Source organism: Myxocyprinus asiaticus, chromosome 30, assembly GCF_019703515.2.
Source record: "Myxocyprinus asiaticus isolate MX2 ecotype Aquarium Trade chromosome 30, UBuf_Myxa_2, whole genome shotgun sequence".
In the NCBI taxonomy this organism is placed as follows: domain Eukaryota; kingdom Metazoa; phylum Chordata; class Actinopteri; order Cypriniformes; family Catostomidae; genus Myxocyprinus; species Myxocyprinus asiaticus.
Genome location: NC_059373.1, coordinates 41,758,770 through 42,047,127, shown reverse-complemented (window position 1 = coordinate 42,047,127; position 288,358 = coordinate 41,758,770). Strand labels below are relative to the sequence as shown.

The 288,358-nt window shown below is 37.6% G+C and overlaps 2 protein-coding genes across 8 annotated transcripts; both read left to right on the top strand.

Annotated features, from left to right (window-relative positions):
- Positions 1-58,735: 58,735 nt before the first annotated feature.
- Positions 58,736-278,073, top strand: thrb (thyroid hormone receptor beta). 7 transcript variants are annotated; one of them, XM_051663220.1, is made up of 13 exons: positions 58,736-58,896; positions 140,169-140,251; positions 197,698-197,764; positions 230,000-230,051; positions 230,228-230,292; positions 233,697-233,747; positions 255,549-255,649; positions 255,809-255,956; positions 260,771-260,976; positions 263,348-263,434; positions 265,855-266,001; positions 266,226-266,484; positions 272,510-278,073. In XM_051663220.1, exons 5-13 carry the CDS (start codon positions 230,286-230,288, stop codon positions 272,749-272,751), a joined length of 1,248 nt encoding a protein of 415 aa, XP_051519180.1. In that variant the 5' UTR covers positions 58,736-58,896; positions 140,169-140,251; positions 197,698-197,764; positions 230,000-230,051; positions 230,228-230,285; the 3' UTR covers positions 272,752-278,073. The 7 variants fall into 7 exon arrangements, with proteins under 7 accessions (XP_051519180.1, XP_051519179.1, XP_051519182.1 ...); XM_051663219.1 differs by lacking the exon at positions 140,169-140,251; XM_051663221.1 differs by lacking the exons at positions 58,736-58,896; positions 140,169-140,251 and adding an exon at positions 175,957-176,122.
- On the top strand, positions 105,096-109,571 carry LOC127420748 (uncharacterized). Its single transcript, XM_051663270.1, has 3 exons — positions 105,096-105,133; positions 107,289-107,386; positions 107,588-109,571. Exon 3 carries the CDS (start codon positions 107,987-107,989, stop codon positions 109,043-109,045), a length of 1,059 nt encoding a protein of 352 aa, XP_051519230.1. The 5' UTR covers positions 105,096-105,133; positions 107,289-107,386; positions 107,588-107,986; the 3' UTR covers positions 109,046-109,571.
- Positions 278,074-288,358: the final 10,285 nt, after the last annotated feature.

Below are 288,358 nucleotides of genomic sequence, written 5' to 3'. Positions count from 1 at the left end.
CGTTGATAGCGTAACATGTTTCATCAGAAAGTGCGTAGAGGACATTGTTCTGACCAAAACGATACGGATCTACCCCAACCAGAAACCATGGATTAATAGCGATGTTCATGCGCCACTTAATGCGTGGACCATAAACAAGCCAGTTATGCCCTCCGCAAAACTATCAGAGCAGCCAAACGTCAGTACAGGGACAAGATTGAAGGACAGTTCAACACCACAGACTCTAGAAGCATGTGGCAGGGAATTAATATCATCATAGACTACAAAGGGAATAAAAACTCTGCCGTGAACACCACTGCCTCTCTCCCGGATGAGCTAAATACTTTTTATGCTCGTTTTGAGGGAAATAACACCGCCCTCGTGGAGAGAGCTCTCGCAGCCGAAGCTACAGAGGTTAGTTCACTCTCCGTCTCTGTAGCGGATGTAACCCGATCCTTCCAACGGGTGAATATCCGTAAAGCCGTGGGTCCAGATGGCATTCCGGGTTGCATCATCAGTGTGTGCTGAAACAACTGGCTGGTGTTTTTACAGACATTTTCAACCTTTCCCTCTCCTTGTCTGTAGTCACCACATGCTTCAAAACGTCCACCATAGTGCCTGTACCAAAGCAATCCAAAATCACTTGCTTAAATGACTAGCGTCCTGTTGCTCTGTCCCCCATCATCAGCAAATGCTTAGAAAGACTAATCAGAGATTACATCTGCTCTGTGCTGCCTGCCTCACTGGACCCATTGCAGTTTGCTTACCGCAACAACCGCTCCACTGATGATGCCATTGCATCTACACTACACACTGCTCTCTCCCACCTGGAAAAAAGGAACACTTATGTGAGAATGCTGTTTGTAGACTACAGCTCAGCATTCAACACCATAGTACCCTCCAAGCTTTATGTGAAACTCCAGGCTCTGGGCTTAAACAGCTCACTGTGCAGCTGGATCCTGGACTTCCTGTCAATCAGACGCCAGGCGGTTAGAATGGGCAGCAACATCTCCTCATCACTGACCCTCAACACTGGAGCCCCACAGGGCTGTGTTCTCAGCCCACTCTTGTATTCCTTGTACACACATGACTGTGTGGCAACACACAGCTCCAATGCCATCATTAAGTTTGCTGATGATACGACGGTGGTAGGTCTGATCACTGACAATGATGAAACAGCCTACAGAGAGGAGGTGCACACTCTGACATGTGTCAGGAGCACATCCTCTCCCTCAACATCAGCAAGACCAAGGAGCTTGTGGTGGACTTCAGAAGAAAAGACAGGGAACACAGTCCCATCTCCATCAATGGAGTATCAGAGGAGATAGTCAGCAGCTTCAAGTTCCTCGGTGTCCACATCACTGAGGAACTCACATGGTCCGTCCACACTGAGGCCGTTGTGAAGAAGGCTTATCAGCGCCTCTTCTTCCTGAGACGGCTGAGGAAGTTTGGAATGAACCACCACATCATCACACGGTTCTACACCAGCACTGTAGAGAGCATCCTGACTGGCTGCATTACTGCCTGGTATGGCAATAGCACCACCCACAACCTCAAAGCCCTGCAAAAACAGGCGGTGTGTGAAAAAAAGCTTGGAGGATCATCAGAGACTCCAGCCACCTGAGCCATGGGCTGCTCTCACTGTTACCATCAGGCAGGCGGTATCGCAGCATCAGGACCCACACCAGCAGACTCCATGACAGCTTCTTCCCCCAAGCAATCAGACTTTTGAACTCTTGATCTCTCACGATCAATATACATCAGCACTGCACTTTATTATTCTTATTATCTCACACCGGACTGTCATAAATTAAATTCTCTCTTAACAACACACTGGCAACTGACTATCAACCGACAGCCTGAATGTCAATACAGTACAATACAATCTTTTATATATACTGTTGGGCCTCATGTATTCAGATAGAAGACAAAGGCAGGCCTAACACAGTCGTAAAAACATAACTTAAGCCCCCACCTTCTAAGTCGTAAATCTTACTGATAAAAATTGCGCCAAAATCAAACAAAGGGAGTCCAAAACAGACTACAGATCCATGAAGCCTTGCCCTCTAAAGGATCGAGCTCTCAACTCCTATTGGATGAGGCACACAACAGAACGTCCCTCAAACATGACATCATCAGGACTTCAAATAATTCTGAAATGCTTCCAAAGTGGCTTCCAGCGACTTAGTTCACCGAATACGGACGTAGCTTTTTGCTGCTCTCCGGTGCAGCCTCGTGGCATAAGGAAGTAATGTCTGACTTGAAACTGTAGCCATACAATCTCCATCTCGCTGGACGAGTTGAGATTACTCTGTGTTCAACCGAACACTCTTAACGGATCCGAAGGAGACCGCCGAGCAATTCGCATCTTCATCCGTTGGCCTACAGAAGTGAAGAGATTAAAGATTTCTCTTCCATCTTCAATCAAGTCAACATTTCTGAGTTCTCCGCCAGCCCGCCGAGAATCAACAACTGTACCGCCCTCTGAGAATCAACAGCCGTACCGGCCGCCGACAATCAACAGCCGTACCGGCCGCCGACAGCGCGAGGAAACGACCCCCGTCATCACACAAGCCTCAAGGAACCGGGTCAAAGTTAAAGGACGGAGGAAAACACATTCTACCTGTTTCCTCATGCGATTCAAGTAAGAGGTTACGTCTGGGCAGAGATAGAATATTATAGCATGCTATTCTTGTGTTTCAAGGTTTTTGCTTGTACAGTTTACGGACCGCCATGTCCGCTAATTATTAATACTCAGGGTATTAATTATCACGAATTTGTTTTGCTGTATTGTGGTCCAACCAAATTGGACTGTTGTGCATTTTCGCGATCGCGGGTGAGACAGTAACTGAGTTCATCCATTAAAGAGTCAAATAACAAGGGACGTTTACGAGCCCCGCTCGCAAAACCGCGTCTCTGAGTGATGAACACGGCTGCTTTATCTCCATCTATCGCGAAATCAGCTTTCGGGCTGTCACTTAATCATCTCTCTCTCTCTCTCTCTCTCTCATTAACCACACTGACACACACACACACACTGTCACACACACACCTTATGTGTTATAGGATTATTTTATTTCCATATCTAATCATATCACTGTTTAGTTTGTAGTTGTAAGTCGGAAGTTTATTGACTGCATTGTATTAATTATTAATTGATATTACTGCATAAATAAACTTTTGTTTATATTACAAAGAGAAGTGTTTTGGTTTGTTTTGCATACGCCTGTGTCATGCTGACGGGATGTCAGTGCTCGGATTCAAACCTTCATACATTATCGATTTTCGGGAAAAAAAAAACATTCTTCGGATGTCGATTTTCCTAAGAAAACAATCTAATATTGAGACTGTTTTAATATTCAGTTATTAGTCCCTGATTTCAGGGTGGTGCCCCATCAATGTTAATCCTTATTAATATTCTATTGATTTTTGATAATTGATAATTATCTTTGATTGAATTTGAATGATCAACAAGCTAGTGTTAATTGTAATTAATGTTTCATCGATGTTAACAATTAACGATTATCTTTGATAAGTGTTGATTTTAAAGGATTAAAAAAAGCTAACACTGATTCTCATCAATGTTCTATTGATTTTTGTAATTAATAATTATCTTTGGTAATTATTAATTATTGCTAATAAACAAACTTGCTCCTAAACGTAGCACACTACATTTACTGGAGTCCCATATGAGGTTTTAATGAGTTAGATCCAATTAATTAATTTAAATATTGATTAATAACTACAGAAATAATTACCAATTATTTCTGATAGTAACACTGATCTAAACAACCAGTAAAGCCGTACAATACTTTTTATACTATTTTTATTGTATGTGTATTCTATGTGTATGTGTATTCTATATTGAGAGTATTGTATACTGTACATTGTATATTATTATTGTGTTGTGTAATTATGTGTATATTAGATATGTAAATTGTGTTGTGTAAATCTGATGTTTATTGTAAATTGGTATATGTCTCATCACTGTCATGACTGCTATGTTGCTCGGAACTGCACCCAAGACTTTCACCCACTTTTGCACTTGTGCATATGGTTGTGTGACAATAAAAGTGATTTGATTTGATCTCATTGCATGCTTGTTTTGAGTTGATCCACAGTGCGTACAGATGCCAAAACTTCAGAGGCACATGTTGATACAGCTTGAATAGTTTTTAATTAATTTTTTTATTTTTTATTTTTTAATGTCATAACTTGATTCATGAATCAAACTACTTGTTTATTATTAAAAAAAAAAAAATTGAATATTTTTTTAAACTAAAACATTTTCTCTGTGACACAGTCGATGTAGAACATTGCTTGGAGTCACTGATCCAGAGTCTATTCTCATCCCATTCTCCCAGTTACAGGGAGCTCTAACACGGAGCAGTTTGGCTGCATAAGTCAGTGAACTGAGCGAGTATTTCACCCTGTATATCATGTTGTGGCCAGTGGAAGACTAGTCTTATAATCCCTCTGCCTAAATGCATTTACAGATTTTTTTAATGTGGTGTGTATTAACACATGAATCAATTGCGTTTCACTCAACCGAATGTTGACCTTATATTATGCTAAAACATGAAATGCGCATGCATGTTAGCGAGTTGATTGACAGGCGATGTCTGTATCTAAAAGGTGATTGGCTCTTTTACCTGCTAGGTGGGACTTCCTTTCTACATCTATTGACTGTTGGGTACTAGAGCTTCTCGGTTGGGCATTCCAATTTCTCCCATTCCTTTAAATAGAAGTGACTCGTCTGTGGCCTGATTTCTCGCGATACAGAATATATATACATATATTATGATCTAAAATGAAAAATATTGTGGTACTTTACTCGTTACTCGAAAAAAGTAATCTGATTACATAACACACGTTACTTTTAACGCGTTACCCCCAACACTGCACGGTATAAAGCTGCAAAAAGCTCCTAGATCCCATCTGATTTTCCACATCTCATGTTGTCTGGAGTTTTTTGTCTACTGGGATATTTTTTCAATGTTTTTTCTGTAGAATGATCCAAAAACACTTTAAACTGCAGTGCAGCCCATTGTAGAGACTGTACGTCTGTTCCACATAGCCTCATTGTTGTTCCCATCAAAAATGTAAGATGTCGCTACTGTGAATAAAGTCTATTGACCTAATTTTTAAGTAAACATTTTCTTATATCTGTGCTGCAATACATCAGTGCATATAAATCCATGTAAACTAAGTGTAATGTCTTTTGCTTGATTAATGCCGCACGAGCATACAGTGATACACATTTTAAAGCACATGCACAAACCACTGTCAAAAGCAGAGAACTAGCTCTATACTTAAGCCTAAACTCACCTCTAAACACACATATAAGGTGCAGTTCTGTTCAGGACACTAGCAGCTCAGAGTGGGTGGAATGATGTTGCTCTGAAGACTGTTTTCTGCGAAGGGCTTAACCTAAAACTCAGGAGGGAACTGACCTGCAAGGGTGAAGGTACTACTCTTTCTGAATACATAACCATGGCCATCAAGATGGATAACCTGCTTCAAAATGCTTCATGGCCTCAGTTTCACTTTGCCTCTAATTCTACAGCCTCAGTACAGGCCCAGGCATCCACTGTATCACCCGAACCCATACAAGTTGCTTACGCTCGTGTTTCTATGGAGGAATGTCAATGTCGAAGCAATGAAAAGCTTTGCTTTAATTGTGGTTCACCAGGTCATCTCAATGCTGCATGCCCACACAAGAAATCAAGTTCCCCTGAGTCAAGACAGCACGTGAGTACCATTAACACTGTATCACCCATCTCTCATAATTTTCAGTTACCTGTAGAGGTCTCCATTGGTGATCATGTAAGATGTTTTACAGCAATAGTGGATTCTGGGGCTGCTGTTAATCTCATAAATCAGGAGATTGTACAAGAACTCAGCATACCCACCATTCAATGCTTCCCAACGATTAACATCACCACTGTTGACAACGCTCCTATTGGTACTGGCATAACCCAACAGACTGTTCCTATAACCATCAAGTTTGGACTTTTTCATGTAGAGAACATCTCACTATATGTCATCAACTCACCCAAACACGCTCTTATCCTGGGTCATCCCTGACTGGCCATCCACAACCCATCGATATCGTGGAAAAAAGGTGAGCTCACACAATGGTCAAGTTTCTGTCATAAACATTGTCTCCATGTTGCTGTTTCCATGCCTTTCCTTATCAGCAGTATTGAGAGCCCTGAATCACAAAAGGAGACCAAGATCCCCAAGGAGTATGCAGAGTTCGGTGAAGTGTTTAGTAAGATCAAAGCTACACAACTTCCTCCTCATCGTCCAAGGAACTGCGCCATTTAACTTCTGTCCAATACAGCTCCACCGAGAAGCAAGGCCTATGCATTGTCATGCCCCTAGACCCTCGCCATGGAGAATTACATTGAGGAAGCCCTTGCCTCTGGTTACATCCATCCCTCCACCTCCTGAGCTGCTGCAGGTTTCTTTTTCGTAGAGAAGAGGGATGGAAGTCTACGTCCCTGTATCGGCAATCAAGGCCTGAACTCTGTCACCATAAAATACCGTTACCGATTACCACTTATCCCCTCAGCCCTTGAACAACTCAGTGAGGCAAAGATCTATACCAAACTTTATCTAAGAAGTGCTTATAACCTCGTCAGGATCCGAGAAGGGGATGAGTCGGAAAACTGCTGTCATCACCACCATGAATGTGAAACCACTATGAATATTTGGTCATGCTGTATGGACTTGCTAACGCCTCCTCGGTTTTCCAGTCTTTTATCAATGAGATATTCAGAGACTTACTGAATCATTGTGTTGTGGCCTACATTGATGACATCCTCATCTACTCACAAGACATGGAACAACATATCCAGCAGGTCAAGACAGTCTTATCATGTCTCCAGGAACACCAACTATTTGTCAAGGCAGAAAAGAGTTCCATACCTCCCATACCACCTTCCTAAGTTACAATATCAGCCATCAAGGTGTAGAAATGGATGTCTCTAAGGTAACAGCATTCACCAAATGGTCTCGACCTTCCAAAATCAAGGAACTACAGCGGTTCCTGGGCTTTTCCAACTTCTATCGCTGTTTCATTCGGAATTACAGTATCACCGCAGCACCACTCACATCATTGCTCAAGGGAAAGCCCATTAATTTGCCATGGAACGATGCCGCATACCAGGCTTTCATCTCCCTCAAGTCAAGCTTCATGACTGCTCCGATACTGAAACATCCTGACCCCATCTTCCCTTCACTGTTGAGGTAGACGCATCAGATTGCGGAATTGGAGTGGTCCTGTCACAACGTCACGGAACCCCAGGCAAGCTTTACCCTTGTGCCTTTTTCTCCAGAAAGTTGAACCCAGCAGAACGTAACTATGATGTGGGGAATAAGGAATTACTTTCCATGAAGGCAGCACTCGAAGAATAGCATCACTGGTTAGAGGGGGCAGTCTACTCATTCCAAGTTATCACCGATCACAAGAATCTTGAAATGTCAAGGCAGCCAAGAGATTGAACCCACTGTTTTTCACCAGGTTCAATTTTACAGTCACTTACCGCCCTGGCAGCAAGAACAGCAAGGCAGTGCACTTTCACGCAGACATGATCCACCCCACCTCCAACCTCACCCTGGGTCCATCCTGCCACCATCTGTCATCATAGCACCAATTAGTTTGGACATCATGGAGGAGATACAACGAGCACAACAGCATGAACTGTCACCACCTAACTGCCCTTGACCAAGCACTACATACCCCAAGCTCTACGTCAGAGGACTATCCAATGGGTCCACACTTCCTTGAGCACAGCAAACCCTGGCATCCAAAGAACTGTTACCCTGGTATGTAATTCCTTCTGGTGGCCATCTTTGATTCATGATGTGACTAACAATGTGAAGTCTTGTCAGGTGTGTGCCCAATCCAAGACCCCCAGAGAACTGCCCACAGGGTTGCTCCAACCACTGCAAATACCAAAAAGTCCATGGTCCCACCTGTCCGTCGACTTCGTCACAGAGCTGCAAAACTCCAATGGATACACTACCATTCTGGTGATAATTGATCAATTTTTCTAAATCATGTAGACTTGTCCTTTTCAAGGGTTTACCCACTGCCATGGAAACTCCTAATGCTTTGTTCCACCAAGTATTTAGGGTCTATGGATTACCAGAGGACATCGTGTCCGATCGAGGTCCACAGTTCACATCCAGAGTTTGGCAGGTGTTCTGCAAGCAGCTGGACATCAATGTGAGTCTCAACTCTGGCTATCACCCTCAAGCCAACGGACAGGTGGAATGTCTAAACCAAGAGACTGGCAGATATCTTCGGAGCTATTGTAACTGTGAACCGGAGAATTGGAGCAACTTCCTGCCCTGAGCCGAATATGCACAGAATTTCCTCACTCATACCTCTATGGGTCTAACCCCCTTCCAATGCATGCTGGGCTACCAACCCTCAATGTTCCCTTGGGTGTGGGACAGCGCATATGTCCGGCTACAGTGAGCGGTCCTAGCACATTGCTTCCAGGCTGACCGACGGAGGCGCCCCCATCCCAACTATCAGCCAGGACAAAGGGTCTGGTTGTCCACAAGGGATCTCAAGTTGCGGCTACCCTGCAGGAAGCTCAGTCCAAGGTATGTGGGTCCTTTCAGAATTATCCATCAAATAAACCCAATTACTTACAGTTTAGAGCTACCTGCTAATTACCGCATCTCTCCTTCCTTCCATGTGTCCTTGCTGAAACCTGTCCACCTGGCGTCTGGCTCTGGAAACACGGATTCTGAGCCTCCACCTCCATTGGAGGTAGATGGAGCCCCAGCGTATATGGACAGAGAGATCATGGACTCAAGACAACGAGGGAGCCAGATGCAATACTTGGTGGACTGGGAGGGCTATGGACCAGAGGAGAGATCATGGGTAGCCGCCAAGGACATATTGGACCCGTCCTTGATCCAAGAATTTCATCATGCCCATCTTAATCGTCCAGCACCATGACCAAGGGGACGTTCCAGCAGAAGAACACCAGGAGTTGTTCATAGAGGTGGGGGGGTTCTGTAACATCCGAGTTTGTTACCCACCCTACCAACCACCAGAGGGAGCCCTCTCCCAGATACTGATCATCACTCATTTCTTCTCTGCTCACTTCCTGTTTTCACTGTATAAATAGTCATGCACTTCCACTTATACTTTGCTAAGTATTGCCAGTTAACCCTGCCTTACCGAGCGTTTTTCCATTACCTGTTTTTCTGGAATTACTGCTTTTTGGATACCTCTTTGTTTTGTTTGCCTTGTTGGGCTGTCTTTTTGGTATATAACGGGATTACATATTTAAAATACAAAATATAAGTAACTGTATTCCACTACAGTTACAATTTAAATCAATTGGTAATTAGAATACAGTTACATTCAAAAAGTATTTTGATTACTGAAGAGATTACTTTGCATTTTATTGTCATTTGTTTCATTTAATATTTAGTCCTTTCAGATGGAAACATTTATACATATAAATGATGCAATCCAAAGTGAATTTGAACAGCAGTGAAACACTTTCTTATGATGTGTTACATTCATACGAGCAGACAGAGAAGTAAGTTTGAAGTAAGTTTGGAGCAGAAGAAATAGAAATAAACCTTGTGTAAACTGTCAGCTTTAGACTAAGTTAAAATGCTATTTCTAGCCATTTTACATGCACATGTTACCAGGCACGATCATATTTTTTTATCAAGAAAATTCAAGTTGGATCATAACTAATTTTTGTCTAGTAAGACCTTTGATATTAGGGCAAAAATCTTATTCTTGATAATAATTTTTATATTGTTTTTCTGTAAAAAATATCTTAAAATCCTTAAAACAAGATAAATTAGATTAATCTTGTTTTAGAAACAACACTGCATAAGATATTTAGGTTTTTCAGATAACTTATTTTTAACGTGTTATTTTGTCTTACTGTACTGGCAGAGTTTTTATAGTCAAAACAAGTGAAAAAAATCTACCAGTGCTGAAGAAGTAATCCAAAGTATTTATAATACGTTACTGATCTTGAGTAATCTAATGGAATACGTTACAAATGACATTTTACAGCATGTATTCTGTAATCTGTAGTAATCATTTCAAAAGTAATCCTCCCAACCCTGTTAATGACATACTGTAGGTTGTTACCAATACAATTAAATCAACATCAACAAATATCTGGGCTGGTTATTGCCATTGATTTCCCAATTAAATTTGATTAGATTAGATTTCTGTTTGATTCAGTTCATTTGGGAATATAACAGTTAAAATGTAAACAAGCATGTTTTAATAATCACATATTGCCTGCTCTGTACACTCCATAATGTGCATTGTGACTGAAACACATTCCAGGATCACTTTTTTCTCATTTACGTATTTCAAAATATTTTGGCTATTATGTTAACATAACCTGCAATCTAATATAATGCAATGACACAGAGGAGTAGATAACAGCATTTTTCCAGATTTGGAATAAGAAGCTTTTTAAACAAAACTGTTATCAAGTCATTCATGCCAATTAAATAAAACAAAACAAAATAAAATAAACATTTCACAGTTTTTAGTTAGCGATACTGAACTGTTTCTGATTCTGGCACAGTATGTGCATGCGCCTGAAAATATTTGGGTCCACAAGGTGGCAACAATCAAAACTGAGCCATTGCTTTCATGAAGAAGTGCAAGAAATAGATGTGCGCAGTCAAATTTAGTATTCATTGAAAGGCTGAGTGTTCGACCTTCTCTGCTGGCCTAACATGTGTAATAAATAAATATTTTTTCATCCATACATTCTCATTCAGGTTTTTGCCTATTTATTTTCAACTGCTTTCCACTCCTAATTCATCTACAAATGAATAGCAAACAATGAATAGTTTATCCAGTCAGAATTTATTCCTTGATCCTTACACGCGAAGTGTGACGACTGGTTCATAAATCGCATGCCCAAAGCTGAGTGCTTTAGCTGAAGCAGCGCGTGAGTCTGAGCTGCACCCCGTTAAGCCTTCAGAATTTCTACAGAATCCCTAAGCAGTGCAGTGAAGAGGCATCTAAAGTCAGATTGTCATATTCATCACCCAATCAGATTGATTTATTTGTTCTTGGTGGGTGTGGTCTTTAGAATATGTCCCAGTCGAGGCCTTGTAGCTGGCCCTGAGTCACAATCACGCTTTAAGTGATGTACGTAATTTGAAAGCGAAGAGCGCAAGATCTAGCTGACGAGCCAGCTGCCATCACTGTCATAAAGAGATCCTTATGGTTTTAAAAACCTGAGATTTTCACTTCAAGTAAATTGGTAAGTGCTTTTTGCATTGTTATAGCAACATCAGGCGTTTTCTAAGTGTAAATTAGGCTGCTTGAGCATTCAGTGTCGGATCAAGTTTTGAAAAGTAACCGTGTACCCTTACAAAACAAAAATTATTGCAAGCAACATTTAGATCACAAATATTATTAAATAGATTTTCCTAGTATTAGACCTTCTTGGTTTTGGCTTTCGTGTGTGGATGTGTTTTAAAAATGTAAATTGGTATTATTATAAGGCTGTGATGTAATGTATGATGCCATAGGCATAAGGTCTTATTAGTTGTGAAACAGTGTTTTCTTAATGGCATGAATTGCACTGAAGGCCTAGACTTAAAATGCACGGGCCGTCACTAATGTGTATATATATATATATATATAATATATATATATATATATATATATATATATATATATATATATGTATGTATATGTATGTATATATATATATATATATATTGTGTGTGTGTGTGTGTGTGTGTGTGTGTGTGATTTGTAACGTATTCTAAATACTTTGGATTACTTCTTCAGCACTAGTAGATTTTTTCACTTGTTCTGACTTTAAAAACTCTGCCAGTACAGTAAGACAAAATACACATGTTAAAAATACATTCTCTGAAAAACCTAAATATCTTATGCAGTGTTGTTTCTAAAACAAGATCAATCAAATTGATCTTGTTTTAAGGATTTTTAGATATTTTACAGGAAAACAATACAAAAATTATTATCAAGAATACGATTTTTGCCCTAATATCAAAGGTCTTACTAGAAAAAAAGAAATTATGATCCAACGTGAATTTACTTGATAAAAAACATGATCGTGCCTGGTAACATGTGCATGTAAAATGGCTAGAAATAGCATTTTAGCTTAGCATAAAGCTGACAATTTACACAAGGTTTTAAATAGGTTATATATATTTAAATATATATATATATATATGTATTGTGTAGACTTTAATAGACTTGAGTTTTTCCTTTTTGTGTATAACTTAGATTTGTTTGAGAAAATATATGGAGGAACTATGATGAATTAGAAGTTATGTTCGTTCTACTCTGCATGTATAAGCATGCTATTTGATTTTGCTTTTCTGAACAATAATAAAAACATTTTAAGAGGAAAAAAAATTAAAGAGGCTTTTTAGAGGCTGCTGGCCACAGTTTGGGAGCCATTCTGCATCCAAGGCCTGCTCTTCCTGATTGGGTTCTTCCAACAATCTCTTGCTGCTTCAGTCTTGAAACTGTCCTGTTTACAACCTCCTTTGCCTTCCAGGTGCGACCTGTTCGGACCTGGGCTTGACAAGCCCTTACTTACTGGTCTGTTGATTCCCTTAGTTCTAAGAACAGCCTGGTCTTCTCCTGCTTGTAGCCCAGGGTGATGGACTTTAATGGCAGTTGTAAGGCATTTTTTCCAAACAATGCTACGTCTGAAAGACAACACGGCAAGCCCAGCCATATCCTGGTGTAACTGTTGGCCTTGGTGTCCATCCTTGCCACTGTCATCTTTAGCAGCCACATCAGGTGATACAATGTAAATTGGTAACACCAGAACTTGTATTTGCCTGGGAGATGACAATTGTCTATCTTATCCGAGCCCTCTTTCAGCTGCTTCAGAACCAACTCTGCCATGTGTTTATCTGACTGATCTGCTGTGTATTCTTTCCCTAAATTTGAATGGGCTGCTCTTCCAGCACCGGTATTCTTTCACCATCCACCTCAAACGATACCTGGTCGCTTCTAATCCTCTTATGAATAGAAAGGCTATGTGACTTTTCTGGCTTGATCTTCATCCTGGTCCATGCCAAAAGCTCTTCCAGCCTTTTTAAGAGTCTGTTTGCACATAAAACAGTCATGTGACACTGAAGACTGCAGTAATGATGCTGAAAATTCAGCTTTGATCACAGGAATAAATTGCATTTTACAATATATTCAAATAGAAAAGTTATTTTAAATTGTAAAAATATTTCACAATATCACTGTTTTTGCTGTATTTTGGATCAAATAAATGTAGCCTTGGTGAGCAGAAGAGACTTCTTTTAAAAACATTAAAAAAATCTTACTGATCTAAAACTTTTAAACGGTAGTGTAGGTCTAAATTTTTGTAAGTCTTTATGTAAAGAAAATGTATAGTCAGATTACTTCTTTTAACTTAAACTTTATTTTGTGAATAAGCTACAAACAATACATTCAATCATTAAGTCTCCTCACATTCATTCTCTCTCAGGGGAGGGGTCTTTGTCTCCTCAGGTGTGAATCACATCATTATTCATGATCATCCACGCCTCCTCGCGTATGGCCTTTCTAACACTAAAAGTGTCTTACAAAAGATAAATGACTATATTGTTTTGTATGAATGAGTGATTTATCACATCATTTTGTAGCAAAAACTCTAGGCTACAGGATCCAGTTCTCAAAAGGCTTGTGAACAAATGTTTAGTATGTGTTATATGGCCTTATTTCAGTGACTTAAAATTTTTGTTTTTTCAAAAACCATGCATAAACGTTATTTTCTCAAAAATACAAACATGTATATACACGTTGCTCACATATTATTGTAGGCCAGTTTGTGCTGAATACAGTGTTATCAGACATTAGCCATTAATATGTTTTTAAGCAACTGAAAAAAGCACAAATGTCAAGGCATGTCAAAACTTCTCCAGGGCCCAAAACACCCTCAGACCCCAGAGGGTTAACTATCTATCAAAATCTTAATACACTCTGGTACATAAAAAACTCCTGTGTATAGCTGATGAGCTGGTATGGGACGAATCCATAGGCATTTGCCAAATCCAGCCAGAATTCATGGAGGCCTTTCTTGTCTCTCTTGGCAGACTGGATCTGCTCTCATATTACTGACACATGCTCCACACATCCAGGAAAACCTGGTTTTGCCTGCCTTCTGGCAGCATGTGTCTATGTATCCATTCTTCAGGAGGTAATCAGACATCCTCCTTGCAGCCACCAAAAAGAAAATCTTTCCCTCCACATTCAGTAAAGCAATACTCCTAAACTGACTTGGGGGATGCTGGTGGATGTTGATTCCTGTTCTTTGGGTAGAAAGATGGCCACTGCCCTTCGCCAATCCAGGGGTATGTACTACTTCTTCCAGGCAACTCTCAGTAGTATCCATAAGAGTTTATGAACTGTTGGGCACCACTTATACAATCTATAAGTTATCCTGTTCAGGACCGGGGCTGGAGTTACACTAGCTTCTTCTACTACTTGCCTGATCTCACTCAACTTGGGTGGAGCTACTTCAAATCCCACTACTGGCTCCACTGGCTGTGGGACATGTCCGGGTGAGTCTGTCAGGCTGTCTTTATGGGATCCCCTAGTTGTTCTTTCATGTGATCTTCTAGATCAGGTATGGGCATCACCAACTTGCCACTCCTTTTCTCTTCAAGAAGATTTCTGGAAAATTAAAAGGATCCTTGATGAATTTCATCCTCTCATGTTCCTTCCTCCTCCTCTGCTGTCAAATTATCTCTGCCCTCCTTAAAACCGACAACCTAGCCCTAATGCCATCCCACAATACCTTCAAGCCCTCATTCTCATGCTCATCTGATCTTCTCTTTCACCAGCTGAAGTATTTCCTTTTCTCTCCTACCCATTACCCTGGAACCACGCTTCTTCACTGACACTTCCACAAATCTACCTACACATTCTTCATAAACAATGTCACTAAACATATTAAGTTTGGCCTCCACACTTCTGCTGAGTACATTCTCCAAGGTGGAGCACAGGTCTGGGTCTAGTCTGCTCCAGGCTTCATTATCAGTAGATCTTGGCCAATTAATTAGTTTACTTCTTCCTGGCTCCTTTTCATTGTCTTGCCTTCCCTCTCTTGTCTATAGGTAACAGTTATATCTTGCTGCAGCTCACCTCGCAGGCATGACTTGTCCTGCAGGTGGTACTGATCTTCTTGGTGAACCTCCACAACAATGGATTCAGTAGCGCTGTGGTGCTCAACTGGACTCTGTATCCTCCTTGTCTGACCTGCTGCTGCAGTGCAAGGTTGTGTCTGGCTGTTCCTGCCACACTTCACCCTTCCTTGATGAATCCACAGCCCCTTGTAAGTCGTTACCCTTGTCCACCCTCAGCTGCATTTACGAATGATCCTTTGCTCAACATCCATGGCCATTCCAGTCGTGTCCGTAGAGTCTGTTCTAATTAGTCCATCTTCTGTCCCACCTCTCAGAGGACCACCAGGCTGTTTTTCTTGTATAGTGGTCGTAGTTAGTTAGGGTGTCCCCTGTATGAGGACCTGTGGGTTATCAGCCGGGAGCCACCTATCACGGATGTTTCACCCCATTTATCGCAGAACATCTCCTGGTGGTGGGGCAGTGGTCAGGGATGTTTCCCTGCCACCCCCTGCAGCTGGACACTGGATCCTTTCGATACCTTTCATTTTTGTTTGCCTATCAAGACATTCCTCCTTTCTTGCTGAGACAAACCATACAAGCAGGTTTCAATACATCCCCCCCCCCCATGAGCAGACCTACCCTACATACAAGGCCTCTTCTATGTTAGAAAAAACACAAGCTGTCAATCTCTTCCTATCACCTGCCCAGTGCCTATCCTTAAACCAATCCTCCAACAGATTAAGTAGGAAAGAGATGTGAGTGGCGAGCCGCAACACTGTGTTAGCCACCCCTCCAATGCCTAGCTTGGCCTGGTTTTGCTCCCCCACTCAATATCTTTTAAGAAACCCCTGGATAAGGACCAAATGGGTCAGCAGAAATAATTCTTCCCTGCCCCTTTCCTCTTCTAAATGCTACCTCACCACATATCGCAATTGTTCCCTAAATCTTGTTCCCAATCTAGGTTCGCTAAGTAGGGTTAAGAAATTAATCAGACCAGCCATTTAAATTGTAACAGGAATAGTTAGCTTTTATAAAAACAATAAATATATAGAATATAAATAATGAAATACAAATATAAACAAAACATTTCCCCTTGTTGTTTCCATTTGTTCCTTTCAAGATTAAAATCTGTTTATTTTCCATTTAACCTTTTAAAGCCTGAGCCCAAAATTCCGAAAATTACATTCTGTGCCATAATATGATATTCATATCCATATTCATATTACATTCATATTCATATAACATCACACACCTGAACTGTATATACCATATTGAAGAGAAGAACTAGGGCTTTCAAATTATATAAATATATGTATGATTATTTAAGGCTAATCATCCTTTATCAATAAGATTTCACATGGCAATTTTTACAAAAATCTTCTCCGGCCACCATACTTCATCAGACAATTGCATTTTCAACCATTTTAATTACAAGCTAGAGGGAAACTTAGAGTGTATGAAATATACATAATTTTGTGGACAATGTAGAATAGCAGACAGATTAGAAATATAATCTATTGTTTAAAAGTCATGACCATTCTAGTGATTAGTGGGAAAACTGAATAAAACAAACATTTAGAATGTTAAGATACATTTCACATGACCACTCCTCAAATACTCCTTTTGAGCACCTGCAATAATAAATTGAGATTACATCTGAAATTGAAGGACACAAACACTGAAATATACATTTTATGTGTTCAATAAAACACACACTTTATTTAATTTGAACATTAGAATTACACACAAATTGCACAGCAAAACATACAAAATCAAACTTTCGAACTATCTACAGTAATTTTTAATAAAGAGTACAGGAACAGAATATATATAAATTCATAAATACTCAACAACTGCAATACCTGTGGAGAGAAGAGAGGGAGAAAAGAGGGGAGGGAGAGGACAACAACACCAGTAAACACAGCCCAACTTAGGCCTCTTCGCGAAACGGGTCACACTCAGCTGAGTGCCAAGACTGAAAACAGTTCCTATTGAACCAAGCAAAGTCTTTTGCCATTACATTCCGGCATGCTATTTTAGTTTTATTTTCAGTCCTACTTTTCCGATAGCATAGTCAACATCTCTTAGAGGACTCTTCAAATTTAGGGACATGGGCTGTGTGGAGTGATGATGAAGGTGTGAATACAGGCTTTAGTGAATGCAAAGGGAAACTTGCGTGAATATCGATACCTCCAAGCTGATGAGCCAGGTTTTCTCTGAAATCAATCTGGGTTAAGTTCACCGGTCTACGCTCATCCCCTGGTGCCGCATGAATGTGTTGCCATTCCTTAAAGGAGACCTTTTTGACGACTTTATGAGTTGAAGTCAATATGGGTCTATATTATTTACACACACTAGTGGGAGTTGGTCAGCTCACCATCTTTGTGTCCTGTTTCTTTCACCGGAGTTTCAATCGGTTTTAATCATGCATCAAAATAGTGTACTCAAAATTAAGGGCTTCAGAGAATGCTCTTTCAAGTCCACTAAAAATAGACTGCATAACTAGAACTAAAGGGTTGCCTGGTTTGGTACCTCTATGAGTCGACAGTAAATGTTGTGTCTGTTCTTCAAAAGGTAGGTTTCGTGCAGACGAAGAAGATAAGTATGGACTTTCTGTAAGTACGGAACTTTCAGGTAAGTACGGTGTATCTTTTTCATTAGGTTGCTATCACTGTTTCTCTCATGAGGTTGGAATATTTTAGCAGCAGGATTTAGGTAGGAAGTATGTAGCTGAAGGGGCAACAGTGTTTATGTAAGGCAACTTCCTCATCAGACCATCGTTCTGCATAGTAATATTTCTCCTCTTGCGCTTCAAATCTTTCCACTTCCTCTTCCTCTACCTGTTCAAGAACTTCCTCACTTGTCTGTTGACTTTTCTACATTTTGTCAGTCTAAGCTTAATTGACCCTTTGCTAAGCTCCCTCTTAAAATTAATCAAACACACATTAAAATCCCACTTAAAATTACTTAAACACACATTACTTCCATAGGCTCTCATTGGAAAATAGCAAATGCATGTCAGAGTAATGGTGGCAGGGCAACAGTTGCTAAGATAAGATTGGTCAGAAGCGCTTTTAAGGTGGGGCTTAGCGAAGGGTCTATTTCTTCTCAAAAATGGGTGACAGAAATCTCTGTGCAACATTCTATCAGGTCCTTCTGAGCTCTCTGGAGCATCAACATGTATGGCAGAATCACCAATTGTCTTCACAACTCTGTAGATGATTGGACTCCAAGCTTATGCTTTCCAAGCTTTTTCTTTGAGCAATCTTCACACTCTGTCCTACTGCAACTTTGTAGCTCTGTTGAAGGCAGTCTCTCAGTTTCTTGACATACTTTGTGTATGTTACTTGACTGAATTCTTTAGAATGGAGTATAAACACTGTGTCGATAGGGAGATTAGATTGTCTGCCAAACATAAGCTTATATGTAAATCTAGCCAAATGATTCTTTGTGCAGTTACACACATGTAATAATGGTTGCACAAAATCCTTCCATCGACTCTTGTCTTCTTCCTGCAGTTTTCTAAGCCACTCTAGGAGTGTTCTGTTAAACCTTTCTACAGAATTTCCTCCAGGGTGATATGGAGTTGTCCTTGTTTTCTTGATTTCAAGGAGTTGACAGTTCTTTGATGAGGACTGACTCAAAATTTTGCCTTTGGTCACTATGCAAATGCTCTGGGAAACCATAGTGGATGAAAAATTGTTCCACAATGCTTTTGCCACTGTCTTTGCTCTCTGATCAGATTTTGGAACAGCAACAGCATATTTTCTGAAATGGTCCATTATAACTAAGATGTTTTAAGGTACTGGATCCAGAAGGAGAGTTTGGATTACTGAATTCAGTAGGTATGGCATTTTAACGGTGACAGGCCCAAGTTTACTTAAATCACACACATGCAGGTGATTTGGGCACCAGACAAGTAGTAGCTTGTCACTAGTAAACTAAAGCAAAAACCCCGGATAAGCTCTTAAAGCCACCAGTTACACAGAAAAGGAGAAAACACCAACAATAAAATAAATAAACATATTAAATTGGAACCAAATTACCCCAAATGTAATATAAGCACACAAGAGTCTTTGATGAAGTTGTTTCGGTTTTATTCAAACAACCACACACTCAGTCCACAGTTTTGTTATGTACTAAATTTGTTTAAAGCAGAGTTTTAATATTCAACCACTCATCAGAAAACAGCCAACAGAAACAAAAACAAAAATATATATATAAATCAGGGATGAACATTAGTTAACATTTTCCTTCATATAAACTGAGAGATAACAGCATCGTGCTTAAACCCAATTTCAAACATATCAGGTCAGAAGAAAACTTCAATAAACCCACTGTTTTGTTGGTTTTTAGACCGCAGGGTTACTCACATTAAATGAGATTCTTTCAACAACAAATTCACTTAAGATACAAAAAGAAAGACACAAATCTAGCTATATGAGGTCCAATGAAATAACCCTTAAAAAAAAACATAATAATAGTCCATGTGTATGCGCTGTGGGTACTGTTGGTTTGTATGTGTGTGTTATGTGTGTGTGTAAAGCTGCCGGAGTTTTAGCTCCGAAGTGCAGGCACCATCTGAGAAGGAACTATTGCACAGATAGAACTGGGTACACTCGCCTGGGTTTCTCCATCGCAGCACTGATTGTTGATGAGGATACCGTTCATATACTCCTGACGACTCATATACTCAAGGACCCATCCGAGCATGGCACAGAAAAAAGGAATATCCGTTCAGAGAGCTATGTTATCCTCCATTTCACGGCCAATGGTGAATGCGATTGCGGCTGTGTTACAGCCGTCTCCTTAACTTTGACTCTCCTCTTGCTATTTCCTTTATCCCCCCATTTCTCTCCCTCTTTCTCCTTTTAAAACTTGTCCTGCCCCTTCCGTCTACACTCTTCCGCTTGCTGGTGAGGTGCATACAAATTTAAAGGGCAGGTACCTAAAAAATTCTCTATCACCACAGCATTCACATCCATGGCAAGGCATTCTATGGCAGGTAGATGCTTTTCAGAGTTCATGGGTAAGTATAGACATTTTTGGCAAATGGCTTTAACTGCTTCCTGAGGGAAAGAAGAATCAAAATGAGCTAGGAACTGCAGAAATCTGTCATTTTCAGATTGAGAAACTGTATCAGGCACAACTATATGTGCTCTATTTTTCTTTATTTAGCTCCTTTAATTATAGCATTATAAGGATATTGTGCTTATACACTCTATGTGAAGAGTAATAATAACATTTAGACTGAGGAAAGATGTCATGAATAAATTAAGAGAATATCTTGTTTGTCTATATTTTCCTAGCAATTGCTGGTATTTTTTAGGTTTGTTGTTTGTATGCTTGAACAGTTCTGCATCTGTCACTGGACCTGTCATTTGCAACAGGCTGCATATTTTATAAATGTAATGCTTTCTGGATGAGGCCGAGCTACAATCGCATTATTTAGGTTTGTTAGTTTGATTTTGCAAAAACACAACTAGTACGATTTCAGTCAGACTAAAGCATTAACATTACATTTTAAAAATATTTAAAAAGAATTATTGCTTTTGTCTGAATGAAATCAAACTTTTAAAGTGCATTTAAACACACTCATTAAGAGGTCTTTGATCTTGGAATAATCCTTAATGAACCATCTGTAGTATCCAGTAAAAACAAGTAAAGACTTGAGTTCCTGGACATTGTTGGGCTTTGGCCATGTGGTTTTCACTGGATCGGTCCCTGCTCCATTTTCTGAGACTATATGACCCATATAACGGACTGAATTCCTGAAGAAATGGCACTTTTCTGGGAAAGCTTGAGTCAGAATTCCTTCAGCCTCATCAGCACATGCATAAGATGATCCTCATGTTCTTCTAAAGTGTCTGAAAAGACAGTGAGATCATCTAGGATTACGATAACTTCCTTCAAATTCATGCTTCCCTTGCACTTCTCCATGAGACGTTCAAAGGTACTTATGCATTGGTGACCCCTTGTGGCATCTGGTTGAATTCCCAGAATCCCAATGGAGCGACAAAGGCAGTTTCAGCTTTGTCTTCCTCTTCTACTTCAACCTGATAATAAACAGACTTTAAGTCCATGACAGAAAACCATTTGGAATCACACAGAACTGAGAAGTTCTCCTCAATGTTAGGCAGAGCATATGCATCCTTGATGGTCTAGTTGTTGTACATACTGATGGCTCCAATCTTTTTCTTTAAAACAACAAAGAACAACATGCAAAGGGACTTTCAGACAAATTAGCATCTGTTAGCATCTTTGAGGTCCTTCAAGTGTAGACGCACAGCTTCATAGTCATCCAGATGAATGAGTCTGGCTTAAATGAAGTGGGATCTGAGAGTCTACTGTGATGTTTTATTGCATTTGTGTGTCTATAATCCAGGTCACCTATTGTGAACACCGCAGCAGTAAAGTGAAGCTTGGCTGTAATCCTCTACTTGTATTCCTCAGATAGTCTTGAAATGTCCGAGTTGAATTTGACTTTGTCTTCACATTTTGAAACAACTTAAATGTCAAGTCTAGCTTTGGAACAGCAGGGCTTTTCAGACATCACTTCAGATGTGTTAAGCAGTATGAGGAGACTGGAGGCCGATTTAAGCACATGGAGTTCAGCATTATTACATCTGGCAGGTACAGTGATTGTGTGTTCAGTTTCATTTTATTAGAACAGGTACCTTGAAGTAGGTGTGCTGGACTGGTCATGAGGTGATGGCTGAAAATAAGACCACTACGTAAGTCAGGGGTGTTTGATACTTCCACAAGAAGAGGCATTCCAGGGGTGGATGTGACATCTCTGATGAAACCAGGTAAGGCACTCTTCTGCCCAGCTGGAACATCAGAACAGTAATTATCCTGTAGCTTGACTTTTCCAACTCTCAGTTTTTGCTGCTCTGATCTGTATTGCTACACAGGGTTTTGACAAATGGGGCATTGACATGGTTCTGGATACTGTTTGTGGTACTTTTCAGTAGCTCTGTACTTCTAAATCTTTTATTCAATCTGGTACTACTAAAGCCAGGTTAGATATTTCAACTTATTTTCCAGTTATGCTTTCATCAAACAAAATGTTAATTGTGATATATCCCAAGTAAGACACAATGTGACCTACATAGGTGCTGTTCACTGAAAGATTTGGACTCTTGTTGTAACCTGGGAGCAAGGACTGTTCTAGACATTAAAGATTTAGTTCACCCAAAATAAATATTCTCTCATTATTTACTCACCCTCATGCCACCCCAGAGGTGTATGAGTTTCTTTCTTCTGTAGAACTCAAATAAATATTTTTAGAGGAATATTTCATCTCCATAGGTCCATACAATACAAGTGAATGGTGGCCAGGCCTTTGAAACTCCAAAAAAACAGATCAAGTCAGCATAAACATAATCCATCAAACTCCAGTGGTTAAATCATTGTCTTCTGAAGTGATCAGCTGGTTTTAGGTGAGAACAGACCAAAATGTAACTCCTTTTTCACTATAAATCTTGACAGCAGTCTTCATAGCGATCATGATTTCAAGCTCAATTACATTTCCTATAGTGCCATCTAGCACTCTGCACATACAATAAGCACTAAGAAATGTTACCGAGCTTGAAATCATGATTGTGCCTGAAGACTTCAATGGCAAGATGTACAGTGAAAAAGGGTTTATACTTGGTCTGTTCTCACTCAAAAACAAGTGTATCTCTTCAGAAGACATTGATTAAAACACTGGATACATTAATACTGTCTTGATCTCCTTTTTGGAGCTTCAAAGGCCTGGCCACCATTCACTTGCATTGTATGGACCTACAGAGCTGAATATTTTTCTGAGAAACTTCATTTGAGTTCTACAGAAGAAAGAAATTCAAACATATCTGGGATGGCATGAGGGTGAGTAAATGATGAGAGAATATTTATTTTTGGGTGAACTATCCCTTTAAACAAAATACAGAATTTGAGATGTGCTGGAATTGACACTGTGGTGGGAATTTCCATGACTTCATAACAGAAACAAAATGACAAAAATCTCCTGTGCATGAACATAAATTGTTAGCAGACAATTAAAATAAAAACAAATGAGTGTGAAAACTTTACTTTCCAGAGGTCCACAGTGCTAAAAGTGTCCAAAGTAAAAAATAAATAAATAAATAAAACACTCATAAACAACATCTCTGAGCCATTTTATAGAATTTCATAGCTTCTTCTATGTATTCTTCTTCCCCTGTTTGAAGAAAGATGGGAAAATACCATAAAACTCATTCATAACTCAAACAAAGAAACTATTTAAAAGCCATTTAATTTTATACGTGGAATGTGAAACATTCTTTCTATTCATGTGAATAATGAATTTTACTCTGTCTCCCATCAGGTCCAATGAGGCTGAGAAAATTTGGAGCAGTGATTTATCATCCTGTGAATCAAGCAGTATATTGCTTGCCTCTTATGTTTCTCATTTTACTAATGTAAGCTGCTTTGTTTATTGTGATCCATTTTTCATAAATTTGGGAGGTCAAGTGTGGGAGGTAATGATCACATTCAAAATACCACATCAACCCACTGACCTCCTTCAACCATCTGTGCATATAAATACTGTATGTGCACTGTTAGACTAATTGGCACAGGTCCAGGCAGGCCTGATAACAGCACACGTTACACGTTAGTTATAGTAACATGAATACTGTATAAATGTGTTAAACACTTTTTAGCTCTTCATGCTTATTCACAGCATACAGTATATCATATAATATAGGGTCATAGCTGGTGCGTTTGGCTGCCTCTCCTCTCACCGTTTTATTCGTTTTTTGTTTGTTCCATTTAAGTTATACTGTTTTCAGTGCCTCTACGGTTGCGATGTGGTGGTCCCATTTTATATATTTTGGACTGTTGTTTTTACTTCTGTATTCCACCCGGAATAACCTGCAGCGCGCCATGGGGAATCAACGCCTTGGTCCGGCTGTGCATGTGGATTCTACGATTTTGAGCTCACAGTGCGCTTCGGGGAATCAACGCCTTGGATCGGCTATGTATGTGCACTTAATTACCATGGCCCTAAGGTACACTGCACACCACTCCGTGAATAACAAGGCACTGCTTTTATCGGATTGTCTTACAGATAAAAAGCTGGACTTATTATTTTGAACTGAAACCTGGCATAAATAAAATTATGGACTTCTGTTTAACCAGATCACTCCAGCGGGCTTTGGAGTATTAGATCTCCCGAGGTTGTCTGGCAGAGGCGGAGGCATTATTGTGGTTTACAACCTGAAGTTCAACATAAGCCCTGTGCCTGTTCCCCAGTTTTCATCATATGAATGCCTGGTCTTGAGTATTTTTGCTCCTATATCTACTATCATTGCTACAGTCTATAAACCACCTGAGACTATGACACATGCAGTTTTTATGTCAGAGTTTGCTGATTTTCTGTCAACGTTGAGTATGAAGTTTTCAATTTTAATTGTGGGGGACTTTAACATTCATGTGGAACAGAGCACAGAGTGACTCTGTGACGGCTAAGGAATTTCTGTCCTTACTTGATTGTTTTAACTTTTCACAGTTTGTAACTGACCCGACTCATAACAAAGGCCATACCCTGGATCTTGTGATTGCAAACGGCTTGTTTGTATTGCAGTTTTCATCTGCTGACATTGGACTGTCGGATCATTCAGTTATCTTCTTTAATCTAGAACTGTATCATTCATGTGAGCCTACCATCCGAACAGTAACATTCCAGAAATGGAAGTCTATTGATCAGACAGTTTTTTCCAATTCTGTTTTTTCCACTTTAAGTGATCATTGAAGGAGAAACAATTACAGTTAAATTCTGTTCTTGCTACTAATCTAGACTCTTTTGCTCCCCTAAGGTCACGTAAGGTTATTTTCGCCCGCTCTGTTCCTTGGTATAATGACAGTCTGCATACTAGAAAGGCTGCTTGTTGGAAAATCGAGCGTAAATGGCACCTTACTGGCTTGACTGTTTATTATCAAGCTTGGAAGGATCTTCTGGGTGATTACAGAGCATTAATTGAGACTGAAAGATCATCTTATTTCTCTCAGACTATTGTAAACAATCAAGGAAATCCCAGACATTTGTTCTAAACTATAAATAGGCTGCTTCAAGTCAATGCTGTTAACACCTTGCCTGTTTTTCAACAGCTATGTAACTCTTTTCTTCAGTTTTTTAATTCTAAAATCAATAATGTTCGCAAACAAATTTCTGTCACATCTGATTCCACCGCTTCACTCTTTCGTCCATCTGGGTTTGCTGGTGTTTCTTTCACTCATTTCTCTCAGCTTGATTCTGAGGCTTTCACAACGGAGGTATCTAGCATGAAATCAACCACTTGCTTGCTCGATCCTTTTCCCACAAGCTTATTTAAATCTTGCTTTGATGTTTGGTTCCCTGCTATCCTCAGTATTATAAATGATTCGTTGGAGACTGGGGTTGTTCAGCAGCATTAAAGATTAACACCTGTAACACCTGTAGCACCTGTGCCAAAAAAAAGAAAAGAAAATGCAGCTCTGGAAGATTTTAACAATTTTCGTCCCATCTCAAATCTTCCATTTTTGGCAAAAATACTTGAGCGTGTTGTTGCCTCTCAATTGTGTAATCATCTTACAATTAATAAGCTCTTTGAACCCCTTCAGTCAGGTTTTCGTAAATTTCACAGTACTGAAACGTACTTGTTGATGGCTTCTGATTCAGGAGCAATTTCCATTCTCATCCTTCTTGATTTTAGAGCCACCTTCGATACTGTTGATCATGGTCTTTTACTTACCCACCTTTAAAGAGTTTTTGGTGTGTCTGGGACAGTTTTAAACTGGTTTAAATCCTATTTTACTAACCATTCCCAGTTTATTTCTATGGGTGGTTACTGGTCTGACATTAGTTCTGTGCTCACTGGTGTTCCTCAGGGCTCAGTTTTAGGCCCTTTACTTTTCAGTATTTATTTATCTCCACTTGGGCATCTGCTGCGATCGCTCAGCCTCCATTATCACTTTTATGCTGACGATACCCAAATCTATATACACTCAAAATCTTTTGAAAACCTTGATGTTTGTTTTCTTTCTGACTGTATTTCTGAGATAAAAACATGGATGAATAATAATTTTCTTTGCCTGAATAGCGGTAAAACCGAAGTTATGCTTATAGGTTCCCGTCATCAAATTCTCAAAGCTGGTTCTTTGTCTCTGTTTGTTGATGGCTCTGTTTTGGAGACTCAAAGTAAAATGAGGAACCTTGGAATCATTTTTGATACCAGTCTTGCATTTGATTCTTTTGTACAGAGTACTGTTAAAGCATCCTTTTTTCACCTCAGAAATATAGCAAGATTGCGCCCTTTGTTAAATTTCTCTGTAGCTGAAAAGCTGATAAACTCATTCATTGTCTCTCGGATAGACTACTGTAACACCCTTTTAGCCGGAGTTTCTAAATCCACACTCAATAAGCTCCAATATGTACAAAACTCTGCCTCCAGGATCCTGACTGGAACCAGGACACGCAATCATATTACTTCTGTATTGGAGTCTTTGCATTGGCTCCCGGTCAGTTTCCGTGTCGATTTTAAAGTTATGATGCTGACATACAAAGCATTTCACGGCTTGGCTCCTCATTATTTATCTGCATTGTTAATCCCTTACACCCCAAATCGCAGACTGTGCTCCTCACTGTCTAATTTGCTGACTTTTCCACAAACCCGCTTAAAATCTATGGGTGATAGGGCTTTTTCTGTCTGTGCTCCTACCCTTTGGAACTCTCTTCCTCTAGAACTTAGGGAAGCTCAGACCTATGACATTTTTAAAGCTCAACTCAAGACATACTTTTTTAAACTAGCATTTGCTTGCTGATGTTTATTGCTTGCTCTTTTATTTCTATTTATTTATTTTGTATTATTTTTCTTTTTATTATTATTGTGCTATGTACTGCTTATTTTGTGTACAGCACTTTGAGAAGCTGCTTTTAAAGACGCTCTATAAAATAAAGTTTATTATTAATATTATTATTATAATAAAGCCTGATGACCATTAAACGACACTGAACTTCATGTCAATGATTTGTTGGTAACTCCTTAAAAAAAGGCTTTAAATGTGTCCACTTTACATTAAGGAACATTTTCATCGGTTTCTAATGTTGAATAAGTGTTATTAAGCATTTTTAACATGTGAGGTAAATGGCTCACTATTTAGCTGTATTCCATGGAAGTCACCATGTCAATATTTATAATGTATTTGTAAATGACTTATTAGTTGTTAATGAAGAATTAACATAGGAAATGTTAATGTAAAGCATTACTGAGAAAACTGACAGTTTACACTAATGCCTGCTATAACCAGGGTTGGGGAGTAACGGAATACATGTAATGGTATTACATATTTAAAATACAAAATATAAGTAATTGTATTCCACTACAGTTACAATTTAAATCATTGGTAATTAGAATACAGTTACATTCAAAAAGTATTTAGATTACTAAAGAGATTACTTTGCATTTTATTGTCATTTGTTTCATTTAATATTTAGTCCTTTCAGATGAAAAACATTTATACATATAAATGATGCGATCCAAAGTGCATTTGAACAGCGGTGAAACACTTTCTTATGATGTGTTACATTCATACGAGCAGACAGAGAAGTAAGTTTGAAGTAAGTCTGGAGCAGAAGAAATAGAAATAAACCTTGTGTAAATTGGCAGCTTTACGCTAAGATAAAATGCTATTTCTAGCCATTTTACATGCACGTTACCAGTCACAATCATATTTTTTTATCTAGAAAATTCACGTTGGATCATAATTTCTTTTTTTCTAGTAACACCTTTGATATTAGGGCAAAAATCATATTCTTGATTATCATTTTTGTATTGTTTTCCTGTAAAAATATCTAAAAATCCTTAAAACAAGATCAGTTTGATTTATCTTGTTTTAGAAACAACACTGCATAAGATGTTTAGGTTTTTCAGATAATTTGTTTTAAATGTGTATTTTGTCTTACTGTACTGGCAGAGTTTTTAATAGTCAAAACAAGTGAAAAAAATCTTCCAGTGCTGAAGAAGTAATCCAAAGTATTTTGAATACATCACTGACCTTGAGTAATCTAACGGAATACATTACAAATGACATTTTATAGCATGTATTCTGTAATCTGTAGTGGAATACATTTCAAAAGTAACCCTCCCAACCCTGGCTATAACACATGTTGTAGCAATGTTATAACTGTAACTCATACTTTAATTATATATATATATATATACACACACACACACACACACACACACATATTGTATTATACTGTAGGTTTCTAAATGCATAGCAAAACGCAGCAAAGGTTATGTGGGGTTAGGGTCAATCAGGGTTTATTCTGTTCACATCCATAATCTACATTAGCTGGCTGAAGTATTGCACTGGTTTCGTAAAGCGTAGAAACAATGACTCTGATGCAACTGCAGTAAGAAACTGATATTGTTCCTCAATTCTAATCTGATTACTTATGCAAAGCTATAACAACGAGAATGCAGAAACTAGGCTCATGTAGTCTCAAAACCAGATTTGTTACACAATCTCCAGATATGAACTGAAGTAACATTAGGTCTTCCAAACTCAGTGATGAACTAATGGTCTTCCAATGTACAGAAAATATGAGTGGGTTAGCAGTACATCCCTTTAGACCAGTGACTCACTATCAGGGTTATGTGTACCCAAGTGGTGCCTAAGCAGGTTGGTAGGGTACAACAGGGCTAAAGGCCCCCAGGGTAAAAAACACTTTTAATCGTATTGTCTACCAAAATGCTAAATAGCATCAAACACCTTTTTGACACTATTTGCACTGCACAATTTTTCCTGATCCATGAGTTCATCACATGCAATGTCTAAAGGCTGATTTTGAGGTAACTGGATTTACCAATTTTTGTCATTTTCAGTTTTTTCAGGGTGAATTAATAATAATATTAATTATTTAAAACAAATTGATTACTGTCCAATAAGTGAAATGATAGTATTTGAGGTAAAAAAAAAAAAAAAAAAAATCCCTTGTTGCAGGGACTAATGCTCCTCATAAAACACATTGTTTTTCTTAAGTGGGGTGAATAGATTTGATTTGAAGAATGTTCAAAGTAGGCTCACATTGACTGAACTGACCAATCACAATGGAGATTATTTTGTTTATACAATACATGAAATGTCAAATGTGATTGAAATTAACAGGAAATGCTGCACCCTTTTCTGAAGTGGCTATTTTGAAAAATAATTATCTTTTCATAAAGCATCTTGCCCCATATATCTACACTATATCACTAAAACCCAAGTCTGGAGGGGTGAAAGGCCTCCTCACCATCTTTTAAATAAAAAAATCATTTGAATCAAAACAACCTTCTGTTATTATTTATTTTAACACAAATATGCTGCTCTATCCATATTTAATAAAAATAAATGTACTTTTTTCTATCTTGATATCATTTTTGAGGAGAACCCCCCCCCCCCCCCCCATTTTCCTTATGGGGGGATGCTAGTGTGACGCTCCTGTTCTACCCACTCCGTATGGGACTCGAACTGGCATCTCAAGCATGGGAGGCGGGTGTGCTAACAAGGAGGCTAAAGGCTGCAGCCTCTAGCGTCAGTCGCTAGTGCACCTCTTGTGGTCAGGAGAGTGAGGTTTATACACATTGCACAGCTATCTATCAGCTGGCTCCCATTACACTCACCCCCCTAAACCTCACTCCCATCTGGGTAATGGCACCATTGTAATGCTCCTGTTCTACCCACTCCGTATGGGACTCGAACCGGCATGGGAGGCATGGGAGGCGGGTGCGCTAACAAGAAGGCTAAAGGCTGCAGCCTCTAGTGTCAGTCGCTAGTGCACCTCTTGAGGTCAGGAGAGTGAGGTTTATACACATTGCACAGCTATCTAGCTGCTGGCCACTGTTACACTAGCCTTGATGTACACTTATAGATAGGGCTGTGGGGGTAAAAAAAAAAAAAAAAAAAAAAAGACCAACAAAAGGAAACTGGCAGTTGTTGTGTTTGCCTACATAACTCAAATTGTTGAAGCAAACAAATATAATGCATATAACTGCACATCAGGTACAACAAGTCTATCATAACATAGACAATGATTTCCCTGATAACAAAACATGCAGTATAAGCTCTCTTCTAGTTGTAAACAAATGGGTTTTCTTTTAAAGTTAGTGGAAAATTTCCATTCTCTGCTTTCTTTTGCATTGAGCTAATTATCAGTTAACACTGTGTCATACTTGGAGCACCATCAAATCAAACATATCCAAGCATGCATTCCATGCTCATGCAATACACAGTTTTCATTGATTTCATGCTTTAGGATTGTGAAAAAATTAAAACAGAAAAGTTTTGATGTAAAATAAAGAAAACATATGGGAGATTCTACACTATTTCAAGTTCACTTATCAAATGTTAACAAATTTGTGACATTAACTTTGTTGACTCCTGCATCAGGTTTTCCTAATTTAAAGGTGCAGTATGTAAGATTCAGAAACCCTTGTTATTAATGACACCTGTGGCCGGTAAGTGAATTGCAGCCTGTTGCTCGTGATCACGCGCACACACTCCATAGGGACGTTATCAATAGCTGTTAGCTAAATTTGGTGGATGATGACAGCAGCTGTTTATAAAATAGACTGTATATTATAAATAACTTGACACAATTCAGTATTGATGTGATTCCATCACAACTGTCATTTTGATATCTCGATGCGCTATTGTTTTATAATAATAGAATGTATATATTTTCTGTATAACCAAGTTACGTTACACTAATGAATGGAACTTTTAGCATTATCTTGAACATTTTCTAGCATTCATTTCATGTGTTATTGTAGTTTACCTTGCTGAATAATTACAGATTAACATTGACATTAACCTGACTTTTAGTATAAAGAGATGATCGTTTAAATTATATGAAAGTTATGAAGCAAGGTAGCTTGCAATTCTTCAGTGTTAGCAGGCAAGATCAAGTTAGCTAAAATGACACAGATCAATCCTTATGGCACTGTATTTCACATGATTTGCAGTTATATAATCTTACCTGTCCAATAAGAAGAACACCAATTCAGGGTCAGTTCTGATCCCCAAAACGAACGAAGTTCCCTCCAGGAATCAAATGTCCTGCCGATGTTCACTCTAGTTTTCGCTCGACCACGATCACGTTCACGCTTATTCAGATGGGATTCAGTAAATTATTATTATTATTATTATTTTTTTATTTTTATTTTTTTTTTGGCTTACTCGGTTTTTGTGTAGGAATCAGTGTTGTGTTTGGAGCCAGATGTTTGCTGGATTCCATTTCTAAGACAATGTGACCTAGTGTTGCACAGCTGTCTGTTGACACTGTTAAATAGCAGAAGCACTGAGGCAAGGCTCTCGGGAGCACGCAAAACATCACATCCTTTGGATTTTCCCGGCAAAAGCGACCCGCTCCCTTCGCATGAAAATCAGCCTACAGGCTTTAATAGGCAACTTAGGAAGTCCGGGAAGGGCTAATTTGTTAAGTTGCATTACAAGCCGTTCACACATTGTCAAAGAAAAGGCAAATATTACATGACAAATGTTACATGTTGCACCTTTAAGGGGTTTCCTTTTCTTTTCTTTCTTTCTTTCTTTCCTTTTATTTTTTTTTTATTTATTTATTTTTTTTGCTTCCTTGAAGCGCACTGCATCCAAGATGACTTTTGGAATAAGAACAGATCCTGCTGGGATAACATGGATCATCACGTTTTGTACAAACTTGTGGAGTCCATGCCAGTCCAAGGTCATGCTGTTGTAAAAGCAAAAAGGAGGGTATACTAAATACTAAGATATTCTGAAAATCTTATTTTTCAAGTTTATTCAATGTAACTTTTCACTCACTTTGTTATGCTGATCATATGCAGATTGGGGTCGACGATGTCATCCCGAGCTACCCATGATCTTTCCTCTGGGCTATAACCCTCCCAGTCAACGAGGTACTCAAGCGGGTGTCCAAGATGTCATGTACAGCATACACGGGGTCCTCATCGAGTAGAAGTGGTGGAGGGGGTCCGCTGTCATCAGACTCTGGGGAAGAAGGTGTGACGGATATCCCTGGTGGAGAGCCAGACCTTCTGCCCGAGCTGGTACTGTGAGGGTTCCGAGCATCCAACCTCAGCCTGATTCTTTTGGTGGTTAATTACCCTTTTGTAGGTGCACATGTGTGGTGTCCCAGACCCTCTCTTGAAACCAGTGGTTTACGGCTGGAGCCTCTGAGGGCTCACCCGACCATGGGAACAGAGGCGGCTGGAAGCCAAGAATGCATTGGAAGGGGGTTAATCCAGTGGAAGACTGGCGCAGGGTGTTCTGGGCATACTCAGCCCAGGAAAGAAAACGACTCCAACTAGCTAGATGGTTGTGGCAATAAGCTCTTAGATACCGTCCAATTTCCTGAATCTTACGTTCTGTTTGGTCATTGGTTTGTGGATGGTAACTGGAGGAAAGGCTACCGGAGACCCCAAGGAGAGAGAAGAATGCCTTCCACACCCTGGAGATGAATTGCGGGCCACGGTCTGACACTAAATCCTCCGGGACACCGAAGTTCCTAAACACATGCTGGAAAAGACTCTCTGCAGTCTCTAAGGCGGTTGGTAGACCAGTGAAGGGGAAGCTTTTGAGAAGCGGTCGACCATGACCAGCACACAGGTGTACCCATTGGAAGATGGGAGGTCAGTGATGAAATCCTCCCCAATATGTGACCAGGGGCGATAAGGAATTGGCAGAGGTAAAAGTTTCCCAGCTGGTAGATGGCATGATGACTTAGACATTGAAAAGTCAGGGCATGCTTGGACTAGATGTTTGATGTCTCTGGTCATATGGGACCACCAGTACTTACTTCCCAGGAGTGAAAGGGTTTGGGCGGTGCCTGTATGGCCGGTGCCAAGGGACAGATGTAAGAACTCAAGGAGGGTTTGGCGGAGGTTAACAGGGACATAGATTCACTCAGGTGGGCATTCAGATGGGATAGGCTCTGTATGGGTTACCTTGGAAATTTGATCATCCAGGTTCCAGTCAATGGGACTGATGATGGCGGAAGGCGGCAGAATGGTGTCAGGAGTGGGACGTTTCTGTTTAATACAGGTGTGAAAGGGCATCAGCTTTAACATTTATTGACCCCAGGCGATAGGAGACGGAGAATCGGAATCGGGTAAAAAAGAGAGCCCACCTGGCCTGGTGTGGGTTTAGTTGCCGAGATTCATGAAGGTATTCCAAGTTCCGGTGATCGGTTATCATTTGAAAAGGCTGTTGCGCCCCCTCAAGCCAATGGCGCCACTCCTCCAGAGCCAATTTGATGGCCAGCAGCTCTCTGTTGCCGATGTCATAATTTTTCTCTGCACATTACAATTTCTTGGAGAAGTAGGCGCATGGGAAGAGTTTGGAAAGAGTCCCCTGATGCTGAGAGAGGACGGCTCTGATGCCGGTGGTTGAGGCATCTACTTCCGCTACAAAGGGGCACTCTGGATCCGGATGGAGGAGAATGGGAGTAGTGGTGAAGGCTTTCTTTAAAGCTTGGAAAGTGGTTCTATTGGACCCCCTCTAGATTGTATAGGCTTGGTCTAAAAGACACACCCACCAGCTGGCGATGCCAATCAGAGGATGGAGACATAACCCATGTCTTTTGGGGGTGTGTTGAGATCCAGGAGTTTTGGTTAAAGATTTAGAGTCTGGTATGCAATGTATTAGGCACTCAGGTATCATTTTGCCCCAGACTCTGTATTTTGGGTGATGGGGCAGTCATCGACATTGAAAGTAGACACATAAATAGTTGGGTCTTAACCAGTGTCATGATCACCAGGCAGATATTTTTAAGGGGCTGGAGGTCGGCTGGAGCGTCCTCTTTTCAGGAGTGGTGCTTGGAGATGGGAAGGGTGGCAGCCTTTGAGGAGGGGTCATTTAGAAGAATGGGGAAGCACAGCACATTCATGGAGAAATGGGGCGGGTATATGTCATTTATGGATGGTTGATTATTATTATTATATTTTTTATTTGTTTATTTATTTATTTTTGGTGTATGTGTGTGTCTATATCATTTGTGACCACTGGGATGTTGTTGGGGCCAGGGTGGGACTGGGGGTTGGGAGGGGTAATAGTGGGGATTAAGATTGATTCTGTGTATATGTTTTGTTCTTCTGTGTTCATTTATGTGAATCAATAAAAACATTTTAATCTGAAAAGCTTGGAAAGCTAGCATGGCTGCAGGGGACCATGGTAAGGACTTGGGTTTCTGGCTTAGCAAGGATGTCAATGGGGCAGACAGGGAGCTGAAGTTCCTGATGAACCGATGATAGAAGTTGGCAATGTCAAGGAAACATTGCAACTGTTTTATGGTGTTAGGTTGTGGCTATTCTGGCACCACCTGCAATTTGCCAGAATCCATCTGCATGCCATCTGGGGTGATGTTGTAACCCCGGAACTGAACAGAGGTTTGATGGAACAAACACTTTTCTGCTTTCAGGAATAGGTGGTGTTCCCTGAGGCGTTGGAGTATGGTTTGGACATGAATGATGTGGTCTTGTAAGGACTGAGAGAAGATTAGAATGGCATTAGTGTAGACTAGAACAAATCGGTGTAGATACTCATGTAGGATTTCATTCATAAAACTTTGAAAAACTCAGGGGGCATTGGCCAAACCATAGGGCATCACCAAGTATTCATAGTGGCCAGTGGGGGTAATGAAGGCCTTCTTCCACTTGTCACCTTGTCAAATACAAATGAGGTTGTAGGCACTCCTCAAATCGAGTTTGGAGAATACCGTAGCTCCTCTCAATGTCTCTAGAGCAGCCAGAACCAGAGGAAGAGGGTAGCAGTACTTAATTGTAATGTTGTTAAGTGCTCTGTAATCGATACAGGGACAAAGGCCTCCGTCCTTCTTGGCTACGAAGAAGAAGCTTGAAGCTGCTGGAGAGGTTAAAAGTCGAATGTAGCCCTGTTGGAGTGCCTCTTCGATGTACTCTTCCATGGCATGTTGTTCAGGTAATGACAGGGGGTAAATGCGACCACATGGGATTGAGGCTCCAGGAAGAAGTTCTATAGCGCAGTCCCATGATAGATGAGGTGGGAGTTGAGTGGCTTGTCTCGGGCAGAAGACATCCTGAAAGCTTTGATAGGTAGAGGGGATCTTGAATGTTTTGTGTAGGATTTTCAACAGAGGTGGAACATACTGGGATGGTGTCAGAGATCGTGGCTGGAATGGGATTTGCTGGGCGACGAAGTGGGAGTTGCAGACATTTCTGGAAACAGACATTACTCCAAGAGAGAACCTCCCAGGTCTCCCATGAAATAATAGCCACATGTTTGATCAACCATGGTCTACCGAATATGATGTCCGAGGTGGAACCATCTAGTACCAGGAAAAATGTAGATTCAATATGGCCCACCTCCACCTGAAGAGTGATGGAAGGGGTTTGATGAGTGACATAACTCTTGTCCAGAGGTTTTCCTACTACAGAGTGGATAGGAAGAGCATCAGGTCATGAGATAGGTTTTAGTTGAAACTGTTTGCAGAGAGTCACTGACATGAAGTTCCCTGCTGAGCCCGAGTCGATGAGCACTATCACAGATTGAGAGAAGGTGGCAGATGAAATGGCGACATGAGTACTCAATGGAGCGTGTATGGCAGGTGGAAATGACAGAGCTCACCTGTAAATGGGGAGGACACACAGGACATTCTGCAAGGAGATGATTAGCTGCTCCACAGTAGAGGCACAATCGCTGTTGCAAGCATCATTGACATTCAGCAGGCATCAATCTAGCAGAACCAATTTGCATGGGTTCTACTGTGGACTCATATTCACGGGCTGATGCAGGAACAATGGATGAAGACGGAGATGTGATACCTCGTTCAGTTGGCAGGACCTTATGCGGATAGCAACCTGGTTGGAAAGCTGGATGAACTGCTCCAACCCCATAGCATCATTATACCCGGACAGTTGCAGCATTAACGATGGTTTGAGTCCCTGACGATAATTGGTTAGGTGGGCTGGCTCATTCCATCCACTGGCCACCATGAAGGTCTGGAACTGGATGGCATAATCACTGACAGAGTGTTTACCCTGATGGAGATGTTGCAGTTGATCACTAGCATGCGAATCCCCAATAGGGTGACAAAACACCTCTCTGAAGTGCGGAGGAACATACTGTATGTGCGTGTGATGGGTCCGTTCGTGGTGGCCCACTGCAATGCTTTCCCAGATAACAAAGAGAGGATATAAGCTACCTTGTCCCGGTCAGTGTTGAATCGATCGGGATTCATATCAATCACCAATGAACATTGCATGAAAAATCCTCCGCAGTCCTCCGCTGAACCAGAGTACAGTGCTGGTGAGTTGATGAGGCCCAAGACGTTCCCTGCCAAAGAAGCGGAAGTGGAAGCAGGAAGTGGAGCTCTGGATGGTGACGGTGTGGTGAGTTCCTCCACATCCACTGGGTTTTGGCTGGTGGAAGGATCTGAAGTTAGCGTAGCGATGACCGTTTGATGAAACCCTGCAACTAGTCAATCTATCGACGCGGAAGTGAGAGGAAGGTTAGTCTCCACTGGGTCCATTGAAACGGTCTAGTCTTCTGTAATGGAGCAGGCAACACCAGGCAGATGATGAACCCAAAAACAAGACTTTAATGAGGTAAGAGGATGTAGACAGGAATACAACTTGGATGAAGACTGAAGATTAGATGTTTACAATTGCCAGATATAATTGTAGTAATTATGCTGAGAGTATAAAACTAGTCTGAAAGACAGTGCGGTCAGAATACACAATGTGAGACTAGACAAAGAGCATGGGGAAGGGGCAGGTATATATGCTGTCCTTGATGAGCTGGATAATAGTGTGCAGGTGCAGGTGATTAATAGGCTGGGGAGAGTAAACGCTGTATGAGGTGAGAGGGTGATTCCGAAGGAGGCATGACAGATAGCACACATGCATCATCCAGATGTCTATTTGATGTGTGCATTTATATCTGGAAGATACATATATATTTTAATTGTTTGCTCATCAGCAATGCATCTAAAAGACATATGTCAATAATTCTCAGATGCCAATAAGACATTTAGCAGGTGTCTTTGAGACTTTTATGATTTAGATTTGTTTTTAAATCTGATCTTTTTAAGATAAGATTTTTTAAAGATGTTTAGCAGATGTTAATTTGATGGTGATGCTTTTCAAATAAAAAGATCTAAAACAGACGTCTCGGAGACGCACGTGTGCTATCTGGGATGTCTGTGCAATGATATGAACTTGTGTTCCATCTGCAAAAACTACACTGCATACACCTGCGGTGGCCATTAAACCAGCAAGTGCACATCCACAGGAATACATACAAACTTACGGATGATATGTGGTATTTGGCACCCAACGTGGGGCTGGATAAGGGGCCAAGAGAGCACCGCTGCAGGTTTGCTGACATGGACTATACAAATTCACTGGCGCCACGAAATATAGGTAAGCGATTTTGCTTAAAAGGTATTTTGTGTAGTCTGTTGTAAGTTTGACCTGGGCAGTGATAACTCAAAGAGCCTCACCAGTTCCGAACTCAACAGAATGATTAATTGGATAAAATAGAGAACTGGGTCCCAGGTTTCAAAAACTGTGCATGCAAATGTAAATAAGTATTGTAAATAAGATGAAGTGCACAAATCCTACGTATACTGCACCTCTAGGCAGTGCAGGGGTGAGCAGCTCTGGTAGGTCACGCAAGAGGCATGCAAATCCTACGGATACTGCACCTCTAGGCAGCGCGGAAGTGAGCAGCTCTGGTAGGTCACACAAGAGGCGTACAAATCCTACGGATACCGCACTTCTAGGCAGAAGGGGAGTGAGCGGCTCTGGTAGATCACCCAGAAGAGGGGTGTGTTTGGAAATCCTGTGGATGTCGCTGGGTACAGTGACACTAGTAGTGATAAGGAGCCCGGTTTTGAACAGTGGCCTTTGAACTGGCTGAGAAGCTATGAGCCTGCAATTTGATGGTTTTAGCTAATTGGCAGGTATGCAAGAGGAGTGGTCACCCAAGAGGGGCATCATGTTAGTTAAGATATTTATTATTTAAACACCCGAACTGAATAGTGTAAAAATTTGTTGAATACGTTTATATATATACATATATATATATATATATATATATATATATATTGGTTGTGTTGAGTTGTGTACAAAATTAATTACATTGTTGTATATTGTCTGATGTGCTCAAGTTGACTGTGCTGTGCTTATGCTGGCTGCAATACGTTATGCTGTATGTGTGTGAGATCAGACTGTGAGTGTGCGGTTGAGTGTGCTGGTATATATCCATGTAAATGTTTTTAGCACTGTGAAACAGGTGTACTAGGCTCAGTATTTTGATAAATGTAAAATGAATGGTGGAAAAAGTGTAAAAGTGAGAAAAATCATCCCAAGAACTAAAAACGTTCCGAGATATTGGCTTTGTTGATTATTTGGACAACATCCAAATTATAGTCGAAGTGATCCAGATAGAGAGACACAATCATTAATAAAGAAACAAAATTAAAAATAAGAAAAGCACTTGTTTCTCTCTTCCACAGTGGGAGTAAATGAGTACAGGATTGACAGTGTGTGACTGAGAGAAGGAGAGCGAAAGGAGGGGCCGAAGTCATGTTGTGTTTTAGAATTTTAATGTATTTTTTGAGAGCTCTGTGTTCATAAAGGCCTTGTGTTTGTAAAAAGTGTGAAAGTTTCTGTGTTTGTCAGAATGTTTGCATCTCTGTCTGAAAGTGTGTGTGACGTAGTGATGGGTCGTTCATGAACGATTCGTTCATTTTGAATGCATCTTTTATGTGACTCAGAAGAACGAGTATTCTCAGAGAGTGATTCGTTCATTTTGTGTTGACCGCGCATGTATTGCACAACCTCCATTCGTTTGTTATGTGAAAACCACATAGGTGCTCTACAGGAAACAGAAATGATTAGTTCACCTTTCAACTCTTTTGGTCCGAGTCATTCGTTCTTTTGTCACGTGACAGCCGTATACGCTATGAATTGCTCACACAGGAAACAGAAATAATTAGTTCACCTCTCGAGTCATCTGGTCTGAGTCGTTCGTTCTTTTATCATGTGACAGCTGTATTACGCTATGCACACACACAGGAAACAGAAATGATAGTAAAGTCAGTAAAATGATCCGATCTTCCCATCACTAGTGTGAAGTGACTGTGAAGTGCGATTGTTTGGAAAAGTGTGAATGAAAGCAAAAATTTAACTCTTAGCTGGTGTCATGTTTATGTGTTTTGTTTTTGTTTTCATGTGTTTTATTTTCAAGTTTAGTTCCTGTTCCTGTCATGTCATGTGATTTCCTGTTCCCTCATGTGATCTTGTCATGTGTTTCCCCTGTTCATGTGTCTTGTTTTCATTGATTCATTATATTATTACTTTGTTTTTAGTCTTGTCTTTTCATTGGTTTAAGTTCATTTAGTCTTGTTATCTTGTTTATAGTTTAGTTTTGTGATTGGTTGTCTTGTTTACCTGTTACCCATGTCCTTGTATTTAAGCCCTCATGTTTGCCATTGTTTAGTGTCAGGTATTGTTAATGTAACATAGTCCATAGTCAAGTCAAGTCAATTCATGTTATGTTTAAGTCAAGTCAAGTCTATAGTCATGTCATGTCAAGTTAAGTTTAGTTAAGTCGTTCATGTTTATGTTTTGTTTTGTTCACATTTATTGTTAGGGTTACTGGTTATCATGTTTGGAAATAAACTGCACTAGGGTTCGTCACTTCATCGTAATCGTCTTCATTATTGTCTTTGCCAACATCGTTACAGCTGGCTGGACAAAATTCAGCCTTGGACTGTTCTTTTCCTGCCAAGAAGGAAGCGTAATATAAGATTAAATAAATTGAGAAAGATTAAGTTGTATATATGTGCTTAGAGTTAAAGTTTGTATCACATTATCTGGACAAATAATAAAGTTTTGAGTCCAGTGTATTACTTAAAACTAAAGTCAACTAAATAATTGGATTTTAAACAAAAGTTGTATTGAAGATAAGATTACAATAAGGTATAATCATGGCAAACACTCCAGTGGAAATACTAACATCTAGAAATCCACTGTGTAAAGAATTGATTGATAAAATCTCAAAGAAATGGAAAAGAGAGAGAGAGAGAGAGAGAAAAGGTGAAACTGACTAATAAGAAAAAATTCTATTTTGTAATTTGAGTATGAGAAGCAAACCTTAAATATGAATACTTCATATGCATGTGTCTGTTTTACATTCTGTCTGGTCCAGTTTATGAGAGAATACAATTTTGAATATTAAATTAAATACTGTAAAGTCTTGATATTTAAATGTAAGAGCCCATGATTATTTGTTTTGAGTACGTGTTTGAGTATGTCTGGAGAACAAATTGGTGTTTACCAAATTGGTGCTTTATTGGTGTAAACCTGATCAACCAACAAAAATAAGATAGGTAGAGTTTATTATTTTGTTAGGGACTGTCTGATGGAGTGATTGAGTGAGATGCTGCTCTGAATGGGAAAACGTCTGGGTTACTGGTGTAACCCCTGTTCCCTGATGGAGGGAACGAGACGTTGTGTCGATGTAGTGACACTAGGGGTTCGATCTTGAGAGCCCCAATCACCTTTGCTTAAAATAGAAAAGGTCAATGAGAATTGGCGAGTGGAATTTGAATGCCACTCTCCGCCCCGGACATATGGGTATAAAAGGTGATGGCGTGCACCACTCATTCAGATTTATGCTGAGGAGCCGATAGAGAGTCCTGTTAATGGGGGAGGAGGCACTTACCCAAGGAGGCTACAGGCAGTGGCCTTTCCTGATTTTTGCTGTTAAGCAATTTCCCACTGAGCACCTTCTAGAATAGCGCTGGGAAGTGCTCTTCCCTCTCCAGGAGGATGCCGGAGCGTGCCCTGCCCCTGAGTGAGAAGGTCCTGCCCGGGAACATCAGATCAGAGAGCCAAGTCCAAGGCCTTGGCGGGTTATGTACACCATGGTCACCGTGTTGTCGGTCCGGACCAATACAAGTTTGTCCCGAATCAACGGCCGATGCCTCTGCAGGGTGAGCAATACCGCCAGCAACTGTAAGCAGTTAATGCCATTGGAGTCGTGGCCCTGTCCAGAGCCCGATACTGCTTGCACATGGCGCCCCAGCCCAAGTTCGAGGCATCTGTCGTGACCACGACACGCCTTGAGACCTGCTCTAAGGGAATAGCTGCCCGTAGAAATGTCAGGTCCAACCAAGGGCTGAAAGTCTGACAGCACTGTGGTGTGATTGTCACATGCTGGGTGCCGTGGCACCATGCCCACCTCGGGACTCGAGTCTGTAGCCAGTGCTGAAGCGGTCTCATATGCATCAATCCGAGGGGGAGAATCGCCGCCAAGGATGTCATATGCCCCAGGAGCCTCTGAAATTCTTTCACTGGTGCCGCTACCTTCTGCCTGAAGGTTTTCAGCCCCGTTCAAGGCATGCAGGTCCAAGATTGGGCGCGACCCTCCCCCTCTCTCTGCACGACGGCTCGGCTACAGGGACGGGTCTTAATGCCCCCTTCACCAGAGGGGTGGGAACCTCTGTGCGGAGGACGGAGGCACCCTCGCCCCACACTGAAGTGGAGAGGATGCCACTGAACGTGGACGGGCGTCTGGCGAACTGGATCATATAGCCGAGACGAGTCTTCCTGATGAGCCACCACGAGGGGCTGGAGAACGCTAACCAGGCCTCCAGGCATCCGCACCAGTGGCACAAAGGGACGACTGGATTTACCACGCCTGGGGAGGGTGGTTCGTGGCAAGGCAGAGCAGGTGCCCCGCCCTTGCTCGACAGCTCTTCCGGGTAGAACGAGCGTGCTGGGGGATGGGAGGTCCACGGGGGCTGAGCCGGCGGAAACACTCCCACGGCCACATCCAGATCACCCGCGGCGCTCGCCAACCCAGCCGCCTGAGTTTCAACCCAGTATGGAGCGGGTTGGGAAGAACCACGTGGCTGCGACCGCAATGTTCTCATGGGCATGTTCTTGCAATGAGAACATAACCGCTCCATGAAAGCTGCCTTGGCGTGCTGGTACCCCAAGCACTCAAGACAGATTTCATGGCTATCTGGAGGAGAGAGATAACGGCCACATCCGGTAGCACAAAGGTGAAAGGCCATCTTTAAAAAGACGCCAATTATTTGTGCGAGCTCTTTTAGTAGAAAATATACTCTTTTAGATACATACTCTTTTAGACCTGTAGACTCGGCCACCGAAGCACCCAGGGGAAGCACAACACTCGACCGTTTGAGGGTGACCACTGATATGCACCGTAAATCCAGCAGCGTAAGCGTAGCTGATAGGATGAACACAATACATGCATTTGGCTCTGAAGAAAAAAATCTGAATGAGTGGTGCACGCCATCTTCTTTTATACCTGTATGTCCGGGGCAGAGAGTGGCATGCAAATTCCATTTGCCAATTCTCATTGGCCTTTTCTATTTTAAGCAAAGGTGATTGGGGCTCTCAAGAATGAACCCCTAGTGTCACTACATCAACACAACATTGAATGAGTGACAGACAGGGAACTCGTCTCTCTTGGTGTCTCCACTCAGACCGGGTCGCCCTGAATTTAGAAAAGAGAGATAGCAGATTCTTTTAGTTTAGATATATATTTTTATTTTATTTTTTTGTTTTATATACACAGTGTAGGCATTGGTTGATCATGGGTCATTAGTCTGCCTTTGAGACTAAAATTAAAGGAAAATAAATTTAAGAATGATTTGGATCATTTCATGTTCTCTGCTTTTTCAATCCCCTGAAGTTGTGCTCTTAATATATGGTTTTCTGATTTTTATGTGTGGCAGCCTTGCCAACATTGTAATGCTTTTTCTTGGGTTTGATCTGTGACCAATCATGCCAGATAAAATGGAAAATAAAGTCCCAACCTCCAATAAGGAGGCAGAACGAAGCAAACATTGTAAACAGTTTTGCTCAGATGCTCTGATATCTAATAAAATAGATGTTTTCTTCTTTTGAAAGTGCATAAAATGGAAAATGTTATTCGTGCTAGAAGTTCTGATTTTAAGAATTAAGAAATATAGTTGATGTATTTGATTGTAAAAAATTATTGAAAATGCTAAGGAAAATTGGTCTTGGTGGCAGGAGAAACCCATGGAGAAACATTAAGATTAAATTGAACATCATAAATTCCTCAACTGTGAATGTTAATAACTTCATATTCATGTGTCTATTCTGTGTTTGTCTTTGATACTAACTATGTTTTACCCTTTCTTTTGTCATCATTATGTGTATGTTGTTTAATTTGGACAATTTTAATAGATTGATGAATTTTGAATAATGCTTTTTGAATTTAACCATGTTTTGAATTGTCTCCATATTTAAGCAGTTGCTGATGGTTCTAATGGCTGTGACGGTTCTCAGGTGATACTCCCTGAAACTAAAGAAAATATATGTTTACTGATACCAAATTATTAAGAACTGGCTAATAGGACTGAGCGGTATCGAGACTAATGGCAAGAGGTGATGACCCAATGACGGGTAAGACTCTCCAATGGCGGGGGCGGGGGGGGGGCAACCTAAGGCAGGGCATCACTGCCCTGGAAACTTGCCCAAGAAGGTTTGATATGGATTTAAGGAAGTGGATGAATGCTCTTAGGTCAGAAGCATCAAATGGGAGGTTTAGAAGAGATCTGCTCGAAAAATGTGAGTTCCACTCAACCCGACTGCATTTTAATAACCACTTTACTAAAACAACTTATAACAATGTTAAATACCAAGCATTCTATCACTGTGCCATCAGGGGATGATGCCCTGTGTAGAAGATTATTTATATATTGGTTTTGGGGGTAAAGTTTTGAGAACTGTTGCAGACAAAGGAGTGTCTGACTTATTAAAGGAGTATGAAACAAACCTGGGAATGCTTGTATGATGAATAATTAAGATTGGAAGATGATTTATTACTTGTGCTTTTATTGAACTCATGTACATTTTAATAGTAATGAAGAATGGGAATAAAACATGGTGGTGACTAAAGATTTAGATTGCTTGTCTTGTTTGTTTATAACAATCTAAATGGAATTGTTTAAGAAATGGGGTGCATGGTTGGCTAAAATTGTTATAATGATTGAAACAACAATTCTTGTGAGTGGAATAATAATCTGTTGTGTGGTACCATTGATCAAATCATTCTTGATCCGAGTGACAACGAAGCAGATGACACTGATCAATGTGAATGGTCCAATGCAATACAATGACAATTACCCTGGATGGACAGATAAACCAAATTGGGAGGAAATTGATTCCTCCAATGAAGATATGTATGAGGAGATGAATGATGTGTTATATATTTAATCATTCTTTTATTGATTTAATACTCTGATTTACTCTGGTGCAGTCTGAAACTATGGAAAACAGCTTAGCTTGCAGTCTTTCTGTGTAAGACCTTTCTGGGTCAAGGGAAAATGAGTTGATGTGATAAAGACAGTGAGAGACCTTGAGAAACAGGAGAAGGGATGTATGTGATAAGCAAATGAGTAGGGAGTTTTAAGATAAGGAACGCCTGTGGCAGTTTACCTCCTCTAGGGAGAATTACAGGCTTTCTATGAATGACCCTTTTTGTGTATGACCCAGAAAAAAAATTGTGTATTGATACTAAAGGGATGATCTAATGTTTTTAATTAGAACAAAGCCAGGCTCTGCCTGGCACCTGCCTGAAAGAGGCAGAGGACCCATGTGTGTTAATTAGTGTTAGAAATGAGATGAAACGAATGTATGTGGGTGTGCACACATTTCCCATCTTACCAGAATGAGTGTAACCAATGAGTGTAATAAGGGAAATAATTTAATATACTAATAAAATTAATGCAGAAAGTAATGATTGTTAGTTAATATAAAATACGTAACCATATGAGGTGATTACAGTGTGCTTTATGCATATAAAATGAAATAGTCATGCTGTTGCCATCATTGAAGCAAGTTGGGTCAGGATGACCAGCTGAAAGAGAGAAGGTGGAACAGAAACTGTATAAATGTGTAACAGCCAGCAGAGATGTAAATGGTATATGGTGATGTCATGAAGGACACATGAATGCTCCAACAGTACTCCTTACTATTCTAATCTCAGATATGCATGGTTTTGACCATTCACAAGGGCGGAGGTGATTAGAAAAATAAAACGACAGGGATATTGGTCCCTAAAATTGTACAATAAAATAAGCCCCATTTGCATCATCCACAAAGCCCCAGGATGCTTTAATATAACTGGGGAAGGATGCCTTTTAAATTGTGAAAACCAAATTCTAGTTTTTCCTAGGATAAGAACATTTAAGGAACAAACAGTAGCCATAGCAGACTATTTTTGGATTTGTGGAGGAAGACGATTGAGAGCTATATTACCCAAAGGGTGGAAATATTATGTACCAGAGTAAGACTAGTGCAAGAAATAACTATGTTAACATGGGACCCAAAAGAATATGAAACCCAGACTGAATCTAGAGAAACTGTACAGAACAAACATAGAGTAAAGTGAGCATACCAGCCAAACCCTAATATATACATAGATGCAATTCGTCAACCAAGAGGAATACCTCATAAATTTAAAGCTAGAGATGAAGTAAAATCAGGCCTTGAGTCTATATTTGTATGGATACCGGTTAATAAGAATACAGAATGGATTAATTACATTTACTACAATCAGCAAAGGCCTTAGGAGAACAACTAGAACCTACAAGTAAAATGGCATGGTTAGAAAATGGTTTGACAAACTATTTGGATCCTGGAAAGAATGGCTTACTAAAGTTGGAGTAATAATAGCCATAGCTGTTGTTATTTTTGTGTTGCTGTTTTGTTGTGTTGTGCCTCTTCTCAAATCAATGCTGGCCAGTGCTGCAGCCAAACAGATGATCAATGTGTCTGTAAAGCCATCTGGAATTGACACTGGGGCCACTGTATACCCCATAGGCCCTGGACTGGGTGAGCTGGACGAATTCTAGTAAAACCCTGGAAGTATGCAAGAGTGGTAGGGAAGGGGAGCCTTTTATTTTTGACTCTTTATTTTCAATTTTCTATTGTTTTTGGATAGCAAGGGAGTCAGTATACTCATTATATGTTCTTTTATAACAAAATTAGGTTGTACTTTAGATTGGATAGAGTAGGCAGGAAGATAGAGGGTGTTATGTTTATTATTCTGGCATATGCCCCTTCCTGAAGTTATTACTCTTTTACTTTTTTTTTATATTTCTGAAGTCATTTATCCTTTTCTTTGAAACATTCAATTTATAATGTTCATTGTTTAATCAAGTTATGTACTCCTTGAATATCATTTATTGTTTGAATCATTTCTGAAGGTATTATTAACCAAGTAAATTGATGTTGAATGAAACATAGTATGCATTTATAAACTTTAAAAAACACTGGAAGTACCACTGGAGGGCCAGAGGATAAGACACCACAAAATGAAGAAAGGATCAACGAGCACCTCAGTGCTTAGCAGCAAGAGCAAGACTCTACTGGTGGTTTAAAAACTCGCTGTCTGCTCCAACACCACCAGATAGCACTCCAGGCTACTGGAAATGTCTGTGGGTTCCTCTGGCACCATAGGATGTATCATATGCTGAGTAATTTGCTGATATTGTTTAATCACTGAAGTATATTAACCTACTGAAATAAGTCTAATCACTGATGTACTCTACATAACGCAAGGCTAAATCTGCACACGCACATGCTTTTATACAAGAAGTTGATTTGTTGGGGAGCCACGTGATGCCATGCGAAGGGCAGACGTGTGAGAGACAGCTCTGCGCACTTTGCTAATTTTTTTAATTATTTTCATGATATAATCCGGTGAAATTCGATACACCCAGTTACACATTTACTGTTTGACGTAAACATGGCAAAGAAGTCAAAATCCTCAGGCTCTGGAGACATTAAAACACACTTACGGGTTCAAGATGAAAGCCCAGACAGGCCTGTGGACTCGATTTGGATGGCGTGGCGGGAGAAGGAATCCAGCGTCAACTGTCCAACATGTCGTGTCATTGTCGGTGATGTTGATGAAGGTGAGTTAGTCACAAGAGTGACAGATGTTGAGAAACGAATAGATTATTAGGAGTCATCAGAGAGGGAATTAGCCGCTAATCCGCCCACGACCAAAGTAGATTTGGAACGTGTTCTTGAAAAGCTTGAAGATCTTGAGAATAGAAGCCGCAGGAATAACATTTCAAATTGTTGGAATTCCTGAGCATGAGGAGGGCAGAGATATGGTGAAATTCCTAGACAAGTTTTTCCCGAGTCTGCTCGACATAACAGGCCACAAGCTGGAAATCGAGCGATCTCACACAGTCCCAGCTCACAGATCTGCTGAGGGAGAAAGGCATCAAACGATTCTGGCCAAATTTTTTAGATCATCCGATAAAGATCTCGTGTTGCGCCAGGCGAGGAGAAAAAGAAAGATTTCTTGGAAGAATTACAATATTTTCTTGTTCCCGGACTTTGCGAACTCGACAAGAGAGAAATGCGATCGGTTTAAGGAATGCAAGAAACTCTTACATCAGCGGAAGATCATTTTTGCTCTGATGTTTCCGGCCAGACTGAGAATAAACACCAAGGACGGCAGCAAAATGTCCCAATCAGGCAATGTCTTTTATTGAAACAATGGGTGAGTAACCACTGGGTGTTTTTCTTGTGAGTGGATTGACTCACTGTACATACTCTGGCTTTCGGAGGAAGCTGGGCACCATTTTTTTTCTTTTTGCATTGGCTCCGCCAAGTGGCTGGAGTTTGTTTTGTTTTGTGGATTAACACTTTTTCTTAAAGAAACTTTTGCATTGAAGGAAGATCACTTTTACAATGAAGTTCCCAGGCAGATTGAGAATAGACACTACGGATGACCACAAAATATCAACATGCCCACACAAAGGATGTCTTTTATAAAGTTGGCGGACTGTGTAAATCATGGAACATACTTTTATGCGGCCTCTGAGTGAACTGACTCTTGACCATCCGAGGAACCAGGATGTGTGTTTCGTTTCCTTTTGTGCTGGTTCTGCCTTGCGGTTGGAGCTTGTTTTGTTAAATAACACTACTTCGGGACAGTTATGGATGAATCTGTCAGTTCCTTGTGCTTATGCCTCCTGTTGGCTGGAGTATGATTTGTGGAGTATTTTCGTGGGACATTAGAATGATTACGTCATCTGCTGCACTCATCAGCTGGCTCACTGAAGATTTGTTTGTCTGTCCGAGGAAAATGAACGGCTTTATATCAGCTGGAATTTGTTTTGTGAAGGAACACACCTTCGAGACAGTTCTGTGAATGAGTCTACACGTTCTTTGTGTTTATTCTGCCTATTGGCTGGGGTTTGTTTTACAAAATATTTGATGTTATGTAATTTAGCCTTACAAATTTGTGAGGCAAAATTGAGCAATCCGATGGCAAAGTTGTCGCGGGGGCTCTCGTAGGCGTACATGGACTCTTTGAGTTTAAAGGGATTGATGCCGGTTGGCACTTTCGTGCGTGTGGTTAATGCACACGTTTTTCTTTTTTCTGTTTGTTTTGTTTGGGGGGAAGTTCGGGGTTTTATTGTTGCATTAATGTTGAAATGTGGTCTTCATAATTTTGTTTTTGGCACACAATTTTTTTTTTCTATTATATCAAAATGTCAAGCAAGTCGCTGGCACCCCTAATGATTTAATTTTGGGAGGAGACTTTAATCTTTTGATGGACTCAGTCCTTGATCATAGTGAAGCAAAAGTGTGTAAACCCCCTAGAGCAACATTGACGCTTCACAGGATGTGTAAAAATCTTGGTCTTACAGATATTTGGAGACTTTTGAACCCATCTGGTAGAGACTATAAATTTTTTTCATCAGTCCATATGATTATTTTCTAGAATATATTTCTTTTTTATATCCAAATCCCTCATTTCATCTGTTGTTGATTGCTCAATTGGAAACATTTTAGTCTTGGATCACGCTCTGGTGAGTTTAGAGGTGTTGCCACATATAGAGAAAAATAAATAATATAGTTGGTGCCTTAATGTATCAGTTAGACATAATAATGGCTAATCGATTAAGTAAAGTTATGACATCACTTATACATATAGATCAGGTGGGGTTTATTTGGGGCCGTAGCTCTTCTGATAACATTAGGTGTCTCATCAATATCATGTGGTCAGTAGCGAAATGATCAGACTCCGGTCGCTGCCATCTCACTTGACGTCGAAAAGGCGTTTGATATGGTAGAATGGGATTATATTTTTACGTTTTTGGAAATGTATGGGTTCGGGAATACTGTTATTGGTTGGATTAAGCTACTTTATAGACATCCTGTAGCGGCGGTACAAACAAACGGATTAATTTCAGATTTTTTTACTCTGGATAGGGGCACCCGGCAGGGTTGTCCTCTTTCCCCATTATTGTTCTGCCTTGCCCTGGAACCATTAGCAGATAAGAAAGGAGGATGATTTTCCAGGGGTGATTGCGGGAGGTGTGGCACATAAGCTTCTGCTTTACACAGATGATATTTTATTATTCGTCTCCGACCCTACTAGATCTTTGCCTTGCCTCCACAGAATTATTAATTCCTTTTCCAAGTTCTCAGGATACAAAGTCAATTGGTCTAAATCCGAAGCTTTGGCTTTGACAGCGTACTGTCCGGTAAAGGCTTTTCAGCCAGGCGCCTTCCAGTGGAGGAAACAGGGAATTAAGTATTTGGGAATTTTATTCCCAGCAAATTTGTCTGATTTAGTCAGAGTTAATTTTGATCCCTTAATAAAGAGGTTTTCGAATGATGTGGACAGATGGGCTTCATTCCATTTATCGATGACTGGGAAGGTTAATGTTATTAAAATGAATTGTATTCCAAAATTCAACTACCTGTTACAGTCTCTCCCTGTAGATGTACCCCTCTCTTATTTCAAGCAATTTGATAGCATAGCGAAGTCCTTTATTTGGAATGGTAAGCGTCCCAGGTTAAATTTCATTAAGTTACATAGGCCGATTGACAATGGTGGGTTAGGCCTACCCAAGAGTTTTTATTTTTATTATGCATTTGGTCTTAGACATTTGGCTCATTGGTCGCTTCGACCTGAGACAGCCCCTCCCTGGTTTTGTATCGAAAAGGAAGTACTTGCCCCTATCTCGCCACTGCAAAGCCTTTCGATCAAACTAGCCGGAGAGGTTAAGTCTCACCCCGTTATTTTGCATTTGCACTCGATATGGACAAAAGTGTCCAGAGTGTTTAATTCGGATATTTATTTAAAGGTAGCCTCGAGCATATGGCTGAACCCTAAACTATGTATTAATAAGTCGCCTTTCTGTTGGTCAGATTGGATTGTGAGGGGGTTAATGCACTTGGTGACCTATATGAGGGTGGAGTATTAAGACCTTTTGAAAATTTGGTTCAACATTTTGGCATTCCCAGATCTCAGTTTTATAAGTATTTACAGCTTCGCCACCTACTCTGTTTTTGGGAGTGGCACGCACCCCCCTAAAGCGGCGGATACTCTGGGAATGGTGATTGCTGCTTTGGGAAGGGTCATGAGGCATCAGTGTATTACTCCCTGCTAATTCAGAGTCTGGGGGATGGAACTTTGAATTCTCTCAAAATATTATGGAAGATCTAAACTTGACATTGGGGGAGGGGGTGTGGGCTAGGATCCTAAAAAATGTTCAGGTGGGAAAAGTTATGATTTCATGTGGTTTGATTCTGCATTTTCTGTCTATTTGATTTGCTGCATGGAATCAATCAAAATTGTTAATAACAATTATGTCCATAATGTTTAAGAGTTGTTTCTAAAGACAAGCATGACTGCTGTGTACATTTACAATGTCCCTTTTTGATTTGTAACTAGTAGCACCTAATAAACAAGCAAATAAACTCAGCAAAAAAAGAAACGTCCTCTCACTTTCAACTGCTTTTATTTTCAGCAAACTTAGCATGAACATAAAAATATTCAACAACTAAGACATAAACTGAACAAGTTTCACAGATATGTGACTAACAGAAATGGAATAATGTGTCCCTGAACAAAGGGTGGGTCAAAATAAAAAATAACAGTCAGTATCTGGTGTGACCACCAGCTGCATTAAGTACTGCAGTGCATCTCCTCCTCATGGACTGCACCAGATTTCCAGTTCTTGCTGTGAGATGTTACCCCACTCCTCTACCAAGGCACTTGCAAGTTCCCAGACATTTCTGGGGGGAATAGCCCTAGCCCTCACCCTCCGATCCAACAGGTCCCAGACGTGCTCAATGGGAATGAGATCCGGGCTCTTCGCTGGCCATGGCAGAACACTGACATTCCTGTCTTGCAGGAAATCACGCACAGAATGAGCAGTATGGCTGGTGGCATTGTCATGCTGGAGGGTCATATCAGGATGAGCAGGAAGGGTACCACATGAGGGAGGAGGATGTCTTCCCTGTAATGCACAGCGTTGAGATTGCCTGTAGTGACAACAAGCTCAGTCCGATGATGCTGTGACACACCGCCCCAGACCATGACGGACCCTCCACCTCCAAATTGATCCCACTCCAGACTACAGGCCTCTGTGTAATGCTCATTCCTTCTAAAATAAATGCGAGTCCGAACATCACCCCTGGTGAGACAAAACTGCGACTTGTCAGTGAAGAGCACTTTTTGCCAGTCCTGTCTGGTCCAGCGAAGGTGGGTTTGTGCCCATAGGTGACGTTGTTGCCAATGATGTCTGGTAAGGATCTGCATTACAACAGGCCTACAAGCCCTCAGTCCAGCCTCTCTCAGCCTATTGTGGACAGTCTGAGCACTGATGGAGGGATTGTGCGTTCCTGGTGTAACTCGGGCAGTTGTTGTTGCCATCCTGTACCTGTCCCGCAGGTGTGATATTCGGCTGTACTGATCCTGTGCAGGTGTTGCTACATGTGGTCTGCCACTGCAAGGACGATCAGCTGTCCTTCCTGTCTCCCTGAAGTGCTGTCTTAGGCATCTCACAGTACGGACATTGCAATTTATTGCCCTGGCCACATCTGCAGTCCTCATGCCTCCATGCAGCAAGCCTAAGGCATGTTCACGCAGATGAGCAGAGACCCTGGACATCTTTTTTTTGGTGTTTTTCAGAGTCAGTAGAAAGGTCTCTTTAGTGTCCTAAGTTTTTATAACTGTGACCTTAATTGCCTACTGTCTGTAAGCTGTTAATGTCTTAATGACCGTTCCACAGGTGCATGTTCATTAATTGTTTATGGTTCATTGAACAAGCATGGAAAACATTGTTTAAACCCTTTACAATAAAGATCTGTAAAGTTATTTGGATTTTTACAAAATTATCTTTAAAATACAGTGTCCTGAAAAAGGGATGTTTCTTTTTATATATATATTTAATTAATTAATTAATATAAACAAATGTAGAGCAAATAGTTTTCCTAAAAATCGATGTCCACATATGTGGACAGCGGGACTAAGTTGTCACATTAGTCAAACACAAAACACATAAAACCATCACATACCCCCCCCCCCAACTAGGGGCAGCTCCTGACGCCCCAAACCAAAAACATAGAGTTCAAGAGGGAGCTGGGGGGGGGGGACCGTGGTGACTTGACGTGGTTACATGGCATGACATGGTAACATGGTAGGTTGGATCCTGTGGTAGGTGTGGATGCTGACTCGATGGCCGTGGCAGGTGTGAGCGCTGGACTGTGGAGCAGAGGCGGGCCTGGAACATGGAGCAAAGGCATGGCTGTGACATGGCATGGAGTAGACTGAGGCGTGGCTGTGACATGGCATGGAGCAGACTCAGGAGTGGCTGTGACATGGCATGGAGCAGACTCAGGCGTGGCTGTGACATGGCATGGAGCAGACTCAGGCGTGGCTGTGACATGGCATGGAGCTGACTCTGGCATGGCTGTAACATGGCACGGAGCTGACTCTGGCATGGTTGTGACATGGCATGGAGCAGACTGAGGTGTGGCTGTGACATGGCATGGAGTAGACTGAGGCGTGGCTGTGACATGGCATGGAGCAGACTCAGGCGTGGCTCTGACATGGCATGGAGCAGACTCAGGCATGGCTGTGACATGGCATGGAGCAGGCCGAGGCGTGGCTGTGACATGGCATGGAGCTGACTCTGGTGTGGCTGTGACATGGCATGGAGCTGACTCTGGCATGGCTGTAACATGGCATGGAGCAGACTCTGGCGTGGCTGTGACATGGCATGGAGCAGACTCTGGCTTGGCTGTGACATGGCATGGAGCAAACACTGGCTTGGCTGTGACATGGCATGGAGCAGGCCGAGGCGTGGCTGTGACATGGTATGGAGCAGACTCAGGATCCGGGGCAGAAGGTGGCGCAAGCTCGGCGACCATGACGTGGGACGCTGGCTCATCGGCCATGATGTGGGATGTTGGCTTGGCGGTTGTGACGTGGGACTCTGGCTTGGTGGTCGTGACGTGGGACTCTGGTTCATTATCCACCTCCCCCACAGTGAACAGTGAACCACTTATCAGTAGGGCAAGGTCGATATACTGAGTCAGGCTGTAGGTACTCCGACCGTCAGGCATCAGGGAGGAGACCCTCTCATTCAGTCCAAAACGGAAACAGTCCTTGAGGGCAATCTTATTAAAGTTGACCCTGCAGGCCAGAGCACAGAAGTCCTCTACGTATTCCTCCAGGTGACAATTCCCCTGATATAAATGAAGAAGCTGAACTGCTGGGTTCATTCTGCGGTCAGGTGTTCAGTAATGATGCTGGCAATGACAGGCAGACGATGATGATGAAGTGTAGAACCCAAGTGCAGTTTATTACTAGAAGCGTGAAAACCAAACGACTGACTTGACTTGACTTGACTTCCAAAATAAAAGACATTAACACAAAACATGAACAAAAACACATAAAACCATGACAGTAGGCTAATGCCCTGTTTGTATTTAATTTTGACATTAGACTCTACCGTATATCATTGTACCTCATTTCATTACCATATTTCATAAGCACAAAGACACAGTTTTTGTATTTTCTTTCTTTCTTTCTTTCTTTCTTTTAAATACTATACGGCCCCATTGACTATGAGTTTAAAAAATGTCTCACAAATGCGGTCATGTTTGTTTGTTTTTTGTTTTTTTGTGTATATAGAAATAATATTCAATGTATCTATGTCTTTTGTAGAATATTGACATAAATGGAAGGAGCTGTCTGTTTAAATAACCCATTAGGCAAATCACTTACAAAAATGCAACATGATTTTACCATTTTTGGACATGTACCATGGTAATCATTCAGTACCATTGTATTACCATCACATGCCATCATTGTACCTTGGTTAGTATTATGAGTATTATAAGGTATTATAATAGTATTATAAGGTCCTAAATGTTAATGGCAGAGTTAAAATTATATTATTAATTATATTATGAATAACGGTATATGAATATGAAAAGAATTTAAGTGAAAATGTCAGTTGTACAAAGAGGGTGAAGTCAGAGTAGAAGCAGCAGAGATGACAGGATGAGATAAGGAAAGAGAGAGATGAGTGAGAAGGTACAACGAGTGATGAGACAAGAAAAAGAAAAAAAACATTGTGACGTTTCCATGGTAATAGCATACTCATTGATTAGGCCACCATATTCGTGGAATATGAATTTTCACTCCAGTTTAGACCTACTTCAAAGAGTACCATGTCAAAAAACAGTATTATGGCATTTCTAAAAAAAAACATTGCAATACCATGGTAGCAGACTTTTTTTTTTTTCTTTTTTTTTTTTTTTGAGACAACAGGATCATTCCTGGAATTCAGTAATATTTTCAGTTGAAACTGTTATTTTTTTTTTTAAATACATTTGATTAATTGTCTGAATACTCCACATTAGGCACAAATTAAACCTTCAACAAATTATATTTTCCCTCCTCAGGCATGAAAGCCCTTTTATGATTTCCTATTTTTTCTGATTTGGACTCTTTTTCAGGGGCGGATCTACCGGGGTGGCATGGGGTGGCTACTGCCACCCTAAGAAAAAGCATTGCCACCCCAGAATTTGGTATCCCAATGTATAAAATATAAATGTTAATATATTATAATTGATGTTGACATTATGTACAGGTTTATTTATGCTGAACTGCCTCAGCTCTAACCAAATGGAATGCATAAGTGACCACAGCAGACCAATCGTGTGACTGATCGCAGCAGTGGCCAATCACGTACTTCCTACTGCAGCACGTGCACAGTGTTTGTGCACTCGCAGGGTTGCATGTTTTGGGCTTATTTCCTCATTCACAACAATAATGACAACATGGACAGATACATAGAAAAATATAGGTAAAGGGAAAATGTTTAGTTGTTTCCAAGTCTTCACTGAATGACTGTTAGATACATAGGCCTCAGCTATGGGTGGAGATGGGTGGGAAATGTATGTCTTCACCACTTTTTGAAACAGCTTTTGTCAGGAAAGTGCTCCTTTCCAGTGGAATCGGCAAGCAAAATTCTCACCACTCATGATATTTAGTACATCCACTGACATTCTAAAAACTAAAGACAAATATGTTCCCACTAGACCAATCAGTCATGTTCTGAATTAGATTGGTGATTTATGTATTTATTTAATGACTAACAATATCCAAGATAATGGCAGATGTAGAGATTAAGTTACTATATTATGAGAAACATTTATTTGAGTGCTTGGACTTTGTTGATGTGTTTAATAGACAATGTCTTGGTGCTCTGGAGATTTTTGCTGTTTATTTTTCATTGTCATGTAAGAATGCAAATAAAATAAAGCAAAACAAAAAGGCCTTTAATGTAAACAAATATAATTCCTTAAACAAAATGCATATTTTAATGTTTGCAAATGAGTAGCAAAATGGTTACAAGGGGGTCCTCTGTGGAAATGCAATTGTATCGTAAATTCATGGACATTTGTAATTTGATAGTGAATTATAAAATTACTTCTTGTTGCAATGAAGCTTGATATCTTAGTCCATAAAAAAATAAAAAAATAAAAAATATGCATGGGAGTTTGCTTTGGTGTTGCCACCCCTCATAGCTTTTATGCAACCCCCTTGAAAAAAGTTCTAGATCTGCCCCTGCTCCTTATTTTCTCAACCCCATCACAGTCATAATGGAAGTGATTTGAAAATGATTCTACACAACACTGGTTATAAAATAAACAGCTACCTTCTGCTAATGTGTCTCTCATACCAATTTCATGGCTACAAATATAACGTTTATGACAGTTTTCTCATTTTCAAGTGATGAAGTATAAATCTTTAATTGTGTTTCCATTTTAATTATCCAATATTGTCACTCTCTCGTCTCAACCCTGTCACAGCTCTCCAACCACAAGGCTACTTGCACCCACATATTTTAAACACCATGTTTCATTCAAGTAAATATATAGAATTGGTAATGTATAATACTTTAACTATTCCATATTTTTGCTACAGTATTCATAAATGTGGTGAATAACTCAACCCCATCACAGGTTGAGATTGAAGAAATGTGGCAGGGTGTTGCGTGACAGGGTTGTTATATTTTTTTTTCTGCTCAAAATGGCCACTTGTCCCTTGGTGTAGGACAGAAGACCACATAGCATGCATAAAATTAATGAATTAATAAACTGTGCAAAATTCTTATATTTTCACAAAAACAGTCTTAAAAGGGTTATTTTATATATGCTGCTTTTAGTGTATCAGTAGGAAATATCCATTTTAGATTTTAACATTCCCTTTGCAAACAGAATTGAATAGAAATAATGGCGAGTTTTCCAAGAAGCCTGAAACAATCTATCTGTGAACAACCAAGAAAAACTTTTGAAGGCAATGTTTTGAAAGCAAAGGTTGTCACACCAAATATTGATTTAGCTTTTTTGTTTGTTTGTTTGTATGTTTGTTTTTTTGTTTACTGTACTTTGTATGTTGTTAATTGAAAAATGAAAACTATGTATGGCATTATTTTTGAAGACATTCTCACTATGCAAAATTTTTCACAGTGCTTAAACATTTTGCACAGTACTGTATATTTAAATGATTAAAATATCATTTTGAAAAGTACTGATTTAATATCTCAATTCCATGTGACGGGGTTGAGTTGTTGAGCTTGATGATACCCATCTGACTGAAATGCAAATAATGATATTCCAAACCTGTTTTTGCTCCATGCTGTTATAAAGAAAGCTGAATGATGCCACTTCTGGTTAATAATGTCACATCTGGGTGGAACCAAAACATTTTTAAATGGTTGGTGTGACAGGACTGAGTTCAGACTGAGGGAAAAAAAACTTTATAGCCTGGTTTATATATATATATATATATATATATATATATATATATATATATATATATATATAATCATGCATTTTTGGGTGAAATATATTTCTCAGCAAAGGAACACAAATAAATGTTTACGTTAATAGCATAATTATAGACAATGTGCACATTTTATCAATTATTTTCTAGGCGTTTCACTTATTTTCTAAGTGCCTCAGGGACATTAGAAATGCTTGGTATAAGACAGAAAGAAGACATTCTTTTACGATAAAGAATATTTTAATGCAGCAGTTATTTTAATGAATTATAATGGATATATCAACATCTTGTAAAAAGTTTGTAACATTTTATTTTAGTGAACCACCACTTTAAAAAGTCTGTGGCACTGAAATATTACCAAATCCCAAGAATGAGGCAGAATATAGTGTAGTAAATGGTGTAGCACTAGAAATAATGGAAGAATTTGAATAATGAAAAAGAAAAGCTTTAAGGAATAAATCACCCAAAATTGAAAATTCTCTTATCATTTACTCACCCTCATGCCGTCCCAGATGTGTATGACTTTCTTTCTTCTGCAGAACACAAATGAAGATTTTTAGAAGAATATTTCAGCTCTGTAGGTCCATACAATGCAAGTGAATGGTGACCAAATATTTGAATCTCCAAAAGCACATAAAGGCAGCATAAAAGTAATCCATTAGACTCCGGTGGTTAAATCTATTTATTCAGAAGCGATTATTATAGGTCTGGGTGAGAAAGAGATCAACATTTAAGTCCTTTATTACTATAAATTCTCCTCCCTGCCCAGTAGGTGGCAATAAGAAGAAATTAAAAGTGAAAGAGGAGATTTATAGTAACAAAGGACTTAAATATTGATCTTTTTCTCACCCACATCTATCATATCACTTCAGAAGATATGGATTTAACCACTGGAGTTTATGGATTACTTTTGTGCTGCCTTTATGTGATTTCTGGAGCTTTTCAATTTTAGACCCTCGACTGACAAAGCTGAGATATTCTTCTAAAAATCTTCATTTGTGTTCTGCAGAAGAAAGAAAGTCATACATCTGGGATGGCATGAGGGTGAGTAAATGATGAGAGAATGTTTATTTTAGGGTGAACTATCCCTTTAAAAAGCCTTCTATAAGCGAAACTATACAGACAAAAAGTCCTCTTTTATTTATTTATTTATTTTTATTCCTACACGTGATCTAGCTTTCATACTGTAGCAGCCTAATCTCTGCCAGGTAATAGGGACAATTGATTCCCTGTATTCGATAATAATAATACAAAATCTATTTCAACATCTTTTAAGTGTCCAAATACGTGTATAATTTATTTATTTATTTATGGTACACCACTGTAAAGGGTTAAAACATCATTGGCCAGACGTCAAGTGCTCTCTGATGCCCTATAGCGATGAGATGAGAGCGCTGCAGCGGGTTCCTCGTTTTCTCTCCGGGTCCATGTTGGACTTGATCTGTTCTGCTGGGTCATTTCAGGCCACGTCTGCCCGATCAAAGCAGCAAACATTCACAGTACATGGATATTTAATACAGGACATATACAATTCCGTGTGCCAGCTTCGAGGTAAGACATTATTTACTCTGTTTTTTTACAGCTGTGCGAAATGAAACGACATTGCTGTGGTTCAAAACGTGCCCGTGTTAAACATCGGGATCCAAGTGTACTCTGTATAGATCCGGTATAGCTGTACAGTACTGTACGTGCTGGTGTTTACTTGTGCTCTTGTGCTCATACACTTGACGACATGTCATAACGGCTAGATCATGTTTGAGGTGTTTTTGCAAGCGGATGTTGTTGCACTTTCAGTCTCTTTATAGCCCTTCCTGAAGGCTTTTAATAAGATGATATATACATGAAATTATAATGGTTACGTTATGATATCCATGCTTATATTATCTGCAATGTCATTAAAATAGGATTTCTATCCAGCACGGTGCACTGTTGTTGTTGCAGCTGAACTTATAGCTGCGAGTGTAGCTAATAATGCATGCTTCCCATTTGCAAACTTTTATTTAGGTGTGATAATAAGTTTTTATTGTATTTGACTGTATTTTGCTCTTGAAATGAAATGAGTTATAGTTGGCCTGTATTACTTGACTGTCTCAAAGCCCAAAGGTCGGACTCACTTACTGAAACGGCATTTTGTTATTATTATTATTTTACATATCTTCGCAGAAATGACATAATGTTTAACAGTGAACATAATTAAAAACCCAAAATGCTGCCAACGTTGCAACAGTTGCATCCAAATTGGGTTGCTTGGCATGATTGCGCTATTGTTGAAAGGGTTTGTGCATGCACAGGAAAGCCAAATATACGTGTAACTATTAACACCGGAGTCGAATGTGGTTTCGTATTGCATACTACCATACTATTCATACTAGGCTATTTCTTTAGCATGCAGTGTGTGTACATGTGCAGTACACACATTGTATGCATGGAATACCCAGATGGCCTATACATATGCCAGAATGTGCAGAATGCAACAGAGCACACTGTGTGAAATACTGCACGCCACAAAGCAAAACTGCTCAACTTTGCCTTCCATTTCCTGTGTGAAGTATAATTATAGGCATTTGAAATGTCTTGTTCACTCATTATTTGATTGAACTGTCAAACGTTTAAAGTTTTTTACTCTGTTCAGAAAGATGCAGTAGTTTTAACAAGTGTTCTACAAATAAATGTAAATACAAATCATGCTTGAAAACAAAAACATGAAAAATGATGAAAAACACAAAGCACATTGGACATTATGACTGAAACTTTCCCAAATGAATTGGAATCGAATTAATTCGAGAGCTTGTGAGTCAGCAGATTTCAATGGTGATTATGGGCAGTGCAGTTTTAATAATCTTTTAAATATTACATAATGTTTGTTAATATTAATAAAAGTGATTATAAATGGATATCTACACTGATGAGCCACACCATTAAAACCACCAACAGGTGACGTGAATAACATTGATTATCGCGTAACAGTGGCACCTGTCGAGGGGCGGGATATATTAGGCAGCAAGTGAACAGTCAGTTCTTGAATTTCATGTGTTGGAAGCAATCAAAATGGCCAAGCGTAAGGATCTGAGCGACTTCGACAAGGGCCAAATTGTGATGGCTAGACAACTGGGTCAGAGCATCTCCAAAACGGAAGGTCATGTGGGGTGTTCCCGGTATGCAGTGTTTAGTACAAAAAATGGTCCAAGGAAGAACAACCGGTGAACCGGCGACAGTGTCATGGCCGCCCAAGGCTCATAGATGCTCGTGGGGAGCGAAGGCTAGCCCATCTGGTCCGATCCCACAGAAGAGCTGCTGTAGTACAAATTAATGAAAAACTTAATGCTGGTTATGATAGAAAGGTGTCAGAACACATAGTGTATCACAGCTTGCTGCGTATGGGGCTTCATAGCTGCAGACCGGTCAGAGTGCCCATGCTGACCACATCCACTGCCAACACCTACTATGGGCACGTGAGCATCGGAACTGGACCATGGAGCAATGGAAGAAGGTGGCCTGGTCTGATGAATCACATTTTCTTTTAGATCATGTCGACGGCCGGGTGAGTGTGTGTCATTTACCTGGGGAAGAGATGGCAGCAGGATGCACTATGGAAAGAAGACAGGCCGGCGGAGACAGTGTGATGCTCTGGGCAATGATCTGCTGGGAAACCTTGGGTCCTGGCATTCATGTGGATGTTAATTTGACACGTACCACCTACCTAAAGATTGTCGCAGACCACGTACACCCCTTCATGGTAACAGTATTCCCTGATGGCAGTGGCCTCTTTCAGCAGGATAATGCGCCCTGCCACACTGCAAAAATTGTTCAGGAATGGTTTGAGTAACATGACAAAGAGTTCAAGGTGTTGACTTGGCCTCCAAATTCCCCAGATATCAATCCGACTGAGCATCTTTGGGATGTGCTGGACCAACAAGTCCGATCCATGGAGGCCCCACCTCGCAACTTACAGGACTTAAAGGACCTGCTGCTAACATCTTGGTGCCAGATACCACAGGACACCTTCAGAGGTCTTGTGGAGTCCATGCCTCGACGGGTCAGAGCTGTTTTAGCACCACAAGGGGGACCTACACGATATTAGGCAGGTGGTTTTAATGTTGTGGCTGATCGGTGTATGGTTTACAGTAAGAAATATGTGTTGGTTTTATTTCAGAACTATATACAAAGCAAGTTTTAGCTTGGTTCAATAGACCTTTATGTAACAGACTGATGAATTCACATCCTCATTTTGTTACATCTTACAAAACTGTCTTATAAGATCATCATTAGATCATATTTAGTCTCATATCATGCCATTTGCAATTGCTTTGTGAAAAGTATACCAATAGCAGCTGTGGGGCAATTGGGTTTTATTACAGCAGACACGTTAACAAAAAAGATGATCTGTGAAATATCATAAATTATATAAAATGCTGAGTTTTTCCTATCGAATGTTCCTGCTAGAAATTTAAAGAAGCCCAAATCTCCAATAATATGTAGGAAACGGGGTGCTTCAACCCACAAACAGCACTTTTTGGGCATTTTCAGCTCAATTTCAGTGAAGCACCCATTGAAATTAATTCTTTTGATAGGGGGCCAAAAGAACCCGGGTGTGCCAGAACAATTGTTTGTTTGTAAACAATAACTTCATCTATTATTGTTATTATTATATGGAATATTATAATTAGAGACTAAAAACGGTCCAAGGAATGAAAACTGAAAACGAACGCAGTTTTTTGCAGAATGTAACCGAAAACGGGAACAAAGTGATTTTCAATTTTTTCCAGAGTAAAATGTTATTTTTAAATGCTGGCAACTGGTTATAACCGGTTAATTTCGTTCCAATAATTTTTTTATGAAACAAAAACCCAAAGGGTTTATCACAGTAAATTTTTGGAATTACACTTCATGTTGCCCGAATAATGAATCATGTGCTTTGAAAGAAACTGCTGCATCACACATTTCTTTACATAATTGCCCATTGTGGATGTCGCATTCTGTGAATAAATAACTTTTAACCTTTTCATGTGTAGGGTCTAAATTCCCTATTTAAAATTTTTTTGTATTTTTGCACATGACACTGCACAGCCAGTAAAGGTGGGCAGAGTGTAGACGAGTATTTATTTATTTATTTATTTTATTTCTGATTTTATTAAAATAATAATAAAAACAAAATCTTGTATGTAATATAGTAAACATGTGAACTAATGGGTTATGTCTACTGTACTGTATTTGTTTTATTTGTTTTTATAGCTGTAAAAACATTTAAATGAACAAATAATATCAGCAGTATGGTTTGCCTATGCACTGTTTGACTTCTCAGACATTGTGTGTGTGTGTGTGACATGCGTTAATATAAACAGACTTGGCTGCGTGCATCGGATAATCACGCTCAATCAGCATGTTTTCACTGTGAGTATACAAGTTTTAAACTGTTATCGTGGTGCTTTTGTGATAGTTTGGCTGTCTTTTTCAGAAAACAAACGTATTATATGCCTGAAAAGACTGTTTGAGTTGCTGTTTATGTGAATGAATACCGCATCTGCACCTAATAAGTAGACGTGGCTGCGTGCATGGAAAGATCGCATTTAGAAATGATGACTGCATATACAAGCTGTGAACTGTTATTGTATGTTGGTGACAATTAGGCTGTTTGTTACAGAAAATAAACATATTATGTGCTTGAAAATACTATTTGAGTAGCTGTTTGTTTGACGAATGACAACCGCTACTAATATAAACAAATGGCAGCATGCATCAGAGGAAGATCGCGTTTGATGTATTGCCTGTGTGTATAAGAGCTGTAAACTTTTATCGTGGAACTTTAGTGACGAGTTGGATGTATGTATATAAAATAAACGTATTCTGTGGTTTAAAAGACTAGAGTAACTGTTTGAGCGAATATAAATTACAGACACTTGACCAGCGCAGCCTGTGTGATGGTACATATGAAAGGGTTAACAACTATGTATAATTACTACATATACTGTACATGTATGGCTAATCCAGACACAAGGAAAACATTATTAGAGGTAAAAATAATGTTTTTCAGTTGTTTACAAGTCTTCACTCTTCTACAGATTTGGTGCTGTTGGGTTTTGACTCAGAAGCAGATCTGTAATTGAAATTATACTTAACTGTTAATTAACTGTATACTTGTTATGATTTCACAAGAAACAATTTAATTGCTTATTTTGGTGAAGCAAGTGGCTTATTTTGGGCTTGTTTCTCTTTCGAGATCTGGCAACACTGCAATTGGTATTTCACCCACCCCTTAGCACAGAGTATTGTCATTTTAAAAAGAAGGCTATTAACCGTTCTTTTATTTTGTTCTATTTTGTTTTTAGTCCCCGATTATAATATAATTATGAACTGGACCTCACTGCACCTACAATGCCATCCCAGATGTGTATGATTTTCTTCTGCAGAACACAAATGAAAATATTTAGAAGAATATTTCAGCTCTGTAGGTCCATACAATGCGTGTGAATGGTGGCCAAAACTTTGAAGCTCCAAAAAGCACATAAAGTCAGCATAAAGTAATCCATAAGACTCCAGTTGTTTAATCTATGTCTTCTGAAGCGATACAATCAGTTTTGGGTGAAAACAGACCAAAATGTAACTCCTTTTTCACTATATATCTTGACAGCTGTCTCCTCGGCGATCATGATTTCAAGCTCGATTACACTTCCTATAGCGCCATCTAGTGCTCTGCAGATGCGTCATGCACTATCATGCTTGGACTGCAATGGCAAAATGTATAGTGAAACAATTTTGTTCTTTTCTCACCCATAACTGTTTGGATTGCTTCAGAAGGATTAAACCACTGGAGTTTTATGGATTACTCTTTTATGCTGCCTTTATGTGCTTCAAAGTTCTGGCCACCATTCGCTTGCATTGTTAGGACATACAGAGCTGAAATATTCTTCTAAAAACCTTCAGAATTTAGGGATTTTGGGATTGCATCATATTCTGCAACATCTGGAAAGACCAGGGACACATGCAAGGATCCTTTTTGTGGACTTCAGTTCGGCTTTCAACACCATCATCCCAGCTATTCTCCGGACTAAATTAAACCAACTCTCTGTTCCCATCTCTGTCTGTCAGTGGATCACCAGCTTTCTGACGGACAGGCAGCAGCTAGTGAGAATGGGAAAATTCACTTCCAACACCTGTACGATCAGCACTGCTGCCCCTCAGGGATGCGTGCTCTCCCCACTGCTCTTCTCCTTGTATACAAATGACTGCACCACCAAGGACCCCCAAGCTCCTGAAGTTTGCAAATGACACTACTGTCATCGGTCTCATCCAGGATGACGATGAGTCTGCATACAGAAGAGAGGCCGAACAGCTTGCTGTCTGGTGCAATCAAAACAACCTGGAGCTGAACACACTCAGAACAGATGATAGTGGACTTTAGGAGGAACACCCCAACATTAACCCTGTTCACCATTCTGAGCAGCACAGGCGCTGCTGATACAGTTCTACTCAGCAGTCATTGAGTCTGTCCTCTGCACTTCTATAACTGTCTGGTTTGATTCAGCTACAAAATCGGACATACAAAGGACAGTTCGGACTGCTGAGCGGATTACTGTTTGCCCCGTGCCCTCCCTTCAAGAACTACACACTTCCAGAGTGAGGAAAAGGGCTGGAAAAATCACTCTGGACTAGGGATGGGCATGAGTACTCAAGGACTCGGAATCTCTTCTATGATCATGCAGTTGTTTTTTTCTTCTTCCTTTTATAAGGTTTTATCTTCCATTTTTGTGATTGGTTACGGTAGTGTTTTGGGTGGTACTTTGCATCTGATTGGTCAGAGTTGGGACCGTTGCCCACAGATGTGAAAGCTGGAGCGAAATATGAAACAATGGCTTCGAAAGCAAGCAATGAGGTTTGGAATCACTTTAATAAATTAGACAAAAATACAGTTCAGTGCAAGATGTGCAGCACCATGCTGTCATATAACTTTGTCAAGTACAATGCGCTATCACTTCTTATTTAAACACAAAATGACAAGTGAAAAAGAAGATGCAATCCAGGTGAGACTAATGCATTTTACCACAGCGAGGAAACCATGCGATGCACGCAGAGCAGAAAAAATTACACAGCTAATAGCTGAAATGATAACCAAAGACTTGATGCCCCTAAGTGTTGTCAGGTGGGAAGGATTTAAAGAATCAATGCATTACATCGAGCCCCACTATGAAGTACCATCGCGCAGGACCATCACGTCAAGAATCGTTGCTTTGTACGAAAGGAGTGTGTCATCACTGAATGTCAGTCAAAGCCAGAGAGGGTGGCTGTTACTACTGATTTGTGGACTTCGCTAACTACTGACTCCTATGTAACACTGACATGAATGGAAAATTCACAGTGCAGTATTAGAGACACACAGTTTCAATGAAAGACACACCGCAATACACATAGCCAGTTACCTAAAGAGTACAACAGAAAAGTGGCTGTTGACTTCTGAGAAAGTGCTAGCACTAGCAACATGGTTCTTGCAAATCAAAGTCTCTGGGAATCAGTGCCCTGCTTCGCGCACACCCTTCAGCTTGCAATCAACGAGGGCTTCAAAGCTGGTTGTGTTAGCCTTGTGATCGCTGCAAGAAGTCGCTTGGTGTCACATTTTGCCGTGCTTGGGCAAAAACAACAGCAACATGTGACATGTTCGAATGGCTTCTTGAACAGAGATGGGCTGTGTCAGCTGCTCTGTCAGATCGCAATATTACGGACCTTGGAGATGCAAGGACACTTGAGTTGAGAGATGAGCATTGGCAGATCGTACAAGAATTAACACGCATGCTCCGGTCTCTGAAGTGTGCCACAACTGCAATGTGCAGTGAGACACATGTATGCATTTCATTGTTGTATCCAATCACACACAGCCTCATCACCAGACACTTACCTGTAAATATACAGAACAAAGTGTCTCCAAAAGTGTTCAAGACAGCTGTGTGTGAGTCTCTCAAACCGCGCATACTCACAGTCGAATCCCATGATGCAGAGAACTTACCTTTAACTCTGGTCGCCACAGCATTAGATCCAAGACACAAACATCTCAAGTTTCTTGAGCCTGAGCTTCAACGGAGAGTGAAAGAGAAACTCAAACAGCTTTGTGACACCATTCCCGAGGATGTAGATGCTTGCAAGGACATCAATCCTGAACACAGTGACTGTCAGTCCCGAGAAGCAACAGCGCGCAGCACTCTTTTTTTTTTTGGTGAGGACTTTGGTACAAGTGATGTTAGTTCACATGACAATGAGATAGAGAGCTACTTCAATGAGCCATGCATCTCCCTAAGCCAGGATCCTTTACAGTGATGGCAGGTAAATGATAATAGGTTCAAAAAGCTGAACATCCTTGCCTAGTGGTACTTGGCTGTTCCTGCCACATCTGTGCCAACGGAGCCCGTGTTCTCCATCGCTGGCCTGATTGTGAATAGACTGCGCATTCGGCTCTCACCTGATCATGTAGACCGACTGATCTTTTTGAATAAAAACATGCAGGCCGCGATTTATTAAGTTTTAGCAGTCATTAATTGAACTTGTTAAATTTGTCAGAACTTGTTTTCATTGTGTTAAAAAAGCACCATTACAATCTCATGCTAATTTTGCATATAAAGTTTTGTTGAAAATGCAGTTTAAATTAAATAGACAGAACACACTTATAAAACTGGTTGTTGTTTTGTTATGCGTTGCATATGCATTTTTGAAATATCGATTTGTAAATGTTAATATAATGTTGTAATAGCTACTACATAATGTTAATATATTTTTACATGATTTGTTAAATGTGGCATTTAAATGAAATAGCCAGAACACCCTTTTAAAATGTAAAAGTTTTAGTTTTGTTGTGTGTTGCAAATACACATTAATATAAATGTAATGATGTTAATATAATTTTGAACATGATTTGTTGAAAAATGCATTTGAAATAAAAAAGACAAAATAATCAAAGTATGTGTTTCATTACTTTATTTCAAAATCAAAAATGAAAAGTAGAGAATTTGGTGTTTAATTGTAATTAACACAGACATTATACAACCAATTATTTCTCTTTCATAATGATTTATTGATAATAATTTAGGTCATGTAGATCATCTCTAACGTGATATTTAACTAAATTCAGAAATAAACAACAATTATGTCTTGATGTTCAGCATACTTTGCGTCTGAATCATAACAGCAAGTAGCTCCAATACAACCTAGACGTTCAACATGATGGAGAAGCACACACTGGATGGCGCACTACTGTATGGAACAGAACGAAGGTTTTTTTGGTGTGCCTCTCACCTTTTTAAAAGTGTTTATGGCTGGTTAAAGTAACTATTTTCATCTTGAAAAAAAAAAGAAAAACAAAAAACGTGACAGTTATGGTAACTCTGCAGTGCAACACTGGTCAAGCCATCCACTGTTGCTTTTACACATTTCTGTCAGCCATGCAAACAGCAGTGCGCACATACTACTATAATTACGGTAACCAGGGAAAAAGCAGAGAGACACGCTTTCTCTGCAATCATTTATTGATTTTGGCCAGCGGGTCTTCGCATTTTGACAATATATGAACTTGTATTTTTATTATGTTGTTTTTTGTACTTTTTTGTTACAAACAACTTTAGAACAGCCTGAAATATTGAACAAGTGAGACACTGAAACAACAAGATGTATTGCAGCAGCGAAAGACATCCGTCTTACATACAGTATATGAACATAGACAACAATATAGTTCTCCCGAGTACCTGATGAGTACTTGAGTAATTACTTAGATGCCCATCCCTACTCTGGACCCCACTCACCCTGCCCACTAACTTTTTGAACTGTTGCCTTCTGGCCGGCACTTCAGAGCACTGAGCACCAGAACCGTCAGGCACAGGAACAGTTTTTTACCTCAGGCTTTCCATCTCATGAACAGTTAAAACTGCCCCATTGAGCAATAACTATGTGCAATACACAGTTTAGTCTATTTATATTTATCTAACATCTCCTACCTCCTCTGCCATTACATTCCCTTGCACTGTATATAACAGATTTGTATTTGTACATGTGTATCATCTATCTATCTATCTATCTATCTATCTCTATCTCTCTCTCTCTCATATTATATATATATATATATATATATATACAGTATATAAGACTAGTTGTCTGAACAGACATCCTTATTTGTTCAGTTCAGTGGTCTATTTATTTTTTGTTATTGTCCCGGACAAGCGGACAACTGTTAATGTCAAACTCTGCCTATACTGACTACAGGCATATAAAACAACCTCAATGCTTTTAATAGGTTGTCAGTAGATTTGTATGCAAAAAATACAGTAAATGTTTCAGCCAAAATAATAAAATACTGGAATATTACATTCTTTGATTATGCGCTAAACCCCAAATAAGAATTGATGTTAAGCATGATACGTTTTGCAATTCATTTGTTGAGCTATTTAGCATTTTATCTTACAATATGTTTACATATAATGATTAGAGGCCATACAGTCCGCAAGCCAAAGCCTGTTGCTCAATAGTTTCTCATTTTCTCCAACTGTATAAACATCTGTGTGATATTAGAGGTGGGTGACTCTTTATTGGGTGTGTAGACTGTGGAGTCGAGCTACAGTTGAAGTCAGAAGTTTACATACACTTAGGTTGAAGTCATTAAAACTCATTTTTTAACCACTCCACACATTTAATATTAGCAAACTATAGTTTTGGCAAGTCGTTTTGGATATCTACTTTGTGCATGAAATGAGTAATTTTTCCAACAATTGATTACAGACAGATTGTTTCACTTTTAATTGACTATATCACAATTCCAAAACAAGTGCTTGTCGACATAACCTGAAAGGCTGCTCAGTAAGGAAGAATCCACTGCTCCAAAACCACCATAAAAAAAAAGTCAGACTACAGTTTGCAGGTGCTCATGGGGACAAAGATCTTACTTTTTGGAGAAATGTCCTCTGGTCTAATGAAACAAATATTGAACTGTTTGGCCATCGTTATGTTTGGAGGAAAAAGGGTGAGGCTTGCAAAGAACACCATCCCAACCGTGAAGCATGGGGGTGGCAGTATCATGTTTTGGGGGTGCTTTGCTGTAGGAGGGACTTCACAAAATAAATGGCATCATGAGGAAGAAAAATTATGTGGAAATATTGAAGCAACATCACAAGACATCAGCCAGGAAATTAAAGCTCGGTCACAAATGGGTCTTCCAAATGGACAATAAAGGACAACAAAGTAAAGGTATTGGAGTGGCCATCACAAAGCCATGACCTCAATCCGATAGAGAATTTGTGGATGGGGTAGTGCTATGTTAATGTGCGATCATGCTAGAATTTATGTCCTATTCATTTTCATGTGAACATGGGATGCATAGAATTTTCATCTTTCGCTACATACTAAAGGTCAAGTTGATAACCTGCATATTTGTATAAAGATGTTTGACCAATAGAGGATCTAAATGTAACAAATTGACCTCTTTGCTGAAAATCAAACACGGCGGAAATTCACATTATGGGTGTTTGATGGTATAAACTGGAGTAGATGGTATATTTGAAAATGTATTATTACCAAATATATAAATAATAAATGGTGTATATATATATATATATATATATATATATATATATATATATATAAAACTTTTATAAATGCAACGACTGGAATTGTTCGGTTGAAAGGGGTACCAAACTGTAAATCCAGAACAAAACAGTTTGGTGAATACATGTTTGCACATTAGCTTCCACTCAGCTGACAAGCAATGAAAGCAGTGAGAGAGTAAAAGATGGACCAGCATTGCGTCTCACCAACTAGGTAACAGCGTAGTGTGAAATCAACACTCAACAGACACAATCCACCACCGCACCGTTGTCTGCTGAGCTGATAAACTATAGCTGGCTAACAGCAAACAGACATGAGTGACATGGTTGTCAGGGACACGGTTAACATTATATTAGTTATATTGAAAAGGGAAAATGATGGGGTCATTGTTTAATAACTTTCCAGTATGTATTTCACAAACTAGTTAGCAACTTACTGAAAAGAGACCGCACATCCGCACCGCTTAACTCCGCCCTGTCTGCAGAGCCACAGTCAGTTCAGAGTCAGCTCTGTAAACAATGGAGTTGGAGCGCGCTCTGCTGGACAAACTACGTAATGACACAAATTCTAAAGCATTGTTTTCTGCATTATATGTTCAGAAAAAAGTTTTCATATCTGCGCATATCGGTAAAATATTTCGGTCGGGTACTAATGGTTTCCATAGAGCTGTTTTGGGATTGTGTCAGTTATTATATCTGTAAAATAAATTAGTTGATTTTTAAACGACTGGGAAACGCTACTTTTTTTTAACTAATTAAATGCACACTTTTCTGTAATTAATCGTGATTAATCGCGATTAAATTATGGGACATGATACATTACAACAAACATAAAAAATAAATAATCATAAATATGTTTACTTTAAACTTGGTCTCAAAGAACTTGCAATAAATTTGCTAGTCATCATTTATTTTAATTATTTAAATATGTACATGTTAAAATGTTCAGGTTTTATTTCTTTTTTGCAGATAGAGTTAATTAGACACAATTTTACAGGTATTAATCTTTGTACAAGTATATGAATACATGCCATAAAATCAGTGGACATGCAATTACAGTTTGGGCAAAATCTTCTGGTGTTTTCCAGTGGACTTTTTTTTTTTAATAATATGATCAGATGGGCAGATTCAATTCATATCAGTCTTTATTGGCAAGAGAAACTTAAGTGTACATTGGCAATTAATTATTAGACACTATGCATATAAAAAACACTGAATGTCGAAGTTTAATTTGCTGAAGTTTAAAATCTCAGAACTGTTATTTTCTCTGGCTGCCGGTCAGTGTCCACAAGTATACCTGACTGAATGGACATGTCCTTCTCAGTCTCTACTGCACACATGCTGGGTCTCTCTTTCGCGGTTTCGCTTTTGAAACTAGTTCAGATGATAGTTGCACATTTACAGGCTATATGAAGAGGTACAGCAGCTTGCTCTTATCTCTCGCACACCTGGTTCACACGAAGTCTCCATTCTCTGTACAGTAAATCCGCTCCCATGTTTATAATGCCCCGGGACATGCGTTGCATGTAACGAAACATGCACTACTCCACACAATCAATTTCAGTGCAAGGATGTACTGTCATGTCGAGCGTGTACCTCCTGAATATATATATATATATATATATATATATATATATATATATATATATATATATATATATATATATAATATATGCATATTAGCCACAGAAAGTGGGATAAAACATTGAAGTTTTGCCCATTGTACAAAAGTGCCTGGGTTTGTTCCTGTCAGGCAGCAGACGCTCTAACCCTGCCCCCAGCCTAATCCTAACCATATGGAGCAGTAAGGCTGAGCAGCCTGCCAGGAACAACTCAAGACACCTTTCTCCCATCTTGCGAAGGCTCAGAAAGAAAAACAAAACGGATACCGCATTAATTTCATAATTTTAACACATAAAAAAACCCCCACAAAACATTCATCGCAGAAATTAACACGTTAAATTTCCCAGTCCTAAAAATTATTATTTTCATATGGTTCCAATTTAGAAGGTTTCCTGAATAATTTACTGTGCATTAGTTTGAAGAAAACATAGGCTGTTTCATTTGTAAGTCAAATGAACTTAAGCTACAACTGAAATCTACCCAGATAAATTGGAATCGAATCAATTTGAATCGATAATGTGAACTGGGATCAGATAATGATTATTTTACAAACAATGTCCATGACCTGAGGCCCAATTGTAGGGCATCAGTGTTGTGTAATGAAGATTAGACAATAAAAGGAAGGAAGAGATAACTTCCTCTTTATCTGCCTTGATACTCATAACCTCTTAATAAAAAAATCTAATTCTGAATAGTCACATGCTTCTTTTATGCGTTTATCAGCTGAAATTATATTTCCCATGATGCCAAACACAGTCATCTCTTTGCAGGCCGCAATTAGTTTGCTCTACTGTCGTATTGTTTTATTTATAGATGTTAAATGAACGCTTAGTGTACTTAACTGAGCCTCCCTTGAGCTTATCCCTAAAAAATCAATGCTATAGCCGCCAAGACATACAACATAACTTGGAGTGCCAGTGACTGTAAATCATCAATTCCTCAAATTCCTCTGGATTTCTGTAAAATTCATTTCCATACAGTATTCATATTCATGTGGAAGAGATTGTGCTTTATTCCATGGGAAATGGATTTAACTGCACAATCTTATTAGTATAAAACATCCATGTTGCCTTTCACTACAACTTAAACAGTTAAATTGAGCTCTGTTGAAAAGTGCTTAAACTCTCCTTTAGATTAAAGAGTCTTCAGAAGGGAATGCACTGTCACACAATTTCTTCAGTTATTTCTTAAGTTATGTTTAGTCTGTTGTGTGGAGTAGTTGACGTAAGAACAGGTAAGTCTGGTTTATTTGCTTGCGTTCTTGTGGAATACTTTATGATGTGTCTTCATGTGTCTGTGTTTGTGAAGTGCTAAATACATACAGACACTAACAGACATGCAGAGGGTTTTGTGCTGGAAACATGGTTGTTGTTTTATTGTCTGTTATAAGATTGGTTTGTACTGTGTTTTTCATTTTACTGGCCATAATACTGGTGATAAGGGCTGCATGATTATGACAAAAATCATAATTGTACATTATTTCCTTTGATATTAAAATCACGATGATTAATTTAAATTAATAGAAATTCCTTTGTGTGTGTGTGTTTGTGTGGAGCAAATTACAATCGATATTTTTTTTTATGTAAGCTACATCTTCAAAAGCCAGCTTTGAACATTGTCACTTAATTATCACTGTTATATCATTATACTTTATAATAATGTTTTTATAGTTTGCATTATAGATTTGTTGCACACTTACTGTTAGGTTTATGTACTGAATGAACATGTCTCTGATTGGTTTACGATGCTCAACAATTTAAAAAAATGTAAATACAAAATTTTAATGCTGTAATTGGCACTTTTCACGATTCGTTTATTGCAACAGCTGTAATTGTAATCTCTATATTTTTTTTCGATTAATTGTGCAGCCCTTCTGGTGATGCTCTTACTGCTGGTGGGCATGGCAGATTATTTTTGGCCAGAAAACCACTTGGTCTCTAACTACTATTGGATTTTTATAGTGCCACGCTGACTGATCACACTGTGAATTCGGCTATAGTAGGTCAAAAGTTTTGCTGCTGAAATCTGCCTGTGATTTCCATTTGAAACACTGCCCCCAGTAGCCGAAGCTGGAAGTGTTGTTAAACTTATGAGCAGGTGTGAGCTCCTGTTTCTGTGTGAAATGTCCACAGAGGGGCGCCAAAAATGAAGTTGTATTTTTAGATATAAATGTTGTATTACGGACAACAGGAATGCATTTTTCATTGATCTTATGCCCTAACCCAAACCCTAAACCTAACCGTCAGTGGAGTAAAAATTTAACTTTAGAGCAAAAAAGAAATCTAATAATAATAATAATTAATAATTTTAATAATTTTTAATTATAATAATAATTAATTAATAATTTTCTTTATTTATCACACATTATACATTTGCACATATACGGTGAAATTCTTCTTTTTCACATATCCCAGCTAGGCTGGGGTCAGAATCTGTGCAATCACTCTCACCATTGTTTATCTGAACTACCTGGTTCACACAGGACCACAACCCATGTCTCGGAGGCTGCTAGCACTATCAGTAACACCAGAGGGAAATGTGTTCACACTTGAATTGATGGGGGATGGCACTTGTCAGTAATTAAGCTGAATGGGGACAATATGTCTATTTCCTGTGTGATCATATTGTGTTACATCCAATATATCATGATGGCCATCATCATGATGCTGCCGCGGATGGCCGCCTCGGTGTGGAGCTCCTCAGTTCTTTTGTTGTTTTTGTTTGTCTGTCCTGTGTTTAGTAATCTTTTTCCAGTCAGTTTTACCAGAGACGAACTGTTGAACATTCGACAGCATGTACCAGACAATCTTTTCCCGGTTTTTGAATATTCAGACGTTTTGCTAAACATTTTAGTTGGAGGCGCGGCTTTGTTGTTCAGGAGACGCAGGCGAGGGAGACGAGCCGGTGCGCTGGTCAAACTCCGTAGGTGTGGATTTTGAACAGCGCTGCCAAGAATTCCCTTAGCGAATCTCCGCTCTCTTCCTAACAACCTGGACAAACTACATCTCCTCACCCGCACAAACAAGGACTTTTCAACCTCCGCTGCCTTGTGCTTCACAGAAACCTGGCTGAGTGAAGCCATTCTGGACAGCGCGTTACATCTGCCGGGCTTTCAGCTGTTCAGAGCGGATCGCATCACGGAGTTAACGGGGAAAACGAGAGGCAGTGGAACATGCTTTTATATCAATGAAAGTTGGTGTACAGATGTAACAACGTTAAAGAGGATGTGCTGTCCTAATTTGGAAGCACTCTTTATTAACTGTAAGCCTTTCTACTCACCGCGGGTGTTTTCCTCCTTTATTCTGGTGAGTGTGTATATCGCGCCAAACGTGTGTTTGAATGCGGCACTGCAACAGCTGACTGATCAAATCACAGACACAGAACAACAATACCCGGACTCAGTTATTATTATTCTTGGGGATTTTAACAAAGCAAATCTCATACGTGAACTGCCCAAATACAAACAGCACATCACATGCCCCACCAGAGACAGGAACATACTGGATCATTGCTACACAACAATAAAGGATGCATATCGCTCTGTCCCTAGAGCAGCTTTGGGACTCTCTGATCACTGTCTGGTTCATCTTCTTCCAACCTACAGGCAGAAATTAAAATCAACCAAGCCAGTAGTAAGGACTGTAAAGTAATGGACAAAAGAAGCAGAGCGGGAACTACAAGCCTGCTTTGGTTGCACGGATTGGAGTGTTTTTGAGGCTGCAGCCACAGACCTGGACGAGCTCACAGATACTGTTACATCATATATCAGTTTCTGTGAGGACATGTGCATTCCTATCAGGACTTATTTAAAGCTCAACAGTGACAAACCGTGGTTTACAGCAGAGCTCAGGCAGCTTCGTCAGGCCAAAGAGGATGCTTACAGGGGTGGGGATAAAGTCTTGTACAATCAGGCCAGGAACACACTGAACAGGGAAATCAGAGTGACTAAAAGAAGATACTCTGATAAGCTAAAAAACAAATTTTCAGCTAACGACCCTGCATCAGTGTGGAGTGGCATGAAACAACTCACAAATTACAGGACTCCTACCCCCAACCCTGTAGGGAACCAACAACTGCAACCCCCCTCCTCCCCCTCCTGCTACTCAACCTGCACTTAAGATCTGTGAAGATGATGTGAGCCACGTCTTTCGGAAACAAAAGACGAGGAAGGCTTCAGGCCCAGATTGCGTCTCACCTGCTTGTCTTAGATCCTGTGCTAACCAGCTGGCCCCCATCTTCACACAGATCTTCAATAGATCACTGGAGCAGTGTGAAGTCCCATGCTGCTTCAAACGCTCAATCATTATTCCTGTCCCAAAGAAACCAAAAATCACAGGACTTAATGACAACAGACCTGTCGCTCTGACGTCTGTGATCATGAATTCATTTGAGAGACTGGTGTTGGCCTACCTGAAGTACATCACTGGACCCTTTCTAGATCCCCTTCAATTTGCTTATCGAGCAAACAGGTCTGTGGATGATGCAGTCAACATGGGATTGCATCATATCCTGCAACATCTGGGCAGACCAGGGACATATGCAAGGATTCTTTTTGTGGACTTCAGTTCGGCTTTCAACACCATCATCCCAGCTATACTCCAGAATAAATTACACCAACTGGAAAAATCACTCTAAACCCCACTCACCCTGCCCACTACCTTTTTGAACTGTTGCCTTCTGGCCGACGCTTCAGAGCTCTGAGCACCAGAACCGTCAGGCACAGGAACAGTTTTTTTCCCTCAGGCTATCCATCTCATGAACAGTTAAATTGCCCCATTGAGCAATAACTATGTGCAATACACAGTTTAGTCTTTTTTATATTTATCCAACACATCCAACCTCTTCTGCCATTTCATTCCTCTGAGAGAGAGAGAGAGAGAGAAAAAAAAAAAACATTTGCACTGTACATAACAGATTTGTATTCGCACTGTACATAACAGATTGTATTAGATTTGCACTACCCATGTGTATGTGTGTATGTATGTATGTGTGTGTCTGTACGTATGTGCATAATTATTTTTTATTTTTTATTGTTATCTATGTCTTGCTGCTGTTTTTGTATTGTTGTACACTGGAAGCTCCTGTCACCAAGACAAATTCCTTGTATGTGTAAGCATACTTGGCAATAAAGCTGATTCTGATTCTGATAATTCTGTTATTTGTATAATATGTGAGCGACAGAATATATAATTTAAATATGGACCATTTCAAGGACTGTTTCTCAGTTTAAGGAAGTGACGTCTTTGTCCCTTAACCCTCCTATGGTATTTGGTCATTTTTGACCAAAATAAATATTCCTCATTTATAAAAAATTGTTTCCTTTATCTGAGCAGAACAAGACTTGGTGACTTTTTCTCCATTTGCCATCTGAACAAAAATTGGGCTTGATTAGATAAGTCTAAGTGGTCGTAAACAAAAAGCAACACCTTTGGTATTTGCGGTCAGACTTGACTGACCATTGAAAATGGTCCACAATAAATTAGCCACAATGCAGAAAAAAACACAGAAATTACAGGATGATACTCTAAAACATCCTCACAGCAAAACATACACACCCACTCACACACAAACACACTTAGACACACAAAAATGAAGTGGTGAGACTATTACACAGAGAGCTTTGTTTGTTACATTTGTCATAAATAACAATAAATCAGCCACAGTGTTAAACACACACTCAGAAATGAAGGGGTGAGACGATAACACACACACAATGTTGATTGTTTTTACTTCAGGGAAGAAGAAATGGTATCATTATCATCATCATAAAAAAATAAAAAAGGGTTAAACATCTGACACTTCCATTCAAAAATGACCGTAAATACCAAAGGGAGGTGCCATTTTTCAATACCATAGGAGGGTTAAACATTTCCAGCTAGTCATCAAACTCATTCAAAACAACAGCGGGAGGTGCTTCATTCATATTGACTTTAAAACGATTAACATTACTAACATTAACACAATTGTCATAAATTATCATTATTAAAATGTGGACCATGTTGTTCGGTGGCTGGATGCTCCCTGGATGCCTGGAACTAATGTAAATGAAAGTGTTTAGATATCCGAAAAAGCAACCGCAAATGAACACATGAACCACTGCAATGAAGTTAGACAGCTGGATACGTGCAGTATTAACAGCTGTAGCACACATCTTATCTCTGGTAGGTGAACAAAATTTCTGTCAAATAATTGTAAGTTTGAGAGGCAGAGCTCTAAAAGTGGCTAAACATCGCTTCCATTATAATGAATGAAGCTGTGCAAGTCCTTTCCTACAACATTTAGTCATTTGGCAGATGCTTTTATCTAAAACAGCTTACAAAGGAACATAACAAGCAGTTTGTGACACAAAAGTCAACAATATCTGCAGTAATTGGACAGAATTGTTTCCTTGTTTCCGGACAAAGAGCAGCTCTTGTGATTCTAGTGATAGCCATTGACCTTCATCTTCTATAAGTGTGTAACAAGAGAAGCGCTTCATTTATCAGCTGTGTGCTCCATCTAATGCCAGAGGCCACAAAGATGGGTGAACTTCCCTAAGGCTTGTCTTTCATATCCAAAAGATTACAAGACTGGGGCAGGATCATAAATCTTACTATCAGGTGTTTGCCATAATATTGCATTCATCTAAAAGAAATCCAGTACATCACTGGATGTATACCTGCAGTGTTTGCAGTAGATGACTAATCTAAATCAAATCTATTTAGTAATTTGTAGTCTAAAGAGCAAAACAGCTTAAATTGTGGTTCAGTTTGAATGGTTTGATTTCAAGTGTTTTTTTTTCTTTTCTTTTTCTTGTCATTTTGGATGCAGCATGTTTGTAACGTCAAGCACAATGCATAATAGTTCATACAAATGTGTCTAAATTCACTAATTTTGCTCACTGTTTCCCCACATAGTAAACTATGTGGCAGTTGCCATGTGGGGAATAGTGAACAAGCTAGTTTGGACAAAGAATTGGATGTTTCTTCAACTTAAGGCACTTATAGCACTGTGGACTAAAGTCTTGTTTAAATACACTGATGAGCCACACCATTAAAACCACTGACAGGTGAAGTGAATAACATTAATTATATCATTACAGTGGCACCTGTCGTGGGGTGGGATATATTAGGTAGCAAGTGAACAGTCAGTTCTTGAATTTCATGTGTTGGATGCAGGAAAAATGGGCAAGCGTAAGGATCTGAGTGACTTTGTCAAGGGCCAAATTGTGATGGCTAGACAACTGGGTAAGAGCATCTCCAGAACGGCAGGTCTTGTGGGGTGTTCCCGGTATGCAGTGGTTAGTACCTACCAAAAGTGGTCCAAGGAAGGACAACCGGTGAACTGGCGACAGGGTCATGGGCACCCAAGACAGATGATTGATGCTCATGGGGAGCAAAGGCTATCCCGTCTGATCTGATCCCACAGAGCTGCTGTAGCACAAATTGCTGAAAAACTTGCTGGTTATGATAGAAAGGTGTCAGAACACACAGTGCATCACAACTTGCTGCGTATGGGGCTGCGTAGCCACAGACCGGTCAGAGTGCCCATGCTGACCATGTCCACTGCTGAAAGCGCCTACAATGGGCACGTGAGCGTCAGAACTGGACCATGGAGCAATGGAAGAAGGTGGCCTGGTCTGATGAATTACGTTTTCTTTTAGATCATGCCCCACCTTGCAACTTACAGGACTTAAAGGATCTGCTGCTAACGTCTTGGGGCCAGATACCACATGACACCTTCAGAGGTCTTGTGGAGTTCATGCCTCAACGGGTCAAAGCTGTTTTGGTGGCACGAGGGGGACCTACATGATATTAGGCAGGTGGTTTTAATGTTGTGGCTGATTGGTGTATGTTTCATACTCTCACTATTTTGTTTTTTATATGTCTACTAAAAATATCTTAATGTATGTAAATGCATAAAAGGAGATTTATGTCAGGTTTTTCTAAGATCTTTAAAATTCCCAGCACAGCACATCTCAAATTCTGTATTGTGTTTAATAGAATTCTGTGCTGAAATGACGCTGATGGAACATTTAAAAAACAATTTTAAATAAAATGTCCGACTCTTTTGTCTTGCTATGGATAATTTCATGGCTAACATTTTATGTATCCTAAATACACACAATGAATTAATATTTCCCAGTTTTTGCATAATTTGGCAGAATTAAAGCTTGATTGGAAATGATGCTCAAATTATTCTGGTCTTATGAAGTTAGAATTGTTTCTAATTCAGAGATAAATGGAAAGAGATTCACAAATAGAAAGTTGGTTCACAAATAAATTGAATGAGATCCACAGATAAATGTAAGAAGTTTCACAAAGATAAAGTGAATTCACAAATAAAAAGAATGACATTTATAAATAAATGTAAGGAGTTTCACAAAAGTAAAGTTGATTCACAAATAAATAAAATGAGATTGCAAATAAAAAGGTTACTTACAAATACATTTTTTAACTCACAAACACAACTCTGTCCAGCAGTCATTTGTGAATGGCAGCTCACATTTGTGAATTCTGAAACATTTCTTGTGTGAGAGCTTCGGGCAATCCACAAATTGGTGAACTCCACCCATCGTCTACTCAGGCCAATCAGATAATGGCCACATTACTCAGACCAATATTAGCACGTTCTATCTTCAACCAATCACGCTTCGTTTTACTATCAGGGTGGAACCAGAGTCACAGCACTCTCATGAGCATGAAATCAAGCACATACAGATAAGCTCCAAGGTCACAAACTTTTAAAGAAACGGACGCCATCAGAGGAATTCTGTGATTTAAGGTTTGTATCATTTTCTCTCGGTTTTAAACACGTGTAGTGTCTTGTTAAATGTCGACAGATGAAAATTGCCCATTTGTAGAGTGTCCTGATCATAGTTAACTTGGTCAGGACCAATAAACTTGGTTAAAATTAAAATAGTAGACTCATACAGTTAGTCAGGTTAAAGTTTCTTGACTGAAATGTGTCGTCAAAACCTTTACTCTTAATGTTACATGGCAGATCCAAACAGACACACTACTAAACACTACAAAAGATCAGTAGTACAGATAGTGCCTTTATAAAACATGAATCATATTAGATGATCTTAGGAGCACAAACCATAAATTAATACCCCAAATTACACAGTGTACAAGATCTGCTATGCCAAGAATTTGGTTTCACATTATGTTAATGTATTAAAACAAAAATTATTGAAGTAATATTTCAAAGGATTTATATTTTTAGCACTTATTATGGCAGACCAGTCCAGTGTTACTCACAAGAAATATTTATGTTAACCCTGCAAAACAATGCGTTTCACTTATTTACTCAGGAAGTATATGGGTTGTGAGATACAGGAGAACAACAACAACAATAATAATAATAAGAGTTGTGAGGATACTGGAGAACTGGTGCTCTCTGTTCCACATCACAAAAAGATGGAAACAGTTGTGTGGTGGTAAGGCATCACAAAGCTCCATGGCCCAATCTTGTTTGTGTAACATGTTCTTTTCTACACAGTAATGGAGTTGTTTATCACGTGTAACTGTTTTTTTTTATTTTTTTTAATAATTTGTGCAGAATGCTCTTACCCTAACTAAGAGAATCCATCCCAGACAACTGAAACAACACCATGATGTGTCAATGAGGATGTTCATGTACAACAAACTTGAGCAAAATGCAAGCACTCCAGTTGTAATGTTCAATTCCAGTATTTGTGTGTGTAAATACATGTACTCATATTGTCTTTTGTAGTTGCATGCAAGACAGCCTGAAATTTGTAACCAAAAAAATTCATACCTTCTATCCAACAGACTTGCTTTAGGTTTTAAAGAGTGTCTGTTTTTTTTTTTAACTATTTACCTCAAAATGACTCGATAGAACTCAATAAAAGATTTAACTAAATGACAAAAATATTTTGACAAATGAGAAGTCATCATTTATACTCATATTCATGTTGTTCCAAACCCAAACGACTGACTTTCTTCTGTGGGAGGAACTCAAAAGGAGATGTCGGGAATAATGATAGAGACTGACAGCCTCACTTTCATTTCAGCCTCATTAGCAGCATCTACATTTTACAATGTATTCTCATTTTCCACAGAAGAAACAAAATAGTACAGGTTTTAAAAAAACATGAGGGTAAGTAAATGACAGAATTTTCATTTTTAAGTAAGTCAAACCAAAGACAATATTACATTTTATTTAAATTTTGTATTGCACTTTAATTTCATGACATGCCATTGTAACTTAAAATAAATCGGACATAACAGAAAAATAAAGAATCTTATATTACACATTTTAAAAGGTGTCCTGTATTGGAGCTGGTAAGTCAAGCTCTCAAAGTTGATGGGCAGTACACAGATGAAACATCTGAAAAAGATGGCAATAACCCATGAGTCAGTTATCACTGTCAGAACATGATGCTGTATTTTAGAAAGGGACCCCATAATAGTACCTCCTAAAACATTCACACAAAAGTGCTAAAATGCAAAATTCTAATAAATATTACCGTACAACTGCTTTTATTAAATACATTAATGTAATGTGAAACCAAATTCTTGGCATAGCAGATCTTGTACACTGTGTAATTTGGGGTACTAATTTATGGTTTGTGCTCCTAAGATCATCTAATATGATTCATGTTTTATAAAGGCACTATCTGTACTACTGATCTTTTGTAGTGTTTAGTAGTGTGTCTGTTTGGATCTGCCATGTAACATTAAGAGTAAAGGTTTTGATGACATATTTCAGTAAAGAAACTTGGTTAAAATTAAAATAGCAGACTCATACAGTCAGCCAGGTTAGCTATAAAGCTAATGATCAGGACACTCTACAAATGGGCAATTTTCAGCTGTCGACATTTAACAAGACACTGCACATGTTTATAACCGAGAGAAAATGATACAAACCTTAAATCACAGTATTCCTCTGATGGCGTCCGTTTCTTTAAAAGTTTGTGGCCTTGGAGCTTATCTGTATGTGCTTGATTTCATGCTCATGAGAGTGCTGTGACTCTGGTCCCGCCCTGATAGTAAAATGAAGCATGATTGGTTGAAGATAGAACGTGCTACGATTGGTCCAAGTAATGTGGCCGTTATCTGATTGGCTTGAGCAGACGATGGGTGGAGTCCACCAATTTGTGGATTGCCCGCAGCTCTCACACAAGAAATGTTTCAGAATTTCCAAATGTGAGCTGCCATCCACAAATGCACAGCAAGTGATCCATAAATAAATGTGTGCAATTCACAAATGAATGCTGGACAGAGTTGTGTTTGTGAGTTAAAAAATATACTTGTAAATAATTTTTTTATTGGCAAATCTCATTTTATTTATTTGTGAATTCGCTTTATTTTTGTGAAACTCCTAACATATATATGTAAATCTCATTTTTTTGTTTGTGAATTCCTTTCATTTTTGTGAAACTTCTTACATTTATTTGTGGATTTCATTCAATTTAATTGTGAACCAACTTTCTATTTGTGAATCTCTTTCCATTCTTACACAGTATGCTCACATCAGTCACTTGTGATATTTATCACTAGTCTCAAATTTCATCTCAAGCATGCTTTTCTCTGACACTTTTGTCCACTTGGTTAACAAGTACACTAACTTTTGGAAAACTTTATTAGGGGCAAAATTGTTTGGTGTGGTGGAAATGATTAGTGGTCGACCGATGTTTTTTTTTTTTTTTTTCATGGCCGATGCCGATATCCAGAGAGCAGGGTGGCTGATAGGCCGATACAAAGCCGATATATCACACAATTTAATATAGTTAATAACATAAACATAAAATTGAAAAAAAAAAAAAAAAAAAGGAATAAACTCTTATTTAGTACTATATTTACTAAATTTCACACAAAACTTTAACTTTCTTCAGAATCAGAAGAAAAAAAAATAATCTAAAAAAATAATATTGTATTTTAAATGGTAGATAGCAGTTTCTTGTGATTTGTTTAGTCATCAAATTTTAGTGATTTATTTGCACATGAAGAAATTGTTAATATGTTATTAAGAAGGAAATAACAGCACACACAGTAGTCCAGCAACCATAGATGGCATGTCCACGTTAGCAATCGCTAACGTGGACATAAAAGGGGGTAAAAGGGGGTTTAAAGTGATATCGTGTAGATACCGGGCCAATAGATATAGGGAACAATTTGTAAACTAATGCAAATAATTTTGAGACAGCAAGATGCTTTTTTGAATAACAAATTAAGATGATGCTTACTCATAATAATTACTTCAGAAAAACGTCAAGCATTTCCTGTTCATTTCAAACACATTTGACATTTTATTACATCTCAAGTATTCTATAAACAAGCCAATCTCTATTATGATTGGATGAGTCAATGTGAGTCCGCTTTTCATGACAAATCTATTCGCCGCACTTCAGAAAAACAATGTGTTTAATAAGGGCCTTTAGACCCTGCAACAGGGGGCTTTTCACCCCAAATACAGTTATTGAAAAATGTTTGATTTAATGACAAAACAAATGATAAATATGTATTTTGTCTCAAAAGAAATATGTTAATTTCAGGGATTTTCATTAGCCACATAAATTTGCAACATTTAAAAAATAATAAAAATGAGATCAAATTGCCTCATAATCAAACTTTATATATATATATAATATATAACGTATATATATAGTGGAAATATATTTTGAATTCTTTGAGCGAAAAAATAAAAGCATTTTTCAAAATTCAAAACTCTTTTTATAAGTAATGAGTAAAGTAATCTGATCACAATTTTAGAGAAATAACTAGCATTTTTTTAGTGGTTTATTTATATATATATATATATATATATATATATATATATATATATATATATATATATATATATTTTTTTTTTTTATTATTATTTATTTATTTTTATTTATTTATTAACTTATTACTAGTAAAAAAAATTTAAAACTGATTTGAAACCTTTTGGAAATTATTTCCCCACAATAAATATTGGAATGGTTTATGGTTATTTCACTCTTTGTTTAGTTGATCATAGTTTTAAACATGTAATAATTTGTATTTTGCATAATTTAATATTGAAAGTTGACGATGACAAGTTCCGAAGTCAGTTTAACCTCCTGAGACCCGAGCATGACTGCTGTGTGCATTTTCCATTTCCCTTTTTGATTTGTAACTAGTAGGACCTAAAAAACAAGCAAAAATAAATAAATAAAAAATTCTAGAGCAAATAGTTTTCAAAAAAATTGATGTCCACATATGTGTACAGAAGGACTAAGTTGTGAAATGTTAAATAATATCAAGCTATAGTAAGTCAGAGTTTTTCATCAAATTGTTTATCATGTGTCCAGGAGTGTTGGTTATTCATGTTTTTGAGAAGTTACAGCTGATTTTCTATAAATCTGAATTAATAATTCTTATTAAAAGTAATGACCAGCATCATCCAATCACTACCATCCATGTTAAAATTTAATTATACATTATCAATTCTGAATCTATGTACTGATTATCATTGTCCCATGACTGCCAAACATGTTGAGTGATCCAAACATCATCTGCAGTCTGAAACTGAACATTTGATCGGATTTTAGGAGTGAATGCACTTCAGCTGCATAGAGAACAATAGGATGCACCCTTGCTCCCTATTTAGTGAATGACTTAACCTCCAGTGTGCTTTCTGTCTGTACTGGCCTCAGAACAGTTCGAATTGCACCGTATTTTCATCCAACTTCATATAAAGTCTAAAAGCAGCATTTTTCAGCTTTTGCATGATACATTTATTCTCAATGGAAAATGCACAGTAAATATATAGGAATGCATTTACTAATGTGAATGAATAGAACCGTAATGTACAGTGATAACAATAAAATATAACAAAATGTTTATTAAAATGAAGCAAAATGACCCACAGATGTGTTCAATCAATCAATCAATCAAATTTATTTCAATAGCACATTTAAAAACAACACATGTTGACCAAAGTGCTTCACATTATAGCATAAACAGATCATATACATACAGAATGTGGAAAATAAAATAACAAATAATAAAATAAGAAACCCACATTAAGCACAGTTAAAAGCAAGCGAAAAAAGGTGAGTCTTCAAATAAGATTTAAAAACATCGACTGATGTACAGGACCTGATATTTAGTGGAAGGCTATTCCAAAGCCATGGAGCCACCACTGAAAAGGCCCGATCTCCCTTTGACTTAAGACGGGACTTGGGGATCGTTAAAAGTAAACTCTGCGAAGACCTTAGTAGTCTAGAAGGCATGTGATGCTGAAGGAGATCCATAATATAGGAAGGAGCCATGCCATGTAATCCCTTAAAAGTAAATAATAAAATCTTAAACTGAATCCTAAATTTGACTGGAAGCCAATGAAGAGATGCTAACACCGGAGGTATGTTGTTGTGTTTTTTTGTCCCAGTCAGCAATCTGGCAGCAGCATTCTGGACTAACTGCAGACATGACAGTGAAGTATGAGAAATGCCACAGAGCAATGAATTGCAGTAATCTAATCTTGAAGAAATAAAAGCATGGATAACAACTTCCATGTCCTTAAATGATAAACAGGGTTTCAATTTCGCAATGTTCCTTAATTGAAAGAAACCGCCTCTGACCACAGAATTGATGTGTTTATCAAGCTTTAAATCAGGGTCAAAAATTACTCCAAGATTCTTAACTTAGTCATGTAATTTAAAAGCAAAGGAGCCTAAATCAATAATCATGTGTTTGGTAGAACCAGGTGGACCAAACACCATCACTTCAGTTTTTGATTCATTTAGGTGAAGAAAATTCATTGCCATCCACTTTTTGATATCATTTATACAGCAGACAAAGGAATCTAATGCGGAGTTGTCCCCAGGCTTTCAAGGAAGATAAAGCTGGGTATCGTCAGCATAACAGTGATAGGAAATTTTATGCTTTTGACAGATTTGGGCCAAAGGAAGCATGTATGGAGAAAATAAGACTGGGCCCAAGATTGAGCCTTGGGGAACCCCACAGGTAATGGGAGCTGGGGAGGATGAGAAGTCCTCTAGTTCAACAGAAAATGTCCTATCTTTAAGATAAGAGGAGAACCATTAAAGAGCAGTCCCCTGAATCCCTGCCCACTGTCTTAAGCACCTCAAAAGTTTGTCGTGATCTATGGTGTCAAATGCGGCACTGAGATCAAGGAGATCTAAAATTGCATGACTACCTGAATCAACAGCCAGCAACAGGTCATTAAATACTTTTAAGAGTGCAGACTCTGTGCTGTGTTGTGCTCTAAACCCTGATGAAATGTATCATTTTAAAAAGGTAAACAACCTTCACTCAAATTTTTGACAGAAAAGGCAGTTTTGAGATAGGTCGATAGTTTATTAATGCTGTTGGGTCAAGTTTGGGCTTTTTTAGTAGAGGATGCACCACTGCGTGTTTAAAGCAAGATGGGACAGTACCCTCTGCCAGACTGCAATTCACTATTGACAATAAACTCAAGCCAACTACATATATAACGTGGCTGAGAAGGCGAGGAGGAACAACATCTAAAGAACATTGCGCAGGCTTCATATACGAAACTAAATCGACTAAATGGGATATTGAGACTGGTTCAAACTCACTAAAAAAGACAGCAGAGGGATGGGGAATTCGAGGGGTCTTGGTTATGGTCGGAAGATGAGATGCTAGCTCTAAGAGCAGCAATGTTATCAATAAAAAACTCTGAGAAATGTTCACAAGCTTCAGAGTAATATCCGGAAAAGTACTAATAATAGGATTTAGCAAAGTATTTATTGTGCTAAATAATGCTTGAGGCTTGCTAGAATTCTTTCTAATAATATCCGAGAAATATTTTGCCTTGGCTACTTTAACAGACTGTTGATATTTAATCATGCTCTCTTTTAACATGCCATAAGACACTTGGAGTCTGTCCTTCTTCCATTTCCTCTCTGCTTTCCTCCACATTTGTCGGAGCCCACGAGTACCATCATTTAACCAAAGCTGGGGTCTAGTTTTAGGTATTGCATTTTTAAAAGGAGCGCAGTTGTCCATAATAGACTGGCATGTAGAATTAAACATTAATACCATATAATTTATGCCCAAACCAAAAGGTGGTGACTCGATTGTATTAATCAGAGGGGAATATTTATATGCCTCAGCGAATTTGTTACCTATTAAGGAATTTATGGAATGAACACGTTTGCCTAACGGCTTTGAATTAGTTAGACAATTCAGAAAAGAAGAGGAAAAGACAACTGGCTTATGATCAGAGAGACAAAAATCATCTATGTCTACATTAAAAACAGGGATACCCAGAGACAAAACCAAATCCAGCATATGACCTTGCTTGTGAGTGGAATTTAAAAGTTAAAAGAATCAGTTAATGTAAGAACTCTTTTACCATAGGCTTGTTTGGGCAGCACACATGAATGTTAAAATCACCCAAAATTAACAGACAATCAGATTTAGGTACAACATCAGCTAGAAACTCAGAAAATTCTTGAATAAAAAGTTTGTCATTATTCAGGGGATGATATATGAGTGCACAGGTGACAGGGAAACCCAGGTCTATGTTGAACAGCTGCAATTCAAAACTAGCATAGTTATCCGCCATTAACAAACAACATTTAAATTGGTTCTTAAATATTGTTGCAGTTAAATGAGCAAGGAGGTGGCAGGAACCGGCTGAACAGTCAAAGTAAAGTTTAATATCAAATGCAAACTTAAAACAACATAAGACAAACACACACACACACACAGTGCGGCCACGTGCATCTCTCTCTCTCTCGAACTGGCGTCTCCGGCCTCCCTTTATCTCGCTCTCCCACTGATCATCTGATTCAGTGCTGGCCGTAAACCCTCATGGCCCAGCCACACCCTCCTCTTCATCACACATGTTTTTTTCAACTTTTGAGGGAATAATATCCCAGTTTCCACATATGTGGACTTCATCTTTATCAGTGCGCAAAAATGTTATGGATTCTTTTTTTACAGCGGTATATCGAACCAAACTAGAGACGATAATCTTTACAACCAAACAGGTTTCAATCAAAAAACTTAGAGGTTTCTTACCAGAGGCACTTTTATTGGAGCTGCACCCATAGTAGCGCTTCATGTAAATCGACGTCATGCTGTCACGTGACGCATGAAGTTTAACCCATAAAAGAACGTGTAGAGTGTTTTGAAAATGTATTCAGTTTCAAATTAATTTAAATTATGTGTTGCATATAGCGAAGCCAGAATTAAAGGTTTACACATGTGGACGCGGGGTCCCATGAGGTTAATGTAACCTTCATAAAACAAAAAGAAAAAGAAGTTGAAATCTGTTTGTTTTAATAGAAATTAACCCTTTGGACACAAATGTGCCTGAAGTTGAATAAACACCCACATACTGTATATGAAAGTGTAAACACAATAATGCCTCCAACACTTACTCCTCATGCGTTAATAGAGATGCCACGTGTCCTCTCTTTCCACACCGATAGTTATTCTTCAGTTGTTGTAGAATTAAGTCTCTTGATATTGTCAAGGTGCCTACACACTAGAGTTGTTGACACTGTGTCAGAGAACACTGTGAATCCATTGAAACCCTTGCAAAAATTATGCTGGTCAATGAACAATCAGTGTTGTATGTGTCAGCCATTTTTGGCATGTCACATGGCATTTATGGCTTGGGTGAATGGGATCAAAAAATCCAGTGCCCATGAGCAAAGGTGGTAGAATTCAAATGTCATACTTCCAGGGCTGCATGTGCCAATGGAGCAACTGCCATTGAGTTGAATGGGAATGCTAACGGATAGCTTTTTCAAGACCTCCTCAGCCTAAATATACAGATTTCATCACTTGCCAAATGACTGTGTACAATCAGTCCTAAAGATTGCATTTGAAAAACCAGTCTTTTTTGACTACGAGCAAACAGTGCACTCGGGTTGAAACATACAGTATATATCCTCCTTAAGAGGATGTTCAACTGGGGTCCTTCAGGGGTCTATACTTGGGCCCCTACTCTTCAGTTCGTACTTGAACGATCTTCCAAATGACTGTCCGGATGTACATACTCAAATGAATGCAGATGATACTGTGATTTATGTACATGCCAAAACTAGTGAACAGGTGGCGCTCAAGTTATCATCAGCAATGACTAAAATTTTCGATTGGCTTACACAGTGCTGTCTTACTTTAAACGTTCAGAAAACAGCATGCATGTTTTTTTTACAAAAAAACAAAAAAAAAACCACAAAAAAAAAGGTAGAAGTCCAACCCGTTTTTTTTAGTTAATAGTGAAAAATTACAAATTGTGCCAGATTTTAAATACTTTGGAATTATTTTAGACTCACATTTGAAAAGCATATTAAAAAAGTAGTTTGTGCAGTTACATTTAACATAAGAAATGTTTTATTTATACGGAATCAACTTTCAATAGATGCTGCTGAAGTATTTTTACATTCAATGATTTTTTCTCATTTCTCTTACTGTATCACCTCGTGGTCACAAGCAGGAAAAACTACCCTTAGAACTTTACACAGTTTATACAAACGGGCATTAAAAATATTTGATAAAAAACAAATACATATCATAATTTTCACATAATTACAAAGTATAATTTAAAAAAAAAAAAGAATAATAATTTTGTTAATTTTAACTTTTGTTGTCTAATGTACAAAATTATTAACAACCTTGCTCCAGCACCCTTGAAAGAATTTGTGTCATTGCACTTAGAAAACACAAGACAAACTAGAGCCTCTTTAAGAGGAGATTGTGAAGTGCAATACAGAGCCACAGACTTTGGTCATTCAGCTTTCTCTATTAGAGCTGTCAATATTTGGAATACATTACCAACTAACGTAAGACAATGTCCTACTCTTGCACAATTTAAGTTACATCTGAAAATATAGTTAAAGACAAGCCAAATTTGCGAACACTGAATAATTTGTAATCCGGTATTTGTAATCATAATTTTGAGCAATTTTTAATTTAGTAGCTCATGTATTTAATCATGTAATGTTATTTATTATTGTTATTAGTAATGTATTTTTACTTTGGGTGTTATGTTTTTGTCTGTTGTCTATTGACTAATGTTTTAACGATGCTATTTGTAATTTATTTTTTCTGCCCATGGACTACAGATGAAATTTAGCTCTGTAGCCTATTCTGGGGCAGTTGTCAAATGTCCATTGTCCCTTTCAAATAAACTACTAAATAAAAAAAAATAAAAATAAAAAAAAATCTGAATTGGGTGCAGTGAATAGCCTAAGGCACTGTGCTCTCATGTTTCTAGGGCCTTTAAATTTGTTTGTCATTATCAGATAGGACAATGACAAAATGGCATCAATCTTACTATCTTTTCACCTACTTACCATTCGTAATCATGCAACACTTGCAACACATGCAGCTTTGTAGCGCGTGGAGAACAGCACTCAGATAAGCCCTCACGGCTAAAGGTCCAACCCAGACAAAGATCTCTCTTCCTGTTTGATCACCAGCTCTTTCTCCTTGTGTTTTATTTTCTTTTTTGTGTGTGTTCTTTGTTCTGAGCGCATGTAAAGACTGCATAAGACGAACCATCAGCTTTTGAATCTGAGGTGTGAAGACGATGCTTTTATTTCAGCACTGCCCTGTGGAGTTTGGAATTGAGGGGTTGAGACCTGGCGGGATGTTCTCCTTAAAGACCACACATGCTAATTAATTGCAAATCATGCCATAACCTTCTCTGTGACCTTATTATGAATCGTTCTTCCTTGTGTTTAATTTGTTTTTCCTCTTTCTTCTAATTGTTGGTAGTCAATCACTGATTGTTTCTGTATTCAAGGTCATTTCTGAACTTGTTACACTGCAAAAGTTTGTTACTGCTCAATTCACAGTTTCTACCATGTCAACTCATTCAGACCGAGCTGTGATTGAGATGTTGCGCACATGACTTCCATGCTTTTCTTTCTTTTCTTTTCTTTTCTTTTCTTTTTTTCTTTATTTTGCATTTGACACAAACTACAGACATTAGTCAAAACTGAGAGACATGTCCTGGCAGATGTCAATGGGATGGGCTGCTCTGAACTCTAACAGGCATAAAGCACTGGATTCCTCACAGTTAACAATAACACAAACAGAGGTGGGTTAGAGAGAAAGCACATTGTTTTGCACGCATAATTTTGTGCTGATTTTTGGGGCTATGGTATTATAAAAATAAAATAAAAATAAAATAATAATAATAATAATAATAATTTATATATATATATATATATATATATATATATATATATATATATATATATATATATATATAAATACACAAAAAATTAAAAACAAAATGAAATTAAAGGAATTTTCTGGGTTTAGTTAAACTCAGTCGACATAATTTGTTGCATAATGTAGCATAAACAACTATTTAGAGTAAAAAAAACAAAAAACAAAAAGCAAAATATGTGTTCCAGTGAGGCACTTACAATGGAAGTCATTGTGGCCAATTCATAAATGTTAAAATTCTCACTGTTTCAGAAGAAAGCCAAAAGACGTAAACAATATGTGTGTTAACATGAATGTGTTTTTACACATGTAGTGTGATAAAATTAGGGATTTACTGCCGTTACAGAGTTTATTGCCATTACGTCATCATAACAACAAAGCAGTAATACTGGTAATATAACTTTACCCAGAAAAGGTTAGTATGTGATTTTATACACTAAAGTCATGTTAACGTGCATAATTTATGTCTTGTAATTATACTTTTGAAACATTGAATATTTTAATGTTTATGAACTGGCCCCGTTGACATACATTGTAAGTTCCTCACTAGGGCTGGGCGATAGGACGATGTAATCGGATATCGACGATATCTTACAAATATCCCTATGCCGATTTGCAACACTCATTGACAGACGTTGATTGACAATATCGGGAAATGGCAAACCCTTGGATCTGGGAAGTCACCAAATACGTTAAAAAGTGGCCAGGGTGTGAAACTAGCACTCGCCACCCGCCAGATGCGACGAGGCTGAATCAAGTTCGCAAACTCCTCATCCAAATGTATTTCATGTGTGGGTAATTTTGCTCATCTACCTGCAACAGGCGGGTGACCTGTAAGACGTCTCGGAGTGACACATGACAAGAAGTGCTGTTAGACACAAAGACGTGCTTGAAGAAACACACTTTATTATATTTTTAAGAACAGACAAATGAAAAGCCATCAGTGCTTGTGTCTGATTCGCTGTTTGTTCAGAGGCGTGCAGCACAAGCCTGTCATGTGGAACACACACATGTAGCGCGAGCCTGTCTTGTGGAACAAGCACATGTAAAGAGTTTTCACTCTTTTTTCTCTGTTTCATTCAACTGAAAACTGTTTGCAATTATAATGTTGTCTATGAGAATGCTGCAAATGACTCGTTCACCTTGAACCCAAAATTGAGTTCTATTTTCTTTTCTTTAGGGAGCATTAACTGTATTACCAAAACACAAAACAAACACAATTTCGATAAGAACAAACATTTGGCAGCATTATTTTGGGAACAGGGAAGGGAATTTATTAGGCTTATTTATTATGATTATTATATTAAATGTATAATTGTCTTTAGCTCTTAATCTGTAGGCTATTAATAATTTCCCACCTGTTGTTATTGATGGATGCTTGTGTGATTGCAAATGGAGCCATTGGAGATGGGAAACGTTTGGATTTGGGGAGGTGGTTAAATACGATTTTTTGATCACTTCGTTATTTTAATAGCTTTTTCGGTTTGTTTAAAGTGCATTTTGAATTTAGAAATGTATTTTGTTTAAAGTTTTCGTGTTTCAATACATTTATTTAATTTTTAAAGCAAAACCAATAAAGCTAGCATTAGGCTCTGCACTATGCCATAAGTCATAAGTGCAAAGTCAGTGGGCATGGCCATGAAGGTTTGTTATTTTCTTGCAAGCATGCGCTAAGTCTAGGTGCAAGTGGGTTTAGCGAAATTGCATGCGCTACGTGCTAATGGGCTGGATCAAGTGCAATTTAATTCTGAGGTTCTTCCTCAGTTATTGCACCGTTTGCATCCTATTATATAGTTAATTCCCTCAAGCACCAGCGATATAAACCAAGACAGCACATTCATAAGAAATTGGTAGTGTAAATGGACTGTATGTAATGAATTAGAAGAATAAAAATATGGATACGCTCATTTTATATGCTTATAAATGTGATTCTTGTCAGGATTTGGATGTGCACTCCAATTTTTTACAGAGAATGTAAGTATTTAATAATGATTTTCATCTACTGACACACAAATCATGGCTACTATTAACAGTGATTGTATCGGCACACACTTCACTTCTACCGGTCGATTTCGATTTTGAGCAATTAAATGTATTTATTGAAAAACAAAAAAAAAAAACCAAATATATTTCTAAATTCAAATTACACTTCATACGAAATGAAAATATATTCAAAATAATGGAGTGGTAAAACAAATCATACCAAATCCAAATATTTTACTCTCTCCAACTTCTTCCAACGGCCCCTTTTGCAGTGACCTATAAAATCACTCTACAGTGAAAAATACCAATGCAAATTATATCACAAATACAGTTGTAAATATAAACGTAATAATAATAATAATAACAATAACAAATAACAATTGAAAACAATAACAGATCTCTATATAGATCTCTATTAATGACCTACTTACATTTATCAACTGACTTGCTATAGCTAGTAAACAGTGTTTCGACAAACATTCAGTAGACTTTCAGTAGCCTAAATTTAGATCTTTATTAATGACCTACTTACATTTATCAACTGACTTGCTATAGCTAGTAAACAGTGTTTCAACAAACATTCAGTAGACTTTCAGTAGCCTGTATATAGATTTCTATTAATGACCTACTTACATTTATCAACTGACTTACTATAGCTAGTAAACAGTGTTTCAACAAACATTCAGTAGACTTTCAGTAGCCTGTATATAGATCTTTATTAATGACCTACTTACATTTATCAACTGACTTACTATAGCTAGTAAACAGTGTTTCAACAAACATTCAGTAGACTTTCAGTAGCCTGTATATAGATTTCTATTAATGACCTACTTACATTTATCAACTGACTTACTATAGCTAGTAAACAGTGTTTCAACAAACATTCAGTAGACTTTCAGTAGCCTGTATATAGATCTTTATTAATGACCTACTTACATTTATCAACTGACTTACTATAGCTAGTAAACAGTGTTTCAACAAACATTCAGTAGACTTTCAGTAGCCTGTATATGATCTTTATTAATGACCTACTTACATTTATCAACTGACTTGCTATAGCTAGTAAACAGTGTTTCAACAAACATTCAGTAGACTTTCAGTAGCCTGTATATAGATTTCTATTAATGACCTACTTACATTTATCAACTGACTTGCTATAGCTAGTAAACAGTGTTTCAACAAACATTCAGTAGACTTTCAGTAGCCTAAATATAGATCTTTATTAATGACCTACTTACATTTATCAACTGACTTACTATAGCTAGTAAACAGTGTTTCAACAAACATTCAGTAGACTTTCAGTAGCCTGTATATAGATCTTTATTAATGACCTACTTACATTATTTTTGAGAACATCAGCTCATTAAAAGGTCATTAATAAAGATCTATATACAGGCTACTGTATAATAGTTTCCACCATTTTAACTTATCTGATATGACTAGCAATTGTTGTCTAATGTCATCGTTACCTAACTTTTGTAACGTTATTTATTTTGAAATAATTGTTTTCAATAAGTCAAAACAACTGTGGAAGATATGCTACTTACCTGCTAATAGGCCTTATTCACGCTAGTGCCATCTTTGATTTTGAATGTGAGGGATAGACTTACCACATCTTCAATGGCACAAACTGTATAAAGCTGGATAAAGCTCCAAGATCACATTTGATTTTCCAAAACTCATGTTGTCTGGAGTTCTTTGCATACGGAAAGTTCTTGGACAGATATTTTATCAATGTTTTGTCCACATAACTATCCAAAAACACTTTAAATTGCAGTACAGCCCATTGAAGACACTGTACGTCTATCCCTCACAGCCTCGTCGTCATTCCCATTAAAAATCAAAGATGGCGCTAGCGTGAATAAGGTCTTCGGATATCCGTCTTTTTATCCTTCCATTATTTAATTATTTATTTATTTGAGGGGAGGGGGCGAGTTTTGTTATCATTAGTGACATTCGCTCTGATCACCTGTAACCATGGTTACACCGGTGGTATTCAAACTACCGATGTAATTACTAAAACAGTGTTCCTCCACAAGTAACTTGCAGTTCTATGCTAGAGGGCCAAAAGTTACATAGTGTAGCTTTAATAAACAAGTATAAAACACCTTTTTCATTCTCTTGGATGGATTCTTTTCACAGATCGTTACCGGTGCATATTATGACCGCATGTAATGTTCCCTGTTTTGTAATATAAATGTATAAAAACATATGAAAACATATAGCGTTAGTATTAGCGCCATAAATGCAGAATGCAAGCATGACAAATGGCACATTGTCTACTTCTTATACATTATTTACATCATCATCGTGTGGTTTAAACAGCTTCTTTTACATATCTCGTTCAGTTCATATAATAAAGCACGTACTTAAGCAATATCATACGAGCAAGAGTGCGATATGGCCCTAAATCAGCACAAATCACAGCAGTGCTGATGTAGGGCCATATCGCACTCTTGCTCGTATGATATTCCTTAAGTATAGCACGATTGCGAGTGTGATATTGCTTATAGACAACAGTTCAATGAACAACTAAATTTTAAAAAAATTGGAAAAACTGAGTATGTTCATAAAAAACGCATTTGTGCATGGAACTACTTTCTTACGCGGCGGATCAGAATCTGCTGTTGCTGGTTCAAACCAAATGATGCGTCCAAGCCTTCATTAGTAATTCAAAAATGTCACTTCAGAAATACTATCACGACTTGTGCTGTTTCTAACAAGTTATTAGATAAACAAGGATGGATGGATGGATGTGTGTGTGTGTGTGTGAGAGAGAGAGAGAGAGCGAGAGAGAGAGAGACAGAGTGTGTGCGAAGCAGAGATGCTGTCAGCTTTCTGAAGATCAGCTTTTTCAGTGGAAAAGTTGCCGTCTAATTGGGGGTATTTCTCCCTATTTCGCGGTAGCCAGTGCGCAAGAGTCATTCAGTATAGAAACCGCAATCTTCTCCGCCATTTTGAACAGTTTGTCCACTCCAATGTGGAAAGTCCGATAAGCGACTTCAGTTTGTGTAATTAATCAGTCTGTTGTGTCTCTCAGCTGTGATGAGCTGTAATGCTGAAGTTGTTCGTTTAAAGCCATTTAAAGCTATTTCCTAGCTTCAGTAGTAGTAATACAAGCAATCATATAGTGCTGTATGTAAACACTGGCTGATGCGGATTCACTTCACGTCACCTAACTGGCTCGTATTACACACACAAAAATGATCTTTTGCCACCATCTGCTGCTAACATATATAATGTCAAAAAATAAATAAATACATGTAAAAAAAGACAAACAGTAGCTCTAAACATATATGCAGTGCTCTTACACTTTAGTTTAGAATGGCACGAATATAAGCAGAGTGATACACACAGTGAAACGTCCGAGTGCTGATGGTGTGAGACCATCAGTACTCATGGAATATATCTCGTCCAATCAGATTCGAGGACTGGAACTAACTGTTGTATATTCATTGATAACACATTTTAATGTCACATTAGTTCATATTTTATGTCTGTTGACAGGACACTGTCAGTCTCGTCTGTAAATGCTCCTCTAAACATCGGCCCCAGCTTAATGGTCCGTGTCCAAATGTTCACAAACAGTATACCGTTGCTCAGCTGTTTCAACCTTCTTTGTAGCTCTGAAGCGAATAACGGCGAAAAAATTTGCTGTGAGTGTAGCGGAGCTTAACGATACATTAACTGTCTATTATGTTCTGATTGGCTGTGATCATGTCACATTGGGTTTAGTGTGTTGCATCACGTCTGGTTGTGTTAGGTCTAGTGGTTGACTGATATATCGCCTAGGCCGATAAATCGGCTGATATTCAGACTTTTTTAATTCAACCAGTCCCGGTTCGTTTTGATGTTACTTGCATCGTGTTACTACAATAACAGACCGGTGTGCAACACAGTGTCATTTAAACGGTCCGCATAGCAGATGCGTTTGAGCTCATAATGTTAAAGTGCTCGTCTGTTTCATTCTCCCTCTCTCTCCTCAACAGTTCCCTGTAACTTTTAACTGTCTTGCCTAATGATAAAAAGGCAAATATCAATCAAGCTAATATCATATACCGTCTGCAAATTTGACGGTCACTCCGTGACAATCCAAGCAGGCGATCCAGGCCGTTTAAACTGTCAGGAGATTGCTGCTCACACTGGATCCGCACGAGCACATGAGTGAAATTTCAAAGTAAAAGTGATTTATGTGTGCTATAAGTAAATGTCTTATTCACTATTCACTGTATGTACAATTGGTTCGTTTCTGTATTTTTTGAGAAAATGCGATTGTTAACGTGGACATGCCATCCATGGTTTCTGGACCCCTGTGTGTACTGTTATTTCCTTTTTCCTAATATATTAGCAATTTCTTTATGTGCAAATAAATTACAAAAATTTGATGACTAAACAGAAATCAAAAGAAACTATCTGCCATTTTTTATATAATTTTTTACAAAGTTAAAGTTTTGTGTGAAATGTAGTAAATACAGTACTAAATAACAGTTTTTTTATTTTTTATTATTTATGTTATTTACTACATTAAATTATGTGATATTGGCATTGTATCGGCCTATCGGCCACCCTGCTGTCTGGTTATCGGCATCGGCGTCGCCCATTAAAAAACCCATATCGGTCGACCACTTAGTTAGGACACAATGTTTGCTCTGTTTCTTGAATTGTGATTTTACAGTTGTGGCCAATGAGCAGTTGGCCCCACTGAATATTGTCCAAAGGCCTGTATTATCATTGACCGTAACGCTAGATTTCTCATGACTACTTGTCATCCCAGTTTGCAGCTGTTCACACCAACAGTAGAATGATACACACTCAAACAAAGATAACACACACACACACACACACACACACACACATAATCACAGCACAAGTGAATATTGTCCAGTGCTTGGAATGATTTGACATTATGTATCTGTGGAGCAAATGTTCTGTCTTTGAAAAGTTGTTTAGCTTTCTCTGCCTCCCATTGAGTGACTCTTGTGCAACTTGAAACCTTAATCTCTGCTTGACTGTTTGAAAACAGTTAATGTGATATAGGATTTTTTTTGCCTGTTTTATTATTCACCAGGTGAAAATAGCTTAAGAGTTTGTTCAAATCACTAGTAATGCTTGACTTAGAAAGCACCACTAATAATTAGGGATGCACCGATACCGATAAATGATCATTCACAGCTCAATTTGGCCACTACAGATTGATAACCGTTAATTTACTTCATGCATTTTAACCTTAAATGGAGTCGCTAGCTAATCAAATAAAAAGTACTGACTAGAAACAAGGTTTTGTTTAAAAGTTGGAATCTGGACTTCACAATTTGACCAACTCTCAACTGCTGCTATTTGAGGTTTGTCAGATTTCGGCAGAACATGAACCAGAAGTGTGCCTATATTAAAGATACATGCTTTATGATTTGAATGAGATATACATGACCTTACACTTGCATAAATAGTTTGTGCCCCTCTATATGAGTATATAGGTTCATACCACCAGCGATATCGCACGACGAAGCGACATGATCCTATTAATTTTCAATGAGAGCACAGCAACTTCCAGCGATACGAGCTGTTGCGGCCGGCTACAGAGATCACCATAGCGAGCGACAAGACAAGTTTAGAAAATTTTAACTTTATGCAAATGACGAGCGACTACCACTGAGCGTGAAGAATGGAGCTCACGTCATCCGTCTCCATGCAGTGAATGTGATACTGGAGTTGACTCGAGTGCAGGCAAGATGAAGATGTAAAAAGTTTCTGTGAGCGATTTTTCTGTTCTGTATCATTCGTGTGTAACCACATACATGGATATGGGCTAATAAAATGATGTGTGAAAAACCGTGTCGGCATGAATGAGTTTGATTCATATATTGATATAACGTTCGTCTTGTTTAATGATATGATGCAGGTTATATAAAATGCTCTCCCCTGGAGAGTGTGCATTTTTAGAGGCAAAAGAACTGATTTCTTGCCAAATTAAAATGATATCTTAGTTTTATCAGCAGTATCATCTGTCATCAGCATTTCAAAAGCTATGGCCAGATGTGCAGTCCACCAATAATGTTAGAGCGGTGGCAGCAGTAGGGACGCCCACCAGCGACACAGATCGCAGAGTCTAGCAACACCAATGACAATGCCACTGGTGGTGTGAACGGGGATTTAAGGAAGACTTCATACTTTAATGTACAGTTGAAGACAGAAGTTTACATACACTTAGGTTGAAGTCATTAAAACTAATTTTTTAACCACTCCACAGATTTCAATTTAGCAAACTATAGTTTTGGTAAGTCGTTTAAAAAATCCTTGGATGGTACCACATTCATCTATACAAACAATAGTACGCAAGTATAAACACCATGGGAACACGCAACCTTCATACAGCTTATGGTGGAGACACATTCTGTCTCCTAGAGATGAATGTAGTTTAGTGCGAAAAGTGCAAATCAATCCCAGAACAACAGCAAAGGAACTTGTGAAGATGCTGGAGGAAACAGATAGACAAGTATCTATATCCACAGTAAAACGAGTCTTATATTGACATTACCTGAAAGGCTGCTCAGCAAGGAAGAATCCACTGCTCCAAAACCACCATAAAAAAAGCCAGACTACAGTTTGCAAGTGCTCATAGGGACAAAGATCTTACTTTCTGGAGAAATGTCCTCTGGTCTAATGAAACAAATATTGAACTGTTTGGCCATCGTTATGTTTGGAGGAAAAAGGGTGAGGCTTGCAAGCCGAAGAACACCATCCCAACCGTGAAGCATGGGGGTGGCAGCATCATGTTGTGGGGGTGCTTTGCTGCAGGAGGGATTGGTGCATTTCACAAAATAGTTGGCATCATGAGGAAGAAAAATTATGTGGAAATATTAAAGCAACATCTCAAGACATCAGCCAGTAAGTTAAAGCTTGGTCGCAAATGGGTCTTCCAAATGGACAATGACCCCAAGCATACCTCCAAAGTTGTGGCAAGATGGCTTAAGGACAACAAAGTCAAGGTATTGAAGGTACATCACAAAGCCCTGACCTCAATCCGATAAAAAATTTGTGGGCAGAACTGAGAAAAGTGTGTGCAAGCAAGGAGGCCTACAAACCTGACTCAGATACAGTAGTTCTGTCTGGAGGAATAGGCCAAAATTCCAGCAACTTATTGTGAGAAGCTTGTGGAAGGCTACCCAAAAAGTTTAACAATTTAAAGGCAATGCTACCAAATACTAACAAAGCGTATGTAAACTTCTGACCCACTGGGAATGTGATGAAAATAAAGCTGAAATAAATAATTCTCTTTACTATTATTCTGACATTTCACATTCTTAAAATAAAGTAGTGATCCTAACTAACCTAAGACAGGGAATGTTTTCTATGATTAAATGTCAGGAATTGTGAAAAATGTTTCAGATTTTTGTTCATCTGCAGTGTGAAAAAGTTTTGGCTTTATTATTCTATAAACTTTGTTTAGATTTTTTTTTATTTTATTTTTTTTATCCCTAAACCGAGACCAAAATTTCTAACATTAACTCCACCTAAGCTTTCAAGCTGCATCCACCAAACTTGGCAGAAACGTTTAGACTGTTCTGGATTTGTGTGTTATGTCTTTTCTAATCTTTCAGACTTTGAACTCAGGAGCCCAGGTTAGCAGTTTTAATCCAAGTCAGTTTCTCAACTAATCATACAGTGATTCAGCCATCAGTGAGTTCACTATTGACTACCAGAGAACCAGGCATTTATAACATGTGATCACTGATGATCTACTGTTGATGAATTACTGCTCATTTTGTTATATGAAAATGTTCACATTGTAGTGTTTATATTGTAATACATTGTACGTGATTGTAAGATTGCATATTTTCTTTACCTTATCTGTTTGTAAGAGCACCTAGGAGCCCCTGTTGTAAACCTTGCAAACTTTAGCAAATCTAGTAAAAAAAAAACAAAAAAAACAAAAAAAAAAAAATCCCCATAAGTACCTGTTTTAGCCTATTTATAGCCTGATATCTTCTAAACTAACTTGGCGGTAAAGCACCCGACAAATAAATTATGTAAATCGGTTAGTTTTACATGATGTGCATCGAAATACAGAAAGGTGAAAGGGACAATGTAGTGTTTTTTTATTATCACGTTTTAGTGTTAAAAGCACTCAATTTCTAATCTTCGTGTGTATCTGAAGCTAAGACAAAAGTTAGTGGGATCTTTTAGTTTTGGTTTCAGTAATATTTAAATATTTAGTATATAAATTACATCTCACAGATGTAACATTTAAACGTTTATTATAAGGTGTATTATATTCTGATATTTCATCAAAGGTTGTCGCCATATGTATCCACAGAGTTCTGGGCTAAGCCTCACATTTTCACTGACCCTAGAAACGCCCCTGCTCCAAAACAGTACTAAAATAGTCTCTATTTAACCACAATCACTTATTCTTTTTCTGTTGGCCTAAATGAAGAATTAGGCCAAACTTGAAGCCTTAAAGTCCTTTCTAGATGGTATATGAGAGCGAACATGAAGGCTTTAATACTCCAACTAGCAGACACATGTCTCAGCAGCTAATGACGGAATTCCTTCAGATTTCTACACTAATCAACACATTAAAGGCTGATTTATAGGCTGATTTATAGAACCTATGCCTTAGGCTACACGTAGGTGCGGCATATACGGCGTAGCCTACGCCTAACCTGAAATGTACCTCTTCAAAAATTTAACAATGTGTGCGTTGATGCAGTCCACAACAACTGTGATTGGGCCACTTTATAACCAGAGACCTTCCCCCAGCATGACAAAAAAGATATCTGAGGTTGTGATGAATATTTTCCAAGTTTATTTTAAGATTTATGCATCATCGTATCCACTGATCAGTGATTGTGTCACAGTGTTTTGGGCTAGTTTAGATGTTGGTTATTTTGCCTAAATGCATTGTAAAGATTCTAAGCTTTAAAATGACACCCATTGTGTGACACCCAGAATGACGCAGACACACCAACTCAGAACAGTAAATGCAAACCAACGCGTTGGCCACTACACGGAGCAGACAGCGTACTGTAGGTTTGGCTCATAAACCGTCCTAAAGACTGCAGTCCAGAAATCATCATTTGCTGTATTTTCCCTACAGGAGTACATTAAAATGCACTCAGTAACTTTTTGTTCGTGTCATCTTGGACTTGCAGTGACACCTAGTGGTGTGGATGCAGCATCATTAAAAATCAATAGTTTTCAGTTACAGATGTAATTGTAGAAATTCACTATTCACAAACAGCCATGATTAATTTAATCCAAGAGTGAAAGTGTCCAGTAACAAGATGGTTACTGAGATTAAGTGAGTAGTATTCAGCTGGTCATGTGATCCTAAAATGGCAGCCCTCATGAGGGAACCCTTCCCCCATGTAGAATAAAACAGCTTTTATAAGGTTACTGATATGACTACAGTCCTCATCTTAAGTGAGTGGTCATGATTTTATACATAGGTTTCAAAATTACTATTTATTTCTTTAGGAGTAAAATGTTTTTAATGGAGAAAAAATTACTGAGTGCACCTTTAAATTGAATAAGAACACGAATGAGATATGAGCTTTAGTGAAGATTTAAATTTCAGTCTATTCTTCCAAAACGCCTAGACTTGGAATATAAGGGTTATGGTCTTCTTTTATGGTGCTTTTTTTGTTGTTTTTACAGTAAATATCACCAACCACTTACCTTAAAAAAGATGCTTGGACATTCGTGGGTCAATGACGTGACACCTACATTTTCTGTCCAACTGCATTTTTTTCAGTTAAAAAAAAGGTTTAAATGCATAAAAAGATACCATATACACTATATTGCCAAAAGTATTCGCTCATCTGCCTTTAGACGCATATGAACTTAAGTGACATCCCATTCTTAATCCATAGGGTTTAATATGACGTCGGCCCACCCTTTGCGGCTATAACAGCTTCAACTCTTCTGGGAAAGCTTTCCACAAGGTTTAGGAGTGTGTTTATGGGAATTTTTGACCATTCTTCCAGAAGCGCATTTGTGAGGTCAGACACTGATGTAGGACGAGAAGGCCTGGCTCACAGTCTTCGCTCTAATTCATCCCAAAGGTGCTCTATCAGGTTGAGGTCAGGACTTTGTGCAGGCCAGTCAAGTTCTTCCACACCAAACTCGCTCATCCATGTCTTTATGGACCTTGCTTTGTGCACTGGTGCGCAGTCATGTTGGAACAGGAAGGGGCCATCCCCAAACTGTTCCCACAAAGTTGGGAGCATGGAATTGTCCAAAATCTCTTGGTATGCTGAAGCATTCAGAGTTCCTTTCATTGGAACTAAGGGGCCAAGCCCAGCTCCTGAAAAACAACCCCACACCATAATCCCCCCTCCACCAAACTTCACAGTTGGCACAATGCAGTCAGACAAGTACCGTTCTCCTGGCAACCGCCAAACCCAGACTCGTCCATCAGTTTGCCAGATGGAGAAGCGTGATTCGTCACTCCAGAGAACACGTCTCCACTGCTCTAGAGTCCAGTGGCGGCGTGCTTTACACCACTGCATCCGACGCTTTGCATTGCACTTGGTGATGTATGGCTTGGATGCAGCTGCTCGGCCATGGAAACCCATTCCATGAAGCTCTCTACGCACTGTTCTTGAGCTAATCTGAAGGCCACATGAACTTTGGAGGTCTGTAGCGATTGACTCTGCAGAAAGTTGGCGACCTCTGCACACTATGCGCCTCAGCATCCGCTGACCCCGCTCTTTAATTTTATGTGGCCTACCACTTCGTGGCTGAGTTGCTGTCATTCCCAATCGCTTCCACTTTGTTATAATACCACTGACAGTTGACTGTGGAATATTTAGTAGCGAGGAAATTTCACGACTGGACTTGTTGCACAGGTGGCATCCTATCACAGTACCATGCTGGAATTCACTGAGCTCCTGAGAGTGGCCCATTCTTTCACAAATGTTTGTAGAAGCAGTCTGCATGCCTAGGTGCTTCATTTTATACACCTGTGGCCATGGAAGTGATTGGAACACCTGAATTCAATTATTTGGATGGGTGAGCGAATACTTTTGGCAATATAGTGTATATGTAGTACCTCTCCAATATATGTACTCACTTGAACTTTTCAAAAACCTTTAGTTATTTGTAATTTTTCTGTTATTTAAAGTGTCAAAATATCATGTGGTGCGACCGTCTGGCCATGACTGCTGTTTTGAAAACTTCTTTGAAATTACTCTAAAACTATTCAAATTTATTTTCTGCCCTATTTGGCATGATTTCCAAAGTGTTTTGTAGTCCTGTACAAAATTGCAAAGCAATTGTATTTATATTTCCATCATAATATACAAACAAACTTTGTCCGATGATGTCCATTTTATTAAATATCATGTGGTGCGACCATCAAGAAATGATCACTTTGGGACTTTTATGTTGAAATCCATTCAAAGACAGGAAGTTGCTTGATATACCAGTTTGCCAAGGACCCATGGAAGCAGCAAGCAGGTTTGTAACTCTCTCTCAAATTTGGAAAAAAAATTACCTTTTTAATGGCTGGTATGTAGTTGCCACATTTGGATATCATGTGGTATGACCTCAAAAGAACAATGAATATTAAGTTTTTTCTACAAATATATATTTTTATTATAGATTTAATAGTGACCTTTTGTGGGAATCTAGCTTGTTTTGTTTAGGTGGCTAATTCTGTGCCTTTAAATTTGAACTGAACTTGAAAATATCATGTGGTGCGACCATTGCAGAGTGTTTTCCATGATAGATATACAGGTGCATCTCAATAAATTAGAATGTCGTGGAAAAGTTCATTTAATTCAGTAATTCAACTCAAATTGTGAAACTCGTGTATTAAATAAATTCAATGCACACAGACTTAAGTAGTTTAAGTCTTTGGTTCTTTTAATTGTGATGATTTTGGCTCACATTTAACAAAAACCCACCAATTCACTATCTCAGAAAATTAGAATATGGTGACATGCCAATCAGCTAATCAATTCAAAACACCTGCAAAGGTTTCCTGAGCCTTCAAAATGGTCTCTCAGTTTGGTTCACTAGGCTACACAATCATGGGGAAAACTGCTGATCTGTCAGTTGTTCAGAAGACAATCATTGACACCCTTCATAAGGAGGGTAAGCCACAAACATTCATTGCCAAAGAAGCTGGCTGTTCACAGAGTGCTGTATCCAAGCATGTTAACAGAAAGTTGAGTGGAAGGAAAAAGTGTGGAAGAAAAAGATGCACAACCAACCGAGAGAACCGCAGCCTTATGATTGTCAAGCAAAATCGATTCAAGAATTTGGGTGAACTTCACAAGGAATGGACTGAGGCTGGGGTCAAGGCATTAAGAGCCACCACACACAGACGTGTCAAGGAATTTGGCTACAGTTGTTGTATTCCTCTTGTTAAGCCACTCCTGAACCACAGACAACGTCAGAGGCGTCTTACCTGGGCTAAGAAGAAGAAGAACTGGACTGTTGCCCAGTGGTCCAAAGTCCTCTTTTCAGATGAGAGCAAGTTTTGTATTTCATTTGGAAACCAAGGTCCTAGAGTCTGGAGGAAGGGTGGAGAAGCTCATAGCCCAGGTTGCTTGAAGTCCAGTGTTAAGTTTCCACAGTCTGTGATGATTTGGCAATGTCATCTGCTGGTGTTGGTCCATTGTGTTTTTTGAAAACCAAAGTCACTGCACCCGTTTGCCAAGAAATTTTGGAGCACTTCATGCTTCCTTCTGCTGACCAGCTTTTTAAAGATGCTGATTTCATTTTCCAGCAGGATTTGGCACCTGCCCACACTGCCAAAAGCACCAAAAATTTGGTTAAATGACCATGGTGTTGGTGTGCTTGACTGGCCAGCAAACTCACCAGACCTGAACCCCATAGAGAATCTATGGGGTATTGTCAAGAGGAAAATGAGAAACAAGAGACCAAAAAATGCAGATGAGCTGAAGGCCACTGTCAAAGAAACCTGGGCTTCCATACCACCTCAGCAGTGCCACAAACTGATCACCTCCATGCCACACCAAATTGAGGCAGTAATTAAAGCAAAAGGAGCCCCTACCAAGTATTGAGTACATATACAGTAAATGAACATACTTTCCAGAAGGCCAACAATTCACTAAAAATGTTTTTTTTTATTGGTCTTATGATGTATTCTAATTTTTTGAGATAGTGAATTGGTGGGTTTTTGTTAAATGTGAGCCAAAATCATCACAATTAAAAGAACCAAAGACTTAAACTACTTCAGTCTGTGTGCATTGAATTTATTTAATACACAAGTTTCACAATTTGAGTTGAATTACTGAAATAAATGAACTTTTCCACGACATTCTAATTTATTGAGATGCACCTGTATGTCCTAGATTGGCAGTTTTTGTGCTTTTATATTCAATTGATGATTTATATACATAAAGTACTTTATTTTACTATTATTTGGAATAGATTTTTATGCAGTCATTTGAGTCATTTTTTCTAATATTTAAGACACAGTGGTTTATCTTTAATCTTTGTACAATATCATGAGAAAAATACAAAATAATAAAATAATTTAGAGCATGTAATTTCACTTTGGTAATTATGCAATTATTATGCATTCATTATTTATGTATTTATGTATTTATTTATTTATAACTGTTTTAATCTATTTTACCAGATGCCACTAACAAGCATAGTAAAAAGCGCTTGCCATAGGCAGCGTGTTAATTCTGACCCTGCAGCAAGAGTGGAGTACCTTGCTAGGAGAAGAGAAAGGTATGTTTAAAAATGTTAAAAATGAAAACTATAAATAAAGCAACATGAAGTATATATTGCTCTTGTGTGTTTTTCATTACCTGGAGGAAATACATTTTTTTGTTAACATGTTCATCTCCTGTCATCTAATATTTGTCCAAAACAAAATAGACTATACACTGTAGATTTATGGCATGATGCTATATTACATTACTGTTTCAGCTACCAGAGAAGAAAATGTCAGGAATCACAGATTCCATATGTGAAGTCAAGTGAGCTGCCAGAGAGAGAGAGAAAAAGAAACAGAAAAATGGAGGGCTGCATCCAGTGCTTACAGGGAAAGGAACAAGATGGCAAATGCTGTGTTTGACCTTACACCGCCATCTATGGAGATAGTTCTGGTTGATGTAGATGTAGCACAAGAGCAGCCAGAAAATGCAGATCAAGCTGTGGTAGACCCCATACCTCTGAATAAGGATTTTAATCCACTAGTGTCCTCCACACCAGAGAGAGATCAGAGAAGGAATACATCTTCAGCAGAGAAACGTATCAAAGGTCTGCAGAAAGAGAAGTGTAAACTGAACAAGCAGGTCTTAACATCTGAGGAAACAGCTAGCAGAGATGAGAAAACTAAATTATAAATCCAGAAAGAGTGAGAAAAGGTTAATGGCAAGACAAAGAGTATGTCTAAGTGAAAAATTCAAGCAAAGGGGGTGCAAGAAACTGTCAGCAGAGAGAAAGCAAGCTGTTATTGATTTTCTGTCCAGAGATGAAAACAGTCATCTTTTGGCTGGGAAAAAAAACACCATCACCAAAAATAAACAGAAAATGCAAAGAAGAGTTCTAACAAAGCCCCTCACTGAGCTCCATGCACAGTATCAAACAGAGATGGAACAGCATCTCTCCATGTCTTACAGACAGTTTGCCAGAAGACGGACTTTTTATATCACAGAGCCGAAGACCAGGGATAGAGATACATGTGCATGTGTGGTACATGAGAATGTCCAGCTATTGGTTAATAAACTCACCAAGAGAGGGCTGTTGAAGACAACCAGCATCTCAGAGTTAGTGAGTATGATTGTGTGTGACCCTAAAAACAAAGCATGCATGGATCGTGCATGTCCGAAATGCTACTTTGATGAAGTTGAATTTCCTGAGACAGACCATACTGAGGTTTCTTGGGAACAATGGGAGCGGGTAACTTCAACCAACGGAGAGAAAACCTTTGCAAATGTTTTAAAACAAACATACAAAGGGACAATCCAAGACTTAAAAGAGCTGTTCAACAAAAAGCTAGAAGCTTTAGCCATACATCCATTCAACTGGATCCACCAAACAGAACAGTTTCGTGACCTAAAACAAAATCTAACTGAATCTGAAGCTGTTCTTCACATTGATTTTTTGGAAAACTATGCCTGCAAGATGAGTACAGAAATACAAGCTTATCATTTTGGAGGCAGCCGAAAGCAGGCCACAATACACACTTCTGTCCTCTACACAGTCCATGGCACCAAATCGTATGCAACACTGTCAGACAGCCTCCGCCATGATGAGCGGGCAGTGTGGGCACACCTGGAGCCCATACTGAAAGAGCTTCGGGCAACCTGCCCACAGATTACAGTTCTACATATAATCAGTGATGGACCCATTACACAGTACAGGAACAAAGCAAACTTTTAACTTCTTAGTACTGTGCCTTTCCTTTCTGGGTTCAAGCATGTAATGGAACTATTCAGAAAAGTCCCATGGAAAGGGTGCCCCGGATGGCATTGGTGGTGCCTTAAAGAGGGATGCAGATGTCTACGTTCAATGAGGAGGCGAGCTGCAGACTCCGCTGGACTTGTACGAGATGCTGGCCAAAACATCAGGGTCAACTATTACTCACCATTGGGTAAGCGAAGAGAGCATTCAGAAGTATGATGAGCTGATTCCAGGCAAATTGATGGCTGTGAGGGGCACCTTAAAGATACACCAGGCTTTTGTCTTCACAAGCTGCACAAATTAGTCATAGGGAGGTGTCATGCTTCTGCAAGCATGCAGAAATGAAAACATGCCTATGTTACCAGCCAGTGAAAGTAGACCTGAGGGACACCATGTGCCACACTGAGGATCCCTCAAGCACTCCTGAGCCACCAAAGGAACAAGCTAGTCTTTGAGACTTGAGTGGCAAGTTTGTGATTGTAACCTATGATGAACTTCCATATGTAGGCCAGGTCCTTGATTTGTGTTCATGAAAATTCTGTGAAATTTTAATAAAATCTGGTTTAAATCTATTTTTTGTATGGAATTTATCATTTATTGATCTCTTTAAATAGATTTTGGTCTTCATGTCATTTGGAGCGACCACTCATCATGTGGTGTGACCAATAATAGCAATAACTCTATTAAATTCAAAATAAAATATCTAATTTATGTGCCTGAAATATTAATCACTGATACAGTATGCTTAAGTGAATAGTAGTTTTTAAACATTTTTATCAGTTTTAATGCGATTTACAGGAAAAATAAGTCTTAACTACATTTAAGAATGCGACTGTGACATTGTAGAACATTGTAGAGATATGAGATCATTATTTATAAAAACAACAAATGCAAATACTTTATTTCTACACTTTATATTACTGAGAACTTGTTAAAAATGTTAAGCATATTAAGGAAAATTAATGAATTTTAAGATAAATCGCGGTCGCACCACATGAAATTTTTTTTAGGCCACAGCCAATTCATCTAAATGAAAAAACACAAAAATCACTTAATTTACAATTTTAATATGAATTTGTGTACACAACATTCTTAATGTTTGAACAACTGCAATAGATATTCTTATTTTTTGTATTTTAAAATTGGCCTGTTGAAAATCCTTACGTCATTGACCCAGAATTGTTCATATTCCAGCCTCTAATTTTGCTCAATTTAGACTTGGTTAACAGATATGTAATAGTTTGACGTACTTTAAGATTGTTTATGACTCTGTGGGAAAGTCAAATTTGTATAATTTATCTTATAATTATTATTAGTGGTGTTTGCTCATTCTAGTTTCACTTATCTTCATCTTAGTTAGGGTTAGTGATTTAAACAAATCTCTGACTGGAGCTGTATCTAGAGACCAAAATATCATAGACACCCGTGATAAGCAGGGCTAGAAAAAAATTAATTAAACATTGATAAATGTATAATGTCATGTAAGGTGAATGAATGTTTTTGACTCAAAGTTTTGTGAAGGGTCTAGAAAGGCTGCAGAGAAGAAAGAAGTTGTTGATTGTTTGAGCCGGTGAGAGAGAATGGACTGTTTGTTTACACTCCGACTGGGATTTCAGCGCTACAGGCTACATCAAGAAAATTAGATTTGAAGGGAATCTGAACAATCAAATTGTGCTTCATAATACAGTGGAAACAGAGTAAAAAATGTGGGTTTTTGTCTGTGAATAGTGGCTGCATGATCCTTGTTATTTAAAGAAGGCATTTGATCCAGACACAAGCTAAATCAAAGTGTGGAAAGAAAATCCCAAGACAAAGCTTGCAGAACGGCTCATTTTTCTTCAGGAAAGTGTGAACTATCAGTTTGAGTTGTTTTTAGACAAACACATATTGAAGAAGGCCGAGTTGCTTAGAGACGGGGTCGAGTCAGGCACGGAGAGCGCTTACCCTTGTTTAGTTGAATTTAAATCGTGATTGATTGGAAGTGAACGTAAGCAAGAGCGTGTTAACAGATGAGGACATGTAATCAGCTCCGTATGAAACCGATCTGTGTTGATCCCACTGATAAAATGCTGTTGTTTGGACCATTGTTTCAGTGACAGGACCTGCTGTTGAGTAAAGCCCAGTGCACATTGTATGATTTATTTCTGTCCTTTATGATTTTGCTTGTCAGATTGTACAATATAATAAGATTCTTGGGCAGAATCAAAGGCAAGCAGTGTGAGATCAAGTCTTTCATGTCAGACTGTAAAAAATACTAGGGTTTTTCCTGCATTGAACATTTTTCGGCGGACACCAAAGTGAAATTTCGGACCACCAAAGCAAATTTTATGACATAAAGTGCCGAAAGCAAGATGAATAAGCGCTAAATGTGTGTCTCATGTGGTACGCTGATGTGCGCGGGGTGATTGAAGATTGGTATCACTTGTGTGTCTCGCGATCCACCGAGAATCTCTCGCGCAAATGATGCGCTCTTCTCTATCCTACTACTATATACTGGACAACCATGGTAGTTGTATTAAAGTTACGTTTTTAAATGTGTTTAGGCCTTTATTTTTTTCATAACAAATAAACAGTTTATTTTTTTAAGAAAGACTACCTAACTAACAACTGACCCAGGAAAAACCCTGTATAGATTAATACCGTACAAATTAGGGCTGCACAATTAATCGTATTTTAATCGCGATCACGATTTCTGCCTCTCACGGTTAATTAAGCATAACCCTCTACAATATTAGTGAGCTAGCAAACAGAAATGATCAGCCAGGTAAGTTGCAAATTGTTGTTGATTTTCATTTTAGGCTGTGGCTAAGGATGATAGACCAAATCACAAGCCCTTTCATAGTCCATTTTCACCTCACCTGACCAGTTATGCTCTCTTCAGAAGTTCACCACTGACCAATCACTGTTTCACTTTCTAAGCACACTCTGAAATACTAAATTGCAGACGTTTACGAGAATCGTATGTGCGCCACACCGATCTGTAATACTACACATACTCAGAACACACATGAGGATAATGGTACAGTGAAGATAATTCATTGATAATGTACTGTATTTAATATACAGAACAGCTGTGCTCTGAGTTCAGTTTGGTTTGTGCACGTGCTGACAGCACTCAATATAAAGCGCTCCAGATTTACTTCAGTTGCACATTTGTGTAATTCCAAAAGTGGCTTTAGAAGGCAGTATATTGTTGATTTCCATATCATTGAACAAAAGCCTATCATTGGCCTACAGTCTTCAGCAGTGGTCGGGAACCTATGCAGCGCACATACGATTCTCGTAAACATCTGCGATTTTTTTATTTCAGAGCATGCTTAGAAAGTGAAACAGAGATTGGTCAGTGGCGAACTTCTGAAGAGAGCATAATTATGTGTTGATTACATGTGGTTCTTTGTCAGAACTCAAGTGGCTGAAAATAATGTCAAAATGCAAAAAAATCTTAATGGTCCTTCATTGTCTTTATGCAAAATATAAAATAATATATATAGAGATTTATTTTATATGTAATTTTTTTTATGTGACCTGGTCATTTTCTTGATAGGTTTTATGAGAATCACCTTATCGTAGAACTTCAGCGGAGGCTAAGATTCATCGTAAAGGTAGTTAAGTGGCTGTCTGTGAGCAGGAAGTGATCAAAGACTAGAGATTTTACCCTACGTCAAAATAAATCTTTGTATTAGACTGCAAAATCGCAGCCAAAATTTTATAGTTTGCACAGGGCTTAACACATCGCAAACTGCACAGCGCTTTGTTTTGCACCGTCTGATTCAAGATGATGTACGTTAGATGATGTTGTCAACCACAACTAGCATCACGGTCTTTAGAAGTTGATCAAAAAAAGTTGATTCTTTGCAGTATTTCTCTGTACAGCCTTTGCATGCTGTGGTTCTTCACTTGATGTGGTGCATGTGGTAGTGTGGAGATGCACATTAGCTCAGACGCCGACAGACTGTGGCGGCTTTATTTTAAATCTTGACTGTCTCTTTCTCAAATGCCTGTTTGTCATTACATACAACTGCACAGATATACAGTAAGGACCCTTACAAAAAGTACTGTGGTTGAGAGAGCTGGTATCAGATGGTAATACCATGATACTGTAGGTGGGCAATATGACCAAAATACTCAACAGTATATGGCCAAATGTACAGTATGTGGACATCCTTTCAAATGTACAGCTTTGGCCATTCCAGTAATTGTAGTAAAAATCTACAAATCTCTACATTTACAACATGGGATCGTTCACCCTAAAAATGTAATTATCTCATTATTTACTTACATTATTTACTATGACTCACGTGCATCAGTTCTCACGTGTTTCAAATGCCAATGTAATTACATCACATGCTTACCGCTGCAGAACGAAAGTATGATGTAGAATTAAAATAGTACTTAAATATTACTTAAATTAATCTTTTTCGCACCAAAAGCGATCTTGTCGCTTTAGAAGACATTAAAGTTACAACTGGTGTCATATGGATGATGTTTATGCTAACTGTCTGTGATTTTTGGAGCTTCAAAAATCAGATCACCATCCACTTGCATTTTAAGGACCTACTGAGCTAAGATATTTTACTAATTTTCTTCTAGTGTTCTAGTGAAGAAAGAAAGTAAGTCAAACACACCTGGGATATCATGAGGGTGAGTAAATAATAAGAGAATTTTCATTTTTGGGTGAACTTTTCCTTTAATGTGTCAAGTATTGGCAGTGCTTCTGGTTGGCATTGTTACCAGTTTGCAGGTACACCAGATGCGAGCCATGGTATTCCAAAGCAAGAAATGTAGCTCCTCTTCACAGAAATATTTGAGCAGTTTTTAGAAACATCTAAGCAGAGAGCGGCTCTTCTCAGAGTCATAATTCATTGGCGTTTGGATTCCTCATGATGGACGTTTTTCTCTTTGGTCTTGTTGCCTTTGCTTTGTCCTCATCATGCCCAGATAGTGTGATGAACATGTCCTGGAATCTGAGAGCAGCTGTGGTGTTTGTGACTTCAACACTGGTGGAGGTTTGTCTGAGAGATCAGAGAATAGACTGGCGTCATGGTTTAATCTCAAAGGCCACTGGTCTGTGTTGTCTAACTGTAATACCGACATAGTGTTGTAAGACAACAAACTTGATTTAGCATTTAAGAACGATGCAGTAGGAGAGGTATGGTGAATATGAAAAGTTTGTGTACTGTACTGTTAATGTGGTGTTTCACACGTGACAAGGCAAAGAGAAAACAGCAGGAGCTGTGAAATGGTCCTTATCGTTCATGGTGGCAGCTTCTCAGTCTCCGCCAGGCATAGGTATCTCAGTAATAATGCGAGTTACAAGATGTGGTGTAATTCAGACATCTTTATTAAATATCTCCCAATTAAACGGCCTTAACAATAGTAACACCTGTAGAGTCAAGAAACATGCACTCTTTCTCTGATTTCCTTTCATGTCTTGTCCTCATGAAGTTCAAGCAGCAACAAGTGAAAAATGAACTAACAATATAAACATCCAACTAAACTCAAAGGCAGGGAAGGAATTTATAAATAGAATAATTCTTTATACAATATTAAGACACCATAATATAATAAATATAATGCAAAAATAAAATAGAAATAACCAAGGAATAATATAATAATTATATGAAATAATGACAATGAATCAATCACCAAAGTGTCACATTAAGTTTAATTACACCTATGGGACGGGTTATCAGTTTGCCTTCAGTTTGACAAGAAGTTTAATTTTAGGGCTACCTGTCTTAATGTAGAGAATATTTTGTTCACCTATACTTGTTTTAAAGTCTTATTTAAAAATAAAAAAAGCTTTTTAAGTAAGCCTTTTAAACTTTTTTTGTCAGCCAAAACTAGGCAAATTGATATTACTGGGAAGAGGAAAATGCAATTAATAGTGACAGCGTGCAGAAAGCTTACATATAGCCAGTTATGACAGAGATCCTGATAAAAGGTGAAATGATCGGTCTCGGGATCTGCCGATCAGGTGACAAGAAGATCGGTAATTGGTATCGGCTGTAAAAATCCTGATCGTAGCATCTCTATTAACAAATGACTCTTTTGAGCTCTAAACGACTTATGTATCAGTCTCAAACTCATGAATAATAGGTTTGAATCACTCTCCAACTCATGAGTTGTGGATTCAAATCAGTCTCAAAATCACATGATATTGGTTTGAATCAGTCTCCAACTCATGAGTCAAAAATGTGAAATTAAGCTATAACAGAAAATTATTGAATATGATGCCAATATTAGTTATTTATGTTTAGTGGTTTAAATTAGAAAAGTATTGTGGGTCAGTGGTTAAACAAAATGAATGTGTATGAACTATAAGTTGTTTTTTTTTCCCCTTTTTCTCCCCAATTTGGAATGCCCAATTCCCAATGCACTCTTAAGTCCTCGTGGTGGTGTAGTGACTCGCCTCAATCCAGGTGGCAGAGGACGAATCTCAGTTGCCTCTGTGTCTGAGACTGTCAACCCACGCATCTTATCACATGGCTTGTTGAGCACGTTACCACGGAGACATAGCACGTGTGAAGGCTTCACGCCATCCAATGCGGCATCCATGCACAGCTCACCACGCGCCCCACCGAGAGTGAACCACATTATAGCGACCACGAGGAGGTTACCCCATGTGACTCTACCCTCCCTAGCAACTGGGCCAATTTGGTTGTTAGGAGACCTGGCTGGAGTCACTCAGCACGCCCTGGGATTCGAACTCGCGAAAACCAGGGGTGATAGTCAGCGACTTTACTCACTGAGCTACCCAGGCCCTGAACTATACGTTTTAGTGTTAAAGTCCTTGAAGTCATCCCGAATTAACTGAGGAAATACACATAGATGCATTGTCCTTTGATTTTGCCCGAATTAGTTAATTCATTTTCTATGTAGTTCATTTTTTAAGAGAGTGTTGTCCTTCCTTTGACCAAGATGATACAGGTATCATTCAGTGAGGATCATCACAGTCTGGCTGGAAGCCTATGGCAGGTAAATTTGGTGAACTCCATCCTGAGTCCATGCTTCAGACAGGGGCTTATGAAGAATCCCATGTCTTTGAGTTTGCATCCGTTCATCCTCTGTGAAGTCTGTCTTAGTAGACTGAAGTGAACTCTGGCTGAAACAGGCTGAAGCTGGTCATCATCACTCAGCGACAGTGGGAGTCGGACATCAGGCAGGACTGGAGATGGATTTGGCAGGCTCTGGTGACCTCAGGATATCCCGAGGTTTAGACAGGGAAAGAAATAGAACAGAATTAGCATAGATACCATTCACAATAAAGCAGGGTTAAAAAATAAGAGAAGTGTTTTCGGTTCCGGCAGACCTAACTAAAGCAGCATAACTATGAATTGAGGGATAAATTAGGTGTATGCCTGGCTGAATAGATAAGTCTTTAGTCTAGACTTAAACTGAGAGATTGTGTCTGAGTCCCGAACACTGATAGGAAGACTATTCCATAGTTTAGAAGCTAAGTAGGAACATCATCTCCCTCCTTTTGTGGATTTTGAAATTCTTGGTATTGTTAACAAGCTGGAGTTTTGCGATCATAGTGAGCGTGATGGATTATAGCATGATAGAAGGTCGCTTAAGTAATTTAGACCATTCAGAGCTTTGTAAGAAATTAACAGAATTTTAAAATTAATACAAAACTTAACAGGTAGCCAATGTAACACTGATAAAATGGGGCTGATATGATCAAATTTTTTGGTTCTAGTTAGCACTCTAGCTGCTGCATTTTGAACTAACTGAAGTTTTTGTATTAAACCTGCAGGACATCCTCCCAGTAATGCATTACAAAGTCGTCATTTTTATTTGTATAGCGCTTTTCACAACACACATTGTTTCAAAGCAGCTTTACATAAAATCATGCATTAATAGAAAATGAAACTGTAATATCTATAAAGTCTTATTCATCATTGTGTAGTTTGATTACATATGATTGTAAATTTTGCATGAAAATAAATAATTAAATAATAATTGTATTTAGAACCCCAGTGAGCAAGCCGAAGGCGACTGTGGCAAGGAACACAAAACTCAATAAGATGTTTGTTAATGGAGAAAAATAACCTTGGGAGAAACCAAGACATGGTTTAAATTAGAAAACAATATTCAGTTGAGTTAATAATATTAAGAAGAGGTTCTGAGATTACTGGGAATAACTCTTTTAAGAGCTTAGTTGGTATTGGATCTAACATACATTTAGATGTGAATAAAAACACCTCTTTCCCATGAGCACTTAACCAGTCATTAAAAAAAAAAACATTTCCTGTTGCACTTTATTCTGTTTTGAATACTATTCTGATGCTAGTGAAACTTTGTAATACAGCACTTTTCATACCACTGTCTCCTTAAGATGATTCGCTTATGTTTTCCTCTTTTGTAAGTCGCTTTGGATAAAAGCTTCTGCCAAATGAATAAATGTAAATGTAAACATACATGTTGTGGTTTTTGACGTTTCGATGAGTTTTGTTAGCTCTTCATGATCTATGACAGCAAAGGATTGAAGCTGCTCGTGAGACACTGAGACACTGTTTTCTGAGGTATTGTGACAGACGATAAAAAATTGAAAGAAATTCATGAAGTCATTACTATTGTACTGCGACGGAATATCTGGTTCAGTTGAGGCTTTATTCCTAACCAATTTAGCCACAGTACTGAATAAACACCTAGGATTGTTGTGGTTATTTTCTATGAGTTTGCTAAAATATGCTGACCTGGCAGCTTTTAGTAGCTACAGACATTATCCTTCCATGCACCTCGAAATACCTCTTCCACTTGCACTCCATTTTCCGAGCTGCTCTCTTGAGAGCATGAGTGTGATCATTGTATCATGGTGCGGGGCTTTTTTCTTTAATTTGCTTTAATCGAAGGGGGGGCGACACTATCAAAAGAGAATAGTGTATTTACATTTTCTGTTATTACATCAAGTTCTTTTAGACTTTGTGGCTTACTGAGTATATAAGATAGATCTGGAAGATTATCAGTGAAGATATCTTTAGTAGTTGAAAGAATAGTTCTACCTGAACGATAACGTTGCGTAAATTGAGTGAACTTTGCTAAGCGCAGGATACAAGAGACGGGATAATGATCTGAAATATCATCGCTCTGCTGCAGAATTTCTATATTATCAACATCAATTCCATATAACAAAATGAGATCTAGCATATGATTATGGCGATGGGTTGGACTTGTCACATTTTGTCTAACCTCAACAGTTACTCATGAGTTACTCATTTGAATCAGTCTTCAACTCACGAGTTATCAGTTCAAATAATCTCAAACTCATGGAATTGAATCAGTCTCCAACCCATTATTAGTCCCCAAATCATGAGTTATTAATTTGAATCAGTCTCCAACTCATGAATTATGCATTTCGTCTCAAAATTTTCATCTATTATATCTGTGGTTAGGGTGAGATTTAGGGGTATGGATAGGTGTAGAGTTGCTGTGTATAAATGTTCATGTGACTTGTATTCTTGCAGGAAGCAGACAGACCCTTTCTTTTGAAGTCGATTGAACTCATTAAAGGGAAAAATGAAAATGTATTCTGTGGAAAACAAAAGGAGCTGTAATGTCAGTCACAGTCCCCATTAGGGCTGAGTATTGCCGAAAACCTCATGATACGATGCACATGTCATGATTAGACAATGCATCACAATATCATAACTGGATCTCTATTAAAACTGTGGCTTACACATGAGAGGCCAAGAATGTCTGTGAGAGAAAGAGTAAATCTGTCGATCTCTCTCACACCTCATAGCAGCACAGAGTTTGTGCTTTTAAACTACCTGCTTCTTCATTTTTTGAGCTGTAGCAACTGAATACACAAAAATAACAATACAATATAGTAGAGAACAATACAATACAATTAATCATTAAAAGATAGAGATATCGATTCAGACACCCACGCAGTCTCATTTCTAAATGACAATGATTCTGCAATGTATATTAACATTCAAGTGGCATGCATTTGTAAGGCAGTCAAATTTAAATTAAAAATTCACTTCGAGATGCATTTTTAAATGTTGATAAACTTTATATGGCATCTACAAAACACAGCACTCCTGCACGAGACGCTGAATAAACTAAAACACAAGGGCCAAAGACGTTTGTCCAGCACAGTGCCTTTCAAACTGCAGGGTGCAGCCACAATTAGCTAGGAGTGTGACATAATCTCTGTTCAGTTCAATACTTTAATAGCCACTGATGCTACAAAAATACCGGCATTACCAAGTTCTGATTAAATTCGCTACCCGTGTGCTGTTTGATTAAAGCCGGCTGCTTTCAAACGCTCACATGCGTGTGTCTGCTCATTTGCTTGTGTCTCGTGATGAATGCAGCGCTCCTGCATGAGACTCTGCACTGTTTTTAATCAAAATACCCCTCTTTAGGTGATATTAATGTAAACACAGCTGTTAATGAATTACCAGTGTAAACCGAAGGGATTATATCTGTGCTGTCTTGACGAGATATTAAAGCAAACACAGCCATTAATGTATAAGCAGATGGGACAAATTCTTCTAAATGTTAAATTTGTGCAATGTCTAAATGTATATCAGCTGCATGCTGTCTGTTATAGGCATTCAGGCATTCTTACTGCATCAAATCAGTTTTAATGTAGATCTATCACATAGTAAAGTGTTTTAAGTATTTAAGTTGTTTCGTTTTGCAATAAATTACCTTTTTTAATGTTTTATGTTTAATTTCTACTGTTGCTAAAAAACTTAAAGCACCATTTACTCTGTTCTCTATTTAAATACTGGCTCTTGAATAATTCCTTTACAAGCTTGAAGCAAGTTTTACAAGAGAAACACTGAATGTCTCATTGTTTTAATTTAAATTGTTAATATTTATATATGTAAAATAACAGTGTTTTTTTGCATATTTGCTTACAAGTGCAATACCAAGTTAACATAGAACTGTTAATGAAGCTTTTTTCTGCTCGTTTTGCTTTTTACTTGTGAGAAACATGTTAAATCGCTTTTTTATTTATTATGCAGTTTTTTAACAGGATTTCTTTTTTTCGCAATAATCACAAGGTGCTGTTTGGTTTATAATTTATTCGTTGAACCCTCTTGTGGACTTATACATTTATATATTTGAGTTACAACTTTATTGTATTTTTGCATAGATTGAAGCAGAGAACATTTTGCCAGAACCTCTAGTAAATTATATGTTATATGTCAGAATCGTGAGAGAATTGTGATCTTTATTCTAAGTAAAAAAATAAAGAAAAATGTGATTCTCAGTTTATCCAGAATTGTGCAGCTCTACAATATATGAAAAAGTATCACATGATCAAAATATGATTGTATTGGCACAGCCCTGGTCCATTTATGGAAAAAAAGATGCAATGAAAGTGAATGGTGACTGATGCGAACATCCTTCATTTCATACAGTTTTGGAACAATGTGAGAATGGGAAATGATAAATGAAATTTCTTGGGTGAACTACTGTATCCCTTTAATAGTTTTGGTATATTACTCAAGGCTGGTGTTGAAAGGTGATTTGGTATAGAAATGTTGAGCTAATTCTTGTGCTGGCTAAAGTGTCAGAGTGCTAATGTGAAACAGCATTAGCTAATCTTTGTGCTGTGTTTGGATTGTGTTCACCATTAGAAGAGTATTGCTGTGGACTCACCATGTGAGTCAGAGAGATGTAATTGTTAAAAACTGGAGTGAATCTGTTTTCAGGAGGAAGCACTAATTTCACTCAAAGTATACAGTCACAGAACTAAAAATTCAACACGAAAAAAATCAACATAAGATCTGATGTCATACACTAAAGTAACAGTGTATTAACACTGATCATATCACATGGAGAATGAGTGTTGAGGTGCAGCAAGTTTATATCACGTCACTCATGCAAAATGTTGTGCTGCAAATTCCAACTGTTTCGTACTGTACTGTAATTGTCCTTCATTAAAACTTCAAACATTAAAAACATTAAAACTGTTATCTTGAGATTAGATGAACAAGCAAATGTATTACTAAAACCATGTAAATCATGAAAAATTCCATGCAGAGACTTCCATGAATGTTTTTGAATGATGACACAAACAAATAATTAGATCAATGTTATAATTTTTTTTTTTTTTTAAACTGACAGGTTTAACTGATTCACTGAAGTGAATCAAATTTACCATCTCTAACGCCATTGCTACAGAAGTTTAAATCAAAGTCCCCATTAAAATATCTGTCTTGACACTCATACCAGCAGGAAGTGAGACAACGAGGAATCACAAAATGAGTTTAATGACACAGACTTAAAGGGATAGTTCCTTATTAAATTAGTAAATTATGAGAGGATTTTAATTTTTGGGTGGACTACTCCTTTAAGGAAACTTATTGGTCAATTAAGTTTCCTAAACTCCACAAAGTTGCCTAATTTATATAGTCAATAAAATCATTGCAAATACAGTATATTATTAATAGTTGAAATATCGCCCAGCCCAAGTTAAGACTTTTCATAATAGATTTGCCTCCTTTGATTTCATTGCATTAGAAGCACACCGTAATCAGAGCATTTGTAAGTGTGTAGGTGTGTACAGGCAGAGAATGCTGTTGTGGTCTGTCTGGTGAACTCTGAGATGTCCCGTTGCAGAGAGCATCAGTGATGTATTGATGTTCTTTGGGTTTGATGGATGGATGGAGTGAACAATTGATGATGTCAGGGAAGAGGATAAAAGAGCCAGAGAAGCACTTTTTGATTTTATAATTTGGGATGTGCACGGATAGTTGACTGTAACACATTCAATGGAAAGGAGGTGGCGAGAACCGTCTTGACAATATAAATAATAGTTTAATAATAAACTTAAACCAAAAGACACAAACACACACAGGTGTCAGACAGCTGTCCGTAACTCTCTCTCTGTCACACTGCCGTCTCCGGTTGGCCTTATCCCTCTCGGGTTTAATCGGCCTTATTAGGGGCCGGGTGTGCGGAATCACGACCCGGCCCCTCCCTCCGCCCTGCCACATCGACATTCAGTTAAATGTTCGACGTGCCACTATCAAAATACCAACATCACTGTTTGATTATTCTACATGTCTTCAACCCAACCTGAACTCAACGGATTTTCTGGCTCAAAACTGCATAGTGTGAATGCTGTATTTGTAAGGGCATTGCATATTTACTCAACACTCACAAAATATATATATAATTGTGATTTGTTAATGATTTGTTAATGATCAAATCGAGTACAGTTTTTGGCCAATACAATAATCTCAAAGTGGCCAAAAATCTATCATTAGGAAACTGTGGTATACCATACTAAAAAGATTGTGTTTGTCCATCCATCCAATTGTCTGTCCATCCGTCCATCCATCCATCCATCCATCCAATTGTCTGTTCGTCCGCCTGTCTGTCGGTCCAATCGTCCATCTATCTGCCCGTCTATCAACCCATCCATCTACAGTGAATATAAAAAGTCTATACACCCCTGTTAAAACAACAGAAAAAATTTAACAAAGATAAATCATATCAGAATTTTCTCATCTTTAATGTAAAAATTACAACCTATGCAATTCTGGAAAACCAAAGTGACACATGTCAGAGAAAAAAAAATAAAAATAAAAACTTAGAATAACCTAACTGCATAAGTGTGCACATCCCTGAACTAATACTTAGTTGAAGCACCCTTTGATTTTATTACAGCACCCAGTCTGTTTGGATAAGAGTCTATCAGCTTGGCACATCTTGATTTGGGAATATTTTCCCACTCTTCTTTGCAAAAACATTCCAGATCTGTCAAATTGCGAGGGCATCTCCTGTGTACAGCCCTCTTCAGGTCCCCCCACAGATTTTCTATAGGATTCAGGTCTGGGCTTTGGCAGGGCCATTCCAAAACATTAATCTTTTTTTGCTGAAGCCATTCTTTTGTTGATTTGGATGTGTGCTTTGGATCATTGTCATGCTGAAAGGTTAAAGATCTCTTCATTTTCAGCTTTCTAGTAGACACCAGAAGGTTCTGTGCCAAAATTGACTGGTACTTGGAGCTATTCATGATTCCCTCCACCTTCACTAAAGCCCCAGTTCCAGCTGAAGAAAAGCAACCCCAAAGCATGATGCTGCCACCACCATGCTTCACCGTGGGTATGGTGTTCTTTTGCTGATGTGCCATGTTATTTTTACGCCAAACATACCTTTTACAATTTTGGGCAAAAAGTTCAATCTTGGTCTCATCAGACCATAACACATTTTTCCATATGATTTGGGAGACTGGATATAGGTTTTTGCAAAGTTTAGCCAGGCTTGGATGTTTTTTTTTTCATCAGAAAAGGCTTGCGTCTTGCCACCCTGTCTCATAGCCCAGACAGATGAAGAATACGGGAGATAGTTGTCACATGTAGGGAGCAACCAGTACTTGCCAGAAAGAGCTGCAGCTCCTTTAATGTTGCTGTAGGCCTCTTGACAGCATCCCTGACCAGTTTCTTCTCATCAATTTTGGGAGGACGTCCTGTTCTTGATAATGTCAATGTTGTGCTATACTTTCTCCACTTGTTGATGACTGTCTTCTCTGTGTTCCATGGTATATCTAATGCCTTAGAATTTTTTTGTAGCCCTCACCTGAGCAATACCTTTCAACAGTGAGACCCGTTGATGCTTTGGAAGCTCTTTGTGGCCCATGACTCTTGTAGTAGCATGCAACCAAGAAGATGTCAGAAAAATCCTACAAGAACAGCTGAGATTTATCACTGAGAGTCACTTCAGGTGAAGACAGCTGTGTACTATTTCACATGAGCTTGATGATTGATTGATTCTGAACATAGCCACATACCCAATTATAAAAGGGTGTGCACACTTATGAGGTTAAGTTATTCTAAGTTTTTTTTTCTTTTTTCTCTGAAATGTGTCACTTTGGTTTTCAGTGGCATTGCATAGGTTGTAATTTTTACATTAAAGGTGCAAAAAGTCTGATATGATTTATCTTTGTTTCATTTTTTACATCACAAAAACAGGGGTGTGTAGGCTTTCCGTCCATCCATCTGTCCATCCATCCGTCCACCTGTCCTTCCATCCAGTCGTCCGTCCATCTGCCTGTCAAGTCCACCCATCCATCCGCCAATCCAGCCATACATTTATAATCACTGATTTGATAATGTAGCCACATCTGAGTTGCATTAGTTTTTGGCCTCTTAGACTCTACAAATGTTTTGCAGATGCACAGAAGCGTATGTAGTGAGAAATCTTCATGAACAAGAATGTAATTTTAGTCTGACTTTCTTTTTCCTAGCTCTGTAAAGGAATGTTCAGCACAACTCTATGGCACATTTGATATGCTGCCAATTAGTCCAGACAATAAATCCTCAGTTTGTCAAAACTTGTTTACAGTAATGCAATTACGATGGAAGTCTATGGGCAAGGCAGTGCACCTGGATAAACATTAAAATACTCTTTCAACCGTATAGCCACATGACTTAAGAAATTAAACATGATAACATGAGACTATATAGTGCCAATTTGGTTGCTTAGAAGACCTGGCTGGATTCACTTAGTATGCCCTGGATTCGAACTCATGACTCCAGGGGTGGTAGTCAGCTTCAGTACTTGCTGAGCTACCCAGGCCCCCTGTTGCATCTGCCAGAGCAGATCTGCATATCAGCAATTCCACACCCTGCAGTCCAACAGCTGCGCAGATGCCTACATTTGTTTGGCTAATATGCACTCAAATGCCCATGACCGTGCTCACATTTGGATTGACATGCACTGCTGCCTCTGCAGGTGTGATGCTGGAAAAGTAGCATTTTTATAGGGATTTATTTTATCCCAGCTTAATATGCAGTCGCAACTATGTAGTATAAGTAAGCCATTTGTTGGTTGTTTTCCCTGAATAGTGAAAATTAAATACTGTGTTTGTTCTAGCATCCCGCAGCATTGACTCAACCAATGGTGTGAGTTTGGGGCAAGACTATCTGTCTGAGTGACCAAGGGCAGACAGGGGTAAGTATTTGAAACCTGTTTTGCTATTCCATTTGGTGGCTCTAGTGGCGCAGAAATGACATGATTCAGCCTTAAAGAATGTTGCTGTGGAAACCTGGTGCTGTCTTGGAATTCTGGTGTTTGATCCAGACGGAGAACTAGGAAGTGGATTCCTGCCAACATAGAGAATGAAAGACAGATCTGAGTAAACCTACTAGAAAACAAGGAGGAATTACTAAGAAAATTTTTTGTGCATGTACACAGCAGGAATCAGTGTCAATCAGAGGTTAAAAATGGTTCAAAGAACGAAAACCGAAAACGAACAGAAAATGTTTGCAGAACGTAATCAATGTCATCACAATATCAATTGTTCCAGAATGAAAACGTTATTTTAAAATGCTAATAGCTGGTTAATTGTAACCGTTCTGATGTAAATTCTCAGATTCATGAACGTTTTCATATTTTCACAGTGCTAGTTGGCACAAACAAAATTTACTCCTGGTCCCGACCATGTGTAAATCACGCAGACATCCAATCATTTTGTGTTCTTTCAGGCAAACTGCCATGATTACATTTTGATAGAATTTAAATTAAATACTGTAGGTATTTTAAAAAAAAATAAAATAAATGTTAAATGAGGTAAAAATAACAGAAATTAGTAAAAATATAATAGTAATAAAATAAAAAAGCAGTTTGTTGTTTTCTTTTTAACACATGTACTTCATTGAAAACTTTTCTTTGATGCTTGCATTTATTTCTTCAAAGTATAGTTTATTCCCAACTCTTCTTCATAAATTGTATATCTTTTTCCGGCATAAGTGCTTGGCATTTTCTAGAAAAAAGAAAAAAATATAGAAAAAAATGTGCGTGTTTGCTAAATCAAACAATTGTGATTTAAAGAGCACCTATTATGGTTTTTCAAATATTACCTTTCATGTAGTGTGTTATATAGCTGTTTGTGAATGTGAAGTCTGTTAAGTTTCAAAAATCAAAGTGCACGACAAATGGAGTTATTGACTCCCAAAAGAAAGAACCGATTCTGAACACCTGAAATGAGTCGTTAGAAATTCCAGACGTACTTCCTGTAACTAACCTACGTAATTTGGTAACAAAAAACCCGCCACTGGTCTTTATTGGCTGCCTGCGAACAGCTTTGACCCGCCCTCAAACACTACACTAAGCGTTAGACCAATCACAACAGACTGGGACATCTGACCAATCAGAGCTGAGTAGGATCTCTGAAAGGAGGAGTTTACAATGAATCCTTTAGAACAGATCATTGAACAAGTTGTTTTTGACACTGGGAAAAAAAGGTAATGTTGCAATTTAAATTATGAGCAAATTAAAGTGTTTTTTGACCTTGGATGCATGTAAATCTATTGTATAGATAATATATATATATATATATATATATATATATATATATATATATATATATATATATATATATATATATAGTAAAAGTGTTTCAATATCATAATATAGCGAGTAATAGAGAGAAATATAAGTGTTTATAAGTCATAATCAGCCACTGTACTCGTGATTTGTTTAACAGTGATTATAACACACAGTTGATGTAGAGCCTCTAGTGTTCATTTCACCAGGAAACTGTGAAGAAACGTGGCATGTGAAAAGATTTAGTTATAGTAACATTCATTCTATGAGACTAGGTTGGATATATAGCACAGGCTTATTTAATATATATCCTGTATATATATATATATTAGGGGTGTAACGGTACATGTATTCGTCCCGAACTGTCACGGTACTGACGTCACGGTTTGGTGCATGCAGTCAAAGAACATCTGAGTCAGTCACAGGCAATCCACACTCCAATCCAGAAGGGGGCGCGCACGGTAATGCAACGCTGTTTGCTAACCGCAGCAGGAAAAAGAGCAGAAGAAGAAGAGGCAATCGATGCACCATTCCAAAACAAGAATGGCTTCTCCTAATGCACAAGTTTTATTTTTCATTATTCTATTTATTTTGTACTTTTATAACACAAGAGATGCTTTTTCAGTTTTGTAGCTGATTGTGAACAAATACCTTTTGTTTTTTATCAACGCTACAAAAAAATATGGCCTATGCAAGAGTGCATTCTGTTTACTGTTTAGTGTTAAATAAGTTATTTCTAATAAAGTAAAATAAATAATTTCAAAATTATTCATAGATGTTATCCTGAATTGCAGCCAATAGTAGATATATTGATACTGTTTGTGATAAATGTACTTTTTGTAACACATCATTTGAAGATATTGAACATTTATTTTTTTATTGCCCTTTTTCTATTTCTTTTTGGACTGACTTTAAAATAGATATGACAAAAAAATTAAGCAAAACTCTTAATTTAGACCCTTATTTTACTTTGTTTTCAAAACCCATATTTTTCTGAAAAACAAAATTACATTATTAATCTTTTAAATATTTTGGCAAAATTTTATATTCATAAGACAAAAATAAGGCAAAATTTTATATTCATAAGACAAAAATAACTCAAAAGAAACCCTCATATATTACCTTTTGTATCTCACAATATACTTTGAAACCTTTTCAAACATGAGATTACAAAACAAAAAGTTTATAAAATCAATAAAAATGTTAAAACTTTTCAAATTCTGCCCTAATATTATATAGCACTTTTTTATTATTTTATTTTATTACATATATGTTCATTTTATGTTTTAGTTGTTGTTGTTGTTATTAAATGAAAAGAAACCTAGCATTTGGGATTTGTTGCTTTTTCCTGTTGTACTGAACTCGTATCGAACCGTGACCCCAAAACCGAGGTACGTACCGAACCGTGAATTCTGTGTACCGTTACACCCCTAATATATACACTGACAGCCAAAAGTTTGGAATAATGTACAGATTTTGCTCTTATGGAAAGAAATTGGTACTTTTATTCACCGAAGTGGCGTTCAACTGATCACAATGTATAGTCAGGACATTAATAACATGAAAAATTACTAATACAATTTGAAAAAAAAAAACTTATTCAAAGTGTTCTCATTAAAAAATTATCCACGTGCAGCTGTCAGTTTGTCCAGATACTCAGGTGACATTTCACCCCACACTTCCTGTAGCACTTGCCATAGATGTGGCTGTCTTGTCGGGCACTTCTCATACACCTTACAGTCTAGCTGATCCCACAAAAGCTCAATGGGGTTAAGATCCATAACACTCTTTTCCAATTATCTGTTGCCCAATGTCTGTGTTTCTTTGCCCACTCTAACCTTTTCTTATTGTTTTTCTGTTTCAAAAGTGTCTTTTTCTTTGCAATTCTTCCCATAAGGCCTACACCCCTGAGTCTTCTCTTTACTGTTGTACATGAAACTGGTGTTGAGCGGGTAGAATTCAATGAAGCTGTCAGCTGAGGACATGTGAGGTGTCTATTTCTCAAACTAGAGACTCTGATGTACTTATCCTCTTGTTTAGTTGTATATTTGGCCTTCCACATCTCTTTCTGCCCTTGTTAGAGCCAGTTGTCCTTTGTCTTTGAAGACTGTAGTGTACACCGTTGTATGAAATCTTCAGTTTTTTGGCAATTTCAAGCATTGTGTAGCCTTCATTCCTCAAAACAATGATTGACTGATGAGTTTCTAGAGAAAGCTCTTTCTTTTTTGCCATTTGTGACCTAATATTGACCTTAAGACATGCCAGCTGTTGCATACTGTGGCAACTCAAAAACAAACACAAAGACAATGTTAAGCTTCATTTAATGAACCAAATAGTTTACAGCTCTTTGATATAATGGCAAGTAATTTTCTAGTACCAATTTAGCAATTTGCATGATTACTCAAGGATAAGGTGTTGTAGTGATGGCTGCTGGAAATGGGGCCTGTCTAGATTTGATCAAAAATGACTTTTTTCAAATAGTGATGGTGCTGTTTTTTACATAGTAATGTCCTGACTATACTTTGTGATCAGTTGAATGCCACTTTGTTGAATTAAAGTACTAATTTTCTTCCGAAACAGCAAAATTTGTACATAATTCCAAACTTTTGGTCGCCAAGTTTATGTGTGTGTGTGTGTGTGTGTGTATGTATATATATATATATATATATATATATATATATATATATATATATATATATATATATATTAGTTGAAGTCAGAAGTTTACATATACTTAGGTGGAGTCATTAAAACAAATTTTTTAACCACTCCACAGATTTCATATTAGCAAACTATAGTTTTGGCAAGTTTTTTAGGACATCTACTTTGTGCATACGAGTCATTTTTACAACAATTGTTTACAGACAGATTGTTTCACTTTTAATTGACTATATCACAATTCCAGTGGGTCAGAAGTTTACATACACTAAGTTAACTGTGCCTTTAAGCAGCTTGGAACATTCCAGAAAATGGTGTCAAGACTTTAGACAATTAGCTTCTGATAGAAGATGTACTGAACTGGAGGTGTACCTGTGGATGTATTTTAAGGCCTACCTTCAAACTCAGTGCCTCTTTGCTTGACATCAATGGAAAATCAAAAGAAATCAGCCAAGACCTCAGAAACATTTTTTGGGATCTTCACAAGTCTGGTTCATCCTTGGGAGCAATTTCCATATGCCTGAAGTTACCACATTCGTCTGTACAAACAATAGTATGCAAGTATAAACACAATGGGACCACGCAGCCATCATACCGATCAGGAAGGAGACGCATTCTGTCTCCTAGAGATGAACGTAGTTTGGTGCAAAAAGTGCAAATCAATACTAGAACAACAGCAAAGGACCTTGTGAAGATGCTGGAGGAAACAGGTAGACAAGTATCTATATCCACAGTAAATCGAGTACTATATCGACATAACCTGAAAGGCTGGAAGAAGCCACTGCTCCAAAACCACCATAACAAAGCCAGACTACAGTTTGCAAGTGCACATGGGGACAAAGATCTTACTTTTTGGAGAAATGTCCTCTGGTCTGTTGAAACAAATAAGTGAACTGTTTGGCCATTGTTATGTTTGGAGGAAAAAGGGTGAGTCTTGCAAGCCGAAGAACACCATCCCAACCATGATACATGGGGGAGGCAGCAACATGTTGTGGGGGTGATTTGCTGCAGGAGGGACTGGTGCACTTCACAAAATAGATGGCATCATGAGGAAGGAAAATTATGTTGATGTATTGATGCAACATCTCAAGACATCAGGCAGTAAGTTAAAGCTCGGTCGCAAATGGGACTTCCTAATGGACAATGACCCCAAGCATACCTCCAAAGTTGTGGCAAAATGGCTTAAGGACAACAAAGTCAAGGTATTGGAGTGGCCATCACAAAGCTCTGACCTCAATTTGTGGGCAGAACTGAAAAAGCGTTTGTGAGCAAGGAGGCCTACAAACCTGACTCAGTTACACCAGTTCTGTCTGGAGGAATGGGCCAAAATTCCAGCAACTTATTGTGAGAAGCTTGTGGAAGGCTACCTAAAATGTTTGACCCAAGTTAAACTATTTAAAGGCAATGCAACAAAGTGTATGTAAACTTCTGACCCACTGGGAATTTGATGAAAGAAATAAAAGCTTAAATAAATCATAGTGTATCAAAAGTAGTTCAATAATAGTTAATCAAAAGTAGTGATCCTAACTGACCTAAGACAGGGAATGTTTTCTACGATTAAATATCAGGAATTGTGAAAAACTGAATTTAAATGTATTTGGCTAATGTGTATGTAAACTTATGACTTCAACTGTGTGTGTGTGTGTGTGTATATATATATATATATATATATATATATAAAATGTTTATATACATTACGTAACGTAGTAATTACTAGTGCTGTCAGTCGATTAACATTTTTAATCATGATTAATCGCAGATTTTGAAAGTGCTCAAATTTGACTCTGTATACTTCTTTTGTCAAAATGCATTAATTTCCTTTTTAGGAAAGAAAACAAAACAAGATGTAACAATATAATGCTTTATTAACATTTCCAAAACAAAGCCTTCCACATTATAATGTTAAAATTGCACTAAAATAGCACCAATTCAAGTAACATTAAATATTTCCCAAAGTCTAAGTGGGAGTTTGACTAATTGAAAGAACTAGTCCCCATATGTTGCATATTCATTGCAGTGGGCATTTAATATCTCTTAAACTCTCATCCTCCACAATATTAATCTACCGGTAGACTGTGGGTTTGTTACAGCAATTGTGAAGCCACATTTATATTTCACGTCAGGGCGCCAGCGTCTAGCAACACTTTGAACTCCTGAAAGGTGCTGCAGACAACGTTTTTGTGATTGTTAAGACTTGATGTTTTTCTATGATATTTAAGTGCACATTACAGAGGATGCAAAGTACTTGATTTCTGTCACAAGTCTCATCTGGGCTTGTTTTGTACAACAAAATAGTGTTATGAGGTCCTTTCTCCATCACAGATGTGTGTGTTGTGATGTGTGCGTCAGTGCAATGACTCCGGGTGGACACAAGGGTACATCGTGATTAAGAACAATTAACTCGTTAAACTTTTTAAATTAATCAAATACATTAACGTGTTAATTTTGACAGATCTAATAGCACTAATATTTGTAATAATAATAATCATATATTTTAAATCAATTACAAACATGACCTGAACCTGATGATTTATCGGGAAATACCTATATTAACTGCCCCCACTTAATGTTTTGGCTGGTTGGATTTCCTGTAGAAGTGTTGTCTGTTTTTCATATATTTGTGTTCAAAACAGAACTGCCCATTTACAGGACATGCATAAGTCAAACTGTCAACACTGTGTTACCCTGTCAGGATAACAGATTTAGAATAAAGGCATCTCTTTTCTGTTTTGACTCTAAACTCTGTGATTACCTCTTCAGAATCTTACTGGACTCCCTCCAGTGACTGAAAGGAAAAGTTCACCACACAAAACCATTTCAGCTCACTCCTGATATTGAGAAACACAGTCTATTGTTCTACTGCAATTCTTAACCTCTCCCCCAATCTCTTTTGTGCAAATTTTCCAGATTAGTTTTGTTTGGATAGAAACCACAGCAATTGAAGTTTGTAGTATGTGTAAATTTTTGTCTCACCGGCCACTGTGGCTAGTGAGGCTCCAAAGTCTTTTTTTATTCCACATTTTCCCTTTTTTCTGAATTCCATGCTTTAAAGTTGAATTCAATTTCATCATCAAAATTTTGTCTAATCTAATGAATCCAAACTTTGGTCAAAAGGATAATAGAACAATTACTTTTCAACAGTCCATTGCATTATTGTGCTTTTGTAAAGATCCTCTCAACATAATCTAAAACACAACATGTGTTTTCTGTCAAATAAATTGCTGCACAACAGAGAATCACTTTATAAATGAAAACATTGCTGGAAACTTGTATTTAGTACAGCAGCACTTGCTTGTGAGATAGGTTCAATACTACTACTACTACTGATAATAATACAAATAATTATAATAATAATAATGATAAAATATATTTGACTGAACACAAGTAATATATTTCTTTCACAATTTCTTACATTTAAAGTGTCAAGCTTTTATTTTGATGTGAAGGCATTTCTGGTTCTGTGTTTATGATGGTAGATTCACACTTCTGGAAAAGATGTTGGTTATATGACCTAGTGTGATTATTGAAGCATAAAATGCTGGGATTTAATTATATAAATAGATAGACTGTATTTGATTAATTTTCCACTTTTAAAAGTATTAGAAGTCATTCTAAAAGAAGTAATAGAATTCAAATGAGTGTGTGAGCATGTAAAACTGTCATGTGTCACTGTCGAGAAGGTGCTCCGTATTACCAGTACTGTAGAAACACTGGTTTCATTACATCTTTTTATTTTAGTTTCCATTTGGTACTGAAGTAACCATATTTTGGCATCACTAAATCTGAAGCTCTCAACTCAGGTTAAATATTTATTTTGCCTTGGTTCTTAAGATTCAGCGTAAGCGCTGAAAAGCACTGCAAGAAAAACAAAAGTTTGTTGGTTATTTTCTACGATGTTGTAAATAAAGTGTAAATAAAGACACATTTTGACAACTAACTGTTCTCTGGATTCAGCGTTCAAAGTGTGGCAGATTAGAATCATCACATTTTTAAAAGATATATTTAACATAGATTTATTTGGGGCACTTACCATATTTTCCGGAATACATTTTTTCAACATGCAAGGTTTTGCAATTTATAATCCGGAGCGACTTATATACATAATTTATATGCAATTAATGTTGGCCGTTCAAATGCACGCACACCAAAACACATATGCTTATGCTCAAACAGATGAAAACATCAGTCATAAAGATGGTTGAAGCATTTTAAAGTGGCCAAATCAGAATATTTTGCCTTTACAAAGTACTTTATGCGACCAGTTTAAATATTCTGTCCCATCGTAACATTATTGTTTTAACAAACTCTAGACTGCTGTCAAATGCAACTCCTCACATGCATATAAAATGATGTTTCATCACACTCGTAGTAAAACATTCATTCAGTGAACTGGATCAATAATGCATAGCAAAGAGGTTTTCAAATATCAGAAATATCCACAGATAGACATTTGCTAACATTAATGAATGAATGAAGCAGGTATATTGTTTTACTCAAAGACTAAAAACTGTTTATTTGTATTCAGCATAGAGATACAAAGCATAGAGATCTGTATTTCCTGAGGTAATTTTCTTCATGAAGCGCATCTGACCTGTGAGCGGCTGACTGATATTTCAAACTCTGTCAGTGAGACTTATATGTGTTTTCTTTTCTCTCAACAACATGATTTTGACCAGGTGTGACTTATAGTCATGTGCGACTTTATTTCCGGAAAATATGGTAGTAGCAGGTAAAGTAGATTTCAACATGCAAAACTATATTCTTATTTGTTCTACTGAATGAACCAATTTGCTTAAATGTCTGTGAAATAATCGGTACTTGTTACTTTTAGACACATTTCTGCTAATGTCTTCTGAGCTTTTTGTACAGCCGGTCACGGACCTACACTTAAAAGAGTTTTTTAATGCCTGTCTATTATTCTGATATCAACTATTTTAGATAAACCACTAAGCGTCACATAAAAACTAAATAAATTCTGGTGGTCACTTTACATGTCCGTCAGATGGTCTGTTCCTGTATAAGTGTGCATTTTTGCCCAGAATAAGATGCAAAGTGGACCAGATTTTATGCCAGTAGTCAAAAGTCTGGCTATGCAAGACTATATGCATGTGACGAGATTCAGATTTTAATACTAGCACTGGAACTGTAAAAAACATTGAGCAACCCACAGTAATATATGTCTTAAACTTGACTTGAACTGAGTGCTGAGTTTATTGTCAGTGAAGAAAGGCTAAATGTAGCATTTCACTTTTCTCACACAATTCTCACCATAGCAACATTCAAGAAAGAACATTTTTCTTGACGATTACCTCAGCAGGCAGCAGCCGAAGATTATAATTTCAGTACCACATCTTCCTTTTGAAGAAGTTCTGTTAATGAGGTTACATGGTCCCTACATGATCAGTTTTCCATACCTGCTGAGCCAATCAGAAAAGAGAAAACTCACACTGCATTTAAAATGATTCATGGGAAAATGGTTTGGCTTCCTGGAGATTGTGGCTCCTGGTATCAGTTCAGAATAGGTTTGAATTTGTCCTAATGTCAACATTAAGCAACGTTCACAACCTATTTTCCTCCACAATGTGAAGTATTTCTGAGTGAAACAGTATATTCAATGAGAAAAAAGGTAGGGCGGGACTTGAGTTTAACACCAGAATAAAGTTAGAACATCCCCGCATATCCCAATGTGAACACTTTATATTGTTTAATTTATCACTCTTCATTATTATTGACACTACTTTGACATTAAAGTTAACCTGGATTAAATGAGTTTCTTAACTATTGTGGATTTTAGAAAGGCTGCATTACTTAAAACAGTAGCTGAAAACAATAGCTCAGTAACTACTGGATTTTCCGGAAAATAAGTCAAGGTTTTTTCATCATCTGAAAGGCCCTGCGACTTATCATCCTAAACAACCTATATACATAATTTATACGTTACTGATGCCGGCCGGTCAAACACACGGGCACCAAAACAGATGAAAACATCAGTCATAGAGATGGTAGAAGCATTTTAAAGTTGCCAATTCAGAATATTTTGCCTTTAAAAGTACTTTATGCAACCAGTTTAAATATTCTATCCATCATTACATTACTGTTCGAACAAACTCTAGACTGCTGTCAAATGCAACTCCTCACATGCCCATAAAATGACGTTTCATCACACTCGTAGTAAAATATCCACAGTCGCTAATGTTAATGAATGAATAGAAAACAGCAGGCATAGTGTTTTACTCGAAGAATAAAAGCTGTTTATTTGTGCACAGTATGCTACAGGTGTTATACAACCCCAATAAACAAAAAGACTGGGACAGTATGAAAAATGCTAATTAAAACAAAAAGGAGTGATTTGTAAATTATATTCACCCTTTGCTATATTGAAAGCACTATAACTCACATTATATGATGTTTTACCTTGTGAATTTCATTATTTCTTTTTTTTTTTTATGTTCAGTAATTTCAAATCAGATGATTGCAACACGCTCCAAAATGTTGGGACAGTCCAGTGTTTACCACTGTGAAACATCACCATTTCTTCTAGTAACACTTTAGGCACTGAAGACACAAGTTTGTAAAGTTTAAAAAGTGGAATTTTACCCCATTCATCCATTATGCAGGTCTTCAACTGCACAATTATACGGGGTCTTCATTGCTGTATGGTGTGTTTCATAATGTGCCACACATTCTCAATTGGAGATGGTCAGGACTACAAGCAGGCCAATCTAGCATCCACACTCTCTGCTTATTCAGCCAGTATGTGGTTTGAAGTTGTCCTGCTAAAAATTCCAAGATGTCCCTGGAAAAGACGGTACTGGATGGCAGTATATGCTGCTCCAAAAATTGTACATATCTGTCTGCATTAATGGTGCCCTCACAGATGTGCGAGTTACCCATGTCATGGGCACTGACACACCCCCCTGGCCCATACAGACACTGGCTTTTGGACCTGATGCTGATAACAGTTTGGATGGTTCTTGTTTTTCAAAAACTATTTGAAATGTGGACTCATCAGACCAAAAAACATGGTTCCACTGTCCTACTTTCCATCTAAGATGAGACTGAGCCCAGAGAAGTCGGCAGTGCTTCTGGACAGTGTTGATGTATGGCTTCTCCTTTGCATAGTAAAGTCTTAACTTGCATCTGTGGATGCAGCAGCGAGTGGTGTTGACTAACAAAGGTTTACTAAGTTATCCCAAGCCCATGTTCATGATATCCATTACAGATGAATGATGTTTTTTAAGACAGTGACGTCTGAGGGATCAGAGATCAGAGTTGTTTTCGTCTTGCCCTTTACGCACAGAGATTTGACCAGATTCCTTGAATCTTTTAACTATATTGTGCACCGTAGAGGGTGAAATGCACAAAATCTTCCAATTTGTTTTTGGGGAACATTGCTCTCAAAGTGCTGGATTATTTGCTGAAGTATCTGTTGGCAAATTGACAATCTCGAATGATCCTTGCTCTTGAAGGACTAGGCTGTTTTTGGAGGCTCCTTATATACTATGACACGATTGTCCCACCTGTTTAACATCTCCTGTTTCACATTGCCTTGTTATTTTAACTCGTCAAATTTTTTTTAGTCTTAAATTGCCCGTCTCAACTTTTTTGGAGCGTGTTGTAATAATCTGATTTGAATTTACTGTAAATAAAATAAAAAAAATAAAAAATTAAAATTAAAAAAATAATATATATATATATATATATATATATATATATATATATATATATATATATATATATATATATATGAAATTCACAAGGAAAAACATCATATAATGTGTAGTTGTAGTGCTTTCAATATAGCAAAGGGTGAATATAATTTACAAATCACTCCTTTTTGTTTTATAAGCATTTTTCATACTGTCCCTTTTTTGGAATTGGGGTTGTAAACAGATGTGGCTTACTTTCATGAAACATAAACAGAATATGTTTATGTTTTAAGATTACTTAAAGCAAATTCTCCCATTTCTCCCATTTAAAACAAGCACATTTGACATCTGAACTGGTGAAAGGAAGTCAGGTGGCTTCTGCCTAGTGTCTGCTGGATACACCCTCTGTCAGTAAGACTTATACACAGATGCAACGTATGTGTTTTTTTTTTTTTTTCTCTCTCAACACCATGATTTTGACCTGGTTCGACTTACAGTCAGGTGCGACTTCATTTCCAGAAAATACAGTAGTCTAGGTGACATCAACCAAAAAGGCAAGTCAATGCAGATGAAATATAAGAAAGACAGACATTTTTTAGAAGAGAGCACAACAGTGGCCATACACTTTTAAGCCATCTTGGTTCCAGAAGTACTTTTCCTTTTAATTTCTTACACAGGGATTTCATTTTGAGTTGTAAGCCGCATGAACCAAACCAACCAGTTCCGAGGTGAATCACAACATTACAAACTCTGATTTGAAGCAAAGAAGTATTTGAAAATCAGACAAAAAGACAAATGTACAGGACTGTGTACTTCACGTCTTTAATGAGGGCATGGACTACAATCCCATGAAGCTTTGCAAATGAGGTAATCAAATTAAAAACAACAGGAACATAGTTGATTATATGTTTATTTTAATTTAATTTTATTTTATTGCAACATATTCAGATATTTGCAAATATCTCAGTACTTTAGAGTGTAGGTAAAAAGACTAGATTGTGTGGTTCACAAATCAGTCTGAATGATTCATTAGCGAATGATCTAATTGATTGATTGAGTTTTAAAAATCCCTTTCCAGTAATCACAAACAGCTAGAAAGGTCATAGAAGCAAAGGTTTGGCGAGCAGAGATGTGTTTAAGGTACAACCTGAAAGTGTTCGTTGAATAAACTGTGGATCTCAGATGCTTTGGTTTCGTCTGCTCTTTCATGTGTGCTCTTGCACCACTGGTGACAAATGGTGTTGCATGCTAAATATGAATATTACAATTTGAAGTGTTGCAATAAGCGTAGGGGATGCAAGCAAAACTTTCATTTCCCCATAACCCTCTGGAGTCGACGGAGGCACCGACACGAACACTTGTTGTTTTGTTTTTGTAGCAATGGCAACGACTTAAAATACTCTGTCATTAATGGTCATACAGATAAGAGGAAGACATTATTTGAAACTGTAAAGGGTCTACTTTTATTTGTGTCCACTCACAATAATAACAAAATGTTGTGTTTTGTAAAATACAGAAAACAAACAGGATGCACTTTCTGACGCCTCCATCTCTGTGAACATTTGTCTGGAGCATGTCACAAAAATGAGTTTACCCTCATCCTGACACACCCATTAGCAGAGCGCGCTATTCATACTATAATTGCCTGGTATGAGCTGTACAAATATGGTAAACACCCCCATCAATGCTTAAAAAATGGTGTCAAGCTTTATCAGATTCAATGATTTTCCATCGCTTTTGGGTGATGGTACACTACACACGTGATGAAGCTCTCCTAGATGATCCTGGATAGTGGGGGACAGTGAGGAAAAATTCACCTTTTCCTCAGAAGAAGAACGTGACTCTGATAATGAATGGCTGTATTTTAAGTAGCGACTTGATCCAGTGGAGGATGTAATTTCTGATAAGTCATTTATTCATATATTCATTGTTTACTTACTGTGTGATAATAGGGTACAACAGGGAAAAAGGCTCCGTGGGGTAAAATGCTCCTTTGATTTTATTTTCTCCCAAACCACTAAATAGCATTATTTTTATTCCATATTATATATTATTCCAATCACAATGGAGATTTATTTGTTTATAGAATACTTGAGAGGCAATGAAATGTCAAATGTGATCGAAATGGTGCACCCTTTTCTGAAGTTTTTATTTTGAACAAGCATTATCTTAATTTGTTACTCTAAATGCGTCTTGCTGTCTCAAAAGTATTTGCAATATTTGACAAATTATGCCATATAAATATTTCCCAAATAAGTACACTACTTTTCGAAAAAAGTAGTTACGCTTTAGTAATTGTGCACTATGTTGTAAATAAACTACAAAAAAAAAAAAAAAAAACATAATTTTATTTGATCTCCACACATTCTTTCTTTTTGTTTCCTCACAGTGGCATTCTACATTGATAGCCCCATTAGGGTGTGAGCCATTATCACCTTAGGAGTGAAATACATCAATATATGGCCTTTGACACCCCTGCATACAGCCTTTCTAAAACAAAAGGTGTCATACAAAAGTAAAATCAATGTGGTGTTTTATGTGAATGAATGGCCATACAATATGTTGTAACAAAGACTCTGGTCTACAAAATCCAGTACTCAAAAGTCTTATGAAAATAATATATATATTTATGATCCTATCTCAGTGTCCTTAATTTCTTTTTTTTACTAGTCAAGTTTAAACTTGATTTTCTCGAAAATGCAAATGTGTACATATATGTTGCTCACATATTATTGTAGCACAATTTGTGCTGAAACCTCACAAGTGATTTTTTTTGTTGAACTTTTAGAGATGCAAACCAGCATATCATTGAAAATGTTAGACAACATTCAATAAAGGCACTGTAAAAAAACACTCAATGTCCTGTCAATATGAAATTTCGATAACTTCCTCAAACAAGAGTCATTGCTGACTCATTTTGCACAGTTTATGTTCATTTTGAAATGTAATTTGTTGTCTATTATAGTACCTAAACACAGTACTTATAGCTTTCCACAATTTCAATAGTGTGTTCACCAATACAGAGTTTTTGAGTTGGGTGTAGAATTACCAGAAATCAATACACATATCTTTAGTTTTTCCAGTATTCAGATATAGACCTGCCTCCCGACACCACTTAACAAAATACTCAACAACAGGGCTGTGATCTTTCTCCTCGGCAACCAACAAACTCACTATTACTGTGTCGTCAGCATACTTCAAGATATACCGATTCTCAAATTGACTATGACGGTGTAAAGAATATAAAGGAGCGGAGAAAGTACACACCCCTGAGGGGAGCCAATTGATGTAGTTTTTGGACCTGACACTCTGTTGTTAACTCTAACTCTCTGAGATCTGTTTGTAAGGAAATCAAATATCCAAGCTGCCATAATAGAGTTTCCACCATAACACTCTATGAGCTTGTTAACCAACAGACTCGGCTTGATTGTGTTAAAAGCTGAAGAGAAGTCTACAAATAATAACCTTGCATGATTACCTCTTTCCTCCAGATGTTTGTATAACAAATCAAGCAAGGTCAGGTTTGCATCCTGAACACCTCTACCGGATCTATAGGCAAACTGCATCGGGTCCAGTAAGTTACTTGTTTTTTCTATTGAATTATATTTTATCAATTTGTCTTCATAACAAGTGAAGTCAGGGCCACCAGTCTATAGTCTTTCAAACCTTAGGGCGATTATGTTTAGCAATAGGAACTATAATGGACTGTTTCCAAAGTTTTGGGACATAATGCATGTTGATTGACCAGTTAAAAATAAAGGTAAAAATTGCATACTGATTAAGCACCCTACCACCAATTCCATCTAGACTCGGACTCACTATAGTTTTGCACTGTTTAAACAGTTTTATAACACACTGATCCTTATAACAAGTTTCTATTTGACTACGATCCTGTATAGGCTGTTTAAGTCAAGTCAAGTTTTTATTTGTATAGCGCTTTCCACAACACTTATCGTTTGAAAGCAGCTTTACAGAAAATCATGCATTAACAAAAAATGAAACCGTAATATCTATAAAGTCTTAGAGTGATCATTGTGTAGTTTGATTAAATATGATTGTAAATTGTGTATAAAAATTAAATAATTATTGTATTTAGAACCCCTGTGAGCAAGCTGAAGGCGACTGTGCAAGGAACACACACACACACACAAAAAATGTTGGTTAATGGAGAAAAATAACCTTGGGAGAAACCAGGTTCACTGTGGGGTCCAGTTCCCCTCTGGCTAACCAGCATGAATATAATGCAAATATGTAAGGAATAATTGACGACGGACCGTTGAATTGTTTAAAAATAATGCACACCCGAGGTGGTAATGCCGTCACGACGTGCAGCGGAGCATTATTTTTATACAATTCAATGGGACAGAATCAATTATTCCGCTTATACCACGGTTACCACACCTTAAGACATCGTTCAGTGTTTTATCTCAAGATATTTTCTGGTTTTTGTCTCTAAAACGCTCTTGTGAGAGGAACTACTTTCTTCCGCCACATATTCAGCGTCTTGCTTTAATACAGTCGGAGTCTTCGTTGCTAATTCGAAAACGTCACATTAGAACTAGCAACGGAGACTTGTGCTGCTTTACTCGAGGACTTACTGGAGTAACAAGTTAGTGCGTTTGTGCATGTGTGTGAGAGTTTGTATTTGAGGGATTGAAAGAGAGAAACTCAGAAAATGAGATATCTCGCTTCTGGGATTACCTTTTTTTGTTGCAGTTTTCGTCAGAAGTAACATCGCTTAAAAATCGCCAAGATGTATGTTGCCATATTCCCGTTATAAACCTTAACAACTTTTTTTCATCCCTACCGAGATGCAGGAGTGCGCTGACATGACGACTGTTTTTCTGTCACCAGTATGTTTGGGCTTTAAGTGTGTGCGTTACACATATAATGTCTGTGTGTCCACGAGTGTGGGAGTGTGTGTGAGAGAGGGGGAGCTCGAGGGTTTTTCCCAGGGATATTTCAGATAATATAGAAACCGTTGTATTGATCAAGTGTATCTAACTTTGCTCAAGCCTTCGTTGCTAATTCGAAAACGTCATTTTAGAACTAGCAACGGAGGATGCGCTGCTTCTCTCTCTCTCTCTCTCTCTCTCTGTCTGTCTGTGTGTGTGTGTGTGTGTGTGTGTGTGTGTGTGTGTGTGTGTGTGTATGTGTGTGTGTGAGCGAAATGGGGGGTAGCACTGTGCTTTCCACTACAGCGATGTGAGGCTGATTAGGGCAAAATATATTGAAACATTAAAAGTTATTTCGGATAATAGAAATTGTTATATTGATCAAGTCGCGGGGGTGTGGCTCTATTTGTCGGTCGCGACTTGAGTCTCAGTGCGTGTGTGTGTGTGTACGTTTGTGAGCGTGTGTAATTGCATAGGAGACGAGGGAGCACGAGGGCTCTTATTAACCAAAACTGAAACAAATGTTGGATTAGACATTGTTTGACATTCTTAACCGATTTACTTAAACCAGTGTCTTTGTTTTAACTGGTTATTTTGTTGTGGTAGCCTGTAGGGCTATTGGAAATAACTGAATTAATGGATAAGTGATATGGAACCGTTATGCGGTCAAGACCTGGAAGTACTTTATAGCCGTGCGTTTCCTTGAAAAATAATTGCACACCTTAGAACGTCTGTGAACCAATCAGAATCAAGCATTCAACAGCCCCGTGGTATAATAGTTATCTATGTGCAGTGCAGGTCATGGTTTAAGATTAGTAAACTACGTAAGTGTTAAGGGCCAGTGTTTAAAAAAAAAAAAAGATTAATAACTAATGTCTTTGAAGTCCATCCTGGATGAACTGCAGATGTTCACATAGATGCATTGGTCTTTGTTAGTTGGCTGAAGAAGGTGTTTGTTGGCAATTAAATGATAGTCTATGTATTCCATTTAAGCAGTGTAGTCCATCAATAGACAAAGGTGATGCAGACAGAGATCAACGAGGTGCATCGTAGTTCAGCTGGCAGGTCATTTCGGTGAGGTTCGGTGGGTTCCATCCTAAATCCAGGGTTGAGGCAGTGGCATATGAAGTATCCAATGTCTTACAGTTGGAGTTAGCATCAGTTCATCCTCTGAAGTCCATTGTAAAAAACTGAAGTGATGTATGGCTAGCACCGGCTGCATTTAGTCTTCATCACTCAGAGAAACATAGCAGTGGAGTCCGACACTAAGCCGGAACGGAGCTAGATCTGGCCGAGATCCCTGATAAGAGCAAGTCATTTGTAACTCTGATAAGTGCAGTCTCTGTACTGTGATAGGGCCTAAATCCTGACTGAAATTGTTCATATATACCATTTTTCTGTAGAAATGAACACAGTTGGGAGGACACTAACTTTTCTAGTATTTTCGACATAAATAGTAGATTTGAAATCGGTCTGTAATTAGCCAGTTCTTCAGGATCAACTGTGGCTTCTTAATAAGTGGTTTAATAACTGCCATTTTAAAGTTTCTTGGGGCATGTCCAAAGGATAGCAAGGAGTTAATAATATTAAGAAGAGGCTCTTTTAAGAGCTTAGTTGGTATTGGATCTAACATACATGTTGTGGCTTTTGATTTTTTGATAAGTTTTGTTAGCTCTTCATGACCTATGACAGCGAAGGATTGAAGTTGCTCGTGAGGAAAATTATGAGACACTGTTTTCTGAGGTGCTGTGACAGTTGATTGCATAGTTCCAATTTTTTATTTCAATTTTATCAGTAAATAAATTCAAGAAGTCATTACTCTTGTGCTGCGACGGAATATCTGGTTCAGTTGATGCTTTATTCCTAACCAATTAAGGCACAGTATAGAATAAACACCTAGGATTGTTGTGGTTATTTTCTATGAGTTTGCTAAAATATGCTGACCTGGCAGCTTTTAGTGCCTGTCTGTAGCTACAGACACTATCCTTCCATACACCGCAAAATACCTCTAATTTTGTATTCTTCCACTTGCGCTCCATTTTCCAAGCTGCTCTCTTGAGAGCATGAGTGTGATCATTGTACCATGGTGCGGGGCTTTTTTCTTGAATTTTCTTTAACTGAAGGGGGGCGACACTATCAAGTGCTAGAGAAGACTGTATTTATATTTTCTGTTATTACATCAAGTTCTTCTAGACTTTTTGGCTGTGAGACAATGTGAGACAAATCTGGAAGTTTATTAGTGAAGCTTTCTTTAGTGGTCGAAAAGAATAGTTCTGCCTGAACGATAGCATGATGTAGATTGAGTGACATAAGCTGATCGCAGCAAACAAGAGACAAGGTAATGGTCCGAGATGTCATCGCTCTGTGGCAGAATTTCTATAGTATCTACATCTAGCGTATGATTATGGCAATGAGTTGGTCCTGTCACATTTTGTCTGACTCCAAGAGAGTTGAGAATACTGGTAAACGCTAATCCCAATGTGTCATTTTCATTATCTATGTGAATGTTGAAGTCACCTACAATTAAAGCTCTATCTACATGAACTACAAGATCTGATAGAAAATTTGCAAATTCACCAAGGAAATCTGAGTATGGCCCGGGTGATCTATATACTGTAGCAAGGGCAAAAGAAGACAGAGATTTTTTTATTTATATCTAATGGTGTCACATTAAGCATTATTAGTTCAAAAGACTTAAACTTATATCCTGTCCTCTGAGTAACACCAAAACCTTCACTGTAAACTGTAGCAACACCGGAGACACAAATATATGGGGAAATTCCCTTGGTAAGTAATATGGGTACAAAGATACCGTGAGCATCTCAATGTCTTTGGTGTATAGTCATTCTCTCACCACAACAGTTTTACACCAATGTTCATTCATGTACGAACATACCCCTCTACCGCGCGTCTTTCCTGTAGTCCCAGTATCTTGATCAGTATGTAGTGGACTACCAAACCCATCAATCTCCCCCCCCACCCACCCCCTGCTTCCTCGCTTTTTGACGGGATGCGTTGGGATAAGCATTGCAATTAGATCCTGGAACCAATTCCTGAATATTCAGGAAGGTAAGATTTTTACGCCCGAGAGGTTTTTTTTTAAATCACCCACACTCCAAAATAAGATCACTGCAAGCATAATGATCCATTTCCAATCCATAGCATTAATCAAAAAGAGAAACAAAGCAGCATAACAGAGAAACAAACATAAAAGCACACACACGCCACACCTCTGCTGCCAGTCGCTGCACGAGCATGCGCCCTCTCGAAGAGACGAATTTACACTGCAAAACAACCATTTTCTTATTATTTTCATAATACTCAATACATAAAAATATCTAAACATCCTTAAAACACAAAAAATATTTGAGAAACCGAATGATTCAAAGTCTTGTTTTCAGATAAATCTTTCTTTTTGGTGGGGTAAAAAAAAAAACTATTGCCAGTGGGGTAAGAAAAATAAACTTGTTTTCCCTTTGATTTTTTTTCTTACCCAGTTGGCAGTAGTTTTTTTCTTGATATAAGCAGAAAAACGGTTTCTGAGGAAAAACTGTGTAATTTTACTTTTTTTGTTTTGTTTTACATTTTTCGGCCAAAACGGAAAGTTATTAGACTTCTGTTTTTGCATATCATTTATTTAAAAAAAAAAATTATAGAACATGATCAATGTTTTAACAACTTTAAATTTAAATACATTTATAAAGTCACACAAACCCAATACAATAAATGTCACATTTACATTTGTCACAACTATTTGCTAATGTAATTCCTTTTGGGGTTTTTTCACAGATTATGATACACAATAATTTTTCATGGTAATTAAATAATAAAATCACTAGTTTATATGCTTTTAGATTTTTTTTGTACAGACATATTGATTTTCATATCCTACTTTAATTAGCTTAAATAGACATTAAAGTGTCAGTTTTCAGCGTGTGAGGCATTGTGGCTTTGTTTTATTCTGGACAGATGTCATCTGAATGGCCAGTTGTGCTCCATATTTAAATCTAATAACATTCTCAGCTCTAGTTGACAGAGAACAATGAGGAGTTGAATCCAGTCAGGTACAGTATAAACCAGCACACCACAGCAGGAAGTTTCTGTTGGACTGGTCTACTGTCTCAAAGTTCATCCTTCTCATGTGTCTGTGTGTTGTTTTGTTGGGGTTTTGTGGCAGAAATGACTACACCATTACAAGCGCACTACACAGGGATCCTGGCATTCACAGAGAAGTCATTTGCAGGAGTTGAGAATAAAAGAGGGCAATTTCTTTGTTCTGCTGTTCAGAAACAATATAATACTGTAACACAGTAGTGGTATTGTCTTACTGCAGATGTAGCTGTTTTTCTTTGACTGAACTCTGTGGATGGTGGCTAGTGGTGATGTGGTGTAGTAGTTAAAGATCTGGGCTAGTAACCGACGGGCTGTACAGTCAAACCCTGCACAGTGTGGTGCATGAACTATCACCATTGTACCCTTGATCAAGAGACTGATGAATATTAATTAGGTGACATACTGTAATGTTTGCCCAGCAGTCCTAACAATAGACTTCTTTCTTTATGTAAGAATGTTTTTTTCGAATCCAGATTGTTTACTCTGAAGGTTGCTGTTTTCCCCCCATGTTTCATCTGACTTTTTCTAAGCAGATCTAGATAAGTTGTGTGAAAAACAAAGGCAGAGAGAGAGAAATGGGATGCAGCGCTGTAGCAAACGTGGCATGAGCCAAAAATTTGTGTTAGTGTGCTGAACAGCCTTCAAGCACAGAAGGACAGAGAGAAAGAACGAGGACACAGAGAGAGATAGAGATGAATGAATGAGGGAGGAGAGCAAATGAGAGACTCTTTTTTGGACTTCATCACACACACACATGCACACACACACTAGGGCTGTCAAATTAAAATTCGAAATTTGAATATTCGTTGAATTTAGGAAAATATGCACATTCGAATGCTAAAACTGTGCATTAGAATTTTGGATGTGTGCCAAGCTCTGACGATGACTTCAGATCAATCACATTCTTGCACTAAAAAAGGCTAGACACAATGCATCAAATACAGTTTAACAGAAAGCAGGTGTCTTTTTAAATTTCTTTTTAATTAGACACAGCATCTAACAAACAGTGCTACTGCATGAGACACTGAATAAAGAAAAACAAAGCGAAACAAAGACATACGCCTAGCACACGTTTACATAGGAAAACAAATGGGTGGTTGCAAAAGCGTTCGGTGTGAACAGCCCCTTACAGTTGGTGGAGGTACTTAGCCGTTGCGTCTTGCTCTCTTATAACCATTTCTCAGATTAAGCAATGAGTTTTTTAAATGGTTTGTCAGGAAAGGAGTTCAACTTTGAAATGTGTGTGTCTCGAGATCCTCGCGTTTGGTTCCATTCTGTTGTGTTCCATCTGTTTGAACAGCCCCTGGCCTGGTCATAGTCTGAGCTGCTTTACAATTGAGTTAAGCTGAATACCACTGCTATCTGGGAATATTGCTACTCTACATACAACTGTACTGAATAAAAAACAATGTGGTATTTCACTGTTATTATGAAGCTTGAGTCTGGTGTTTTATACTGTGGCATCAGTAAGTGTAACACCATGTGTACTGTATACTGAAGCGTTTACCCCCTCATTTTTCTTTTGACTTAACATTTGAAAATATGGACCAGCTAAAACTTTGTATTTATTTATTTTATGCACATTAGTTGAAAATTGAATGCTCTTTTTTTTCTTTTTTTAACAGCCAGGAATGTTCTTTGCAATAATATCATGGTGCTGTATGATTTATGTATTTAGTGCACCCTCTTGTGGACTAAGGAGACAATGTCAATTTAAAAATCAAATATAATTTGAGTTTTTAAAATATTTAAGGTACGAACTTAGTTTCTCTGCCCAATTTAGAGCTGTTAGTTTCTTAGTTTCTCTGGATTAGAGCTGTTAGCGTTAGCTTTGATCTCCCTCAGGCCTGTAACATACTCTACACAAGTACATGAATACAAACACTTCTAGCTTGATTGTGAGCATCACTGTGTACCGAAATGTCTCTGACTCTCATTGCATTCTCAGCATCTCTGCAAGGGGTGCGCTATAGCAAATTGCGACCAAAATATGTTACTTCTGTATAGTAAATGTAATATTCACTGTAATAATAATAATAATCAAGTAATATCTCACATGCAAGAGTGCTGTTGTACTGAATAGATGTTTTTATCAATGTTTTCAGTTATAATGTGATGCTCTGTTGTGCAGCAATTTATTTAAAAAAAAAAAATTAAGACCAATGTTGTGTTTTAGATTATGTTGAGATGATCTTTTCTGAAGCACTTCATTTGATAAAAAATAAAAATAAAAAATAAAAAATATGCAATGGTAGGTTGAAAAGTAATTGTTGTATTTTAAGTTTTAATGAATTAATTTGATTAGAGACCATTTCTTGATGAGACTGAACTAAATTTTAAACATGGAATTCAGAAAAATAAAATGGAAATATGGGAAAACTGGCCCTACTTAAAAAAAAATGTAAGCAATGTTTATTTAATTGAGAAACACTTGAAGGAAAAAAATAACTTATTATGTACATTGATATTTAACCTTTCAAATAGGCTTAAAGGGTGTGTTCAATAGCATAGTACCCATTTTTGCTGTGGTTTTGAAATTTGGATCGAGAATTGTTAAATTACACTGGTATCATGACAACTGTATTTAAACCAATATTTACACTTTTCTGCTTAAATCATTAATCTTTATATATATATATATATCAAAAACATTGATAAATGTCATCATCTGGGGTTGAGTAAAGAATTGCACTACTGTATTAGCATCTCCTATAACATACTTTGTTTTCGCCAGTAATCACCATCCACTAATTACAACTCTGGGAAAAAGTGTAATATCTCTGTGATTAGATGGAGCATTTTGTCTAGATTTATTTTGTTGTTGGATTGGCTGCAGACACATTACTCACTGTAAAAACACAGAAAAAAATAGTGTTCTGTTAGTATTTAGTAGGCTTAGAAAACATTAATAGTTGTTCTATGATATTATTATGCAGTCTTTGCAGCTTGATGTGCAAATGATGTATTAACAGTTTTCTTTTTGTATAATACATGATTATTTCAGTTAGCTAGTGGGCAATCATTTAGCCTTAGAAACAATAACTTAACCTTTTAAGACACAGTAATAGTTTTAAATGGACCATTATATTTATGTAAAGATGTTTTTATACTGTATATGTGGTATATTAAACCGTCATGTCATATAGATTACATTTATGCTGCATTTTATGTCCTTTTTGGAGCTTGAAAGTGTTGACTTGCATTGTATGTATCAACCTAGTCAAATAGAATGAACGTTCCTATACATTTTTGCAAACTGACTTTTACGTGCCGCGTTCTACGTTTTGTTGCAGTTTCCTGATGGAATGAATACTAGAGGCGTTACAACAACCATGTGTTTTATTCACTTTCATGCAAATCATGAGTACAACAGCTGATTATCACTTTATAAACACTTATTTTTCACTTTATTACTCACACACTGCTAATGTTTTGATATCGAAAATGTTTTACTATAATGCATCATTTAAAAAAAACAAAAACGATACATTTTAACACTTGTATTACAGACTCACCTTCATTTACACATTTATTCCAATGTGAAAGCTTGCATGGTAGCTCACCTCATAAAGTGTTGGACTTTGAACTTAGACCACCACGGTTCAAGCTCAGCTAAACACGCAAACTGACACGTGAGACGAAAGTGTCATAGAAGCTACACAAAATGGCATGGTTTCTTCAGAAAAAAATTTTTTCATGTCGCATTTGCTTTTAGGACAATATCAGTTAGGTTTAGGTGTTGGTTAAGGGTAAGAATGTCTGTTTTGTTCACTTCTCATTTGCTTTTAGATCACTATTGGTTAGGATTAGGTTAAAGTTTTAGGTTAGGGAGGTACATTTTACTCTTTAATGTGTAGTGATGCAAATAATTTCGTTTTGCAAAAATGTTGCCATGCTCACGTAATTTTCATGAGACCATGTTGGTATGGATTCACATCAGACATCTAAAAATAATGTAATTGGTGTTTCGCAGAACAAAGAAAGTCATACAACTTTCATTATACGAGTCGTGCGAGTGAAGTATGTTAAACGGCACAGTGGATTTACAGTGTGTTGGCTAAAGCCCACAGTATACTTCAGTTAGATGTGAACACTAGACGTCTGCGTACAGGATGCGTAAAACAAATTTTATAATCAGCAGAGTGCTAGGGCACTTAACGCATGAACCAAGATTTTTCCAACCACGCATATTCTAAACTTGCAGTATATGCCTGAAATGACTTGCACTAATTAGTGTGTCCACTAGGGATTGCCCGAAGCCGAATACCTTATTCGGAAAGGCACGAATAATGACTTCAAAATGAATAATGGATTCATCCACATAATATAAAAAATATTTGTGTGACTGATTATCCAAGAGGCACATCCAAGAGGTGTAAATAAACATTACATAGAAAATAAAAATTGTAAATCTGTGCAGCCAATATTTCTAAAGTGTAAACCTTATGAATGAAAATGTGCACGGTGTGATTTCAGATCGGATGTTTGCGGTCTCTGTTAATTGTGCGTGTCTGGAGCTTGTCAAGTGTAACCTTAAGATATGACATCATATACACTTTCCACCTCTTGAAATGTCTATATTAATGTATCACAGGATTTACACGTGATTCCTGTGTATTCATTTATAGCCTAAACCTGAGTGCGATGTTAAATTCCTGACTTGAAGTGATGATTTCACGTCGGAGCCTGTCTATCCATCTTTTAAAGTTGACCACATTTATGTCCACATCAGTGATTAAGAAAATTATCTTGATAAGATTTTTAAAAAAAAATTAAAATGCTCTATAAAGGTTTAAATGCTCCATAGAGTATTCATCTATTAGGAATATTCATGTTTACGTAAAATGAAGAATCTGAAACATGATCCGTCTTTTTTTTCTTCTTCTTCTTTAAACTGTGCTACCTCTGGTAAGGTGCTATATGGGCCATTCTGCAGAACTGGTTCAAAGACAGAGTTGGAAACATCTTGAAAAAAATGTGTCTTTTTCCACAAATCTTGTATGTATGCAAATTGTATAATATCCAAGGTACACATTTCTAATAATTGTGCAGTTAATTCTCCTATTGTATTTTCAGAAAGTTTTGGAATATTTTTCCTCTCCCCAAATTTGTCACTACCGAAACACAATAATATATAATTTAATAAGAAGGGTTATATTGACCTATTAAGGTTTTATTCTACCTTGTAAATATATTTTTTGCTATTTTATTAAAAAGTTTTCACAGGTAAATCAATAACAATTACAATTTTAACAAAAAGTAATTTATGAGATTTGTTGTATTTTGAATCCAGTCTTTCTTTGTAAAAGGCATAAAGTTGATCGTACTGATTTCAAAGTTAAGGATTCATTAGTTTGAATATACATTGAACCAAACGCTATCATAACATCTTAGTTGATAATTCAATATACTTTATTTTTGACAAAACATCCCATGTTTCGGTCGTGACTGCACATTTTCGGTAGTGACAGTAATGTTTTGGTAGTGACCACAATATTTAGTTTGCCACGGCTGAATCAGACTGTCAACATCTATGTTGCACATATGCAGCCAGCACATATAGCAGCTGCACATCTGACAGTAAATATCTGATAAGAACACCTAGCTGAAGAGCTGTTCTATACTCTGGGTCTTGAGGAGAGTGCAAGTGAGAAGAGGTATGCACATAGATTTTTCTACCTAAAAAAAACAAACATCTTACAATGTAGACTGTTTCAGAATCACTTTCAGTTTTATTTTCACAGAATGTCCATTATAATAGACAGCAGGATTATTTTAGTGCACAAAAACGGTCACACTTAACAATGTCAAATAAAATGGATTCCATCTATAGCCTAAAATTACAGTAAATCAAGGAACACGTTTAACTCCATTCCACTCTTTCATGTTTTATTTGTTCAAATTCTGTTTCTTCCTAACTTCCTAACTGATTGTCCATTTCTACATCTCAGATATATAACATATGATTGCTTTTGAGTTATTCTTCAGAACCACTGAACTTTTGTGTGTGTGTGTGAGAGTGAGTGTTTATGTGTGTGCTTGCATAAAACATTAATTTCAGGATACTTTTTTTCCCTTGCTTCTCAGGAGTCTATTCAACAGTTTAACTTTTCACATACTGCTTTGAACACTGCTGGGTTGATTTGGACATGCGATTGTGTGTGTGAGTATTTATGTGTTGCTTGCATAAAACATTAATTAAATACTAATGATTTGCATAACTGTACTAAAATTTTGTTTAGGATTAAGTGTTCCCTTTTGTCACTACCAAAACAACGATGACACAACCGAAACTTCACCACATGTTTCGGTCATGACTGTTTTGGTAGTGACAATTTTAGATACTTTTGAGTGTAGCTCAAAGATGCTAATCAGCACATGGTTAGCTAGCACAGCTCTGAACAGTTGTACACACATAAAAACAAAATTATATGGAATAACACCCAAAAATGTTTGCTTAATTGCAGAAAAAAGGTGTTTGGTAGTGACGTTCCTTAAAATTACACACAGATTTTCAGACTTTTGAACACATTTACCTCAAAATGATGGGAACTATCTACTCACCATGTAGCTATGACAGAGAGGGACACAGGAATATTTCCTGATCAAAAATGTAGAGGTGTGGTTAAAATCAGTCTCAGCCAATGGACTAAAACATACACCATTTTGGTAGTGACATGAAAATGCGAGACACATTTTTTTACATAAAATTTCATGATTTACAAAGAAAATATAAAATAAATATATATATTTTTTTAACTTCACTTTTTAAAAAATAGTGATTAATGGAATAAAATGCAAAAATTATTAAAAATAATTTGAAATTTTCATAAGTTGAAATTTAGGGGTTAGGGTTTGGGACAGCCACCTCCCAATTGAAAGTACCCAATAAATGATGATTTTATATATATTAAGCTTACTGATATTTTAAATATTATTGTGGGTTTCAATAGATAATAGAAGGATCTTAAACATCTAAGATTTGAATACTTTAATGCTTTTTAAATGTGTTTATTGGTTGTGGGACAGCAGTTTGCACCAATTCTGTAGAATGGCCCATATAAATGTAACTATTATTATTATTATTATTATTTAATTAAATAATAATTAATTTAGGACTTTCACCTGTTTGTAGGTTATATTGATTTTATTTTCATTTCTTTTAATTTTTTAATTTGTATTTATTATTCATTGCAAAATGTGTGCTTGACATATCACATTTTGTTTGACACCTCTTGCCTCCAGAATAATGTTGTTATACATGAATAGACAAATGAAAATTCTGTTTCATGCAGATATTAATATCAGAAATACCAGTCAATGTAGCCTACAAATTCAGCTTCATCTGGTAAGAAATTTTTTTTTTGTGATTTTTACATTTTTAAATAATAGTTGTAGAATAATAATAATTATTATTATTATTATTTGGCTATTATTATAAAAAGGCATATACAAGGCATATTTAATGTATTTTTTTATCGTTTTATATTTTTTTTTATTTTATCCCCTTTTTTCCCAATTTGGAAAGCCCAATTCCCACTACTTAGTAGGTCCTTGTGGTGGCGCGGTTATTTACCTCAATCTGGGTGGTGGAGGACAAGTCTCAGTTGCCTCCGCTTCAGAGACCGTCAATCCGCGCATCTTATCACATGACTCGCTGTTCATGACACCACGGAGACTCACAGCACGTGGAGGCCGATGCTATTCTCCATGATCCACGCACAACTTACCGCGCCTACGTGACTCTACCCTCCCTAGCAACCGGGCCAATTTGGTTGCTTAGGAGACCTGGCTGGAGTCACTCAGCACACCCTGGATTCTAACTCACAACTCCAGGGGTGGTAGTCAGCGTCAGTACTTGCTGAGCTACCCAGGCCCCCCAAGGCATATTTTACTAATAGAAACTAAAAATGGGCATTTCATTTAGTTTTGACGCACTTCCGGTTTAAACCCCGCCCACACCTGGTTCTATCCGAATAAAGAGACAGATAATTTTGTCATATGAACAGATACAGATACAAACACAGATAATGGCTTCACCATAGTGTCCACAAGGTAGCAACACACACAATTGAGCTGTTGCTGTCACGAAGAAGTGCAAGAAGAAGATTTCATCGCAGGTAAACAACAGGAGATGAAGGTAGAAACAACAACAGTGGATGTGCACATCAAGAGCGTGTGTGTGAGGAGGTCAGGAGATACCTGCATTTGTATAACTCAAGTTTGAAGGACTATAAAGACATCTTTTTGGGTTTAAATTCCTGAAGAGAAATAGTCCAGTATCTGATAGCAGCCGTAACATGCATGCGGCAACCACCTGTGTATGCGTGCACTGTCAAATGAATTATACTTTGAAAGGCTTGCGTTCAACTGTACGCATACGCTAAGCATTCGGGTCAAAACCAGAATATACTTTGGGCTTAAGCATTCACGTCTGTAATTGTGTACTTGAGTATGTTTGTGAAATCGTTTTGTAAATCGAGGGAGCAATATATGGCATGAGTTTGCATGCTAATGTGCGTTTAGAGCAGGAAGCTCTAATTATAAGGTTTAGGGAAGCGGACTGTAAGGTGATAGTCTTCTATTTTGGTGTGTGTGTGGTTGTGTAATGTCAGCTCTGCTCTGGAACTCATATGATATGCGGTCGGCACCACAGACGTGTGTAGCAGGAATGCAGTGATTAAAACGTACTTCTGCCATCAGCTGTCTTCATATGCTGTGTGTTTGTGTGTTTTCGTTTTACTACATATCTCTTAAAGGAATAGTTCACCCAAAAATGAAAATGTTGTCATCATTTACTTGCCCTCAAGTCATTCCAAACCGTATGACTTTCTTTCTTCTGTGGAACACAAATGGAAAAAACTACAGTATAACTACTAGTGGAAGGATGACCCTCGAATTTGCATACTTGACATGTCTTGTGGTGTGACATGCTATAATGATTATTATTTTTTTTACTTTTAAAAATGTATTTGCAAGGCAATTAAAACATGCTTCCTGACTCCTCCACGCGTGACCATACTAACGAGCTTACATCATCCCTTTCATGAGCGCATGTCACAGAGAACATTTGTAGTTAAAAAGTATACAAGTATTGTTTTGTTTCTAAAAATAATCAATTGTTTGGGTTCAGAAGAACTTTATTTGTCAACTGGAGTCATGTGGATTATTTTGATGCACCCTAAGTATGCATTTTGGACCGTCAAAAAATGGAGTACATTCACTTGCATTGTTTAAAGGTGGAGGCCTGAAATGAAATCCTAAAAATCTTCAATTCTGTTTTGATGAAGAAAGAAACTCAGATACATCTTGGATGGCCTGAGGGTGAGTAAATTATCAGAAAATTTTAATTTTTGGGTGAACTAATCCTTTAAGGTCATTTGACAGCAGTTGTCGCATAATATTGATTACCACAAAAATTGATTTAGAATTAAAATTGTTTATTGTTTAAAAGAAAACAATCTGGGTTCCAGTGAGGCACTTACAATGGAAGTGAATAGGGCCAATCTGTTAACGTTAAAATAATCACAAGCCACAAGACGTAAAAAATATGGCCATGATTTACTAAAGGTTTGTGTGTATAAAAACATGTGTAAACTTGATATTATGTGCAAAAAATGTCTGAGCTGATCTACTAACATAGTCTTTGGATTGCATCTTTCACATGTGCAAAATAGCATGTCTTGGCAATTTTTACTTGTTTTGATAAAATAACTAACTACATCTCTGAGTTTAACGACATTTCGGTGCTGATGTGTGAATGGTAGCAAAATGGAAAAAGACAGAAATCACTGCATTTGTGAATAGCAGATGTGACTGCACTTTACCAGGCTGCATGTTTGAAAGGGGCTAATGTTTAAACATTGTTTTTAACTGGCAAAATATTGTGAAATATTTAAATTGCCGGTTCTCTCCAGTGCTCGATGGAAGCGGGCTGGCCGATACACACCAGTACAGCGAACAGGTGTGTCTGTCTCCCTGCGAAATGAGCAAACAATAGTAATTTATCAGTATCCCATATGCGTGTGAGACTACATATTTTTTTTATTCTTTAAAATCCACTATATCACACTGCATGACAATTAAGAATAAACTAGTAAAGCCAAAAAGGTGAGTAAGGTACAAAAACTTACAAGAAATGGTGAATAGCATCTCAAATATACACCTCCGCTTATACATTTGTATAGATCTTACCTAAAAACTTTGATGTTGAGAAAAAAGTTAATAGACATTTGCTTAGTAAAATAAGGTTTTAATGAAAATGTAAATATAAATATTTTTATTATGTAGTAACCATTTTATAAAAGCAATAAGGCACTTGAGGTGGTGCTATATTGAGAATATACTGTGTAGTGTTTAACAACAAGCCAAAGGGCTTGACATTAACACTTGTCCGCTTGTCCGGGACAAGTGGAATTTTGAAGGGGCAAATTTTACTTGCCTGAACGGACAAGCGGCCTGATTAAAACGTCAATATTAAAAAATAAACGACTGTATTTGTGATAAAGCCTAGGACTGTGTCACTTATTACAAAGTTCATATTTTTATTCTGCTGTTGAAAATAATCGAGAGCGCATCATTTTGTAATTCGCTAGCACTCTAGTAGCTGCGCATTGTTTGACTGGCAGCTGGGTGGCTTATGTGTGTGCGGGCTTTACATGCACATGTGCTCCGAGAGCGCTAATGTGGATAAGCGCCTGAACGGTCAAATACATTTCAAAATTCCGCCAAAATGCCTGTCTTGGTGAGATGTTCATATAAACACAGTCAGTTATGTCTGTAAGTGTCTGTATGTCTGTAAGTGAACGTAAACAGTGGGGAGAAAAGCGGATTTGTAAGTAGGACTTGTTGTGACCTAATAATAGACCTGCCTAGTGTGTCCTTGGTATTAATCAAACAACCATTAAAATGAAAACGAGAAAACCTCTCACTGGCTGGATAAATTTAGTAGTATAAAACTAACTCTAGTATAAAAGTATTAACAAAGTAGTAGTTTGATGTCGAATACATTCTGAATGTTTACTTGAAAACTTGATACTGCTGTTAAAAATTACAATGTTTTCTTAATTTGTATTTTTTTATTATAGTGTTTTTAATTAGTTTCTATTTATTGCTTTTCTATTGTTATTTTAATACTGACTGTTTTGAATAATTACTTGAGAACTTAATTAGCCTATTATACAATTAACTAATTAATTATTACTTGTGGTATTGAAACTGGTTTAAAAAATCATCAAAGTTCACTACAGTCAACTGAAGTTTTGGTATTGTGAAAATGTATATATTGTGCATGGTAGATCTTGTTGCAATAACATGATGTAAAAGTATTCTCATTCACAAAAAGGATCTCATTCCATAGAAGTGTAAGCACCCCTGCTGTAACATTATAACTACCATTTGACAATAACCTCCTCCCCTAACCAGTGCAGTTTACATTTCTGTCGCGGATTCTGTCTGATCAAGTTGATTGCATGGGTAAAATACTATTAGGTTGGACATCTGTCGTAATTTTAGAAAACAAGTTTTAATGTAATGCATGTTACTATTACTTAAATGTCCTTTTTTTCTCTCCGAACAAGTAACGTTTTTACTCAAAGTGCATGACCAATTTACTTGTCCGGAGGACAAGCACATCACAATGCTTATTGTCGAGCCGTGACTACAGTATATTCACTATAACACCACCTCTTGTACCTCATTGCTTAAATAGAAAATTATATTTGTGCACATGTAACTAGGGTTGCATGATTATGACAAACATCTAAATTGTTGATTATTTTCATTGATATTGTAATTGTGATACATTTATATTAAAATACTTCTTTTGGGTGGGGCTTCTGCATGATATATTCTTTATGTAGGTACACATCCAAAACAAGCTGAGAACTGTTTCTGGATTACTGTATTGCTGTTTTATATACGTGTGCATGAAAAGCACAACAATTTGTACAATTTTGAATAAATTACATAAAGCAAGTAACGGATGCCTAAAATGCTTAACCACCCCAAACAAGATTTTTGACTCAACAGGATAAATATTATTATGTAAATATTTGACGCAACAGGAGTAGACCTAAATGGAATGCTGTAATCAACACTTTCACAATTAGTTAGGCTAACTGTGGGAGCTGTAATTGTAATCTTGACTATTTATTTGATTAATTGTGCAGCCCTACATGCAGCACAATGATGAATTCTGCCTGTTTTGTTGATTCAAGCAGAAACAGACGGAACAGTACAGTCTGACGTTGTAAAAGCTGTGATGCTCCAAGCCAAAGAATCACAAACAAAAGTGAGCAGCTGCCATTATATGAAAGCATTTCTGTTTGAAAAGAGCTGATGGCAGACAGGAGTTATGAAAGAGAAGTGAGAGTGGAAACAGAGTGAGAGGAGAAGAGATTGGAGGAGAGCTGGCCGGCACAGCTCGTTACATAACATTTACACACAGCCGCTGTTCGAGTGCTGAGAGAGACTCTCGATGGGGAAAAGGTAGATCAGGGCCATTCAAGGTGAGAGTCACATGACAGCCTGCCTCAAAAACAGCCTGCTTCTCATATGGACTCAAATGAATGGAGTTATAAATCTCATATTTAGACAATGAATAAAATATTCTTTCTTCATCATTTGATTAAGAGGTCATATAATACATTTTTTATCATTTAATTTTTTTCCCTGAGACCGACTAATAGTATTAGTCAAGATTTTGTGAGCCAAAAGCCCCTTTTTTTAATGACCATTTTTTCAGGGTCTCTGACCCTTAAAGGAATAGTTCACCCCAAAATGGAAATTCTGCCATCATTTACTCTCCCTCATGGCGTTCCAAACCTGTATGACTTTCTTATGCGTAGCACAAAAGGAGATGTTTCAATGATTATTCTCAGTCTTTTGGCAGTCAGTGGCAGTCAGTGTTTGGTGAGTTATTAAAAACAAGTAATTTAATACAAATGACTAATTCCTGTAAAACTGTAATCAGATTTTACTTTACTGATTACTTCATAGAAAAGGTAAACATTACAGATTACTTTTGCATTACTCTCTAAAAGCTTTTGTTCTTCAGCTAAATGAATTCAAAATAGCTTATTTTCCTCTTTGTTCATTGACAGGTTAGGGGGCACACCCTTCAGCTGTCACAAAAAATCAAAATTACATTGGCAGCTTGGAATAATGTACAGATTTTGCTCTTATGGAAAGAAATTGGTACTTTTATTCACCAAAGTGGCATTCAACTGATCACAATGTATAGTCCCCTATTGTGTTTCTTAGTGTTCTTCTGTTGGTGGCTTAGATTTGAATTTTGACAGTTGGAGTTTGAATAGTCGTGGTTCATCTGAACATTCCAAAAATGTAAGTGAATTTTTGATCATCCACTGTGGGAAAACTGTAAGTCCGATCAGTTAGAAAAGATATAGCACACTATTCGAGATCAGTCTGAAGGTCTGTGCCGAGTTTGGTGCATATAGCATGAACGCTCTAGGAGGAGTTAGTGTTAGAAATTTTAGTCTAAGTTTAAATTGAAGATCAGTAGTTTGGTTCTAACAAGCCAACCTAATAAATATAGCTGCAAGCAGCAATACCAGGGTCAAGCCCATTATCGGCAACATGAGCAGCCAAAGAAGCATCATAACACGTTTTAATGCCTTATAATTTACATTGAGCAGTTTTAGGGTTGGGTGTTATGACGATATATGCTGATGTTATTAATGATTACGTTATGTAAAAATCTGCAGACATATCAGTGCCCCTCTCAGTGGGCAAGGCTGCCTGAAGTTAGTAACACCTGAGAGCGACGAAGAAATCTTGAATGACTATGGAAATACAGAGCAGGATGTGGTGTATGTTGAAGAGTTAAGAAAACATTAAGCTGCAAAAGAGAGATCAATTTAGTCTTGCGTGCTGTCTGATCGAAGGAAGACGTGTGATTTCTGTAAGCGCTTGCTATGTGATGAGCATTTGCAGTATCTTAGGTGCATGCCTGAGTGGTCAAATGTATTTATGAAATTTAAGTATTCATGTAAACATGGCTGATTTTGTCCTAAACGAGTGTAAACAGTTTCCAGAAAGGATTCATGTAAATACAGTACAAAGAAGCATGATAAGTTTCAAGTCTAGATCCGATGAACGCTGTAGGAGTTAGAAAGAGTATGCTTTCAATGAAATTCAAAATGGTGGACAGGCAATAGGGCAGACCATGGAAAATATGGCATCACTGTCATCGCCATAACCCAAGAAACCAGACAAGACCAGTCTCATGAACAAAGGCTAAATTATTTGATAATAGGCCAAATAATTCATGATTTTAGGCCGCACTATAAGCAATAAAAGCTATTTTTCATATTTTCTTACCAGTAGGTGGCACTGTTCCAAAACTGCTCAGGTACCATCAGGGCATGATGGCTATCACATGTAACAAGTTTCGGTTTAATAGGCTAAAGCATTGCCAAGAAACAGCCTTGAGACCTGTTTGGCGTCTTCGCAATCAAATTCACTGTTGATTGGCAAATGGCGGCCATGTTCCTCAAGATACGTAACTGTTCTTATGGACAGCGATGGAAAGTCCGACAAAGACACTGCATGCAAATTGTGAAGTCAATCGGACCAAGGGTTCAGTAGTTAGAGCCACTTTCACATTGTTTCCAGTTATAAGGCCACCAAGTGGCCAAGCCCTGCAACTTTTTCTGTGTGTTCTAAGATTGAGACTTGATCTAAGTGTGTCAAGTTTGGTGAAAATATCTCATTCCGTTTAAGAGTTATATCTATTTACGTAAAGGTGGAGACAACTTTTAAAATCATTGGCCTGTTTTTGGCATTTACAATCGAAATTTTGTCATGTTCTTTCTAATCTTAAAGAACTTGCTTACCACATTTCTATCGGCGATTTCGTTCCGATCGGACGAACGGCCTAGAAGCAATTTGCAAAAGTATTTTCGGAACTTTTTCAAAGTGGCAACAGGCCATAAGGCAACATTGCAACTGTGGTATTGTTGCGCTCGGCAAGTCCTCAGGAACATAGCGAGACCAATCTCGTCAAAATAGGCCAACATCATCAAAAGTTATAAGCTCACAAATTTCTATCATTTCATTTTTCCACCACTAGATGCCGCCGGACCCAAACTTTTCTGGCACCTTCAGGGCATGGTGTTGATGACACACACATAGTTTCATAACGATACATCTGTGCGTTCGTAAAATACAGCATTTTGCAACAATTCAAAATGGCCGACACCTAAAATTGCTGACATGGAAAAATTGGGTATAGTTTGACTCGGTATGTCGCACTGAATCTAAAGAGACCAGGTTCGTGATTTTTGGCCAAAGCATTCAAGAGTTATAATCCAAAGAAAATGTTTCTGTCTTTTGACCAGTAGGGGGCACTATGCTGAAACGCTGCATGTCACCTCAGGGCATGATGGCCATGACATGTACCAATTTTCGTCAAAATCCGTCAAAGCGTTGCAGAGATACAGCCTCAAGTTCAGTTTTGCTTGTTCTTCATCGAATTCGTTGAAGCACCATTCGAAAGCGGTTTGGTCTATCAACTTGAATTCCGTAACTTTTTGTAAGCACTGTCTACTGAGCATCTGTACAAAATTTTGTGAAAATCTGATGAATGGCCAAGGACGAGTTCGAAAGAATATAGTCGGGCAGAAATCGAAACTATGGTACTCGGCACGAGCTCAGGAATCAGGGAAAAAATAATTTTGTCTCTAGGACTTATGTTAAATTTAAATTTAAATTTTGACCTGTTGGTGGTGCTAAAGGGTTTGAGCTAGACACTCCAAATTTGCTGCGTTATCAGTTTAGACTGTCCTCTATCTGTGTGCAAAATTTCATATACAGTGCATCCAGAAAGTATTCACAGCACTTCGCTTTTTCCACATATTGATATGTTACAGCCTTATTCCAAAATGGATTAAATTCATTATTTTCCTCAAAATTCTACAAACAACACCCCATAATGACAACGTGAAAGAAGTTTGTTTGAAATCTTTGCAAATGTATTAAAAATAAAAACCGAAAAAAATCACATGTACATAAGTATTCACAGCCTTTGCCATGACACTCAAAATTGAGCTCAGGTGCATCCTGTTTCCACTGATCATCCTTGAGATGTTTCTACAACTTGATTGAGTCCACCTGTGGTAAATTCAGTTGATTGGACATGATTTGGAAAGGCACACACCTGTCTATATAAGGTGCCACAGTTAACAGTGCATGTCAGAGCACAAACCAAGCCATGAAGTCCAAGGAATTGTCTGTAGACCTCCGAGACAGGATTGTATTGAGGCACAGATCTGGGGAAGGGTACAGAAAATTTTTGCAGTATTGAAGGTCCCAATGAGTACAGTGGCCTTCGTCATCCGTAAATGGAAGAAGTTTGGAACCACCAGGACTCTTCCTAGAGCTGGCCGCCCGGCCAAACTGAGCGATCGGGGGAGAAGGGCCTTAGTCAGGGAGGTGACCAAGAACACAATGGTCACTCTGACAGAGCTCCAGCATTTCTCTGTGGAGAGAGGAGAACCTTCCAGAAGAACAACCATCTCTGCAGCACTCCACCAATCAGGCCTGTATGGTAGAGTGGCCAGATGGAAGCCACTCCTCAGTAAAAGGCACATGACAGCCCGTCTGGAGTTTGCCAGAAGGCACCTGAAGGACTCTCAGACCATGAGAAACAAAGATTGAACTCTTTGGCCTGAATGGCAAGCGTTATGTCTGGACGAAACCAGGCACCGCTCATCACCTGGCCAATACCATCCCTACAGTGAAGCATGGTGGTGGCAGCATCATGCTGTGGGGATGTTTTTCAGCAGCAGGAACTGGGAGACTAGTCAGGATCGAGGGAAAGATGAATGCAGCAATGTACAGAGACATCCTTGATGAAAACCTGCTCCAGAGCGCTCTGGACCTCAGACTGGGGCGAAGGTTCATCTTCCAACAGGACAACGACCCTAAGCACACAGCCAAGATAACAAAGGAGTGGCTCCGGGACAACTCTGTGAATGTCCTTGAGTGGCCCAGCAAGAGCCCAGACTTGAACCTGATTGAACATCTCTGGAGAGATCTGAAAATGGCTGTGCACCAATGCTCCCCATCCAACCTGATGGAGCTTGAGAGGTCCTGCAAAAAAGAATGGGAGAAACTGCCCAAAAATAGGTGTGCCAAGCTTGTAGCATCATACTCAAAAAGATTTGAGGCTGTAATTGGTGCGAAAGGTGCTTCAACAAAGTATTGAGCAAAGGCTGTGAATAGTTATGGACATGTGATTTTTTTTTTTTTCGTTTTTTTTATTTTTATAAATTTGCAAAGATTTCAAACAAACTTCTTTCACGTTGTCATTATGGGGTATTGTTTGTAAAATTTTGAGGAAAATAATGAATTAAATCCATTTTGGAATAAGGCTGTAACATAACAAAATGTGGAAAAAGTGAAGCGCTGTGAATACTTTCCGGATGCACTGTATTTCCTGCAAACGGTTCTATGGGCTGCCATAGACTGACATGGCAGAATAATAATAATAATGATAAGTGATTCTGTCATGAAAATCCATGCGTTGACTATGGAGCAATGTTGGCGTTCGGAAATTGCGGTGGAATGGAGTTCACTCCAGTGGAGTGAAATACTTCCTTGTTACGAGTCAAGAGACTTAATTCAAATGGAAAATGGGATGGAGGACATTTTTTCTACATCTGTGAAAGCCAGCGGGACATCGAGGACACAGAGGAGTACAGGAGCTGGAGCTGTTGAGGAAGACCCTCAGTTATTACGCGATCAAACGGGTTCGGAAGTTAACGGAATGAGATCCATCGGTGCTTCGAAGGGGCTGCACATGGTCCACTTCAACGTTAGGAGTCTGCTTCTAAAGATAAGTGAAATACGGCATTTATGTCAAGAATCGAATGTGACTCTGTTTAGCTGTAATGAAACATGGCTGGATGACTCAATCTTGGACGCAGAGATAGATATAGCCAACTATTGCTTGTTAAGGAGAGACCGGAATCGTAAAGGAGGAGGAGTATGTATATACATCAGATCAGATCTGATGTTTAAGGAGAGAAAAGTCTTGGTCAATGCTGCTGTAGAAGCGGTTTGGTTGGATATTTTTCTACCTAAGAGTAAACCGATTTTAGTGGGTGTTTGTTATCGTCCACCTGATCAGTATGCTTTTTATGAGAGACTGGAAGAGACTTTAAATATTTCAAATTATAATATAGGTCAAGAGACAATAATTCTTGGGGATCTAAATACTGATATGCAAAAAATAATGTTCTTTTTGTAAATCATACGCACTGAATCAGATCATTTTGGACCCAACTAGGATCACTCTTAAAACCAAAACTATCATTGATGTTCTATTGGTATCAGATAATTCTAAGATATGTAGAAGTGGTGTCTTGGAGGCTGGTATTAGTGATCACTATATAGTTTATTTAATTAGAAAATTAAGGAGAAAGTCTATAAGGCATCATAATATAGCAAAAATAAGATCTCTCAAGAAATACAGTCCAGAAGTTTTTATAGAAGAACTCTGTAAGGTCAACTGGACTGAGGTGATGCAGTGCGAAGATGTGGAGATGGCCTGGGATAGGTTTAAGATAAATTTTGTAAAAGTATTGAATAAAGTGGGGCCCTATAAAGAGATAAGAATCAAGCAAAGGACTGAACCTTGGATGACAGATAGTATTTTAAAGGTAATTAGGGAACGTAATGATAGTTTTAAGGTATTTAAAAGGGAAAGAAATTATTATAATTTTGAGCAATTCAAATCTAAAAGAAATGAGGTAAGAGATAAGATAAAAGAGGCTAAAGAAATTTTTTTTAAGGACAAGATTAGTGAAATGAAACAGGATACTCAAAAACTATGGAGAGTATTGAGTGATTTAAGGTATAGGAAAAAGACCATGGTTAAATGTTCTAGAATAAGTCTCAATGTAGATGGAAGACTGATGTCTGATCAGAAGAAGGTAGCAGATTATTTTAATAGTTTTTTTACTACTGTTGCTGAAAAACTGGTTAACAAGCTTCCAGCACGAACTGGGATTTTTAACGATGAATTAGTCAAGGAGTATTATGCAAAATGTGGTGTTATTCCAGGTGGTTTTTCGTTTACTAAAGCAAATGAGAGTAATGTTTTTAAAAAGTTAAGAGAACTCAAAAGTAGTAAAGCGACAGGGTTTGATAATATTCCAGAAAAGTTTATTAAGGATTCAGCTAAAGTTATTACCCTTATGGTTACTCATATTATAAATCTTTCAATTACACAAGGCAAGGTTCCTGGGGAGTTTAAACAAGCAAGAGTTATTCCCATTTTCAAGAAAGCTAGTAGGTTAGAGTGTAATAATTATAGGCCGGTTTCAATCCTGAGTGCTTATCAAAAGTGATGGAAAAGATTATATATGATCAGGTTGAAGACTATGTCTTTAATTTTAATATATTGTATGAGTTCCAGTCCGGTTTTAGGAGGATGCACTCTACAGAGACAATAATATTGTTTTAAAAGATCATATAAGAAAAGAAATGGATAATGGCAAATTAAGCAGTTTGGTGTTGCTGGATTTGCAAAAGGCATTTGATACAATTGATCACAGTATTCTGCTTCAAAAAGAAAAAGCAGTGGGGTTTAGTGATAAGGCCTGTGAATGGATCAAGTCTTACCTTGTAAATAGGTGTCAAATAGTGGATTTAAATGGGATGTTTTCTGATTGTTTGCCCATTTCATGTGGAGTTCCGCAGGGGCATGTTTTAGGTCCATTTTTTTTTTTTTTTTTTTTTTTGTATATTAATGATTTAAAAATGGTTTGTTCTAACAAACTTTTTTATATGCAGATGATGCAGCAATAATTGTTTCTCATGAGAGGAAAGAAAATGATGAAACTGAGTTAAATAGAGAGGTTTAAAGTGTCTCCAAATGGTTTATTCAAAATAAGCTTTCTTTACACTTGGGGAAAACTGAAGCTATATTATTTGGTTCGGCTGCTAAATTGAAAAAAGCTCCAGATAAGAGGTAAAGGTTGGAGATATGATCAGAATCAGAATCAGTTTTATTGCCAAGTATGCTTACACATACAAGGAATTTGTCTTGGTGACAGAAGCTTCCAGTGTACAACAATACAAAAACAATACAAAAACAGCAGCAAGACATAGATAATTAAAAAAATAATAATAATAATTATACACATACGTACAGACACACACATACATACATACACACATACACATTGGTAGTGCAAATCTAATACAATCTGTTATGTACAGTGCAAAAGTTCCTTTTTTTTTTTTTCTTTTTTTTTTTCAGAGGAATGAAATGGCAGAAGAGGTTGGATGTGTTGGATAAATATAAAAAAGACTAAACTGTGTATTGCACATAGTTATTGCTCAATGGGCAATTTAACTGTTCATGAGATGGATAGCCTGAGGGAAAAAACTGTTCCTGTGCCTGGCGGTTCTGGTGCTCAGAGCTCTGAAGTGTCGGCCAGAAGGCAACAGTTCAAAAAGTTGTGGGCAGGGTGAGTGGGGTCCAGAGTGATTTTTCCAGCCTTTTTCCTCCCTCTGGAAGTGTGTAGTTCTTGAAAGGGGGGCAGGGGGCAACCAATAATCCTCTCAGCAGTCCGAACTTTCCTTTGTAGTCTTCTGATGTCTGATTTCGTAGCTGAACCAAACCAGACAGTTATTGAAGTGCAGAGGACAATATCAATGACTGCTGAGTAAAACTATATCAGCAGCGCCTGTGGCAGGTTGAATTTCCTCTGCTGGCGAAGGAAGTACAACCTCTGCTGGGCCTTTTTCACATTGGAGTCAATGCGGGTCTCCCACTTCAGGTCCTGTGAGATGGTAGTGCCCAGGAACCTGAATGACTTCACTGCTGCCACAGTGCTGTTTAGAATGGTGAAGGGGGTCAGTGTTGGGGTGTTCCTCCTAAAGTCCACAGTGATCTCCACCGTTTTGAGTGTGTTCAGCTCAAGGTTGTTTTGACTGCACCAGACAGTCAGCTGTTCAAACTCCCTTCTGTATGCAGACTCATCTGCATCTCAGATGAGGCCGATGACAGTGGTGTTGTCTGCAAACTTCAGGAGCTTGACAGAGGGGTCCTTGGCGATGCAGTCATTGGTGTAGAGGGAGAAGAGTCGTGGGGAGAGCACACATCCCTGGGAGCACCAGTGCTGATTGTACAGGTGCTAGAAGTGAGTTTCCCCTGTCTCACAAGCTGCTGCCTGTCTGTCAGAAAGCTGGTAATCCACTGACAGATAGACATGGGAACAGAGAGTTGGTGTAATTTATTCTGGAGTATAGCTGGGATGATGGTGTTGAAAGCCGAACTGAAGTCCACAAAAAGGATCCTTGCATATGTCCCTGGTCTGTCCAGATGTTGCAGGATATGATTCAATCCCATGTTGACTGCATCATCCACAGACCTGTTTGCTTGATAAACAAATTGAAGGGGATCTAGAAAGGGTCCAGTGATGTTCTTCAGGTGGGCCAGCACCATTCTCTCAAATGATTTCATGACCACAGACATCAGGGCGACAGGTCTGAAGTCATTAAGTCCTGTGATTTTTGGTTTCTTTGGGACAGGAATAATGATTGAGCGTTTGAAGCAGCATGGGACTTCACACTGCTCCAGTGATCTATTGAAGATCTATGTGAAGATGGGGGCCAGCTGGTTAGCACAGGATCGAAGACATGCTGGTGAGACGCCATCTGGGCCTGAAGCTTTCCTCGTCTTTTGTTTGCGAAAGACGTGGCTCACATCATCTTCACAGATCTTAAGTGCAGGTTGAGTGGCAGGAGGGGAGAGGAGGGGGGTTGTAGGAGGTGTTGGTGTTTGTGTGAAGTGAAGGTCAGAGGTGTGAGATTGGGCCTTTCAAATCTGCAGTAGAACACATTCAGGTTGTCAGCCAGTTGTTGGTTCCCTACAGGGTTGGGGGTAGGAGTCCTGTAATTTGTGAGTTGTTTCATGCCACTCCATACTGATGCAGGGTTGTTAGCTGAAAACTTGTTTTTCAGCTTCTCATAGTATCTTCTTTTAGCCACTCTGATTTCCTTGTTCAGTGTGTTCCTGGCCTGATTGTACAAGACTTTATTCCCACCCCTGTAAGCATCCTCTTTGTCCTGATGAAGCTGCCTGTGCTCTGCTGTAAACCACGGTTTGTCATTGTTGAACTTTAAATAAGTCCTAGTAGGAATGCACATATCCTCACAGAAACTGATATATGATGTAACAGTATCTGTGAGCTTGTCCAGGTCTGTGGCTGCAGCCTCAAAAACACTGCAATCCGTGCAATCGAAGCAGGCTTGTAGTTCCAGCTCTGCTTCATTGGTCCATCTCTTTACAGTCCTTACTACTGGCTTGGTTGATTTTAATTTCTGCCTGTAGGTTGGAAGAAGATGAACCAGACAGTGATCAGAGTTTCTCAAAGCTGCTATAGGGACAGAGCGATTTGCATCCTTTATTGTTGTGTAGTAATGAGCCAGTATGTTCCTGTCTCTGGTGGGGCATGTAATGCGCTGTTTGTATTTGGGCAGTTCATGTGTGAGATTTGCTTTGTTAAAATCCCCAAGAATAATAATAAATCATGATCATTACACCTAAACAAGAAGTTAAGTACCTGGGATGTGTATTAGATAATAAATTGACAGGAGAAAATAGTTCTAGTTCATTCAAAAATATGTAATAGAATACAATTTTTAGCAAGACAGGCGGCTTTTTTAGATACTCAAACATTAAAAATGTTAGCTGGAGCATTAGTGCAGTCACACTATGATTATGCTGCAACATTTTGGTTTAGTGGTAGTACAAAACGAACCAAAAATAAATTGCAGACTGCTCAAAATAAGTTATGCAGGATTATATTGAAAGTACATCCACAGTTGCATCTGAACGATGATCATTTTAGGGAACTTGGTTTTTTTAAAGTTGAAAAAAGGGTAACTTTTCTTAAACTGGTGTTGGCATTTAAAATAATAAAGAAAAGTGTTCCAAGGTACCTGATGTGAGAGATGTGCATATTCATTCTACAAGGGTGAGAAGCACTGATATTTATGCTTGTAGATTTAAGAGTTTAATGGGAAAGAATTCTTTTTTTATATACTAGTTCTATAGCCTGGAATGATTTACCTTGTTGCATAAAGCAGATAGAAGTTGAAAGTGTTTTTAGAAAGGAAGTTAAACAATATTTTTTAATCATTAATTTAAAGGTGTGAGATGCTGAAATTGAGGGTGATTTCTCTCCATAAATGATCTGTTTCCTCCATTTTGGAAACATAGAGGACCACAATGGAAATAAGCCTTTGGCTTTTTTGTGTATATTATCCTCGACAGTTTTGAAATGTTGTATGATCTATCCTTATATTTTTTTAGATCTTGTCTAATAAAGCAATCAATAAAAAAATAAAAAATAAAAAAAAAATAAAATAAGAACACTAACAAACACCTTTCAGGGCTTGACCCCCTAATAATAATAATACACTTAAATAGTAGATCAGTAGGTGGGCTCTTTGAAGCCAACCTAATTAATGCACTCACACACACACACACCTGTATTCATTGTGTCAATGTCTGCGTTCTCTCTGTGGGATTAATGCCAAACCTGTCACAGTGACTGTTCCGTCTGCGTCATGGCACAGCTGACCTCTCACCAGTGTCTGCCTACCCCTCCCTTACTCGAGTTACTGCCATATGCTCATATCTCTCTCTCTCTCTCTCTCTCTCTCTCTCTCTCTCTCTCTCTCTCTCTTTCTCTCCCTCTCTCTCATCACAAGAGCGCTGAGCTGTTTGACCAGAATCTCAGCATGACTGATTTTATGTCACAGTTAATATACAATATATATCACAATTAGTGCTGTCGATTAAACACGTCAATTCAGTGTGATTAATTATATAAACAAAAATAACATTAAAATTGCATAAAACATTTTATGCAATAAATTATGCCCTCAGACCATAAGGAATATTCCTAACGTCAGAGCAATTCAAGCTTAATGTACCACCTTCACGTTTTTGTGAGTCTCAGTCAGTAGCGGGAAGTAAGCACTGCTCCTGACACCCATACGTTTTTTTTAAAAAGATCCGGGGGATCAGGAGATGGTGGAGTCCATGGAAGGTCCAGCGGACAGCCAGGAGACCACGTGGAGTCCGGTGGATGGCTGGAGACCAAGGGCAGACAAGGCGTCCGTAACCTCAGAGTGTGCAAAACAGCTCAATGTACTCCTCAATGGAGTCACTTTCTTGTCTGAGAGACAAGAGTTCCATAGCCACTAGATCCATGTGTTGGTCGGTTCTTCTGTAATGTTGGGGTCACAGACAAGAGTTGAGGATCTAAGTGCAGGCTTTTAATGATCATAAAGTAATTCACAAGAAACTACAGAATGTACCAACAAAACAGCCTAAACAGGAAAAGAACGGACAAAGAGAACATGAGGGTTTTATATATCAGGGTTATGCACCATTCAGAATTGCAAAGGCCCAAATTAATACAGTGACTGCCATCTCGGATTAAATCTTTTACAGTATAAACATTTCATATCTTTCAAACTTCATCCGATTCACCCAATCAATGGCTCAAAATAATCACATAAAGTGTTATATCTTTTGAACCCCTTTTTTAGTTAAAATTAATATTTTATGTTTCATCCACATCATGTCATGGGGGTACCTGATCAGTTTGGAGACAGCATCACCTGTAGTTGATCTATTTGCATGGTTATAATTTTACATGCTGTGATAGCTTAGCATGCTAATTGGTTTGCATGCTATCCAATGCTTTTGTGTTGCTCACTGTAAAAGTTACATGTTTCTTTGGCATTGTTGAGATGTGTCAGCTGAGTGGCCCAGTGTGGAATTCAACTCAAAATGTTGTGGGTTCGAGCCCAGGAAAGAATGGTTTAAACATTTTTACTTCTGTGACCTCTGAGTCTTCATGTTGTGCTTACTACTACGTAAGATGTACTACATTGCATAAATCCTGCTTGAACTCAAAACCACTTAGCTCTAAAAACATTTTCTCAGCTACCATTTTGTACTCTTAGCTTGAAATGTCTCTTTGGCAGTGTGGAGATGTGTTAACTGAGTGGTTAAAACATTGGGGATGGCTCACAAGGTTGTGAGTTTAAGTCCAGAAAAAAACAGTTTTAAAAATGTAACTTCTGTTGACCTCTTAGTCTTCATGTTGTGCTTACGATAATGTAGGCCAGGGGTGGGCAACTTGCGGACCGTGGGTCGTATCGTTAAATAAAGCCTGTCGGACAACACTGAGGATTGATTGAAAAAGGGACTATATAAAGATTGCATTCAGGCTATGATGTTGTGGCCAACTATTGACCAGAAGAGATTGCTTGTTCTCAGCAGACCTGCTGATCACTGTCTGATTTACATAAGACATAAGCGAACTGTTTATGTTAATAATCACTTGCGGGACGGGCATTGACCATGAAGCAGATTTAACCATTCGGGCACGCAGCCGCATACACATTCACCAATAGTGCTCGCACCTCACAGTAAATGTGGTTATGTGTAGCCTACATGTTGTTTCGCGACTTAAAGGGATAGTTCACCCAAAAATTGCAATTATTGCATTTACTCACACTCATTATATCCCGGGTTAACATGACTGTCTTTCTTCACCAGAACACATTTGAATAAAAATAGAAAAATATCTTAGCTCAGTAGGTCCTTAAAATGCAAGTGAATGGTGATTTCTCTTTTGAAGCTCCAAAAATCACAGACAGTCAGCATAAATGTCATCCATACAACCCCAGCTGTTAAATTAATGTCTTCTAAAGCGATACGATCACTTTTGGTGTGAAAAAGATAAATATATAAGTACTTTTTAACTATAATCAAATGCTTCCGGTAAGCTTCACGAGAGGGTGGAGTCCAAGCGGTCTCTTGTATGACGTATTCGCATTGCCATGGATACAGATGTAATCTCACGTTCTCCACTCAGTTGAGACATCAAGAATGAGCACACAAACTAACCATTGTGAGTAAAGAAACAGATAAATACAGATCTAAACCAAACCAACCAAGCTATTGTACAGCATTCCTCCTCCTCACTTGTAAACAGCGCTGCTCTTCTGGCTGTGACGCACGTGTGTCAGTTCTCGCATGTTTCAAATTCCAGTGCGGTTTCATCACATGCATACTGCTGCTGAACGGAAGCATGATTTGGAGTTTAAAAAAGTACTTAAATATTTATCTTTTTCGCACCAAAAGTGATTGAGTCACTTAAGAAGACATTAATTTACAACTGGTGTCGTATGGATGACGTTTCTATTGACTGTCTGTGATTTTTGGAGCTTTAAATGAGAAATCTCCATTCACTTGCATTTTAAGGACCTACTGAGCTGAGATATTTTACATTTTTCTTCAAACGTGTTCTGGTGAAGAAAGAAAGTCATACACACCTGAGATATCATGAGGGTGAGTACATAATGAGAGAATTTTAATTTTTGGGTGAGCTGTCCCTTCTTTAATAATGTGTATTTCCACCCTTACAAAAGTTTTTTTTTTTTTTCACTCAAAGCTTCAGCTCCATACTGGAAAAAAGAACATTCATATAGACTCCAGTTGAATCACTGAGCATGCATTTAGCGCTAATACAAGAAATCTCTAGGTGTCCCAAAAACCTCTGAGTCTGCGCATAGTGCACGGTTGTTTATTCTGTCTTCACAGGAGTAATATCAGAAGTGTGCGCCACGCACGCTCGCTGCTTAGAGGGAAAAGTGGTTTGAAGTATATTGCTTGACAATCGTAGATTACCCACAATAATGAGGAATTTAGTTGGGGTGAACATTGTGAGAGTGTTAAATGTTATCTGGCCCCTTGGTAGAAAGGAGAAAAATGTAGGCCCTCGCCACCTTCAAAGTTGCCCATCCCTGATGTAGGCCATACCTCACTGCATAAATCCAGCTTCAATTCAAAACTTCTTAGATGTAATAAAACATATTCTTCATTTATTACTCTTGGCTTGGAATGTCTCTTTGGCATTATGAAGACTTGTGAGTGTCATGTATTTTGAGGAAGCACCCAACAATCAGGATGGCAATGAAAGGGGTTTTATTGAAAAAACAAACAAAACAAAATGCAAACAAAAACTCTCACAAGGGAGAAAACAAGTATAACAAGACAACAATAAAACTGAAAACAGGCCGACTGGGGATAACTGGAAATGACAGGAACAACACAAATGGACTGGAAACAAAACACATTGATTTGGCAGGGAAGACGAGACAAAGGAGAGAATATATAGAAGAATAGGAATAGAGCCACAGGTGCTGCTGATCTACTAGTGAGCCGAGCAAACCAGCGTTGCCATTGCAACTGCTGAGCAGCACCAGTGAGAAGCAGGAGGGAAAGAGGAAAACAAAAGTATATGGATGACCTAAGAGATGGGTGGAGGAAACTGTCACAATACTGCCACATCAAGAATAACACAAGACCAAAATGGCAGGATCATGACAGTGAGATGCATAGCGCAGTGGTTAAAGCACAGGACTGCAGTACAAAAGGGTTATTTATTCACACTCCACCTAGGCAATGTTTCACTTGAGCATCTGCTGTTTTGAGCCCTTTGCATTGTGCTTTGCAAATGTTTAAGTCAGATCATTCTTATTTGTATAGCGCTTTTCGCAATACATATCGTTTTAAAGCAGCTTAACAGAAAATCATTGCATAATGTATTAAATGCCATAAAGTCAACAGTAAACAGCTTTATCGAAAGTTGTGCCTTTATGTCTTTACATTTGTCCTGCCTTGTGGCAAAAAGGCATGGCCCCGCATTGCTGCATACAGCTATATTTTACATTGTTGTTGTTAATTTTATTGTCACGGTAGGTGACTTGTTGTTTTGTGAGATGTCAGGATGAGTTTATTTTTCTAATAAAATGAAAAATTTGTTGATTGTTAACCTTGTCAACCTAGCGCACACTTAGCCGTGGATTATCAAAAACTGATTAGTTACAGCTGTCATTGATTTTTAGTGCAAATTTTGACTAGAAGAATTACAATAACGGTTAACTTTATCTACAGGTTGTCACATCTAGAGTTCTGTCTGTTCTAAATCAGACACAGAGATAAAGTAATGTGATGATAATACTTTTTTATAATATTTTTATTATATAAATATTACATACATAATATTTATATTTTTGAAGACCAAACACTATTTAAAAACTGTTAAGTACTCAATCCAGAAAAAATAAAAGCTACATAATTTAGAAGGGTTGGCTCTCCTCAGAACATGTAATATTTAATTGATATTCTGTCATTTTCTCATTAATGTGGAAAAACCAGTGTTGCTGATGTGACAGTTGTAAAAGTAGCACTTACTGTTCATGATGTGAGGGAAATCATCCGAAACGCTTTAAACCTGACCTCTGAGACATCGGTATGGTATCCATTAAGGCTGCATGATTGATTGAATTAAGAATGAATCAAATGTGGCTTTACATGATTACAAAACAGCAAAAGGCTGCGTGAGAGCCTCAGTCAGCGATGTGTGATCACGGGGCGCCCTCTAGTGGTTATAGACGCACATGTTGAGCAAACAGTGCAGCTATTTTAGATGATGTTTTATCATATTACAGTATAAATTTTCTTGCCTCATCTTGCCGGACAGCGAAAGATGCATTTGATGGGTACCGGTTACCTTCTCTCCCCCTCTGTGAAAAAAACAAACAGCTGAATGTAAAACCATACTTTACTCTCAAGCACTTTAGGTGAGGAACACGGGGCTGATGAACATTGTTGTCTTTTCCGTGTTTCCTGTAGCTCTTCACAGTTGATTTAAAGACAGCACTGCATGACTTGATGTTGTTTTGTGATGTGAGGGTTAATCCCAGCTCTGAAACTATATTTGCGTCTGGAGGTCGTTTGAACAGAGGCATAAAACTCTCTCAATGTCTCATTATGGAGGACAGCAGAGAAGGCGCAATAATATAGAATGGTGATTAAAACTGACTGGAACTACCTGCGCATTAAACAGTTTTAATGCATGCATTCCAACCAATCAGAATCGAGTATTCAAACAGACCATGGGATAAGTCTGTTTATATTCTTAGACAACCAAGTTTACTCATAACTCAACTTTTGCAAAACGTGTAGTTACTTAATTTTGCCATTGGGTGGCTAAATACTGCTGTATGAATAATATGCCTATCAATGTGCAATTTGTGTCATTGGGGTTGTTTGGCAATGAGGCATTTTTAACCTCGTTAGTTTGTGTGTGTCTAAATCCTCAAATTTTGTTTGTTTATTTGCCATAGATTAGAGTCTTGTGGACTAGATTAGTTTGAAGATGTTACGATTTAGATGCAATTTACATGCTGCTTTGTATTGCTTGTTTTCTATGGTGATTAACAATCAAAAATCAAAATGTCAAAAAAGTTCACTGAATGGCTGTGTGTGCTGTTGTTTAGCTGTCATCAATGCAGTTGTGTACTTATGTAGAGAAAGATGTGAGGAAAGACCTTGGGTGTTGTGGGAAGTGATGTAAAAGAGGTTTAAAAAGAGAGCCAGAGAGTTCCAGCACAACATTATGAATCACACAATACCGCAATGAAGGCCCCATATAATTACACAAATTAAGGCGTGCATAGTGGATGAATGGGGGAAAATTCTGCTTGCTAAACTTAAACTTGTGTCTTCAGTGGCCAAACGCTTAATAAATGTTATTAGAAGAAATGGTGATGTTACACAATGGTAAACAACTTTTATGGAGTGTCTTGCAATCATCTGATTTAAAATGAGTGTATATTACAAAAACAAAAGAACAATTGCATTTACAAGGTCAAATAATTTGCTGTTGTAGTGCTTTCCATATAGCACTGGGTGAATCAAATTTACAAATCACTTGTAGTTTTTATTTGCATTTTCATACATTCCCAACTTTTTCAGAATTGGGCTTGCACTAAGGTACATGAATATGGTAATCATCCAGTACATTTTGTACCATGTTTATTTATTTATTTATTTTTTTAAGTAGTTTTTTTCTAAATGTTTTTTCCTCCCAGAGATGATACAGCTAGATAGAATTGTGTTTTAAATCCTACAATTTATTCAACTTTTTGGGATTTTAAATATGCTGACACATTTTATAGCTCATAAAAGTGTTCTCAAAGGCACTGGAAACACTTTCATTTGTATTTTGTAGATTGTCGACACATGTGATGTGGATTTGATTCTCAAGTGCCACCCACCCCTCTCTTCATGTGGTGTAATGTGTCATATTTGCAGTGTGCAGGACAGATCAAGCCCTGCAATGCTCGAGTTGCATGTGTTAGTGCATGTAGGGTGCAGTAGAGCTCACGAAGACAATCATGGTGCCAAGTATATGCTTCCTGAAGCCAAGGAATTCCCTGTGCTTTCACGGGATTTATCTGCTTTTATCTTCTGGAGCTCAGAGATGTCTCATCTTCTGTCACACAGTTTGTATGCCTGCACTAGGGTAAGGAACCAATAATAAGTACCTACCAGTTACTTTAAAAATAATATTTGAACCAAATTATTCCGGTTTCATTAATGGTTTGCTAATGTGCATTCTTCCTTCAATGCGGACAAACACTGTACTAGTGGTCACCAATCAGGAAATTTGAGGCCGATACCGATCACCAATTTTTTTTTAACACTGAGATCGGCTGAAACCATTTCGATAACTGTTTTGTTTTTTGTTTTTCTCTTTTACAAGTTATATGCTGCAGTTTATATTACATTTAATTTACACTGATTATGAAATAGTTGCATTTATTTTAATTGAAAACAGTTCTGAATAGTTCTGTTGTCACTATCAAATAACATTGTGTCATCCTGGCAACCAGTAAACACCATGAGAGCATTACACACAGCAGAGATACTTGTATGTTCAAACATAGGAGAGATATATCCATTACAAGCTCCAAAACTGCTCCAGTGAGCAATCATTAGTATCTATGATTTGTTTACAGTTTTTGGCATTTTGTTGCAACAAATCACTAATTGTTAAACAACTGCATGTAGATGCGTTGCCGTTATTGAAAGTTAAACTCTTAAAAGTGGTACTTTGACAAACATATATCTCTGATTTAAATCTGGGTTCTCACAAAATAGCACTTGACTGAGTGACTGATGAGAGAGTGAGACACACACTGTCTGACTGTCGCAACATCACATATATTCAGATTTGTTAATGCATAAAATAATGTTTATGTTTAAAAAAAGCAATACAGATTATTAGCAGAAGTAATTATAGAGAACCATCGAATCATCTATTCGTTAAACTACAGATATTGAAATTGAAAGATCTGGTGGATTTCAATATTGTTCAAATTATGTATAAAGCATACAAATATTTATTACCAAAAAATGTACAAAATCTGTTTTTTTCATTAGAGAGAGTCATTATAATTTGAAAGGAATATGTATATTTAAGAAAAGTACAGTTTGGGGGACCTGGGTAGCTCAGCGAGTATTGATGCTGACTATCACCCTTGGAGTCGCGAGTTCAAATCCAGGGTGTGCTGAGTGACTCCAGCCAGGTCTCCTAAGCAACCAAATTGGCCCGGTTGCTAGGGAGGGTAGAGTCACATGGGGTAACCTCCTCGTGGTCGCGATTAGTGGTTCTTGCTCTCAATGGGGTGCATGGTAATTTGTGCATGGATCATAGAGAGTAGCATGAGCCTCCACATGCTGTGAGTCTCCGCGGTGTCATGCACAACGAGCCACATGAAAAGATGTGTGGATTGACTGTCTCAGAAGCAGAGGCAACTGAGACTTGTCCTCAGCCACCCGGATTGAGGTGAATAACCGTGCCACCATGAGGACCTACTAAGTAGTGGGAATTGGGCATTCCAAAATTGGGAGATAAAAGGAGATAAAATTAAAAAAAAGAAAAGTACAGTTTGGATTGATCTGAAAAATAGATGTATTGCAATAAAAGGAGTGGAATTATGGAACAAGCTTAAAAATGAATTAAAAATTTTGTAAAACAATTAATACATTTAAGAGAATGTTTAAAATGAAGGTGTTTAAAAAGCATGAAAGATTGGGTTGATAGGAACATTGTATTATGTATATATGTAAATATGTTTTGTATTAATTTATATGTGTCATGTACTGCAGTATTTATCTTTCCTAACACATTTATTGTAACTAATTGTTTAATTGTCTAAATTGTTAACATGAAAAACAAAACTGTTGATAATATGCATTTATTTACATTAAAATAGAATGTAATTACATAAAAAGGATATTTAATTACCATTTTTAAGGTTTAGCTGTTAAGTTTAAGGTCTGGTTGTAAATGAAGAACAAACATGACCTCACACCTTCAAATAACCAATAACGGAAGGTTTGAAGGCCACCGATGCTGTTGCACGTGTCGAGTGTTGTTAAACTCACCGCTGAGTTTTGCACAGAGAGGGCTCGGTACGCTACACCACTATTGAATCTACAGTGTGAAACACAAATCGTGACCTGTAGTCTGATTCCCGAATTTATTACTCTCATGAGCTGAATCTTTTTAATGAAGAAAAAAAAAAAAAACTTAAAGAATCAGTTGGAGCAGTTACTGAATTAATCTGACTCATTTACTGAACTGAAAGTAATTAATTTTATCATGTTTGATTCAACAATTTCAAATGAACCAAAACTTGTTGCTGTGTTTTGTTGTATTTAAGGCTTGTGAAAAATATCTTTGTAGTTACTGACTGGTTTTTCATATCACTATGTGTAGTTTAAGATTAAAGTTTTGTTTTATCAGTGGTCTTTAAAAATAATAATAATAATTGAATAAATGAAATATGGTACCACATTTTTGTTTAAGTATTCTTATTAAATATGTAGTTGGAGATAATTTTAATATGGAGGACCTACGTACTTAGAATAAAATAATTAAATCAATAAATTATTAATTAAACCAGTAATGTACCAGTTTATTTTCAAATAAATAATTCATCAAATAAATAAACCAATAATTAAAATGACCCCTTTATTTTGCAATAATCCATAAAAGAACAGCATTTATTCTTTAAAACATTTAATAATATCTACTTTCAAAAACAACTACTACTTTAAAATCGTTCTCTTTTTTCAGAATCAAAACACACTATTTCCAAGTCCAAGTGTGCAAGAAAATGTCAGACCTATGATGTAGGTCACAAGTAAGTTTTTCTAATGACAAAAGAGTGGTGGCCTGATACATCCACATTTTGACTGAAGGTTTCTGTGAAGTTAACCATAACAATAGTATACTTTTTTTTGTTGTTGTTGTCGCTGCTAAAAATGTGCAAAAATTCAGTACACATTCTTTATCACAGTCAACACCCACATCAACTTTACAATTCAAGAGATTTGCGTTTGGAGACATTGTAGAAGTCTTTCCAATGATCTTTTGTATAATTTTGTGAATCTCCTTCCAAAAGGCTTTGATCTTATCACAATCCCAGAATACATGCATCACAGTTCTGATGTTTGTTTTAATTTAAAGCAAAATTGAGAAGTATTGGGGGATATTTTGTGGAGGCAAACCGGTGCTAAGTAGGTCCCATGGATAAATGTAAAATTTTGATCATGGGCCGAAATTGGGACACACTTTGGAAAAACACTTGCACAAACAGATAACCTTCCTTGTCACTGAAAGATGACCCAATGTCCCTTTCCATATCACCATCAAAGAATCTAAAGTTGAAGGACCAACATTAGATAACATAGTGTAAAAGTCAGAAATCTTCCTCTTAAGAGTGGATGAGGAAAAAAGCTGTTTTTCCACTTCAGTAAGAGTAAATCATATATTAACTTTTCTTATCTGTGACTCTATAAAGTGCCGCAGTTGAAGAAACTTATAGACATCATTACCGGGCAAGTAAAATTCCTGTCTTAACTGCTGAAATTAATTAATTTGACCATTTTTATATAAATGGCCAAACTCCAACACTCCCCTTGACATCCAGGCCTGAAGCCCAATGTTCTATATTGATGAGGGAAGATCAGGGTTGAGTGCAGTAGGAGATTTAAGAGATAAATTAGTTAGAATGGCTAAGTACTTCCTAACATACCACACCAGAACAGTAAAGTTATTAGTCAGAGACTGAATATTTGTATATTATAAATAAATGGCAAAGAACATAACAATCTTGGATAACACATTGAAGACCCAAAGGGATTCAAGTCTATTAAGAAGCCAACTTAACATGTGTAAATTTGTGCAGACTGATAATATAACTGAAGATTAGGAAGCAAAGCCCCACCCAGTTCTCTTGGCTTCATCAAAACGGAGAGTTTAAGTCTGGCCTTTTTTTTATTCCAAATATACCGTATAATTGAAGAATTTATCCTTTAAAAAAAACTTGTAGGCAAATAGCATGGCAGACATTGGAACACAAAATTCAACCTGGGAAGAATATTCATTCTTATGACATTAATCCTGCCAAAAAAAAGCAGTTGGAAGGTTTGACCAGTCTGATAAATGTTATTTATCGAAATTACTATTTCGTATTTCTTACGTTTAAGAAGAGAAATAACTTTACTTATTTTTATGGGGTGCCCCAACCCATTCACATTCCACATGGAGAGAGACAATCCACTCATGTTAACATTTGACATTTTGACACATCAGAAAAAATAGATTTTTAAATAGAATTATAAAGGCCACATTCCACATTAGTGCAACAATCGAACCCCGAACTACATAACTGTACTGAAGGTGTGTTCTTTCACAAAACAAACTCCAGCATCTAGCAGAACCAGCACACACATAAATTAATTAATTAATTAAACAAATAAAAAATTTTAAATAATAATAAATAAATAAATAAAAACAGTTTCCTCAGACAGTCAACTGAATGTTCAGTGAGCCGGCCCATTCAACTGCTACATGAGTGCAACAAATGACCCAATCACTCCAATATCCTGCAAGAAATACTCCACAAAACAAGCTCCAACCAATAGGAGGTGTAAGCACAAAGAACGTGTAGATTCAACTATAACACTTTCCCGAAGGAGTGCTGCTACACAAAACAAACTCCAGCCATTAGGCGGAACCAGCACATAAATTAAACAAATTTCGTCCTCGGACGATCAAGTGGACGTTTAGTGAGTCAGGCTCACTTGGCTGCAACATGAGAACCTCAAAATAACCTATTCAGTCATTGACTTTATGAAGGACATCGCTTGCTGGGGACATGTAAATACTTTACGGCCATCCTTAGTATCTGTTCTCAATTTGGCCAGGAACATCAGTGCAGAAGCAACCTTCCATTGATGTAAAAGTTTCTTGCATTCTTTGAATTGATCACGTTTCTCTCTTGTCGAATTTGCAAAGTCTGGTAACAAGAAAATGCTGTGGTTCTTACGAGAAAGCTTTACTTTACTCCTCGCCTCGCATAACACGAGATTTTTATCGGATGATCTCAGAAATTTGGCCAGAATTGATCGAGGCCTGTCTCCCTCAGCGGATTGCCGAACCCTGTGAGCTCACTCGATTTCCATTTTATGGCCTGTTATGTCAAGCAGATTCGGAAAGAGCCCGTCCAGGAATTCCACCTTATTCTGACACTCTGCTCCCTCTGGAATTCCAACAATTTGGACGATATTCTGCCAGTTACGATTCTCCATATCCTCCAGCTTCTCCCAGATGCACTCCAAATCCACCCTGGTCGCTAGTGGATTAGCGGCTAATTCCCTCTCCGATGACTCCAGATAATCTATCCGTTTCTCGACGTCCCCCACACTTGTAACCACCTCAGTGAATTTCATCTCCATGCCCATGATCGATCGACGTATTGCAGCAAGATCCTCCAAGTCAGCAACGACCTTCGTCAGCATTGCTGATAATTGTTAATTGTTCAGCAATTCTTGCCGAATCTCTTTCACCTCTCCGGCCAAATCAACTCCCATGCTCGAGGCCTCCGGAGGGACGTCAGCTTGAGCACGTAAGTGTCTTTTAATGTCACCAGAGCCTGAGGATTTTTAATTCTTTGACATATTGTCTTCCTAGAAAAGTTATGGATCAGGGTGTATCGAATCTCACCGGTTTATTACACAGAAATTATCAAAACTAGCAAAGTGCACAGAGCTCACCGTTCACACGTCCGAACCTCGCATGGCGTCACGTGACTCCCCCCATAAATTTTGGTTAATTTTGTTTATTAAAGGAGAATAATTGCCACTGAGTAGGTCTTCCAAATTAGGCGTAACATTAATTCCCAAATATTTAAATCCTGAGGATGTTAAATGGAAGGGGGAACTCAAAGCCAGAGATTTATCCAAATTAATCTTATATCCTGAAAAATTACTATAATTATCAATTACTGCCAGAACTGTGTCAGTAGAGGTCTCAGGGTATTTAAGGTATAGCAGAGCATCGTCTGCGTAAAAGGATAAGTGACGTTCCTCTGGACCTATTTTAATGTCACGTATGTTTGCGTTGGTTCTCACAGCTACAGCCAGTGGTTCACCATGCGCACTTTGATGTGGCCAAAGATCGATAAAATGCGCAATACCAGTAAGACAGCATGTCAGCTTCCTCATGTAACTCAACGTGATATGCAATATCTCAATATAAAAAAAAGTCAAGACTTGACATCCTAGCAACTGTAGCAAAACTTTGTGAAATGTCACTCAACCGACCAGAGCCTCTATACAAAACTGCATGAGGATGAAGCGCATCAAATATATTATGCGGAAGTGTGCTGACTGTCGCATGACCATGTGCTTGTTAGTTTACTTTTCTTAGATTTTGGAATAACTGCAACATCATAACCACGCACTGCAAGACTGCAAAAACGTATTAAAAATGCATTCTTTGTTGACGTGTTAAAGCATTATGAGAAGACCATCAAATGGATGCAGGGCTCTGTGTCAGGGTGGACGAAATACCAGTAGAAATGTGTTAACAGTAAGAAAGTATCGTGTCTATTGTGGTTATGCAAAATCCTTTGCATGGCAAAGAATGCGCATTCCAAAAAAATCATTATATTGTAATATATTATTTTTATCAGTTGTTATACTTTTGCATTATTTTTGCATTTCTCATGGCCTTGGATGATAGAACTCCCTCTCTCTCGCACGTACGTGTGACCAAACACAGTGAGAGATGAGATATGATACAAAAGCCCTGCTTCCCTTAGTTACTGATGCCTTCAAGTTTTCCCGTCGGCATCTGTTTTGCCAGAAAGCACGGAGAAGCGATCTCACAAGTAAATTATGATATAACACATTTGTCAACCGTTATGTATAGTTATGTATGTATATTTAGTCAGCAGTGAGCCACTTCAAACCCTTGAGAAGGGGTGACATAAATGGAGACAGAAAAATACGTTCTTTCCATTTTTTTTTTTTTTTTTTGCATGTATATGTATTAAATAAATAAAATAAAATACAGTTATATACAACTTTAAAAACAACTTAAAATAACTGAATTTTTTGTTGTTGAAGGGGTACCCAGTTAATACACTGCACACCACTGATATATATAGAGAGAGAGAGAGAGAGAGAGAGACATAGATGATGTGCAATATAAATATAAGGGAGTCTATTAATAAATAGACTGATGTCATCAAACCAGTTTATGGGGTCTGTTACATCTGGATATTAAGCTTCATTTGTGTTTGTATTGCTCACATGCTATTAACCTAACAAAAGGGATTTGTTTCCAATAAACCCTTTAATACCTTTCTGAGTGAGTGCAGAGGGATGCATTGCTTACATGTGTATGTGTAGTTGTTTTATAGGAATAACGTCTGTCTAACAGATTCATTATTCGGGACTGTTAAAATGAAATGGAAATGGTGTTTTGTTGTTTTAATGTTTTTGTTCAGGACGATTTTTCTTACATGTCATGGGTTGCTCCGTCCAGTCAGCCCCCACTATACACTTCAGAGTCTACTATTTGTACTTATGCAGACAAAGAACAAATAAAAAGGCAAGAGTATTCTTAAGGCTTGATGACTAAAATGTAAAGAATGAACCTTGTCAAAAAGGTCATGTTTTCTCTTTGCCTTCCAAGTCTGAGGCCTGCAGTTTATTTGTTTTATTGTTTTTCTTTATTTTAGGTTTTAAATTTTATTTTATGTGCTTTTTTTTTTTGCCTTTAATGGATGGGAAAGTGGAGACAGGGAGAGAGAAGGAATGGGATCGGGAAATGATGCAAATCGGGCTGAACTCGAACACGTGTCCTCAAGAGCACAACAGTTCTTGTTGTGTCGCAATCATATATGTGCAACTGCAGTGCCAAGGCAAATTTTATTTATATTTTTACACTAGTAAATGATGAGAGAATTTTCATTTTTGGGTGAACTATCCCTTTAATAAATACATATAATATTAATCGCTCACTTGCCAATGATGTTATGCAACCAGATCGGTGCCAGATGTCTGTTGTAAAAAAAACAAAAACGGCCTCAAAGGCCTTTCTCTGCTACAGTATATATACAATTGAAGTCAGAAGTTTACATACACCTTAGCCAAATACATGTAAACTCAGTTTTTCACAATTCCTGACATTTAATCATAAAAAACATTCCCTGTCTTAGGTCAGTTAGGATTGCTACTTTATTTTAAGAATGTGAAATGTCAGAATAATAGAGGAGAGAATTAGTTATTTCAGCTTTTATTTCTTCCATCACATTCCCAGTGGGTCAGAAGTTTACATACACTTTGTTAGTATTTGGTAGCATTGCCTTTAAATTGTTTAACTTGGATCAAACATTTTGGGTAGCCTTTCAAAAGCTTCTCACAATAAGTTGCTGGAATTTTTGTCCATACAGGTTCTGTCCTCCAGACAGAACTGGTGTAACTGAGTCAGGTTTGTAGGCCTCCTTGCTCGGTTTTTCAGTTCTGCCTACAAATTTTCTATCGGATTGAGGTAAGGGCTTTGTGACGGCCAATCCAATACCTTGACTTTGTTGTCCTTAAGACATTTTGCCACAACTTTGAAGGTATGCTTGGGGTCATTGTCCATTTGGAAGACCCATTTGCGACGAGCTTTAACTTCCTGGCTGATGTCTTGAGATGTTGCTTCAATATATCCACATTATATTCCTTCCTCATGATGCCATCTATATTGTGAAGTGCACCAGTCCCTCCTGCAGCAAAGCACCCCCACAACATGATGCTGCCACCCCCATGATTCACTGTTGGGATGGTGTTCTTCAGCTTGCAAGCCTCACCCTTTTTCCTCCAAACATACGATTGTCAATATGGCCAAAAAGTTCAATTTTTGTTTCATCAGACCAGAGGACATTTCTCCAGAAAGTAAGATCTTTGTCCACATGTACACTTGCAAACTGTAGTATGGCTTTTTTATGGCGGTTTTGGAGCAGTGGCATCTTCCTTGCTGAGCAGCCTTTCAGGTTATGTCATACATCATGATGGCGCCGCGGATGGCCGCCTCGGTGTGGAGCGCTCCTATTGTTTTGTTGTTTTTATTTGTTTGTCCTGTGTTTAGTCATCTTTTTCCAGTCAGTTTTACCAGAGACGAACTGCTGAACATTCGACAGCATATACCAGTCAATCTTTTCCCGGATTTTGAATATTTGGACGTTTTGTTTGACATTTTAGTCGGAGACGCGGCTGTGTTGTTTAAATGCGTTATGGTGACGCAGGCGAGGGAGACGAGCAGGCACGCTGGTCAAGCTCCAATGGCATAGCTTTCAAACAGCGCTGCCGAGCATTCATCTTGCGAATCTCCGCTCTCTTCCTAAAAAAACGGACAAACTACATCTCCTCACCTGCACAAACAAGGACTTTTCAACCTCTGCTGCCTTGTGCTTCACAGAAACCTGGCTGAGTGAAGCCATTCCGGACAGTGTGTTACATCTGCCGGGCTTCCAGCTGTTCAGAGCGGATCGCATGGCGGAGTTAACGGGGAAAACGAGAGGCGGTGGAACATGCTTTTACATCAATGAAATTTGGTGTACAGATGTAACAACAGTAAAGAAGATGTACTGTCCTAATTTGGAAGCTCTCTTTATTAACTGTAAGCCTTTCTACTTGCCGTGGGAGATTTCCTCGTTTATTATGGTGAGTGTGTACTGTATATCGTACCAAACGCGTGTTTGAATGCGGTGCTGCAACAGCTGACTGATCAAATCACAGACACAGAACAACAATACCCGGACTCAGTTATTATTATTCTTGGGGATTTTAACAAAGCAAACCTCACATGTGAACTGCCCAAATACAAACAGCACATTACATGCCACACCAGAGACAGAAATATACTGGAGCACTGCTACACAACAATAAAGGATGCATATCGCTCTGTTCCTAGAGCAGATTTGGGACTATCTGATCACTGTCTGGTTCATCTTCTTCCAACCTACAGACAGAAATTAAAATCTGCTAAGCCTGTTGTAAGGACTGTAAAGAGGTGGACCAACGAAGCAGAGCTGGAACTACAAGCCTGCTTTGACTGTACTGATTGGAGTGTTTTTGAAGCTGCAGACACCAATCTGGACGAGCTCACAGATACTGTAACATCATATATCAGTTTCTGTGAGGATATATGCATTCCTACTAGGACTTATTTAATATTTAACAACGACAAACCATGGTTTACAGTGGAACTCAGGCAGCTTTGTCAGGCCAAAGAGGATGCTTACAGAGTTGGGGATAAAGTCTTGTGCAATCAGGCCAGGAACACACTGAATAAGGGAATCAGAGTGGCTAAAAGAAGATACTCTGAGAAGCTGAAAAACAAGTTTTCAGCTAATGACCCTACATCAATGTGGAGTGGCATGAAACAACTTACGAATTACAGGACTCCTACCCCCAACCCTGTGGTGGACCAACAACTACCTGATGACCTGAATGTGTTCTACTGCAGATTTGAAAGGCCCAATCTCACACCCCACACCCACTCTGACCTTCACTTCACACAAACACCAACACCTCCTACAACCCCCCTCCTGCTACTCAACCTGCACTTAAGCTCTGTGAAGATGATGTGAGCCGCTCTTTCGAAAACAAAGGATAAGGAAAGCACAGGGCCCAGATGGCATTTCACCTGCATGTCTTAGATCCTGTGCTAACCAGCTGGCCCCCATCTTCACACAGATCTTCAATAGATCACTTGAGCAGTGTGAAGTCCCATGCTGCTTCAAACATTCCACTATCATCCCCATCCCAAAGAATCCAAAAATCACAGGACTTAATGACTACAGACCTGTCGCCCTGACGTCTGTGGTCATGAAGTCATTTGAGAGACTGGTGTTGGCTCACCTGAAGGACATCACTGGACCCTTTCTAGATCCCCTTCAGTTTGCTTCTCGAGCAAACAGGTCTGTGGATGATGCAGACAACATGGGATTGAATCATATCCTGCAACATCTGGACAGACCAGGGACATATGCAAGGATCCTTTTTGTGGACTTCAGTTCGGCTTTCAACACCATCATCCCAGCTATACTCCAGAATAAATTACACCAACTCTCTGTTCCCACGTCTATCTGTCAGTGGATTACCAGCTTTCTGACAGACAGGCAGCAGCTTGTGAGACAGGGGAAATTCACTTCCAGCACCTGTACAATCAGCACTGGTGCCCCCCAGGGATGTGTACTCTCCCCACTACTCTTCTCCCTCTACACCAACGACTGCATCACCAAGGACCCCTCTGTCAAGCTCCTGAAGTTTGCAGACGACACCACTGTCACCGGCCTCATCCGAGATGACGATGAGTCTGCATACAGAAGGGAGGTTCAACAGCTGGCTGTCTGGTGCAGTCAAAACAACCTTGAGCTGAACACGCTCAAAACGGTGGAGATGATTGTGGACTTTAGGAGGAACCCCCCAACACTGTCCCCCCTCACCATTCTAAACAGCACTGTGGCAGCAGTGGAGTCATTCAGGTTCATGGGCACTACCATCTCACAGGACCTGAAGTGGGAGACCCATATTGACTTCATGCGAAAAAGGCCCAGCAGAGGTTGTACTTCCTTTGCCAGTTGAGGAAGTTCAACCTGCCACAAGTGCTGCTGATACAGTTCTACCCAGCAGTCATTGAGTCTGTCCTCTGGACTTCTATAACTATCTGGTTTGGTTCAGCTACGAAATCGGATATCAGAAGACTACAAAGGACAGTTCAGACTGCTGAGAGGATTATTGGTTGCCCCCCTGCCCTCCCTTCAAGAACTATACACTTCCATAGTGAGGAAAAAGGCTGGAAAAATCACTCTGGACCCCACTCACCCTGCCCACTACCTTGTTGAACTATTGCCTTCTGGCCAACGCTTCAGAGCTCTGAGCACAAGAACCATCAGGCACAGGAACAGTTTTTTCCCCCAGGCAATCCATCTCATGAACAGTTAAAAGTGCCCCTTTGAGCAATAATTAATGTGCAATACACAGCTTAGTCTTTTTATATTATCCAGCACATCCTACCTCTTCTGCCATTACATTCCCTTGCACTGTACTTAACCGATTTGTATTTAGATGTGCACTACGTATGTGTGTGTGTATGTATGTATATATATTCATATATGTGTGTATGTGTATATATGTGTATATGTATGTGTATATATATATATGTATGTGTGTATGTGTATGTGTATGTATGTGTGTATATGTATGTATGTATATATATAAACACAGTATATATATATATATATATATATATATATACACACATACACACACACACATACATACATTTTATATATATATATATATATATATATATATATATATATTTGTCTATTGTGTATTCTATATATACTATTTTCTTTTCAATATTTATCTATTTTTTATTCAATTTTAATTATTTTTTAAAAGTCTTGTTGCTGTTTTTGTATTGTTGTGTACTGGAAGCTCCTGTCATCAAGACAAATTCCTTGTATGTGTAAGCATACTTGGCGATAAAGCTCATTCTGATTCTGATTCTGATTCTGGTATTGGACTTGTTTTATTGTGGATATAGATTCTTGTCTACCTCTTTCCTCCAGAATCTTCACAAGGTCCTTTGCTGTTGTTCTGGGATTGATTTGCACTTTTCTCACCAAACTACGTTCATCTCTAGGAGACAGAATGCATCTCCTTCCTGAGCAGTATGATGGCATGGTGTTTATACTTGTATTCTATTGTTTGTAGAGATGAATGTGGTTCCTTCAGGCATTTGGGAATTGCTCCCAAGGATAAACCAGTCTTGTGAAGGTCCACAATTTTTTTTTTTTTTTACTGAGGTCTTGGCTGATTTTTTTTTATTTTCCCATGATGTCAAGCAAAGAGGCACTGATTTGAAGGTATGCCTTAAAATACATCCACAGGTACACCTCCAGTGTACACCTAATTAGCCTATCAGAAGCTAATTGGCTAATTGCCTAAAAGCTCGACATCATTTTCTGGAATTTTCCAAGCTGCTTAAAGACACAGTTAAAGAATAGTTCACCCAAAAAATGAACATTTGCTGATAATTTACTCACCCTCAGGCCATCCAAGATGTATCTGAGTTTCTTTCTTCATCAAAACAGAATTGAAGATTTTTAGGATTTCATTTCAGGCCTCCTCCTCTAAACAATGCAAGTGAATGTCCTCCATTTTTTGACGGTCCAAAATGCATATTTAGTGTGCATCAAAATAATCCACACGACTCCAGTCAACAAATAAATTTCTTCTGAACCCAAATGATTGATTATTTTGAGAAACAAGACAATACTTGTATACTTTTTAACTACAAATGTTCTCTGTGACTTGCGCTCATGAGAGTGATGACATAAGCTCGTTGGTAAGGTCACGCGTCACGTGGAGGAGTAGTCAGGAAGTGCGTCATTGTTTACAAGAGAAACTTGTGCCGTTCACAAACCAAAACAGTCCAAAACAATTTCAAAACAAATAAAAAAAAAAAAACATTTCCAAATAATAATAATAATAATAATAAAACAATGTAAACAATGACGCGCTTCCTGACTCCTCCTCCACGTGACGCGTGACCTTACCAACGAGCTTACATCATCACTCTCATGAGCGCAAGTCACAGAGAACATTTGTAGTTAAAAAGTATACAAGTATTGTTTTGTTTCTAAAAATAATCAATTGTTTGAGTTCAGAAGAACTTTATTTGTCAACTGGAGTCATGTGGATTATTTTGATGCACCCTAAATATGCATTTTGGACCATCAAAAAATGGAGTACATTCACTTGCATTGTTTAAAGGAGGAGGCCTGAAATGAAATCCTAAAAGTCTTCAATTCTGTTTTGATGAAGAAAGAAACTCAGATACATCTTGGATGGCCTGAGGGTGAGTAAATTATCAGCAAATGTTCATTTTTTGGGTGAACTAATCCTTTAACTTAGTGTATGTAAACTTCTGACCCATTGGAATTGTGATATAGTCAATTAAAAGTGAAACAATCTGTCTGTAAACAATTGTTGGAAAAATTACTCATGTCATGCACAAAGTAGTTGTCCTAAATTACTTGCCAAAACTATAGTTTGCTAATATGAAATCTGCAGAGTGGTTAAAAAATGAGTTTTAATGACTTCAACCTAAGTGTATGCAAACTTCTGACTTCAACTGTATGGGTGTAATGACCAACATTAACACTCATGGAGTCAGACTGATGTTTGTGGACAAATGTATTGTTTTTGTATGTTGAGAGTTAAAAATGTCAAGCACTGAGCACTAGAGCTAGAAAAGGTCACTGTAAACACAAACACACAGTACATAACCCATGCTGCCTGCACATCTCATCTCATCCAGTGAAGCTATTTTGAAAATGTAGCTCCCCAAGCTACAAGCTAATCATAACTTAAAGTAGTTAAACTACAGTAAAGCTACTCTTTAAAAAAATGTAGTTAGCTTCACTACAAACTAGGGGTGTTCAGCGATGCCATTTTCTGTATTTGTATCTGTTGCTATGGCAAAACGATCTGTATTCTGATAAAACCGGATGTGGGCATGGTTTAACCAGAAGTGCATCAAAACAAGACCTATTTTTAAATGTAACTCTATTACATGTATAGATTCTATAAATAAAATATGCTTTGTATATGCCTATTCATAAAATATTATTATTGTTATTGTTATAAATAATAAGAATGATTATTATTATATTATTAATTTATTACATTATTTTTCCTTACCAGATGAAGCTGAAGTTGTAGGCTACATTAACTGTGGAATATGTTGTTAACTGTGGTTTCTTCTGGTATTTCTGACAATAATATCTGCTGAAACAGAGTTTTTGTTTATATTCGTGCATTTATAACAAGTCATTCTGGAGGCAGGAAGTGTCCAGCAATTGTGAAATGTCAAGTACATATTTTGCTGTGAATATTAAATACAAATGCAAACGTTTAAAGTAATGAGAATAACTCAAAATAGCCTACAGACAGGTGAAAGCCCCTTTATTATAATGTAGAGGACATCATTGTTTAGTTACTGTACATTACATGTGCAGAACTAGAGAAATGAAGTGGAATAAATAGCAAGAGCGAGCCTCTCTACTATTTCTAGAAGAGAATAGAGAAAAAAGAACAAACATGTTTTAGTTTATCCGTAACAGAATGCAACAGTCTGTTCCAGAAGTAAAAACCCTATTATTTTTTTCCATAGACAAATTTTCTTTTAATGATCATTTATAAACCTTAAAAGACACACCTACCATGAGCTCCGAGGTTGTTCATTGATGGTATATGCTTCTGTTGAAGCTATCAGTCCATGTTATTTCAACTTCATTTTGTTATTTATCATTTGCAATGCATCATGGGATTGTAGTTCATGCCCTCATGAAAGATGATAAGTATACAGTCTTGTACCTTTGTTTCAAATAGTTTTTTGCCTCAAAACAAAGTTGGTGATGTGATTCACCTCGGAGCTGGATTAGGCCTGTCACGATTATTAAATAATCATCTGATCGCGGTTATTTGATCTAACCACGGTTATTTGAGACAACCGCGATTATTGTGCACTTCAAATTGGAAATCACATTTTAATGTCCAAATAAGGGAATTTTAAGCGAATATATATATATATATAGGCTAAATGTCATCAACGGTGCATTTGTGTGTCATTCAGTTGATCTCTGAGCATCACTGAGCTGCACTGCGGACGTCATCCAACATGTAAACTGCCTCTCTCACGCGCTCTGATGCGCTCGCCGTTAACAGACTTGCACGAAACTCACTTTTCCTTTGTGTTTCTCATGTCTTTTGTTTTCTTTCCACTGAGCTCTGCTATGGACGCTCTGTCTGGACACCAGCGATTTGTGTATCTGTTATTCTGTGACGGCAGTCAAGAGAGTAATAAAACACACTCACCGAAACCACCCTCTGTCTTTCATGTTGGCGCTGGAAAACTGAATCATTTAAGTGAATAGTTTCTTTCAGACAGTATGTATTGTTATATTTAGTGTTGGGAACTAAGATTTATTTTTGTGAGTGACCATGACTGTAGTAATCATGGTTAAGCTATGCTCACTGTATGGCTACTTTCTGATTGCAGAATTTAAGAATATCATCCGATTGTTATATATCAAAAAGAGAATACCATAATAATAAATACCACAACATTAAGCATTATGTTATAATTTGTTTCAATAAAAATGTCGACACAGGAGTGAAAATATAGTTGACCAAAAATTTGGTCACAGCCATGCTGATTAATAGCACTGCTGCTCGTGTGTTATTACTAAAATCATCATTGACATGCCCAGATGCAGGACTGGGATGTCTTGATGTCTTCAAGTCAATATGATGCTTTGATTACATCAGATATTTCAGAGGCGTGATGCCAAATATTTTTGCTTTGGCTCAAGTGTGTTTATTTTTTTCCTGTGGCACGAGTGGCAGCATGTTGAGTCTGCAGCATGGGAGACCCAGGTTTGTACCAGGAAATAATCTTGTTCACATAATCAGTGACGAGTAGGGAGCGGATGATATGGTTATCTTATGATTCGGTTCGATATACAATATGAGGTTCACGGTTCGATATTATCTCGATATGATATGATGACACTTAAATGACAAAGTTTTTTTTTTAAATATCTGCCATCATGAAGGACGTATCAGTTCGCTTAATACACTGTGAGGAAGCAAGGACTGAGGAAGCTCACTGAGGACGCTTGAGCGATCCTATGCAGAAGACTTTTTGGTTGAAGCACCTGACACACGTATAAAAGTCTTCTCCCTCTTCACATCTGACACAACATTTTTAATTCATGTTTTAACTTTGCAGTTTAAATAAACCATAATTGTCACATACTTAAACAGTGCATCTTGATTTATTAGGTTTTATTATGAAAATATCAATAAATCAATTTCAACAACATAACGGTAAGAGCTCCGAGGTACTGCAGCTGTGCAGAGATGGCGCTCTGAAGTGACGCGTGAGTGAGCAGGGCATTTCATTTTACAAACACATCTTGCTTGGATTCCTCTGTCCTTGTTTCCTTTCCTTCCATCCTTTTCTCATTTCCTAAGAGGGTGGAGCAAAGAAACAATGAAAGGAAGCAATGAGAAGCACCAACAGACTCGCACAGGTGTTGCGGTTCATTTATTAACGAGAGAGAAGTCTCTTTTTTTAGCACAGCAGTGCTATTTGTGATTAAAATTTGTATTTCTTTTTACTTTTTTAACTGACTTTAAAGAACAGAGTGGATATTAGAAGACATATTATTCAGTGAAAGTGGAGTGCTGGATTTCATCTTTGGACACACATTACATGGAAGAAATGGTCCGTTTTGAAAAGTACTTTTCATCAAGACAAGGCAATTTTCCAGGTATTCCAGTGCTTAAATTTCTAAAAGCTAAATTCAAGCACTGTGAACAGAAGTTTCAAGCACTTCTAAACAGTATTGAAAAAAGCACAGTTAAATCGGTCGATACAGAGATTATGATGTTTGATGGGTCATTTCATTTATGGTCACATGGACAGAAAACAGTGTTCCAAATTTCGAATCATGCCATCCTGCCCCCACCCCGAGCTTGCAAAATCACGATGGGGAAAAAGGTGCCCCAAATCGTGCCACCCCGCCCCCGCACAGAGCTCGCAAGATTGTGATGGGAGAAAGATGTTCCGAGTTGTTCATGACAGGCTACTCAGCCTTAATGGCTAAATGGTTAGGATTATGATGTTCATAATGCATTCTTACATTCTGAACAAACATAAGATAACCATGATAAACAGGGGGGTGCCACATCAGATCTCGCCTAGGGCACCAAATAAGCTAGAACCACCACTGGGTTTAGGTTTGGGTTAGGGGGTACAGTTTATAAAATATGCATTCCTCTTCACTGTACTACATCCTGTACAGCTGAGAACAACTCGATTCACAACTCACATTTGGCGCCCCTCTGTGGAAATCACATCCGGAAAATGGAGCTCACTCATGCCCATATGCCCAACAACACTTACCGCTTTGACCACTGGGGGCAGTGCCTCGAATTTTGGTAAGCACAGACCAATTTTAAATAAAGACAAGTGAACCTATTGTTTCCAATTTCACTGTGAGATCAGTCTGTGCTGGCGCACATTGGCCAACTCTTCTACTGTCACATTCTTTGGAAATGTCGTACTTTTTTGAAGAGTAGTTCCTTGCTGGGCCTCTTGGAAAAAGCCCTGGACAAACTTCAGTTACATATTACCAGTCAAATGTCTGGACACAACCACTCATTCGTCATTATTACTATTTCAATATTTTAGAATAATAGTAAAGTTAACAAAACTAAGAAATAACTACAAAGTGACCTAAAAATGTTAAACAATATCTAAATTCTCTTATATTTGAGCGCCTTCAAATTACCACCCTTCGACTAGGTTCCAGCTCTGTACACTCAGCCAACTTCATGAGGTGCTTCATCCTGAGACGCTCTTGGTGAATAAGTGTCATTTTCAAAGTATGCACTTAAATACAGCTCACCATGGCATAACAAAGAACTCACTACAGAACTATAAATGAGCTGAAGCACTGTTATGGTTGATAGCTGTAGTTTACATGAGACACAAACATCTGTATTTCAGGGGTGTGTGTTTCAAGTTGAACTAAGACGGGATACACATTACAAGGGATGTGCATTATTGGTCATTTGGACTGTTCAAGTACTTTTCTTTTTTCTTTTTTTTTCTTTTTTTGCCATTTTTAATTGTTTTTGTGTGTACTTACGTGTTGGACGTCTTTGGCCATTTTGTCACATCTCTCAGATTTTTCAGTGTCTCTCAACTAGACAGACCTGTTATCAGTTAGGGTTAGAACTTCTAGCTCTCTGTGTTTGAATGCAATAGGCTAATGCATCCTGTATATACTAGAGGTCGATTCAATATTTTGGGCATGCTGAATAATCAGTGGCGACAGCTTCTTTAGGAAATGTTAGTTATCAACAGAAAGTAACGCTGATAGTCCACAGATAGTTTATAATGGATATCTGTGCCCAGAACATTTTCTCAGAATGAAAACACATTCAATAAATAATTTTGACAAAACTATCGACCGATTGATTGGTTATCCAACACCTTAGTTATCGGTATCGGCAAAAATCTATATCAGTTGACCTCTAGTGTGTACGCTCCCTTAATCCTCTCCAAACTGAACACTGAGCACTCAAAGTGACCGTGTCCAGTGTCTGTGTACAGTTTCTGCCAAGACGCATGCCCAAAAATTGCCACAGTAACAAATAACAAAATCAAAAATCGAAATGTTTTGAAGTTGAAAAGTCATACAATTATTGTTTTATGGTTGATTATTGCTGTCACATCAGAGTACTCAAGCACCCATCTCAACATATTACAATCTGAAAAATATAACACAAGATCCAATTCTGCAAATTTTTTTGGTCCCGGCCAATCAGGAAAAGTTGCATACATTAAATTATATGTACGTACATATGTATGTATGTATGTATGTATGAATACTTATTTAAAATAAAAATGAAGAAAACTGATTAAAGAATAAAGACTCTTGCCTCTATTCATTCAATGAAGTAGTCTTCAGTTTATGTCTAGGCAGTGTAAATAATGACATGGGTTTCTGTCCAGCACGCTAGATACATATATGAAGGCAGTGTAACGCTGCTCTATTGAAAGAGTTGTTTTTATGAAGTGCTGGCTGAGAAGTTCAAAAAACATCCACTGACAAATATCTTATTCAGCCTTTCTAGATATAACTGAGTCACCATGGCAACTGTTAACATGAAGAGCAGAGACATAATTCTGGATATAAAAGTCATCCCAGTCAAAAATCTTTATGGTCTGCCACTGCACTACAAGAGTGCTTTTGTATAACAGACTTTACTGGCGGAAGGGTGGGGGGGGACTACTTATCAGTAGTCACTTTAGAGTTGTGGTCTGTCTGAACAGAAATCACGGACTGGACATGTAATATATGAGACTGTTTTGTTTTAGGAGCATGTTGAAGATATGTACAAGATGCAAATTAGTAACATGATATTTGGTTATAGCTGCAAATAACTGTATGTAGAGTGCACTTAAAACATGACTTTTGATTTTCTTAAGAGTCACTTATGAGTCAGTGTAAGCGTGAAATGTGTGGTGCAGAGTGTATGACTTGAGAGTGACAATAAACAAAGAAATGTATACTGTAATATACAATATAATATAATATATACTCTATTCAGGGGCATAGAAACAATCTGAAAACTGGGGGGGCACATTCTAACACCAGACGCGAGCACTGCGTCACATCAAAAGTAATAGAACTCATTATCATTGATGCTGTCTACACTGGAAGAATCTGTTGAGGTTCGTCACGTCGTGCCGACTGTAAATGGCTGTCCCGTTCCATTTTTGCGCTGCACACGCTGTTGCTACTACTGTCAACAACTAAACGGTTTATAAAGTTTGTGTCGACTCGTCCAGTGTAGCCTCAAGCGGTTCTGTCATGTCAACGGATGCACCCGGTGTAAATAGGGTGTTCCCATCAGCCTCTCTTTACAATACATTTTTTAAGAATGTATTTATTTATTTTTTTTAAGTTTTTAAGAATATGTGATATCATTTGAAAGAAAGCATATCAACTGAACATTTAAGAAAAATTTTTATGATGGAACTTTGATAAATAGAAACCATGTATGAATACATTTTCATATTAAACAAAATAATTATTATATAATTTAATGACTCCTGTCAAACATTTCAGACATTGGTCCAGTCAGCCTGAACCAAAGAATCAAAGCACAAAAAAAATTCCTTAATATCCGTGTTAAATATGATCTTAACTGAACAATTTCAGAAGCTTGTGTCACCTGTCTACACTGTTGGTGACTTGGCCACTGATGTTTTTTCTTTTTTTTCTAAATTAGGTATACCACAAACATCACCACTGCCAGTAATCTAAATTCAATATAATAGCCAAAAAAAAAAACATGGAAAAGTCAAAGAACAATGTATTGTTTAGAAGTATACTATGACATATTATTATTATTATTATTGTCACACAAATAAGAAATCCAGAATATATGTCTCCTTCAATTTTATGTCTGGTGGTTGTACATGAGACATTATTGGCCATTCAATATTTCAGTGAAAAAGACAATAAAGAGGTCAGAGATTTAAAACTCGCTGAAAACAAATCTGTTTAACAACATTAACTTACAGAAGTCAAAGATGACTTCTCTGTTTGCTCACATCTTATCTCATGTAAATTGCAGCTCAGTGTATGTCGCTGCTGGTAGGCTGTTGGGCTCATTAATATTAATCACACTGTCTGCGTTCAGTGGAACTGCTTTGCTAAATCAAAATGTGGACTGTGAGTGCTAGCCAATGTGATTGCCGCTTTTTAGTTAGTTCCGCCCACTACCGAAGCAACCGAAGAGGCTTCTGCTGGGTCTTAAAGGCTTCGGTTTAGGTGAACGGCTGCACTTTTTCCCTTGCACTACAATTAAGAAAAATAAACGGATTAAAATGTAATTATTATTTCTCAAGGGGGGGTACTTTTAATAAAACTTATTTCAAATTCAGTATTGTTCTGCATTATATTCAATGGAAAGTTTCCAGTTATTTAGCAAAGGATTGTCTACATTTTAATGATTAATTCTTTGATATATTTGTATGTATGGATAGATAGATAGCATCATGACTGTATGTTCAACTTTTCTTTGCAGATTTTCATGTTGGGAGGGATCTGTACACCTCAGCCCTGGCTGGAGTAATCATTGCCACATTTATCTGGTAAGAATGCTTTTTTCTGTCTCCATATACACATATTCTTTAACTCAGTATTGTTGTTGCCCTCAAAAACACTCAAATCTTCTTTCTTATGCTGTACTGCAGTTAAATATAGACCATAATGACTGAAGCCCATAACTTACACCTAATTCAGTTATATGAGGAATTCAATAGATACCTTTGTGGAAAATGTACCCCTTAAAGGAATAGTTCACCCAAAAATGAAAATTCTCTCATTATTCACTTACCCTGATGCCATCCCAGATGTGTATGACTGTCTTTCTTCAGCAGAACACAAATAAAGATTTTTAGAAGAAGATAAATTTCTGTCAGGTCCTTAAAATGCAAGTAAATGGGTGCCAGCACTTTGATGGTCCAAAAGTCACATTTAGGCAGCATAAAAGTAATCCAAGCAACTCCAGTCGATCAATGAATGTCTTCTGAAGCGAATCGATAGGTTTTCTAAGAAACAAGTCAATAATTAAAATGTTTTTAACTTTAAATCGGCGCATCTGTCCAGGGCTCTGATGCCGTTTGAAATGGCCAAACTCTCGCTTGACGTTCATTCTTCTGTTGTAAATAAGCGGCACTTCCGAATTCTTGTGTGAACTCGCCGACGCGCTTGTGTCACGCAACAACTACGTGATGCGTCAACTGCTGGCAAGAAGCACTTTTTAAAAGTTAACTTTTGGTGGTGCCATGCGAGGTTCAGATGTGTGAACGGCGAGCTGTAAAGGAAGGCTTTCTTGGAGGAACCACAAAATTTTCTTGTTCCCAAACTTTGCGAATTCGACGAGAGAAATGTGATCGATTCAAGGAATGTAAGAAACTCTTACATCAACGGAAGGTCGCTTTTGCACTGATGTTCCGGCCAAATTGAAAATAGTTGCTAAGGATGGTCGCAAAGTATTTACATGTCCCCAGCAAGCATTGTCCTTCATAAAGTCAATGGACTGAGTAAGTTATTTTGTGTTACTCATGTTGCAGCCGAGTGTGCCTGACTCACTGAACATTCACTTGACCATCTGAGGAAACTGGTGCCTTTTTTGTTTCTTTTTGTGCTGGTTCAGCCTAACGGCTGGAGTTTGTTTTGTGTAGTAACACTCCTTCGGGACAGTGTTGTGGATGAATCTGCACATTCTTTGTGCTAATGCCTCCAATTGGTTGGAGTATGTTTTGTGGAGTATTTCTTGCAGGACATTGGAGTGATTAGGTCATTTGTTGCACTCATGTAGCAGTCGAATGGGCCAGCTCACTGAATATTCGTTTGACTGCCTGAGGAAACTAAACAGCTTTTTTATTTATTTATTTTTGTGCTGGTTCCGCTAGCGGCTGGAGCTTGTTTTGTTGAGGAACACACCTTCGGGACAGTTATATGGATGAATCTTCACGTTCTTTGTGTTTATCCCGCCTGTTGGCTGGAGTTTGTTTTATAGACTATCTTCTGTTATGTAATTCTGTCTCACATAATTTGTATAGAACACTGGACTTGAGCAATCCGACGGCAAAGTTGTCGCGGGGGCTCTCGTAGGCATACATGAACTGTTTGAGTTTAGAGGGATGGACGCCAGTTGGCACTGTCGTGCGTGGGAACGTTTTTCTTTATTCTGTTTGTTTGGTTCGGGGGGAAGTTTGGGGTTTGATTGTTGCACTAATGTTGGAATGTGGTCTTTATAATTTTATTTTTGACACACAATCTATTTTTTCAAAATGTCAAATGTTAATATGAGTGGATTGTCTCTCTCCACGTGGAATGTGAATCGGTTGGGGCACCCCATAAAAAGAAGGAAGGTTATTTATTTTCTTAAACGTAAGAAATATGATATAGTGTTTTCTGGACATGTTTTCTTTAGTGCTGGCTCAAGTCATTACATTAAGTAAGCATCTACAGTTAAAATGTCTCAAACAGACTAAAGATAAATTAGGAAGAGTCATTATTGTTTTAGCAGAAATTCAAGGGCAAAGTTTGATTTTGGCTAATATTTACGCACCTAATGCTTTTTTATAAATCTTGAAGGAATGTTGCAAGCTGCTGGCACCCCTTATGATATAATTTTGGGAGGAGACTTTAATCTGTTGATGGACTCAATCCTTGATCATAGTGAAGCAAAAGTGTGTAAGTCCCCTAGAGCAACATTGACGCTTCACAGGATGTGTAAAAATCTTGGTCTTACAGATATTTGGAGACTTTTGAGCCCATCTGGTAGGGACAGTACATTATTTTCATCAGTCCATATAATCTATTCTAGAATAGAATTTTTTTTTATATCTAAGTCCCACATTTCATCTGTTATTGATTACACAATTGGAAACATCTTAGTCTCAGACCACGCCCCGGGTGCGTTTAGAGATGTTGCCACATATGGAGAATATGTATCCCTTTTGCAAAATCCTGAATTCCAACAAATGTTAAAGGCTGAAATCAATGTTTATATGGAGACCAACTGGTCCTCAGTATCCTCTGTGGGTGTGGCTTGGGAGGCACTTAAGGCGGTTCTTAGGGGTCGGATCATACACTGTGCCTCATTCATCAAAAAAGCACGAGAACTTGTGGAGTTGGAAGGGAATATTAAAAGTGCTGAGGCAGAGCTGAAGCGCCGAATGTCGTCTGATGGCCGATGAAATACAGATATAATACTATTTTGTCACGGAAGGTGGAGTTTTGGCTATTCAGGGCAAGACAGCATACTTTGAGTTGGGGGATAGAGCAGGGAGCTTTTGGCCAGATATATAAAGCAGAGAGAGTCTTTTTCTACCATTCCCTCAGTGAAATCTGCTGGTGGTGAAATTTTTACCTCAGCCATTAATATTAATAATGCTTTTAAAAAATTCTACCTTGATCTCTATAGCTCCACGTCTTTGTCTACTGATGAAGGTATTAGAAACTTTGTGGAACCATTAGAACTCCCTAAACTGATGACTGAGCAAAAAATTATCTTGATTCTGAGATAACCTTGAAGGAGCTTGGCGAGGTAATTAAGGCCTTGCCTACAGGCCAGGTGGCTTTGCCGCTGAATTTTTTAGATCTTATGCTACAGAACTGGCTCCAAAAGATATACGGAATCAAGTTTCCGCCAACCATGTCACAAGCCTGGATCAGTCTGATTCTTAAAAAGGACAAAGATCCAAGCGAGTGTAAGAGTTACCGTCCAATTTCCCTGATCCAGTTAGACATAAAAATATTGTCAAAAATTCTGGCTAACCGATTAAGTTATGACATCTTTTATATATAGATCAGGTGGGGTTTATTCGGGACCGCAGCTCTTCTGATAACGTTTCATCAATATCATGTGGTCAGTGGCGAATGATCAGACTCAGGTCACTGCCATCTCACTTGATGCTGAAAAGGTGTTTGATATGGTAGAATGGGATTATCTTTTTAAGATTTTGACAAAACACGGGTTCGGGAATACTTCTATTGGATGGATTAAGTTACTTTATAGACACCCGGTAACGGTGGTACAAACAAATGGATTAATTTCAGATTATTTTACTCTGGATAGGGGCACCCGGCAGGGTTGCCCTCTTTCCCCATTATTGTTCTGTCTTGCCCTGGAACCATTAGCAGCCGCGATAAGAAGGGAAGATGATTTTCCAGGGGTGGTGGCGGGAGGTATGGCGCATAAGCTTTTGCTTTAAGCAGATGATATTTTATTATTCGTCTCCGACCCCATTTGATCTATGCCTTGCCTCCACAGAATGATTAATTCCTTTTCTAAATTCTCAGGATACAGAGTCAATTGGTCTAAATCTGAAGCTTTGGCTCTGACAGCGTACTGCCCAGTAACGGCTTTTCAGCTGGGCGCCTTCCAGTGGCCCAAACAGGGCATTAACTATTTGGGCATTTTATTCCCAGCAAATTTGTCTGGTTTAGTTAGAGTTAATTTTGACCCCTTAATAAAAAGGTTTTCGAGCGATGTGGGCAGGTGGGCTTCATTACATTTATCGATGATTGTGAAGGTTAATGTTATTAAAATGAATTGTATTTCTGTACTATTTTTGGGAGCAGCACACACCCCCCTAAAGTGGCAGATACTCTGTGAGTGGTGATTACTGCTTTTGGAAAAGGTCATGAGGCATCAGTGTATTACTCCCTGCTAATTCAGAGTCTGGGGTTCAGAGCTTTAACCTCTATCAAGAGATCATGGGAGAAAGATTTAAACTTGGTATTGGAGGTGGGAGTGTGGGCTAGGATTCTAAAAAACATATAGCGATGCAAGGGTGCACCTTATGCAATTTAAGATTTTACATAGATTCTATTGGACCCCCTCTAGATTGTATAGGTTTGGTCTTAAAGACACACCCACCTGCTGGCGATGCCAATCAGAAGATGGAGACACAACCCATGTTTTTTGGTGGTATGTTAAGATCCAAGAATTTTGGTTGAAGGTTCAGAGTTTATATGTGACGTTTTTGGCACTCAAATTTCATGTTGCCCCAGACTCTGTATAATGGGCAATGGGGCGGTCATCAATTTGGGGGATAAACACATAAAAAATTGGGTTCTGACCAGTATTATGATTGGCAGGCAAATTATTTTAAGGGGATGGAAGTCGGATGGAGCGCCCTCATTTTTGGAGTGTGTGCGGAGATGGGGAGGGTGGAAGCTTTCAAGGAGGTGTCAAGCAGAAGGATGGGGCAATTATTTAGTGTTTTTGGGGGACTCTCAGGGAGGGTCTGTGGAGAGAGAAGTTTAGTTTTAATTATATGATTATTATGTTTTCTTTTTTGTTTTCTTTTTTTGTGTGTGTGTGTGTGTGTGTGTGTGTGTGTGTGTGTGTGTGTGTGTGTGTGTGTACTTATTTGTGACCACAGGGGTGTTCATTGGGGGTCAGGGTGGGGTTGGTGATTGGGGAGGAGGAGGGGTAATAGTGGGGGTTAAATGTTGATTCAATGTATATATGTTGTATTTTGTTTTAGTTTTTTTGTTATATATCTACAAATCTGTAAAAAAATGTTGTGAATTTTTTTTTTAAATAAACAGCAATGGTTTTGAAAAAAAAAGTTACAAACTTTTTAATTATCAATTTATTTTTACACAAACCTATCGATTTGCTTCAGAAGACATTCACTGATCGACTGGAGTCACATGGTTTACTTTTATGCTGCCTAAATGTGACTTTTGGACTGTTCAAGTGCTGGCACCTGTTTACTTGCATTATAAGGACCTGACAGAGCTCAATTTTCTTCTAAAAAATCTTCATTTGTGTTCGGCTGAAGAGAGACATTCATACACATCTGGGATGGCATCAGGGTAAGTGAATGATGAGTGAATTTTCATTTTGGGGTGAACTATTCCTTTAAGCTCTGCTGCATATTTTGACTGCTGTCTGCAATTTTTCACATGCAAATTTAAAAGGTCACCTTACACACGCACAGTGAACTAATTGCAAAATATTGGTCTCAGTACATACACTTGTTTTACCTGTCTTTAAAAGCCTGTAAATTAGGCTATGTTTGCTCAATGTCCCTGTAAAAAGTGTTAGTTCATTACACTAGATGGCAGCAAATACTAGGATTTTATTTTTGTCTATCACTTTCCATCACAATGTACAGATGTGAAATCCAGGAGGCGCTCTGACGCAGCTGAGCACCCACTATGTGCTCGTCCATAGACATTCAGTCTACTTGTGATCCCTCTTCACCTTCCCCACTGTTTTGTCAAGTATCTAGGCCTCTGAGTGGACTAGAAGAGCAATGTGTGTGCCGTTGGAAAGCTGAGATCCTCACCTGTCAGCCCTCTGAGGTGTTATTCACCTCCAGGCCACCAGAGGCCCTCAGTGAATTGGTTGTGATAATTTTGCCTCTTTCTATTGAGCTAAATATTTCCACCTGTTCCTTGTTTCAGTTATCAAATCAAATCAAATCACTTTATTGTCACACAGCCATATACACAAGTGCAATGGTGTGTGAAATTCTTGGGTGCAGTTCCGATCAACATAGCAGTCGTGAAAGTGATAAGTTTAGTTATTGTATTTATTGTAGATAAGACAGTTATTGTATTTATATGTTGCCCTTTGCATGCCTCTTTGCTGAGTACTCCAGTCTTGCTTGTGTGTGTTATCTGAAAAGTAAGCATGGCTGTGTTTGCCTTTGTGATCATTTTGAAGAAAACATTTGAGAATGAGAGCTATCTATCTATCAATCGATCGTGCTACTAAAAAGCTTTGTTCATTCATGTTTGGATGCCATTGTCACAGGGTGGCACTTTTTGCGATGCAGAGGATTTCAGATTTATTTTGTTATTTTATGTAACATAAATGCAAAAGTAATGGAGTTCTGTGAAAGTTCAAATTCTATGATTTTAAATTGTACCACATGTGACTAGTTCTGTGTCTACATATACAGTAGGTATATGTCTGTAGGTACATTTGAGGAATAATTAGAGTTAATAAAAATAATATCAGTGTTAATTAGTGAAATAATAAGCTTGGGCCACTGGGGATAAGCACAGACACAGACGTTGTAATCCATCTTATTTTACCTGAAGATATCATACATCTCATACCTGCTGGTCCTGAACACTGAACTTGTGTTCGGGGTTAACAGGAGGTCATTTGTTGGATATGAATTTGATGGCAGATTTCACGTGGAAATGCAGTTCTGCAGTGTCAGCATTGTTTAATATATTACCCTGACTGGGTTTATTTTTCATATTGAGCTTTGACTCTCTCGACTGGTGTCAGCTGCATTTGTCCGCAGTGACATTAGAAAACATGTAATGTGATGAGAGCACACAAGCGATTTATTCTTTTATCAGAATGATTCTTACAATGAAAACACCTTCTGCTCTCCGAACACAGCGCTGAAGCCATGTCAGTATTTAATAAAAGGCAGAGGCTATTTTAAGTGTAAAAAGCAACAAAAAGCATCTTATTTGAACTAATTAGAAATGGTGTTAGATGTTATTTGCACTCTACTGCAAATAGTGGCAGATAATCTTACACCCCTGTTTAAATACTAACAAAGAGTGTAGTGGTATCACTGCAGTGTTTTTGAGTCCTTCAGACACCCTACACCAACCCCTAAACCTAACCATACCTTACACAAATTAACCATGGTTTAACTACAGGAACCATAGTATCACCATGGTATTTTTCTAGTAAAATCATAGTAACCACAAAATTAAACATGGTTACTATTAACTACTATGAACAACATGTTACTGTAGTAATGCCATAGTTAGTACATCAGAACTATATAGTTTCCAACAAAACACATTGTTACTACAGTAAAACCATGGTTAATTTTATCTGGATCAAATCCTTCGCTCAACTCCCTGACCTTCACTGTGACCATCACTGCAAGGAATCTCTTTTATTTATTACTATGAGTAGTATTATAGGAAATATTAAGAGTAGATTCGAACCCAGATCTCCAGCATGACGGCACATACTGTCATTATTCCCAGAGCTACTACAGCTGCACATGGGGGTGTAGTTTGTCATAAAATCCTGTGTTTCCACCAGACTATTGGAGTGCAAATAGTCACTTAGTTATCCAATCTCTTCATCCACTAAATGTCTAACCTGTTAACCAGTTTAATGTCTCTGCCACATCGTGAAAAAATATCAAATATGCCTGCCTTCATTTGATCAGCAGTTGACCCCAAATAAATCTGTGTGGCTGTCTTGAGTTTGGTCTGAGCAGTGGTGGGCGGAGTTACTGTAAATATCCTCTGCCAACAAGATGGGCTATTTGCACTTAGTGGAAATAGACACTCCATTCATAAAATCATTTTGTCCTCAAACCAAATTAACTAATAGCTCAGCGTATCCCATGAGGCTCAGCTGTTCAGATACACCTGTTAAACAAAGCTCTGATTTCTATTGAAGGTGACCCATAAGAAAGACAAAAATCCCAAACGAGGTCGCTTTATGTTCTCAGTTGTTTCTCCCAGAGATCAAATGGAGAGCAATTGGAAACTTCTGCTTAAGTCTCCTGCTTCTCAGATGTTTCTCCTGAGAAAAAGACCCTAGAAATATCATGTGTCTTCTCTAGATCAAAAACATTTGATATGAACATCGATAAATCCTACAACTACATCTTGGAATACATTCATTGTAGCAGCATGGAGTCTGTACCATGTAAACATGACTTTGTTTCTTGGTGGCCTGATAAAAAAAACCTGTGCACCTGGATTCCTGAACGTCATGTGAAGCCAACCAGTCAGACTGGAACTGGTGATTTCAGTAGCTCTTGCTAGTTTTCTGTGCAGTATGTGGTCAGTCCCTGGCCGTGTCCTGTGAGACTAAAGTCCAATTCATGCAGGCAGTGACTTTATAGCTTGAAGATGATCATCTCTGTTCTGTGAAGTTGCTTGTGGGCGTTCCTACTGCTGTCGCTTTAACATTATTGGTGAACTGCACGTATGGCAATATCTCTAGAAAATCTGATCACAGATTGCCAGGAAAACTAAGATATCATTCTAATTTGAAAAAGAATCAGTTTTCTTGTCCCTTAAAAAATGCTCTTTCTGTGGAGGAGTGTTTTTATATTAACTGCAGCTGTGTTCAATGCATCTTATCATCACCTTCTGAGAACCGAGTGCAACTGCTGTGTGCATTTCCCTTTTTGATTTGTAAGTAGTAGCCCCAAATAAATGCAAAAAAAAAAAAAAAAATTGTAGACCAAATAGTTTTCCTAAAAATTGATGTCCTCGTATGTGGACAGTGGAACTAATTTGTGAAATTTTAAATAATGCCAAGCTATAGAAAGCTAATTTTTTTAAATCAAATTGTTTATGTTTCCAGGAATTTTGGTTATTGGTTAGTCTGTTTTTGTGACATTTTAGACATTACAGCTGATTTTCTGTAAAGTTGCTTTAGAACAATGTACTGGGAAAAGCACCAAAAATTAACTATACAAATAAAAATGATTTGACTTGATTTTGGTTTTGTTACAGTGTTTTTTTTTTTCTACTTTGGCAACAAAATCTCAGTGTTCTCTCTTTGCACTGTCAAACAAACAAGTGATAGCCAGTGCTGAAGCATTCGAAGTAATGGCCACCATCATCCAGTCACTGCCAGTCATGTTAAACTAAAAATATACATTATAATTTCTGAATCTATGTACTGATTACCATTGTCCCATGACTGCCAAACATGTTGAGTGGTCCAAACATCATCTGCAGCCTGAAACTGAACTTCAGAGTGGATTTTAGGAGTGAATGCCCTTGGCTGCATAGGAAAGCTATAGGAGGCACCCTTGCTTCTTTTGACTCAAACAGGTTTTTAAGGTTTAAATGTACTTGCACTGTAAAATTTCTGACCAGATGTAATTTTTTTTTTTTTTGGGCATTTCTCCCAAAGACAAACTCCGCTGTGATCTGCACCACATTGTTTTGTCACATGATTTGGTGCCTCAGAGTGTTCTGAACTGAAATCAGTCGGTTTAAATTAAATTAAATTATGCATAGCGTATAGGGAAGACAAAACACAATGACGTGTGGGGTCGCACGAGGATAAATGAGATGAATGTTTTGTAAATGTACGAAACAAACTCTCTCGGACTGCCAACAGTTTCTTTTTCATGCACCATTTTTTTTTATTAAATCCATGTGTGTGGCTACAGACAAATAATATAGAACAGTGAAATCACTCACAGAAACTTCTACGATGACTTGAGCTCCCCTGACACCCTCTTCACCTATACTGATTGTCACTCCCGAAAGTCTCTCCTCATTTGCATAAAGTTACATTTTTATAAACTTTCTCAAGTCACTGGACACGCCCACATCTAGTCACCAGAGGTCATTGTCGATCGTGTTGCCAGAACTCGCAAGCTCTCCTTGAAAATGAATGAGATCCAGTCGCTTTCGGCTTAAAGGTTCCAATGTTCCAATACAAGTTAACCTCAATCGATAGCATTTAAAGCACAGTGTTGATTACCACAAAAAAGTATTTTGACTCGTCTCTCCTTTTCTTAAAAAAATCTGATTTACAGTGAGGCACATACAATGGAAGTGAATGGGGCCAATCCAAACAAATTTAAATACTCACTGTTTCAAATGTATAGTCACAAGACATAAACAATATGTGTGTTAGGATGATTTTAGTGTGACAAAATCGCTTACTAACCTTTTCTGTGTAAAGTTATATCCAATTTTACAACTTCATTGCCATGACGACATAATGCCGTAAACCCTTAAAAAAGACCCTAAAGCAACTATTTAAACAACTGTACAGCTCAAATATTTCTCATGTTTTTATAAAATTATAAGCTTCACATTTCTGCATTTAAACCCTCCAAAAATTGGCCCCATTCACTTTCATTGTAAGTGTCTCACTGTAAGCTCGATTTTTGCTTTCTTAAAGATAACATTATGCCTCAAAAGCTGTCGATTGAGCTTAAAGGGATAGTTCACCCAAAAATGAAAATTCTCTGATCATTTACTCACCCTCATATCATCCCAGATGTGTATGACTTTCTCTCCTCTGCAGAACACAAATTAAGATTTTTAGAAGAATATTTCAGCTCTGTAGGTCCATACAATACAATTGAATGGTGACCAGGCCTTTGAAGCTCCAAAAGAGCACATAAAGTCAGCATAAATGTAATCCATACAACTTCAGTGGTTTAATCAGTGTCTTCAGAAGCGATCCAATCAGTTTTGGATGAGAACACACCAAAATATAACTTTTTCACTGTACATCTTGTCATTGCAGTCTCTAGGCACAATCATGATTTCAATCTCTTTTACACTTCCTAGTGCTTGCCGCATGCACAGAATGCTAGAAGGCACTGCAGGAAGTGTAATCGAGTTTAAAATCATGATCGTCAAGGAGACTGCTGTCAAGATGCACAGTGACAAAGGAGTTATATTATGGACTGTTCTCACCCCAAACCGACTGGATCACTTCAGAAGACATTGATTGAACCACTGGAGTTTTATGGATTACTTTCATGTTTCCTTTATGTGATTTTTGGAGCTTCAAAGTTTTGGTCACCATTCACTTGCATTGTATGGACCTACAGAGCTGAAATATTCTTCTAAAAATCTTAATTTGTGTTCTGCAGAAGAAAGAAATTCACACACATCTGGGATGGAGTAAATGATGAGAGAACTTTCATTTTTGGGTGAACTATCTCTTTGACTTGTACTGGACCCGAAATATTCCTTTAACACTGTCTCGTAACCAGGCACGATGTGACAAGTTTCCATTGACAAATAATGTGTTTGTCCACACTGAAACCAAAAATGTCGCATGATGTGTCACAATCACAACCAATCGGAGCAAATCGTATCAAGTCAAGTGTTAATTTTCACACAGTTTTGTATTTTAGTAATATACAGTTGTGCTCAAAAGTTTGCATACCCTGGCAGAAATTGTGAAATTTTTGCATTGATTTTGAAAATATGACTGATCATGCAAAAAAAAAAAAAAATTGTATATAAGGATAGTGATCATATGAAGCCATTTATCATCACATAGTTTTTTGGCTCCTTTTTAAATCATAATGATAACAGAAATCACCCAAATGGCCCTGATCAAAAGTTTACATACCCTTGAATGTTTGGTCTTGTTACAGACACACAAGGTGACACACACAGGTTTAAATGGCAACCTGCGTAACAAGGTAATGGAACTTTATAAAGATGGAAAAGGATATAAAAAGATATCCAAAGCCTTGAAAATGCCAGTCAGTACTGTTCAATCACTTATTAAGAAGTGGAAAATTCAGGGATCTCTTGATACCATGCCAAGGTCAGGCAGACCAAGAAAGATTTCAGCCAAATCTGCCAGAAGTATTGTTCAGGATACAAAGAAAAACCCACAGGTAACCTCAGGAGAAATACAGGCTGCTCTGGGAAAAGACGGTGTGGTTGTTTCAAGGAGCACAATACGACGATACTTGAACAAAAATGAGCTGCATGGTCGAGTTGCCAGAAAGAAGCCTTTACTGTGCCAATTCCACAAAAATGCCCGGTTACAATATGCCCGACAACACCTTGACACGCCTCACAGCTTCTGGCACACTATAATTTGGAGTGATGAGACCAAAATAGAGCTTTATGGTCACAACCATAAGCACTATGTTTGGAGAGGGGTCAACAAGGCCTATAGTGAAAAGAATACCATCCCCACTGTGAAGCATGGTAGTGGCTCACTGATGTTTTGGGGGTGTGTGAGCTCTAAAGGCACGGGGAATTTTGTGACAATTGATGGCAAGATGAATGCAGCATGTTATCAGACAATACTGGCAGACAATTTACATTCTTCTGCACGAAAGCTGCGCATGGGAGACACTTGGACTTTCCAGCACGACAATGACCCTAAGCATAAGGCCAAGTTGACCCTCCAGTGGTTACAGCAGTAAAAGGTGAAGGTTCTGGAGTGGCCATCACAGTCTCCTGACCTTAATATCATCAAGCCACTCTGGGGAGATCTCAAACGTGTGGTTCATGCAAGATGACCAAAGACTTTGCATGACCTGGAGGCATTTTGCCAAGATGAATGGGCAGCTATACCACCTGCAAGAATGTGGGGCCTCAGTATTAACAGTATTAAGAACTAAGGGTATGCAGACTTTTGAACAGGGGCCATTTCATTTTTTTCTTTGTTGCCATGTTTTGTTTTATGATTGTGCCATTCTGTTATAACCTACAGTTGAATATGAATCCCACAAGAAATAAAAGAAATGTGTTTTGCCTGCTCACTCATGTTTTCTTTAAAAATGGTACATATATTACCAATTCTCCAAGGGTTTGCAAACTTTTGAGCACAACTGTGTGTATATATATATATATAATATTGTTTTGACTATAAAAACTCTGCCAGTACAGTAAGACAAAATAAACATGTTAAAAATACATTCTCTGAAAAACCGAAATATCTTATGCAGTGTTGTTTCTAAAACAAGATTAATCAAACTGATCTTGTTTTAAGGATTTTTAGATATTTTACAGGAAAACAATACAACAATTATTATCAAGAATATGATTTTTGCCCTAATATCAAAGGTCTTACTAGAAAAAAAGAAATTATGATCCAATGTGAATTTTCTAGATAAGAAAAATATGATTGTGTCTGGTAACGTGCATGTAAAATGGCTAGAAATAGCATTTTAGCTTAGCGTAAAGCTGCCAATTTACACAAGGTTTATTTCTATTTCTTCTGCTCAGACTTACTTCAAACTTACTTCTCTGTCTGCTCGTATGAATGTAACACATCATAAGAAAGTGTTTCACCGCTGTTCAAATGCACTTTGAATCGCATCATTTATATGTATAAATGTTTTCCATCTGAAAGGACTAAATATTAAATGAAACAAATGACAATAAAATGCAAAGTAATCTCTTCAGTAATCAAAATACTTTTCGAATGTAACTGTATTCTAATTACCAATGATTTAAATTGTAACTGTAGTGGAATACAGTTACTTATATTTTGTATTTTAAATACATATTGTCGTGACATGTATTACTCCCCAACCCTGTATATATAATATATATATAATAAAAATGATATTGCATTGTTAGTATCTTGCTGTATATGTTTCTCTTCATATTTTCATCAACAGTATGACAACAAAAAACTTTGTCAACAAAATATTTGTCAGTAATTTTGTTGACAAGATTAACACTGATCAAGTCATGCCTGGTCAGGACACAGTTTAATGCATATGTGAGACGGATGTAAAGCAATCTTTTGTATATTGATGGTTCTTTTTGCATGTTTGTGTGTTATTATGTGTCTGTGTATTAATGTATGTGCGTCTGTGGTCTAAAGTGACAGATGTTGTCCATATCTGGTCTCTCTGTCTCTCTGATTCTGTCTCTTTTTATTTGAGTCATGCTCTCATTTCTACCTTGTGCCCATAAACCCCTGCTCCTGCTGCTCTCCGTCTGATTGGTCGTGTTAGGACGAGGGCTTTTGATTTGCTAGAGGGGCTCTGAGAACAGTGCAGCTCTCCAGGGCAGACGTGTGTGTGTGTGTGTGTTGTGTGTGTGTGTGTGTGTTTCTGCTTGGTTCTGCTCTCTCCTCAGATGACCTTTCCCATGTGTCACATCATTGTGCCCCCCCCCTCTCTCTCTCTCTCCCTCTCTCCCTCTCTCTCACTCAAACACACACACACACACACACACACACACACACACACAGAACAGATGTCATCATTATTCATAAAAACCTTTGGCACCATACTGCACTGTGAGCAGTGAAACATGTCTCCTTGTGTATAAATTCAAGCAGAGGTGTCGTCAGTCATCATTTAACTTGAGCTGTCAGCTCAGCTCGGATTGACTGAAGTGTGAAGGTGAGTACTGCATGAGATATCCACCGGTAGTGGATTTTAACGATACCGATAATTAAGGTGGTGGAATAGGCCGATAACCGATTAATCGAGGCTACGAGAGTCCTTAATGAATAAAATCCCAGATTCAGTTTATTGTGCAACCAAAATGCCAATATAAACAGAAAAAATGAAGATTTAGTGCATTATGCAGGACTCTTATTTTGAAATGAAAAAGACTTGGCTCCATTACAGTGATCTATATTTAATTATAAACAGTGTTGGGGAGTAACGGAATACATGTAATGGGATTACGTATTTAAAATACAAAATATAAGTAACTGTATTCCACTACAGTTAAAATTTAAATCATTGGTAATTAGAATACAGTTACATTCAAAAAGTATTTTGATTACTGAAGAGATTACTTTCCATTTTATTGTCATTTGTTTCATTTAATATTTTGTCCTTTCAGATGGAAAACATTTATACATATAAACAAGTCGACTACCCAAAAGATAGAAACAGTCTTAACCCAGTCGTGGCCTCTCTTCCCCTTCTCTTTTTCCACTCCCTAAAAAAGAAGGGGGATTATCCGACTGGGCCGCCAGGTCTAGTCGGGGGATGTTCCTCCCAAGGGGAAGACACCGCGGAGACCACACCTCACCCAAAGAGAGGGGGGGATATTTAAGTGGAAGAATACGTCACATGGTCTTTCCAACCATGTGGTGAGTCTTCAAGGTTGAGCCGCGAGCCCAGGAACCAATCATCAAGCCGCAAGGGTTCAGGGGAGAGCAGAGGGTTCCACTCTAACCCGACACTCATGGCCGCCCGGGAAAGCATGTCCGTCATCTCTGCATCAGCCTGTGACTGGGCAATCGTCCTCGAGGGGGGGGGCCCAGCTGAGGCTTCTGCGTCCAACTGGACAAGCCCGCTCTCCGATTCTGCACTCGAGAGCTGAATCCAGAAGCCAGACTTGCCGTGAGATGAGCCGGCGAACTCATCCGGAAGCCCGACTGGGGCAGACGAGCGTGCTGGGGAATAGGAGGTCCGCGGGGGGATACCCGGCGGAGGCGATCCCATTGAGGTCTCCAAATCGCCCCCAGTGCTAGCCGCACTGGCCTCATACCCGTAGGTAGAAGGACCGAGGCGGGAAGCAAACCGCGACCGCAATGTTGCCAAGGTCATGTTCTTGCAATGAGAACATGAACCATCCACAAACACTGCCTCTGTGTTGTTGCGCCCAGACACGAAAGACAGCGATCATGACCATCCGAAGTTGAGAGAAAACGACCACAACCAGGAATAACACACAATCGGAAAGACATCTTTAAAAAGACGTGTCTTTAAAAAGACGTTCCGTGTGTGCCGCTTTTTTAGAGAAATATACTCTTTTAGAGGAAAAAAAGCTCTTTCAGAAAATATACTCCCTTTGTTTTCTGCTGAAGCGCCCAGGGGCGTTCTCTGCAGTACACCAGTGCAGAGGAGGGAGATGCCGCTGAAATGTGCCGTCAGATCCAGCAGAGGTGAATGAACAGAAGTATTCAGCTCAATGAGCATGACCGTTCGGCTCCGAAGAGAAAATCTGAATGAGTGGCTGCATACCAGCTTCTTTTATACCCGTATGTCCGGGGGAGTGGCATGCAAATACCACTCACCAATTTTCATTGGCATTTTAACAAAGACCAGAGGTGTCTCGGGCTCCCAAGAGTGACTCCTAATGTCACTACATTGACACAACGTCGAGTGAGTGACAGATAGGGAACACTTTCTTATGATGTGTTACATTCATACGAGCAGACAGAGAAGTAAGTTTGAAGCAGAAGAAATAGAAATAAACCTTGTGTAAATTGTCAGCTTTATGCTAAGCTAAAATGCTATTTCTAGCCATTTTACATGCACACGTTACCAGGCACAATCATATTTTTTTATCTAGAAAATTCACATTGGATCATAATTTCTATTTTTCTAGTAAGACCTTTGATATTAGGGCAAAAATCATATTCTTGATGATAATTTTTGTATTGTTTTCCTGTAAAAATATCTAAAAATCCTTAAAACAAGATCAGTTTGATTGATCTTGTTTTAGAAACAACACTGCATAAGATATTTCGGTTTTTCAGAGAATGTATTTTTAACATGTGTATTTTGTCTTACTGTACTGGCAGAGTTTTTATAGTCAAAACAAGTGAAAAAATCTACCAGTGCTGAAGAAGTAATCCAAAGTATTTAGAATACGTTACTGACCTTAAGTAATCTAACGGAATATGTTACAAATTACATTTTACAGCATGTATTCTGTAATCTGAAGTGGAATACATTTCAAAAGTAACCCTCCCAATCCTGACTATAAACAATCCCGAAATTCACTGGGGACTCTTATTTTGAAATAAAGGACACTTGGGTCCATTACAATTATTTATATTTCACTATAACCAAGCCCGAAATTCACCGGGGACTTTTATTTTGAAATGACAAAGACTTGTTTCTGTTACTGTGATCTAAATTTAATTATAAACAAGCCTGAAATTCACCAGGGACTCTTGTTTTTAAATGACAAAGACTTGTCTCAGTTACTGTGATCTAAATATAAACAAGCTCTGAATTCACCAGGGACTCTTATTTTGGAATGACAGAGACTTGGCTCCATTACAATGATTTATATTTAACATTTAACAATCCTGAAATTCACCTGGGACTCTTATTTTGCAATAACAGAGACTTGGCTTGGTTACTTTGATCTATATTTCACTATTGCTGTCTTCATGTGCTATCGGAATTATCCTACTTCCCACTTCTGAAGTGGTAATTACGAGTACATCGTGTTCAAATGCTTTGTTTTCGGAAAGGACAGGAAACATGGAAGACACGAGGTTCATTCATACATATTTCTGAAGAACTTTTATTTTGACACCAAATTTTTGGCAAATATAAGCTATTTTCATGGTGTAAAAATGTACAACATGCATAGAATGGTTGCTGAATATACATACATAAATATGACCAAAACGGCAAGCGCTAACAATTAGCTGCATTTAGAAAAATGAACAAAACCTGTCATGCACTACAGAAACTGTACTCTCCTCCGCAATGTTGAAAGTTTAGAACTCCTCCCATCTCGGAAACTCAGGTATCAAAATTATCTTTGAGTTTCCCAGATGTAATTACGACTTGAGGGATCATTCATGTGCAACTGAAGGCAGCATATAAACAAGCCCGAAATTCACCAGGACCTTTATTTTGAAATAACAGTTTTGCTGCCGTTATAATGAGCTATATTCAAGTATTAACCAAATTAATCTTTTATCTAGACTATGTATTTACCAGATGAAAGCTTTTGTATGAAATGTATATATTTCACCAGATAAGGATTTTTATTTTTATACACGAGATATGAAGTTGGAGACACAATGTATGTGCTGGCGTGGCATGTTCCATATTATCACATTTTTCTTTGCATGCCCTCAATTCAATTTAGAATTGATTATTGATTATCTAATCAAAATATGCATTGAAGTGAGAATAAAAATATGGATGAATATTGTCAATGATGAAAGATTTAGATACACGATTTTATTTAACCTTTAGAGGCCGCTGTTATACTGAAGAACCGATAGTTCCTAAAAGTGATAGATGTGTGATTAACAGACTGAAATATAAGTCGCAATTCACTGAAAATCTTCCCCTCCGCTGCAGCGGTCAAATCTAAATATTGCTTGTTGACATTCAAATCTACTGTGGGGCTGGGTAAAAACATTGAAAATATTGATTGAATTACAATTAATCAATATTCAATACTCAAAATTTCAGTATTATTATTTATTTATTTATTGATTTATTTATTATTTTTATTTTTATTTTATTTTTTTGCTTCAGGCACAAAAAAATGGAAAAACCTTCTGTATGTTGTTAGGTTTTCATTTTTATTTGGTTTTTAACTTATGAAATAATATGAATGACTGTGACTTATGTTGTTGTTTAAGATATAGCCGTTGTAAAATATATGCAAACTTGAAGTAGAAAAAGTTGTAATTTTTATTTGTATAGTGCTTTTCACAAGTAGGGTTGCAGCGGTATACCAGTTTCACAGTATACCACGGTATGAAAATTGATGGTTTTCATACCGTGTACGTTTGCTTATCTACGGTATTGAGAAAAAAATGCAACCGGATGGAGAATCTCACCTGCACTTGTGCATCTCCTTTCCTCCTCGTCTGCCTGTCAGACTCATCAACTTGCCACACACACACACACACACACACACACATGCAGCGGAGAAAATGTCAGAGAGAAGCGAGGCGAGGGGGTCTGACATAAGTGAGTGTGTGTGTGAGTTAAAGCAGTGTTTCTCAACTGGTGGGTCACAGGTCTATTCGGACTGGGTCGTGGACAGCAGGGAAAGAACAATGACATGGTTCTCCCATTGAAGATATTCCGGCGGCCACCCAAGTGATAGCCTATTTAGGACTGCCGAGTCAGATTTAATGATAATCTCACAATCAGCTAAAAGCGTCTCATCTGCACTTTCGCGCGAGTGTAACGGAACTAGCGGAACCTCGATATTGCGGAGCACAGACTTCAAAACTGATGTGACCAATTTCAATTCTGGTGAGACTTTTCTAGTTTAAAGTGTTACAGAGGAAGTCGAACCTCTCAAACAGCAGGCAGCCCTGACATGCCAAACAGCACTGAGGAGGAAAACAGCAACACTGCTATGCGCTATTTTTGTCATTTTTTTTATTATACATCACCTTTACAAAATTGTTTCATGATTTTACGTTATATTTTGACAAAATGTTATAGTTTCATATGAAATAATCTAAAGGTAGAATCTATTAGACCTCATATTTATCAACAGTTGTAGTTAAAGTTTCAAGATGTGTTTCAGCTAGTATTTATTTTTTCATAAATACTATAATTTGTTATTATTACTGTTATTTAAGACTAGCTACACTGACTAGCTACATGGTAATGAGGAGCCTTTCCTCCTGTGTAATATGTATGTTTGTTTGAATTATGTTTGAAATGAGGAAACAAACGGGATAATAATGAGTTCATATAAGTAAATATGCTCTTCAATTTTTAAAAGGGGGGAGAGAAAACGTCCTCTCGCTTTTGTTGTTGACGTCAACAACAAAAATAACGTCACTTGATGCATGCCCTTGTACTTGAAAACTATGAACAAAACTGTGCAACATAAAAGGAAATGCGACCCAGGATACATTAAATACAGGTTACGTTTTTACTATGGCGGGTCGCCACTTGATTTCCAATGTAAAATCTGTCCTGAAGCAAAACCAGTTGGGAACAGACAGGAGCAGTCGCGCACCTACAATATATGTTAATTATTAATAATCATAGGACATTACTTTAAAAGCTCACACAGCTGATGTTATTTTTCACTTAGTAGTTAATTTAACATGCTATGCTAACATGTAAACTAACATGCTTTAGTTATATAACATGTTATTTTTTTTTTATTATGTTTATAATTCGGTTTATTATTATAATTCTGTTAGCTTTCTTATTTATTCTATTTATTTTATTTATTTTCAAAAGGGAGACTTTTTTTTACACATACTTCAATTTAAAAAAAAATGGTTTCAAGTTTCAATTATAATAAAGCATTTTTTTCAACCAATCATACCGTGAAAATCTCATACCGTTGCAACCCTATTCACAACACACATCATTTCAAAGCAGCTTTACAAAAAAAAAAAAAAACTTAACTGTAAAAAACAAAAAAACGAAACTGTAATATCTATAAAGTCTTAAGAGTGATCATTGTGTAGTTTGATTAAAAATGATTGAAATTGTGTATAAAAATAAGTAATTAATAATTAAATAATACTTGTATTTAGAAACCCAGTGAGCAAGCCGAAGGTGACTGTGGCAAGGAACACAAAACTCCATAAGATGATGGTTAATGGAGAAAAATAACCTTGAGAGAAACCAGGCCCAGTTCCCCTCTGGCTAACAGCATGAATATAATGGCAATATTACTTATGTATAGTGCAAGTCATGGTTTAAAATGAGTAATCTAAGTAAGTGTTAAGGGACAGTGTTTAAACAAAGTATGTACAAAGTTTGTATGAACTGTAAGATTAATGACTAATGTCTTTGAAGTCCATCCTGGATTAACTGCAAAAGTTCACATAGATGCTTTGTCCTTTGTTAGTTGGCTGAAGAAGGCTTTTGTTGGCAGTTACTGCCTACTTTTGTAAACTTGACTTCTCAAATAATTGCTTAGCACAGAACGAGGCCCCAAGTTCCTCTGTATTCCTCGTTAAACACACAAAGTATATCTGGATCAACACCAGTTGGTGAATATGATTAACAGTAGTATTTGAAAACTGAAGTCATACTTACAAATGTATGTCTTTGCAATGTATAACAAAATATAAAACCAAATGTCAGTTATTTTACATAAACACAGAACAAAATCACTTGCTTGTTTGGTTTGAAATGATAAAGCAATTTTACATTGTTCAAAATGAAGGTATTCATTTAATATTTGTATCCAAAAGTGGCCTAATACATTTCGGTTCATTGTATATTAGGGTTTGGTGCTATTAGGGATATATTAGAGAGTCTTACAAAAGAATTAAATCTTTATTGTCATGTGACCAGGCAGGGCCGGATGAAATGTTAAGAACAGTGTTCTGGTTTAACCAACACACTTCTCACACACAAACTACTTTGTTGCTTTCAAGTAACCACATCCTATAGATTTACTCTAGGTTGTGTCCAGAAACACGCTCTGTTGTCTGAAAATGCTGTGAAAGTGTGCGTGTTGCATTAAATGGCTTCTCTATAAGTGAATTTAGCATTTAGCTGAAATCTTTGTCTAACTGTCTGAAAAGGTAATAACATCTTATCAAACACAGCAGCTGCAGCAAGCTACAGTACCAGACCAGTGAGTTTCTTTTGTATTGTGTAATGTGGAACAGAGCCCTGCACTGAGATCTGGAGAGTCTGATAAATGTGTGAATGCCACACCTAAACGTAATATGAATGACACTTCCTTGTTCCAGGTTTATTGTTCTCATTACAATTCAAGTGTAAAATAAATCAATCAATCAAATTTACCTCCTGAGACCCAAGTGCAACTGCTGTGCACATTTTTCATTTCATTTTTGATTATTAACTAGTAGCCCCTAATAAACATGCAATAAATAAATAAATAAAACTGAAGAGCAAATAGTTTTCCTAAAAATGTATGTCCTCATATGGGGACAGTTTGAAATCAAATAGTTTATTATGTGTCCAGGAGTGTTGGTTATTCATGTTTTTAAGATGTCACAGACATTATAGCTGATTTTCTGTAAAGCTGTTTTGGGACAATTTGTATTAAGAAAAGCACAAATAAAAATGATTTTTACTTTATTGTTACAAGGTTTTTTTTCTACTTTGGCAACAAAATCTCAGTGTTCTCTCTTTGCACTGTCAAACAAACAAATGATAACCAGTGCTGAAGCATTTTACCAATCTGAAATTAGCATAAAGACTTCTTATTAAAAGTAATGACCAGCATCATCCAGTCACTGCCAACCATGTTAAAATTAAATGATACATTATAAATTCTGAATCTATGTACTGATTATCATTGTCCCATGACTGCCAAACATGCTGAGTGATCCAAACATCATCTGCAGCCTGAAACTGAGCTTTTGGTTGGATTTTAGGAGTGAATGCACTTCAGCTGCATAGAGAACAATAGGATGCACCCTTGCTTCCTTGTTCAATATTTAGTGAATGACTTAACCTCCAGTGTGCTGTCTGTCTGCACTGGTCTCAGAACAGTTAGAAATGCACCGTATTTTCATCCTAACACCATATTAAGCCTCTGAAAGCAAAATTTTTCAGCTTTTGGATGAACTTATTTATTCTCAATGTGAAAATGCACAGTAAATATATAGGATCTCTAAGAACAAAATAGCGCTAAAGTCCACATTCGTGTTCATTGTGTTTAACAGCGTGCCGTTTCGCGATAATCGCTCACATTTTTTAAATTCTATATCGGATGAAACTAGAGACTCTTTTTAATCTTTTGACTCAAACAGGTTTCAATGTAAAAACTTAATTAGGTTTCTCACCAGATGTAGATTTGTTGGTGTTTCAGCTGAGATCAGCGTCATGTTGTTTTGTCACGTGACTTGATGCGTCAAAAGTTAAACATTTTACATACAGCCAAGATTCTTCTGAACTGAAATCAGTCAATTTAAATGAAATTAAATTGTGCACAGCATATAGCGAAGACAAAACACAATGTCCGCGCAGGAGGACGCGGGGTCACACTAGGATAAAGGGGGTGGGAGGTGGAGGTGCACAAAATATTTTCTAGTTTCAAAATGGGACATGACCAAAAGAAAAAAAAGAGAACCACTGATATAAATGATATATATAACATTTTGGCTTAACACATTCCTTGTTTTTAGGGCCTCGAGATTCTGTGATTGTTGCATACTTGTGTTTTCATTTGGTACTAAACTCCATGTTTTATTTGTTCGATGTATATGTTCTATCATATATTTGGAATACAACTACGTGCATGTCTGTTTTAAGGATAAAGTAAGGATTTAATGGATCGAGAGTGCTCTGATCAGCAAATCAAAGTCCACATGAGCATATACAGTACAGTACATTGGTGGCTCGAGGAAGAGGTTGATTGGATTTGATTGAGGTCTGCTTCAATTTGAATCTGATTTGTTTTTGTGTGTCTGTGCGGCACAGGCTCATTCTCACTGTCCTGTGAGCTTTATATCAGCGTTTGAACTCAGTCGAGGTCAAGTTATTTATTTATTTCTCTCAGTATTCATTCGGCTCATTGACATCTGTGTGTGGACACTGAGACTGATACAGTGGCAGGAGATACTCTGATATATGTGAATGTTTGTGAAGCCATACTGAAGAACACATTAAAAACACAGTAAATAGTTTATAACAACAACTTGATCAGACTTGGATCAAAGCCCAGTAGAGTAGTGAGATTATGGAGATGGAATTGTTTCATATTAACATACAAATGGAAAGAGATTCATAAATAAATGTAAGGAGTTTCACAAAAATAAAGTGAATTCACAAATAAATAAAATGAGATTTGCAAATAAAAAAATATATATTTTTAAATCACAAACACAACTCTGTCCAGCATTCATTTGTGAATTGTGTGCATTTATTTGTGGATCGCTTCCTGTGCATTTGCGGATCGCTACACGCATTAGTCAATTTTGAAATAAATCTAGCGTCAAGACATACACACAAATCTACATATTGGTGGACTCCACCCATTGTCTGCTCAGTCCAATCAGATAACAACCACATTACTCGGACCAATCGTAGCACGTTCTATCTTCAATCACGCTTCGTTTTACTATCAGGGCGGGACCAGAATCACAGCGTTCTCATGAGCATGGAATCAAGCAAGCACATAGAGATAAGCTCCAAGGCCACAAACTTTTAAAGAAACGGACGCCATCAGAGGAATTCTGTGATTTAAGGTTTGTATCATTTTCTCTCGGTTTTAAACACGTGTAGTGTCTTGTTAAATGTCGACAGATGAAAATTGACCATTTGTAGAGTGTCCTGATCATTAGCTTTATAGCTAACCTGGCTGACCGTATGAGTCTGCTATTTTAATTTTAACCAAGTTTCTTTACTGAAATATGTCATCAAAACCTTTATTCTTAATGTTACATGGCAGATCCAAACAGACACACTACTAAACACTACAAAAGATCAGTAGTACAGATAGTGCCTTTATAAAACATGAATCATATTAGATGATCTTAGGAGCACAAACCATAAATTAGTACCCCAAATTACACAGTGTACAAGATCTGCTATGCCAAGAATTTGGTTTCACATTACATTAATGTATTTAATAAAAGCAGTTGTACGGTAATATTTATTAGAATTTTGCATTTTAGCACTTTTGTGTGAATGTTTTAGGAGGTACTATTATGGGGTCCCTTTCTAAAATACAGCATCATGTTCTGACAGTGATAACTGACTCATGGGTTATTGCCATCTTTTTCAGATGTTTCATCTGTGTACTGCCCATCAACTTTGAGAGCTTGACTTACCAGCTCCAATACAGGACACCTTTTAAAATGTGTAATATAAGATTCTTTATTTTTCTGTTATGTCCGATTTATTTTAAGTTACAATGGCATGTCATGAAATTAAAGTGCAATACAAAATTTAAATAAAATGTAATATTGTCTTTGGTTTGACTTACTTAAAAATGAAAATTCTGTCATTTACTTACCCTCATGTTTTTTTAAAACCTGTACTATTTTGTTTCTTCTGTGGAAAATGAGAATACATTGTAAAATGTAGATGCTGCTAATGAGGCTGAAATGAAAGTGAGGCTGTCAGTCTCTATCATTATTCCTGACATCTCCTTTTGAGTTCCTCCCACAGAAGAAAGTCAGTCGTTTGGGTTTGGAACAACATGAATATGAGTATAAATGATGACTTCTCATTTGTCAAAATATTTTTGTCATTTAGTTAAATCTTTTATTGAGTTCTATCGAGTCATTTTGAGGTAAATAGGTTTTAAAGAGTGTCTGTTTTTTTTTTTAACACTAAAGCAAGTCTGTTGGATAAAAGGTATGAATTTTTTTGGTTACAAATTTCGGTTGTCTTGCATGCAACTACAAAAGACAATATGAGTACATGTATTTACACACAAATACTGGAATTGAACATTACAACTGGAGTGCTTGCATTTTGCTCAAGTTTGTTGTACATGAACATCCTCATTGACACATCATGGTGTTGTTTCAGTTGTCTGGGATGGATTCTCCTAGTTAGGGTAAGAGCATTCTGCACAAATTATAAAAAAAAATAAACAAAATAGTTACACGTGATAAACAACTCCATTACTGTGTAGAAAAGAACATGTTACACAAACAAGATTGGGCCATGGAGCTTTGTGATGCCTTACCACCACACAACTGTTTCCATCTTTTTGTGATGTGGAACAGAGAGCACCAGTTCTCCAGTATCCTCACAACTCTTATTATTATTATTATTATTGTTGTTGTTGTTCTCCTGTATCTCACAACCCATATACTTCCTGAGTAAATAAGTGAAACGCAATGTTTTGCAGGGTTAACATAAATATTTCTTGTGAGTAACACTGGACTGGTCTGCCATAATAAGTGCTAAAAATATAAATCCTTTGAAATATTACTTCAATAATTTTTGTTTTAATACATTAACATAATGTGAAACCAAATTCTTGGCATAGCAGATCTTGTACACTGTGTAATTTGGGGTATTAATTTATGGTTTGTGCTCCTAAGATCATCTAATATGATTCATGTTTTATAAAGGCACTATCTGTACTACTGATCTTTTGTAGTGTTTAGTAGTGTGTCTGTTTGGATCTGCCATGTAACATTAAGAGTAAAGGTTTTGATGACATATTTCAGTAAAGAAACTTTAACCTGACTAACTGTATGAGTCTACTATTTAAATTTTAACCAAGTTTATTGGTCCTGACCAAGTTAACTATGATCAGGACACTCTACAAATGGTCAATTTTCATCTGTCGACATTTAACAAGACACTACACGTGTTTAAAACCGAGAGAAAATGATACAAACCTTAAATCACAGAATTCCTCTGATGGCGTCCGTTTCTTTAAAAGTTTGTGGCTTTGGAGCTTATCTCTATGTGCTTGCTTGATTCCATGCTCATGAGAGTGCTGTGACTCTGGTCCCGCTCTGATAGTAAAACAAAGTGTGATTGGTTGAAGATAGAACGTGCTACGATTGGTCCGAGTAATGTGGCCATTATCTGATTGGCTTGAGCAGACGATGAGTGGAGTCCACCTATATGTAGATTTGTGTACATGTCTTGACGCTAGATTTATTTCAAAATTGACTAATGCGTGTAGCGATCCGCAAATTGCACAGGACGCGATCCACAAATAAATGCGCGTGATTCACAAATGAATGCTGGGCAGAGTTGTGTTTGTGAGTTAAAAAATATATTTATAAATAAAAAAAAATATTTGCAAATCTCATTTTATTTATTTGTGAATTCACTTCATTTTTGTGAAACTCCTAACATATATTTATAAATCTCATTCTTTTTATTTGTGAATTAATTTCATTTTTGTGAAACTCTTTACATTTATTTGTGGATCTCATTCAATTTACTTGTGAACCAAATTTCTATTTGTGAATCTCTTTCCATTTGTATGTTAATATGAAACAATTCCATTTCCATATGAGATGGAACCATTGATTCAAAGTAACAGCCATGTTTAGAGAAAGTTAACTCTTTCTGTGTTAGCATGTAAAAAGGTGAACTTGTGTTTCAAAGGCAGCCTTATCTCATGGAAATCGTGGCGAGAGTTTTGCAAAATGATTCATTAAACACACCACAGCAGTTCCGGGCTGAAATGTCCACTGTGAGGTGTTAAAAGTGATTTAAATGTTCTCCTGAACAGATGAAGTTTTTAAGGTTAAAGGGATAGTTCACCCTAAAATGAAAATTCTCTTATCATTTATAGCTCTAATCTCTCCTCACCACCAATATAGCTAGTGTGTGGTGAGTGTCCAGGTGGATGCTGCACACTGGTGGAGGTTGAGGAGAGTCCCCTGTTCACTGTGTAAAGCACTTTGAGCGTAGTGTCTGAAAAAGCGCTATATAAATGCAACATTCATTCATTTCATTCATTCATTCACCTTCATGCCATCACAGATGTTTGTTTCTTTCTTCTGCTGAATACATTTGAAGATTTGTAGAAGAATATTTCAGCTCTGTTGGTCGTCACAATGCAAGTGAATAGTGACAAGAACTCTGACAGTCCAAAATTCACATAAAGGAGGTATAATAGTAATCCATATGACTCTTGTGTCTTGGTGTGAAACAGATCAATATTTAAGTCCTTTTTTTTACTATAAATCTCCACTTTCATCCAGCACTCCAATGGGCATTCACAAGAGGACAGAGTTCTTCTTCTGTTTTTTTGGCGATTCGTATTCTTCGTGCATATCGCCACCTACTGGGCAGGGAGGAGAAAGATAGAAAAAAGGGAAGGATAAAGTAAAGGAAAAGAATACATAAATTATATTTGCACAACAGCCCATTTTGTGGTGCTTCTATGACTCTTTATGCTCACGTGTCTACCCGCTTGTTCTTCAGGACTTCGTACCACATCGCAAGTGCAGCACTCTATCAGTTGAGCCTCTGAGCAATTTGATCACACTCATAGTGGTTATGTAATACAAATGTTTAAATGTATCTTCAAGCATTATAGTAAAAGTGTTTAGATGTCATAAGAGAGAATTGTGTGGAACAGGGCGAAAAGTAAGTGTTTATGAACTGATAATCTGCCATTTACTTGTGATTTGTGTGAAAGTGAACAAAAGTCACTGTTGTTGTAGTGCCTCAAGTGTTTATTTCATCAGGAAAACTGCAAAACTGTTGGTAGAGTAACGTGATTCTATGAGACCAGGTTGTTCATTTTACAGTATACCGTATGCTGTGTGATATTATAGAGTTATTTAACCATGCATAAATCCTAATATGTAATAATTTAATTGGTCTTTTGAATAATTGAAAATGAATGCACAGTAAAGGTGTTTAAGTGGCCACGATCAATTACAGTATTCCGCTCATACCACTTATATACATATGTTTGTCACAAGACATTTTTTCAGGTTTTGGTTCTAAGAATGCTCTTTTATGAAAGAGTGTTTAATGGATTTTAAACATATGCCCTGTATTTGTTTTCCTTGCTTTTGGATTGCCTGGTTAAGTTTTTATTCAGTGTGTTGTGGATGAGGAATGTGATGGGAGTGTCGTTGGCTTTGGGTTTTCTGGTGTTACACATGTGCTGGAGGGGAAACTGCCATGTCAACAAAGAGATGTTTGAACACTTGTGATGTGTTTCTCATCAGTGCTTTGGACTAATTATAATCTTTTTTTTTCCCCTTTCAGTCTATGAAAGCTGTTACAATTATTCAAAAAAAATGTGGAATATGGCTAAAATATAGACCACAGGCAGAGGTTGTACCATTATCCATTACTCTGACGGACTGAGTTGTAGAATTTCTGTTATGGTCTATTTTTATCTTTCATATTTGTTTTAATTTTATAAGTACTACGTTCAGGGGCGTAGCATCTATTATAATGGCATATACATGGCAGTGGATAGACTTAAAGGATATATTTTTTGTCTCCCCAAGCGTAAGTCAAGGAGTTCTTGGTTGCAAGTTCTACCTGTCAATCAACCGCGCTAAAACAAGATTTTTAAAGTTTGCCTTTAATTATGTGTGGCTTTAAAATTAAATAAACGTCAGATCGGAATATTTAAAAATGCACATTCAAACATGCACATGTAGCCTACTTCCCTAAAGTTAAGATCAATTTTTTATGACAAACTCTCCTTGAGCTGACATGTTGTTCTTTTGACATTATATTTAGAATGGATAATAGGTGAATAGAGACTTCTCCCCTCACTTGTGTTCTTCATTGTATTTTTTGACTTTTCTGCCATTGAAATGCAAGTGCCAGCTTTACAGGTAACACACAGAGGTTACAGTACAAATATGTAACGGACTGAGTTGTACAATTTACATGGTCTATTTTTATCCGTCGTATTAGTTTACATATCCCTAATATCCCATATTTGATTTTGTCTCAATATAGCCAACATTTTCAGTTAGAAACGGCGTTTCTTTGCGTAGTAACTTGAGTCTGAAAAAACATTTGTTCTATTTATTAATTTGCAGAGTTGGGGAACGTACTTTTAAAAGTGTGCTTACATTATTGATATTTCTGGATGAGAGCTCTCAGCCAGAATAATCACACGTAAGGACATATACGCGTGAAAATTGATGCGCAGTATCAAATACACAGGATGTATGATAGTACTAACTGTAGAGAACACATCATTATGAAGATAAAGCCAAATCCCGGACATTTAGAGGCAATTTTGAAATTCCGGCCAGATGCTTTTTTTAGGCCTGAAAAGAGGACATGTCTGGGAAAAAGAGGATGCATGGTCACCCTATGTTACGTTATTTGTTTGTTTGTTTGTCATTGCTTCACAAATGCCATGGACTCGGCTGGACTGAAAAAAAGGCTCGAGTCCGAGTCGAGTCCGAGTAAAATGCATCCGAGTTCGTGACAAGTCCAAGTCCATTAAAATTTAACTTGTGAGTCTGAGTCTGAACTCGAGTACCCGAACTCTATTACCTGCATTAGAGATTCAGAGATGTGTGTGTTTATTGTGATATCAGGCACACTGAAAAAGTTCAGTGCACCCGGACACAGCAGGAGGACTGAAAAGTGAGAAGTGTAGTAGAATAAAAATACATTTCAAATGGTATCTGATCTTTTCTATTTTTATTTTGTTTAATTTTATGGGCATTATTAAATGTTTTAATATTACCATTTATTAAATGTATTAAACTCTTTAAATGTATTTAATTAATTACATTACATGTATTTCACCCATAATTTTAGATAAAACTAAACTAAATTGAATGGACAAATTAAAAATGAAGTAGAATTTTTTTTTTCTTAAAATTTTAAACAATAATAACTCTGGTTGTAATGACTAATGCAGCTTTCTCTTTCTTTAGTCTATGTTTGAGTAGAGAGGGAAAAGCAACAAATAACTGAAATAAGAAGTGTGTTGAAGGAGAGTTTTGTCTTCATACACCTAAAGCATATGCTTTCACTTCTGAAACCACTTTGAAGTTTGTTCAGCAGGAAAATAATAATAAAATATAGAGGTGTTTTTGTTACATTTATATTGACAATTGTTTTTTCTTAGTTGTGAAAGTTAAAATAAGATTAAAATATTGATGTTGAGTTTATGGTTACAATTTGAATTCAGATGCATGAACAGATTCATTCAGACTTGACTCAGACTCGATTGTTTAAAGACTCGGACTCGACTAAGGTGGACTCGAACCCAACACTAGCAGGTACTCTTCTAAAATAACAATTCTGCTCTAAATGTCATGTTTGCACTTAGATTGAATGCAAGTAATTGACAGAAAAGATGCGCCACTTTTTCACACTTTCATTTTGGATTTGATCCTACCAATTTGGTGTTTTTAGGAATTATGTTTTTTGCAGCCTAGACCATTTTAGTGTAGAAAAAGAGTAATAAATACAAAAAACATCAAGTTCAAATACAGGACTGTTCCAGCACCTTCAGTGTTTGAACAAACCCCTAATAAAGAACGAATATGTTTGTCCAACATTTGACTGGTAGTGTATATGTACACAGACATATAGTCACACACATTAAAAGCAGAGAGCTGCAAGACCTTTAAAACAAATCACAGTTTTCAAATTACAGATGCATTGAACTGTAGTATTTACAGTGTTTGTGGTAGATGGAATGTTCACAAGACTTTTAATTAAAGTCTTTTCACATTTTGTTAAATTAGAGGGTACATAAAAGACTGACCTAAATACACATGCAAACTAACCTTTCGTACGGCACAAAGCTGTAGGCGGTGTACACACAGAACACATTTTTAATGTTCTTGGAGGAAGCTGCTGTCTCGCTGAATGCAAAGCAGATGCATTCATCCAAAATGTTGATAATGGACCATCTTCATGGTAACTATGAGTACAAAGTATGACTACAAATACCATAGTTAAACTGTGATTACTATTTTCAGGTGTGAGCTTCATTAACATAATCACTGGCCAGGCGGATGGAGACGAAACGAGAATTAGCATCTGTCAGTGGGAGGTCCTTAATTACTTGACCGTCAGGACTCCCTGCTGAGTTAATGGCTTCAAAAACTGAAAAAGCACATCAGGCTTGCTTGAAAAAATAGTTCTGTCACCATGGCGGGCTCAATGAGCTTGTTTTACTGAAGAATTGACAAGATGTCAAGCTGATCTGAAAGTTTTCATCTGTGATCGCACTCGGCTGCATATCATCACAAATGCTGATTATAATTCATAGTGATTCTGTCAGCAAGCATTTTTCCTGCCTTTTTTCCTACACTAAAATGACTAATGAAATCAGAAAGGAAGCAAAACAGTCTGTTTTTGTTGAAAATAAATCCTTTACTCATTGAAATCTGCATATGGACATATGTGTTCTATGGCAATCCTTGAGGGGATAATTACACAATAATGCACTTTCACAAGGTAAAGTTACTCCATGAATCACATCCTAAATCACAATTGTTTATTTTGTATGTTTGTTAAGTGCTCCACCATTCTTAATCGGCAAGTGTGTCATACCTCTGACTGAAGAGAGCGAGATCTCAGCAAAACTATTTGCTTGTGTGACACCCTCGGCCAAAATCAAGTTGTTTGGAGTCTGCTCATGTAGCGCCGGCTTAAGATGCACAAGAGTATCAAAAAAGAACAAAAGCCAAAAATTAGCATTGCAGCCATGTAATCTATAGCACCCAGTTTTAGACGTCATTTGAAAGGCAGGAAGAAACTCTCCACTCAGATCTGCTCATAACGATGAGTTGATTCCTGAACATGCACAATGGGATTGTCTTATTGAAAGCAAAACAACATTACAATAGTGAATATTTCCAAATAGAGGCTCATTGATACATAAAAACAGTCTTACATTTAGCTAATAATCAAATTTTGAATCAGATAGCAAAAGCAAGCATTGTTACCTTTCAAAAATATAATCATTTTGTGTGCTATGTTAAAGTGAGTGTTCATTAAAATATACAGGCAAAATGGCTCTTTTGATAAATCTGGCCAGGTTTCAATTACTTGAATGGTTATCTGTGAGATGCTTTTATAGAAAGAAAAAAGGTGAAAATGGCGATAAACTTAGCGACCAGTAAAATGGTGAGGAGTAGCAGGACCTAACGTATGTACTTTCCCTTTACTAAAATCTTGACATAGATAAAAAAAAAAAAAAAAAAGGTCCATGGACACATTATGCACCAACTTATTTGCCCTGCTTTAATGAAGGCAGTTATATTTTTCTCCTGCAATGTGTAAGTGTGACTCTCTGTGTGTTTTTCTCAGCCTCGAGTGCTGCGATCAGCTCGGGGACGACTCAGATATCACACAGAGCAAGGTAAGCCAAAGTCACTTTCAGTATGGGCTGTAGACAGTTGGACCTGAGTTCAGATTTTACTGCATTAGTTATGTTGAGTTTGTGAATATGTGTCAGCCCTGTTTCACTGACTCATTTGAAATGTCTGTCCGTCTCTGTTATCATTTTGTCATTCCTTTCTTCTGTTGGTGTGTCAGATATCAGCGAGCCCGTGGACACCACAAGAATGAAGTTTAACGCCTAAGATACAGCAGTATGTCAGGTAAAGTCTTTTTCAATCTGTCCTATAAAAACACACTAGCTCTGTTCCAAAACCTAGTGAGCTGCCTTGCTGTTTAATGTCTACGTAGGAAGCTCCCTTCTAAAGTCGAGGGTATGCCTCCGTAAAAAAAACCAAAGGAAAACCAAAGCAAACTTTTGGCTTTTAGGCAGAATCCTAACTGAAATGGAATCTCATAAGTGACTGATTTGGAAATCTCTACACAGGCAACAATTAAACACAAATGGTGCTGGTTGTGCAAGACTCTGTGACTCTGGAGTTTGCTGTTTGCATGCTGCCAAGCAGGTTCGTGCATCCTTCGTGAGCGGGGCGTGAGTGAGGCGTTTTCATTTCAGTGCCCATATTAACAGATGACACGTCCCAGAAGTGGCCCAGAAGCGGCAGTGAGCAGATAGTTTCGGCGTTGAGCCTATTTTTGCCATGTGGCTCACGCTGAGCTCAGCGGCTCTGGGTGCAGTACAACACTAAAATAATCAGGAGGTTATTTAAAAGACACAAAAGTGAATCAAAATTATTCAAACCGAACATATAGTACACTACATTATGTCTGCATGCAAGTAAACTGAATAAAATAACTTAATAAAGCAAAGAATTAATAAACTGCTGGACATTTTGCCATTCTGTGTATATAGGTGTACAGTATAGACACAACAATAACCAGACACAACCAAGTGTGCTGATAAAGATGAAGTGCACGTGACTGCCCGCTGTTGTCTTTGAAGCAGCAATAACCTCAGCTTATTATGACCTTATTAAAGAACAAATCTGGTGTAGGATCCCATAGATAACTTTATTTCCTGTGCAGAGATGCTGCTGTTTCTTGAGGAAGAGACGCAGCCAATGTGAATGTCCAATGCAACCGCCCCGCTCACGCGACGCTCACGGAGGGTGTGTGAACCTGGCGTAATACTATAGCCTAATAAGCAAATATGAGAAAAATGCATAGAAAGCACAAATATTAGATTAAATAATCCATTTGTAATTAAATTGATCTAATTTTTTGATTACAATTTTTGTTTGGTGTAAATGGTGAATTAGCTCTGATCCAGAACCTAGTGAGCTGCCTTGTTGTCTACTTTCTACATTGGCAGCTTTCTTTTCAGGCAGCAACCTAATTTAAATGGAACCTCTAAAGTAACTGATTTGGAATGCCCTGCAAAGGCAGCAATTAAGCACAAATGGTGCTGGTTGTGCAAGACTCTGTGACTCGGGAGTTTGCTGTTAGCATGTTGCTAAGCTAACGATGTAATATTATAGCCTAATAATCAAATATAATTAAAAAAATGCATATAGAACACAAATATTGGATTAAATAATCCATTTGCAATTAGATTGAACTATTTTTTACTTACACTTTTTGTTTGGTGTAATTGGTGAATTAGCTCTGATCCAGAACCTAGTTAGCTGCCTTGTTGTATGCTTTCTACATTGGCAGCTTCCTTTTCAGGCAGCATCCTAACTTAAATAGAACCTCAAAAGTAACTGATTTGGAATGCCCTGCAAAGGCAGCAACTCTGCACGCCACACAGATAGCACTCTGCATGCCACACAGATGGCACTCTGCATAAGAAACGTTCAAGAGACTTGACTCACAAGTTTTACTTTAGCATGTTGCTAAGCTAATTATGTCATACTCAAGGCAAATATAAGCAAAATGCATACAACACACAAATATTCAATACAATAGTCAATTTGTAATTAGATTGAACAATTTTTTTATTTACCACACTTTTGGTATTTAGCTCTGATCCAAAACCTAGTGAGCTGCCTTGTTGTCAACTTTCTACATAGGTAGCATCCTAACTTAAATGGAACCTCAAAAGTAACTAATTTGGAATGCCTTTCAAAGGCAGCAACTCTGCACGCCACACAAATAGCATTCTGCATGAGAAATGTACGAGACTTGACTCAAAAGATTGTTGTTTGCATGTTGCTAAACTAATTATGTGACACTCCAATAAGCAAATATAAGCAAAAATGCACACAACATACAACTATTGGATAAAATATGCTCTGGTCCAAAACCTAATGAGCTGCCTTGTTGTCTACTTTTTACAGCTTCCTTTTAAGGCAACATCCTAACCAACACACTCTCACGGCGAAAACGTCAGGACTCGTACGACTTTTCTAAATTTGGCTAATTTGTATGATATCGTGCGACTGCACTCGTTTGAGTTTCTACGACTTTCACTACAGCCAATGACGTCGCTGGACATTGTTTCCATCTAATACGCGATAATTACTTTATCTCACACACAACAGCTTCCTATCATGTTTACACACTCTTCTGATTGGTTAATTTTAGATAAGGGGTTTGGGTAAGGGCATTATATTAATAAGTATGTCCTTAACGCCTCGTGCTCGGAACTCGAGCTTACTTCCGCATTAGACATCCAGGAATTTGCACGTGATGAAGTCATATGAGTTTATGCAAACAACATCGTGTGATACCATACGAAATGGCATTTCATAATTATGTACGACTTTTCATGAGATCGGGTTGATCCTAACTTAAATGGAACATCATAAGTGATCTGATTTGGAACACTCTACCAAGGCAGCAACTCCATACATATAGCACTTTACATGAGAAATGTTCAAGATACTTCCCTCACAAGTTTGACGTTAGCATGTTGCTAAGCTAACAATGCAATATTGATACTTTTCATTATTGAATGAAATAGATGTATATTTATAGCTGGCATTTCATGATTTTTTCTACTGAACTTGTCGCAGTGTAATCTGGGATTGCCTTCTCCTTAAGGAATACATACATCTTAGAAGGCAGCATTATTATGCTGCCTTAATTTTGGAACAGTCCTCACACCAAGAGCGTGGCTATGATGCCTTAAAATGTTAGGTAGGCAGCTAGGTGTCGAGTTAGGCAGCTCACTAGGTTTTGGAACAGAGCTATTACCAATGATGTATCAACATAAATAGTTGACCTCTGTTTTAGTTATGGGTATGGGTGTGATTTTGTCAAATAAATTAAATCACTGGAAACTTGTCACATCGCGCCTGGTTTGGGCACAATGTTAGAACTGTTTTCCAAATATTGTCCATACTTTTTTCCCTAAGAATCATAAATGGAGTTAGTAGGGAGCCTGAATCATTAAGTGGAATCTGAATCGGAACCAGAATCATTACATTCCTTTCGATTCCCATCTCTAGCACATACACACACAAAGTAGCATAGTAACCACTGTTTGCTGCTATTTTCTTCCTACATTGTAGCCTGTTATTGTGACATCACAATGATAATTCTGACCACATGAACTGTCTAGATGGCTTACTTTTAGTTCCGCTAGTATGTTCACCCCTATTCAAAGTCTCTCTCTCTACATTTCATGTTAATAAGTGTCATGTGCCTCTCCCGTTTATTTTAGAGCAAGCAGACAAATGCACCCCCCGCTGGAAAGATGAGCCTATGCAAAATGGTACAGTAGCATTAAACAGACATTTATTCTTCTAAATCTCTCTCTTTCACTTGTGGAGTGTTCTTATAGTTACTACTTTATCAGGGAATGAAGATCACAGTGTCACAGGTGGAAAGAGTGTGATGCCCAATGCAATGGCTGTGGTCAGAATAATCATATTTTGGTTGTTGTGGGTTGATCATTTGTATTAGTCACCCATAAGAATTGGACATTTTGGCTATCCCTCACAAGTCTTGATTAAGTTTGAAAGACAGTATTATTGAGGCAAGACACTTAAAATGTCTGATTGTATTTGCAGTAGATAACAGAATAATAGGGCTGTCGGTTTAACACAGCTGTTCACACAGGAAATGTTCTTGCATTCAAAACAACTAGACAGAGCGCAATGGAACAGTATGTGGGGATCTCGAGACACGTTTTTTAAACTTGACGTGACCTCCTAAAATTGCGCTGTTCCTGGTGGTTGGTTGGATCACTTTTCATTCTTTGTTGAATATCTCTAGTGAAACAAACATTAGCATAGCCCAAGTAGGTGCAAATAAATGCTTAAGTTCTTGGGTGAAAAAAAACAAACAGACAAATTCAGTGTCACTTCTGTTATTTAATGACTAAAATCATGTTCTGCATTTGATCAAATCAACCCCAACACGGGTTGGTTGAATCAGTGTTGATATAGTTAGTGGAAGACTTTTGCTTATTTTACACCAAACTAACATCACTCAACACAAATTTGCCTGATAGGATTATTTATTATTATTATTATTATTATTATTATTATTATTATAAGTTATGCTGTATGATTAAATGTGCCTATTTTGTATATTTATTTTTTTTATGTTTTTTTTTTTTTTTATAACCTTAATAACTAGTAATGAGATATTTTATTTATATTTATTTATTTATTTATTTATTTTTTAGTTTTTATTATATCACCTACATATTCAGGACTGGGTGAATTGTTATATATTCTAACCAAGAATATATATATATATATATATATATATATATATATATATATATATATATATATATATATATATATTTATCCATATTCTAACCAATCCGCACTCTTTTTTGAATGATGTCATCCAGACACATCATAATTTATCACACACACACACACACACACACACACACACATATATATATATATATATATATATATATATATATATATATATATATATATATATATATATATATATATATATATATATATATATTATTATTTTTTTTTTTTTTTAGATGGAGGGGTGAACTTTTGTTTTGACAAAAGTTGAAAAGTTGTCATCACCTTGACAGGTTTTAATCTTTTAACATATTGGTAGATTCAACAAGTGTGAATCAAGAAGGCAAACATTCAGATGTCACAATTTTGAGATGGCACCCAAATATGACCCAGAAATTAACCCTGATCCAACCAACCCCGGTCTTCCTATAGGTCTCCATTTGCAGAGCTGAGATGCTGAAAAACAGCAAGACACGACAGCAGGCAAAGACATCTGATGCATATGTATAAAACAAGCAAAAATATTGTACTAATAAATATTTTGTAATATTTTAAATGGCCCTACCTCAGAAGGATTGAGTATTGGATTGTAAAACAGACTGCAGTGATAGGCTTCTGTTTAATGGTATGGAAAATATACAATATATTGACTTTATATGTCTTTTCAATGCTTTTGTCTGCCATATGTCTTCATTTGAGGGGTTTTTACAGCAAATAGTCATGTATGTGATTTGTTTGATTAATTAATCAGCATATAATGTAATTAATTCAACTAAGAAGTTTAATCTAATAACAGCCCCAAAAAATTTCAGAGCAAGTTTAAGTGTAGCAAATTAACCTCAGGTAGAGTTCAGTACATTAACTATGGACTCTAACGTTTGACAGCCACAAAGTGTCCAAATGCCTTTTGTCTTAATTATGCACATTTTGCACATCATATCGATTGTGTCAAATGTTTTGTTTGAAAAGTGTGTTTGTGATTTCTATGTTTAACACAGATGGTTTGATATTTTGTTATGTAATGCAATTAGTTCATACATTTTAAGTGTCTCTAAAGTGTCAAAATAAGTTTTGGGCCCACTGTACTGTATGCACTATATATATTCACACAAGTGATTTGATGCGGTTGTCATAAACAAAAGGATCTGGCAGGTTGGATCTTGGTTTAAGGTGTTGGTACAGAAATGTGTTTCATTCAGCTGAGTGGGAGGGTGTTTCAGTGTTGTTGCTTTTTTTGTGTGCGTGTCTGTCTGTGATCATCTGCTCTCTAACATTTTATAAGAAATGACAAAGAGTTGAGAGCTCAGCCACATATAAATAGCTGCAAAAATGTACAGAGCCAAAGCAATTAAACATGTCAAGGCTGGTTTGTTGTGCAGTTGTACTCTCAGATACAGTTATGACACATCAAATCAAATCATTGAGCTGTAGCCCTACATTCGTCTGGAAATCCTTTTATTATTGAACACCTAATTGACCTTTTTAGCAAATGAAAACTAACTTTTGCAGTGTACCTCTAGGGGGCAGTGAAAGATTACTGCAGCCCTGCTGTCATTCTACTACAGTTAAATCCATGATAATGGGGGAGGTTGCATGCTTCTATATTATTCTTTCTATTCCTGCAGTTTGTATACTGTGCCCAAAATGTCTGTATGCATGAAACACCTGGTTGACCTATGACATGTAGTAAAATGAGCAATATATAATTAGAGCACACTACACACTAGTACACACTCAGAATACTGTATCTCACAGTGCAATGCACTCAACTTGATCTTCTATTTCCTGTGTGATGCATAAACCAAAACTAAATTAAACCTCAATCTGCACTTTTTTTTTTTTTTTCTGTACTGCCAAAAGACAGTTTTACACAAAATTGGGTTGTAAAACAGTTTATTTGTCAGATGATACCGTAATTGGACACCACTCACTAAATTAAACATAGCAACATGATGAGATTGTGTGACAATGTAGTGTACTATGTTTTAAATCTTATTATTTTTATGGTTGTTGTCAATAACAAAAGATACAGGAAGTTTTCTCTCCCCCCTTTTCAAAGTTGATGAGCCTATTTATTTAAATGAGCCTATTATATTAATTATCCAGTTTATTTAATAATTTAAAACATCATTCATTCATCATACAACATATATTACACAGGAGGAAAACTTTGTTCATAACTTGCCTATAAGCCCTGGAGGTCCTGGAGGACTTTAAAGGCATTTATGTTCTTGCCCTTACATTTACAGTGCAATGCCATATAAGCACAGGTGACATCAGATGGCTCCTCATTACCATGGTTGGGTCAATGTAGCTGGTCTTTCAAACAATAATGATAATAACAACAACAATAAATTATAGAATTTCTAAAAAAAAAAAAAAGACAAAAAAAAAAAATAGTTGCCCAATCACATTTAGAAACTTTAAATACAACTGCCACTGTTGTAATAAAAATATAATAGATTCAAATGGTATAATAGATTCTACCTAACACATTATTTAATACAAAACTATAAAAATAAAAAAGCTAATTATTTAAATTGTCATTAAAATAAAACACTATACAAAATTTCGTAACTTTTCGACTTAATTTTGTTACATCTGTAAAATCGTGAAACAGTTGTCATTAAAAAACTCCACAGATTTAATATTAGCAAACTATAGTTTTGGCAAGTCGTTTAGGATATCTACTCTGTGCATGACATGGGTAATTTTTCCAACAATTGTTTACAGACAGATAGTTTCACTTTTAATTGACTATATCACAATTCCAGTGGGTCACAAGTTTACATACAGTGGGTTAACTGTGCCTATAAGCTGTTTGAAAAATTCCAGAAAATTATGTCAAGCCTTTAGGCAGTTAACCAATTAGCTTCTGATAGGCTAATTGGAGTCAATTTGAGGAATACCTGTGGATGTATTTTGAGGCCTACCTTCAAACTCATTGCCTCTTTGCTTGACATCATGGGAAAATCAAAACAAATCAGACAAGACCTCAGAAAAAAACATTGTGGACCTCCACAAGTCTGGCTCATCCTTGGGAGCAATTTCCAAATGCCTGAAGGTACCACGTTCATCTGTACAAACAATAGTACGCAAGTATAATCACCATGGGACCACGCAGCCACCATACCGCTCAGGAAGTAGCCACATTCTGTCTCCTAGAGATGAACATAGTTTGGTGCGAAAAGTGCAAATCAATCCCAGAACAACAGCAAAGGACCTCGTGAAGATGCTGGTGGAAACAGGTAGACAAGTATCTACATCCACAGTAAAACGGGTCCTATATCAACATAACCTGAAAGGCTCCTCAGCAAGGAAGAAGCCACTGCTCCAGAACTGCCATAAAAAAGCCAGACTACAGTTTGCAAGTGCACATGGGTATAAAGATCTTACTTTTTGGAGAAATGTCCTCTGGTCTGATGAAACAAAAATGTAACTGTTTGGCCATAATGACCATCGTTATGTTTTGAGGAAAAAGGGTGAGGCTTGCAAGCTGAAAAACACCATCCAAACTGTGAAGCATGGGTGTGGCAGCATCATGTTAAGGGGATGCTTTGCTGCAGGAGGGACTGGTGCACTTCACAAAATAGATGGCATCATGAGGAAGGAAAATTATGTGGATATATTGAAGCAATATCTCAAGACATCAGCAAGGAAGTTAAAGCTCAGTCGCAAATGGGTCTTCCAAATGGACAATGACCCCAAGCATACCTCCAAAGTTGTGGCAAAATGGCTTAAGGGCAACAAAGTCAAGGTATTGGAGTGGCCATCACAAATCCCTGACCTCAATCCTAAAGAAAATTTGTGGCCAGAACTGAAAAAGCATGTGCGAGCAAGGAGGCCTACAAACCTGACTCAGTTACACCAGTTCTGTCTTTTTTGTTCTCCCCAATTTGGAATGCCCAATTTCCAGTGCACTCTAAGTCCTCGTGGTGGTGTAGTGACTCTCCTCAATCCGGGTGGCGGAGGACAAATCTCAGTTGCCTCCACGTCTGAGACCATCAATCTGCGCATCTTATCACATGGCTTGTTGAGAGTGTTAATGTGGAGACATAGCGCATGTGGAGGCTCCACGCCGTCCACCGCAGCATCCACAGACAACTCACCACACACCCCATTGAGAGCGAACCACATTATAACAATCATGAGGAGGCTACCCCATGTGACTCTATCACCCTAGCAACCTGGCCAATTTGGTTGCTTAGGAGACCTGACTGGAGTCCCTCAGCATGCCCTGGATTCGATCTCGCGAACTCCAGGGGTGGTAGTCAGTGTCTTTACTCACTGAGCTACCCAGGTCCCACCATTTAACATTCTTAAAATAAAGTAGTAATCCTAACTGACCTAAGAAGGGAATTTTTTCTACGATTTAATGTCAGGAATTGTAAAAAAACGTATATTAAATGTATTTGGCTAAGGTGTATGTAAACGTCTGACTTCAGTTGTATATATATATATATTATATATATATATCTTGGCGTTTAGCACAGTGTTGCAATTCCGGGATGTCTACCATTTGAGAGGTTTTACATCCTCCGTAGCAATTTAAACTTGAAAAATACCACTAGAATGCAAATGGGTCATATACATTTTTATATCGATCCTTTAATACTGAAGAAAGCCCAGTTGATGCGAACGCACCAGAGTTTTATGGCAGACATAGACGCAGAGCAGGTCATTGGCATGAGCTGAGTGGTTCCTTCCATGACACTCGCGTGAAAACCAAGCTTCATCGCACAGCAAAAATATTGTGTTACAAATGAGAAGCCTTTAGCACGTATGAAGTGCTGAAAGAGAGATATGAGATAATCATTAAATTTGCCTCAGCAGCCCTACATTTCACTTGGGCGGCCGCCAAAATTTGTCAATGGGAAAACCATGGCATGTTCTTTCCCTACTATCAGTGACCCAGTCGAATAGACCTATGACCCACATTTGGGTCACGACCCATCATTTCAGAATGCCCTAACCCATCCCCCACCCTAAGCCTAACAAATTATGATATATATGTTTGATGTTTACAGTCAAGTCATGTTTATTTGTGTAGCGCTTTTAACAACACAACAGTCATTTCAAAGCAGCTTTACAGTAAATCATGCTTTAACAGAAAATGAAACTGTAATATCTATAAAGTCTTAGAGTCATCATTGTGTAGTTTGATAAAAATATGATTGTGAATTGTGTATAAAAATAAATAATTAAGTAATAATTAAATAATACTTGTATTTAGAACCCCAGTGAGCAAGCCGAGTGCGGCTGTGGCAATGAACACAAAACTCCATAAGATGTTGGTTAATGGAGAAAAATAACCTTGGGAGAAACCAGGCTCACTGTGGGAGCCAGTTACCCTCTGGCTGGACAGCATGAATTTAAGGTGTATGCCTGGCTGAATAGATGAATCTTAAGACTAGACTTAAACTGAGAGAGTGTGTCTGAGTCTCGAACAGTTTTAGGAAGGCTATTCCATAATTTAGGAGTCAAATAGGAAAAGGATCTACTTCCTTTTGTGGATTTTGAAATTCTAGGTACTATTAACAGGCCAGAATTCTGTGATCGTAATGAACGTGATGGAATATAGCATGATAAAATGTCACTTATGTACTGTGGAGCTAGACCATCCAAAGCTTTGTACGTAGTTAACAGAATTTGAAAATTAATACAAAATTTAACAGGTAGCTAATGTAATGATGATAAAATGAGGCAAATATGATCATATTTCTTGGTTCTAGTCAGCACTCTGGCTGCTGCATTTTGAACCAATTGAAGTTAATTTAATGAACTTGCAGGACATCCATTTCTGTTCATTGATACACTCTGCTAATTTGGAGAATTGTGAAATTTCATTTAAATATAAAGTTTTGTATCTTCGGCATAACAGTGGAAACTTATTCCACGATTATGGAATATCTGGTTCATTCGAGGCTTTATTCCTGACCAATTTAGCCACAGTACTGAATAAATGCCGAGGAATGCTGTGGTTATTTTCTATGAGCTTGCTGACCTTGTAGTTTTTAGTGCCTATCTGTAACTTGAGACACTATCTCTAATTTTGTATTCTTCCACTTGCGCTTCATTTTCCGAGCTGCTCTCTTGAGAGCATGAGTGTGATCATTGTACCATGGTGTGGGGCTTTTTTCTTTAATCGAAGGTGGACGACATGATCAAGAGTGTTAGAGAAGACTGTATTTATATTTTCTGTGATTACATCAAGTTCTTCTAGACTTTTTGGCTTACTGAGTATTTGAGACAAATCTGGAAGATTATTAGTGAAGCTATCTTTAGTGGTTGAAAGAATTGTTCTTCTTGAACGATAACGGGGTGTAGATAGTGACATTAGCTAATCGCAGCATACAAGAGACAAGGTAATAATCTGAGATGTCATCGGTCTGCGGCAGAATTTCTGTAGTATCAACATCAACTCCATATGACAGAATTAAATTAAGCGTATGATTATGGCAATGAGTTGGTCATGTCACATTTTGTCTGACTCCAAGAGAGTTGAGAATATTGATAAATGCTATTACCAGTGTGTCATTTTCATTATCTATTTGTATGTTGAAGTCACCAACAATTAAAGTTCTATCCACAGTAACCACTAGATCTGATAGAAAATCTGTAAATTCACCAAGGAAATCAGAATATGGCCTGGGTGATCTATATACTGTAGCAAGGGCAAAAGAAGACAGAGATTTTTTATTTATATTTGACGATGTCTCATTAAGCATTATTAGTTCAAAAGTCTAAAACTTCACTAAAAATTGTAGCAACACCTCCTCCTCGACTCTTCAGACGAGGCTCGTGTTTAGAACAATAACCTCGGGAGTAGACACATTTAAACGAATATATTCATCCTGTTTAAGCCAGGTTTCAATCAAACAGAGTGCATCCAAACTATGATCTGTAATAATTAAATTTACAATTAGTGCTTTGGTTGAAAGAGATCTAATGTTTAGTAGCCCTGCCTTTACAGTTGAAGTCATAAGTTTACATACACCTTAGCCAAATACACGTAAACTCAGTTTTTCACAATTCCTGACATTTAATCATAGAAAACATTCCCTGTCTTAGTTCAGTTAGAATCACTACTTTATTTTAAGAATGTGAAATGTCAGAATAATAGTAGAGAGAATGATTTATTTCAGCTTTTATTTCTTTCATCACATTCCCAGTGGGTCAGAAGTTTACATACACTTTGTTAGTATTTGATAGCATTGCCTTTAAATTGTTTAACTTGGGTCAAACATTTTGGGTAGCCTTCCACAAGCTTCTCACAATAAGTTGCTGGAATTTTGGCCCATTCCTCCAGACAGAACTGGTGTAAATGTGTCAGGTTTACAGGCCTCCTTACTCGCACATGTTTTTTCAGTTCTGCCCACAAATTATCTATCGGATTAAGGTCAGGGCTTTGTGATGGCCACTCCAATACCTTGACTTTGTTGTCCTTAAGCCATTTTGCCACAACTTTGGAGGTATGCTTGGGATCATTATCCATTTGGAAGACCCATTTACGGCCGAGCTTTAACTTCCTGGCTTAAGTTTTGAGATGTTGCTTCAATATTTCCACATAATTTTCCTTCCTCATGATGCCATCTATTTTGTGAAATGCACCAGTCCCTCCTGCAGCAAAGCACCCCCACAACATGATGCTGCCACCCCCATTCTTCACGGTTGGGATGGTGTTCTTCGGCTTGCAAGCCTCACCCTTTTTCCTCCAAACATAACAATTGTCATTATATCCAAACAGTTAAATTTTTGTTTCATCAGACCAGAGGACATTTCTCCAAAAAGTAAGATCTTTGTTCCCGTGTGCACTTGCAAACTGTAGTCTGTATTTTTTATGGTGGTTTTGGAGCAGTGGCTTCTTTCTTGCTGAGCAGCCTTTCAGGTTATGTCGATATAGGACCCGTTTTACTGTGGATATAGATACTTGTCTACCTGTTTCCTCCAGCATCTTCATAAGGTCCTTTGCTGTTGTTCTGGGATTGATTTGCATGTTTCGCACTAAACTACGTTCAACTCTAGGAGACAGATTGTGTCTCCTTCCAGAGCGGTATGATGGCTGCGTGGTCCCATGGTGTTTATACTTGCGTACTATTGTTTGTTCAGATGAACATGGTACTTTTAGATGTTTGGAAATTGCTCCCAAGGATGAACCAGACTTGTGGAGGTCCACAGATCTTTTTTTCTGAGGTCTTGGCTGATTTATTTTGATTTTCCCATGATGTCAAGCAAAGAGGCACTGAGTTTGAAGGTAGGCCTTAAAATACATCCACAGGTACACCTGTGTACACCTCCTATCAGAAGGTAATTGTCTAAAGGCTTGACATCATTTTCTGGAATTTTTCAAGCTGCTTAAAGGCACAGTTAACCTAGTGTATGTAAACGCCTCACCCACTGGAGTTGAGATATAGTCAATTAAAAGTGAAACAATCTGTCTGTAAATAATTGTTGGAAAAATTACTCATGTCATGCACAAATTTCCTAAGCGACTTGAAGTCATCAGTTTTTATGACTTCAACTTAAGTGTATGTAAACTTTCTTTTTTTTTTTTTTTTCAAGTTTGACCTTAATCACATTTTTTCTAAATGATTTAGTGAGGGGTTTGTGTTTGGTGGTTCGTAGAACAGACACGGTCTCTATATGATACCTGTGTGATGTCTCAAGGCAACTTGCAGATGGATTGTTAAGCCATTCTCTCTGTTTATGAGCAATATAAAACATGTAACAGGCAGGTAAATGTAGTCACAATTTTATTTACATTACATTATAATATAGATATCTTTGGACACCTAACCCCACCACTACACCTAAACCTAACCAATAATATAACCAACCAACAATATAAAAGACATAACAAGCAGATAAAAGTACAGTCACAATAATTTATTCCAAAAATGACAAAAAAAGCACCATAAAAGTATTACAAATGACTCTTGCTGCATTTAAAGGGGTCATGACATAAGGAATAAAATTTCCCTTGATCTTTTGACATATAAGAGTTCATTGTACTGTAAAAACATACTTTAAGTTTCAGAACTGAAAATGTCCTCCTTAATTTGGCGCGAAAACTACTTTTGCAAATTGCTCTAGGCCATTCGTCCAATTGGAACAAAACCACCACCAGAAGAATTGTGGTAAGCAAGTTCTATGATATTTTTAGGAACATGGCAAAATTTCCATTCTAAGAACCAAAAACAGGCCAACGATTGTTAAAGTTGTCTCCGCTTTTACGTAAAAGGATATAACTCTTAAACGGAATGAGATATTTTCACCAAATTTAACACACTTATATCAGGGCTCAATCTGAGAACACACAGAAAAAGTTGCAGGGCTTGGCCACTTGGTGGTGCTATAACAGGAAACGACATGAAAGTGGCTCTAACTACGGAACCCTTGGTCCGATTGACTTCACAATTTGCATGCAGTGTCTTTGTGGGAGTTGCCATCATTGACTATGAGGACAGCTGCGTATCTTGAGGAACATGGCTGCCAGCATGGCCAATTCAGCTGTTAGGCAAGGTTAAGAAAGGCCAGTTGGAACGAAACGTGGTGGACGTATTTGACTCTTTGCCCGAGAGGTTTTTTTTCCAAATTTGACATTTAAATCGGCCACCAGGTGGCACTGTTACATTTTACGTGCACGTTCATGGTTTTGTATAGTGCAGTGTTTCACAGAAACACAAGTAATTAATATCTTATGACAGATGTCCTCAACATTGCCTCAAGAACCATTGGTGTCAGTCAAATCGTTCGTGAAATATTTGAGTTACACAACAAAACCTACTTTTGTGATCTAGCCCTAGGCCGTTCATCAGACCTTCACCAAATGTGGGCTACGTCATCATTACACCATGCTGGCAAAAAGTTATCAAAAGCTTTTTGAAACACCAAACCGTTCTGTATAATGCAATAAATAATTTTATGCCAAGATGCCAAAAAGATCTGAGGCTTTATCTTTTCAACACTTTGGTGAATCGACATGAAACTTTATGTGTGCCATTATAACCATCCCCTGACATGACCTATTGGTCAAAAGTTAAATGCAATTTTATTACATTATAAGTAATTCTGTTCATGGATTTTAAACCACTTTGAATATAGCATTCAAGCGATGATTTTCGGCAGTCACATTTTTTGCCATTGGTGTGCTTGGCCCTGGAGTTATTGGCTCTGGACCATTACTGGCCCTTGGCTATATTTTGTCTTGTTTTAAGAGAAATCTAAAAAATGATAAATATTGAAATGATTAATATTGATAGTATTTGTAGTGTATTGTTTATATTACACTATATATTTGTTTATTTGTATATGATATTGTTCACATACACATAGATAAGTTCATTTAAGACAAAATTAAGTTTGTAGTTTTCTTGTTCCAGGACAAAATGATATGTATATGCCAAAGTTTGAATTATTTATTTGAAGAAAGATTATATATATGTGTGTATATATATATATATATATATATATATATATATATATATATATATATATATATATATATATATTACTTGCAAAAACAGCTGCTTGGTTAAGACTGATTTGGGCAGTCGATTTGGTTATATAAATATGAATATGGTACTATTTTCATTTTATGGCTACTCTGAATCAAAATATTCTGACACATATTAGGATAAGTTCATTGATCAGTGTCCTTGCTTTTCTTTGTGACTAAAAGTGGCTAAATTCAGTCTAGAAAAGTAATTGTATTGATCAGTTATTTCTAGATCACTAATTGTATTGATGATGGGCTTTTGCTGCAACCAGTCAGTGACAGCTTGTTAAGCAGGCACCGTTCTCTTGTAAAATTACATTTCGAGAGTCAATATTACGAGTCCCTCAGCGCAAGCTTGTGTCTGTGTTGCTGCGAGTCATTGGTGAGGTTGGGGAGTCTTTTAGGGATGACACAGTATTTTGTTGGCATTAAACTCAGGTCACCCTGGTGGTTTGGTTAAGGTGGCCTCAGCGAAGCTCTCTGCTCAGGTAATGCTGGGGACATCTGGCTCAGCAAGCCATGTCAACCCAGGCCCTATCCCCAATGCTATGAGGGCCACCATCTGAAAGCTGAACATGACCAGCCTTGAACCCCGGGACCTGAAGTGATCGATCCCGGAGGGAATAAATTGGTGCAAAAGCCCGCTTGTAGATGCATAATCACTCAGAGCTTCCAAACCGAACACATAGCTCCTACATAATGCAAAGATTCATGAACGACGTTACAGAGACTGAGGCAGTGGAGATATGGAGGTGTCTTTGAAAATATACTGGTTAGTTCTTGATCACGTGGTACCTCCAATGGTCTGAGATGGATCAGTCATGGATGGGCATTTGGAGTTGAGGGTTTATAGGAGGAATTCATCAGTTTGACCCCCAAGAAGACAGACACCCAAAATTGTGGTAGCTGCTGCTGAGATTCTTGGATCATTTACCTCTTGAAAAAGTCTTTTAGTTTGAATTGTGGAATGTGAGTCAGGTAAGTTACGGAATGATTGTCCCATTTTACTCTCAGATAACCTTAAAAACTGCAACATTTAGCGTGATGTATGGGAATTCATTATGCCTGTGCCCAATTGTACTTTTCCATTTGTTGGGTTTGGATGTCATGGCAGTGTCCGGAACTCATCAATATGAATTAGTTAATTAATTAACATTTAATTACCAGGAAATGGGTATCCTCCACAATGGGATAATGATCGTATGTAATTAGGTGGATAAATGCCCAAAGTGGCAAAGTGCTTTCAAAGGACTCTAATCCCAAACACTAGATCTTTAGTAGAATTTACCTGTAGGCATCTAGAGCACTAGCTACTCAAGCCTGCCCAACCAATTCATTAAATCATTGATGCATTTCAAGATTTGAAGCTGAAAAGTCAAATTATATGCATTTTATTTGATATCATGTATCTGATATTGAAAATGTGTCACCTAAGTTTGGCTATTTATAGACCCCCTTATTTGACTCCCATTCATTTTTAGAGTTCTTATTTTTACTGTTGTTTTAAAGCACCCAGTAGAGCCAGATTGTTCAGATGTTGAGTGTCTGAATGTTGTTTTGTCAGTTAAAGTTTTTATGAAATCTCCTCTAAAGATTAAGCTTATTTTGAGGCCATCACCTCATGAAAAAGTTAAACTGGTATCAGGCTGTTTGTGGAGGAGCTTTGCCTCAAGAGCCCTGGCTAAAAACAGCTGTTTCCTGCTCATCGCTTCAGCTGTCTTATCTCACAGCGTCACAACCCAGTTTCAGACATTTCTTGCTTTATTTGATCATGTATGTTGTTTTGTTCGTATTTGCATTAGTATTATGTGTTCTAACACTAGCGTCTGTATCTAGCCTGCTCAGTGCATCCACGTGAGAGCAAACAAACTTATTGACTATTTATACACAGACATTAATTGCAATTTAAAAGCCACAGGTGTGGAAAATTAACCTTTATTTGCCATTTAAACCTGTGTGTGTCACCTTGTGTGTCTGTAACAAGACCAAACATTCAAGGGTATGTAAACTTTTGATCAGGGCCATTTGGGTGATTTCTGTTATCATTATGATTTAAAAAGGAGCCAGACAACTATGTGATAATAAATGGCTTCATATGATCACTATCCTTAAATAAAAGACAGTTTTTTTGCATGATCAGTCATATTTTCAAAATCAATGCCAAAATTTCACAATTTCTGCCAGGGTATGCAAACTTTTAGCACAACTGTATATCTATATCTATCTATCTATCTATATATCTATATATCTATCTATCTATATATATATTTAAATATTGGTGTCTAGAAACCACAAATGACTGGAAAAATCATGGAAATTCACTGGTCAAAAACAGTGAGAACCCTGTATTTAAACAGCTGTTGTTTGTTATTTTGCATGCAGCTTTTCTGAGCTCATATAAATGGAGAAACTACATAGAATATTTGCACTTAAAATGCATGTCAAGTAATTTCATTTTTATTTGTAGAGCACTTTTCACAATACACATTGTTTTAAACCAGCTTTACAAAAAATTATGCTGTAATGTAGTTGAGCAATTTAAATGAAAAACTTCATTGAAAATCATGCCTTTTTTATTTGTTATTTACAATTTATTTATTTGTCTTTAGACCCCCAGGCTTGTCACACGACCAATTAAAATGAACTTGTGAAGGCCAAAAGGTGTTTAAAAACTTAAGAGAAATGGTGACCAGCACCTATAATATATGCTTGACACTGATTTAAAAAAAAGGCAAGTAAATACTAATTATGTAAATATATGGATAGATTTTATAGATGCTTAAAATGCTTGTGCATTCAAAATTTAAAAGACATGCCAGTCACCAAATCTACACTACTGTTTACCTCATCTGATGCTAGTTGTCTTGGACTCAACATAGCACAAAGTCAGTTCTCAAATGTTGCATCTCTCATCAAAATAATTTATTTATTGTGTGACAATTAATTATTACAGGACAGGTCCATTTATTTTGCTCTCACTATAATCTTTGGACTTTGAAAACCATGAAGATGGACTATGAAGTTGTGCCTCTGTAAGCACTGCCCACTCACTGCGCTCTACCATCAGGATTAGACCGAACAGCACAATCAATATGACTGATCACAGCTTAACATCACATGAAGCGCCTCGTATTTGAAATCAATACTCTTGGGCTTTTAGGATTGTGATTTTAATCTAATCGTTTTAGCTAAGATTTGACCTAATGGTGCTGAAAATATCATAGTATCATGGCATATTACTAATAAAATGTATTAATATGTAGATCTGACGTTTGGTTGCATTTAGATGTGTTGAGGTGCATCATACATATCATGTCAGTCTTGCGTCTGCGGATGTGTCGTCCCAGTCTGTTTAACCTCTTGGATTTGTCCAGTGTCAGATTAGAGAGCGTGCTCAGAGATCTTCCACCCAATTTGGCAGGACGAGGGACAGGTGGAGCGGGTGTCTTCTCCATATATAAGACCCGGTGTCCTCTGGACACTTTTCATGCAGTTTGCTTCATGACATGTGTCTTCTAATTAAATGTCACTCTGATAACTGTGCTTAACTTCAGCTAGAGCTGATTTGTACATGTTTGATTTGCGTGCTTGTGCCTTTGAAGCTTTTTGTAATGAATTACTGCGTGCCAGACATGTACGACATGGCCCATGGTGTGAACGGTGGGTACGCGGTCCCGCCCGGAGGGGAGTACTGCATGTACGGTGGCGAGGGACCTGGTTTTGCTCAGTGTGAGCCGCAACCATTACACCACCACCCTCCCAGTATGGAGCAGGCCTGGCCGCCTAATCAGCCGTATGGGTGCCCGTTCACTGGCGGTAGCCCCATGTTCAAGAGCGAGTTATGCAGTATGGAGGTCCCTCTCAGTCACTACCACCAACCCGAATACTACTGTGATGGCCGGCCGGACTTCTCTCAGATGCAGTGGATGCAGGGCCTGCACAAGAAAGGTATCGAGAGCTCTGTAAGAGGGCATAGAGGTGCTGTCGAGTGGCAAAGTGTCAGTGGGGTTCATTCGATTTGTACTGGGGTGAAGACTTCAACTATTAATGATGTACTGTGTCCAGTGGTTTTTCAAACAGTTTTGCCGTTTTGTGCTTTGAATGAAATTTTGGAACAGTTTTCTTTAGCTGTTAATGAGCTTGCTGTTGGTGTGTTTTTTATGTGTCCTATAATGTGTGTTTAAATTCAGATGTGGTGTGTTGCGATCTGATTAAGAAAGGGCCTTGATGACTTCAGCTTTGTTTTAATGACTATAATTGGGATTCCATGAAGTTCGTCAGAAAGTTTTGTCTGCGTACTTTAAACTGCAAGTCATTTATTACATTAAGTAAGAGCCATTGCGGCTTCAACATCCTTTTTAATTTCAATTTTGCACCAATTTCCCCCAGAAGTGATGGTTTTGTTCTCTTAAACACATGTGATGGAAACGCTGCTTTATTTGCAAAGTATTTTTGCAATATTATCTGCAACAAATGCTGCTAGAGCTTTTCTCAGAACTAACTGAGCCATTTTCTGCCACGACCTTTAATCAGCTGGTGTTCTGGTGATTTGTAGTGGATGTTTGAAGTCAGTTTCCCAGTGTACACAGGTGTCCCAGCAGAGTATCCACAGGTGGAGTTCAGCACAGTAATCTAGCAAATATATTTTTGTTAAATGTTTCACTTGAAAAGTGTGCTTGTACTATCTTTTTAGTTTATCTAATGCAATGATATTCAGACATTTTTGTATATGACTTCAGTGTCCAAATAATTATTGGGGCCACTGTAGCTGTATGTTATCTATCAATCATATCCTTTATTTGCACCAGATTCAGTGGTTAACCAAGGTCTGTAAGTACATGAAAAGCTTGTATGATGGGGGTGATTCTCACCAAACCTGTCAAGAAAATGTCTTGGCCCTATTTTCCTCCGAAATCAAAATAAACTAATAAGAAATTATATTTTGCATATAGAAAATAAAAGAATCTTAATAGACCGATTTTTAGTCATGAATGTGATGAATATTTTACCCCCTAAAATTCTCATTACTGCTACATGAGAAAGTGATATGTTATTTGAATGATAAAGTTTGAACGGCAGATTCTGATCTGTCGCATAAGAAAGTAGTTCCATGCGCAAATGCATTTTTTATGACCATACTCAGTTTTTAAAAAAAAAAAATACATTTATTTTTTCATATATATTAGCAATATCACACTCACAATCATGCAATTTGGCCCTAAATAAGCACCGCTGTGATTACCTACTACACTTGGCCTGTAGCCTTGTGCCTGTGGCTGATATTGCACTCTTGTGATATTGCTTAAACATATATGTACAGGTGTTCCTAATAAAGTGGCTGGTGAGTGTTTTATATATATATATATATATATATATATATATATATATACACACACACACACATACTACATACACACACGCTACCGGTCAAAAGTTTTGAAACACTTGCCTGAGATGTTTCTCATGATCTTAAAAATCTTTTGATCTGAAGGCGTATGCTTAAATGTTTGAAATTAGTTTTGTAGACAAAAATATAATTGTGCCACCATATTAATTTATTTCATTATAAAACTAAAATTTCATTTAATAAAAGTTTTTGAAACTGATGACTTGGACCAAATAATAAAGAAAAGCAGCCACTAAGTGCCCAACATAGATGGGAACTCCTTCAATACTGTTTAAAAAGCATCCCAGGGTGATACCTCAAGAAGTTGGTTGAGAAAATGTCAAGAGTACATGTCTGCAAATTCTAGACAAAGGGTGACTACTTTGAAGATGCTAAAATATAACACAGTTTTGATTTATTTTGGATTTTGTTTAGTCACAACATAATTCCCATAGTTCCATTTATGTTATTCCATAGTTTTGATGACTTTACTATTATTCTAAAATGTGAAAAAAAAAAAAAATTATAATAAAGAATGAGTGTTTCAAAACTTTTGACCGGAAGTGTATATAAACACACACCAACATAAACACTCACCAGACACTGTATTAGGAATGCCTGTACATCTACTTATTCATGCGATTATCTAATCAGCCAATCATGTGGCATGATTGTTGGTGTCAGACGGGCTGGTTTGAGTATTTCTGTAACTGCTGATCTCCTGGGATTTTCACACACAACAGTCTCTAGAGTGTATAGAGAATGGTGCAAAAAACAGCCAATGAGTGGCAGTTCTGTGGACAAAATTGCCTTGTTGATGAGAGAGGTTAACAGAGAATGGCCAGACTGGTTCGTGCTGACAGAAAGGCTACGGTAACTCAGATAATCCCTCTGTATAACTGTAGTGAGCAGAATAGCATCTCAGAACGCACAACATGTCGAACTTTGAGGCGGATGGGCCACAACAGCTGAAGATCACGTTGGGTTCCACTTCTGTCAGCCAAGAACAGAAAACTGAGGCTGCAGTGGGCCTACCATTTGTGTACCTCAGCAGAAATCCAGATTTGTCAATCCAGGCGATGTTTTTCCAATCGTCTACTGTCCATGTTTTGGTGAGCCTGTGCCCTCTGCAGCCTCAGTTTCCTGTTCTAAGCTGACAGTATTGGTACCTGGAGGGTATATATATATATATTCACACACACTACACATATCTATGTATTAAATTAATGGTCCTAAATGTAGGCTTCATTTACTTTATACAAAATCTCTCTCTCTCTCTCTCTCTCTCTCTCTCTCTCTCTCTCTCTCTCTCTCTCTCTCTCTATATATATATATATATATATATACACATGTATATCAGGGCTACAGATAAAGTTTTGGCACCAGTGCCACGAAGTTCTACAGTACAGCACCTCATTTGGTAGCACCGGTGGGGGGGTGGGGGCCTATAAATTGAAAAGTTTGAAGACATAAACTAATAATAAAAATGATATTATAATTATTTTACAAAAATAAGTCCAATATTTTGCCCCACTGAAATGTTCATTCGACAGTAAGGCATTGATTTTGTGTTGGGATGCACATGTACATTTACTGGTATTAACAACAAGAAGGTTATATATAACATCGATTAAAAAGTAAAAGGTTAACACCTAATTTATGTAGGGCTAAATTATTCTGACAGTGTGACTAAATTGGGACTCCTTTCATCAGGTTTTTGTTGATTCTTAGAAATTTAAAGGCAAAGAAAACCAATGATATTTTTCTACAACCAGAGAGCATTTAAAGAGAACAGATTTTTACACAGAAGGAAAACTAACTTTGTCCATAATTCACAAAGGTCCAGGCTTTAAAGCCCTTGATTATATTTTGCATTAGCCCTAATGAAAATGTACCATAGTTTTTTTTTTTTATAGTTTTAACAGTGGTTAACAAGACCATGATAACCTCAGGTAAAACAAAACACATCTTCACTACCATGGTTAGATGTAACATGTTTTTTATAAATCAAACTATGGCATTTTTGTAATGAAAAACAGTTCTCTAAACACTTTTAAAAACTATTAATTCAGAATATAAACATTTATAAACTGCCTTAGCTGGAACAAAATTGACACCCCCGAATGTAGCCATTATAAATGATCATATTTATTATGAATCTGTTTCTGTCTAAAATACTAGCTAATACAGTTAATGTTACTATGGTAAATATATGGTAATTCTCTAAGGGCGCTGATGTGAGAAAAGTCTTGTTTATGTCTGTAACCTACTAATTTTAATGTTGGGCCGTTTAATGTGGTTGTAAACTACTTTACTCATCTGTGCCGAATTCAGAAGTTTTCCGCGACTCACTCCGAGCTTCAGCGGTTCTCGCAGGCAGCGCTGTAATGATCAGTGGTGTGCGTCGAGAGCTCGAGACCGGTTTGTGCTTCTCACTGGTTCTTGCAGCGCTGTAATGATTGATGCTTCGCAAGTGAATGCACCTGTTCTGTGATAGCACTGCTCTGTCCATTGAGTCGTGCAGATAATTGGTCCGGGTAGCAGATAGCACTGTTTCGTTCCACATTTGATGCGTTTGCCATTTGATATTGCTAAATAGAAAATGGCAGTTCATAATGGAGAGAGAGAAAGAGGGAGAGTTGGCCAACATTTTAGTCGCACCAGTGCGACCTGTAACAAAACCTAATTGCACCGGCGGGGAAAACGATTGCAAAATGCGACCATTTAGTCGCAGTCTGGAGCCCTATATATATATATATATATATATATATATATATATATATATATATATATATATATATATACACAGTATATCAGGGGCGAGGCCAGAAATCTCCAAATGAGTGGACCTTGGTGAAACAGGGTGGACCTCCATTCCGTGCCTAATTTCATTGTAAATATAATGAAGCACGCCCCTTTCCTCAGCCTTTATGAGTCAATATTCGTTAATTTACCTAATACTTCGAGTTGCATAATTACATGTACAATAACAATAATTATTATTATTTTTTCTTTACAATTATTAAGTTTATTATTAGAAATGTACCTTAATAGGTCATATTGATTCAACTGTAATGGGGTTATCTCTGCGTTGTGTTGAATAAAGCACTCGATTGACACCATCTCACACCTTTGTTGGATTTTATTCTGTTTAAACACATTGAAAAGCGGTGGTCAGTCCCAATAATCATGCTCATGCATGTTGTATTATGAGGATGAACATTTAATCAAACATTACAACACATAAATCATGGTAGCTTGAGAAGAGAGCATACAATACACTTTCATACATGACAAAACACAATGCATGTTGATGTTAACCCCCAAAAATAAGATAGAATGAATTAAAATATTTTTCTGGGGAGCACTCACTCACCACAACCACTCTCTCGGCTGGTGCGAATCTTAATGTCCCAACCGGAACCAGTTCAGCACCAGCCAATGGGTGGAGAGTGCAGCTTAAATATAATTAAAGGTCATACACAAAATGAAGTAAAGCAAGTGGAATCACCTTTCTGACCCTGTTACACAATGAAAAATGAAATGGCCATAGAAATAAATACAATCAATTAAAATAAGAGATATTGCAATAAACATTATTATTAGACACTTTTCAGTCCTCCTGCTTTTCACAGGTGTTGGCCGGGTTTCCCGAAGCACTAAGAAGAATGTTAGTAGCACTTAAGTAGTACTTAATCTCTACGGTGCGTTTCCCAAAAGCATCGTTATCTAAGTAAAAACGTTTGTAAATTAACGAGAGCTTTGAATCACTCTGAAGTTCATTAAGTGCAAATTAAATGTATCTTTCTCGCATCTTTCACAGTTTATCAGAGACAAATGGACACTGAATAAATTATATTCATATATCTTGATCATTGGAAAGCCATTGTACGCTGTTTTAGAGGATAAAAAAAGTGTGAAAAAATTGAAATCAACTGGCAGTCTCCACAGTCTGCGCATGCAACGTGATAGGTCTAAAGATAAATCTAAATTCACATAACACATAATACAGTATAATGTTTTATTGGCCTTATTTGATAATCATAACTGTGATAGCAATAGAAAGATTATCTTATTAAACAGTTTCTTTAGACATATGTGAGTAAAGTTTAAAACCTGTGTTATTGTATATGGTATTGATTTGTGAGGACACAGACAGAGGAACAGAAGGTTGAAGCTCATAGGGTGAACGTCCTGTCTCTTACCTCCTCAACACATATTGATTCCTGAGCTGCTACAAGCTGCCTGAATGTATGAGTGCTTTACAAACACTTGATTTGTTTAATTTGCTTTTTATCCAGAACATTGTCATTTCGATTTGTATTATGTTCATATAATGTCACCTAGACCTGTTTTATTTTCTCTCATGCTTTTTAGATTCTCATTTTCTTGGACTTAACACAGCACAAATACACATCTCATCAAAAGCTATACATTTTTTTATTATAAAAAAGTAAATATTTTTAATTAATACATTTTAAAATGTTATGAAAAAATCTTATACAAATGATTATACAAAATAAATAGAAATAAGTATTTCATAATACAGTTATTTGTTTTATATTAGATATTTAAAAATAATATATTTATATATACAGTATATATAATGTAATATAACATATTAATTATGTTTGTATGTTTATTGATGATTATATATTTTTATTTTTATATTTATTAATTAAGATTAGAACTTTTTGATGATGTTTTTACAATGTACATGACAGTGAGACCTGAGACATGACAGGATGTACCACCTCATAAAGAAAAAACAAAATCTGTTTAGTCTGTAAATGTATTTATTGCATCTTTGTCACTTGATGAATGTATTAATCAAGCTGCCATATACAGATATATATATATATATAAATGAATGCAATGGGTGTATTGAGTGTATTGACTGTTTTTTAGGGTACATACCAAGTTACCTGGACAAGGATGAGCTGTGTGTTGTGTGTGGGGACAAAGCAACTGGTTATCATTATCGCTGCATTACCTGCGAGGGCTGCAAAGTGAGTGTTCATACTGTTTAACTCTGTTCATTCCTAGTAAAGCATTAATAACCCATTCTGTGTACTGCATGTAATTCTACTTTATCATGTTTATTTCTCAGAATGCTCATGCACTTATGGTGTTGCTGAGTAATTTAACACTCAGTCTTGTTTCTGAAGGGTTTTTTCCGGCGCACGATCCAGAAGAACTTAAACCCGACGTACGCGTGTAAGTACGAGGGGAAGTGCGTCATCGACAAAGTCACTCGAAACCAGTGCCAGGAATGTCGCTTCAAGAAATGCATCGCTGTCGGCATGGCAACAGACTGTGAGTGTCCTAAAGTTTAACTTACTCGAATGACGTTCTCAGAGATGTCTTGAGCTCATGTTAAAGAGTGATTCTATAATTACAGGCACAAAAATGATATAGCATATTATGGGTGTGATAAATGCATTAAAATGTGTTCTTTTATCAGGGAAAGGTCATACATGGTTTAAGCAAAACCTGATCGACACACACCTACATTTTTGACCATTATCCAGATATTACTTTGTCCACAGAAGCATTTTCAGTATTTTGTCAGCTTGTTAAATGTATGAATGTCGGTTTACGTTTTGATGTCAGGAGCTGTGTTGGGTGTAATCTGATTTCAAAGTAATTTTTTTACTGTAATCTAATTACTTTTTGAGACAAAAGTAGTATAAAACATTACATTTTTAATTCTTGTAATCAGATTACAGTTATTTACTTTCAATTAAGGTAATTACTTTTAAATGATTACTTGAATTACACTTCTAAAATAATATTATTTATATATAATATATTTAAAATATTAATTCATATTTTCTGACAGAAGTGTGTGTGACAAAGAACAAGGAGGAAATATTGACATTATTTTGAATTAGTTGAGCGGCAAAACAGACGTCTCTGTGAAGTGTTTTAAAAAGTGTCTTGGAAGCTGGGATGGATTGGCCATCGGGAGCACCGGGACTTTTCCCGGTGGGCAGGTTTAGTAGTGGGCTGATGCGAGCGTTTTTTCCCTACCCGTACAACTAAAAATTGCCCCGCTCTTATTTATTAAGCACTGCATTACCGAATAATCCAAAAGTGTAATGAAACGGCGCTATACAAAATTAAACCACGCAGGGCATCCACTGGACGCTACGTGAGAGCCGAGCGGGACCGGCCCACCCACGCAGCGCTGATGAACCTGGTCTGGACTCACACCGCGCAGTCCCGTGGTAAATACAACGCAATATATGGAAACCCTAAAGGCTCCATGCAAAGCCGTTGAAACCAGATTAAACAGCCCTGACATTGTAAATAACAGTGACGAGGTAAAACATTGCGTCATTCACGACGGTAATTACAGGCATTTCAATCCATTCCACACATCACCATTCTTATTACATTTCACTTAGGAACACTAACTGTAGAAACTAAGCTGTTTTTGCAGAAATATTGTATATATTTGAAATATATGTCACTATTATTATAATTTTATTAAATATAGTATATTAGGGGAATAATAGTCACTTTTATGGCTGGAAAAAGTTTTATTCAGTAATTAATATCCTGATGAAAGATAATTATTAGTTAGGAAATCCTACTGTCAGAATGTAGTGCTACATAAATGAGGAGTTAATTAACTTTTAACAGATTTTATTGTTGATAATATCAGTAAATTCACATCTGCCTCCCACCTCGAGACCCAACTTTATTATCAAATGTGCATTTGTATGTGACAAAAATATGCAATATTAATATTGTTAACTGCTTTTGTGATTCAATAATAATATATATTATTGGTCGTCCCCCTCACCCAGGTCGGACAACAAAACAATCGTGGGAAAACACGTGGGCCAGTTACGCTGAATATTTTAGGGCAGCGGTCACCAGTTAACGGAGAAATCATGACAACGGTTGCCCCATCTCACCGCTTCTACACTTTAGGTTAGCAGTGCGATAAAACAACGGAGCTGTGTAGAGCAAGCGCTCCGGGGTGTAGATAGCACTGATCTTTCAGCGCTATATCCTTTAATGTTTTTCTCTAGCACCGAACATGCTTCATTAATGCCCTTTCGCGCTGCACACGCATTGCCTCTCTCCGCCGCCCGTGACATTAGACACCACACAGTAGACCTGCAGACGCGGTTATTTTAACGACTGTAGCGGAGAAAAACAGTGAGCAACGATATAGATGGATACCAGCATCTTTCCCTAAAATACACTGCAGGAAATGAAGCAGAAACGATCTTCATGTGTCTGATATGACCATGATGGCTCAGCTAAGCAAGGTTTGTGACAGGACAATTGATCGTGGTTCCAGAGCGCCTTTAGACTGAAAAACATTTTTCTGTCTAAATTAGCTTTATTAATCAACATGTTTCAATTTATTAAGAATACAGAGATTTTTGTTTACATTTTGTGAAAATTAATCAGAGATAACATCATATCTGGCATGGATGGCAAGAAAGACAACCAAAACTTTGAAATTCCGAGTTCTCTGCTTATAATGAAAAACATTTCCATTATTTGTTAGTCAGCCCATTTATACTTAACTATAGCAAACAGTATTTTAAACTGCACTATTTAGTGCATTGTATTTTTATTTGTGTGGTAGTTTTGCATTTTAAGTCAAATATAAAAATGGTTCATTAAGACTTTAACATTACCTACATTTTCTCTTGGGGGTTAACCCTGAACCCCCAGACAATATCTTTCCTATGTATAAACGGTAGAAGATCCCCCATAGTCCACTACTTTGGTTGTCTTTGGGCCACAATGTCCTCATTCTTGCCCAATTCTTAAGAGATTTTTTGACTGTTGATTTATGATTTCTTATTGTTTTCCCATTTTACAAAGTACGATTGCTGCCAGCTTGGAAATTTGTAATAACTATTTCCAAAAATGTGCATTTCTTACACATTGTCATAAGTCAGAATGGCTACGAAATGATACGTCATTATTGTCCGGACCATTGGTGGGATGGAAATGTCGAGACCGGACCTCTTGGAAATTTAATTGAATACCCCTGTTTTAAGGCCAATTTGTTGTCCCAGTCCAGCCCTGCTAAGCAGTAAAGTAATTAGTAATGTGATTACTTTTTTCAATTAAGTAATCACTAATCTTATTACAGTTTTAGTGAATTACTAATTTGTTGTGTATGATTTTTTTGAGTAACATACTCAACACTGATCAGGAGCAAAGAAAAACTTTCTTGCCTTGTCAGTTTATTGATGAGCATTTATTCTCTTAAAACTGTTTTTATAGTTATCAGAGTTTGGTTGCACATGTAAATGCACTCAATATGAAGTGGCAATGATCATTTATTTTTAAATGTGAACAGTGTCAGTTTGAAATATGTATTTATGATCATTATTTTGTGGAAAGAAGTAGTTCCAGAATCACCGTAATCGGACAAAATGAACCCAGAATCTTTAGAGAGTTTGTTATTAAATCAAAGCGAAGGGTTCTGATATTACCATTAATATTACTACAAACTGTGTGTTGATTTGAACTGAATGAGTCTGAAATCACATGATAAACAGCCCCAGAAAGATCTTGTCATTCAGTTTAGTTTTTGCAATGTCAATACTGCAAAAAAACAAAAAAAACAACAAAAAAAAACATTTCTTACTCAGTATTTTTTTTATTTTATGTTTTTTATTGTTTTCCAGTAAAAATATCTAAACATCTTAAAAACAAGATACATTTAGTTGAGAATCAAAATGACATAAGATGGGTACAACAGGTTAAAAGGCTCCATTGATTTTATTTTCTCCTAAACCACTAAATAGCTACAAAAACTACCACAGCACTGTCCTAAACACCTGTGTGTCACTATACACTGGAAAATATTCCTGTTCCATGAGATCTTTGTGTGTGGTGTCTAAAGTTTGATTATGAGGCAATTTGATCTAATATTTAATCATTTTTACATTTTTGTAAATGTATGTAGCTAACAAAATACTTAGCATTTTCAGTTTTGTTTAAAGTGATTAAATCAAACTGTATTTGTGGTAAAAAGCCCCCTGTTGTAGAGGCCCCTATTAAACACACTGTTTTTCTGAAGTGGGGCGAATAGATGTAGAAAAATGTTTAAAATGGGCTCACATTGACTGATCCAATCACAATGGAGATTTATTTTTTTATAGAATACTTGAGATGTAGTGAAAAGTCAAATATGATTGAAATGAACAAGAAATTATGCACAAGTATTATCTCAATTTGTCACTCAATAAGTTGGCAATTTTTCCCTATAGCTATTGCCCTGGTATCTACACTATATCAATATAACCCCCCTGGGGCCTTTTACCCCAAGTGAGGGAGCCTTTTATCCCAGGTGTGGCCCCCTCAACATCTTTTTCTTTTTAATTAATTGTATTCAAAAACAACCTTTGTTGTTCTTTTCTCACAGATTATGTTGCTCCATCTATATATATATATATAAATGTATTTCTTGAATATCGAGACGCTTTGTGTCCAGAAAAAAAAGCTTATTTTCCTTAAGGTGTACCTAAGCCCCGTTGTACACTACTAAGTCTTGTTTTCTTAGAAATCTAATTTGAGGTTAATGCTTAAAAAAAGAAAGAAAAAAAAAAACACTTTACAATAAAGTTGCATTTGTTAACATGAATTAACTACATTAGTTATCATGAATTAACAATGAACAATGCTTTTACAGCACTTATTAATCTTGGTTAATGTGATTTTCAAAAACATTTTTCAAATTAAATGTTGTGTACGTTAACGTTAATGCATATGAACTAACATGAACAATAGTATCTTTATAAATTAACATTAGCAAAGATTAATAAATGCTGTTTAAACATAGTATTTATAATTTGTTAATGATATCTGATGCATTAACCAATGTTGACAGAAAAAAATAACTTTATTGTAAAGTGTTACCGAAAAAAACGAGGTAAGAAAAATGGGAAAACAAGTTTATTTTCTTACCCCATTAGAATTTTTTTTTTTTTACTTGTTTTAACCTTTATTCCCACTAAATTCTGTTATATTTCTCTGAAACCAAGAGAAGACAAAATAGTACGAAATATATTTTGTGCAGTGTACGCTTCTGTGTAGCTCAATTCTTGTCTTCCGTCTGTATGCGTGAAACGCTGCTGTTCCTGCAGTGGTGTTGGATGACAGCAAGCGTCTGGCCAAGCGTAAGCTGATTGAGGAGAACCGCGAGCGACGGAAGCGCGAGGAGCTGCAGAAGACGGTGTGGGATCGTCCGGAGCCCACGCAAGAGGAGTGGGAGATGATCCGCGTCGTCACAGAGGCACACATGGCCACGAATGCCCAGGGCAACCACTGGAAACAGAAGCGCAAATTCCTGGTGAGGGAATCTCTTCCCCGATGACACTGTTGCAGCGATGGTCCTTGTGTTTTAGGATGTGTCTTTATTTTGGGAGGGATTCTGTTCGTTTGTTTCTCTTTTACCCTTCCACAATCCCAGATCCCCTTTCCCCTGTTCCCACACAATTCCCAAGCCCTGCCCCACCGTTGTTCCCAATGTTAATATGTCCATGTTTTTGTATCTCCTTGTAGAGTGGGGAGTGTTAGATGGACGCTGGAGAATCTCTACCACAAAGGCAGCAGCACTAACTTTAACGGAACACCTTTGTCCTTCTTTCCTCAAGCTCTTTTTCCTAAACCCAAACACTCTAAACTAAACTGTTTCATGTGTTTGTTTTTCTCTCTCTTCTGATCTTCTCTGTCTTTCTCTAACCAAGTTTCTAACTGTTGCAAAATTGTTCTTACTCTTGAATCTATCTGTCCTCTACAGATTCAAGTCCATTTGAGAACACTTTAACACTGCTGTGGGTTTCCATGTGACGTTTTGTATAAGTTTCTATAAAGTTTAGCCATTATTTTCATCACAATCGTATGTTGACTGGGCGATATATTGAATATATTGAATATTCAAAATACAATATCCGTACACATTTTCAAAGCGACTTGCATCGTATCACTTCATGCATTCCCTTGGAATCGATATCATGGCCTTGGCATTGCTTTTTGTGCTACAGGAACGATATTGTTGCAATGATTTTTCTGGAGATATAAACTTGTGCAACTTTGTGATTTCTGAGATGATTTTAATACACTTTAGATTGTTACATTTTTAAATACAGTACTGTGCAAAAGTTTTAGGCACTTGTGAAAAACTTTCAAAGAGAGGATTTCTTTAAAAAATAATGCCATAAATAGTTTTCATCAACTAACGTCATACAAAGTCCAGTAAACATAAAAAGAGCTAAATCAATATTTGGTGTGAACACTTTTGCCTTTAAAACAGCACCAATTCTCCTATTTACACCTGGACACAGTTTTTCTTGGCTGTTGACAGACAGGATGTTCCAAGCTTCTTGGAGAATTTGCCACAGTTCTTCTATCTAATTAGGCTGCCTAAATTGCTTGTGTCTCTTCTTGTAATCCCAGACTGACTCAATATTCAGTGGGGGGCTCTGTGGGGACCATGACATCTGTTGCAGGGCTCCCTGTTCTTCTATTCTATTCTATTTGCAAAAGAAATGTTTGGGAGTCTAACATTTATATTTCCTATTGACACACTAAAGCTGAAAATAAAAATAACCATCTTAAGACAAATGCTTTTGTGAAACATCTTATGTGCCTAAGACTTTTGCACAGTACTGTATATTTTTTCCTTGTGTTCATATAGTTTAAATAAGTGCAGAAAACATGCCTTGATTATTCTTAACTTATCTAGCAATAAACATTTTAAATTCCACTTAGCGTAAATGGTGCTTATTCATAAAACACAAACAGAATGAATTTCTGTGTAAATTGTTCATAAATCTATTCTTACAGAAAAGGTTTATTACAGAAAATAATGTATTTTCTGAAATAATTTTGCGTTCCCTCACAAAAAATTTAGCACTTCCTCGAAATAGTTTGCATTCCCTCACAAAACGTTTAGCATTCCCTCGCAATAGTTTGCGTTAAAAATAATTATGATTTTTATTACCATTTTGATTTTCCTGTAATATAACTATGGTTTTGCAACAAATACTATGGTTTAAAATGGTAACTGTAGTAAACCAAACATTTTTGGTTATGGTTTTACTTCAAATAGCATAGTACAACAGTTATTACTGTAATAAAACCATGGCTAATTTACATAAGGAATGGATAAAGTTATTGCGAGGGAACGTTTCAGAAAAGAAATTCCCTCCCTGTCTTTTAAGGGGCTCGGTAAAAGGTTAAATTGATTTGAATGCAACAAGAATGGATTTACAAAAATGTACACAAATTCTTTCTACTCATTTTTCATGATTAAGGACCAATGTCTGTTTGGAAAAAAATCACAGCTAAGTCATTTCAGAGCAAATACTGAAAAAATGAGATGTACTGTATATATCAAATATCGTGAAAAGGCTGAAAAATATTACGTTCAAATTGTTTTTTTGAGCATTTCGCTCAACACTAGTTTTCGTGTGGAACGCAAATTATTTATGACAGGATTACAGCTGATTTACAACTTTGAATTTGAAATGAGTCATTCCCATATTATTATGATACAAGATGCTTTTAAGCCTTGAATTCCATGGAAACTCAACGGTAACTCAATATCTCACTTTGGATCTGTCTGCACTCTCACCTGTCCAGTTTCAACTTGTTCTTTTTAGTTGACTTGACTCGGGTTCTTCATTGAAACTTCACGATCCCTGTTGATTGCCCAACAGGTCGAGGAAGCAATGCTACTTAATGAAATAACATGTAATTTATTCTGTACTTCTGACCAGAGTGCAGTGGGGGTGAAGGAAGCCAAGGTAAGAACCAGCAGAGCAAACACACCTATTCATATACTGTATTTATCCAAAAGAACGCTTTCTCAAATTCTCAGCTGCTTCCATTTCTGTCACATTTTTTTTTTTGCGGATAAATGGACGTGCTGAATGCTTGAGGCATCTGTTTGGCGTGTTTGTGTAGCTCTCTGCTCGCTGTGTCAGAATGAAGGTGTACACAGAAGAGGAAAGCTTAACGCCCACTGAGGCCCTGTTTACACCAGCTATGAACATCCGTCTGGGTTGATTCCATCACAAGTGGTCACAACGCCATTTACACCTGCTAGTAACCTGTCCAGTGCAATCGGATTTCAAGGGGAGGGTCTCTGATTTCAGGACTGTATACATCTGTTACTACATCAGTGTCATACTGAATGATGATAAAGCACAAAAAAAAGAAAAAAAGTCAGCCCACTGTCACTTTGAAATTTACTTGCAAATTTTAATCTCACAGCAAACATGACATTTCGAATGGAAAGCAAATTATTTAGTGATCTTCAGATCTACTTCATATGATCTATGTTTAATTATTTAGCAGATGCTTTATGCAAAGCATATTATTTGCATGTTCATGTCATTTGATGTTTGGGTTTTTCCAAATTTTTCATACGCTTGTTTTCTTTTATAGCAGCACATAACTGCAAAGTTTAAAACTGTTGTTTCAGAGCATTTAGTGGTTGTTTGACAGGTGAGTAGGTGGTCCTTCACTGTTGTCCAGGAAGCCTTAGCAAATGCGATGTGGTCACGTGTCACATCACAAGACATTTTGGACCTGTTCAGTCCTGTATTCAGCGCTGACCAATTTATTTATTTTTTACATGCAGCTCTAAAAAAAAAAAAAAAAAAAAAAAAAAAAGGGTCAACACTTTACATTAATGTTCCCGTTGATAGGATTTTAAAAGGGGTTCATTAATGGCTATTATGTTATTTACAAATGCATTATAAATCATTAATATGCAGTTATAACAACATGAACAAAACGGGCAACTTTCATGCAATACTTGCCGAATAGTGAGCATTACAACATGTTATAAATGCTTAATAAATACATTTATTCATACCTATTCCAAATCAAAAACATAAAATTCCCCAATTCATGATTTATATCTCAATGTAGTAAAATGATATAGTCAGATTAAAAACAGGGATTATGTCCTTTTGTGTCTGCTTAGTGTTAATATTAATTTCCTTTATGAACAATAATAACATCGTAATAGTAATTACAATAAAGTATCATCCTTGTCACGTTTATGTCAAAAGAATGGTGCTACTACGAGTGCTGTCCCAATTGTCCTCTACAAAAACACTTTTCAGCTCTTCATGCTCATTCACAGCAGATATAATGCAATAAAGCCTGATGACCATTAAACCATACTGAACTTTATGTACATTCACGTGTCCACTTTACATTAACCTACATTTTCAAAGGTTACTTATTTTTAATAAGTGTTACTAAGTGTTAATCAAATGTGAAGTAATATGGCTCAATATTTGGCAGGTACTGTATGAAAGTAACCCTTATTATGGATGTTGATTTAACCACATATCAATGATTTATAATGCGTTTGCAAATGAATTATTAGTAATTTATAAAAACCCTTTATAAGCCTTGAACAAAGGGAGCATTAATTACCAAAAAACATTGGAAAAACCCATATATGCACACAAGACATATTGGAACTGAAATTTGGTTTTAGTTTTTCGTTTTACTTTTTGAACTTTATCAACATCCTGTGTTACACTTATGTTGTGAGAGATGTATGCTGTCTTGAAATCGGAGAAATCGAAATCTGTGTTCACAAGAGATGAATTTGACACATTAGTACCAGATGTAAATGACGATCTCTCTCAACTGACCACTTGTGTTTGAATCACCTGAAACAAATGTTTATACCATGTGTAAATGTGGTCTTAGATGATAGACAGTAATTGATTAACATCAAAAGTGAACATGAGGCTGGATTTGTGCTGTATTCAGCATCCAGTCTTCTTTTGACCCTCAATCTGGCTGTTTTTTTTGTTTGTTTTTTGTTTTTTTGCTCTGTCTTTCACATCACATTTTTCTGGTCAGAAGGGCACAAGTCTTTTTTTTTTTTTTTTAAACATCCCAACATCAGTGGATAACCCTAGTCAAAGAGCTGCCCAGCAGAAGGAGATATCAAAGAGCGCTTCTCTGCTCCACTCTCATCTCACACTCGTTTATGTTTCCCTTCTTTCCTCTTCTCCCTCTTAATAACTGGGCTTCACTCTTGTTTCATTGACGTTTCTTGCTGTAACTCTGGCCTTCTTTGTGCTTTAGAGGGGAATGAGGATTTGCTGTGTCACACCTTCGTCTATGTGATTGTGCCTTATCTTGTGAGTGTCTGTTATTGAGCACGCTGCCCCTCCCCTTCCTGTCGTTGCAGCCGGAGGACATCGGTTCAGCACCCATCGTCAATGCCCCAGAGGGAAGCAAAGTGGACATAGAAGCCTTCAGTCAGTTTACAAAAATTATCACCCCCGCTATCACTCGTGTCGTGGATTTTGCCAAAAAGCTGCCCATGTTCTGTGAGGTAAGAATGATGGCCTCTTGTTAAACAAGAAAGGGGTTAACTAAAAGTAGTGATGCTGCTAACTTTGTATTGTGAACCAACTCATTTTCTTTTGGATGGTTCATTTAACTTTGGCAACTGGCAAATTTCAGTAGGCCATAGTGAGATTTATAGTTGGATAAACAGAAATATTTTTTTCATGATTGAGTTATTTATCAGGATTATTGTGTGATGTGTTTGTTTAGCTGCCCTGTGAAGACCAGATCATCTTGCTGAAGGGTTGCTGTATGGAGATAATGTCTCTACGAGCAGCCGTACGTTATGATCCTGAGAGTGAGACCCTGACTCTAAATGGAGAGATGGCTGTCACACGGGGGCAGCTCAAGAACGGGGGACTGGGTGTGGTCTCGGATGCCATATTTGATCTGGGCGTCTCATTATCCTCCTTCAACCTGGATGATTCGGAGGTGGCATTACTGCAAGCCATTATTCTCCTCTCATCCGGTGAGTGTCATCTTCAGTCCTGAAACACTCTCCACTTAGACATCATTTTCTGATTAAAGTCCATATTCTGGATAAGCATTTACATCTAAAGAGAAGTTAACATGTTCCATAGAGTGTACAGCTATTGGTATATTCCTGTGTAGATAGTAATCAGCTTATTCTAAATAAGACATAAGACAGAAATTTAATCGAGTCATTGATTATTCATGTCCTTCGCATTAGAGTAAAATATGTGTATGCAAAACCAGCCTATTTGACTATATCACAAACTTTTTTAGATATGAGGATATTACAGTGCTTTTGACCATCTGTATATTTATTTATGCTCATTTTTTATATTTGTCAAAAATCTCCTGCTCTTTTACTCAACAACTGCCTTTCATCTCATACTGTAGATTCTGGAATTATTTTTGTATGGACATGCAAATAAATGAATATTCCGAATGAGGTGTTTACATGATCCAGAATGCAGACATATGCCAGCTGTCTTATTCAGATTTATAGAAACTGTTATATTTGCTTTTAAGTAGGGATGTCCCGATACCATTTTTGTTTTGAGAACGAGTACTAGTACTGATACTTCCTTTTTGGTACTCGCCGATGTTTGTTTTTTGTTTTTGTTTTTTAATTCCATAAAAAATTACAAATAAATATGTAGTCTATATGTGTCTCTCTTTACAAAGTGAATTAGCGCTCTGCTCACTGTCATCTGCTATAAACAGAGCGTGTGATGCTCATGAAGGTGTTTTCCGTGTATGAGCCAAAGAGCTCTAAATGCAGCCGGTGTCAGCACAACATCGGCTCCACAGATTCACAAGCGCTCGCATTTGAAGCATGCAACACGTGCAAACTATATATTTATCTGATTAAATCGCAGCCTTTTAATCATTTAATAATGTCACTAGGACATAATGTGATTTTAATTTGTGCGCTGAATATTTATAGAATGGCATTCGTACGTCAGATGGTACAGGTTTTTGGTATCTGAGTATTTTTATGAGCACAAGTACCAGTACATGAGCATGGTATCGGACCCAGTTCCTGTACCGGTATCGGGACATCCCTACTTAACAATGGGTTCAACGTGGTTACATTGTGCATACAAAATAGAAATATGACTACATTCTTATATAATATATTAATATATTTTATATGATATATATTAATTATATATTATATTTGTGTGAATATTTCTCCTCTTAACATCTGCCTGTCGCCTCAGGTTCCAGAATTATTTTTGTATGGACATGCAAATAAATGAATATTCCGTTACATAGTTATTCCAAATAAGGTGTTTACATGATGCAGGCATATGCCAGCTGTCTTATTCAGATTTTTAGAAACTGGAATATGGACCCTTTTCACACTTCCGTGTTTTGCCATGGCAAGTATAATTTTTGCTTACACAGTTACTCCAACATCAAAAGAAAAATGCCACTATTACATTTTCACTTCTTTTCAAATGAAGAAAAAAACAGAGAGCACTGGATTACGACCATCAGAAGAGAAAATATGGCAAAATTACAGTCACTCTCTCAGCAGCTGAATTTGAAACCTAACTGCATCTGTGGTAAACTCGTTTTTTAAAACTAATTCCAGGGTAAGATAACACTAAACATAATGTTATAAATTTACACTAAATAGTTTAATAATTGCAACCAAAAAAAGTTTTCTTGATTTACGCTGCTAAATAAGGTGCAATACGTTTTATCACAGTCTGTGAAAATTTGGGCCGTTTCTAGCTATAAGCTGCCCCAGAGCCACCAGTGGGCCCCACAAAGCAAAGTGTTACTAAAAGCTGCGAGTAAGACTCAGTCATCCGTTATGGCTCAATTAGACTTATATGTATAGGGAGCCCCCTTGTGGCCCCAAAGGAAAATGTAACAATCCGGTGGGTGGGTGGGGTAGTTGTGGGAGGTTTGAGGGCGGGCCTCCCAGTAGGATTTTGCTTTGGGCCCCCATATGCTCAGAAACAGCCCTGGTGAAAAGAGTATTGCGGATACAAAACTGAAATTTGACTAACTCTGATAAATCAGAATCAGAATCAGAATCAGAATGAGCTTTATTGCCAAGTATGCTTACACATACAAGGAATTTGTCTAGGTGACAGGAGCTTCCAGTACACAACAATACAAAACAGCAGCAAGACATAGATAATAATAAAAAATAAAAAATAATTATGCACATACGTACAGACACACACATACACACATACACATGGGTAGTGCAAATCAAATACAATCTGTTATGTACAGTGTAAATACAAATCTGTTATGTACAGTGTAAATACAAATCTGTTATGTACAGTGCAAATGTTTTTTTGTTTTTTTTCAGAGGAATGAAATGGCAGAAGAGGTTGGATGTGTTGGATAAATATAAAAAAGACTAAACTCTGTATTGCACATAGTTATTGCTCAATGGGGCAATTTAACTGTTCATGAGATGGATAGCCTGAGGGAAAAAAACTGTTCCTGTGCCTGGCGGTTCTGGTGCTCAGAGCTCTGAAGCGTCAGCCAGAAGGCAACAGTTCAAAAAGGTAGTGGGCAGGGTGAGTGGGGTCCAGAGTGATTTTTCCAGCCTTTTTCCTCAATCTGGAAGTGTATAGTTCTTGAAGGGGGGGCAGTGGGCAACCAATAATCCTCTCAGCAATCCGAACTGTCCATTGTAGTCTTCTGATGTCTGATTTCGTAGCTGAACCAAACCAGACAGTTATTGAAGTGCAGAGGACAGACTCAATGACTGCTGAGTAGAACTGTATCAGCAGCGCCTGTGGCAGGTTGAATTTCCTCAGCTGGCAAAGAAAGTACAACCTCTGCTAGGCCTTTTTCACAATGGAGTCAATGTGGGTCTCCCACTTCAGGTCCTGTGAGATGGTAGTGCCCAGGAACCTGAATGACTCCACTGCTGGCACAGTGCTGTTTAGAATGGTGAGGGGGGTCAGTATTGTGTCCCATGTTGACTGCATCATCCACAGACCTGTTTGCTCGATAAGCAAATTGAAGGGGATCTAGAAAGGGTCCAGTGATGTTCTTCAGGTGGGCCAACACAGTCTCTCAAATTATTTCATGACCACAGACGTCAGGGCGACAGGTCTGTAGTCATTAAGTCCTGTGATTTTTGGTTTCTTTGGGATAGGAATGATAGTGGAATGTTTGAAGCAGCATGGGACTTCACACTGCTCCAGTGATCTATTGAAGATCTGTGTGAAGATGGGGGCCAGCTGGTTAGCACAGGATCTAAGACATGCAGGTGAAATGCCATCTGGGCCCTGTGATTTCCTTATCCTTTGTTGTCGAAAGATGCGGCTCACATCATCTTCACAGATCTTAAGTGCAGGTTGAGTAGCAGGAGGGGGGAGGAGGGGGGTTGCAGGAGGTGTTGGTGTTTGTGTGAAGTGAAGGTCAGAGTGGGTGTGGGGTGTGAGATTGGGCCTTTCAAATCTACAGTAGAACACATTCAGGTCGTCAGCCAGTTGTTGGTCCACCACAGGGTTGGGGGCAGGAGTCCTGTAATTCGTAAGTTGTTTCACGCCACTCCACACTGATGCAGGGTCGTTAGCTGAAAACTTGTTTTTGAGCTTCTCAGAGTATCTTCTTTTAGCCACTCTGATTCCCTTATTCAGTGTGTTCCTGGCCTGATTGTACAAGACTTTATCCCCAACTCTGTAAGCATCCTCTTTGGCCTGACGAAGCTGCCTGAATTCCGCTGTAAACCATGATTTGTCGTTGTTAAATGTTAAGTAAGTCCTAGTAGGAATGCACATATCCTCACAAAAACTGATATTGATGTAACAGTATCTGTGAGCTCATCCAGATTGGTGTCTGCAGCCTCAAAAACACTCCAATCAGTGCAGTCAAAGCAGGCTTGTAGTTCCAGCTCTGCTTCGTTGGTCCATCTCCTTACAGTCCTTAATACAGGTTTAGCAGATTTTAATTTCTGTCTGTAGGTTTGGGTATGGGGTATAACAAGGCTAAAAGATCCACGGGGTAAAAGGCTCCATTGCTTTTATTTTCTCCCAAAACACTAAATAGCAACAAAAAGTACCACAGCACTGTCCTAAACACCTGTTTGTCACTATACACTGGAAAATATTCCTGTTCCATGAGATCTTTGTGTGTGGTGTCTAAAGTTTGATTATGAGGCAATTTGATCTAATTTTTATTATTTTTAAAATGTTGCAAATTTATGTGGCTAATGAAAATCCCTGAAATTAACATATTTCTTTGAGACAAAATACTTATTTATCATTTGTTTTGTCATTAAATCAAACATTTTTCAATAACTGTATTTGGGGTGAAAAGCCCCCTGTTGCAGGGTCTAAAGGCCCTTATTAAACACATTGTTTTTTGAAGTGTGGCGAATAGATTTGTCATGAAAAGCGGACTCACATTGACTCATCCAATCATAATAGAGATTGGCTTGTTTATAGAATACTTGAGATGTAATAAAATGTCAGATGTGTTTGAAATGAACAGGAAATGCTTGACGTTTTTCTGAAGTAATTATTATGAGTAAGCATCATCTTAATTTGTTATTCAAAAAAGCATCTTGCTGTCTCAAAATTATTTGCATTAGTTTACAAATTGTTCCCTATATCTACTGGCCCGGTATCTACACGATATCACTTTAAACCCCTTTATACCTCAAGTGTGGGTAACTGAATTTTAATCGAAACAACCTTCCATTATTATTTCTTTTCACACAAATTATGTTGCTCCATCAATGATCCATAAAAATACATATTTGTTTTTTTTACCTTGATACATTTTGTGACCAGAAAAAAGCAAAATTTCTTTATGGGGTGCCTTTAGCCCCGTTGTACCCTATCAGAATATATTTGTATATTAAATGCAGTCAAGGAGAAGGGCATATATGTCATTGATGTAATAAAGAATGGTGTACAACTACTCTGACTACTTTAAACGTAAATGCCATGAAAAAAAATTAGCTTTTGAACCCTTTGAGCCCCTCCTCTGCTGTCCTCCATGAGCGATGAACTCCAGCTGTCAATACAGCTCTTGACTTTCAGCAGTAGTGTGTTTAAAGCTATCAGGCCAGTTTTCAGCTCATCTTCTTCAGTGGTTATTACGCAGGATTACTTGGACCACTGGGAGGAAACCACTTAATAACGTTATTAACACAGGATTACACTTTAACTCTGATTAACCCAATCAATAGTTAAAGACTTCAGTGACCACGTCCTCTTGTCACCGGGCTCGTGTCTAACCTGTTATCGATTTCTGCCCATCTGAACAGATTGTCCAGTGTTGCAGCTGGCTGGAGCCAATCAATAACGATAAAGCAATTTCTTGGTCATTAATTGGGTATTAAGTAGTGTCCTGAAGTTCATCTGGGTTGAAGAGAGAAAGAGGAAAGTTTAGGCTTTTTCTATGTATTTTTTATTTAATGTATCTCAGGTTACAGCACATCAGCCATTATTGATAGTGCAGAAACAAACTTGTTTAGATTTGAACAGTCAGACACACTGAGTGTTTCCCATCCTTTTTTATGTTTTCTGTGAAAAGTGTGGAAGAAAGTCTATGGAATGGATGTAAATATGGTAAATTGCATTCAACAGATCTACAGAGTACACTATTATTGGTAGCTGAATAATTAAATTAGCTAAAGTATTCACATTGGAGCTTTTGTTAACTGAACATTTATGCAAAACTCTTTTAAACTCATTTGGTGCTTACTTAGGCAAAACTCAGCATCATGATGTTGGAGTTGGCCTAACAACTTGCTAGTATTTGCTAATCCATTGCTAAGGTGTTGTGAGTGGTTTTCAGTGTGTTCTGGGGGGTGTTAGGTGGTTGCTAAGGTTTTCTAAGTGGTTCCTAGGCGGATCCTTACTGCCTCTAAGTCAAAAGAGCCCAGCCTCAAGTATCAATAATATTCTGGTCACTAGATAAGGCTCACATCCCTCCTTAAATGAAATTCTATGGGATTATTTTGTTGTTGATGTTTGAATTTGTTTGGAAATGAAACTTCTATCTCTACCTCTCTCTCTGTATGTTTGATCCAGATCGTCCAGGTTTAACGAGCGTGGAACGGATCGAGCGCTGTCAGGAGGAGTTCCTCTTGGCCTTTGAACACTACATCAACTACCGGAAGCACAAGGTGGCACATTTCTGGCCCAAGCTTCTGATGAAGGTGACGGATCTGCGCATGATTGGTGCCTGCCACGCCAGCCGGTTCCTGCATATGAAGGTGGAGTGTCCCACAGAGCTGTTTCCACCCCTCTTTCTGGAAGTGTTCGAAGACTGATGGCCAACCAATGAGGCCAAGCTGCTCCGTCAACACCAACCTCCACAGATCCGACCTCCCATCGAACTCTGTCGCCCTGTTCCTGGTCACATGACTCTATTCTAGCACTACTGAGCATTGTTTCATTCCATAATTTTAGGAGTAGCTCTCTGGCCTCATTTGAACACAACCATTCCTTTTACAAAGCGGGTACATGTGAATAGCATTTAAAAAAAAAAAAAATTCTTGTAAAAATTCACCTTTTGGTTTCTCAAGTTTATTATTATTTTTTTTTTTTTTCAATGTAAAATTGTTTTATTTGTGATCATGGTCTTTTATGCGGCTTCTCTAAGATGTATGAACTGTGCATTCGTAGGGTTTAATGTCGAGTAGAAATCAGTGTCACATCAGGCCTCCGAAAAAAACAACAAATAACAGCACACTGCAAAGGAGGAAAGCAATACTCCTCTTTTCTTCAACGTTCACTTCCCTTATCTGTGGGTCTAATGGTCTTTTCGTCTGCCAAGATAAAGAAAATCAGTGGAGTATGAACAATTTGAAAAGTGGGGGGCACATATTTCAGGGTACCCACAGTCATGGAAATCCTAGAAATATTAGAAAATAACCATTTAAAAATGGTAATTTCCATAACTGGACATGTCAATTTTTGGTTATGCTCAGTTCTAAAATATTTAATTGGCTAGAAATTGTTCTTCGTGAGTGCAATTTATATAGAATAAAAAAATAAAAATAAATAAAAAAACGATATCATGTCATAAATGTCCAGTAATCATGAAAGACTGGAAAAGTTTTCACTGGTCAAAAGAGGTGGGAACCCTGATATAAAAGCCTAAGTGCTAATTATTCCAAAACCTAGTGAGCTGCCTACATAGACTAGGTCTTATTAAAACACCTGTAGGACAAAAAACAAAAACAAAAATCACAAATGAGATTTTTTTAATATCTCCATTGTTTCTCCTAGATTGCAATGAGATCAGATGGAAAGCAAATAGAGACTTGCTGAAGTCTCTTGCTTTTCAGAGTAATCCTGTATATATTTCCACTGGAGTTTCAGAACATTGTCTCACACTGTGCTCAGATTTGCAGTCTGCAAACAAAATACATTTCTCATCAATCAGCGCTGTACGGCTGGGCGATATCTAAGAAATATGTTCACGATACCTTTCAAAAAAAATATTGCGATATCTGATTGCATCGTCAAACCCCCGGCCAAGGGATTGGTGAATATTCTTGCTTTATTGATTTTGCTTTGAAAAATTAAATTAATTGGTTGAAACATGAAGAACTAAAACCGAAGATATTTATCAAACAGAATTAATAAGCAATTAAAATAACAAAGTGGTCAAAAAATCATATATAACCACCCTTCCATTTGCCGTCATGCAAGTATACGTCTACGACAACAGATGGAAAATTACTGATATCTGGAACATATTAAGATCTAAAGACAATTGTAAATGTAAACATGATAATAATAATAATTTAAATATAAATCCATTTTTGGTTCAAGGTGGACGTGTTTTTGTATTATTTTATGAGTTAATCACACAAGTAAAGGCTATAAAGTGAACCTGCAGAGTTGCGTTCACAATCCATATTAAGCACGAACAGCTCCGTAGAAATAATATGAACTAAACTTCGAGCACCTCCTTAGATGGTCTGAGGTCAACTGCAAACAGTTTTCAGACAACTGGAAAAGAAAAGAAAAGAAAGAGTGAAAACTCTTTACATGCGTTTTGTTCCAGGAGACACGTTTGCGAATCAGACATGAGCATTAACGGCTTTTCATTTGTCTGTTCTTAAAAATATAAAAAGGTGTGTTTCTTCAAGAGCATGTCTTTGTGTCTAACAGCACTTCTTGTCATGTGTCACTACGAGACGTCTTACAATTAGCCAGCCACAGTGGCGGGTAGATGAGGAAAACTGCCTGCCATGTGCATGATACAGGCTAACCGCATTTGACGGGTGCTAATTTCAAACGCTGTGCTGATATTTTGTATATTTGGCAACTTGCCAGCTCTATTGTTTTGTATTTTCCCGATGTTGTCGATCATCGTCTGTCAATGAGTGTTGCAATCGGGATATTTGTCAGACATCGTCAATATCCGATTACATCGTCCTATCGCCCAGCCCTACTGCGATATGCTATCGCCATTAACTTTAAAGCTCAATTAAATCAAATTTGTGTCTCATTTTATGTCTCCTTTAGAATTTTAGGAGAAAAGTTGGAGACAAAGTTGATAATTAAATTAAACATACAGTGTACTTAATACTTAAACAATTTAATAAGAACTCCAGCAAGGCAGCTCAGGAGGTTTTGGAACAGAGCTATATTCCCAAAAAGTGGCGGGTATGAACATATGCATTTCTAAACGGCATGACATCAGTTACAATGATGCATATGCCTCTGAATAAAATCATAGTTCTTTATCAGTAAACCTGAATGGCAAGCAGATCTTCACAATGCAGCAGCACACACAGACAGGCACTCCCAGGAATACACAGAATAAGAGCACAAAAAGGGTTTGATGACCTCAAAAGATGATCTTCACAGACTTTAGCCCTTGTGGAACCTGTTAAGAAAGTGAAAGTTGGCAGAAACACACACTAGAGCACACTTGAGACCCTACAGCCACTAATGTTAGCACATGATGCCTCTATTAAGGGGCCAAAAAACATCCTTACAAAAATCTTACCCTGTCTGAACCTGCATTGGGCTGCTCTGAGGAATCTTAGGTCATGATTTTGTACCCTGACTCTGCTAGAACCGCTGACCTGCCCGGCGGTCTTTGTGCCTCAGATTTCGAAGGAACACTGTTCAGGTTCATTTTTCTGCATGTCTGTCACACGACAGATCCAAGGCGCGTGAACTTCTGCTTGAACTTGTTGGTGCTATGAGTTTGCCGATTTATACCTCCGTTAGTGCTGTCAGTTAAACTCAGAACTGAACACACAACACACATACTCTCATTCACACACACACACAAATACACAAGGTCAGTGGTCACCCCCTGCGTCGGATGTGTCTGTGATGCTGTTTCAACTGTTTTCATTTCTGTTCTGGTTTTCTTGTTTTTGAGTTTTTAATCTTTCATCCTCATGTGCTGCAAAAGAGTTTGAATCTCACATACCTCTACTGATTGACAGGAAGCAACAGAACTGGTTGTTTTCTTTTTGTTGAAAGATAACATGAACATTTAGACTCGCACTTCGCAGCAAAATCAATCAGTGTTTTGTTATAGTGATGCCTTTTGTAAGAAATAGAATTGCTCCAGTGGTTTTACATGTTTTGGATTGCACATATAAGCACATACATGCCAGATATTACACAGACTCAAAGTTAATGCACAGACAATCAACGAGTAAGCAGAGAGAGGGAGAGAGACATGTAGAGGGGGTGAAAGGTCATAGCCAGGGTCCAAAACTAACCCTTGCCAAGCGCCAAATGCGAGGAAAAATTTGCTTTGGCTGGTCAGTAAAACTCGGCAGCTGAATGATAACTTTATTAGCAACTGCAGCATTGCATGGCTGAAGTCGAATTGAAGATGCAAATAAAATATCCAAAATAATAAAAACGTATTCACTCACATGAGGCGGGTATTTTTTTTTTTTTTTATTCGATTAGAAGACATGGGCATAAACTACAATGGAAGCACTTTTACTTAAAATATTCCTATGGAATTGATATAGACATTTAGATGTGCATTAAATTGTGTGACTTATCTTCAACAAGCCATGTGAATACATAATTTGCTCAGAGAATATAATTAATGTAAATCATTACAAAGCATCTGAAATGTTGCTTTGGTTATTCTGAAATGCCAAAGTCTGTCATCAAAATGATTGTCTATTATTACCTCCCAGAACTGTGACACGCTTTCACTCCCAGACGTTTTTCTGTGAGCTTTAAACCACAAGTAATTTATTACATTTAAATAAAGAGCCTCAGTGGCTGCAACTTCATTTCTATTTTGGGCCAATTCCTAAAGAAGAGAGGATTTTGTTCTCTTAAATGCATGGGCTGGAAACTCAGCTTTATTTGGAAATAGTTTTTTGCGACATTCCAATTTTGAACAAAAAATTAAATTCGTAACTTGGATGGAAAATGACTACTGATGTAAGTGACATGAGCTAATCAAATCAAAGGCCAGAAACAGACACAAACGCATATGTGAATGCTTGGCCAACACATTGCATGTGTGCGGCCCTCTTGTACAGAATGTGGCAGCAGGGCCGTCGCCAGAACATATAGAGCGATGGGCATTTCGTTTTTCTTAGGGAGGCACACTTCTTTATGATCTGAGACACAGAGATAGACCAAAAACATTTCCATACCACAATACAAGTCAACCCACTCAGTAGTTATAATCGAAATAGACCACGTTTATAATAAAACATCTGATAACACCATACAAACAAAAATCCAGTGTTTTCACTCGCATCTGCGTATATTCTTAGTGGGTAATGTGATGTTTAAAGTACTACATTTGTAAAAAATTGTCAAAAAATATTTGGCTCTATGGTGCTGATACTTCACAGACTCAAGATGACCATTTTTATTGACAGTGCCTCACCTGAGTGGGTAAAAGCAATGATCCGGGTTTAGTTACGTTGATATCATTAACTACTTTAACTACTTTGAGTTGTTTTGACAGCCAACAACTGCACAAGTTGAACCTGAAATTCATTTAAAAAAAAACAAAAAAAAACATAAATGGTTTTTGTTCTCTGTCTGGATCGCTTGTTTCGGTAGTTTTTACATTGTGTCTTAAGACCAGAAACAGAAAACAGGCAATTAGAGTCATCATGGCGCCACCCAGTGGTTGCTCAGGAAAACTGTCGATAAAAACAACACCAATTACAACAACACTATTGTTAGTTATCGCGAGCATGCCCACCTGCTGCTCTGTCAATGACGATTCCTTCCTTCCTATCACCTCGCTTATGTCTCCACTCTGATTCGCACTCTGTTGATGGTGGTCTCTTTAAACCTCTTTCTTAAAACAAATCTAAATCATTACACAGCACTGCCAAAATTATTATTGGAAGGCCTGCTGTCGTTGATTACGATTGGGGCCATTGGCTGTTCTATTCAAATAATTAATGAGGTAGGTCTGTGCAATTTTGGGTATTATTTGGGGATGCTATTAATTGTCATTCATAAGTAGAATGGGGTTACAATTCTGTTTCATGTTACATATAGTGTTAATATGCAGTTTTATGTTAAATGACAATGTGTGATTTAAAGTTACCTTTGGGGAGAAACTAATGCTTAATGTACAAATGCTTGCATGATTAAACCAAGAGAGGAAATTGCTTTCATAGGTTATGTACTTATTTGTCATTACTTGCTTTAGTGGGGCACAGTGTGTCATTTGGGGGGCACTGCCCTCTAATGCCCACCCTTGGCAATGGGCCTGTGTGGCAGTAACAAACCTCAGTACTCAAGGTGGCGATAGAGTGACCTTCAAATGTCATTGCCATTAAACTAAATGTGTTACTATTCAGGTATCTATCCAGCTATAAACATGTCGAGAGTTCGACTAGCTTCAACTAACTTGCTCTGCAAGATTCTCTTAAACTTTTGCTTCACCATAACAGTAGCTGAAAGAGTAAACTGGCCGTAGACGATGATTAGCTTGCGCTAATGCCTGCTGTAACAACCCTTGCAGCAATGCTAAAAATACAACTTGCATGGTGTTATGAATTGCGCTAACACATTTCTTAACACAAAAACACATCTGCATTCACATTCTTGCGTGTATACTTGCGTATATTGCATATAGTATATTTCAGGCCAAAGATACACAAACTGTCTCGAGTCTTCTAACGACTTTTACCTCTGTGGAAATTCTATCATCGTAAGTTTGTCTGGGATGTCAAAAACATGCAAGAAAAAAAACAGCTTAATTCCATTGTCATAAGGACAAAAAATTATACTTTTTTATAAAAACAAATAATGAGAAATACAGTTTCATTGCCGCTAAGAAATATTAATGGCCTGTAAGTTTTCTTAATTGGCAAAAAGTTAGTTGTGGACCCTGACCACAGTTTTTCCTCTCTAGTCAGATTAACACGTGCTTGCACAGTACGCTTGAGTCAATAATGTTTCCTCTCTGACAGCGCAAGTGAAGACTGAACACAAACACGCACTTCAGAATAAAGATATTTACGGTGTAAAGGAAAGAGGCTGTATTTTTTGAGACTGCAGATATTTTTTATAGATGTTATATACACAATATGAACATTTTACAGTTTGACATACACCACAAGGAAACAAAAGACTGTCTTTTCTCAGAAAAATAAATAAAAAATGAGCTGTTTTTAACAATCCTGGTTCACTTGTAATCTTTCTCCAGTGTTTGTTTCATAATTCCAAATTCACTGTTCATGTTAATGACAACTAATGTATATTGTACTATCTATCTACTAATACTAATAATTTAAAAGACAAAGTCCAGCACTTAAAACACATTTTAGGAAAAATGGAAAGCAGTCCTCAGTGGTCGTCATCATATATATAAAGCTCATAGTCCCAGAGCCAGCCAGATCTTATCAGATTAAACTCAAAGAAATACACTTCTAGAAACAATCACTGCAGTAATTCTGTTTTTATGTGTCTCACTGTTAGTTAACAATAAGGTTAACACGTCCACAGTATGCTGTTGGCATGAGTGAGTGAACATAGGTTGAATGCAAATCAGATATCTAACATAACAGACAAATGTATTTCTCTTTTTATAATTACTTTTTTTTTTACCAAAATGAACGTATTGCACAAGCCTGCTGTGTGACAGTTAAGTCTTGAACTGAACTCTTAAGATGATGATGTGATTTGAGTGACTTGGAAGAGACGTTGCACTACAAGAAAATAATCCCAAATTTGGCAAAAGATGATGATGATGATTAAGATAATGATGACTTTTGTACCTAAAGTGAGCTGGGTAAAATGAGAATAAAGATGGTTTTGAGAAACCCCTGTAATGTCTGTTGTGATGTCTGTATATGACTATGATGCCATTGTTATACAACTAGTGGTTTGCCTTGAATGAATCATCTGTTCCCAGATTCACTTCTGATATTGGCTATGTATAAAGGAGGCAAGTCATGTTAAGTCAAGTCATTTTTATTTGTATAGCGCTTTTCACATCACGCATTGTTTAAAAGCAGCTTCACAGATTGTTATGCTGTAACAGAAAATGCTGCTTTAATGTCTTAAAGCCCTCATTGAGCAGTTTAAATAACACAACTGAAAATCATGCCTTAAAATTTTTTGTCTTTGGACCCTGACTGTGGCAAGGAACACAACTCCAAAAGAAGTTAGTTTTTGGAGAAAAATATCCTTGGGAGAAACCAGATTCAGCGGGGGGAGGCAGTTCCTCTCTGGCTATAATGAATATAATGAGTAGTTGTCTGCACACTGAAATTAAAGCTTCACACTTTATTACAAAAAAATCAATGTTTCGACCAGTTAGGTCTTCATCAGGCACAATGTGGTTGAAACGTTGCTTTTTTGTAATAAAGTTTGGAGCTTTAATTTCAGTGTGTGGACATCTACCCCTTTTTTGACACTCCTTAACATATTTGTCCAACTTGGGTTTTGGATGTGCACACCTACTTGACAATTTTCTTTCTGTAATGAATATAATGTTAAAATTAGTTATGTATGTTTAGCACAAGTCTTATTTTATGTAAGTAAACAGGGTAGATGTTGGTGGGCAATGTTTAAAACTAAAGGATTTTGTATGAACTTTAAGATTAATGATAATGACTAAAGATAATTCACTCAGTTAGGGATGGACTTCAAAGACAGTCTGAGTCCTGAACAATGCTAGGAAGGATATTCCATGGTTTAGAAGCCAAATAGGAAAAGCATCTACCTCCTTTTGTGGATTTTGAGATTCTAGGTACTATCAAGAGGCTGGAATTTTGCAATCATAGTGAAGGATTATAGCGTGATAGACGATTGCTTAAGTACTGAGGATTTAGTCCATTCAAAGCTTTGTAAATAATAAGCAGAATTTAAAAATGTATACGAAACTTAATAGGTAGCCATTGTAGTGACGATAAAATTGGGCTTTGATCATATTTGGTTCTAGTCAGCACTCTAGCTGCTGCATTTTTAACAGCGTTGGGTGTAATGCATTACTAAGTAATTCATTACTGTAATGAAATTACTTTTTCATTGAAATTTTATTTTTCGGTAGTTTAATTACAGTTACTTCTGATGTAATTGTGTTAAATACTGTATAGACTATAGAACAATTCTATATAAAACAATAGTGTATTTAAAATCAAAATGTAATGTCTAATGTTAAAATAGTTTTCAAATGTAATGCTGCCCCCTTAAGTTCTTTGGCCAGTTCATGAATAATTTATTTGATTTTATATGATTTGTTTGAAAGAATTAAAAGAACAGTTTCATGTCTATCCTTGTATTTTTCATCTGGTCGAGGTTGATAAGGGTTTTAGAGAGTAATTAGTAATAAGTAATGCAATTACTTTTCAGATGGAGTAATTAGTACAGTAATCTAATTACACTGTAGAAGATGTAATTAGTAGTTAGTAATTAATTACTTTTTTAGAGTAACTAAACCAACACTGATTTTTAACAAGTTGAAGCTTATTTATTGAACCTGAAGGACATCCTCCCAACAATGAGTTAAAATAATCTAGTCTTAAGGTCATGAACACATGAATTAGTTTTTTGGAATCAGAAAAAGAGAGCATGTGTCCTAACATAGCAATATATCTGAGGTGGAAGAATGCTGTTCTACAAACATTGGAAATTATTTTTATAGGAAAGATTGCTATGAAATATAACACCCACGTTCTTAATTGTAGACGATAATGTAAAAGTACATCCATTGAGAGAAATTCTGTTTTAGCATCTTATTTTTTTGAGGTTTTTGGTCCAATAATTAGTAACAAATCTGTTTTGTCAGAATTAAGCAGAAGGGCATTTCTAGCCATCCAGTCTTTTATATCATTGATACACTCTGCTAACTTGATAAATTGGGAAGTTTCATCAGGTCTCGAGGAAATATGAAGCTGAATATCATCAGCATAACAGTGAATTCTATGGTTCCTGATAATGTCTCTCAGGGGAAGCATACAGTATACAACTAGAAAAGTAGAGGACTTAACACTGAGCCCTGTAGCACTCCATACTTTACTTCTACTCAAGGGCATAGATTTGGCTTGAACTTTGAGGGGGTTGTAACGTGAAACGTGTACATGTTTCCATTGATCATGGTATAAATATTGGGGGGGTTGTACTTGCTTATTTTGATTATTTGATTCCCTCCTGGAATCTATGCCCCTGCCTCTACTTGATCTGAAAACTTCTCATTTACACAAACTAAGTGGTAGCAGTCTGATAGATAGGACCTAAACCATGCTAATGCCTGTCTACAAATGCAAGAGAATGTCTTGATCTATGGTGTCGTAGGCAGGACTAAGATCTAATAGCACTAGAAGAGAGATGCAGCTGCGATCAGTATAAGAGCAAGTCATTTGAAATTGTGATAAGCGCAATCTCTGTACTATGATGGGGCCTAAATCCTAAATGAAATTATTCCAAATACCATTTCTCTGTCAAAATGAACACAGTTTGCAGGACACTACCTTTTCTATTATTTTTGACATAAATGGGAGATTTGAGATCGATCTGTAATTAGCCAATTCTCCAGGACCAAGCTGTGGTTTCTTGATAAGCGGTTTGATAACTGCCAGTTTAAAGTTTCTTGGGACATGTCCTAAAGACCTCATTTACACCTGGTATTAAGATGCATCTCGGGTGATCTGATCACATGTGGTCAGGTGAGACACATCGCTGTTTATACCCGGTCATTTAAATGCGTCTCCTGTGACCACTTGTGATCAGATTTGGAGGGAAGGGACTCTGTTTCATGATACATACATCAATCACTCTGTTGCAGTTTATTATCATGCAGTAACACACTGACAAAGTCAGAAAAGACAAAGAAATTGTGGGGAAAAAACGGTGCACTATTTCTCCCAGATGCAGCTAAAATTTAATCTAAATACAAAAGCAACATTTTGAGCAGAATTATCCATTATTTTAATGAAGCTGTGATTTAGTGAGCTGCAAATGTTCATGCTTCTCCTAAGTGTTCGTGAATGTTGATTTCAGACACACTGATCTGAAAGATCAGTGAAGTTCTCATGCTTCTGTATATAGCCGCTTTTTAAGTTATTTCCTTAAAAGCCACTCATAACCTGTGAAGTTTAAACTCATGTTTTTGCGCAGTGGTTGACTGATGAGGGATGGCGCTTAGCTGCTTCCGGGACGCATTCAGGATGGATTAGCATTTACACATCAAATGTGATGCGGTCATATGCGTTTTTGACCACATTCGTGTGTGGTTTTTGTGATCTGATCATAAAATGTTTTGGACCCCATTTAGACCTGTATGTAGACCGCTGACCACATGTGATCGGATCGCCAAAAACGCATTTTAATTCCAAGTTGAAATGGGGTCAAAGATAGCGAGGAGTTAATAATATTAAGAAAAGGTTCTGAGATTACAGGAAAGCTATTTTAGGAGCTTAGTTTTGGGTCTAGCATACATGTTGTTGCTTTTGATGTTTCGATAAGTTTTGTTAGCTCTTCCTGACCTATAACAGCTAAGGACTGGAGTTGCATGTAGGGAATACTATGAGACACTGTCTTCTGAGGTGCCGTGGCAGACGATGACATAATTACAAGTCATTACTACTGTGCTGCGATGGAATATCTGGTGCAGTCAAAGCTTTGGGATAAGTATTTATCGATATCGAGGAACAGTGTATCATTTTCATTATCTATGTGAATGTTGAAGTCACCAACAATTAAAGCTCTAACTACTAGATCTAGATCTATATACTGTGGCACGAGCAAAAGAGAATAGAGATTTTTTTATTTATATCAGACAATGTCACATTAAGCACTATCACTTCAAAATAATTAAACTTGTATCCTGACCTCTGAGTGACACTAAGAACATCACTGTAAATTGTAGCAATACCTCCTCCTCGACCCTTCAGACGAGGCTCATGTTTATAACAATATCCTGGGGGAGTAGATTCATTTAAACTAATATATTCATCCGATTTAAGCCAGGTTTCAATCAAGCAGAGCACATCCAAACTATGATCTGTTATACCTTCATTTACAATTAGTGCTTTGGTTGAAAGAAATTTAATGTTAAGTAGCCCTAACTTTATATGATATTTATCTTTTAAATTCTTTCAAGTTTGACATCAATAAAAAAATTTCTGAATGACTTAAGTGTTTTGTGTTTGGTAGTTCGGGGAACAGACACGGTCTCTATATGATATCTAGATGATACAGTCTCTATGTGTTGTAGTTTATGTGACCTGTGTGACATCTCAAGGCAGCTTGCAGACGGATGGTTAAGCCAATCTGTCCGCTTCTTGACCTGGGCCTCAGTTCGTCAATTACTTTCACTATTTAGACTATGAGCCAAATTACTAGAGAAGAGAGTGGCACCATCCCTGGAGGGATGGAGTCTGTCTCTCTATAACAAGGTCTGGCCTCAAAACCTCGTCCAGTTGTCCATAAATCCTATGCTATTCTCCGGACACCACTCAGACATCCTGCCATTCAGTGACTAATCTACCATAAATCTCATCACTGCAACAAGCAGGGAGGGGGAACAGAGCATATTACAAAATGCACAACGTGCATTTTACGTTTTTGCAAGTTCACATACCTTTAACGTTATCTTTAGTGATCTCCAACTGACAAAGCCAGACATCGTTTGTGCCGACGTGAATAATAATCTTAGAAAATCTACACATCTTAACATGCGTTTCTGGTGATCCGATCACGTGTGGTTAGGCGAGTCACATCGCTGTTTGGACCTGGTTGCTAATTGCATCTCCTATGACCACTGTTCAGATTTATAGGGGAGGGTCTCTGATTTCATGATGACATACATTAATCACTATGTTACTGTGTTACTGCACGATATCAAAGTGCAACAAAGTCAGAAAAGGCAAAGGTTGTTTCCTTTTAAAGCTGCTCATAACCGGCAAAATGAAAATTCTTGTTTTAGTGCAGGGGTTAATTGACAGGTGAGGGGTGGCGCTTTCAGGATGGATTAGCGTTTACACCTCAAATGCAATGTGGTCACATGCATTTTTGACTACCTTCGTATTAGGTTTTTGTGATCCGATCACAAAATGTTTTAGACCCCATTAAGACCTGTATTTAGGATCACCCAAAATGCATCTTTATACCAGATATAAACAGGGTCTCAGTTAGGGCTCTTTGCATTTCCATATTTCAGCACAGATTTCTATTGGAAAAATGAGGGACTGGGGAGTTCTGGTGGGCAGCTAATTCTCTGTCACACATGCTAGTAACTAGTTACTAAAATGGAATAAACACTTTTAGCCCTTTTAAATACATGTCATTATTTTGAATACATTAACAGGTTGAATTACATTCTTTGAAGTTTATATTATGGATCTACTTTTTCAAGTGGATAAATATTTTGGAGGGTCACTTCCCCGCCACTGTCTGTACTGCCTGTATAGACAAGCCGTGGCTGAATTTATGAAAAGTACCCTTGTCCTGAGAACATATTTAAACCTTTCGGTTAAATCTACCTTTATTATATCATTGACTCTTGTCTTAATACATGTCAGTGTGGTTTGATTGTGTTCTCTTTACGTGTTTAGACTATAGCTGCAGAAAAAAAAGAAAAAGAAAAAAAAAAGATGATATAGGAATTTTAGTTTTAAAATAAATTATTCTAATTTAAGATGGTTTTGACCTAGATGCTTGAAACCAAAATAAAAAATATATTTTGTATTTTCTCTCTGGCCTTTTGACTCATAACCTTTTAGTTACATAGCCCTTGACAACTAGCCCCAGTATGCCCCATACAGTGGGCTCAAAAAACTGAATCATCATTCAAATATCAAAATCTCAGAATCAAACTTAAACCTTGAAATAATGTTTAAGCATTTAAAAAATAAAAAATAAAAAGAAGAAATGTTGTCTAAAATGAAGAAGAAATATTTTAGATTCTGCACTGTTTCTGCGCTAGATTTGCAATATCTCACTTGTAATTGTGCTGTAATTAAATGCGGCCTTGTGCCTGTGGCTAAAACACAGCCGTGCTAAAATATGGAAGAACAGCATTCTTGCTCGTCTGATGTTGCTTAATTTAATTCATTTGTTTTCTTGAATAACTTTTCATTAAACAGCTTACGTCCCTGCTAAAAAACAAAACCAAAAAAAAAAAAAAAGACCAGCTTATTCAGCGTGCAATACTCATGCTGAGTTATACTGGTAAGTGCTGGTTTGGAGCTGGTCTAGTTGTCGGTCCAGCACAGCCATGTTGTTTTTTTTTTTGGTTATGTTGGTTAACCAAGGAAGTCTTTCTGGTTACATTACTGTAGTGAAAAAGCCTTGTTGGAACACCAGTGTTGTGGACCAGCATTCAGAACACAAAGTACGCTGGTGGCCTGCTATGCTGTTTTGTTTTTTATCTGTTTTTTCAACAGAGTTTACAAAAGTTTTTTGTGCAAAATCTTTACTGCATCTTCTTATTTCATCAGTCTGTATCCTAAAGCTAAGCAAAAAGATTACCTATTAACATTTTAATATTTTAGAATTATTAATTGAAATGAACATTTATGATTAAGGCAACATTTAACACACTCCACTGGTCTACTTAACTCAAAATAAATTGCTGTATTTGTGTCTAATGAAATCCTGCCATCTACTGGACATTACAACACACACCCATCTCTATAAAATACAGGCATGGACCCCTGTACAGGCACTATTTTAAGTATGTAATAGTATGTTTACAGTGTTGGGGAGTAACGGAATACATGTGATACATGGATTACGTATTTAAAATACAAAATATAAGTAACTGTATTCCACTACAGTCACAATTTAAATCATTGGTAATTAGAATACAGTTACATTCAAAAAGTATTTTGATTACTGAAGAGATTACTTTGCATTTTATTGTCATTTGTTTCATTTAATATTTAGTCCTTTCAGATGGAAAACATTTATACATATAAATGATGTAATCCAAAGTGCATTTGAACAGCGGTGAAACACTTTCTTATGATGTGTTACATTCATACGAGCAGACAGAGAAGTACGTTTGAAGTAAGTTTGGAGCAGAAGAAATAGAAATAAACCTTGTGTAAATTGGCAGCTTTATGCTAAGATAAAATGCTATTTCTAGCCATTTTACATGCACGTTACCTAGACACAATCATATTTTATTATCAAGAAAATTCACGTTGGATCATAATTTCTTTTTTTCTAGTAACACCTTTGATATTAGGGCAAAAATCATATTCTTGATAATAATTTGTGTATTGTTTTCCTGTAAAATATCTAAAAATCCTTAAAACAAGATCAGTTTGATTTCTCTTGTTTTAGAAACAACACTGCATAAGATATTTAGGTTTTTCAGAGAATGTATTTTTAACATGTGTATTTTGTCTTACTGTACTGGCAGAGTTTTTAATAGTCAAAACAAGTGAAAAAATCTACCAGTGCTGAAGAAGTAATCCAAAGTATTTAGAATACATTACTGACCTTGAGTAATCTAACAGAATACATTACAAATGACATTTTACAGCATGTATTCTGTAATCTGAAACTTTTGTGTCACTTTGAAAGACATGGATCAAAACATTTTTGCTGCCTCTATATGCTTTTTGGTGTTTAACTCAACAGTGGTGAAAATTGAAAAAATAATTGTTAAAATTGACAACAAAACAAAAACTGCTGAAACAACAGTAAAAATACAACTTGAAAATAGTAAAACAATACAACAAATATATTTGAAAAGTATTTTGCTTGGGATGAAATCAGTGAATTAGACCACTTTTTTTTTGGCCATTAATTGTTTTATCTAACATAGTGATAGTGATTTCAGACCATCTCAGGATGCAAGGACATTGGGAAGACAGGTGAATTGTAATATGTGTCACAATTCAGTAGCTACAACCTCAGAAATGGTTCATGAACAAGAAGTTTCTCTTCTGTGCTTATCTACTCTTTAGCCTCCATTTGAATGTAACATTCCACAACTCTATTGGACAGCTGTTAAATAGAACATCTCATTCACTCACATTTTTCACCAGACCTCTTATTTTACATAGATTGCTAATCAAGAGAAATATTTAGCGACATGGCAGCAGCTCCATGAAGCCCAGAACGTAAGCCAAAGGAGAGCTGTCAGATTTTAAAGATTCGATTTTTGGGGAAATAGCCAACGCTGGGTTTCCCGATAACGTTGCACCTTAAGCCTTTACGATCATCTTAACTGATGTTGTTCGTTATTTTACGATGGAGTAACGCCTGTTTCCCAAACCAACACGTAGATTGCTCGTTATAAAGTAGAACTTAAGTGCTTCGTTACGGGAGCTGTCTGGTCCAAAGGTGCTGATCACTTTGGCAAATATGTCCAGGTGTTTGTCTTCTCAAAATGAAAATAATGTGGAAATACTAACAAACATGGAAGTTCTTTGTAACCTTGTCGAGGCGCAGAAATGTATTAACCATTACAGAATTCAATTCAATAAATAATTATGG

Excerpts from the sequence above, each read along its gene's own strand:
- thrb (XM_051663216.1), top strand. The coding sequence starts at position 248,866 with ATGAATTACTGCGTGCCAGACATGTACGACATGGCCCATGGTGTGAAC. Across the intron at positions 266,002-266,225 it reads AGCTGCCCATGTTCTGTGAG|CTGCCCTGTGAAGACCAGAT; the intron begins GTAAGAATGATG and ends GTGTTTGTTTAG. Across the intron at positions 266,485-272,509 it reads CATTATTCTCCTCTCATCCG|ATCGTCCAGGTTTAACGAGC; the intron begins GTGAGTGTCATC and ends TGTTTGATCCAG.
- LOC127420748 (XM_051663270.1), top strand. The coding sequence starts at position 107,987 with ATGAGAAAACTAAATTATAAATCCAGAAAGAGTGAGAAAAGGTTAATG.